The 288358-nt window shown below is 44.1% G+C and overlaps 2 protein-coding genes across 2 annotated transcripts; both read right to left on the bottom strand.

The window, feature by feature from the left end:
- Positions 1–64837: 64837 nt before the first annotated feature.
- On the bottom strand, positions 64838–199191 carry RNPEP (arginyl aminopeptidase). The gene is made up of 11 exons (XM_063453165.1): positions 198785–199191; positions 143509–143649; positions 141747–141892; positions 141539–141655; positions 140567–140802; positions 119625–119738; positions 119424–119536; positions 116350–116458; positions 100625–100849; positions 97116–97258; positions 64838–65593 (listed from the first exon to the last, which is right to left on the bottom strand). The coding sequence occupies exons 1-11, from the start codon at positions 199136–199138 to the stop codon at positions 65444–65446; spliced, it is 1848 nt and encodes a 615-aa protein (XP_063309235.1). The 5' UTR covers positions 199139–199191; the 3' UTR covers positions 64838–65443.
- Positions 199192–274076: 74885 nt separating this feature from the next.
- MPC2 (mitochondrial pyruvate carrier 2) lies at positions 274077–287715 on the bottom strand. The gene is made up of 5 exons (XM_063453158.1): positions 287506–287715; positions 283675–283715; positions 282001–282085; positions 279726–279837; positions 274077–274391 (listed from the first exon to the last, which is right to left on the bottom strand). Exons 1-5 carry the CDS (start codon positions 287606–287608, stop codon positions 274337–274339), a joined length of 396 nt encoding a protein of 131 aa, XP_063309228.1. The 5' UTR covers positions 287609–287715; the 3' UTR covers positions 274077–274336.
- Between the last annotated feature and the right edge of the window lie 643 nt (positions 287716–288358).

Raw genomic sequence — 288358 nt, 5'->3', positions numbered from 1 at the left:
CTGCCTTCCAGAGAATTTGAAGTAGATCATACGTTGCTTGTTGGCATATCTCTTTAGTAATTGCCGCTATCAACAAATCATCCACATACTGAAGTAAAACACATTCTCCTGGGATGGACTTGAAATCTTGCAGGACCTGGCTTAGTGCAGATTCAAATAGGGTGGGTGAATTCTTGAATCCTTGAGGTAGTCTAGTCCAAGTCATCTGACGCTTTGAACCCGTAATAGCATCTTCCCATTGGAAGGCAAAGATACACTGACTCTCAGCAGCAATTTGAAGACAAAAGAAAGCATCCTTAAGGTCTAAGACTGTAAAGTAAGTTGCCCCACCTGGTATCAAGGCAAGCAGATTATAAGGGTTGGGTACAACTGGGTGTATATTAACTACCGCATTATTAACTGCTCTTAAATCTTGTACAGGACGATACTCATCTGATCCTGGCTTCTGAACAGGTAACAATGGAGTATTTCAGGGGGAAGTACAGGATTTTAGGATACCATACCTTACGAACTTATCCAAGTAGGTCTGTATGTTTCTCTTTGCCTTTTGAGGTATGTGGTACTGTTGTAGACTCACGGGCTAGGCCCTAAGCTTCAACTCAATATGTATAGGTGGAATATTACGGGCAAGCCCTGGTGGATTATTTTCTGCCCACACTCCTGGAATGTCAAATAGGGATTCATCACTCTTAGGGTTTACACTTGTCAATATCGTGTAGAAGCGCCATTCTTCTTCCCTTGGCACCGATATCGCCATTATGCCCGATGATCCATTAAACTTCAGGGATGTCGATCCATTGGGTAAAAAAAGGTTATCTGGGCTTGAAGCTTTGATAATAAATCTCGTCCTAGAAGTTGGATTGGACACTCAGGCATATATAGGAATTGGTGCTTCACCAAATGGCCTCCCAGAATGCAAGTGCGACTCTTAAGAACCGGTCTAGCAGCGCTCTTCCCAGTTGCTCCTATTACTGTTATGGTTTTTCCTGAAGGAGGAGCAACTAATTTGGTCACCACGGAATGTTCAGCCTCAGTATCAATCATAAAAGGACTTCTCTTTCCCCCTATTGCTACATCGACCATGGGCTCCGCTCGGCCAAAGGGGATGGAGCCCGGTCGGTATCAATAGTCCTCCATAACAGTGTCAGCCAGACCCACAAAATCTTCTCTTTCTCTAGGTCTCTGCGTGGGTGGATAATATCTGTCCCCTTAAACACTTCCTCTATTATTCCCACTATTTCCTCCAAAACGTCCTCTTCCTCTATAGTTACCACCATAGCCTCCCCGCACTCTTCTCTCTTCTTGTCGGTCATTTTCATAATGCTCTCTCTGTGGCATTCATTCCTCCAATGTCCTTCCTCTCTACAGTATGCACACGGATTCCTGCTTAGTGGTCCCCTACTCAACCTATTTTCAACTCCTCTATTCACCTCCCTTCCCTGTCTCTCTACACTTGTAATAGCTACCGCTAGCATATCTGCCTTCTTCCTCATTTTACATTCTTCTTCCCTCTTTGTCTCTGTTTCTCTATTCATGTATACTTTATTCGCAATCTCCATCAACTGTGATATAGACATCCCTACAAATCCCTCTAACTTCTGTAATTTCCTTTGGGCCTGGCTGACCAAGACTGAGTTAACCATTTGGGAATTCTCAGGAGCCTCTGGATTAAAAGGTAATCTTTCATAAAAGGCACTAGGTGACTCGTCAGCTTTCTGCAACACCTCAGCCGTCTTTGACATATTGATTGCATTTTTACCTCCTGCCTTCATGCCAGCAATAATGGATTCCCTATAAGCTCTTAAATGGGGCATATCAGCGCCATTAATATTCCAGTTTGGATCCACATTCGGGTAATGGGCTGCAGCCCATGCAACCGGATTGGCCTGGTTCTGAACACGGGCCGCTTCCTCAAGCGCTTTAATAGCCGCTTGATTAATCTGAGTCCTTTACTCATTGTTAAATAAAGTCAATAGTAATTGCTGCCAATCAGCCCAAGTAGGATTGTGGGTTTGTATGATTGAGGTAACCAAATCTGTCATGGCTTGAGGCTTATTGGTATATGAAGAGTTATGTGTCTTCCAATTAAATAAATCAGTTGTAATGAAGGGAACATAGACAAATACAGGGTCTGCATGTTGCAATTGACCATTATCGTCAACGTGTGTTGGGCCCGGTGTAAGTAGGAGAGGCATTTGGTAATGTCGGGGTTGAAGGGTACCAGTCATCTGTCGAGTTAATACAGGGCTTCGGTGAGGTTGTTTAGTATTAAATTCCGGTCTAGGGGTAGTGAGACAAGGAGATGGGGACAACTGATTTTTACTAAATGAATGGTCAGTTAACAGAATATTCCAGGCCGGACTGGGAGGAGCCTGACCAGGAACCAGAAATGACGTCAGATCCGGATATGCAGGACTAATGGAGGCAGGCACCGGAAGAGGAGGGCTTAAGGCAAGTGGGCTGGGCTCTGAGCTGGATGAATGAGTGGGAGGAAACATTAGGGTAGGGGGAGTGGCAACACTGGCAACACCTCCTTACGCCTTGGAGGAGGAGTAAGGGGGTGGTAGAGGAAGCTCAGACTCAGTGGGCGTATCTAAAATGGGTGGCGTTGCGGCCCTGATGGGCAGGCGAGTCCTGGCCACCATGAGGCGACATTGCTCCTCGTGGCATACTTTAATACATTTGGACAATCCTTCCACAACCTGTTTCCAACAATCAATGTATGGAACCTGATTGTAAAATTCAGGCCTACTAGATACAGCCTCGTGTACACGCTGCACTAGATTTGGATCAAGACTACCACGTGGAGGCCATGCAGTCACCAAAATAGGCCATTCTCTGCTACACAATGTAGTCAGACGCTTTGGGGATAATTTTACCCCAAAATCACAAACATTATATCCCTTTGCGAAATTGTTTAGCATACATGACAAGGGATCAACTATCTTTGAATAAGACGTACCCATACTTAGCAACGGAGCGTCAAATTCAAAATAAACACAACAAACACACTCCCAACAGTCACACCCGTTTCCCTGGCAACAGCACCACGTGGCACAGTTACTAGGCCCAAACATACACACATGCACAGGATACTCACACGCTCAACAATATCACGACGTCGCACACACGAAATTAAATAAAAAAAAAACACCAAAGACTATACACTTATCAATGTAACTATTATTCAAACCATACAATTATCCACACTATTAATCCACATAAACTAACCGATCACATAACATTTCAACAATTTTGTCTCTACAGTCAGTGGTTATGGTACGGTTAGTTATAATTATACAGTTAGATAATTATGGTGTTAGAGTTACATTATCAATTAGTAATAGTTAAGTGTTACACATTAACTTTACACAGTAATTTTAGTGTCGTTAATGTAATATCAGTGGTTATGGTATTTTGAAGTAGTTATGGTATTATGAAGTAGTTATGGTATTATAAAGTGGTTATGGTATTATGAAGTAGTTATGGTATTATAAAGTGGTTATGGTATTATGAAGCAGTTATGGCATTATAAAGTGGTTATGGTATTATGAAGTGGTTATGATATTATGAAGTAGTTATGGTATTTTAAAGTGGTTATGGTATTATGAAGTAGGTATGGTATAAAGTGGTTATGGTATTACAAAGTAATTATGGTATTATAAAGTGGTTATGGTATTATAAAGTGGTTATGGTATTATGAACTAGTTATGGTATTATCAAGTGGCTATGGTATTATAAAGTGGTTATGGTATTTTAAAGTAGTTATGGTACTATAAAGTGGTTATGGTATTATAAAGTGGTTATGGTACTATGAAGTAATTATGGTATTATAAATGGTATTATAAAGTGGTTATGGTATTATTAAGTAGTTATGGTATAGTTTTTTAAATCACAGGTCAATTAGTAACAGTTATGGTGTTACACGTATAACATAAACCAACAGTTTTTAGTAGTTATATACAATACACAATGTCAGTAATTATAATACATGTTAGTGGTTATGGTACCGTGCACTATTATACAGTTATACACACAATTTACACTCCCACTAGACGGTAGAGCTCAAGCTTTCAAGCAGGACATATAATTTAACCAATTCACCAATTCACCAACTACAGTATATCTAACAATATTTACAATAATCCCAACTATTCTAATTGGCCAGCACCTTGAGAACTATCGAACTATTTACACCAAGGTTCTGTTAGTCTACGCTGCCCAAGCACCACATATAGCGAACTAATGAGCGGAATGTATAACAGGACTCATTTAGTCTATATACGCTATCAATAGTCTAGTGGTTAAATATACACGCCTACCACTTAGCTAAGATAGGGTGAGAGCTAGCAGACGATATGTATGTATAAGCAACATGAGTCTGCTTAGTCTCCCGACCCCCCGACCTAGCAACCAAAATTTACACCTAGATACGCTAGTCAAGACAGGACACCGGTGTCCGACATGAACTATTTACACCAGAATTCAGTCTGACCCAAAACCACCTGTATTAGACGGGCTGACTACAGAGCGTCTAATGTCAACATAAGCAGTGCGCCTTTGCGTCTTCCATCACGAAGGACAGGGCAGATTCCATACAACCAAACCAATTCCAAATACAAACCCCTTGTGGGCATACCGCTCTAACGGTATCAGTCTTACCTTTTAGTTCCTGGACCTGGGCTCACACTCATCGATGGGGCACCCCGGTACTCACTGCACAGAAGCCGATGATCTCCTGGACAAAAGGCCAGTGGCGCCGAGACGAAAGGGGGTCCACGCAGTAGAAGTCCAGGGGTGCAGTGTAGAGGATTTGGTAAAAGATTACGTCTCAAATCTCTGCGCCAGCTTCCATGCGATGAGGTTCCCGAACCGAATCCACCAAAAATGTTACCGGGGAAATAACAGGAACAAACCGCAGAAGCCAACATAAAGATATGGACACAAGTCTTTAGGAAGTAAGAGGCCTTTATTAACATACCGGTCGGGTCTCAGATGAACTCCTGTTCCGAAAATATCTGAGAGGCAGAAAGCATGGTGTATAGGACTTTTATTAACAGCATTTCCCCTCCCATACAGTATAACCCCTCCTATATTCCTCAGACCAATCAGCACACAGGATATTAAGGATCACCTTATATGGGCAGACCACATGGCTTGTTGAAGACAAAGGAATTTTATAACATGACAGGAGGCTTCGTATTTGCTTAAGTCTCTCTTTACTAGAACTCCACAGCAGCACAGAAAACAACCAATCAGAAAAAAGTTAGGTACTATAAAACTCCCCTCCCCATGCATCATTTCCTCTTTCTTTGCTGCTCCGCATCAGTACAGGTCAGAGTACCACTGCCTCCTGCTTATAGTTGGTGGCTTTGGGTTTTATTTAGATTTATTGGGATTAATATTTGCTATCTTAGTGTATTTACGTTTTTGTTATACTGTTCCTAATTAATATTTTACATCATTTATCTCCTTCTTCTGTACATTTATGCTATATATTTTTTGTGTTTAGTTATATTTATTTCTGATATATGTTTACTTCTTCCTGCTTGTAGGTTGTATAGTATATAGATATTTTGATTTTGTTTGAAATCCTTTTCCTTCAGATTGTTGATCCCCCTGTCTCTTTGGGGAGACCTTTCCTTTTCTGTGGGGGGTTTGAAGGGTTTTCTTGGGGATTCCTTCCTATCTCCTTCCTCCACCCCCACCCCTCGCTACCCCAATCTCTTTCTCCCGCCTTTCCTATCCGCGGGCTGTATGTACTGTGTCGGGGTTTCAGGAGACTAGCCTCTGTCTGTCTCCTGATTTCCCCGAAACCCTTTGTATCTACCGGCGACCGCTCCGCTCTCCCAGGTGGCCGCCCCGCGCGCCACGTGGCCGCCGCACGAAGCTCCCTCTCGGAGCCGCGGGCAGCCGACCGGGTGGAGGAGAGTGCGCCTACCTGCGGCCCCTCCTCCGTCCCACGGTGGTCGGTTCTCGGTTTTGTCGCCCTGCTAGCCGGCGGAGTACTATCAGGTTTGCCTTCACCTTCCCTTATGTGAATATTGTTTTTTTATTTCAGTGTGTATATAGCGGACTATAGTTAAAGGCACAGTAGCATACAGGTTGCAAATTCTATTCCCATGCAACTTCTGCCACGTGTCAATTTGAGCGCAGATCAGCTTACATAATCTCCCCCTATCTGGCAGAGTCTGCAAACCACACGGGGCATTTTTAGTTATTATGGGAAACGTTTACTGTACTGCCATTCCACATTAGGACTTGTGTTTCTATCTTTATGTTCCTATAGTCCACATATTTTATATGCATTGTGTGATCTTACATATATAGCTTATCTTTTTCCTTTTAGATAGCAGACTTCATATAGACTGCTGTGAGTTTTATTGACTTTATATTCCTATTGCTGTGAATCTTGCTGACAAGGGTGTATCACAGATTACTGTGGGTTCTATACCGACAGTGTATTTCACAGACTGCTGCTGGTTTCTTCTGACAGTGTATATCACAGCTTAAGTTTACACTTCTACTGTGTGTTATACTGACAGTGTATATCACAGATTTAGTTTTAGTTTTCCTGACAGTGTACATCACAGACTACTGTGGGATTTACTGACGTGAGTTTTGCTGAGAGTTTTGCGGGCAGTGCATATTGCTGACTACTGTGCGTTCTCTGTCAGGGTACATCACAGTTTCTATGTGTTACAGATTTATATGAACTCAGTTATACAGGCTCTGTACAGGGTGTATGCTGTGTCAGTTAACTCCAGGCTTCATATCCCTCTCAGTATATATTTTTTCTGGTCCTGCTTTGAGGCCTCAGATGGGACTACCCTGAGATGCATTATCTGTCCATGGCGTGTATATATAAGCTAACAGACCTGGCTCCGACTCTAACTGATATGAGAGACCAGTCTGCGCTGATACTGTGCAATCTTATCAGGTCATTGGGGGTATTCATTGAGGGCTATGGTCTAGCCCTACTCCGGGAAGAGTCCATGGTTACAATACCCTTCAAGCGGTAGGATGATGGTATCTATAGAATACTGAGAAATTTCAAACAGATCTGTGTGAACATATGCATACCTATTCGCAGTTCAAGGACAGTATCGCTAGTGTATCTTACATTCATGGACGTGATAGTCTCTGGAGCAACTTCCCCTTATACCCAATACAGAGGGAATACCACTATTTACCTGCTGGGCAGTTATGGACTGCCGGTCCCGGTTTCAAGTTACTCACGCAGCATTACGCTGTCAAAAAGGTTGATTGGCTAAGGGTCCTATGTCACAAGATGCCCTGTGGATCTACATTTTAGGGACCTCTACCCAAACTCAGAGGTCCTCGTTTCTCATTCGATACCTACTGTAAAGCGCTATGGAATTGGAAGGCACTATATATAAATACAGGTTATTAATAACATTATGGCAATACACAACCCATTGATTGGCCTGCTATGTCTGTGCCCATAAGATTGGCCTGCTATGTCTGTGCCCATAAGATTGGCCTGCTATGTCTGTGCCCATAAGATTGGCCTGCTATGTCTGTGCCCATAAGATTGGCCTGCTATGTCTGTGCCCATAAGAACGGCCTACTATGTCTGTGCCCGTTAAAACGGCCTGCTATTTCTGTGCCCCATTGATTGGCCTGCTATGTCTGTGCCCATTGAATGGCCTGCTATGTCTGTGCCCATTGAATAGCCTGCTATGTCTGTGCCCATTGAATAGCCTGCTATGTCTGTGCCCATTGAATAGCCTGCTATGTCAGTGCCTGCTTGAATGGCCTGCTATGTCTGTGACTATTTGCTTGGCTATCCTTTCTGTGTCCATTCGTTTGGCCTGCTGGGCCTGTGCCCTACTGGCGGGCCTACATTATTGGTACCGAGCCTCTTTTGGCCGCAGGCCTGGGGTAATATCACGGAGGAAAACCCAGTGCCCACCACTGAGGGCACTGGGCTAAGGGTCCTATGTCACAAGATGCCCTGTGGATCTACATTTTAGGGACCTCTACCCAAACTCAGAGGTCCTCGTTTCTCATTCGATACCTACTGTAAAGCGCTATGGAATTGGAAGGCACTATATATAAATACAGGTTATTAATAACATTATGGCAATACACAACCCATTGATTGGCCTGCTATGTCTGTGCCCATAAGATTGGCCTGCTATGTCTGTGCCCATAAGATTGGCCTGCTATGTCTGTGCCCATAAGATTGGCCTGCTATGTCTGTGCCCATAAGATTGGCCTGCTATGTCTGTGCCCATAAGAACGGCCTACTATGTCTGTGCCCGTTAAAACGGCCTGCTATTTCTGTGCCCCATTGATTGGCCTGCTATGTCTGTGCCCATTGAATGGCCTGCTATGTCTGTGCCCATTGAATAGCCTGCTATGTCTGTGCCCATTGAATAGCCTGCTATGTCTGTGCCCATTGAATAGCCTGCTATGTCTGTGCCCATTGAATAGCCTGCTATGTCAGTGCCTGCTTGAATGGCCTGCTATGTCTGTGACTATTTGCTTGGCTATCCTTTCTGTGTCCATTCGTTTGGCCTGCTGGGCCTGTGCCCTACTGGCGGGCCTACATTATTGGTACCGAGCCTCTTTTGGCCGCAGGCCTGGGGTAATATCACGGAGGAAAACCCAGTGCCCACCACTGACAGGGAGATAGGCAGGTGTCCGGACAAACACCATTGCCATAGTGTTCAAGAAGACAACAGTATACGGCCATCTGAATACGGTGGGAAGGGTGACGGCCCTAAACCTCCTGCCTGAAGGGCAAAGTTTTCTTATGAAGACCCCGGACTCATCCACGGTTACTCCAAACCGGCGTCGGCACATCTCCAAGGAGAACTTCGCACAAGCAAGGACCGGCACTCAGACTCCTACAGGAGAAAGTGGTGTTTTTCCTGGTCTTTACCAGCTACTCCGTATCTGCCTCCCGGAATCCATATAGGTTCAGTAGCTTTTTCCTGCGTTAGGTTAGCTCCTGGCCCTGTCCAGCGGGACTTACTTTTCCTACCTTCCGGCCTGCTGTTTACCTTCTACCCGAGATAGAATTGGCGTATTTTTTTTTATTTTTTTCCTTATCTATGTTGCTTTTTTGTTTTTTTCTTGACTTCCTTTCCTTTTCGCTCGGGTCGTCGTGAGGTCGACTTGACCTCCTCCGACCTCCCAGGCACTTGTGGATCGCAGGAGAACGTCTCCAGCTTTCCTCAGACTACCAACGGTCTACCTGGACCCCGCGCGCACGCACGGGATCCGGATAGTCGGTTGATAGTTTTTTCCATCGTTGTTTCCGAAGATTACCCTCAGCCTTATGCTGACATTATTAATTGGTGCGCCCTAATGTTTGGTCACCCTGAATCTCTAGGGACTCTAATTTGCACCACGGGAGGGTGCGGCCCTCCATCACCTCGATCCAAGTATATTTACTTTCAGGAACAGAGGGCGATCCCTCTCATACAGAACCGGATACTGATTTGTTATTAGAGGGCGCAACCCTCTCTCGTTCTCTACCAGATACTGGGCTGGATTCAGAGGACAGGTTGGGAGGACCCACTTGCATAGAGAGAACCGGTCACGGATGTAGACTCTGCTGTTGGTTACTAACGGGTGCGGCCTGCTCAGGCTAGCAGCCGGACGCTCTCACGGTATGCAATCACGGTAGTAGAGAGCGCGGCTCTCTCATACACTCGACGCTCTACTGTACCGCCCATTTGTTCATCACACAGGCTTGTACCTGTGCAAAACATCGATGACTACATAGAGGGACGTCCCTCCTGCATTCAATTAGAGCTGACATCCACGCTACTGACTTTGTTCTAGAGGTCTGCCTGGTCATGCAAGAATTACATGTTTAGACTAGATCCCTGGATCCGGACCGCTGTAAAACGTGCAAGAAATACTCAGAGGTATAATGGGGGGAGTCTCCCACTTATTTGCACACACTCCTGGAGATGGTACGGCTAACGGATGGCCCTCCGGTACGTATGGAGTGTGCAGGTTTTTTGGCATATTCTGTACCACGTAATACAGAGATTGCCTTCTGTTTTGGATATCCAGACCATTACGAACAAACTGCGCAGACAGTTTCTCCCATGTCAAGATGTCAGGAGATGTGGAGACCTTCATGGAGCAAACGGGCACTGCCTTGCTCGGGTAACAAGATTATGGAAGGCCTATTTCCCGGCCTGAAGGTAAAATAGTACGTATGGATCGCAGGGTAAGACTGTTGTCTTGAGTTCCCCGGTCTTTATGATCTTGGGATAAGACGGCTGGACTGCCCCGTCTCCTCGAAGGAGGACCCTCCGTCTATGCTCTATTTATCCCTCATGAGAGCCATTTTGTTGGATTCGCGCTAACCTGCTTTTCAACTAACGTCAAGGAGACCTACGAGACTTCATGGAGGTTCCTGGTGTGCCCCGACTCCTTCACAGACATCTTTCACTCTTGGACGAGGGCATTTCTGGATGGAAATCTGCGTTCCAGTTTGCTTTTCCCATTCCTTTGAAGATTTCTGGGATTCACTATCCCCGGAGTAGTCGACCACCGTTTCCTCCACACAAGTTCAGTTCGGAACCCTGAATGGACGTCCTTTGGAGTCTTTTCTCTACTACGTCCGAGGTTTTCACAGTCCATTTGGAATATTGGTATCACTTAGAGTAGGGCTGGTTTGGCCACACTCTTGCCTGCATTTTGATTTTATCCTCGGATGAGACATCCCACCACGTAGGACAGGAAGGAACGGAAGATCTTCCTCGGTTTTTCTGTTGCGATTTTGGTGGGGGACTTAGGCGCATTCCTCGAGATTGGAGATCTACCTGCAAGGCCGCATCGCCGAAGGACCCTGGCACGATCGGAGGAGCCGCCTTACGGATCGTGTGTCCGAGCTTGACCTTCAATATTATGCAACTACAGGAATATGGCTAATAAGTCAGCTTGCCAGCTCATGGACCAACTGCTAGGAAACAGGTCGCAACACCGCGTACAATGGATTTACCAGCGGATGGTGCTTTTTTCTGTATTGGAGATGCTTCGTCGACTGGCATCCTCTTTGATACGTCTGCTGTCGTTTATCGTTCTTGGAATGTCCGATTAGGATTACCCTGAAATTTCCTGGAATAGATACCAGCGACACAAACAGCGTTGGATTGGTGAACTGAGCGTTGAAACAGCAAATACAAAGCCTCCTGTCATGTTATAAAATTGTAGATTATGCTAGCTTTAGTGTACCTATAATCTTAATTTTATTAATGACAGGAGGCGAGTATTTCCCACCCATTCTTGTCCCTCCCTTGTTTAATGTTTTAGTTTAGATTATCAGGTACGTATGCAACTCTGTTTGTTGTCTCTGCTACCTGTCGCTTATTCCTTGTGTCTGTGTTTTTTTCATAAGTAGGGTTGGGATATCTACATTTTAAGGTTAATTTTGGTTGCTACATTGGGTACCTACATGCTTATTCAGAGTACATTTCATTGGATAATCAACCTGTTCGATTCTGTTTTTCTCTCGTTTCAGTTTACAGTCCATCAACACTATCTAGTGGGACGGTTACTCTCGGATGATGGACATCGTTATTTTCATCGTATCGAGGACTTCGTTTCTTCCCCATGATGTTTCTCTGCCTTTTATTCTGTTTTGTCGCAGCTTGAAAGAGGAAATGATGCATGGGGAGGGGAGTTTTATAGTACCTAACTTTTTTCTGATTGGTTGTTTTCTGTGCTGCTGTGGAGTTCTAGTAAAGAGAGACTTAAGCAAATACAAAGCCTCCTGTCATTAATAAAATTAAGATTATAGGTAAACTAAAGCTGGCATAATCTACAATTTTCTATCCACTTCCACACATGCTCAGTATACTGATGACTCATCCAACTGTTTGTAACCAGGTACTAATTAGCATATGCCATGTGGAGATTTCGGCCTACTAAATTTTGACCATGCTGGAATCCCATCGCATTACCTGTAGCCAGGGAGGTGGGACACTGTAGTGTGTGGTTGTGTAGTGGATGCAGTTTGTGTGTTTATGTGGTGAATTATGTGTGTGGTTGGGTAGTGGATAATGTGTATTTGTGTAGTGGATGAAGTGTATGGTTGTGTAATGGATGATGTGTATTTGTGTAGCGGATGATGTGTGTGGTTGTGTAGTGGATGATGTGTGTTTGTGTAGTGAATGCTGTGTGTGATTGTGTAGTGGATGATGTGTGTGGTTGTGTAGTGGATGATGTGTGTGGTTGTGTAGTGGATGAAGTTTGTCTGTTTATGTGGTGGATGATGTGTGTGGTTGTGTAGTTCTGAGCCAAAAGTGCAGGCTCCTTATATAGGCACATAACTCCTCCCATATTAAGCTCCACCCGCACATTCTCTTGACCAATCAATACGAACAAGAACTAACTTCCTGCTTGACCGCATGGCCTGTCCAGCACAATGGAGGAGGGGAATACTACATCCTGTATTCTTGCACATGCTCCGTACACTACTGATCGTATCTTGCCACGTGCAACCAACCGACCGATACGTCAGCATATGCACGTACACATGCCACGTGGTAATCTCGGCCTACTAAATTTATTTTTACAGAGATTCCACCACATTCCCCCCTTTGATGCCTCTTGATATTTCACAATTACTTGAGGCATCACTTAACCTTGGTTTGCATACACCTCAGGTTACCATGAACCAGACCAGACTTTTCTATGATGTGAATCCCTCAACACTCCTCTTCCTGCATTGGTTCTCCCTGATTTAGAGCCTCATATTTATATATGGCCATTATTTGTGCTGCAGCCTTCCTTTCTGCTATATTTTCTATCAGGCTTTGCACAGACCTAACTACTAAGGGAATAAGACAAGGCAGGAGCAGACACAACATTAAAATCAGTATGACTCCGCCTACCAATGCCTTAAGCCCTCCAAACTGCTCATACCAGTTACCAAACCAACTACTTGGATTGTATCCTTTCCATACCTGAGTAGGCACATGCGCTAGTTTAACCATGTGGCTAATAAGCTCAGCTATTGCTTGCCCTTCGTCATCTATTTGAAGACAGCAATTGCTCAGGTTAAACTTCCCACATACACCTCCCTCTACTGCCAATAGGTAATCCAAGGCTAATCTATTTTGGTACACTGCTGTCCTCATCCTGGTATTATGCTTCGCTAGAAGATTGAGCGCTTGTGAGGTCTCATTAGTAATAATCTCAACCACCGCCTGTAACCTTATAATGCGGTTGCGCATATAAATTGGGGTTCTATATCCGAAGGTACCATCTTCTGCCCACGTGGCTGGCCCATAATAATCTATAATACGCTGGGGAGGCCATTCATCAACTTCCCAGGCGCCTATCTCTATGGGCCCCATTTTCTTCCTATGATTCACATCATACACTTTAACACCCAAAGTCTCACCTGTTTCAATAGGTAACAAGAAGAAGGATGGTTTAAGCATACCCAACACACATGCCCCTTCCCAGTCCTGTGGCAACTCCGAATAGGCTTTCTTACCACAGATCCAGTACAAATTTGCTGGGGCTTTCCAACTAGATGTGATAGATAAATCCATACGTCCTTTAAATTGGCATATCTTGCAAACGGGTTAGATGGTTCTGAGACATTTGAAGCCGACCACCAAGTTGTATTCTTTGTATCATCATCATAAGCTTTTTGCCCTAGACAAGTTAACTCTCCTACAGAAGTATTAAACATCATTCCTTTCCTTGCTATGCAAACATAACCTATGATGGAGGTCTTTAATCTCCACTCAGATTTACCTCTAACACTCATATGATAATCGGCTTGTGAGGATATTAATTGTTCAACTGCCTCAGAACCGGACATTACCTCCTTTGCTTCCCAAGGCCATTGGTCTCCCATGTTAGTACCTCCACACACATAGCAGTTGGTAACATTAAGACTACCGGCAATACTTTCGGCTAAATCTATGAACAGGTTTTTAGCGTTATGGGGGATCTTATTATCTATACTCATCTCTTCATAAAACAAATGGAATACCTGATGAGTCTGGGAGGTTACAGTATCGGTCTCTATCCCTATAAACAATACTGTCCCAGGGTCTAAACCCGTCCCGTATATTTGAAACCCAAATAAATTACCATATCTATCTAAGAATTGGTCAGGATTATTTATAAGAATATGGACTGGATTGCATTCCATAGACTTACAGTATGGATTGGTAGGCAACTTAGTCACAATCATGTCCTTGTCTGCTGTCTGTCCCCAAGTTACCCACCCCACACAAGACCAATATGGGCAGAAATTATATTCTCTATTTGGGCATCTAGGACTCATATACTTATTTTTACTACTGGGACATAAATATTTATCATTAGACCCATACGTTCTCTCCCATCTAAGATCCCTACATACATTCCATGGCTTTCTACCACTTGATATTGCTTTACATGCATCAAATAGCAGAACACCTGAAGAATGTACGGATTCTAGCACCATTTTATTTATTAGGGTCCCCTGAGGATCTCCATTCCTGAGAGTCAACCAAATTGTACGGGGTTGATACTCTGGATTGAAGCACTTAGGTTCTCCTATCCCAAAATGGCACACACTATACTCTATATTTAAGTATCTACACCTAGACACATCTCCTTTACATTCATATTGCGAATGCCAAATTAGGGTCTGGGAAATATGGTTACCTGTTCTTGTAGTCTTAATGCATACCTCACAGCTAGGAGTGTCGGTACCTCTACCTTCCTGAATATAAAAATACATATAAATAAACATTATAACAAATACATCTTTCGTCGGCTGCATCCTCAGTCTTCGTCCGTGCGATGGCACCTCAGCTTCCAGGATGTAAGGGCTGCAGGGAATGGAGTTCTGCTCGTCTTCACAGGGGTCCCTTCGAGACTTTCCTGGCTTTTAAATTACACGTTGGTGAGCGGACAGGCTTTATTATGGCCGTCTAAACACTCACTTACCAATCTCTAAAACAATAAAATTTGTAATCCACAAGGTTCCTCGTCACTCCGACTGCGTCGTGCGCTTTAACCGGATCTTGCAGGGATTCTCTGGATCTGATGTAACTTGCCAAGAATCTACCACTGCTAGTTTAACCCTGGAGTGATGAATCCACGGAGTCACTTCAGCCACTTTTATCGCTGTAGGGGTAGACAAAAGAACAACATAAGGACCTCTCCACTTGGGCCCTAACGGTACATTATTCCACTCTTTAATCCACACTTGGTCTCCTGGGTGGTAACTATGAACAGGGGGATAAATATTCACAGGTAATCTATCTTGTACCCATTTCTGTACCTCCTCCATAGTCTTACCCAACTCTACAACCTGCTGCCGGGTAATTCCTTCTCCCAACTGACTCAAATCCCCCCTCAAGTTACCAAGTACGGGAGGTGGACGCCCATACATGATTTCAAAAGGAGAGAGACCCATCCTTCTGGTAGGTGTACTGCGAATTCGCAACAGAGCTATGGGCAAAAGAACGTTCCACTTAAGTTGGGTTTCCTGACACATTTTTGCCAACTGGTTCTTAATAGTTCTATTCATTCTCTCTACTTTACCAGAACTCTGAGGTCTATATGCCGTATGAAGTCTCCACTTTATACCAAGCATATGAGTCAGTTGTTGTAGGCACTGAGGAACAAAAGCTGGACCATTGTCCGATCCTATAGAGCAGGGTAGTCCATATCGGGGTATTATTTCTCGTAGCAGGAATCTCACAACTTCTCCTGCTTTCTCTGTACGAGTAGGACATGCTTCTACCCAGCCTGAATAGGTGCACACAACTACTAGTAGGTAGCGATGTCCACCAGATTTAGGCATTACTGTATAGTCAATTTGTAGATCGGACATAGGGAGTCCCCCCATATACTGAACTCGTGGTGGCTTTACTGGTCCTTGCCTTGCATTATTTTTAGCACACGTTACACATCTTCGTACAATGGCTTGAGTCAAGTTGGACAATCTTGGTATATAGAAATGTTTTCTGAGAGATTCTTCTGTACTATCTCTTCCAGAATGCGTCCCGTTATGATAGTTTTGGACGATTTCTACCGCTAGTGATGCTGGAATAACTATTCTCCCATCTTCTAACTGATACCATTTGTTCTCCAGGTACTTTCCAGGTTCAGTCTTTAACCACTCCTCTTCTTGAGCTGTATAAACTGGAGTCCATTGAGACAGTGGAGTCGGAATCAGAGCAGCTATATGTCCCACATATTCCTGTCTTCCTGATTCAGCGGCACGTTTAGCTGCATTATCTGCCATCCGATTTCCTTTGGTTACATCACCATCTCCTCTCAGATGCGCTCGACAATGTATAATACAGACTTCTTTCGGTTCCCATACTGCTTCCAATAGTTGTAGTATTTCAGCTGCGTACTTGATTTCTTTGCCCTCTGAATTCAATAGTCCTCTTTCTTTATACAAAGCTCCGTGGGCATGAGTGGTTAAAAACGCATACTTGGAGTCCGTGTAGATGTTCACTCTTAAACCTTCAGCCAATTGTAACGCTCGTGTCAGTGCTATCAATTCTGCCTTTTGTGCTGATGTTCCTTTTGACAGTGGCCGAGCTTCTATCACCTTATCTATCGTCGTTACTGCGTATCCTGCATAGCAAATCCCTTCTTTCACATAACTACTGCCGTCTGTATAATATTGGACATCGGGGTTCTGGATGGGATAATCACGAAGATCTGGTCTACTTGAAAATACTTCATCCATCACTTCCAAACAATCGTGTTGACTTTCAGTAGGTTGCGGCAGAAGGGTAGCTGAATTTAAGGTATTTACAGTCTCTAAATGCACTCTTGGGTTTTCACAAAACATTGCTTGATACTTGGTCATACGGCTGTTACTAAACCAATGATTTCCTTTGTAATCCAACAACGTCTGTACTGCATGTGGAACTCTTACATAAAGTTCTTGACCCAGAGTGAGTTTATCGGCTTCAGCTACCAGCAGGGCGGCTGCAGCTACGGCTCTTAGACAAGGTGGCGCTGCGGGATAGTATCTGTCTTCTCTTACACTTCCTCTGTTACCATTACTCCCTCCGGGACCTCCTCTACCTCTCGCTCTGCCTCTAAAATTTCCATATCCTGCCCTGGGTTGGTCTCTCTCGTATTGCTCTCTTTTTGGACACTCGCTTCTCCAATGCCCTTCTTCTCTACAATACGCGCACTGATTCCTACTCAGGGGTTCCCTATTCCACCTACTATCGCCTCTATCTGGGCCCCGTCTATCTACGCCTGCGATCGCTACCGCTAGCATATCCGCCTTTTTACGCATCTATACACCTTATTTGCTACCTCCATTAGTTGGGTTCCTGCAAACCCTTCTAACTTCTGTAGCTTGCGCTTAATATCTCCGTAAGCTTGGCTGACAAAGGCAGAGTTTACCATTCGGGAATTCTCAGTGTCTTCCGGATTAAAGGGGGTATACAGACGGTATGCCTCCAATAATCGGTCATAAAAGACACTGGGCGCTTCATCACTTTTCTGAATCACCTCAACCGTCTTCGACATATTTATGTCTTTCTTCCCTCCGGCTTTCATGCCAGCAATTATAGCGTCTCTATAGGCTTTTAGATGAACCATATCTGCGCCATTAACATCCCAGTCGGGGTCAGCATTAGGATAATGAGTTGCGGCCCATGCTGCTGGATTTGCTTGGTTTAAAGTACGGGCTTCTTCCTCCAGCGCTTTAATAGCCACTTGGTTTATCCTAGTCCTCTCCTCGTTGTTAAATAATGTCATTAATAATTGCTGGCAATCAGCCCAAGTTGGATTATGCGTCTGGACAGGTCGGTCATGGCTTGTGGCTTTTCAGTATACGAGGAATTGTGGGTCTTCCAATTCAAGAGATCGGTAGTCGTGAATGGGACATATACGAAGACTGGGTCAGCATACACCATTTGACCTACATCATTAAGGTAAGCTGACCCAGGATTTAAACGAAGAGGCATCTGGTAATGTTTAGGTCTTTGGGTACCGGTCAGTTGTCGGGTTAGTATAGGGCTTCGTGGAGGTGCGTCGGTTAGGGGTTCTGGTCGGGGGGTAATAAGACGTGCGGATGTAGAAGCTTTATCATAGGGAAGGCCGGTGAATAAAATATTCCGAGCCGGGATAGAGGAAGCCTGACCGGAAGCTTGAAATGGCGCCAAATCAGGATGGGTGGGCTTAACGGGGGCTGATATCGGAAGGGGAGGTTTAGTATGGCGTGGGGTGGATTCTGAGCTGGAGGAGGAAGTAGATGGGGATAATGGGGGAAGGGGTGTAGAACTTCCTGTACTTGTATCACTTCCCCATGCAGAGAAATTAGGGGGCGGCATAGGGATCTCGGACTCAGGGGGCGTGTCCAAAATGGGCTTAACCGTTGTCATAGTGGACAAACAAGTCCTGGCCACCATGAGGCGACATTGCTCCTTGTGGCATATTCGGATCCATCTTGGCGAGTCGTTTACGGCCTGCCTCCAACAATCAATGTATGGAAACTGTCCGTAAAGTTCAGGCCTACCTGATACAGCCACGTGTATACGCTGTACCAGATTTGGATCCAAACTGCCACGTGGCGGCCATGCGCAACCAAAGTAGGCCATTCCCTAGTGCACAAAGTGATCAAACGTGCAGGAGACATTTTAACCCCAAAATCACATACTGTAAATCCCTTTTTAAAATTCTTTACCATACATCCTAAGGGATCCAAAATCGTTGACTCCGATGCGCCCATACTTATCAATGGAGCGACGTTGACAACGAATGCTATACACACACACTTTATTCAACAGTCACACCCGTTCCTTCGGCAACAGCATCACGTGGTACAGTTACCAAGTGAAACGTACACAATAACACAAACACTCAGGGAATTCCCGTACACACACAGCTGTTACACCAGTCACTAAGTAATCGATATTATGCCCTTTGGCGAAACTATACAGTCACCCACGCTATAATTCTCTATATATGAATTACCCGTCTATAACACACCCCAGTAACATCGTCTTTACAAACAGCAGTTACAGTACGGTTAGCATAGGTCAAAGTACAATTTAAGGTCACAATACAATTATTAGTGGTTATGGTGTTAGACATGCAATAGACGACAATTATTAGTACTTATATACAGTATCAGTAAATATACAGGGTTATGGTACCGTGCACTATAATACAGCAACACACTATTAACACTCTCGCTAGACGGCAGAGCTCACGCTATCTAACGAGATATACACGTTACATCTATATCACATATACAATCCCAACTAATCTATTGGCCAGTACCTTGATGGACTACCTAAAACTATCTACATCCGTTTTGGTTAGCCACACTGCCCAAGCACCACATATAGCGAACTAGAGGGCGGAATTTACAACAGAACCCTTTTAGTCTTTCTACTCTATCAATAGTCTAGTGGGTTCCAAATTTACACGCCTTCCCACTTAGCCAAGATAGGTTGAGAGCTAGCGGACCGAATTTACACAGACGCCGCTTAGTCTCCCGGTCCCTCCGACCTAGCGAACAAATTGTACACCCTAGAACGCTAGTCTAGACAAGACACCGGTGTCCGGCTAGGGCTATTTACACAGAACCCCGCCTGACTCCAAACCAAATCAAACGGTCTTACTAAAGAGCGTTCGATTGAGCGGTGCGCCTTCGCTCCTTCCCTCCGACAGAGGGGGCAGATTCCATACACAGATTAACCCCTTATGGGCCTACCGCACAATCGGTATACCCCTAGTGGGTCCACCGTCTAAAACAGCGGTCGTCTTACCTCCTCGTTCCTGAACCTGAGTTCACACTCATCGACGGGGACACCCCAGCACTTACTACGTAGAGGCCGATGATCTCCTGGACAACAGACCAGTGGCGCAGAGACGAAGGGAGGTCCACGCAGAAGTTCAGGGGTGCAGCCGTAGAGAACGTGGGCAATGATAGACCGTCTCACGCCTCTGCTTCTCAGCTACCGTTGAACGATGAGCTTCCCGACCAATGCACCAAATGATACCGAAGAAACTGACGGAAGCCAAGCACAGAGAGACGGACACAGGTTTCTTCAGGAAGGAAGAGATTCTTTATTCGATTCACCGATCGGGACTCAGAGGGACTAATGTCACCAAAATACAACAAGTTCTGAGCCCCGGACAATAGTGCAGGCTCCTTATATAGGCACATAATGTTATGGACAGAAGAATTAAACCAAAATGGCTATTTATTAATGTCTATTTATTCTGTGTTCACTGTGTAAAAAAACTGGTTTCTAGAGTAAAAGCTTCCCTTCCCCCCTCTGTGCACTCAGTAACTGTTTCCTCTGCAAATTCCTCTTTAGCCGGGGCAGCAGCTGTCTCCTAAGCTGCTACCTCCACCCCCCCTTACCATCTGAGCAAGCCTCGTGTAACAGCTTCTTTTATTAACTTCTCCCCCACTTCCTTTGTGCAACTAAAAGCTCTATAGAAACATGCCACATGTAGTAAAATGGAGCTGGGATACAAAGAAATGTCATGTGATGATGCTGGGGTCACGCCCAGTAGGGTGGGTTTAGACAAAGACCCCTTAGACTGTTAACCAATGGATAAATGATACTGTATGCTAATTGTGATTCTGTACATGACGTTTTTCTGCTTTAAAAGGGAATTGGACCCCCTGCAATAAAGGCCACTCTGGAGTTCTTTCAAACTGCAATGTGTCCAGTGTGATTTATTTCCAGAAGACATGTGCATGCATTAATCAATTTGGAAGGTGTAGATAGACAAATAATCAAAGTTTTCTTTGATCCAAAACAATTTGGTGTTTTTCCGAACAGGGACTAATGGGTTGTGATTCTATGGAAGCTGCAGTGAAGAAAGGAGGGGAATATCCAGAGACTGGAAAAGAAACAAAGAGTTTGATCACCTCTGTATATGGTAAATTAATAAATTACCTATATTTTCCTGTCTTTGGACTTCACTCCGTGTCTGCGGTCGGCTTCCTGTGGATAACATCAGACAGGTATATATATATATATATATATATATATATATATATATACCCATATGTCCCCTTATAGAACTATATAAACCCTGTCACTTGTCTATTCTACAGCCTAAATCCTGAGTGTGAGTTTTATGTGCGAAAGTGTCTGTTTGAGAATCTGTTTTACTTCTTTTGATTATTTGAGGTCGGGTTCATAAGACAACCCTGGCGTTTGTGGCCGGATTATATTCATTTTAAATCCTGGCGTTGTTTTTATTTTGAGTTCAGGGGGTTCATAAGACAACCCTGGCGTTTGTGGCCGGATTATATTAATATTTTAATATTAAATCCTGGCGTTTCTTCTATTGTTTTTATTTTAAGTTTGGTTTGGGGAAATACAAAACTGGCGTAATTGGTTTTAGTTTGTTGAAATAATAAAAACAACAAACAATGAGTTAAGTTGTTGTATGTGTGCTTGAGTGTGAGTTTCTATGTGTGTATGAACTGAGTTTATTTTAAGGAGTTTATTTTCAGCTGGCATTTATTTTAAAGAATTTGTGTGCTTTGGCATATATATTGTGCTTTTGCATGTATACTGGGTTTTTTTGGGGGGGTATGTGTTACTTGTTATATATTCTGTGTCCTGTAGTTCTCCTATTCTATCTTTTGTCTTCAGGAGAGCTGTGCTTAGGCACTCATGTGGTGGAATCTCGGTAAAAATAAATTTAGTAGGCCGAGATTACCACGTGGCATGTGTACGTGCATATGCTGACGTATCGATCAGTTGGTTGCACGAGGCAAGATACGATCAGTATTGTACGGAGCATGTGCAAGAATACAGGATGTAGTATTCCCCTCCTCCATTGTGCTGGACAGGCCATGCGGTCAAGCGAATGTGCGGGTGGAGCTTAATATGGGAGGAGTTATGTGCCTATATAAGGAGCCTGCACTATTGTCCGGGGCTCAGAACTTGCTGTATTTTGGTGACATTAGTCCCTCTGAGTCCCGATCGGTGAACCGAATAAAGAATCTCTTCCTTCCTGAAGAAACCTGTGTCCATCTCTCTGTGCTTGGCTTCCGTCAGTTTCTCCGGTATCATTTGGTGCATTGGCCGGGAAGCTCATCGTTCAACGGTAGCTGAGAGGCAGAGGCGTGAGACGGTCTATCTTTGCCCACGTTCTCTACGGCTGCACCCCTGAACTTCTGCGTGGACCTCCCTTCGTCTCGGCGCCACTGGTCTGTTGTCCAGGAGATCATCGGCCTCTACGTAGTAAGTGCTGGGGTGTCCCCGTCGATGAGTGTGAACTCAGGTTCAGGAACGAGGAGGTAAGACGACCGCTGTTTTAGACTGCGGACCCACTAGGGGTATACCGATTGTGCGGTAGGCCCAAAAGGGGTTTAAATCTGTGTATGGAATCTGCCCCCTCTGTCGGAGGGAAGGAGCGAAGGCGCACCGCTCAATCGAACGCTCTTTAGTAAGACCGTTTGATTTGGTTTGGAGTCAGGCGGGGTCCTGTGTAAATAGCCCTAGCCGGACACCGGTGTCTTGTCTAGACTAGCGTTCTAGGGTGTATATTTTGTTCGCTAGGTCGGAGGGACCGGGAGACTAAGCGGCGCCTGTGTAAATTCAGTTCGCTAGATCTCAACCTATCTTGGCTAAGTGGGAAGGCGTGTAAATTTGGAACCCACTAGACTATTGATAGAGTAGAAAGACTAAAAGGGTTCTGTTGTAAATTCCGCCCTCTAGTTCGCTATATGTGGTGCTTGGGCAGTGTGGCTAACCAAAACGGATGTAGATAGTTTTAGGTAGTCCATTCAAGGTACTGGCCAATAGTTTAGTTGGGATTGTATATGTGTTAAAGATTGTTAGTAAAGTGTATATCTTGTTAGATAGCGCGAGCTCAGCCGTCTAGCGAGAGTGTTAATAGTGTGTTGCTGTATCATAGTGCACGGTACCATAACCCTGTATATTTACTGACACTGTATATAAGTACTATTCATTGTCGTCTATTGCATGTTTAACACCATAACCACTAATAATTGTATTGTGACCTTAAATTGTGCTTTGACCTATGCTAACCGTACTGTAACCGCTGTTTGTAAAAGACGATGTTACTGGGGTGTGTTATAGACGGGTAATTCATATATAGAGAATTATAGCGTGGGTGACTGTATAGTTTCGCCAAAGGGCATAATATTGATTATTTAGTGACTGGTGTAACAGCAGTGTGTGTACGGGAATTCCTTGAGTGTTTATTGTGTTATTGTGTACGTTTCACTTGGTAACCGTACCATGTGGTGCTGTTGCCGGAAGAAACGTGTGTGACTGTTGAATAGAGCGTGTGCATAGTATTCGTTGTCAACGACGCTCCATTGATAAGTATGGGCGCGTCGGAGTCAACGATCTTGGATCCCTTAGGTTGTATGGTAAAGAATTTCAAAAAGGGATTTAAAACATGTGATTTTGGGGTTAAAATGTCCCCTGTACGTTTGGTCACTTTGTGCACTAGGGAGTGGCCTACTTTGGTTGCGGCATGGCCACCACGTGGCAGTTTGGATCCAACTCTGGTACAGCGTATACACGTGGCTGTATCAGGTAGGCCTGAACTTTATGGACAGTTTCCATATATTGATTGTTGGAGACAGGCCGTAAGCAACTCGCCAAGATGTATTCGGATATGCCACGAGGAGCAATGTCGCCTCATGGTGGCCAGGACTTGTTTGTCCACTAGGACTATGGTTGGGCCCATTTTGGACAAGCCCCCTGAGTCCGAGATCCGTTTGCCGCCCCCTTACTTCCCTTTAGGAGGAAATGGTACGAGTGCAGAAAGTTCTACACCCCTTCCCCCATTGCCCTCATCCACTTCCGCTTCCTCCTCCAGTGCAGAATCCACCCCCCCTCGTATTAAACCTCCCCTTCCGGAACCAGAACCAACCCCCGTTAGATCTGAATATCCTGATTTGGCGCCACTTCAAACTTCCGGTCAAGCTTCTTCTAGCTCGGCTCGGAGTGTTCTATTCACCAACTTTTCCCAAAATCAAGCTCCCACATCCTCATGCTTTATTACCCCCCGACTGGAACCTCTAACTGACGCCCCTCCACGTAGCCCTATACTAACCCGACAACTGACCGGTACCCAACAACTCAAACATTACCAGATGCCTCTTCGTCTGAATCCTGGGTCAGCCTATCTCGATGCCGCAGGTCAAATGGCATATGCTGACCCAGTCTTCGTATATATGTCCCGTTCACGACTACCGATCTCTTGAATTGGAAGACCCACAACTCCTCGTACACTGAGAAACCACAAGCTATGACCGATCTGTTCACCTCGATAGTTCAGACACATAATCCGACATGGGCTGATTGCCAGCAGTTATTAACCCCTTAAGGACACATGACATGTGTGGCATGTCATGATTCCCTTTTATTCCAGAAGTTTGGTCCTTAAGGGGTTAATGACATTGTTCAATAATGAGGAAAGGACTAGGATTAACCAAGCGGCCATTAAAGCGCGAGAGGATGAAGCCCGTGCTTTAAATCAAGCCAATCCAGCAGCATGGGCCGCAACACATTATCCTAACACTGATCCCGATTGGAATGTTAATAGTGCAGATATGGTTCAGCTAAAAGCCTATAGAGACGCTATAATTGCTGGCATGAAAGCCGGAAGGAAGAAAGCTATTAATATGTCGAAGACAGTTGAGGTGATTCAGAAAAGTGATGAAGCGCCCAGTGTCTTTTATGACCGATTATTGGAGGCATACCGCTTGTATACCCCCTTTAATCCGGAAGACGCTGATAATTCCCGAATGGTAAACTCCGCCTTTGTCAGCCAAGCTTACGGAGACATTAAGCGCAAGCTGCAGAAGTTAGAAGGGTTTGCAGGAATGTCTCCACTCAACTAATGGAGGTAGCGAATAAAGTGTATATGAACAGGGAAACAGAGACAAAGAAAGAGGAAGAGCGCAAGATGCGTAGAAAGGCAGATATGCTAGCGGTAGCAATCGCAGGCGTAGATAGACGGGGAACAGATAGAGGCGATAGTAGATGGAATAGGGAGCCTTTGAGTAGGAATCAGTGCGCGTATTGCAAGGAAGAAGGGCATTGGAGAAACGAGTGTCCGCAAAGAGAGCAGTACGAGAGAGACCTACCCAGGGCAGGTTACGGAAACTTTAGAGGCAGAGCGAGAGGTAGAGGAGGCCCCGGAGGAAGTGATGGTAATAGAGGAAATAATGGTAACAGAGGAAGTGTAAGGGAAGATAGGTACTATCCAGCAGCGCAAAGGTCCCGCGATAGAGAAGGTAGGGACTTTGTAGGATTGGCTGACACGGTCATGGAGGACTATTGATACCGACCGGGCTCCATCCCCCTTGGTCGAGCGGAGCCTATGGTCGATGTATCAATAGAGGGAAAAAGGAGTGCGTTCATGATCGACACTGGTGCTGAACATTCGGTGGTGACTAACCTAGTTGCTCCTCCATCTGGAAGAACTATTACTGTAATAGGAGCAACTGGAAGAAGTGCTGAAAAACCGGTTCTTAAAAGTCGACTCTGTACATTGGGAGGCCACGTAGTAAAACATCAATTCCTTTACATGCCTGAATGTCCAGTCCAATTGCTGGGACGTGATATGCTATCCAAATTACAAGCGCAGATTACGTTCCTACCAAATGGAACAACATCCTTAAAGTTTAATGGACCTTCAGGTATTATGACATTATCCGTACCAAAGGAAGAAGAGTGGCGACTTTATACAGCATTGACTAGCCAAAACCCTAGGAGTGATGAATCCTTATTCAACATACCAGGAGTTTGGGCAGAGAACAACCCACCAGGACTGGCCCGCAATATTCCACCTATTAAAATCGAACTGAAATTTGGGGTTTATCCAGTGAGCCTAAGACAATATCACATCCCGCAGAAGGCTAAGAAGAACATCCAATCTTATCTGGATAAGTTCATACGGTATGGTATCCTAAAATTCTGTACTTCCCCCTGGAACACCCCATTGCTGCCTGTTCAAAAGCCCGGTACAGATGAGTATCGACCTGTGCAGGACTTGAGAGCAGTCAATGATGCGGTTGTTAGTATACATCCAGTTGTGCCCAATCCGTATAACCTGCTTGCTTTAATTCCGGGTGGGGCTACTTACTTTACAGTCTTAGACCTCAAAGATGCCTTCTTTTGCCTCCGAATTGCCGCAGAAAGCCAATGTATCTTCGCTTTCCAATGGGAAAACGCTGTGACGGGCTCAAAACGCCAAATGACCTGGACAAGACTGCCCCAAGGGTTTAAAAATTCACCTACCCTATTTGGGTCAGCTCTAAGTCAAGATCTACTGGATTTCGAGTCCATCCCAGGAGAGTGTGTATTGTTACAATATGTAGATGACTTGTTGATAGCAGCAGTTACAAAGGAAATATGTCAGCAAGCAACGCACGATCTACTACACATTCTCTGGAAGGCAGGATACAAGGTGTCTAGAAAGAAGGCTCAGTTGTGTTTGCCAACTGTCAAATATCTGGGATTCCATATCTCTGAAGGTCAAAGAATTATGGGGCCAGAGAGAAAAGAAGCTGTATGTCAAATACCGATACCCAAGAATAGAAGACAAGTGCGAGAATTCTTGGGGGCAGCAGGCTTCTGTAGGATATGGATTCCCAGCTACGTGATACTGGCAAAACCTCTGTATGCAGCTATCAAAGGTACAGAGCACGACCCCTTCTTATGGACTCAAGAACAGCAAACGGCATTTGAAGATGTGAAGAAGGCTTTGATGAGTGCCCCAGCATTAGGTCTGCCTGATCACACACGACCATTCTACCTGTATGTACACGAGCAAAGAAGAATGGCTGTGGGAGTATTGACACAGTACTTGGGATCATGGCAAAGACCTGTTGCCTACATGTCTAAGCAACTGGATGCAGTGGCCAGCGGACTTCCACCTTGTCTAAGAGCCGTAGCTGTAGCCGCCCTGCTAGTAGCTGAAGCCGATAAACTCACTCTGGGTCAAGAACTTTATGTACAAGTCCCACATGCAGTACAGACGTTGTTGGATTACAAAGGAAATCATTGGTTTAGTAACAGCCGTATGACCAAGTATCAAGCAATGTTGTGTGAAAACCCAAGAGTGCATTTAGAGACTGTAAATACCTTAAATCCAGCTACCCTTTTGCCACAACCTACTGAAAGTCAACATGATTGTTTGGAAGTGATGGATGAAGTATTTTCAAGTAGACCAGATCTTCGTGATTTTCCCATCCAGAACCCCGATGTTCAATATTACACCGACGGCAGTAGTTATGTGAAAGAAGGGATCCGCTATGCAGGATATGCAGTAATAACGATAGACAAGGTGATAGAAGCTCGACCACTGGCAAAAGGAACATCAGCACAAAAGGCAGAATTGATAGCACTGACACGAGCGTTACAATTGGCTGAAGGTTTAAGAGTGAACATCTACACGGACTCCAAGTATGCGTTTTTAACCACTCATGCCCACGGAGCTTTGTATAAAGAAAGAGGACTATTGAATTCAGAAGGCAAAGAAATCAAGTACGCAGCTGAAATCCTACAACTACTGGAAGCAGTGTGGGAGCCGAAAGAAGTCGGTATTTTACATTGTCGAGCGCATCTGAGAGGAGATAGTGATGTAACCAAAGGAAATCGGATGGCAGATAGTGCAGCTAAGCGTGCCGCTGAATCGGGAAGACAGGAATATGTGGAGCATATAGCTGCTCTTATACCAACTCCACTGTCTCAATGGACTCCAGTTTATACAGCTCAAAAAGAGGAGTGGTTAAAGACTGAACCTGGAAAGTATTTGGAGAACAGATGGTATCAGTTAGAAGATGGAAGAATAGTCATTCAAGCATCACTAGCGGTAGAAATTGTCCAAAACTATCATAACGGGACACATTCTGGGAGAGACAGTACAGAAGAATCTCTCAGAAAATATTTCTATATACCAAGATTGTCCAATTTGACTCAGGCCATTGTACGAAGATGTGTAACGTGTGCTAAAAATAATGCAAGGCAAGGACCAGTAAAGCCACCAGGAGTCCAGTTTATGGGGGGACTCCCCATGTCCGATTTACAAATTGACTATACAGTAATGCCTAAATCTGGTGGACATCGCTACCTACTGGTAGTTGTGTGTACCTATTCAGGCTGGGTAGAAGCATGTCCTACTCGTACAGAGAAAGCAGGAGAAGTTGTGAGATTCCTGCTACGAGAAATAATACCCCGATATGGACTACCCTGCTCTATAGGATCGGACAATGGTCCAGCTTTTGTTCATCAGTGCCTACAACAACTGACTCATATGCTTGGTATAAAGTGGAGGCTTCATACGGCATATAGACCCCAGAGTTCTGGTAAGGTAGAGAGAATGAATAGAACTATTAAGAATCAGTTGGCTAAAATGTGTCAGGAAACCCAACTTAAGTGGAACGTTCTCTTGCCCATAGCTCTATTGCGAATCCGCAGTACACCTACCAGAAGGATGGGCCTCTCTCCTTTTGAGATCATGTATGGGCGACCACCTCCCGTACTTGGTAACTTAAGGGGGGATTTGAGTCAGTTGGGAGAAGGAATTACCCGGCAGCAGGTTGTAGAGTTGGGTAAGACTATGGAGGAGGTACAGAAATGGGTACAAGATAGATTACCTGTGAATATTTATCCCCCAGTTCATAGTTACCACCCAGGAGACCAAGTGTGGATTAAAGAGTGGAATAATGTACCGTTAGGGCCCAAGTGGAGAGGTCCTTATGTTGTTCTTTTGTCTACCCCTACAGCGATAAAAGTAGCCGAAGTGACTCCGTGGATACATCACTCCAGGGTTAAACCAGCAGCAGTCGATTCTTGGCAAGCTACAGCAGATCCAGAGAATCCCTGCAAGATCCGGTTAAAGCGCACGATTCAGTCGGAGTGACGAGGAACCTTGTGGATTACAAATTTTATTGTTTCAGAGATTGGTAAGTGAGTGAGAAGGCCATAATAAAGCCTGTCCGCTCACCGACGTGTAGTGTATAAGTCAGGAAAAGTCTCGAAGAGACCCCTGTGAAGACGAGCAGAACTCCATTCCCTGCAGCCCTTACATCCTGGAAGCTGAGGTGCCTTCGCACGGACGAAGACTGAGGATGACGACGAAAGATGTGTTTCTAATAATGTTTTTATATGTGTATTTTTATATTCAGGAAGGTAGAGGTACCGACACTCCTAGCTGTGAGGTGTGCATTAAGACTACAAGAACAGGTAACCATATTTCCCAGACCCTAATTTGGCATTCGCAATACGAGTGTAAAGGAGATGTATCAAGATGTAGATACTTAAATATAGAATATAGTGTGTGCCATTTAGGAGTAGGAGAACCTAAGTGCTTCAGTCCAGAGTATCAACCCCGTACAATTTGGTTGACTCTCAGGAATGGAGATCCTCAGGGGACCCTAATTAACAAAACAGTATTAGAATCCGTATATCCTTCAGGTGTTCTGCTATTTGATGCGTGTAAAGCGATATCAAGTGGTAGAAAGCCGTGGAATGTATGTGGGGATCTTAGATGGGAGAGAACGTATGGGTCTAACGATAAATATATTTGTCCCAGTAGTAAAAATAAGTATGTGAGTCCTAGATGCCCAAATAGAGATTATAACTTTTGCCCATATTGGTCTTGTGTGGGGTGGGCAACTTGGGGACAGACAGCCGTCAAGGACATGATTGTGACTAAGTTGCCTACCAATCCATACTGTAAGTCTATGGAATGCAATCCCATCCATATACTTATAAATAACCCTGACAAGTTCTTAGATAAATATGGTAATTTATTTGGGTTCCAAATATATGGGACGGGTTTAGACCCTGGGACAGTATTGTTTATAGGGATAGAGACTGATACGGTATCCTCCCAAACTCATCAAGTATACCATTCCTTTTATGAAGAGATGAGCATAGATAATAAGATCCCCCATAATGCTAAAAACCTGTTCATTGATTTAGCCGAAAGTATTGCCTGTAGTCTTAATGTAACCAACTGCTATGTGTGTGGAGGTACTAACATGGGAGACCAATGGCCTTGGGAAGCAAAGGAGGTAATGTCTGGTTCTGAGGCAGTTGACCAATTAATATCTTCACAAGCCGATTATCATATGAGTGTTAGAGGTAAATCTGAGTGGAGATTAAAGACCTCCATCATAGGTTATGTTTGCATAGCGAGGAAAGGAATGATGTATAATACTTCTGTAGGAGAAATAACTTGTCTAGGGCAAAAAGCTTATGATGATGATACAAAGAATACAACTTGGTGGTCGGCTTCAAATGTCTCAGAACCATCTAACCCGTTTGCAAGATACGCCAATTTAAAGGATGTGTGGTTTGATCTATCCATCCCATCTAACTGGAGAGCCCCAGCAAATTTGTACTGGATCTGTGGTAAGAAAGCCTATTCGGAGTTGCCACAGGACTGGGAAGGGGCATGTGTGTTGGGTATGCTCAAACCATCCTTCTTCTTGTTACCTATTGAAACAGGTGAGACTTTAGGTGTTAAAGTGTATGATGTGAATCATAGGAAGAAAAGGGGACCCATAGAGATAGGCACCTGGGAAGATAATGAATGGCCTCCCCAGCGTATTATAGATTACTATGGGCCAGCCACATGGGCAGAGGATGGTACCTTTGGTTATAGAACCCCAATTTATATGCTCAACCGTATTATAAGATTACAGGCAGTGGTTGAGATTATTACTAATGAGACCTCACAAGCGCTCAATCTTCTAGCGAAGCATAATACCAGGATGAGGACAGCAGTATACCAAAATAGATTAGCCTTGGATTACCTATTGGCAGTAGAGGGAGGTGTATGTGGGAAGTTTAACCTGAGCAATTGCTGTCTTCAAATAGATGATGAAGGGCAAGCAATAGCTGAGCTTACTAGCCATATGGTTAAACTAGCGCATGTGCCTACTCAGGTATGGAAAGGGTACAATCCAAGTAGTTGGTTTGGTAGCTGGTATGAGTAGTTTGGAGGGCTTAAGGCATTGGTAGGTGGAGTCCTATTGATTTTAATGTTGTGTCTACTCCTGCCATGTCTTATACCCTTAGTAGTTAGGTCTGTGCAAAGCCTGATAGAAAATATAGCAGAGAGGAAGGCTGCTGCACAGATAATGGCAATTTATAAATATAAGGCTCTAGATCAGGGAGAACCAATGCAGGAAGATGAGTGTTGAAGATTCACATCATAGATAAGTCTGGTTCATGGTAACTTGCGGTGTATGCAAACCAAGGTTAAGTGATGCCTCAAGTAATTGTGAAATATCAAGAGCCATCAAAGGGGGGAATGTGGTGGAATCTCGGTAAAAATAAATTTAGTAGGCCGAGATTACCACGTGGCATGTGTACGTGCATATGCTGACGTATCGATCAGTTGGTTGCACGAGGCAAGATACGATCAGTAGTGTACGGAGCATGTTTAAGAATACAGGATGTAGTATTCCCCTCCTCCATTGTGCTGGACAGGCCATGCGGTCAAGCAGGAAGTTAATTCTTATTTGTATTGATTGGTCAAGAGAATGTGCGGGTGGAGCTTAATATGGGAGGAGTTATGTGCCTATATAAGGAGCCTGCACTATTGTCCGGGGCTCAGAACTTGCTGTATTTTGGTGACATTAGTCCCTCTGAGTCCCGATCGGTGAACCGAATAAAGAATCTCTTCCTTCCTGAAGAAACCTGTGTCCATCTCTCTGTGCTTGGCTTCCGTCAGTTTCTCCGGTATCACTCACATAGTTAAAAACTTTGGGCTTGCAAATTGTCCCCGCTCCTTCCTCTGACCCCTCCTTCCTCCTTTGTTTGTGATATGATTGCAAGTGTGTGTGTAGCTTGATGTATCCTTGATTTATGTTTGTGTCCTTACTTATTTATGTAATGTAACTCCTTGGGTTTTTGTTTGCAATGAATGTAGAGTTATTTCCTGTTCTTTTGTATTCTTTATGTTTCTGTACAGCACTCACATGGTTAGTTAACTTCTCTAACTGAAATTGCTGACAGACATTGCTTTTGTCCTCTCTCACTCTCTCTCTCTCTCTGCCCCCACCCTTGTGTTTTCGTTAATAATGGGGGTTGAATGGGTGATATGCTTGTGAGCCTCAGTGAGGAATGTGTGTGCTGGACAAATATTCTAGTTAAGAACTTTATGTAATCACAGGGACTGATTCTAATTTCCCTGAAGCTCAGTTAAGTAATGAATTGTAATTGCTAGAGAAAAAAAAAGTTCACACTAACTTGTGAAGAGGCAGAGAGAGGAGTGCAGATTCGACCCCCTCCTTTTTTTTCCCTTTAGGACTATAACTACTTAACTATTACAGTTATTTGTGTTTGGTGCAATAACCAACATTATTTAAGATCTTGCAGATATTTGATTCCAGAGTTAAAAACCAGCACAAGAATAGTGATCTATGTGTGTTTGTTTGTTTGACTACGTTGTTAGTCTGTACTGTTTTTTTTGTTTGTTTTTTTTTCCATTGTTTTTATGTATGTTATTTTGGTGTATGCAATTATACAGTAAACTCCATTCCTTTTTACGGAAGGAAAACCTTGTTACTTCTGGGGTTGAATTAAAATCTTTGATTTAATTCATGAGAATGAGATTTTAATATCATGACCAAAATGGATTACTGTATATTGTATACTGGACATACACGTGTTTTGGATATACAGAAGACAAAGGAATAGTATATGAGAATGGATGAGGCAGATTTACTACTATCCACAGCCACGCCTACTCCTAACGTAACATTACTTCCACTCTTACTATGCCCTTTTACTGTAGAATTGCCCGAATCCTAATGACCCATTCCACTTCATGGAGTGACTTGTTTAAGCCTAAGATAAATTGGCTGATTAGGCTACCTGTATTACCAATGTCCTCCACGATGAGTTAGCATCTGTGGAAAGTATCACTTCAGGTTGTCCCAAATTTTCCTCTGACTTAGATTTCAGTACATAATAAGGCCCGTACCCATCGGCTATATGTGGCCTTGTATAGCAAGCCACATGGAATCTATTTGTAGCATGCAAGGCCTGCCTGACTCCTCATTCCTGTCTAATATTGTTCTCTCCTGCATACATGTAGATGGCTCTCCTTGGAGTAGCCTGTTAACTAAGTCTTGCTTTGTAGTTACCTCTACCTGTCCAATCAATCTGCTAGGTGCAGATGTCCTTCCCCCATTTGCAGGCCTCTAACACCTTTCTGCCTGGTGGCCAAATTCATATGTCTGAACCAATCTCTGCTGCTGACAAAACAGCCCTCTGCTTATTATTTCTTCTGCTCCACATAGTGAAACCTGACAAGAAGGCAAGGGTCCTAGCTAGTTTCCCCAATACCCTTACCTGAATTATACAGGCCCTGAAGATTTTGCACACCTCAATGTTTTCCCCACTCCAAGTTCCTGTGAAGTTGCTCCCAGGGGCCAGCCTGTCCCTTAAGCCATACTACCCCCTCTCTATCCTCCGCCCCGAAGCCTGTCCAAGCTCTTGCTATTCCCTAACAGGTTAAGGCTCTGGTGTCAAATGGTGCCTTGGTTCCCTGAGACTCTCCCTGCAATATCCCACTTCTCCCTGTAATAGACTAATCCTGTGCTGGACACTGTCACCCTGCAGAGATGACACTCTATTACCTGGCCACTCTTCTACCACTTCCCGGGGGGGGGGAAATGAGGTGACACTGACTATTATTTTCAGCCTTTTCCTCATTACATCTTGTGGTTCAGAAGACCTGTTCCTGTTGGTGGAGATGCAACTCACCATAACAGATATGTTCCAGATTTGCTGTCACTACAGTGGACCAAGTATCTCACCTCAACAATGTCTGCACAAGAAGCTGAGCTATAGGCTCTCACCACAGCATGCAAGACCTCTGAAGGAAGACACGCAAATATCTACTCTGCAACAAGGTATGCACTAGGTGTGGCACATGACTCCGGAATGAATCTGGAACTAAGAAGATTTCTTACAGAAACTGGCACACCAGTTAAGTACAGCACGGCTAAAAAGAGCTGATGGATGCCCTACACCTTCCTGAAGAAGTGGCCGTACTGAAGATAAAGGCTCACGGAAGATTGAACTCAGAGGAAGCATGTGGCAACTATTTGGCTGACCAAGCTGTCCAATAAGTTGTAAGTGCACTAAGGGAAGTGGACAGAAGAGTGTCTGCTGAATAAACTCCCATATTCACCATGTAAGATCCTACCCATAGACCTCAAGCTCCTGAAGGAAAAACAAGCAGCTACTGACCCTGAAGAAACACAAGCTGGAAACAGAAAAGGGCAACCCTTGCAGACCGGCTGTACCCCAACAATTTAAAGTTTTGCTTACCCAAGAACATATACTCAGCAGTGGTCCAGTGGGCCTACGGAGCATCATATCTGTCCAGAACCTTCATGAACTCTTTTGATCGGCAAATACTCTGAAATACTAGGAATTGCCTCTCTGACCAACGGTTACTGTAGATCTTGTGCCATTTGTACCAACAGTTACTGTAGATCTTGTGCCATTTGTGCCAAGGGCAACTCAGGAAGAATGGAGGAAAGCCCCAAGCATCTAGCCAAACCTCACTATCTCTTCCAGAAGAATCAAGTTGACTACACCCAGAATGCCAAAGAGTGGCTGGTTCAAATATGCACTAGTTATAGTAGACATGTTTTCAGGATGGCCAGAGGCCTACCCAGCCACCAAAGTGATAACCAAGACCACATGCTGAGTAGTGCACCTTGAAAGTTACCGGGATCACCCCGTGGATTCATCATTCCAGAATAAAGCCTGCCTCTGCTTCATGGGAAGTAGCATTTGTTGATCTTGGCAACCCTGTTTGAAACTCCATTCTTAGATAGCAAAAATACTTGCTGAAGAAAATATCAACAAGTGGGTGTTTTGATGGCCATAATAATGCCTGACCACCTGTCATCGATGGAAAGCCGAATACCCTAAAAGGGGACCTCGTGAAACTAAAGAGAAACAGACGTACTCCTTACTCTGCAGCCCTCACGCCTGAGGTGCCTACGCACAGTTGAAGCTTCTTCAGAATGATCTGCTTATCTTGAGTTTGTGGTGATATTAATATTGAATTTTTAAATGATCTGAGTCTGCTAGTATTAGGGTAGCATGAGACAAGATTTATAAGATTAAGAATAAGTAAATGTGCCCTAGCCAATATTATGTCCATACACATAATACATGACAATCACCAAGGTACTCTTGACACACCACATTTATGCTCCAGGACAAAAAGGAACACTCCTATAAAGGGCGGTGTTACCCACACATATATATTAATGCCATAGGGGTGTCAAGGGGGGTACCAAATGATTTTAAGGTAATAAACTAAGTTTGGATCTATTCTCCCAAGCATTACAGCTAATAAAATCTGAATTGGAAGGGAGGAGGTTCATACAATAAACAGGAGACCTTTTACTTATGGGACATGTAGGACTCACCTGAATGGGTAAGTGCCACGTACATGACTGTTAATCCCCTCAAGCCATACATTAGGACTTTAAAAGACATGGTAGTCATCCCATATTTGAGGATACTATGACTGTAGAGACAGATTTCTCTGACACTAACTTGTGACTTTAATGGATGAAATACAATGCTACTACACATAACAAGTCTACTGCTATGTCTGCGGAGGAGCGAGGCCTCACCCAGGTACTGTATCCCTGAACCTTCCTCCGGATATGAAGTATGCTTTTTAAGTCTCTACACTATATGTAAACCTAAGCGGTCAGCATGCGAGTCATGGAAAATGAATACCCAATCATTACTAAAAATATTAACCCAGACGAAGGCATCCAGGGAACTATACTGGTTATGGGATATATGGTGGGATAGGGCGGTTACAAGCTACCTCTCAGATGACCTTCCAGAATAGAATGGCCTTATAGATGATTTTGGCAGGAAAAAGGAGAGTATGTAAAAATACTCCCAGACACCGTGACATGCTGTACCTATATCCCAGATAATACAGGCCCTAATGGTAAGGTAACGTTGCCAATAGAAAAATTAAAAAAAGTTTATCCAATGAACTGAAAAGGAATTCTGGGGCCACAGATCCATGGGAAAGATGGTTTGGATGGATGTCTGGATGGCAAGGGGCTCTAGCCCAAATAGGTGTTTCCATTTTAATAACGATAATCATCCTCGCTCTTCTTGTTTGTTGTGTGTTACCTTGTATTAAGAAATGTCTACAAAAGACAGTTGATCAGACAATCGACCAGACCACCCCGACCTTCCTTCACCAAGAGATTGATGACATAGACCGTAATACACCACATACACCCTTACAGTCCCACCGCACTAAATCAATAGCTACTTCCTCTTAAGGACATTCAGGGATAGCGTCTGTCTCTACGGGCAGAAGTCTGTCACGGGAGAAGTAGTGGATAAGCTGCTATGAGTCACCCGCGCAGTGAAGCGTTCGAGGCCTGTTCAGACAGATGTGCAAGATAGCCTTTTGTTATTTTTCTATTGGGACAGTATTAGAGTTAGAGATAGTAGTTATTAATAAAATAGCCATTTTAAGGGGGGACTGTTATGGACAGAAGAATTAAACCAAAATGGCTATTTATTAATGTCTATTTATTCTGTGTTCACTGTGTAAAAAAACTGGTTTCTAGAGTAAAAGCTTCCCTTCCCCCCTCTGTGCACTCAGTAACTGTTTCCTCTGCAAATTCCTCTTTAGCCGGGGCAGCAGCTGTCTCCTAAGCTGCTACCTCCACCCCCCCTTCCCATCTGAGCAAGCCTCGTGTAACAGCTTATTTTATTAACTTCTCCCCCACTTCCTTTGTGCAACTAAAAGCTCTATAGAAACATGCCACATGTAGTAAAATGGAGCTGGGATACAAAGAAATGTCATGTGATGATGCTGGGGTCACGCCCAGTAGGGTGGGTTTAGACAAAGACCCCTTAGACTGTTAACCAATGGATAAATGATACTGTATGCTAATTGTGATTCTGTACATGACGTTTTTCTGCTTTAAAAGGGAATTGCACCCCCTGCAATAAAGGCCACTCTGGAGTTCTTTCAAACTGCAATGTGTCCAGTGTGATTTATTTCCAGAAGACATGTGCATGCATTAATCAATTTGGAAGGTGTAGATAGACAAATAATCAAAGTTTTCTTTGATCCAAAACAATAACTCCTCCCATATTAAGCTCCACCCGCACATTCTCTTGACCAATCAATACGAACAAGAACTAACTTCCTGCTTGACCGCATGGCCTGTCCAGCACAATGGAGGAGGGGAATACTACATCCTGTATTCTTGCACATGCTCCGTACACTACTGATCGTATCTTGCCACGTGCAACCAACCGACCGATACGTCAGCATATGCACGTACACATGCCACGTGGTAATCTCGGCCTACTAAATTTATTTTTACCGAGATTCCACCACACTGCCTCTTACCTGTAGCCAGGGAGGGGGACAGTGGATTACCTGGTGGTTCGGTGGTTCAGCTTGTTGGGCCAGCATAGAGGGGCCCAGCAGACTCCATCTTCCCGCTCCAGCAGCCAGTGCTCTAACGAGCCCAGCATGCATTGGGTGCCGTGGAGCGTTGTGACGACAACCCGCAGCAACGCTTTACTGCTGTGGCTCGCGAGAGTGCCAGAGGCACGGAGGGGGAATGTCAGTGTGTCCTGGGCCCTGCTTGGAAGGCAGCAGGGCCTGCAGAGGTATATATATAGCGGTACTCGCTATATAGATGCACTTTGAAGGGCCGGGGGCCCAGGCACGCATTGGATTACCGGTGCAGTCCAGGCCCCCTGGCGGCGGGGCCCCCTCACGACCATGTCCGAAGTGCCCGACCAGTCAGTCCGCCCCTGTTTATGGAACATGGTGTAATGTGAGATATGGATATACGGAACGCACTATAATGTAGGATAGGGATGTAGTTTGTAGGTTATATAGTGTGTGTGGGGCATTGTGTCCCACGGGATATGGAAGTAGGGAAAACACTAATGTAGGATAGGGATGTAATGTGTATGATTGTAGGCTATGTAGAGTGGCACATAGTGTGGGGTGGGATTGGGATGTAGTGTGGGTATGGCACATAGTGTGGGACAGGTATGTGGTGTGGGTAGATTACAGTGTGGGGTAGGATATGGATCCCATCCCACAAGATGTGGGTTGGGCACATCTTGTGAGATGGGATAGTGATGCAGGGTACACACTGTTTAGGAAGGACAGAAAAAACAGGAAAGGTGGTGGGGTATGTTTGTATATCAACCATGTTGAAGTCAAATCTTAAGCAAGTGGAATGTGATGAGGAAGATGTGGAAGCTTTATGGGTAAATATCTGCTTGGGGCAAAAGAAGGGAAATAAACTATTGGTTGGGATATGTTATAAACCACCTAATGTTAATATTGATGAGGAACAACAGCTGTTTGAGCAAATTGAGAAAGGTGCAAATCTGGGTAACACTTTAATTATTGGAGATTTGAATTACCAGAACATAAATTGGGACAGAGGGACTAGTAGTTCAGCCAAGGGAATTAAGTTTTTGAACGTGTTAAATGACACCTTCATGTCACAACTTGTACAAGCACCAACTAGAAAGGACGCTTGACTGGACCTGGTTCTAACAAACAATGTTGATCTTTTGACCAACATTCAAGTAGGTGAGCACTTGGGAAATAGCGATCACAATATAGTGTCCTTTGAAATAAACCCCCAAAAAACAAAAGCATATGGGGTATACTAAAATATATTATTTTAAAAAGGTCAAATTCTATAAGTTAAGGGAAGCTTTATAATTAGTGATGTACCGAACTGTCCGCCGGCGAACAGTTCCCGGCGAACTTAGCGTGTTCGCCGCGGCGGGCGGACACATGCGCAGTTCGATCCGCCCCCTATTCGTCATCATTGGGCAAACTTTGACCCTGTGCCTCTCGGTCAGCAGACACATTCCAGCCAATCAGCAGCACTCCCTCCCTTCCACACCCTCCAACCTCCCTCCCAGCATCCATTTTCGATTCATTCTGAAGCTGCATGCTTAGTGAGAGGAGGGAAAGTTTAGCTGCTGCTGATTAGATAGGGAAATTGATAGCTAGGCTAGGGTATTCAGTGTCCACTACAATCCTGAAGGACTCATCTGATCTCTGCTGTAAGGACAGCACCCCAAAAAGCCCTTTTTAGGGCTAGAACATCAGGCTGCTTTTTTTTTTTTTCTGTGTAATGTAATTGCAGGTGCCTGCCTGCCAGCTTCTGTGTGAGGTTCACATTGGATACTGTGCCCACTTGCCCAGTGCCACCACTCATATCTGTTTTTACAATAGCTTAAGCTTTAGATTAAAAAAAAATATTTTTTTTCACTGTAATAGAAGAGCAGTTGCCTGCCTGCCAGCTTCTGTGTCAGGCTGGATGCCTTGCCCATTTGCACAGTCAGAGCCACCACTCATATCTTTTTTTACAATAGCCTAAGCTTTAGATTAAAAAAAAAAATATTGTTTTTTCACTGTAATAGAAGAGCAGTTGCCTGCCTGCCAGCTTCTGTTGAGGTTCACAGTGGATACTGTGCCCTCTTGCCCAGTGCCACCACTCATATCTTTTTTTACAATAGCTTAAGCTTTAGATTAAAAAAAAAATATATTTTTTCACTGTAATAGAAGAGCAGTTAGTTGTCTGCAAGCGTCTTGGTGTCAGGCCTCCTTCAGCGTGTGCTCTGTAGACCTGTGCCAGCGTACTTTGACAGTTGCCAATCATATCTGGTGTCTCTATAGCGTGCTTTTACAAATAAAAAAGGTTTCCAGTGTAAGCTAATAGCAGCCAGTCAGTGTCCTTCAAGCGGCTCTGTCAGGCCTACAGTGTGTGCTCTGCAGAACTGTTACATTGCAGATTGCCAATCATATCTGATGTCTCTATAGCGTGCTTTTAAAACCAAAATTTGTTTTTCACTGTTAGATTGAATAGCAGTTACTTGTCTTCAAGTGGTTGTGTCAGGCCTACAGTGTGCTCTGCAGAACTGTTACAGTTCACATTGCCAATCATATCTGGTCTCACAGTAGCTTGCACGCATAGTACCACTAATCCCCCAAAAAATGACAGGCAGAGGCAGGCCACCCCGCAGGGGCCGTCGTGGTCGTGGTGCTGTGATTCCCTTTTGCCCTAGAATAATGCCCAGTTTTCAGAAGCCACGTACCCTGAACTTGAAAAGTTCTGAGGACATAGTTGACTGGCTAACACAGGACACCCAATCTTGTACAGCCTCCGCTCGGAACCTTGACGCACCATCCTCCTCCAGCTTAGCTTCAGGCACCTCTCAAGATACCACTCACCCGCCTGCCGCCACTACCAAAACTAGCACCACAGCCGCTTTACTTGGTATGTCAGAGGAGTTATTCACACACCCGTTTGAAGAAATGAGTGATGCGCAACCATTATTGCTAGAGGATGTAGATAACAGGGCTATGTCTCAGGCAGGCAGCATTAAACACATGGAGGTACGGTGTGATGATGATGATGATGTTGTACCCGCTGCTGCTTTCTTTTCTGAGTTGTCAGATACAAGCGAAGCGGTTGATGATGACGATGCGTCCATGGATGTCACATGGGTGCCCGCTCGGCAAGAAGAAGAACAGGGCAAAAGTTCAGATGGGGAGACAGAGAGGAGGAGGAGACGAGTTGGAAGCAGGGAGGGGTCGTCGCAAGGAGCTAGTGGCACAGTCAGACAGCATGCATCGGCACCTGGGGTCAGCCCGAAAGCACGCCAATCAACGCATGCTATGTCCACCACCAGAATGCCGCCAGAGCTCAGCAGTGTGGCATTTTTTTTGTGTGTCTGCCTCTGACAACAGCGATGCCATTTGCAACCTGTGCCAAAGGAAACTGAGTCGTGGGAGGTCCAACACCCACCTAGGTACAACTGCTTTGCGTAGGCACATGATCTCACATCACAAACGCCTATGGGATCAACACATGAGTACAAGCAGCACGCCTACTCTAAGCCGCCATCCTCCTCCTGTTCCAGCATCTTCAGCCACGTCAACCACTGCTGTCCTCCTTGCCCCCTCTCAACCATCCGCCACTCCGTCTCCCACCTTGAGCAGTTCCCGCTCATCTGCCCACAGTCATGTGTCTGTCAAGGACATGTTTGAGCGTAAAAAGCCAATGTCACCAAGTCACCCCCTTGCCCAGCGTCTGACAGCTGGCTTGTCCGAACTATTAGCCCGCCAGCTTTTACCATACAATCTGGTTGAGTCTGAGGCGTTCAAAAAATTTGTAGCTATTGGGACACCGCAGTGGAAGGTACCCGGCCGGAATTTCTTTTCACAAAAGGCAATCCCCAACCTGTACTCGATTGTGCAAAAGGAAGTCATGGCATGTCTGGCACACAGTGTTGGGGCAAGGGTCCATCTGACCACTGATACCTGGTCTGCAAAGCATGGTCAGGGCAGGTATATCACCTACACTGCGCATTGGGTAAACCTGCTGACGGCTGACAAGCAAGGAATGCGTGGCATTGCAGAGGAGTTGGTGACACCGCCACGACTTGCAGGCAGTCCTGCTGCCACCTCCTCAACTCCTCCTACTCCATCCTCTTCCATAACCTCCTCGGCTGAGTCCTCTTGTGCTGCTGCGTCTTGCTCCACATCAACGGCACCCCCCCAGCTCCCCAGGTACTATTCCACATCCCGGATACGGCAGTGTCACACCGTCTTGGGTTTGACTTGCTTGAAAGCAGAGAGTCACACCGGACAAGCACTCCTGTCCGCCCTGAACGCACAGGTGGAAAAGTGGCTGACTCCGCAGCAACTGGATATCGGCAAAGTGGTGTGTGACAACGGAAAAAAATTTGATAGCGGCATTGAAGTTGGGCAAGTTGACACATGTGCCGTGCATGGCACATGTGTGTAATCTGATCGTACAACGCTTTGTGCATAAGTACACAGGCTTACAGGACGTCCTGAAGCAGGCCAGGAAGGTGTGTGGCCATTTCAGGCGTTCCTACACGGCCATGGCTCACTTTGCCGATATCCAGCGGCGAAACAACATGCCAGTGAGGCGCTTGATTTGCGACAGCCCTACACGTTGGAATTCAACACTCCTAATGTTCGACCGCCTGCTCCAACAAGAAAAAGCTGTTAATGAATATTTGTATGACCGGGGTGCTAGGACAGCCTCTGGGGAGCTGGGAATTTTTTTGCCACGTTACTGGACGCTCATGCGTCCTTTTGAGGAGTTGACAAACCTAGTCAGTCGCACCGAAGGCACCATCAGCGACATCATACCATTTGTTTTCTTCCTGGAGCGTGCCCTGCGAAGAGTGCTGGATCAGGCCGTAGATGAGCGTGAAGAGGAAGAGTTGTGGTCACCATCACCACCAGAAACAGCCTTATCAGCATCGCTTGCTGGACCTGCGGCAACGCTGGAAGAGGATTGTGAGGAAGAGGAGTCAGAGGAGGAATGTGGCTTTGAGGAAGAGGAGGAGGAGCAAGACCAAACACAACAGGCATCCCAGGGTGCTCGTTGTCACCTATCTGGTACCCGTGGTGTTGTACGTGGCTGGGGGGAAGAACATACCTTCAATGACATCAGTGAGGAGGAGGAACGGGAAATGAGTAGCTCGGCATCCAACCTTGTGCAAATGGGGTCTTTCATGCTGTCCTGCCTGTTGAGGGACCCTCGAATAAAAACGCTGAAGGAGAACGACCTGTACTGGGTGTCCACGCTACTAGACCCCCGGTATAAGCAGAAAGCGGCGGAAATGTTACCGCATTACAAGTCGGAAAGGATGCAGCATTTGCAAAATAATTTAAAAAGTATGCTTTACACAGCGTATAAGGGTGATGTCACAGCACAACGGGAATCTAACAGGGGGAGAGGTGGAAGTCATCCTCCTCCTCCCACGACCACGCCGGCAAGGACAGGACGCTTTAAAGACGTGTTGTTGATGGAGGACATGCAGACCTTTTTAAGTCCTACGCATCGCCACAGCCCTTCGGGATCACCCTCAGAGAGCGAATCGACCGACAGGTAGCAGACTACCTCGCCTTAACTGCAGATATCGACACTCTGAGGAGCGATGAACCCCTTGACTACTGGGTGTGCAGGCTTGACCTGTGGCCTGAGCTATCCCAATTTGCGATAGAACTTCTGGCCTGCCCCGCTTCAAGTGTCCTGTCAGAAAGGACCTTCAGTGCAGCAGGAGGTATTGTCACTGAGAAGAGAAGTCGCCTAGGTCAAAAAAGTCTAGATTACCTCACCTTTATTAAGATGAATGAGGGATGGATCCCGAAGGGACTGACACTGGGCGATACATTCGATTAAAAAAGGCCTGATGAGATGAGCTGCCTTGGGCTAAAAATGGTCCACACGCTGCTGTATTTTAGCTCTGAATGAGAAGACGCTTAGCTTAGTCAGGTTGCTACTTTGTTACTTAGAAGCGAGACTTAGGCTGGGATAGAACTTTTGATTTCCACTTTTATTTCGCAAAGTTTTCCAGCCTAGTTAGGCATCCACTTTTCTACCAATACCTAGACTTAGGCTGAGCTCGTATTTTGTTTTGTTTTTACAATACAAGGGGTTGGGAATAAGTGGGCATCTGAGTCCTGGCTGGATGGGAGACATTCCCTGCATCTGAGAGACAGGGGCAGCTCCTGTGTCTCTGGGGAAAGCTCACAAACTAGCAACTTCATACTATTGTAACTTTGTATCTTTCCCTAATAGCACTACTCTGGGACCTTAGCGTTCTATCAATAAGCACTAACAGATCGTCCCAGCTACTTTGTCTACATTATTTTTGTATAAGCAATCCACTACCTTTGTAATTTGGGGCTGACTACTACTCAGTTAAATCGACCTACTTGGGTATCTTTACATACAGGGGGAAGTTTTCCAATTCTATTATGACTTCATTGTTTTTCCCCCACACTGTATGCCTTTGATTTATCTCACCAGTGCAGTCAGCATCCCCACGGTTTACCATATACTCCAGGGAATAACACCCTGGGGTCTGGGGTATCCCCCCCAGAATATACAGTTGGGCTACATTTTATGCAGACACTCTGACACTATAGGGTTGATCTGTGTTCTGGTGCTATATACATTTAGGTAGATACTCTTTTACCGTATGCTAGTATGAGCAAATAGCCTCTAGGGGTTGTGGTACAGTACTCTCTACAGTGATCTGTCCAGTACCCCCCCATCGTCAGTACAGCCATATGGACCAACCCCCACTCCTATACCCCATGATTTTTTTTTAGTCTCTGTACGTTTTTCTATTAAAGATTTATTATTTTCCTTACTCTGTACATCTATTACTCTGCACACCAAGGGAGTGAATACCCTATTGTGGGCACACCCTCAGTCGAGTGTGTTCTGGTAGATGGATTTTGCTTTCCTCTCCGAACACCTCGATTCTTGGGATTTATTCTATTTTCTAATACTTTGTAGCGGTACTTACCCTCTCCAGGGGCCGGCCGGGGTCCTCCCTTCTCGCCGCGCGCGGTCCTGCTCCTGCACGAGCCGCGCGCGGCTCAGCCAACGATGGGATCAGTCAGGCGGGCAGTGACCGCGAGAAGCGGTCACATGTCCCGCCCGACACTAAGAGCGCGCCGCGCGTCTCGGGCGCGCTCTTAAAGGGACAGTGGGAGACTAAATTAGAATCAGTCTCCCATTGGCCCCTGTCAGGCCACATTCCCCATTCACTCACGTTTTGGGGGCGTGGATATGACAGGAGCCAATCAAAGTGAACCTTAGGGTTTTTATACTCACCTGTTTCCCCTTGCTCCTTGCCCTATCGTGGTTTCTGTCCAGTTCCCTTTAGTGCTTGTATCGCTCAGTTGGTTTTTTGGTGCTTGACCTTGGCTTTGTTCCTGACTCCGCTCTCTCCTTATCCTTGCTTGCTTATCCGCTGTTTTGTCCTCTGTGTACCAGTCCTCGGCTTGTTCTACATTACGCTGTCTCTCAGTTCCCTTGACCTCGGCTTGTTCTGACTCTGTCTTTCTCTCGTCCTAGTCCGGCCATTCTAAGGTCCGGTAAGACGAACACTGTTTCTTGTCTCTTGACTGTGAACTATTCCTGCGTGTTGGGGTATATTACCGTGACATACTTATTGCGTTGGGTTAAGCCCTTTAGTTGTTGCCCATTTAGTCCTTGCCTTGGCTCCAGAGCTGGACCTTTCTAGCTCTATAGCCATCTTCCTTTTCCTAATATAGCTCTGAATGACGTTTGACTTGCGTGACTTATCCGCCACCAACTAGGGTTCAAGCCGCCATGTTACAGGGCACTTTCTGCCTGTGAAACAAACATCAATTTTTCTGGCCGCTGCTACAGCAGCGGCTGCAACAATACCAAATTTTTCAGGCATGTGTACATACCTAATTTTTAGGCCCACTGGTGCAGCACTGTGGCTTCAAAAACCAAACCAAAAAAAAATCCTCCAAGATGGCACCAATATACCAGCGGTCTAAGCATCTTCCCACCTTGGCCTAAAAAGGGGAGGTGATTCCACAATTAAAAATCGCTGCCATATACACGTCCACTGATAGGAGACGCGGAAGGTATTAAACTGATCAGAACAATACTAAACTCACCACTCCTATCTGGTGGCACATTAGCTTGCCCGCGGAGTGCCCCAAATTTCAAGTAAGAGGACCGGCCAAGCATCTTCTTCCATCTCCCTGTTACATAAATCAATGCCATATCCATAGAAATTGCAGAGAATATCCAGGATAGTTTTACAGGGCCAAATCATGTCGCCTGTTGAATGAGGTGGCCATGCTCGGGTCCCAGGTGTGCGGTTCCTAAAATGGCTGCCATATACATGTCCACTGATAGGAGACGCGGACGGTATTAAACTGATATGAACATTTACTAAACTCACCACTCCGAGTGCTGTTATTTAATTTTTTTGTGGTGAGGCTTTACAGGACAGAGTGCTTCTCCACGGGACATGTTAACTCACGGGCAGCTGGCTCATCAAGGAACCAGAGCAGCTTGAACAAGGTGACCTTGCTCGGGTCCCAGGTGTGCGGTTCCTAAAATGGCTGCCATATACATGTCCACTGATAGGAGACGCGGAAGGTATTAAACTGATATGAACAATACTCCACTCCTATCAGTAGGTCCGTCCCATTGTGATTTATGCCCCCCACGCATCACGCAGGGATGGGGGCCGGGGGGGAGGAAAGTAGGCCCCCCATTGTGATTTATGGCCCCCACCCACCGCGCAGGGGTGGGGGCCGAGGGGGGGAGGACAGTAGGTCCCTCATTGTGATTTATGGCCCCCACCCACCGAGCAGGGGTTGGGGAGGACAGTAGCTCCCCACAGTGTGTATCATGGGCTTTGAGGACAGGTGTCAATCCATACCTGCCAAGTGACCCTATGTAGGGGGAACAGTCCCTATTCTGCTCTGTGTCAGTGTGTATCATGGTCTCTGTGGATGGGGAACAGTCTCTATTCTGCTCTGTGTCAGTGTGTATCAGGGGCTTTGAGGACAGGTGTCAATCCATATCTGCCAAGTGACCCTATGTAGGGGGAACAGTCCCTATTCTGCTCTGTGTCAGTGTGTATCAGGGGTTTTGAGGACAGGTGTCAATCCATATCTGCCAAGTGACCCTATGTAGGAGGAACAGTCCCTATTCTGCTCTGTGTCAGTGTGTATCATGGTCTCTGTGGATGGGGAACAGTCTCTATTCTGCTCTGTGTCAGTGTGTATCATGGTCTCTGTGGACAGGGAACAGTCTCTATTCTGCTCTGTGTCAGTGTGTATCAGGGGCTTTGAGGACAGGTGTCAATCCATATCTGCCAAGTGACCCTATGTAGGGGGAACAGTCCCTATTCTGCTCTGTGTCAGTGTGTATCAGGGGTTTTGAGGACAGGCGTCAATCCATATCTGCCAAGTGACCCTATGTAGGAGGAACAGTCCCTATTCTGCTCTGTGTCAGTGTGTATCAGGGGTTTTGAGGACAGGTGTCAATCCATATCTGCCAAGTGACCCTATGTAGGGGGAACAGTCTCTATTCTGCTCTGTGTCAGTGTGTATCATGGTCTCTGTGGACGGGGAACAGTCTCTATTCTGCTCTGTGTCAGTATGTATCATGGTCTCTGTGGACAGGGAACAGTCTCTATTCTGCTCTGTGTCAGTGTGTATCAGGGGCTTTGAGGACAGGTGTCAATCCATATCTGCCAAGTGACCCTATGTAGGGGGAACAGTCCCTATTCTGCTCTGTGTCAGTGTGTATCAGGGGTTTTGAGGACAGGTGTCAATCCATATCTGCCAAGTGACCCTATGTAGGAGGAACAGTCCCTATTCTGCTCTGTGTCAGTGTGTATCAGGGGCTTTGAGGACAGGTGTCAATCCATATCTGCCAAGTGACCCTATGTAGGGGGAACAGTCCCTATTCTGCTCTGTGTGAGTAGGAGGAACGGGAAATGAGTAGCTCGGCATCCAACCTTGTGCACATGGGGTCTTTCATGCTGTCGTGCCTGTTGAGGGACCCTCGTATAAAAAGGCTGAAGGAGAACAACCTGTGCTGGGTGTCCACGCTACTAGACCCCCGGTCTCTATTCTGCTCTGTGTCAGTGTGCATAAGGGGTTTTGAGGACAGGTGTCAATCCATATCTGCCAAGTGACCCTATGTAGGAGGAACAGTCCCTATTCTGCTCTGTGTCAGTGTGTATCAGGGGTTTTGAGGACAGGTGTCAATCCATATCTGCCAAGTGACCCTATGTAGGGGGAACAGTCCCTATTCTGCTCTGTGTCAGTGTGTATCAGGGGTTTTGAGGACAGGTGTCAATCCATATCTGCCAAGTGACCCTATGTAGGGGGAACAGTCCCTATTCTGCTCTGTGTCCGTGTGTATCAGGGATCATTAGGATAGGTGTCAATCCATATCTGCCAAGTGACCCTATGTAGGGGGAACAGTCCCTATTCTGCTCTGTGTCAGTGTGTATCAGGGGTTTTGAGGACAGGTGTCAATCCATATCTGCCAAGTGACCCTATGTAGGGGGAACAGTCTCTATTCTGCTCTGTGTCAGTGTGTATCAGGGATCATTAGGATAGGTGTCAATCCATATCTGCCAAGTGACCCTATGTAGGGGGAACAGTCCCTATTCTGCTCTGTGTCAGTGTGTATCAGGGATTTGACTATCATTATTCAGATTCAATAATTACAATTCCAGGAAAAATTTAACAAACATTTACAAGAACATGTTATGCACATCATAGAAACAACGTGAACCTCTTTAAAGCCACAAACTTAAGACAAAAAATACGTACACACAATGTGTAAGGGTTTGAAAGAATATTCTGAATCCTTACATGTTTACTTTATCGTTTGTTTGATTTTTGTGAACCATATATAAACTACAAGCAGTGTGAAAACTATAAAAACTCAAGTGGCCATGCTGATCAAATTAAATAGTATGCTTTACACAGCGTATAAGGGTGATGTCGCAGCACAACGGGAATCTAACAGGGGAAGAGGTGAAAGTCATCCTCCCCCTCCCACCACCCCGCCATATCTGCCAAGTGACCCTATGTAGGGGTAACAGTCTCTATTCTGCTCTGTGTCAGTGTGCATCATGGTCTCTGAGGACGGGGAACAGTCTCTATTCTGCTCTGTGTCAGTGTGTATCAGGGGCTTTGAGGACAGGTGTCAATGTTAGGTGATTTCTGCCCTTTATGGATTAAAAGCAGACTCTGCATCAACTGTGTAATTTTCCATGGGAGTTTTGCCATGGATCCCCCTCCGGCATGCCACAGTCCAGGTGTTAGTCCCCTTGAAACAACTTTTCCATCACTTTTGTGGCCAGAAAGAGTCCCTGTTGGTTTTAAAGTCAATGTCAATGGCGGTTCGCGAACATTTGTGGAAGTTCGCGTTCGCCGTTCGCGAACCGAAAATTTCGGGTTCGCGACAACACTATTTATAATATATTGACTGGCATAAACTATTTATTGGAACATCTTTCTCAGTATGTACCAGTATGTACCATTGGGTAATACATATAAAATAAATTGAAACCAATGTGGCTTAGTAGAGAAGTAAAACAAGAGGTTAAAAATAAGATAAGGGCATTTAAAGCATTTAAATCAGACAAATCAGAGACACCTCTATAAAAAATATAAGGAAGCCAATAATGTGTGCAAAACGGCGATTAGATGCGCTAAACTTCAAAATTAAAAAAAGCTAACCAAAGAGAGCAAAACCAAACCCAAAGCATTTTTTTTAAGTACATACAGTTGCAAGAAAAAGTATGTGAACCCTTTGGAATGATATGGATTTCTGCACAAATTGGTAATAAAATGTGATCTGATCATCATCTAAGTCACAACAATAGACAATCACAGTCTGCTTAAACTAATAACACACAGAATGAAATGTTGCCATGTTTTTATTGAACACACCATGTAAACATTCACAGTGCTGGTGGAAAAAGTATGTGAACCCCTAGACTAATGACATCTCCAAGAGCTAATTGGAGTGAGATGATAGCCAACTGGAGCCCAATCAATGAGATGAGATTGGAGGTGTTGGTTACAGCTGCCCTGCCCTATAAAAAACACACATCAGTTCTGGGTTTGCTTTTCACAAGAAGCATTGCCTGATGTGAATGATGCCTCGCACAAAAGAGCTCTCAGAAGACCTACGATTAAGAATTGTTGACTTGCAGAAAGCTGGAAAGGGTTATAAAAGTATCTCCAAAAGATGTTTTGCTGTTCACCAATATCTCAAAAGTATCTCCTTGCTGTTCACCAGTCCACGGTAAGACAAATTGTCTATAAATGGAGAAAGTTCAGCACTGCTGCTACTCTCCCTAGGAGTGGCCGTCCTGTAAAGATGACGGTAAGAGCACAGCGCAGACTGCTCAATGAGGTGAAGAAGAATCCTAGAGTGTCAGCTAAAGACTTACAAAAGTCACTGGTAAATGCCAACATCCCTGTTAGCGAATCTACAATACGTAAAACACTAAACAAGAATGGATTTCATGGGAGCATACCACAGAGGAAGCCACTGCTGTACAAACAAAACATTGCTGCACGTTTACAGTTTGCACAAAAGCACCTGGATGTTCCACAGCAGTACTGGCAAAATATTCTGTGGACAGATGAAACCAAAGTTGAGTTGTTTGGAAGAAACACACAACACTATGTGTGGCGAAAAATAGGCACAGCACACCAACATCAAAACCTCATCCCAACTGAGAAGTATGGTGGTGGGGGCATCATGGTTTGGGGCTGCTTTGATGCGTCAGGGCCTGGACGGATTGCTATCATCGAAGGAAAAATTAATTTCCAAGTTTATCAAGACATTTTGCAGGAGAACTTAAGGCCATCTGTCTACCAGCTGAAGCTCAACAGAAGATGGGTGTTGCAACAGGAAAATGACCCAAAGCATAGAAGTAAATCAACAACAGAATGGCTTAAACATAAGAAAATACGCCTTCTGAAGTGGCCCAGTCAGAGTCCTGAACTTAACCCGATTGAGATGCTGTGACATGACCTCAAGAAAGCGATTCACACCAGACATCCCAAGAATATTGCTGAACTGAAACAGTTCTGTAAAGAGGAATGGTCAAGAATTACTCCTGACCGTTGTGCACGTCTGATCTGCAACTACAGGAAACGTTTGGTTGAAGTTATTGCTGCCAAAGGAGGTTCAACCAGTTATTAAATCCAAGGGTTCACCTACTTTTTCCACCTGCACTGTGAATGTTTACATGATGTGTTCAATAAAAACATGGCAACATTTCATTTTTTTGTGTGTTATTAGTATAAGCAGACTGTGATTGTCTATTGTTATGACTATCAGTCAGTGTGGTTTAATAACAAAAGAACAGTGACTGAGTCACACCACACAAAAACAAAAGTTTTAGACTTAAAAAAACCCCAGACTTTTCTAAAATTAGAATATGTGTAATGGAGTTTTATCAGATTAGAGAAATTTAAATGGAGTCCAAGATAAATGGGATTATTTAAAAGTTGCACTACTGAAGACAACAGAAAATTGCATTAGGCTTGTCAGTAAAAACAAAAAATTCAAGAAACCACTGTGGTACTCCACAGATGTGGCCAAAATAGTAAAAAAAAATAAAAATCATTATTTAGTAATTATAAAAAATAGCCAGAGTGAGGAAGACAGAATGCTCTATAATATTAGGCAGAAAGAGACTAAGCAAGTTATAAGAGCTTCCAAATCACACACAGAAGAGAAAATAGCACAGTCAGTGGAAAAAAAGGGACAAAACATTTTTTAGATACATAAATGAGAAAAGGAAAGTAAACCAAGGATTAGTTAGATTAAAAACAAAACAAGGAAGGTATGTAACATAGAAACATAGAATGTGACGGCAGATAAGAACCATTCGGCCCATCTAGTCTACCCAATTTTCTAAATACTTTCATTAGTCTCTGGCCTTATCTTATAGTTAGGATAGCCTTATGCCTATCCAACGCATGCTTAAACTCCTTTACTGTGTTAACCTCTACCACTTCAGCTGGAAGGCTATTCCATGCATCCACTACCCTCTCAGTAAAGTAATACTTCCGGATATTATTTTTAAACCTTTGTCCCTCTAATTTAAGACTATGTCCTCTTGTTGTGGTAGTTTTTCTTCTTTTAAATATAGTCTCCTCCTTTACTGTGTTGATTCCCTTTATGTATTTAAATGTTTCTATCATATCCCCCCGTCTCGTCTTTCCTCCAAGCTATACATGTTAAGATCCTTTAACCTTTCCTGGTAAGTTTTATCCTGCAATCCATGAACCAGTTTAGTAGCCCTTCTCTGAACTCTCTCTAAAGTATCAATATCCTTCTGAAGATACGGTCTCCAGTACTGCGGACAATACTCCAAGTGAGGTCTCACCAGTGTTCTGTACAATGGCATGAGTACTTCCCTCTTTCTGCTGCTAATACCTCTCCCTATACAACCAAGCACAAGCATTCTGCTAGCATTTCCTGCTGCTCTATTAGATTGTCTGCCTACCTTTAAGTCATCAGACATAATCACCCCCAAATTCCTTTCCTCAGATGTTGAGATTAGGACTCTATCAAATATTCTCTACTCTGCCCTTTGTGTTTTTACGTCCAAGATGCATTATCTTGCACTTATCCACATTAAATGTCAGTTGCCACAACTCTGACCATTTTTCTAGTTTACTTAAATCATTAGCCATTTGGCTTATCCCTTCTGGAACATCAACCCTGTTACATATCGTAGTATCATCAGCAAAAAGACATACCTTACCATCAAGACCTTCTGCAATATCACTAATAAAAATATTAAAGAGAATGGGTCCAAGTACAGATCCCTGAGGTACCCCACTGGTGACAAGCCCAAGCTTCGAATATACTCCATTGACTACAACACTCTGTTGCCTGTCACTCAGCCACTGCCTCACCCATTCAACAATATTGGAATCCAAATTTAAAGATTGCAGTTTATTGATAAGCCTTCTATGTGCAACAGTGTCAAAAGCCTTACTGAAATCTAGGTAAGCAATGTCTACTGCACCACCCTGATATATAATTTTAGTTACCCAATCAAAAAAATCAATAAGATTAGTTTGGCATGATCTTCCTGAAGTAAACCCATGTTGTCTCTGATCTTGAAATCCATGTGTTTTTAGATATTCAACAATCCTATCCTTTAACAAGGTTTCCATCCCTTTCCCCACTACTGAAGTAAGGCTTACTGGCCTATAGTTGTCCGACTCCTCCCTATTACCTTTCTTGTGAATGGGCACAACATTCGCCAACTTCCAATCTTCTGGGACTTCTACTTCTATCTTACATACATAGTTACATAGTTAGATAGCTGAAAAGAGACTTGCGTCCATCAAGTTCAGCCTTCCTCACACCTGTTTTTTGCTGTTGATCCAAAAGAAAAAAAAAAAAAAAAAAACAGTTTGAAGCACAATTTTGCAACAAGCTAGGACAAAAAATTCATTCTTGACCCCAGAATGGCAGTCAGATTTATCCTTGAATCAAGCAGTTATTACCCTACATTGAAAGATTATATCCTTGAATATTCTGTCTTTGCAAGTATGCATCTAGTAGCTGTTTGAACATCTGTATGGACTCTGATAAAACCACTTCTTCAGGCAGAGAATTCCACATCCTGATTGTTCTTACAGTAAAAAAACCTTTCCTTTGCCTTAGACGAAATCTTCTTTCTTCCAGTCTAAACGCATGGCCTCGTGTCCTATGTAAAGTCCGGTTTGTGAATAGATTTCCACACAATGGTTTGTATTGGCCCCGAATATATTTGTATAATGTTATCATATCCCCTCTCAGGCGACGTTTTTCTAAACTAAATAGGTTTAAATTTGTTAACCTTTCTTCATAGCTGATATGTTCCATTCCTTTTATTAATTTTGTAGCCCGCCTCTGCACTTTTTCTAGTGCCATGATATCCTTCTTTAGAACAGGTGCCCAAAATTGCACAGCATATTCAATATGTGGTCTTACCAGTGATTTATAGAGAGGCAAAATGATATTCTCGTCCCGAGAATGAATGCCCTTTTTCATGCATGACAATACCTTACTGGCCTTGGCCACTGCTGATTGACATTGCACATTGTTGCATAGTTTGTTGTCTATAATAATTCCCAAGTCCTTTTCGTGTGTTGTTATCCCTAATTCGCTTCCATTAAGGGTATACGTTGCTTGTGTATTCTTTACGCCGAAGTGCATAACTTTGCATTTTTCAACATTAAATTTCATCTGCCATTTGAGTGCCCAGTCCTCCAGTCTATCTAAATCCTTCTGCAGCAAAGTAATATCTTGCTCACATTGTATTATTTTACAAAGTTTTGTGTCATCTGCAAACACTGAAACATGACTTTCAATGCTGTCTTCAAGATCATTTATAAAAATGTTAAATAGAAGGGGTCCCAGAACAGACCCCTGAGGGACACCACTTGCCACCTCTGTCCAGCTTGAAAATTTACCATTAACGACAACTCTTTGTATTCTGTTTTTAAGCCAATGTTCTACCCAAGAACAAGCATTTTCATCGAGACCGATTTCCTTGAGTTTGATCACTAATCTTTTGTGTGGAACTGTATCAAATGCCTTGGCAAAATCCAAATAGATCACATCCACTGCAACACCCTGATCTATACTTCTACTTACTTCTTCGTAGAACGCAATCAAGTTAGTTTGACATGACCTGTGCTTCATAAAACCGTGCTGATTTTTGCTGATAACCATATTCTTCTCAAGGAATTCTTGAATATTATCCCTTAATAACCTTTCAAATATTTTACCAGCCACAGAAGTTAAGCTCACAGGTCTATAATTTCCAGGAAAGGATTTTGAACCCTTTTTGAATATAGGAACCACATCTGCCTTCCTCCAATCCTCCGGAACACTTCCTGAAAGAAAAGAATCTTGAAAGATTAAAAACAGAGGTTCACTTATTTCTACACTTAGTTCCTTAAGTACACGTGGATGGATACCGTCAGGCCCTGGAGCTTTGTTTATATTAACTTTCTTTAGTTGCTGCAGCACATTGTCTTGAGTTAACCAATTACAATTATTCTGCAAGTTTTTAGTAGCAATCATTTGCGCATCTATTGCCATGGGTTCTTCTTTAATATATACGGAGGAGAAATAGTTATTTAGAATTCCTGCCTTTTCTTGGTCTTCATTAACTAACACCCCCATCTTCTACTCCTGTTATCAATGATTGGTTAAATAAATATGTTAATGGTTTTGCGAGTACACCACTAAGCTCTTTTAATAGCTTTGGGTGTATTCCATCAGGTCCCATTGACTTATTTGTCTTTACTTTTGACAGTTGAAATAGAACCTCTACCTCTGTAAACTCACATGTAACAAATACCGTATATTCTTGAGTATAAGCCGAGGCCCCTAATTTTACCCCAAAAAACTGGGAAAACGTATTGACTCGAGTACAAGACTAGGGTGGGAAATGCAGCAGCTACTGGTAAATTTCTAAATAAAATTAGATCCTAAAAAAATTAGATTAATTGAATATTTATTTACAGTGTGTGTATGAATGCAGCGTGTGTGCGTGAGTAGAGCGTGTGTGCGTGAGTGCAGCGTGTGTGCGTGAGTAGAGCGTGTGTGCAGCGTGTGTGCATGAGTGCAGCGTGTGTATATGAATGCAGCGTGTGTATTAGTGCAGCGTGTGTGTATGAATGCAGCGTGTGTGTGTATAAATGCAGTGTGTGTGTGTGTGTTGCAGAGCCTTGGTGGGGAGTGGGCAATTTTTTTTTATTATTTTAATATTTTTTTATGATTAATTTTTATTATTTTATTTAATTATTTTTAATTATTTTATTTGTAATATTTATTATTATTTTTTTTCGTCCCCCCTCCTTCCCTGGTGGTCTAGTGGCATTGGTAGTTCAGTGGGGGGAGGAGGGGGCTGTCAGAGAGTTTACTTACCTCTCCTGCAGCTCCTGTCAGCTCTCTCCTCCTCTGCGCCGGTCCGTTCAGCACCTCTATCAGCTCACACTCAGCTTACACTGGGAGCTGACCGAGGTGCTGAAAGGACGGCGCGGAGGAGGAAGCTGACAGGAGCTGCAGGAGAGGTAAGTAAACTCTCTGACAGCCCCCACAGCCCCTGTCTGTATTAGGCCAATGCAAATTGCCATAATACAGACTATTGACTCGAGTATAAGCCGAGTTGGGGTTTTTCAGCACAAAAAATGTGCTGAAAAACTCGGCTTATACTCGAGTATATACGGTACATCATTTATCCTTTTTCTTAACTGAGGTCCCACTCCTTCATTTTCATCTGTAAATACCAAACAAAAATATTCATTGAGGCAGTCAGCTAGACCTTTATCCTCTTCTACATACCTTCCTTCTTTTTTTTTTTTTTTAATTCTTTATTTTTACCTCACTCTACTCGTGAGTATGCAACAAATGATCTGTTCATCACATTGGTATACATTAACACAGGCATATTGTTTAGACATTATGTATGGGTAAATACGGAGTGGTGTGAGGTTTTTTTGTATAATTAAGCATGCGGGCCTAACAGGTAGTGTCCAACAAGATGTACACCGTACTCTAGGTGCAAGGTAGCTCTCTCCCACAATATAACCATGGGGCATACGTTTCGTACTGTCAAGAGTGGGGAGGGTGGGGGGCATCTTGAGTGTTGTGCACCCTCTTAGTAGATTCATCAGAATAGCGTCCTGGTCGGGGTGTATCAATTCCCCGTCGAGTTAACAGAGTTTGTTAGAGAGGATATGGAGGGTAATTTCGGATGAGTAGGATCTCAGCAATGGATAACTATTCAACCAATAAACATGAACATAGTATTAGAGAATTATGAAGCATTTAGTATGCAGTTCGTCGGCATATTCCTGTGGTCACGTATAGTCCTTCAGGCTTGTTAGTGGAGATATCTCCTGCAGCCGGACTATGTGTCACAGGTCCGTCAGGTCACCGGTGGTCCAGGTGGGTGTTCAGAGAGTGACCTTGGTGTGAAAGACGGGATCCTGGACGGATCCAAGTTGCGGAGATGGGAGGTCGATGCGTCCTGTTCAGGTAGCAGCTTCAGGCTGCGCATATCGGCCTCCAGTTCTTGTGGGTTCTTGGCCCTGTAGGTGCCTCCCTGGTGGGTGAGTATGAGATGTCTAGAGTTTCCCCAGTGGTAGGTCACATCCTGGTCTCTTAGGGTGTGGAGAAGGGGTTTCATAGATCTGCGCCAAAGTAGAGCTGGCATCAGGGCAGAGCGCAGCGGCGCTCTGCCCTGATGCCAGCTCTTCTGCTGGGATAGCCTCAGGACATCAGGCTCTGGACTAGGGACAAAGGTAGGGCAGAGGCCGACTGCACTCGGCCCAGCTGCCAGCTCTTCTGCTGGGGTGCTGGGAACATAGCCTGGCCCCTCCTCCTGTTGTCCCTGTGAGGGTAGTTGGAGATCTGGACATGCTGTCCAGCATCCCTGTAGGTCAGGCACAGAGACCACGGTCCCATCTGCGCCGTCTGGAAGATTGGTGTCTCCCCTTGTTAGGGTAAGCTGCCGCTGGGGAGAGAGGGTGCTGCGCTCCTCTCCCTGAAACACAGGCTGCCGCTGGGGAGAAAGGACGACACCTTCAGTTCCCTGGGGTACACACTGCCGCTGGGGGGGGGGGGGAAGGACGACACCTTCGGCCCCCTGAGGTTCACACTGCCGCTGGGGAGGAAGGACGACACCTTCAGCTCCCTGGGGTACACACTGCCGCTGGGGGGGGGGAGGACGACACCTTCGGCCCCCTGGGGTTCACACTGCCGCTGGGGAGGAAGGACGACACCTTCAGCTCCCTGGGGTACACACTGCAGCTGGGGGGGAAGGACGACACCTTCGGCCCCCTGGGGTTCACACTGCCGCTGGAGAGGAAGGACGACACCTTCGGCTCCCTGGGGTACACACTGCCGCTGGGGAGGAAGGACGACACCTTCAGCTCCCTGGGGTACACACTGCCGCTGTGGGGGGAAGGACGACACCTTCGGCCCCCTGGGGTTCACACTGCCGCTGGGAAGGAAGGACGACACCTTCGGCTCCCTGAGGTTCACACTGCCGCTGGGGAGGAAGGACGGCACCTTCGGCCCCCTGGGACTCCCACTGCCCTGCCGGTACCTCCAAAGTATACTGGGACTGACTGGAACTGAGTAGGTATTGGTACTCCTGCTCCAGTTCCCATTCCTGGATGGTCAATTCAAACAGGTCTGGCACTAGGTCTTCATCCATAGGGAGATCTAGTATGGGGGCTCTGGATTCATATATGTCCCATAGTCGTGACTCTGCAGTGTCCCCGAACCTTGGTCCGGCACAGGCGTCCCATAATAGACCAGGGCCACTGTAATTCTCGCCCTCTGGTCTGTCGCACTTAGCCATCCCGGGAACACGCTGAACTGCATACCAATGTAGCGCCTGGTATGCGTCGTCGAGCCCCAGTTCCCTCCATGCCAGAGAATTAAGCTGCATTACCAACTCCCACCTGGGCTGTTCTCCCATCATAGGCATCCATAGGGCCACTCTGACCTGTAGTCGCTGCTCCTCGCTGGGGAGATGCCCACCTCGCCCGCGCTGGACACCCTCCAGGGCTTCGTCCCACATCTCTTTCCTGGCACTCTCTCTGCAGTCCAACTTGGTTGCCTCTGATACTGACCCACCCAATGGGGCCAAGAGGCTCTGTAACCTCCAGTTGAACTCATCCTCCACTTCGAGTGCTGTCCAGGGACTTGCTGGCTCCATGCTGCCGTAGGTAGGGACGCTGCGCAATGGCTAGCGTTGCCCTCAATTTGTAACTCCAAACGTTATCAGTGTCTCTGAGCTGCTTCTCCTCGCACTAGGACGCCATCCCACCGCTGCCACCGCTGTAACGGAGCTCCGTGTACTCCGACCGAGTACCCTCCGTTGATGGATGCTCCTAGCGCTTACAGAGGACTCCAAGCACTGCAGACGATACCACAACCACCGCAGGCTCCACAACCGCCGTAGCTTAACTGGAGCCTCGCCGTCTTCCTTCCACCCTGGATCGGATTCAGTCCTCCAGGACCGTGTGGAGAAGACCTCTCCTCCAGGAGAGCGTATCCGGAACAGGCTCTTAAAAGAGCTAAGTGATTAAGCTCAGGGGAATATGCAGAGCATAGCAATCCCAAGTGTGATATGGCAGTTCCCTCCAATAACGAGACGAGGCTACGTATTGAGGGTCAGAAGAGGTCTGAGGTCTGGAACACCCAGCCTGCTTTTTATTACAGTTGTGCAGATACAGGACACACCCAGGGAGAGGCATAAAACAACCAATCAAGTAACAGTACAACCCACACATCCCCTCCCCTCAGATAAGCAATTAACATAATTATTACATACAGTAAAAATACAGTTTCCACACATACTCTGTAACTTTAAAACCATACATCACATTCACATATCCACAATCAATCCATTCAGGGGAACAACATATTAAAAAATGGCATGAATCAGACCAGGGGTTCAAAAGTTAGTAAAGTATCTTTTAAAACCCCTGTCAGCATGGCTTTCCAGTTTAGACCGGTTTTACAGAGTCTTCTCTCCTGGAGACACAATGGAGAAGTAATCCAATTACCTCCCAGTACAGAGACAGACTCCATTGAGCACATGGGGAAACAAAGACAGTAAAACACTTTAGAATACATAAAAAAGTCCCCTTTTACACATAACACACAGACATTTCACATATCCCCAGATAGCTGGGATCTGAGCGCACAAAACTACCGAATAGCGCGCAGATCCTATTCACACAGTTCAATTGCCATGGAGCTAAAGTCTTTCCCATAGTCTTTCATTATATGAATAGGCTCCATGGCATAGCTATCTGGGGTATCACCGCTCACACAGGGCAAGTACCGAATGGCCCCACTGTATTTAAAGGGCCAGAATGAGTGACATGCACTCTGTTAGGGCCGAATACTGTTTTTAAAGGGCCAAATCTTCCAGGGCCATAGTCGCAGGGGAGGAGGCAGGCAAGCAGGCCTCTCCAGGACAAAGTGGCGAAGGGCACTTGGTCACACAAGCCATGATAAACGAGGCTGTAGCCGCCTCCATGGAGAAAGCGCTCTCCAAAATGATGGCCTCTAACACTGACAAGAGGAAACCATCAAAAACCCACCAATCCCGCCACGACTCAGATTCTGAAGCCTCAGAATCACATAAGGGCCGAAAAACGCCACTAGAAAGGGGAAAAGGGACACCAGAACCCGACCAAGGGCAAGACCCCTGCCAAACGTCATAAGCCCTCTACAGTCACCACCCCGAACCTGCAACACGAATGCTCCTCAGAAGATTAAGAGACTCACACAAAGTCCATGGCCATTTTGGATGAGTGGCAAGCGGACGAGTCAGATTCACACGAGGACGCATGGGGCTCAGACTACGGATCTCAATCCGGCTTCCTGCAAAATAAGTTTCTGGGAGATTCCCAAAGGCCTGATACTGCGTAACCTCCGCAGGAAGAAGAAGACACCATCTTTGTCCCGTTGGGCCACAGAATTTTTGATCCGAGAAACAGAAGACACCCACGCTCAGGGGACTGGACCACCTAGTGAAGTTCATGCATCTCTGGCTCCGTAAATCCCTGGACAAGACTGTTCACAATTGGCTGTGGTCAGAATGCCCCCGACCCTTACTACCCGATCATGTCATGGAGACACCCAAATTTGATCAGGTGATGACCACTTTCATGTCTCGAAGGTGGCTGCGACCCCCGCAAAGGTGTGGAGAAAGGTTTCAGAGGGGTACAAGACAAACTACTGGATTCCGTGAGACCACTATCCAGGATAATGTACATGGCTGACAATACCCCTTGCTAGAGCCGATCAGCCGATCAGTACGGGAGTGGGCACAAAGATGTTTTTGCTTTGTGGGTATTACCAATGTCGCCCTCTCCTCCGAGCGGCGTAAAGCAGCACTACCCCACATAGACGGAAAGTTGGTGGAATTGGTCACAGGGCAAACTATTCAGGGACCCCTCCCTCAAGGATTTGAATCGACATGTAAATGTATTCACGTCCTTAAATAAGGCTCAAACCTCAATGAGGAGAGTCTTTCGACACAACCCCACCAGAGGTGCTTTTGGATGGGCTTGCTGCCAAAAGGGCCGTGCTGCCAGCTGTTTCTGGCCTTCAGGCCCCTACACTACAAGGCCCCAATCCGGACGCGGTTGGTATCCCAGAGGTGGGATACCAACAACCCTTCTCCTACTCCCGAGGAGCAGACAGAGGTCGGGGACCACGTACCCGAGGCAGAGCACGATTCTCCGCAGGTAAGCAATCATCTAACACAACATTTCCTTCCACATTGTACAGCAGGTCGCATCTCTGTTTTTTCAGAAATGGACAACCATCTCCACGGACGCATGGATCCTACAGACGGTACAGGGCTACGTGATCGACTTTGTGGACCATCCACGACAAAGGGACCTACCACAGCCTATCAGCTGCTCAACAGAGGACACCAAACTCATCGACAACAAGTTACAGGAACTGTACTCGAAAGGTGCAATCGAACCCGCCTCTGGCACCAGGGTGTTTCTTCAGCAACATATTCTTGGTAAAGAAGAAAACAGGAGACTTCCTGTAATGTGCTATATTTGACCCTGTAATGTCCCAAAACACCATAAAACCTGTACATAGGGGGTACTGTTTTACACGTGGGACTTTGCTGAATACAAATATGTGTATTTTATTGCAGTAAAAGCAAACAGTATTATGACATTGACAGTTAAAATGTCATGTAGAACTAAAAAAATAACAATTCTTATTTTCTCCCATTTTTTTCATATTAAATTATGTTTCATAGCTAAATATTTGATATTAAATGAAAGCCCTGTTTCCCCTGAATAAAATGATATATAATAAGGGGCGGCGTGCATTTAATATGAAAGAGGTGAATTACAGTTGGACAAACATATAGCGCAAATGCCAGGTTTTGTTTACATTTCGTTTCGTTCACAATGTGTACATTTGGTTCCGTCCTTAAGGGGGTTAATGTGAGCCACTTTGTGCATAAATACTCTGAGGGGGCACCCCCTCCCCACTGAAAAGCTAGTCCAAGGTAACACCACCGGGCTTAGTAGCTGTCTCAAGGGGTGCCGCCCATGGTGCAGCAACAATATGTCCCTTAGCGCGTCGAGTCCCCGTTTGTCCCCACCCCCCCAGTCCACCAACCTGATTTCTGCGGCACTGTGGGCACTCAGTGGCATGAACTGTCTGCTGGGCCCTCCCCTGACCAAGAGTCTGTGGGCTGCTTCCTGCACCTCCCCAGCACCTCTTGAGCCTTCATGGAGCCTATGCTCCCCATGTCTGTCCTGTTGCTGGCTGCGCATTTGGGACCGATGCAGGCCGCCCATGGCCACCGGAAACACCATGCCTCAGTCCCACAGGGCTTGCAGTATCAGGGACATGTTTCTCCAGGGACCCCTAAGACCCAGAGATCGGAGCACCACTCCAGCTAATGAGTAGACAGTCAGGGGGATCCATTCAAAGCTCAGCAGAAGCAAAGGCCACACGAACAGTCTAGGGAAGTCCCACATGGGTAAGCACTCCTCCCTGCTTCCTCAGTTTAGAACGTTCATGTGCATAGTTACTCATGTCCTCAGCTTCCTCAATCACCCTAACTAGTGTCAGTGTCAACCCCAGGCTCCCATCATCACCAGATCACGCCATTCCAGGTACGGCAGACCCGCCGCAAGTGGCAGTCGGAGGCTACAGCGGCAAAACAGCAAAAATAGTGCAGATAGGAGATACAAAATAAATATAAATGTTGTGCTTTGTATCTACTATCTGCACTATTTTTGTTTTTCTGCTTTAATTACAAGCCGGAAAAAACCTTGCTTGATATCGAACAAATTCTACTGACACGCCGATTTTTCCCATGATGTGCTTGGATATATCCAAGTTCTTGTGAGTGCAATTTAATTTCTGCAGGTCTTTTTGGGACCAGACTATATTACCCTATGTCTATCTTATTTCCCTCCTAGATATCAGGACATATTCACCTTATTGTCATTTAAGGTGGTATTACCCTTGAGATCTTCTCTTTCATCCACACCCTACTTATTTGTATGTTTATTTAGTTTTAGTCAGTCTTTTAACTAAAAAGCCATTTTAGTTTTAGTTGTATTTTAGTCATCTGAATGGTTTTAGTTTTAGTCAACTAAAATAGTTAGTCGACATAATTAACACGGCTTGTGCATCAGATTATTTAAGCAACATTTCGACCTATACAAAGGTTTTTATCAAGCTAACACCAAGGTGAATATTATATATGGTATAAAATTAAAAAAATAAACTACAAAAGCCATTTCGAATTAACAATGAAATATTAATCAAACACTTAGTCAATTGTGTGGTGTATATTAAGATACCAAATCAAAATAAGAACAAAAAAGGTTACAGGTGTGAAGTCTAAGGTGACCAATCCAATGTATTGCCCATAGTAGGTTTCAGCCTTGGACTGCTGTATAAGATAATTAAAAAAATATAATAATAAAATAAATATTAAATTAAGTGATTAGAATTTCACTTATTAGATTTTGTAATAGGTCATATGCCCCTGAACAATTTGCGTCAACAAAAAAGCGTCATCAAACGCCATTAATATATTACAAGGTCTAAACACAATAAAAAGCCACGAGTTGCAGCATACACGGATGCCCCAAAATACACACACACTGCAAACAGTATGCGGCTATGCACCCAGGGGTCAAGTTCTAGGGAAAAAAGTGTGGGAACTCCCTCCCACCAAAAAAAAAACCCACTCGTATGCATATATAAACGCGTGCACACACATACACTCACATGCACTCAGACACTCACAGACGCACACACATACTCAGACACTCACACAGTGGTGTATTTTAATTTTGTGCTGCCCTAGGCATGACTATACCTGAGAACCCCCTAATCTAAATTTACCACCCCTTCCTGTCAAGGGCGCACCGCTTCCTGATTAAGAACCCACCCCTTCCTCTTTAGACTCCACCTTTTCCTGCTCCTTTTAAAGAAATACTATAGTGCCAGGAAAACAAAGCTGTTTTCCTGGCACTATAATTCCCTGTAGTGCACTATAATTCCCTGTAAGCACATACACGCAAACATGTGCATACAGTAACAGAAGCACATACACTTATACGCACACACACGTGCATACACTAACAGACGTAAATACACTCATACACACACACTGACACAAACACACACATACACCAACAGACATGAACTAACATACACACACATACATAGACTAACAGACATACACACACATACATAGACTAACAGACATACACACACACTCATAGACTAACAGACATACACACACACTAACAGACATACACACATACATAGACTTACAGATATCCACACATACACTAACAGACTAACAGACATACACACATACACTAACAGACATACGGCGCGCGGCGAGAGGGAGCAGAGAGGACACAGCTCCCTCGCCGCGTGTGACAGGGAGAGAGCAGCCCGGGGGGGCAGGCAATCAGGTGGCCCCCCCATGACAGGGAGAGAGCAGCCCGGGGGGGCAGGCAATCAGGTGCCCCCCCATGACAGGGAGAGAGCAGCCTGCCGGGGAAACAGAGGGCATTTGGGGGCTGCATTTTTTGAGTGCCTGCCGTTCCCACGCGTTCCTGCAGGACTCAAGCCCTGTATGCACCTATGTCGATTAACGCAGAGTGGCCAAAATACATAGTTGCAAACCCTCCTCCCCCCCCCCCCCTCCCCCCCCCAAAAAATAAAAAATACACAGCAGGACGTTTGAGCACAGGACTTATTTTTGTGTATTTGCTTTTCCCACATAAATCTCAAACTTACAGTGATGTTACTACTGCAAAAGATTCTGGGTTGGCATATGAAAACAAGCGCAATTTTTTTTTCAATCTAATTTTTGCCTCATTACTCCATTTTAAACATAGATTCCTTTTTTGAAACAACTCAGGAACAGATGCAAAGCCAGTGAACCACTCATGGACAGCGGTTTCATTGTTAATGCAACTCATCAGCATGAGGTTAGTTACTAACTTACATTTTACAATGTGGCAAAAATGTGATTCTGTATTGAACTAATTTGCATATACCCACCCAGAATCCTTTGCAGTAGTAACATCACTGCAAGTTTGAGATTTCTGTGGGAAAAAAACAAGTCTTATGGCTTGACTGTTGTGCAGATCTGTGTTTAACTATGTATTGACTATCCACTGACTTCAGGTGGAAGGGGTTTTCAATCACAATTTCCACCACCATAAATTTCTTGGTATTAGATATACATAAAAGCGAACCATACTATGGCACACCTACATGATTATTTACAGAACTGAGAATTCAAGGTGATTTGCTACATTGCAATCAATTCTTTGCTCATGTGAAAATAATAGGCAAATTGAACACGTTAAATTTGTTTTTTATTTTTTTCAGCCAGTTTTACATTCAGTCTGCAGAATGTGTGTAAATGTCGTAAAGGAGAATCTCTACTCAGGGGTGATAGTTGTTTCCATCCATGAAACTTTAACAGGAAAATAGTTGTATACAGAAAGGGAAACTAAGATCATTTATTTAAAATGGTTACTCCAAGCACCATGACTACTTCAGTGATTTGAAGCGGTCATGGTAGTTGGGAGTCTATGTTCTGCATTTCCGTTTGACATACAGATATGATAGCAAATTACTTTCAAACGAGTAAACATGGTGAGGCAATAGTGTCAGGAAGGATTACTCTAACCATTAAACAGTGTTTTATTAAATCACACTTTTGTTGGACTAACTCCTTTGAAATATGAGTGATATTTACCCTGCTCAGAAGTTTTAAAATACCTTGCTATACACTATAAAACTTTAAAAATAGAAAATGGAGATGTGAAAACAAGAGAATGTACAATAGAATGTTGGCTCCCCGGACATGCCTGAACTGGAAAACTTGGGTGTATCAGACATTATGTATCCTTTCTTATGTGTTATCCTTTCTTCTTATTTTCATGGCAAAAAAACAACATTCTATACACCCAAAATCTTCTTCACGTACTCCTTCACATTGGAATGAAGCTGTTTAGACGTTTGCTTGAAGACTACCTTGGATAGGGCCTGAGCATGCTCTGAGCCATTATGCATTGCACGATATAATGGTAATGTATACTTCTGCTTGCCCTAGTATAGGAAAAAGTAAGAATATTTGGAAGAAAATATATTTTAATATAAGTAAATTTCAAAGGCAGGCTGAAAAAAAAAAAAATATTATATATATATATATATAAAAACAGATCAACCTCTTGCACACAATATTGAATACCTGGTGCCAAGTCACAGCAATATAGAAATATCTAAAAAAATACATCTGCATCTGACACCAATCATCTGTGAATAATTACTGTAATTACTTAATTTAAATTTTTTATAGAAAATGACATACACATCTAAATGTTTGTAGTAGTTGGACATGTATAGTACACATTGCAATGCAACTTGATAGTTCCCACTCGTATTTGAGAGTTGCCATAAGAAAGGAAGCAGGACTGGGGAAACAACAATCTAGTGGTAAACCATTCAAAAACTGTTTAACACTTAAAAAGATACAACGGACAACAAAACTTTAGTTCAACCCCTTAAGGATGGCGGGCGTTCTATGCTCTCCTTTTTGGGGTGGTCCTAAACGCCGGCGGGCAGCATAGAACGTCCCCGCCTTCCTTACTACTTACCAGGCCCCTGCCGATCCCACACCGGTGGTCGCTATCCTGGGGTCTGCCTGGGACCTCACGCAGACCGCCCCCATGTGATTGCGGGGTCCTTGCTATCACATGGCAGGAATAGCCGGCTTATGCAGTGCCTGCAGGAGGCCAGCAAACAAAAACAGACAGAATTTACCTCTTATTCTACCAATCGTATTTTTCAAAATCCATCAGGTTCTAACCTGTAATTCTACTAATGTCATATACCTCCTCTGGTGCCCATGTGGTCTGCAATACATTGGAATGACTACAAGAGCGTTTAAAACCAGGGTTGCGGAGCATGTGGGTAATATCCAGAGGGGGTATATGAAACATAGTGTGTCGGCACACTTCACTTAGAAACATGGTGGTGATCCTTCCTTGTTGTCGTATACGGTCATCTTTAAGAAATTCAAGAATTGGAGGGGTGATAATAATGTCAAGGAGTTAGCCAAGAAAGAGGGCAAGTGGATTTTCGATGTGAATACCCCATCCCCGAAGGGATTGAATTTAGATTTTGAGTTTAGTCATTTTTTATAGAATTTTTTTTTTTTATAGAATCTATTTTATTCCAACTATCAGTTTTAGAAGGTTACACTTGCTTTCTGTCTAATTGTTCTTTATATGTGGGGCTTTTTGTGGTTACACATTGCATTGTTTAATGTATGTGGTTAAATGGCTTTTTTAATAATATGTTGTTCTATACATCTTTAAGTTTCTCTCTAGATATAAAGAGATTGATGATAGTTGATTAATATTTGCACTGTGTATGCCATATATGGATTATATTTTTAATCTTTATCTTTCTCATTTTGTTATTATACTATGCAAATATGAAGGGTATGGTTACTATGGGGACTCAATCATAACAGTTAAGAGCAACCTACATCCTGAACGCCGCGTTTCACCGTGCGTTCCAGCCGGCCGAAAAAAAACGGAAGTGACGTCACTCGCAAAACCGGAAGTGACGCGACGCCGGTACGAAATTGAATCCAGGTGAATGGGACAGATAGGACTTATATAAGAAGACTCAACAGGACATGGAGACAAGCACTGGAGGAAGGCTGCTAGCAAACGCGTCTGCTTCGATCTTTTGCATTTGTTATTTGTTATTTTATGTGTATTTTCACACTCTGAGCTACTATACAGATAGGGGTAAGTGGAATTCCAATTTTGCTATATATCACATTATTGTCTGTTTTGGGTTCCACCCCCATAGTACCCAGTAGTGTATACACTTTTACATATTTTTAGACAATAAATATATTTTGCATTTAATTTTGGAGTCTCATCTATCTGGATCACCTGGATCGTTAGCCAGAAATTGGCACCCCTGAGCCTGTTTTACAGAGCCTGGTACGGCTCTGGAGAATGTGAGTGAGAGTCATATCTATTACTCATCAGTCATTATACAGTTTGCACCATGTTGTTTTTTATTTTTGTCTTATTTTAGTTTATACCCCAATCAAGTTCTACGCTGTTTGCATTACAGTCAAGTTTTATATTGGTAATATTACTCATTTCTGCTGTGATCACACTTGGGAGGTGTATATACTGGTATATGTTTCTTTAAATTGTATTACATAAATCTGGTGCACAAGGGAAGCACTAGGGTACCGGTTACACCATTTATTGTATATTTTCACCATATACCGAACTGTCACAATTTCAGTGAAGCGCCTACGCACTATTTTTCTTTCTGGTATTTTTACATAATTGTCATTTTATTAATTACAATCTGAGGGACCTGCCCAATAACCCAGGCAGAAAATACCTGCCCTATATTTAACCCTTTCCAGGACACCATCAAACCTGTACATGGGGGGTACTGTTCTACTCGGGAGACGTCGCTGAACGCAAATATTAGTGTTTAAAAACATTAAACATATCACAACGCTGATATCGTCAGTAAAAATGCAGTTTTTTGCATTTTTCACACACAAACAGTTTTCAATGACGATATAATTGTTGGGATACCTTTAACTATTTTTAAACACTAATATTTGTGTTCAGCAAAGTCTCCCGAGTACAACAGTACCCCCCCCCCCCCCCCCACCCCCCATGTACAGGTTTTATGGTGTTTTCAATAGTTACTGAGTTAAATGTAAGGCTTGAATTTCCTTTTTCTCCACATTGAAATTTGCCAGATTGGTTAAGTTGCCTTTGAGACTTTATGGTAGCACAGGAATGAGAATTACCCCCATGATGGCATACCATTTGCAAAAGTAGACAACCAAAGGTATTGCAAATGTGGTATGCTCAGTCTTTTTTAATAGCCACTTAATCACAAACACTGGCCAAAATTAGCTTTCAATTTCGTGTTTTGCATCTTTCACACACAACAAATACGCATGCTAACTTTGGCCAGTATTTGTGACTAAGTGGCTACTAAAAAAAACTGGACATACCCCATTTGTAATACCTTGGGTTGGCTATTTTTGCAAATGGTATGCCATCATGGGGGTAATTCTCATTCCTGGGCTACCATACACTCTCAAAGTCAACATGTGTATAAATTTGAAAAATTGAATGAGCTATATTTTATCCTGTAACTTTCCAAAACACCATAAAAGCTGTACATTGGGGGTATTGTTTTACTTGTGAAACATTGCTGAATACAAATATGTGTACTTTATTGCAGTAACAGTATTGTGACATTCACAGTTAACATGCCATGCAGAACTAAAAAAAAAAAAAAAAAAAAAATTATTATTTTTTTTTAAATATTTTATTCATGCTAAATTATGTTTACTATACAAACATTTTATGTCGCATGAAAATCCTGTTTCTCCTGAACAAAATGATATATGAAAAATGTGGGTGCACATAATATGAAAGATGTGAATTACGCCTGAACAGACATATGCGCAAATTCAAGGTTTTGTTTAACCCCTTAAGGACCAAACTTCTGGAATAAAAGGGAATCATGACATGTCACACATGTCATGTGTCCTTAAGGGGTTAAGTTGTGTTTTGATCACAACTTGTAAAACTGCCTCAGTCCATCAAGGGTTAAAGCAAGATTGTGAAACAAAGTCTAGCATTGGCCAAATAAACAAGATTTAAGTTTATGTGGACCGGAAAAAATAAATAAAAACAAATCATAGAAATGTAAGTTTATTTTGAAAAGTAATAAGAACAGGGGGGAAGAGTCAGCGCTAAATAACAGGATAATAACACTTTTAATTACAATAATAAAAGTGGCAAAATCAAAAAGATCAAAAAACATTGGCACATTTTAAAACATGACGACAAATTACTCCCGAAAAGCCAAATATAGTTTTTAGCTAGCGTTGACCGGCGAAACTACATTACCCAAGGAGCTTTGCTCTAAACAATGCCGGCCACGTGACGCCATGTTTATATTAATATCTCATCATATAAGCTTTGTTTTAAAAATATAATTTTATAACATGACAGGAGGCTTCGTATTTGCTTAAGTCTCTCTTTACTAGAACTCCACAGCAGCACAGAAAAAACAACCAATCAGAAAAAAGTTAGGTACTATAAAACTCCCCTCCCCATCATCATTTCCTCTTTCTTTGCTGCTCTGCAGACAGTACAGGTCAGAGTACCACTGCCTCCTGCTTTTAGTGGGTGGCTTTGTGATTTATTGTGATTTATTAGGATTGTTATTCACTGTTTATAGTTACTTTATTTATTTATTTTATATATTATATACCTTTTTTGTTGTTGTCATATTATGTATATATATATTATTTGCTCTTATTTAGTTTTTAGACTATATATTTATTTTATATTTTATTTTTTGTTATATGCAGTTATCAGGTTTTTACCTAGTTATCATGTTGTGTTTTCTTTCTATTTATTATGCTTTATAACTTATTGTATTGGCTTAGTTGACCCCTGTTTCTTCGGGGCTGATTTCCTTCGGTGGGGGTTTTTCTGGGGGTTTCTGGGGATGCTCCCAGTGTTGCTCCCCCGTTTTGTCCCCCCCCCCCTCTCTCCTGCGCCCTTCGCGGCCAGCGGGCGCTTTAGCTCAGGGTGTCGGGAGACTAGCCGTTTGGCTGTCTCCTCTGACTCCCCGAGCTCCGGTGCGAGCCTGTCACCGCGCGGGGTTGCTCGCGGTCGGACGCGAGTACCCGGCGGCGGACCTGCTCGCGCACATGGCCGCCTCACCGCGGCCGGCTACTTCGGAAGCCTCGTGCGCCCGGCAAGCACTTGCTCGCGGCCCCTCCTCCACCCTCTGTAGGTGGACCGCATGGTCTTTTTTCCACGATGGATTCTGACTCTCAGCATGCAGAGCCAGTTTCGCCGCTTAGATAAGGGGTAAACACATTTTATATATTTTATGACATCTGGTTACCATGGTTCTAGGTTGTTATGTGTTTCTATATGATAGGTTTTAGAAGTAATTTTTTTTTTTGCACTATTCATCTATTGTTCTGCTCCTATCCTTTTGCCTCACTTGATAGATTCTTAAGATTACTGTGAATCTTACTGATAGTGTGTATCATGCTGACAGTATATCTCACAGATTGGTGTCTGTTTTACTGACAGTGTGTATCAAATAGTATTTATTGTAGTTCTATGTTCTAATTAACCCCTTAAGGACCAAACTTTCAGATTACTGCGGGTTTTTGCTGACGGTATATCCACAGATTGCTGTGCGCTTTCTGACAGTGTGGATCACAGATTTAGTTGTACTGACAGTGTACTTCGAGCTTTAGTTTTCCTGACGGCGTGTATCACAGACTGCTGCGAGTTTTACTACTGACGTGAGTTTTGCTGACAGTGTATTCGCTGACTACCGTGCTTTCTGTCAGGGTGTATCTCAGATTTCTGCGAGTAACAGGTGTATACGAACGCAGTTATACAGGCTTGGCACAGGGTGTGTACAGTGCCTGTTAGCTCTTGGATTCATGTCCTTCTCAGTGTATATTTTTTCTGGCCCAGCTATGAGGTCTCAGAGGGGACTACTCTGGTATGAATTTTCTGCCCATGGCGTAGATATAGATGCAGCCCTGGCTCTGACTCAATCTGCTATGGGAGACGAGTCTACGCTGATATCATACTTTTTATCAGGTTCCTGGGGAGAGTCATTGAGTTGGCTATTGTTTAACCCTACTCCTTGAGGTGTCCGTGATTACAATACCCTTCACGTGGTATGAGGATGGCAATCTATATATGCTAAAGTAATTCATATAAATCCGTGTGTGCATGTGCATACCTATCCACAGTTCATGGACAGTAGCGCTCAGTGTACCTTACATTCATGGACATGAGGGTCACAGGAATACTTCCGCTTATACCCAATTCAGCTGGAAGACCAGTATTTGACTGCTGGGCATATAGGGACTGCCAGTCCCGGTTCAAGGTACTCACACAGCTTTACGCTGTTTCAAAGGGTTGATTGTCTAAGGGTCTTAGGTCACGAGATGCCCTGAGGATCTACAATTTTTAGGGACTTCTTCCCGAACTCAGAGGCCCCCGTTACTCATTCAATACCCACTGTAAAGCGCTACGGAATCAGAAAGCGCTATAAAAATTCATGTTTATCATGTTATTATGGTAATACACAACCCATTGATTGGCCTGCTTTGTCTGTGCCCCATTGATTGGCCTGCTTTGTCTGTGCCCATAAGAACGGCCTGCTATGTCTGTGCCCATAAGATTGGCCTGCTATGTCTGTGCCCATAAGATTGGCCTGCTATGTCTGTGCCCATAAGATTGGCCTGCTATGTCTGTGCCCATAAGATTGGACTGCTATGTCTGTGCCCATATGAACGGCCCGCAATGCCTGTGCCCACGAGAACGGCCTGCTATGCCTGTGCCCACGAGAACGGCCTGCTACGCCTGTGCCTATGAGAACGGCCTGCTATGCCTGTGCCTATGAGAACGGCCTGCTATGCCTGTGCCTATGAGATCGGCCTGCTATGCCTGTGCCTAGGAGAACGGCCTGCTATGCCTGTGCCTATGAGAACGGCCTGATATGCCTGTGCCCATGAAAACGGCTTGCTATGTCTGTGCCCCATTGAATAGCCTGCTATGTCGGTACCTACTTGAATAGCCGGCTATGTCTGTGACTATTTGCTTGGCTAACCTTTCTGTGTCCATTCGTTTGGCCTGCTGGGCCTAGGCCCTACTGACGGGCCTACACTATTGGTACCGAACCCCTTTTTGGCCGCAGGCCTGGGGTAATATCACTGAGGAAAACCCAGTGCACAGCAGTGACCTGGAGATAGGCGGGGTCCAGGCAAACACCACTGCCATAGTGTTCAAGATGACACCAGTATATGGCCATCTGAATAAGGTGGGAAGGGTGAATGCCCTAAACCTCATGCCTGAAGGGCAAAGTTTCTTATGAAGACCCGGACACATCCACGGTTTACTCCAAACCGGCGACGGCACAGCTCCAAGAAGAACTTCGCACTGGCAGGGACTGGTACTCACTCCTATAGGAGTAAGCGGCTACTCTGTATCTGCCTCCCGGAGTCTTTATAGGTTCGGTAGTTTTTTTCCTGCCTTAGGTTAGCTCCTGGCCCTGTCCAGTGGGATTTATTTTTCTTACCTTTCGGCCTGCTGCTTACATTCTATTCGAGATTAAATGGGTGTATTTTCTCTTATCTGCGTTATTGTTGACAGCCTTAGGCTGACATTTATAATTGGTGCGCCCTACAGTTTGGTCACCATGAATCTCTAGGGACTCTAGTTTGCACCACGGGAGGGTGCGGCCCTCCATCATCTCGATCCGAGTATATTTATTTTCAGGAACAGAGGGCGAACCCTCTCATACGGAACCGGATACTGTTTTGTTATTAGAGGGCCCAGCCCCTCACTCGTCCTCAACCAGATACTGGGCTGGATACAGAGGACAAGTTGGGTGGACCCATTCTCATAGGGAGAACCGGCCTCGGATGTAGACTCTGCTGTTGGTTACTAACGGGTGCGGCCCGCTCAGGCTGGCAGCCGGACGCTCACGGTATGCGATCACAGTAGTAGAGAGCGCGGCTCTCTCATACACTCGACGCACTACAGTACGGCCATTTGTTCATCGCACAGGCTTGTACCTGTGCAAGACATTGACGACTACATAGGAGGGCGTCCCTCCTGCATTCAATTAGAGCTGACATCCACGCTACTGACTTCGTTCTAGAGGACTGCCTGGTCGTGCGAGAATTACATGTTTAGATTAGATCCCTCTATTCTATCTCCTGTGATGGATCTACTGGATCCGGGCCGCGGTAAAACACGCGAGAAATACTCATAGGTATAACGGGGGGAGTCTCCCACTTATTTACACACACTCCTGGAGATGGTACGCTAACGGATGGTCCTCCGGTATTTTGAGAGTGCAGGTTTTTGGCATATTCTGCACCATATAATACAGAATTTGCTTTCTGTTTTGGATATCCAGACCATTACGAGCAAACTGCGCGGACAGTTTCTTCCATGTCTAGGATGTCAGGAGATACGGAGACCTCCATGGAGAAAACAGGCACTGCCTTGTTCGGGCGACAAGATTAAGGAAGGCCTATTACCCGGTCTGAAGGTTAAACCATACGAATGGGTCACATGGTAAATCAGGAATCCCCGGTTGCCTTGTCTTCCCCGGTCTTTCAGATCTTGGGATAAGATGGCGTGACTGCCCCGTCTCCTCGGAGTGCATACCTGGTGAACATGGTCCGGAGATGGAGGACCCTTCGTCTATACTCTATTCATCCCTCACGGGAGCCGTCTTTTTTAACCTCTTTTTCAACTACCGTCGAGGAGATCTACGAGACTTTACGGAGGTACCTGGTGTGCTCCGACTCCTACAGACATCTTTCACTCTTTGACGAGGGCATTGCTGGATGGAAATCTGCGTTCCGGTTGGCATTTCCCTTTCCTTTGAAAGTTTCCAGCCTTCACTATTTCCAGAATAGTCGACCACCGTCCTTCCACACAAGTTCAGTTCGGAACCCGGAATGGACGTCCTTTGGAGTCTTTCTCTACTGCGTCCAAGGTTTACACAGTCCATTTGGAATCTTGGAATCGCTTAGAATACGGCTAGTTTGGCCACACTCTTGCCTGCATTATGAATTTATTCTCGGATGTGACATCTCACCGGGTAGGACTGGAGGGAACGTAAGATCCTCCTCGGTTTCTAGTGCGATTTTGGTAGTGGACTTGGGCACATTCCTTGAGATTAGAGATCTACCTGCAAGGCCACATCGCCGAATGTCCCTGGCACGATCGGAGGAACCGCCTTACGGATCATGAGTTGAGACATGGGGACAGTTTCTTCTCGCGTCCCCAAGTCCGAACTTGACCTTCGATGTTACAACTACAGGAATGTGGCTGATAGGTCAGTTTGCCAGCTCATGGACCGGCTGCTAGGAAACAGGTCGCAACCACATACAATGGATTTACCAGAGGATGGTACTTTTTTCCGTAATTGAGATGCTTCGTCGGCTGGCATTTTCTTTGATCCGTCTACTGTCAGTTATCGTACTTGGAATGTCCAATTAGGATTACTCTGATATTTCCTGGAATAGATACCAGCGACACAAACAGCGTTGGATTGGTGAATTGAGCGTTAAAACAGCAAATACGAAGCCTCCTGTCATGTTATAAAATTGTAGATTATGCTAGCTTTAGTGTACCTATAATCTTAATTTTATTAATGACAGGAGGCGAGTATTTCCCACCCATTCTTGTCCCTCCCTTGTTTAATGTTGTAGTTTAGATTATCAGGTACGTATGCAACTCTGTTTGTTGTCTCTGATACCTGTCGCTTGTTCCTTATGTCTGTGTTTCTTTTCATAAGTAGGGTTGGGATGTCTTCATATTAAGGTTAATTTTGGTTGCTACATTGGGTACCAACATGTTTATTCTGAGTACATTTCATTGGATAATCAACCTGTTCGTTTCTGTTTTTTCTCTCGTTTCAGTTTACAGTCCATCAACACTATCTAGTTTTGACGGTTACTCTCGGATGGTGGACATCGTTATATTCATCGTATCTAGGACTTTGTTTCTTCCCCATGATGTTCTCTGCCTTTTATTCTGTTTTTGTCGCAGCTTGAAAGAGGAAATGATGCATGAGGAGGGGAGTTTTATAGTACCTAACTTTTTTCTGATTGGTTGTTTTTCTGTGCTGCTGTGGAGTTGTAGTAAAGAGAGACTTAAGCAAATACTCGCCTCCTGTCATTAATAAAATTAAGATTATAGGTACACTAAAGCTAGCATAATCTACAATTATATCACTAAGTCCATATTTAATTACTCTATTAAGCTTTATAGGTATTTGTTTTGAATCTTTTTTTTTAAATCTGTTTTCCATTGGCTGATCCAAGTTTTGGCGCCAATTTTAAATTTACATATCCTTATATAAACTCTTCATGCCAGGTATGATGTCATATATACTATTTTGAAAAAGCCTAAAAGGTGAAACACGTTAATGGTTTTAAATGGTATATTTTAACAATAAAAGTTTTTGGGTTACCTTTTTTTGGATCAATTCTCATTTTATAGGATTTTATATGCCCTTTTTATTTTTATTATCCCTGGCATTTTTATTGTATCCTAAACTCAAGTAATCCTAGGTGGGGATCATTCCACCAACGCTGTGTCAATAGAGCAGTACCTCCTGCTCTATACTTGTGAGTATATTTTACAGGGAGTGCAGAATTATTAGGCAAATGAGTATTTTGACCACATCATCCTCTTTATGCATGTTGTCTTACTCCAAGCTGTATAGGCTCGAAAGCCTACTACCAATTAAGCATATTCAGGGGCGGACTGAGAACCCTCAGGGCCCCCGGGCAAAATAAATCAAGGGCCCCCTTACAGGCCCCACCCATACTCCGCAGCAAGCGCCACCCATGTCCCGCCTCCATGCACCGCCTCCAGCCACACCCTACACAATCTTTAGACACAAGGAACAAAAGTGCAATAATCCCTTTGAGGCCCCAGTAGAGACTACAATTGAGGGCTAATGGGCCATGGAGGGGGGTCTTTCTAGCAGAGGCTCTCTCAGTGTACTTTAGAGAGTGTGTTAGAAAGAATCCCCTCCAGGCCCTATTAGAGACTACAATGGAGTCTAATAGGCTTGGAAGGGGGTCTTTCTAACAGAGGCCATCTCAGTGTCCCTGCTGGAAACAGTCACCTCCAGGCCCCAGTAGAGACTACAATTGAGGGCTAATGGGCCATGGAGGGGGGGAGCATTCTAGCAGAGGCTATCTCAGTGTCCTTTAGAGAGTGTGTTAGAAAGAATTTCCTCCAGGTCCCATTAGAGACTACAATGGAGTCTAATGGGGCCTGGAGGGGGGTCTCTCCAACACTCTGGTTCCTATTCACAATATAGCAACACAACATAGCTCGCTGATACCTAGGCCAAGTTGGCTCCTCTTACCTTAATTACTGTTGCTGGGTGGCAGTCTGTGGGCTTGCTGGAAGGCTGTGGGCTTACTGGCTGCAGCTGGCAGGCTGTGGGCTTGCTGGCAGGCTGTGGGCTTGCTGGCTACTGCCGGCAGGCTGTGGGCTTGCTGGCTGCGGCTGGCAGGCTGTTGGCTTGCTGGCTGCGGCTTGCTGGCTGGCAGGCTGTGGCTTGCTGGCTGTGGTTGGCAGGCTGTGGGCTTGCTGGCTGTAAGCCTAACTGGTGGCCTGTGGGCTGGCTGGCTACTGGCCAGCCTGTGGGCTGGCTGGCTGGCTACTGGGGCACTTGTAGATTATTTAAAGAAATAATCCATGCACAATAACCACTACTGCTCTGTGTAGTCGTTATGATGCCAGGAGGGCCGGGCCCCCCTTTCAGAGTAAGTAGTCAAATCGTTTAAGAACAGTTTGACAACTTACCTGGGGTCTGCTGGGATATGAGGCTGTAGTAGGGTATAGGAGCAGTGGTGCAATGTGTAAGGGGTGCAGTGTGTAAGGGGTGCAGTGTGTAAATGTGTAGGGTGTGTGGTGCAATGTGTGTATGAGGGGGCTGTGTATGTGTGTGGCAATGTTGGTATGGGGGGCTGTGTGTGTATGGGTGGGCGTGTGTGAGGCAATGTGTGTAAATGTGTATGTTGTGTGTGGGTGTATGGGGGCAGTGTGTGAATGTGTATGGTGTGTGGGGGCAGTGTGTTTATGGGGCTAGAGTTCACTCTCACCACTGCGACCACCAGGAATCCCTGGTGGTCACAGTGTTGAGAGTGAACTCTAGCCCGTAGCTCCAGGGCTAGAGTTTACTCTCGCAAGAGCCGTAACGTTGCCGTGGTAACCGCGGCAACGATCTGTGCTCGCGCAAGAAGGACCCAGAGGAGCTGAAGGCTGAGCTCCCGGGTTCTCTCTTCCTCCCTCCCCTGCCCGCACGGTGCCTGGGGAGGTGGCAATTGCCCTCCTCTTACTCCCCCCTCCCCCTCTTCATACCCCCCTTCTTACTCCCCCCTCCCTTTCTCTTCTTACCCCCCTCCCTTTCTCTTCTTACCCCCCTCCTTTCTCTTCTTACCCCCCCTCCCTCCTTCTTCTTACCCCCCCTCCCTTTCTCTTCTTACCCCCCCTTTCTCTTCTTACCCCCCCCTTTCTCTTCTTACCCCCCCTCCCTTTCTCTTCTTACCCCCTCCCTCCTCCTTACCCCCCCTCCCTTTCTCTTCTTACCCCCTCCCTCCTCCTTACCCCCCCTCCCTTTCTCTTCTTACCCCCTCCCTCCTCCTTACCCCCCCTCCCTTTCTCTTCTTACCCCCTCCCTCCTTCTTCTTACCCCCATCCCTCTTTGTTCTTAGCCCCCCCATCCCTCTTTGTTCTTAGCCCCCCTTTGTTCTTACCACCCCCTCCCTCCCATCCTCTTTGTTCTTACCACCCCCCCTCCCTCCCTCTTTGTTCTTACCACCCCCCCTCCCTCCCTCTTTGTTCTTACCACCCCCCCTCCCTCCCTCTTTGTTCTTACCACCCCCCCTCCCTCCCTCTTTGTTCTTACCACCCCCTCCCTCTTTGTTCTTACCCCCCTCCCTCTTTGTTCTTACCCCCTCCCTCTTTGTTCTTACCCCCCTCCCTCTTTGATCTTACCACCCCCCCCTCACTCTTTGATCTTACCACCCCCCCTCACTCTTTGATCTTACCACCCCCCCCTCACTCTTTGATCTTACCACCCCCCCCTCACTCTTTGATCTTACCACCCCCCCCCCCTCACTCTTTGATCTTACCACCCCCCCCCTCACTCTTTGATCTTACCACCCCCCCCCCCCTCACTCTTTGATCTTACCACCCCCCCTTATTCCGGTCCAGTCGCGGCTCGCTCTGTCTCCATGACAGAGATTAACATACTTGAGTATCTCATCCAATCTAATGCTTTCCCACAGGAAAGCATTGAGAGTCTATTGCACATGTGCAGAAAAACATTGCGCTGAGCCATAGTTTCATAGCTGAAAAGAGACTTGCGACCATCAAGTTCAGCCTTCCTCACATGTTTTTGCTGATGATCCAAAAGAAGGGAAAAACCCAGTCTGAAGTGCTTCCAACTTTGCAACAAACTAGGAAAAAAATCCTTCTTGACCCCAACATATGTATTGACTCTGCTAAAACCACCTCTTCAGGCAGATAATTCCATATCCTTGTGGCTCTTACTGTAAAAGAACCTTTTCTTTGCCTTAGATGAAATCTCCTTTCTTCCAGCCTAAATGCGTGACCTTGTGTCCTATGTATAAGCCCTGTTTATGAATAGATTTCCAGATAATGGTTTGTAATGGCCCCGAATAGATGTGCATAATGTTATTATATCCCCTCTGAGGCGCTGTTTTTCCAAACTAAAGAGAATTACATTTTTTAACCTTTCTTTGTAACTAAAATGCTCCATTCCTTTTATCAATTTTGTAGCTAAAAGTCCAAAATTGCACAGCATATTCAAGGTGTGGTCTTACCAGATTTATAAAGAGGCAAAATTATATTTTCATCCCAAGAATTTATGCCCCTATTTATACATGACAAAACCTTACTGGCCTTAGCAACGGAAGATTGACATTGCATATTGTTGCCTAATTTGTTGTCTATTACAATTCCCAAATCCTTCTCGTGTGTGGTTATCCCTAATTCACTACCATTTAGGGTGTAAGATGCTTGTGCATTCTTGACCCTGAAGTGCATAACTTCGCATTTCTCTACATTAAATTTCATCTTCCATTTTAGTGCCCAGTCCCCAATCTATCTAAATCCCTCTGCAGCAAAGCTATATCCTGCTTACATTTTATTACTTTACAAAGTTTTGTGTCATTTGCAAACACTGAAACATGGCTTCCAATGCCTATTTCAAGATCATTTATAAATATGTTAAATAGAAGCGGTCCCAAAACAGAACACTGAGGGACACCACTTACCACTTTTGTCCAGCCTGAAAATTTTCCATTAATGGCAACTCGTTTTACTCTATCCTTAAAGGGACACACCAGGCACCCAGATCACTTTTGCCTATTGGAGTGGTCTGGGTGCCAACTCCCACTACCCGGGTTTCTAGCACAGATTTTCTGTGCTATGGCGTCGCTGGACGTCCTCACGCTATGTGAGGACCTCCAACGTCGCCAAAATCCCCATAGGGAAGCATTGAAAGCATTTTTTAATGCTTTCCTATGAAGAAGGTCTAATGCGCGTGTGCGGCATTGCTGCGCATGCGCATTAGGTGTCACCCCACCGGCGGCCGCGCATGCACAATCGGTCTACCACCGGATGACGGTGGCAGGGGAGGAGCGTGGGAGGAGCGTGGGCGGACCCTGGACCAGCGCCGAGGGACATTGGCGCTGGAATTCGGTAAGTCACTGAAGGGGTTTTAACCCTCTTCAACAACTTGGGATGGGGGGTGGGAGGGAGAGGGGACCTGCAGTGCCAGGAAAACTGTTTGTTTTCCTGGCACTCGAGTGTCCCTTTAAGCCTATGTTCTACCCAACAACATGAATATTCATCTAGACAAATTTATTTTAGTTTGAAGACTAACCTATTGTGAGGAACCGTATCAAATGCCTTGTCAAAATCCACCCTGATCTATACTTCTGCTTACTTCTTCTTGGAATGCAATTAGGTTAATTTGACATGACCTATGTTTCATAAAACCATGCTGATTATTGCTAATAAAGTTCTTCCCAATGAATTCCTGAATATTATCCCTTAATAGCCGTTCAAATATTTTCCCAGTCACAGAAGTTTAGCTCAGGCAAGGATTTTGAACCCTTTTTAAATATAGGAACGACATCTGCCTCTAATCCTCCGGTACAATACCTGAAACAAAAGAATCTTGAAAGATTAAATACAGAGGTTCACTTATTTCCACACTTAGCTCCTTAAGTACTCGTGGGTGAATACAGTCAGGCCCCGGAGCTTTATTTACATTCATTTTCTTTAAAGGACCACTATAGGCACCCAGACCGCTTCAGCTTAATGAAGTGGTCTGGGTGCCAGGTCCATCTAGGATTAACCCTTTCTTCTACAAATGGGTTAATCCTGCCTCTAGTGGCTGTCTTATTAACAGCCGCTAGAGGCGCTTCCGCACTTCTCACTGTGATTTTCCCAGTGAGAAGACGCCAGCGTCCATAGGGAAGCATTGAGAATGCTTTCCTATGGACTGGCTGAATGCGTGCGCGGCTCCTGGCGCTATGGAGGAGGAGAGTTCCCCACCCGGCGCTGGAAAAATAGGTAAATTTAACCCCTTCTACCACCTAGAACCCGGTGGGAGGGGGGCCCTGAGGGTGGGGGGGGACCTAGAGACCCTATCGTGCCAGAAAAACGAGTATGTTTTCCTGGCACTATAGTGGTCCTTTAACTGCTGTAGCACCTTGTCTCAAGTCATCCAATCACACGTTATCTGCAAGTTTTTTTGCAGCAATCATTTGCATATCTCTTGCCATAGGATCATTAATATATTCTGAGGAAAAATAGATATTTAAAATGTCTGCCTTTTCCTGGTCTTCATTAACGAACAGACCCATCTCGGTTTCCAGTGTACCTACACTTTTTTTTTTTTTTTTTATTTATGTACTTGAAAAAAATGTTGGAGGTTGATTTGGCATTCTTTGGCTATCAATTTCTCATTTTCTAGTTTAGCCACTTTATTTGCTTTATTATTGGTTTACTTATATCGTATATAGGATGCCTTGGATATGTCCGATTTAAATGCTTTAAATACCCTTTTCTTATTTCAATTTTTTTTTTAATTAAATTTTTTTGGTTTATTTGTGTTCCACATGTTTCAACTTACGGCGCCTGCTCGCCAAGGTAGAGAATGAAGAAAAGAGGGGTACCGCAGGAACATTTAATATATAACAAAGGGATTACATATAGTTCACATTCCTGTTTCATTGCTGGCTGGTGTATCAGATAACCCCCTGGGTGTCCAGTGGGCCTACCTTGCCTGTTCTGCTAGATCTCTAATTGTTCCGTATGTGCGTGTGTTCCGTGTCCGCGTCTTTGTCCCACCCTGGTATTTCCCCGCACTCTCTCGTGTGATCTGTCCGCTGAGCCTGCCCTTCCCTCTTGTTGTTTTATATGTTATGTTCTCCCAGATATACCTTCCATCTCTATCCCGCTTGACCTGCATGTTTCAGTGGTCTTGTTGGCCATCAGCTCATAGATTTGTTCTATGGAGCATCCCTTAACCTGTTCCAAGTGCTGACCCGTTATCAGTATGCCGTCTATGCGGGAGTAGGTGTTGTGTGCGATTGAGTAAAAGGTGTATCTCCTCTCTCCCACATGTAGAGCTCGCCGTATATCAAAGTCAGGGACGTATTTGCCGCGAGGCAAACAAGGCATTTGCCTTGGGCGTATTCCAGCTCCCGGCATCACTCTGCGGCGTGCAAGGGAGCTGAGCAGAGACAGCTCACTAATCAGTGCTCCCTCGCCAGGGCCGCCCTCCTGCCCACATGGATTATTATTTAGCCGCCCAATTGCCTGCCTCCCTCTCCCTCCCTCCAAGAAGAGCCACTGAACCCCAGGTAAAAAAAAAAATCCACCCAGCTCTTCCAAACGTAGGGAGGCTTTATAGAAAAAGTTATCTTTATTAATTAATGTTGGGGAGAGGGGGGTCTGTCAGTGTGTGTGAGTGATTGTGTGTGTCTTGCTGTCAGTGTGTGTATGTCAGTGTGTCAGTAATTGTGTGTGTATTGCTGTCAGTGTGTATGTCAGTGTGTGTGATTGTGTGTGTATGTCCGTCAGTGAGTGTGCATCTATCAGTGTGTCAAATCAGCGAGTGTGTATGTCATTGTTTGTCAGTGTATATGAGAGTGTGTGTCTGTCAATGAGTGTATGCGTCTGTCAGTGAGTGTGCATCTGTCAGTCAAAGTGCGGCCTTGACAGGAAGGGGTGGGGCAAATTTAAATTAGGAGGGGGGTGGTGCCCGGGCACCGTCCTGCCTAGGGCAGCCCAAATCCTAAATACACCACTGATCATAGTAGTGGTGTACATGGAGTAGCTTCTGTATTGCCCTGCCCTGTCTCTTTAGTGGTCGGATTCCAGAGGCCGTGTGTGGTATTGTGGTGTCTACCGTGGGGTCCAGTACGTGGTTGAAGTCCCCACAAATTACTCCTATACCTCTCTGTATGGTAGACAGTTTCGCGAGTATCTTATGAAGAAAGTTTCTTTGTTCCTTATTTGCGGCATAGATGCCCGTGATCATGTACAGAACGTCGTTAAAGGTCCCCACCACTAAGACATACCTTCCCTCAGTATCTACCTCTAGCTGTATTAGGTTAAACGCTACATCTTTACTGAGAAGTATAGACGTACCTTTAGATTTGTTGGAGTATGTGGCGTGGTATTGGTGTGGGTACTCGTGCTGGAACAGTGGCGAGTGTGCCTTGGTCTTAAAGTGTGTTTCCTGTAGGCACACCATCTCTGGTTTGATCTGTTTTAAGTCTTTGCGAAGCAGGCTCCGCTTTGAGGGGTGATTCAGGCCTTTAGTATTGTGGGGTTATTAACCCCCCATGAATACCCCCCCATATTCATGGGGGGTTCTACTCCTGGGCCTTAGGTGATAGTGTTGGTGGCTTGTCTAGCTGTGGGAGTGTCACCCTACCCAGCATTCTCAAACCGGGTGGCAGCTCCCTGCTCGGGGCGGTCTGTGGGTGTGGTCCCCTGGGTTGGAGCATTGCGCCTTGTGTGTCAGTGAAATGAAGTGACATGTGCATGGTTTGCATTCAATATGAAACATGAAAATCAAAAATATTAATTAAAACAATAAAAACTAAACAGTGTGCTATGATTACGGCCTTGCACCTTGCTAAGGCGCTTTGGGGAAGGAAGCGTCGTGCTTCCATGCCTGTGCGTTACGGTTTACTTGATTGCATTTTCTATGCTTTCACCCTGTGCATGGTGTCAGAACAATTAAGTGATCGTTTGTTTGGGGTACCTGTGAGGGTGGCACTGGGTCCCTTAATATTTCCTGGCTCAGGTCTGGGCTACAGTGAGATAAGATGAAAAGCTTGGGGGAGCTGAGCCTGACCATCATGGCGGGGAGTCGTGATTTCTACGAGCTCCCACACAATCTTGCCAGAACAAGCTTATTCAAGCGAGACAAGTAGCAGTTCCGAACACCCACTTGCCACCCACAACAGAGGGCACACAGGGCAAGTGACTCGATTTGGGGCAGCTGGTAGCACAAACGACATTGCGGCCTGGTACGCATCAGGAGGGGAAGGCGACTGAGAACGAGCAAGCACGGACCGGCGGGGGTGATCCCGGTCCACCCATGTGAGGCTACCCAGAGCATTCCGAGATGTGGGATGTTGCTAACAAACGGAGACCTACCTAAGATGGCGAACACGGCATGTGTCGATGGCCCCAACGACGCTTCACAAGACATCCTCACACGGTTGAATAACCACTTCGCTGTTTCTGGAGGAAGTTGGAAGGTAGGCTATATCAACCTGCCCCACCACGGCCTCCCACTCTTTCAAGGCGGACACCAACCATCTACCCCAATCAAGCGAACCGGCACCTGCACAGCCACACAGCACCCACAACCACCCGAGGGGGGCGCCAGAAGCGGAGGAGACTACAGCAGCGGGCAGTGAAACATAAGCCATACAAGCTACTGCCTAACATCCAAGAGGTCACTAAAGATTTGCCAGCATGAGACAAGATGAGAGAGGGAGACCAACTGTTCACAAGAGCCCACCCGCCTACATATCTGACACAAGGCATGCGTTACAGCATAATCTTGGAGGTCTGTGTCTGGTCGATGTAGGGCATAGGCTGACTGACGCAATGGGCGAACGGTGACACCAATTATTTTATTTTTTTAATTTGGCATAGATTGGTGGTAAAATGGTTGCATGAAATTAGTCAAAATACCCCAAGTTTAATGCCTTAGTTTGTCTTCTTTTAAAAAATATATACATGTGAAGGGTTATTCAGGGATTCCTGAGAGATATAAGTGTTACAATGTAACTTGCGTTAATTTTGAGAGAAAAAAAAAAAAAAGGTTTGGAAATAGCAAAGTGCTACTTGTACTTATAGCCCTATAACTTTCCCCAAAAAAAGCTAAGAACATGTTAACATTGGGCATTTCTAAACACAGGACAAAATTTAGAAACTACTTAGCACAGGTGTTTTTAGGCGGCTGCAGATGTGTAATAGATTTTGGGGGTCAAAGTTTAAAAAAAAAGTGATTTTTTTTTTTAAATTTTTTACATCAGATTTTCTTTTTCTTTTTTTTATAGTACATTATATATGATGAAAATAATGGTATCTTTAGAAAGAGCATTTAATGGCTAGAAAAACGGTATATAATATGTGTGGGTACGGTTAATGAGTAAGAGGACAATTACAGCTAAACACAAACGCCACAGAAATGTAAAAAGAGCCCTGGTCCTTAACGGTAAGAATATTGAAAAACGGTCTGGTCACTAAGAGGTTAAAAAAAAAACTACCGCTAGAGACAGCTCTTCTGGTGATATACCAGGTGGAAATGGTGGAGTGAAGAAATAAATAAAATAACAACCCACGTGTGTGAAATGTATAAACACAATAAAATTTAGAACAAACAGCCGAATCTCCATCAAACAGATAGAAACCGGGTCCCAATAGACCTATTTACATAATAAGCCTTCAAAGTTTTTTAAAATAAATCCTGCCTGATATAAGACTAGATGTACAAAAATCTATTATTGGGCATAATACTAGAAAGACCCCTGTAAGAACCGGCTACAACAATATTTGATTGTTCTCGATATGAGGATAAGTAAGAGGGACTAAAAATGTGTTCAGTCAGTGTGACCCAGCACGTTCCATTCGCCCTTTCTCTCAGTAACAGGGAGATTATTAAAAGGGGTGACCCTTCAACCTCCCTTAATTATTTCCAAGGAGTGACCCCATCAGCAACCATTCTAGTGAATCAAAAAATGCTCAAATTATAAGTGAACTAAATGTGAAGCAAATGAGCTCAACGCGCGTTATTGCAAGTGGGGTATGTCCAGTCTTTTTTAGTAGCCACTTAGTCACAAACACTGGCCAAAGTTAGCGTTCAAATTCGTTTTTTTGCATTTTTCACACAAAAGCAAATATGAATGCTAACTTTGGCCAGTGTTGGACTCAGTGGCTACCAAACAAGACTGGACATAACCCAGGGTATTCAAAATGGGGTATCTACTTTTGCAAATGGTATGCCATCATGGGGGTAATTCTCATTCCTGGGCTATGATACGGTCTTCAAGGTAACATTCTAATCTGGCTGAAAAATGGAACCTGCTATATTTGACCCTGTAACTCTATAGTGTATTTATTGTGCAAAATTTTTTACAACAAAGTGTAAAACATCTCAATCGACGTTTCGAAACGTCGATTGAGATGTTTTACACTTTGTTGTAAATTTTTTTGCACAATAAATACACTATAGAGAAGTCCTTTTGAGTGCTTCTATTTATCGCTTGTTGCATATTTGGGACGTTGGATGCACCAAAGGCAAGATCTATTGGAACCTTTCAGGGGTGAGTGCCTAAATTATAATTTTTTGTAATATGTAATATATATATATATATATATATATATATATATATATATATATATATATATAATTCACTAAAAACAAAATGAAAGTCCTGTTTCTCCTGAACAAAATGATATATAATAAGTGTGGGTGCATTTAACCCAACTTAAGGACTGAGCCAAATGTACACGTTGTGACAAAACAAAACGTTAACAAAATCTGGAATTTGACTATATGTTTGTTCAAACGTAATTCACCTCTTTCATATTAAGTGCACCCACACTTATTATAGATCATTTTATTCAGGGGAAACATGGATTTTATTTAACATAAAATATTTAGGGGTATGTCCAGTCATTTTTAGTAGCCACTTGGTCACACAATAAGGGTTGGCGTGACACTTCCGGCTATGACCATATCAGTCCCAAGTTCCTGTGGATGTATACGTTCTATCACTTTTGAATATCTCAAGGATGAGATGACAAGCGCTATAAGAAAATTGTGAGTTTGAAGAAATATTCTCTTTTACAACACTATTTGTTTTATACAGTTTACACTATGTATATTTTATTTATCTGTATATAGGTGTTACAAATTATCTACAGTGTGATTACTTGAAAATATTCTATGTATAAGGTAAAATCCACATTCTTTCTGTGTGCGCAAATCACCTTGTTTTCTGACTTTATCACATTTTAAGTGTAAACGGTGACATTACACTTGGGTAATTTTAGCTGCACCAGATTTAATTTAGATTAGCGCCACTGTGTCCTTTTTTCTGTTTTATCTTTTTTATATATATATATATATAATTTATATCCTGATGAAAGTTCCAGTGGGAACTGAAACGTTGATCTTTTAATGGATTATCAATAAACTGTAAGTTTTAAACCTTTCTAAGTCCGAGAGTGCTGATCACTATCTTCAAATTATATATATACAATACGTGAAAAAAAACTGGAGCTTTATTAATCCATAGAAAGTATACAAAAAAATCAACCGACGTTTCGACCCTGCCGGGTCTTTTTCAAGATCGGCGTAAGTACATAGGACGGCGGGGACGTGCTATACCACCCCCTGGCATTTAGAGCCAGGTCCCGAAGGACGGCATAGCACACCCACCGTCCTTAAGGGGTTAAAAACCTCCAGTTATGTAAATATGCATAGGGCTTTGGCATAGTGCGCAAGTAACAATTTCCTTTGTTTTTTATTGTATGTATTGAGGTTAATGTATACTATGGTCATTACTGCCACCCAAGAGTAATAGGAGTCTGAGCGCAGGACTTATTTTAGTGTATTTGTATTTGCTTTTGTATCACACAGCCAAGTTACAATGCTGCCACCAACCCCAATGTATCCCCTATTAAGTGGTAATAAGTATGTAGGGGTTTAGAAAAATAACCCTGTCTCAGAGATTTCTTACCTGAAGCTAAAGGAAGCATGGTGAATTGTTAGTGTAGGACTCCCCTAAGAGGTTTGTCTTGACGTGGCAGGAGAGCTTACATCTAATGGCCAGTGGAGTGGTACTAACAACCTCCAGTTATGTACACATGCATAGGTATTCGGGATAGTGCAAAAGTATCTTTTCTTTACCCAGTATGCCTTGCAGGTTTCACTAGTCCTTTAACTGAAACAGTGTACCAAACAATACCTTAAAGGGACACTATAGGCAACATATAAAAGCAAGAAAGCCAGGTCCCCTAGCCTTCTTTCTTGCTTTTATATGAACTTACCATAAAAAAAAAAAAAAAAAAAAATCAGAGTAAGTTTTAATAGGAAAACTTACCTCCGTTCCAGCGCCAAGCTCCCCGCTAGGCTACGCCCCCTTTTTAGACAAAATGCCGAAATCCCGATGTGGTGCGCATGCGCAGTTTCGCGCTACACCAAATCGCATTCTTTATAGAGCGGCATTGAATGTCGCCCTATGAAGAAACTTCATGTGCGTGGAATGCGCGTTCGCGAGCTGTCTGACTGACAGCTCAGCTCGCTTTCTATACCCGCCCCCCTCCTCAGCCAAACTGTGTTTGCATAGAAACACTATATATAGAGATCTCTCTATATATAGTGTTTCTATGCAAACACACAAGTAGTAAAAAATTAGACATACACACATATAAAAAATGGGAGAAAATAAGATTTAAAAAAAAAAAAAAAATCTTAGTTCTACGTGACATTTTAACTGTTTGCTTTTACTGCAATAAAATACACGTATTTGTATTCAGTGATATCTCACATGTAAAACAGTACCCCAATGTACAGCTTTTATGGTGTTTGGGGAAGTTACACGGTCAAATATAGTGTGTTACATTTTTCATTTTTTTCACATTGAAACTAGCCAGATTGGTTACGTTGCCTTTGAGACCATATTGTAGCCCAGGAATAAGAATTACCCCCATGATGGCATCCCATTTGCAAAAGTAGACAACCCAAGGTATTGCAAATGGGGTAAGTCCAGTCTTTTTTAGTAGCCACTTGGTCACAAACACTAGCCAAAGTTAGTATTAATATTTGAAAATGCAAAAAACTGATTTGAACCCCAATTTTGGCCAGTGTTTGTGACAAAGTGGCTACTAAAAAAGACTGAACACACCCCATTTGCAATACCGTGGGTTATCTACTATTGCAAATGGTATGCCATTATGGGGGTAATTTTCATTCCTGGGCTACCGCACGGTCTCAAAGGCAACATAACCAGCCTGGCGAATTTTCATGTGAAAAAACTGAAACGCAAGCCTTATATTTGACTCTAACTTTTGAAAACACCATAAAACCTGTACATGAGGGGTACCGTTATACTCGGGAGACTTCGCTGAACACAACAATTAGTGTTTCAAAACAGTAAAACTTATCACAACAATTATATCGTCAGTGTAAGTGCCACTTGTGAATGAAAAATGCAAAAAATGGGGGGGTGTATTAATTAAGGGGAGAGTGAGGGAGGGGCGATGACGTGACGACGCACGCCGGTCACGTCCCGTGGAAGGTGAGGGGAAAAGCCGCGAAAAAGATAAGGAAGCCGCGAGGTACCTGAGGCCGAGGGTCTATGGCGGCAGTTGGCGGTAGTTGGCGACGGATGAGTGGACACGCGGCTGACAGTGTCCAGATAGCACAGGAGAGTCTCCGGTGGCATAGAGATCCAGGACAGTGAAGACTGAAGTTAGTGTCAATGCAGTAAAGGGGAACGAACGTGCAGATACACGTGGTGGACGGACAGACGAGCAATTCGGAACATCCAGTACGGCAGCAAGCCTAAAAAATGGCATAAATAACAGGCAGAAGACAGTCTAACTGCAAGTATATAAAAAGCATATAAACAAGCTGAATAATGTCTGCATAATCAACAGAAAACTATTTTATCCCTTTCACGGGCATATTGAACGTAGACTTGATAAATACTGGATATATACAGATATACAGACTTACTGAAAACTCCACCAATAGGAGTGTGCAAAGGTTGTGCAAAGGTTCCAAACTAATTTCAGTTGATATATACTGATATATAGACCTAAGGAAAAGTCCATTAATAGGAGCGTGGAAAAGGCTCCAAATTAATCCCGGTTGTGAGACTCGTTCCCACTGGAGATATGTGTCTAACCTATTATTATTATTGAAAACTCCGTTAACAGGAGCGTGCAAAGGTTCCAAACGAATTTTGGCTGAGAGAGTTCTCTCTTCTGGATAAGCGTGCTTAACTTAATCGTTATCCATAAAATAGCTAAGACGGAAAAAAAAAAAAAATGGAATAATACAGAATATATGGAATAGTATGGAATACCGTTAAGTCCCATGTACACGTTCAAAATAGATATTCAAGAGGGAAAATTACTATTTTGTAAATGGCCTGGAGCTGTCTGGAGAGCTGTGGGTTAATTGGATAAAATGATATTTTTTTTTTCTTTCTAAATGCTCTAAAAGCTCTAAAGTTCACTTGTTGAATGTTAAGATGTTAAGAACGAATGTTAAGATAACTGGAGCTTAAGAATAAAACGCCAGAGAACAATTGAAAGCCGTGGAACGCCGTGAGACCCTAGTCCCTGAACTCAAGATACCGGACACAATCAAGCGAAAGAAAGACGGAACAATCAAATAAAAAACTTTTTTTTTTTTTTTGATATATACTTTTTGATACATACTATCCTGCTCTTATTAACTCCATACAAGAAAGTGCAATAATGGCAAACAAAAAAAGTGAACTTAAGCTGGGAAACAAAAGAGAAAAAAAACTCGACCAAAGAAATGAAAAAAGACTCTCAAACTATTTCTCACCCCAAGATAAGGAGAAGGCAGAAAGAAGAAATAGTATAAATGGAGCAGCCCAACCCATAACGCAATCTATAATACAAACAAACCCCGAGCATGAAATGTCGGACTCTCTAAGTAAAGACGCTGGCCTGATTGGAAAAGATCTCTTGAATGAATGCTTACAAGCGCAACTAGAAAATATAAAGAAAGAGATACACCTAATGATGGGGGATTTTAAAACAGAGATAGCCAAAATAATGGGCAGAATAAATCTAATGGAAGACAAAATGGATCATATAAAACTACAACAAGGTTTAAATGAAGAAAGAATTATACAGATGGAAAAAAAAATGGCGTTAATGGAAGCCAAGATTTCGGATAACGAAGATAGAGCAAGGAGAAACAACATCAGAATAAGAGGAATCCAAGAAGAAGTGACTTCAGGAGGACTTGACGAATTCCTAAAAGAGTTTTGTAAATTTTTGGGGGTCCAGCAGAACAATAGCCAATTTTGTACGGAAAGAATACATAGAATCCCAAACCCAAGCAATATTCCAGCCCAGCATCCAAGAGACATCATTGCAGCTTTAAACTCATATAGACTTAAACAAGAAATTATGAGGGCAATGAGATCCAAGTCCCTACAGGACTCTAAATATGAATCCATCAAAATATTTAACGACCTATCTAGAAGTACCAGAATGGCTAGAAAAAATTTCACATCTTGCACTGTTAAATTGAGAGAAATGGGAATTAAGTATATTTGGTTGTTCCCAGTTGGATTAAGATTCACGTATGGAGAAAAAGTGGAAATGTTTAGAGAAGTTCAGAGTTTGCAAAAATGGATTCAGGAAACCTTTAAATAATAGATGTATGGGTCTACATTAGACTTCCCCCTCCCCCTCCCCATGAATAGGGGTCGGGAAGAGGTAACTCTAAGTAGCCCTATAAAAGTTTTTTTTTTTTGTGTGTCTTTCCCCCTCTATCGTTTTCCCTTGAAGAGAGAGTATGGTTGGTAACATTGATAAGCAGTCTATACAAAGACGCGTTTTGAAACAAAGAATAAGAAAATTAGGAAAGTAGGGTAGCTAATATAATTTTCTCTATAGAAATTAACACGAGGTGAATTGAACTGAGATAAACACAATTAGAGAAACAGAAAATCATATGGTTAAATAATTCACACAAATATTAAAGAATATATAGAAAGAAAGGAAATAGAGAGGAAGAGGATGAGTAAGACAAAGGGGGTTAGAAGTGAAGGAATATAAGATACTTTTGAATATCACACAAATAAATGATAGTAGTTCCAGGTAAAAAGAAGTAAAATTCAAGGGAGGGGAGCACTTGAGCACTGAAAAATAGATATTATTAGTATAAATAGTAAGGGAGAAGGATAGGGAAATTAAATAAATAATAAAGAGAGTTTATTACACTTTAAGTAAATAATATTGGACATGAGCACTAAAGATAAATAATACAGGGGAAAAGACAGAGGAGAGAGAAGGAATTTTGGTAAAGAATGTAAAGCAATTTTTTTTTTTTTTTTTTTCATATTATTATCTCCGCTTGAACTCAGGGTAACTCGCAGATTTCTTACATGTTTGATAGAATTGTTAGTATATCCCATCACCTAACCATATAGGGTGGTTAATCTGTAAATTTCTTCCCTCCTGATATACAGGGGGAAGGAACGCAGGGATATTTATGGCTCCTATGGGAAAGGAACAATTTATTTTAATGTTAAATGTAGGGGTGCAATGTCTTGTATGTTATGTTATTTTTTGGTTGTCCAGACTGAGGGGAAAGGGGTCAGATAGAATTAAGGTATGCTTAGAATAGCATCTCTCAATGTAAGGGGGTTAAATACACCGCAGAAAAGAGTTATCCTCACCGATTTTATTAGGAAAGAGTCAATACATATATGTGGAATACAAGAGTCACACTGGCTAAAAAATGACAAAGATAGGTTTAGCTCAAAAGAGTTCCCACATATTTTTAGATCCTCTATGCCCAAGAACAAGAAAAGAGGAGTAGCAATTATAATTTCTGCGAAGATAGATTTTAAGTTAATTCACCAAGTTTCAGATGACGAAGGAAGGACTCTCATAATAATTGGAGAGATAAACAATCAGAGATACACAATTGTAAATCTATATGCCCCCAATAAAGCTCCCATAAGGTTTTTAAATAAACTGGTGAATAAAGTCGAAAAAATTAAACAAGGGAAAATAATATATATGGGAGACTTCAACTGTATACTAGACCCTGATATGGACAGAAATAAATTAAAAACAAATGAGAACAAGAGACAGTTAGAACAATCCTCCCAAAAATTTAACGAGGTAATTAAAAAGGCAGGTCTTATGGATATTTGGCGCATATGGCATCCTATGGAAAGGGATTATACTTGTTTTTCCTTCCCGCATCAGGTATATTCAAGAATAGATTACATATTGACAGAAATAAATATTGTTAGAAGGGTCAAGAAAATTCTGATCACTAATATCCCATGGTCAGATCATAATGCTCTAATTTTGGAAATCAAAGAAGAATTTGCCAAAACTAGATCTAACTGGAGATTGAATGAATATTTGTTAAAAAAAACACAAAATGTGGACACAATACAAAAGGCTATAGAAGACTATTTCAGAGAAAATAATAATTCTGAGATCTCCTTATCTACGCTCTGGTGTGCGTTTAAATGTACAATCAGGGGAAGCTTTATAAAAATGGGCACAGAGGAAAAAAAAAGAAACTTACAAAACTTGGCACAACTTTATATAGATCATGATAGATTGGAAAAACAGAATAAAAAAAAAATATCGTTTGAAATAAGTAAAGAATTAAAAAAAATAAAAGAGAGTATTAATAATATATTGATAAACAAATCCAACCTTGCGTTAGAACGTTTAAGAAGAAACTGGTATTATAAAGGGAATAAAGCGGATAAACTACTAACAAATAGATTAAAAAAGGAAAAAATTATTTCTAAAATAAAAATAAACGGAGAAGAAGTAGTCCTGTCGCCAGAGAAGATCGGTAACGCATTTCAAAAATATTACGCAGAACTATATAATCTACCCGGGGGAAACAGTACTGATGATATTTCCAAATTCTTTACAGAACTCAAACTCCCGTGTATAACAGAGGCTCAACTGGAAGTATTAAATGAACCTGTCTTACAAAATGAAGTAGAATCTGCAATTAAAAAATTAAAATCAAAAAAAGCACCATGACCTGATGGGTTTAGTAACTGCTTTTATAGAACCTTTAGGGGTAATATAATAGAACCTCTTACCAAACTATTTAATGACTTTATGTCATACGGAAATATCCCCAGCGAATTGTTAAAAGCCCACATAGTTCCAATTCCAAAGCCTGGGAAAAATTTGGAATTAGTAATAAATTATAGACCTATTTCATTACTTAACAGCGATATTAAAATCTACTCTTCTGTTCTAGCAGACAGGTTATCTAACGTAATAACTAGTATTATTCATCAAGACCAGGTGGGGTTTATATCCAGTAGAGCCCCAACTTCTAATATTAGGAGATTGATAGATGTGGCAGATTTGGCAACCAGACACAAGATCCCCCTCCTTGCCCTGTCATTAGATGCCGAAAAGGCCTTTGACAGGGTAAGGTGGGAGTTTCTGGAGAAAGCCCTATCTGGCTTCGGAATTCAAGGTAATATCACCAGGGCTATCATGGCTTTATATACAACTCCAACGGCTAGGGTAGTGGGAAGCGGATTTTCTTCCGAATGGTTCCAGTTAACAAATGGAACAAGACAGGGTTGTCCCCTGTCCCCACTATTATACCTGATTAGTCTTGAACCATTAGCACACAAAATCAGAGCGGATGACTCTATAAAAGGAATAGAACTAGAGAAGGAATCATTAAAGCTTACAATGTATGCAGACGATGTGGTACTTACTCTGAGAAACCCCGTGAAATCCATGGAAAAGGTCATGGATTCCATAGAGGAATATTCATTCTATTCAGGATATAAATTAAACTTAAGCAAGTCTACAGCACTTTCATTCAATCTCACGTTGAATATTAAACAAAAGTTATTTGACAAATTCGGATTTAATTGTGAAAAAAAAACCATGGAAGTTTTGGGCATAGAAATTACTAATGAACCGAATAATATGATGGAACAAAATTTTTTAAGGCTAATGAAAGATACAGCAAAAACCCTGAATAATTGGAAGGGAATTGAAGTATCATGGTGGGGGAGAATAAATATTATAAAATTCTATATATACCCAAAGTGGGTGTATCTCTTTGGCATGCTACCCCTTTACTGTTCAGAAAGCTGGCTATCTTTAGCACAATCAATTATTAATAAATTTATTTGGGGTCAAAAACGTCCTAGATTAAGTAGAAACCATTCAAAAGTAAAGATAAAATCGGGTGGACTGGGAATCCCACAATTAAATCATACTTGGAGAGTTTGTAACATAGCACAAGCAATAATAACCCAATCCGATTTAGCAAAAGAACAAATTTGGTTTAAAATGGAACAGAGTCTACTTAACGATGAAATAAAGGAGGATATATATTCTCTTTTCTGGAAGACAGACCATAGAAAAAACCTTAGACAGGGTAATTATGATAAGGGCTTGATCCTAAACAATTTAATCCCCATATGGTATAAATTAAGAAAAGATCTAGACTTACAAGACAAACTGCTTACTAGCATTGATTTTAGACAGCTGCAAAAAAATATAATGGATCTAAACATCCAGAGCTGGATCAATGCAGGGGTTAACAAAATCAACAATATAATAGATAATGGTAAGATAAAAGATTTTAATACTTTAACAGACGAATATAAGCTACAAGCTAAAGAGATATTTACCTATATGAGAATAAAGGGGTATCTTAAAGAGCACTTAATAAAAAATTATTCAGCGAAACATTTAATACTGGAACAATTATTAAAAGACCATACTATTATTAAAAAGTTAGTCTCAAAGTGTTTTAATTTAATCGAAACTGACCCGGAAGAAATTATTGGCCTAGTGATATCAAAATGGGAGAAGGAAATAGACAATAACATAAGTTACGATGACTGGATGAAAGCACTGAATTTGACCATAAAAAATGTACACTGTCTGAACTTAGTGGAACTCCAATACAAAATCATGAATAGATGGTATTTAACGCCAGATAAACTTGCTAAAATGTACCCGAATGCATCGGATAAATGCTGGCGCTGCGGGGAACATAAGGCAGGAATGTTACATATATGGTGGGAATGTGGTGAGATAAAAAGATTTTGGGATATGGTAACTATGAATATTGAATCATGGACAGGAATTAAGGTCGACAGGAAACCACAGTTATTTCTGTTACAACTATATATGTCTCAGAATTTGGATCAATATGTTGTCCCGATAATCCATACACTGTTAGCAGCTAAAATATCAATTGCTAGGAAATGGAAAGCCAGAGAAATCCCAATATGGGAGGAAGTAAAATCACAATTAATCTATCAGTTGAAAATGGAGATAGGGATAGTTAAAGAACCAAGTACTTTAAAAAACTGGCTAGGTATCATACAGGAAAATTAGTCTATAGATAAACCCTGCTTACATTTGATATAAAGATAGCTAGATGCTTTAATAGGAATGTAAAATTACTAAATTAAAATCTAATCTGACTCAAGAGAGCCCTCAGTCTGGACTTTTTGTTTATCTTTGTTAATGTATAGTCAATGTTTTGTATGTTAGATATGTATACACTTGAATTTTTTTATCATGTAATTGCAATATGAGAAAATGGTAATGCATATTATGCTGTATATGTTTTATATAATAAGAAAAAGAATAAAATATTAAATAAGTAAAAAAAAAAAAAAGAAAAATGCAAAAAATGTCACTGTAACTGACGATATCGTAGTTGTAATACATTTTACTGTTTCGAAACACTAATATTTGTGTTCAGCGAAGTCTTCAGAGTAAAACAGTACCCCCCATGTACAGGTTTTATGGTGTCTTGGAAAGTTACAGAGTTAAATATAGTGCTAGCAAATTAAATTCCCTGAACCTTCAGCCTGGGTTGTCAGGCAGGTCCTGCAAATTGTATTAGCTGTTGCACTTGGCACTATATGTGTAGATATTTTACAACTGTTTAGATTAGCATTACAGTTGCACTTCATTCATTCTGTCTTGATATATTCACGCTGACAACTGCTACTCTTTTCTACACTAGTTGTCAGACAGTGTAGCTGAACACATATGGTGAGGACGTTTCTATTGCTACACGTTGCCTTGGTGATCGCTTTTTTTGCGCTACCATGGCAACGACGGTAGCGTTACGTGGTGACGTCATGCAAATAGGCGGGGTTTATTTAATTTTACACTGTTTTAACATTTATTTTTATTTATTTCAGACAGTAGGGGTCATTACAGGCACTCCTCTGCTGGCTATGCCGTCCATGTGATCGCGAGGTGATCGCGAGGTCCTCGCAAGGACCTCGCGATCACATGGCCCAGGAGGCCCGAAGAGGACGGAGGGGGATTTCCTGGGCTCCCAGGTGAGTCTCCATACCGCGATCGGGTAAGTACATAAGATCGCAGGGCGTTCTATGCCGCCCTGCGGTTTTTAGAGCCAACTAAATAAGGACGGCATAGAACGCCCTGCGGTCTTAAGGGGTAAATATCTTACTGCATTTAAGGCAAGAAAGAAAAGACACAGACTGTAGTGGTTTGAGCAATGCAGTGACAGAGCACTCCACTATAACCACTACAGCAAGTTGAATTGGTTATGCAGCTTGGAGAGGTCTGCTTAAGTGTGCAACCTGATTCCGTTACCAACATACCTGGCTGTAAAGAAACTCCCTGACTTTACAGAACTGAGTTTGGTAGTTATTCTTCAAAATAATCTGACACCAGCGCAGTCGTAGCTCAGCATTGGTGGCTTCTGAGATGTTTGGATATTGCCTTCCCAACTCTAACACATTACCTGGACAAACAGGGGAAAGTGTTAGAAAAACAACCAGTTGAAATACAAATTCAAATCTAGACTCAAACCATTTATTTCTCAATGTGTTATTTCAAAGAAAAAGAAGCGTTTTTCACAAAACATTGGTTTTGGTTTGAACTTTTACTGTGTGATTAGAATAAGTGTGACAAATGAAAGTGATAAATACCTATAATTCTATATATAAAGCAGGAGCAGGAAGAGCCTAGAATTATAAAATCCAGTTTATTCATCTCGTACAACTATTAAAATACCAATATGTAATGGAAAAGTGTAACCATGCTTAAATCTAGTAGTACAAACCTTAAGCATGACAGCCAGTATCTACGTGTTTTGTTTCCCCAACTTTATCAGGACACAAAATATCTATAATCCTGCCAGATACTAGGATTGTGGTTATGCTCCCTTAATAAAGGCGAATAGAGCTGAAACGTTGGGGGCTATATTTTTTTTTTACCTATTCACCCTCCTCTCATGTGCTTTAACAGGTTCTATTACTTTCGGTATGTACTTTTTGGTTAATACTCCCATACAGGTATAAAAAAAAAAAAAAATAGAAAATTCTGCATTTGTGGTATTACCACTCAATCTGCATATTATAGATTTATTATTCCTGATCTTTATCTTTTGTCTTAGTCAGTGCTTGCATATTTATTGTATATGTTTGACTATATTTATACTTTAAAGGGACACTGCAGTCACCTGAACAACTTCAGCTTAATGAGGTTGTTCAGGTGAGAACTATAACTCCCTGCAGCCTCTCATGTAAACACTGTATTTTCTGAGAAAATACAGTGTTTACATTGAAAGCTAGGAACACCTCAAGTTGCAGTCACTCAGACTGCCACCAGAGGGACTTCTGAGTTGATGGATGCGTAATTCGCATCCATCCACTCAGATCTGCTGTCAGCAGAGCACAGGGCACTGTGCACGAGCATCCTGTCTCCCCTGAGGCTGTCAGCAGCGCTTGGGAGTCTTTTCGAGCTGACAGGCTGAAGGAAGGAGGATGCAGAGATCTCCTGACTTCAAACTGTAAGTACACTTATTTTAAAAATTTAGAGTGAGACAGTGAGTGAGAGTGAGACAGTGAGTGAGAGTGAGACAGTGAGTGAGAGTGAGACAGTGAGTGAGAGTGAGACAGTGAGTGAGAGTGAGACAGTGAGTGTGAGACAGTGAGTGAGAGTGAGACAGTGAGTGAGAGTGAGACAGTGAGTGAGAGTGAGACAGTGAGTGAGAGTGAGTGAGAGTGAGACAGTGAGTGTGAGACAGTGAGTGTGAGACAGTGAGTGTGAGACAGTGAGTGTGAGACAGTGAGTGTGAGACAGTGAGTGTGAGACAGTGAGTGTGAGACAGTGAGTGTGAGACAGTGAGTGTGAGACAGTGAGTGTGAGACAGTGAGTGTGGGCGAGACTGAGTGATTGTGAGTGTGGGCGAGACTGAGTGATTGAGCGAGACTGAGTGATTGTGAGCGAGACAGTGATTGTGAGAGTGGGCGAGACAGTGATTGTGAGAGTGGGCGACTGAGTGAGTGTGTGTGTGGGCGGGTGGCGGGGGGGCGGGTGACTGAGTGTGGGGGCAGGTGACAGTGTGGGCTAGTGACAGTGTGTGTTGGTGACTGAGTGTGGGCGACCAAGTCACTGAGTGTGGGCGATCGGCGACCAAGTCACTGAGTGCGGGCGACTGAGGGCGGGCATCAGTGAGTGCGTGCGACTGAGTGTGGGCGGGCTGGTGAGTGATTGTGACAGAGTGTGGATGGGTGACAGAGTGAGGGCGGGTGACTTAGTGACTGTGGGTTGGTGACTGAGTGATTGTGAGTATAGGCGGGGTGAGTGTGGGTAGGTGGCTGAATGTGAGTGTCGGCGGGTGGCTGAGTGTGGGCGGGCAGGCGGCTGAGTGTGGGCGGGCGGCTGAGTGTGGGCGCCGGGTGCGTGGCTGAGTGTGGCTGTGCGGGTGAGTGAGATTAAGGGATGGATCCATCCATGCCTCCTATCCATCCATCCCTCCCTATCCATCCATCCCTCCCTATCCATCCCTATCCATATCCACCCCTCTCCATCTGATGGATGGATGGAGAGGGAGGAATAGATAGGGAGGGATGGATGGATCCCTTTCCCTATCCATCCAGTCATCCGATGGATGGATAGGGAGGGAGGGATGGATGGAGAAGGAGTGATGGATGGATCCCTATCTATCCCTCTCCAGATGAGGATCTCACGGTGAATATGCTCCCTATCCATCCATCCATCCATCCATCCCCATCCTTCTCTATATCCAGCCATCTCCATCCCTCCCTATCCAGCCATCTCCATCCCTCCCTATCCATCTCCATCCCTCCCTATCCATCTCCATCCCTCCCTATCCATCCGATGGAGTGATGACAGTGATTGTGAGTGTGGGCGGGTGGCTGAGTGTGGGTGGGCTAGTGATTGTGAGTGTGGGCTAGTGACAGTGTGGGTGGGCGGGTGAGTGAGTGTGTGCTGGTGAGTGTGATTATGAGTGTGGGCTAGTGACTGAGTGTGTGCTGGTGAGTGAGTGATTTTGAGTGAGGGCGGGTGAGTGAGTGATTGTGAGGGTGGGTGGGTGACAGTGTGGGCTGGTGACTCAGTGATTGTGAGTGTGGGTTGGTGACTGAGTGTGGGCGCTAGTGAATGAATGATTGTGAGTGTGGGCGGGTGAATGAGATTGAGTGAGAGTGAGGGATGGATCAATCTATCCCTCTCTATCCATCCAATGGATGGATGAATGGATGGATGGAGAGGGAGGGATGGATCCCTCCCTATACATCCCTCTCCATCTAGTCATCCGATGGATGGATGGGAAGGGAGTGATGGATGGATGGAGAGGGAGTGATGGATGGATCCCTATCCATCCCTCGATCTATCCGATGGAGGGATGGATATAGATTGCATGGATAGGGATACCTCCCTATCCATCTGATGGATGGATCCCTCCCTATCCATCCCTCTCCATCCAGTCATCCAATGGATAGGGAAGGAGGGATGGATGGATCCCTATCCATCTCTCTCCATTGATCCATCCGACCTGTCTTTCTTGCTTTTATATGTTGACTATAGTGATCCTTTAATTTGACAGTGTTAATACCCGTTAGGTGTGTTCCTGTACAATAAAGTGCATTGTATTTTAGCTGGTTGTGCTCCTCTTTTCAGTATAATATTATTGTACTAGGATTGTGGTTACCATGCATTCTAGTGTTATCACTGAGCAGATATTTACACTGAAAGCATAGAGTAAAAAAAAAAAAAAAAAAAAACAACAAGGAACGCTATTAATTTGCTTCCACTGCATTAATACATTGATCCTTAGTATTACTTTATATTTGTCTCCCACCTGCAGGCAAAGGTGATTTCTCCAGAATTTTATCCAAGAAGTATATACATTGATAAGTTTTCCATACTGTAATGTCCTCTTTTCTAATAGCATCCATGTCCAAGGGGGTGGAGGACCATAGTACTGCAAGTTCTTCTGCTGGCCTCATAAGGACATCACCAGGGGATAAGTCGGGCAGAAAAGGTGGCCAACCAGGGGTATTTAACCAACAATCAAACTCCAGACCTATAGATGAAGCAAATATTTTAACCAAAAAAAGCTTAATCTACATAGCATCATATTTACATAACTTACTAATGTAATATTAATGTAAATGCTCATAACTTGAGCGGACAATCAGAGGGATGTTTCACATGGAAAACAAGGGAAATTAATTGAAATGTCTACTCCCAACAGAAACATCCACTTTACTTCCTTCACCTCTATTCATCCCATGCACTTTCCTCAAACATATCAACTTTTTCCTCCATCAACTCCTAAAGCCACAAACATTTAGATCTTACTCCCATTTTCTCCTTTCTATCCTTTTGTTTCTGGGAGCTGGTGAGGTCTCAAAAAAAAAAAACAAAAAAAAAAAAAAGCAACTCTGATACTCAACTCCCTTCTTCACCCACCTGTGACCACCTCCCAAACTAAACTTCCAGCTGATCGCTTTGCGTGCTATTTTATTCTTTGCAATTCTTTACTTTTGCAATACTACAAGCTGAGCAAAACATGACAATAAGAGTACACGCTTTAATAAAAAGTAATATAAATATAATAACAATAACAATAGGTAATTACATGCTAAACAAGCATGTTTAAAAAACAAACTTCGTAAAAGAGAATATAAACTAGACATGCATAAAACAGGCTATAAACTGCCATAAAGAAGTCTGCAAAAAAAAGAAAAAAGAAAAAAAGAAAGGCTCATATAGTTGCCTAACATTAAGGGTAATGGCTCCTGAGATGCAGAGCATAAAAAGACCAAGTGATATAACACAAGAGGACTCGAGACCTTGAAAAGAAGAAGCAATTGGTAAACTATAGATAGGGCTATCAAACATTGCAGTGGGACCATAATTGTAGGAAGTACAGAACAGTGTTTAAACCAGATCAGTCCTGATATGTCAGTCAATACCCAAACTAGGTGTACCCTGTTTGCAGGTCCAGAATGGAAGTCTATGATATTCCCCAGCAGTACTCTGTCACACAGTACTAAATTGATATGGCACATGCTGCCATTCCTTTGCCCATTGTAGGTAAAGATAACCAGAAGCGGACCCCAGCAAATCTCCTGTACCATAAACCCCTTGGTCTGCATGTTTGGAGGCTAAGGTGCATGGATAGTTGCTTAGGAGGTCGCCACTTTGCATATGGAGGACATCTTTTATTTCTGCCCAATCTCCTATAGGGTCTAGACGTGCCACCTCCAGAGTTGAGGTGATTTTCTGCAGTCAATGTCTCCCTGCTCCGGTTTCTACATCACGCCTCTCCTGTAAGCGAGCTTGCGTGTTATATTACTACCAAGATTAAATCTGTTAAGGAATGAATACATTTACAACAATCTAGGCCTTCTCCCCAGCTGCTTAACAGGAGGTGACCGTTTCTCCTTTTCTCTCGCCCCACTACTTATCTGCTTGTTCTTTTCCCACCTTATGAGATCTTTCTCCCCTTGTCTTGTGTCGTCCTCGCATATCTTCAACTGCTCTCTTGTTCTGCTCCCTTTAAATGCTCTACTGTCTTACCTATCCTCAAAAATACATCTCTTCACCAGTCTTCCCCATCTAAGAAGTGTCCCATAGCTTTCCTCCCTTTCTACTTCCAGCTTCTGGAAAGACTTGTCTTTACACATCTGGCATGCTTTCTTAACTGAAACACTCTCCCTGATCCTCTTTAATCGTATTTCCGCCTCCTCCGCTCTACAGAGACTGCTACGATCAACACAATAGGTATAACAGATGGTCTGAAACACATGATTGGGCAGTTAACTTAAGTGGTTACACATTATTTAGGAAGGATAGCAAAATCAGGAAAGGTGATAAAGTATGTTTGTATGTCAATCATGAGTTAAAGTCAAATCTTAATCAAGTGAAATGTAACAAAGAAAATGTAAAAGCTTTATTGGTAGATATTTGCTTGGTGGAAAAGAAGGGAAAGTGAATTTTATGGCATGACAGGAGACTTCATATTTGCTTATCTTTCTTTACTGAAACCTCCAGCAGCAAATAAACAGTTAACAATAGATAGATAAAAAAAAATCAATCAGAGAGCATGACAGTAGTATGTATTGTAATCAGGCTTCTCCCAACTCTTCTTTCTTTGCTGCTCGCCTCCCAGGTGAGTCTATTCTAATTATAGTCTCCAACATTTAGACTTTTATTTATATATGATATATTTGTGATATTATATTTTCTTTACTGCAGATTTCTGCCAAACGAACACTATACAATTCTGTGGCTGTCCACCACATATTAAATTGATTTATTATTCAATTCACACAGGTGACCCCTGTATTTTTAATTTGTTTGAGCCTTACAATTGGGTGACCCCCTGTTTATATAGATCTAGACTCCCTAACCAATAACATTTTGTGGGTGTACCCCACTGCATCAATTTGACTTTTCAATCAACTTTATTACACCAATATTTGTGGGTGATCCCCACCTATGCTCTATAAGTGATGTGGTTGGCCCCACTTTCCTTAATATTTCTAAGTGGTTAACCCCACTTTATTTACGTTGGGTGACCCCCACTTATTATTCATCGTGTGGTAACCCCCCCCCCCCATATCTGGGAGAACCCCAATATTTCTACATACATATTACTGGGTGAACCCCATTTGCTACTGGTGAACCCAGTCATTTTATATATCTGATCTCATTTTCAAATATATACTTTGTTTTATAGCTTGTACATAGTTATTTTAATACATTTATTATAGAATGTCTGAGCAATCAGACCCTACAATCTCCGCTGAGCTTCGTGCTTGGCTCTACTCCGCTATAGCGGACTCTATTCCTAAGGCTATAGCAGCCTACCGTGAGCAACCTTTAAGCGTCTCACAAACTCCTGCTCATGCAGATTCTGATTCAGACAATTCTCATATGTCAGATCATGAGGAAGCCCCGCGTAAGCGCCCTTGGAAAGGGGACAGTGCGTCAGCAGGCAAAGGTAAAGCACCAGCTAAATCTGTCAAGTTACCTTTAACACCACCTGTGTTAAACAATGTAGACCCTCTAGAGGGTTCTACTTCGCACCAGAATCTCCAGGTTCTGGACGAATATTATACCGACTATACAGATGAGGATCTCACGGTGAATATGCCCAGAGATTCCTCTTCCTCTGAAAACATTTTTTATTTTTACACAGCCTACTCAGTCAAGAAATGACTGACAATATAAAGACTCCTGACCAGTCTACCGACACACTTCTGGATGCATCTGGCAACCCCTTTTTTGACCCACGTATTATTCAGCAGCCACCAGAGCAATTTCTGCAAGATGTAGCTCCGCAAGCCATTAGAAAAAGAGATTAGAACAAAATTACAAGCTAAATGTCCCCGGTCCACCATATCGGGTAAAGTGGCCTTAACTCCTGAATTCGATCCTCTCTTGGTCACATTCCTAACTAAATTGGGGAAAGAATGCGCAGAGGTAAAGAACAAGGTTTCAAATCGGCACAAGGTAAACTCTTTGATGTTGCCGGACCATTGATCCAAATTGTTATTTTGGCTGAAGAAGCTCTCACGAGCGGTGAATTAGACCCGCACATGTGCTATGCATCCTAGGTAACACCAATGTGGCTATCTCTACAGAGAGACGTAAAGGTGCGTTGTTCAAAATAGACACCAAATTGGTCAACCTTAGCAATAAAGAATTGGGTCCAGACGCAAATGGTCTGCTCTTTGGGGATAGTTTCATGGGAGACCTGAACAAGCACATCTCAGTGTTCACCTCCCTGAATAGAGCACAATCATCCCTACGCAGGGTATTTCGCTCATATAATCGTTTTTCTGGGAGAGCTGGTCGCTTTCGAGGATGTGCCACTAGCAGAGCTGCCTTCACAGGCTACAGGCCTCGACCAAACGACAACTGGAACATGAGCTTTACCTGCCCTCATCACAGACAGCTGTTTCCAAATAGAGGGTCCTAACAAGGACATGGATCTGTTTCACTGCGCGGTCGCACATTATTCAAATGTACCTATTGTAGGCCGCTTAACCAATTTTTAGCAACTGTGGACAATGCTCTCTCTGGACCCATGGATATTATAAACAGTAAGGGGTTTCAAAATAGATTTCACAACCTATCCAATCCAACGACCCCATTGTGGGGTCCACAACAAACTAAACTGCTTTGCATCAGCGATATGTTTCTGGTCCGCAAGAAGACGTGAGTTTTCTGTCCAGTCATCTGAGGGACCTGAACCAAGACATCATGTTTCGGCACTTCAATATGGAAGGCATCCATCTTCTATGAGACCTCCTCTGCGTGGGAGACTGGTTCTCCCACTTCAATCTCAAGGACACATGCCTCACTGTCGGTCACTCAAAAACATCGTCCTTTTCTCCAATTCCATTGGCTATGTAACAAACCACCTCTTTTACAGGTAGGATTTTGTCACTGATCTTGCAGTAACCACAGCCTTTTAGAGTATATTCAAAGTCCAGGACACATTCAGCTCGGTTTTCCGGTTTTTATTTTGGCAAGAAAAACAGGTGCTTTAAATAATAATAAACAAACAAAAATTCCTTGCTCTTACTAGACAGAAATCACTATCTGTAATTGGGTGGCTTTCCCACTTACCAATTTTCCAAAAAAAACAACAAATAGCTTTGCAATAAACACAATTGTTGTTCTCTCTCCTAGCTGGCTTTTTCTCCCTCACTCTGCAGCAGGCTGATCTCTTCTTTTAAAGGCCTGTCTGTTAATTGATCAGCTACAGGTGAGTGCCAATTAGTTAATTCTGAAGCTAAATCAAAATTCTGGTCTGTTACAGCAACTAGTGCTGTTGGAGCATTGGCCCACCCTGCTCTCCAAATGCTCCGCCCCAGGGACCCATAACGTGTTTTGCAGAGCATCAGCAATGTATATTGCAAACTTTAACATCTCTACCTGGGGCATTTAACTGAAAATTCTGTGGTTGCTGTTTAGCAAATCAGGCCTGATGTATCTTCCATCAACCACTATACCACTTTTCCGCTCACAGCTACAAGACATTTGGCAGTACACCTGCCTCCCCTTTGGCCTTTGTTCCGCCTCTTAGGGTATCACCAAGTTGATGAAACTAGTTATGGCTCTAGATTGGCAGACTCTGCGTCACCAAGCGGACATGACCTCTTCACTGCTCCAAAATCTAGGATTTATCATACATTTTCAAAACTCCGCTCTAGAACCCTCACAAACAGTGCAATTTCTTGGATTTCTGATAGACTCCATACAATCTATCCTTCACCTACCTTCATCCAAGATGAAAGCCATAAAAAAGGACATTCGGAAACTATTGTCCTCTCAACACATTAATTTACGAGATCTCACACACATGATCGGTCTCCTCTCGGCTTCTATACAAGCCATCTATCCGGGACCACTGCATTATCAAGCAATGCAACACTTGAAGACTTTTACCTACATCGGTCCACCTTACACGACCAACTAGTTTAATTAACAAAGTACGGCTGGAACTTCATTGGTGGCTCCACAACATGAACACCTGAAACAGAAAAGCCATATTCGGCTCCCAACCAGATTATGTTCTTGAGTTAGATGCCAGTCTTCTGGGATGGGGAGCAACATGCTCCAAAATTTCAACTGGAGACCCTGCGGAACAAGCACACCATATCAACTGTTTGGAGCTTATCGCAGGCTCCTTTGCAATCCGCAGCTTCCCAAAAGACATGTACAATATCTCCTTAGTACTACGAATGGACAACTTATCCGCGGTCCGTTATGTGAACCACCTCGGGGAATCCCATTCCAAACTACTCTGCCTAACGAGGAATCTGTCCATTCTCCAGACATTGGAGGGATGCAAGTGACTGACAGATCTTCCACAGCATTCATCTATTACGTGGACCACTCAACATGGATCTCTTCGGGTCTCATCTGAATCAGACGGTCGCCTACTTAAGTTGGCTACCAGATTCACTGGTAGGTAGATGCATTTCTCCAAATCTGGCCGATGACGGGGGTGTATGCTTTCCCCCCTTCTCCGGATTTCACGTACTCCCTACCTTCTATGAGTTCAGGGTGTTGAGATAGTTCTAATAACACCATTATGGCACGCACAGTCATGGTTCCCAACCCTCCTGGAGATGTCAATAGATCTCCTTCTGCTGTTACCTCGTTATCAGAATCTACTCCGGAATCCGGCAGATGAATTCCATCCACTCACTCGTCAGGGTCATCTACGGCTCATAGCCTGTACCATTTCAGGGGATCCTGGCATGTCGCAGGACTTTAAAACATGGCTCAAATCACTTTTATGGGACTCGACAAGCCTACATCTCCACTTGGCAGATTTGGGTGTGCTGGTGTGTGGGAAGGAACACTGATCCAGTTTCAGCATCTCTCACACACATTTTGAATGTCCTTTCATACCTGTATGATCAAGGCAAATCCTATCGCTCTATCAATGTCTTCAGATCCGCCTGTGACTAACTACACCTCGCCACTGGTTTTTGGAGGGGCCTGCTTGCCCGTCTCCTACCCTGGGATTATGGGCCCTGTGATAACCCATGTTCAAAAGTACTGTTTCTGCCCCTTGGAATTTTAACTGGAACAGATTCAAACATGTGGCGGCGGCCATCTTAAATTGGCCAGCAGTATTTTGCCATCAAGTGTATGGAACTGTTTTGGGCATGGGACCATGTGCACGGTGGGGCAAAAATAAGACTTCCAGGAAATTCCTGAACTCCTCAACCGATCTGGGTGATTTTGGGATATGTTGTTCACCCAAATCGGGGCTATCATGCACTAGAGGCAAAGGAACTAGAGGCAAAGGAAATAGCGAGTATATGATTTCAGTAGTATCCAATTAATAAGGGGCTTTCAAAAAGAAAATAGGAGCTAGGGATACTGCAAACTCCTAAGTATAGTTATACACAAAGCTTCCTATATTTACGTGTATATCGTCTTAGAGTAGCGTGCAGATATAGGAGTATACGCTTGGAATCTGACCCCTTGGTGTTCACTGCTGACAGTGGAGCATAGTTAGGGACAAGTGTCCAGGGCTATCGCAACTAGATAGCAGGAGGGGAGGAAAAGAGGGCTACCTAATCCAAATACAGTATTATCAGTGTCTAAGGCAAACTGAAGCCATATAACAGGAAAGGCTAACCATTTGAAAAAAATAGTTTAAGCCCATATTGTAGCATTCCCTCGCATAAACAGTATACAGTGCCCCTAATAAGACACTAGCGTCCCAGATGTATAGAGCCCACCATTTCTGTATAATAGTAAAGATAACAGCAGAGTAAAAGTACAAAGGTGATCAGAGCCAAATTAAATTCTAAGTCTCTCGTCTCTGAATAGAAATCTTAGTTTGAGATGAAATATAAAAAAAGAAAAAACAAAACAATGGGGAGTCCCCCCTATAGTTTGTGCCTAATAGGCAAGCAATGTATCCGATCGTACGAACATAAACATAGATAATATAGCTAATAACAAAAATGAGCTAGCTAGAAGGGTATTATAAAGGATCGAAGTAGTAGACTTCCCATCTAAATTCAAATTCATCCTAGGTGCCCAACTGGATAGCTATTGCGAAATACACTGCCAAAATTGTTCCAAAGTGGTTTGAGGTAAATAGAAATATCAAGGCTGCATAAGATGTCTGCCCTAACTAAAAAGTAGCGTCTACATTTGACGCGCGTTTCAGCGCTCTCATGCGCCTTTTTCAAGAGTATCTCTTGCAGGGTAACTGCCGGGCTTTTCAAAGGTGATAAAAAGTACACCCCCTGTGGATACGTCATACGATCGTGACGTCACGGGGACAGTGGCTGTAAGGACAAATTTGCGAGCGTGAAATCAATTAACCGCTTGCGACTAATAGATAGAAGTATGGTAATAGAAATATTTACCTCTTTTTAATGCTAAAATTAACCCTTGAAGGTCACACAATCTCAAAAAATAGCAGGATACCCTACAAATATATTATAAGGTCCATATTAAATGACAAAGAAATACAATGTGATACAGAATTATGATATGATGTCCATATTAGGTTTCAGAAGGCAAAAAAGATAAAGAGATGTGGACACAAAGTATAATATCATGTATCCAAATGTCATGTGTCTAAATGTACACTGTATCTAGGTTCAGTTTTGTTCCCCACAGCCTAAAAGCACATTAGTTGTTGCAAAAGGCTGTTATTTAGTATGGGGTCAAAAAAGCTCTATTAAGGTTTGAGAGCTATAAAATTATTTGAACGTGATACCAAACCTGAATCTTTAAAATGTATTTATTTATATACCTTCTATTATCTTCCCCTTGCTTCTTAAGATATATAAACGTAAATTACCTTTTTCAATGGGGTTCAACCTCAGATTTAGAATGGTAGAATTATTCAGCAGAGGAGAGGAAAGCCTGCATCGTATATTTAAATACTAGAATTATAATATAAAACCACATGGGCCTTTTGAGTTACAACTTGATTTTTACCAGTAGGATGTTGTGGGACAAGAGATGCTTGCCACATAAAGAGTTTTATAGATATGGACAGATCCTATAACAACATGTTTTTTTTGGTTATTATAGAAAAGGGGAGAAGGAGAAGCCTTCATTGAGTCCCTTTGGACTTAAAGTTTTTAATCTATATATCCAGAAGGACTCTCTTTGCCTTAAAAATTTGTCATAGTCACCTCTCCTGGCACTTTTTTTTCACAAGTTCAAGACTACAAAAACACAAACCTTTGGAGTCTCCATCGTGGTATTCCCTAAGGTTACACAGGGTTACACCTGTAGCCATGCCCCTTTAATTACCCAAGACCCTCTGCCCTGGCCGGGAGATAATTGTAATTAAGTAATTCAATTATCTCCCTGGACAAAGACCAAACGCCATTTTAAGTGACCATAACAAAATGCATAAAAATATATAACTTTACAATAAATGGACATAATACAGGCATTCAATGTGTCCCCAGATAGCTGGGATCTGAGCGCACAAAAGTACCGAATAGCGCTCAGATCTTATGCACATAGTACAATCGCCGCGGAGTCAAAGTGTTCACAACGTCTGTTCTCCATACGAATAGACTCCACGGGATGGCTATCTGGGGCATGGCTTATTCGCGGACAAAATACAGAATACAGGGACCTTCGGGAGTTTTCTACCAAAGGAGAAGGGCGGTCGGCGGCTTCAGCGGTGTTAGTGCCAAAAAGTGTCAGGTTTGGAGTTCCATGAGTTTATCGCCAAACACTGCTGAGCGTTCATGAATTTAAAATGGCCGCGACCTCGTGTTCGGGATATGAATGGCGGCTACCCAGCTACAGGCATCAATAAAGAGGTGTCTGGGGTTAACCTCAACGTTCTAATGGGGCCAAGAGGTTAACCAGCAGCACACTTCTCTACTGGGTGGCCGGCCGTTCGGGAGTTTTGTTCGGAAGTTTCCGGGAAGCATATAGAGTTCCACACGAATGGGGAAAAATTCTTCGATTGAGCTACAGTTACGCCTAACTCTGAAATATTGGCCTATGGGGATATCCCGTCTCCGAGGTTGAGGATGAAAACTGTCCCATCTGAGAAGATTTTTTGACGCTGATTGTTTCTTGTATAGTGTTGTTTGTATGGTATTTTTATCCGTAATGGAGATCATTATATTAACCCCTTAAGTCCGGCGGACGTATATTTACGTCCTTTTAAAAGCGGCTCTAAACGCCGCAGGACGTAAATATACGCCCGCCGTTTTTTTTTAACTTACCCGGTCGCCGGTGGTCCCACGTCGGCGATCGCGGTTGGGGGGACTCCCAGGGAGCCCCCCCGCGGCAGATCTGCCTCCTCCGGTCCCTCCCGGTCATGTGAGAGTGAGGTCCTTGCGAGGACCTCACAATCACATGGCCGGTATAGCTGGCTCAGGCATTGCCAGCAGGGGGACCAACTGTAATGACAGTTGGTCCCCCTGCTGGCTGAAAATAAAATAAAGTTAAAAGTGTAAAAAAAAAAATATATATATATATACTTAGATCATATATATATATATTATATATATATGATCTAAGTATATATATATATATATATATATACATATACACACATATACACACATACACATACACCGTCTAGGTGTATTTTAATATTAATATATATATATAATTATATATATATATATTAATATCAAATTACACGTAGACTGATACTGATTAAATATATATATAATTATTGTTATATATATATATATATATTTATAAATAATATAAAAAAATTAATATGTAAATACGTAAAAAAATTTAATAAAAAAAATAAATAAAAATAAAATATTAAAAATATATAGATGTGTTTTATTTCGTTCTAACTGTATTGTGATATTAATATATATATATTTATATCAAAATACACGTAGAACGAAATAATATATATATCTATATACATAAATATATACGTATATATCACTATATATATACCTATATATAAATAAAAATATTTAAAAAAAAAAATATATATATATATATACACGTATATATACACATGTATATATATACATATATTAATTCTACACATATATTTATGTAATAATTTTACATAATTAGGTATCCTAATTAATTACAATTAGCGGGACCTGCCTGACAACCCATGCCGAAAGTATAAGGAATTTAATTTGCTAGCACTATATTTAACCCTATAACTTTCCAAGACACCATAAAACCTGTACATGAGGGGTACTGTTTTACTCGGGAGACTTCGCTGAACACAAATATTAGTGTTTCAAAACAGTAAAATGTATTACAACAATGATATCGCCAGTAAAAGTGAAGTTTTTTGCATTTTTCACGCACAAACAGCACTTACACGGACGATATTACTGCTGCAATACTTTTTACTGTTTTGAAACACAAATATTTGTGTTCAGCGAAGTCTCCCGAGTACAACAGTACCCCTCATGTACAGGTTTTATGGTGTTTTCAAAAATTACAGCGTCAAATATAAGGCTTGTGTTTCATTTTTTTCACATTAAAATTCGCCAGATTGCTTACGTTGCCTTTATGACCCTATGGTAGCCCAAGAATGAAGATTACCCCTATGATGACATACTATTTGCAATAGTAGACAACCCAAGGTATTGCAAATGGGGTATGTCCAGTCTTTTTTAGTAGCCACTTAGTCACAAACACTGGCCAAAATTGGCGTTTTTTGCATTTTTCACACACAAACAAATACTAACGCTAACTTTGGCCAGTGTTTGTGACCAAATGGCTACTAAAAAAGACTGGACATACCCCATTTGCAATACCTTGGGTCGTCTACTATTGCAAATGGTATGCCATTATGGGTGTAAATTTATTTCCTGGGCTACTATACAGTCTCAAAGGCAACGTAACCAATCTGACAAATTTAAATTTCAAATGTACACGCTATATTTGACCCTGTAACTTCCCAAAACACCATAAAACCTGTACATAGGGGGTACTGTTTTACACGTGAGACTTTGCTGAATACAAATATGTGTATTTTATTGCAGTTAAAGCAAACAGTATTATGACATTGACAGTTAAAATGTCATGTAGAACAAAAAAAATCAAAAAAAATCTTATTTTCTCCCATGTTTTTCATATTAAATTATGTTTCATAGCTAAATATTTGATATTAAATGAAAGCCCTGTTTCCCCTGAATAAAATGATATATAATAAGGGGGGGTGCATTTAATATGAAAGAGGTGAATTACGGTTTGACAGACATATAGCGCAAATGCCAGGTTTTGTTTACATTTTGTTTCATTCACAACTTGTACATTTGGCTGCGGTGTTAAGGGGTTAAGAAAGTTGAGACTGGGTCCCTGAATTCGCTCGTAAATCTTAAATTTTCATCATTGACATTGAGGATCTTTACAAAATCAAGGAATTCCTCCTTATTCCCCTGCCAAATCATCAAGACGTCATCAATATAGCGACGCCATAGAAAAATGAGGGGAAGATACTTTGAAATAGGTTCGGATTTAGCCATGTTTTCCTCCCACCACCCCAGGTGAAGGTTGGCATACGATGGGGCACAAGCTGTCCCCATCGAAGTGCCCCTCATCTGGTGGTACAACTTATTCTTGAAAATAAAGAAATTATGTGTCAATATAAATTCAAGAAGTATCAGGCAGAAATGGGGCGTCCAGGAGTGGTTTTCAGGTTTTTATGCACTTTTGGCAAGCAGTAAAAGGTTGCTATCTTAGGGTGACGGTTAAGAATATATCGTCACCCGATAGCAACCCCTCACTGCGACCCGAGTCCAAGATCTCCTTATATTGTATGAGGAAATCATTTGTAGGGTCAGACTTCAGTATCTTATATGTTGTTCTATCTTCCAAGACTTACCATTTCGGTATAGTTTTCAAATTCATAACCACTATGTTTCCCCCTTTGTCTGCCGGTTTAATAATTAAGTCATTATTATCTTTAAGGGACTTCAGAGCTCTTTGCTCTTTTTTTTTTTTTTTTAGACAAATCCATGTTGGGAAAGAACTCCAGGGATCTAATATTAATCTTATTGACTTCAGTTTTCATGGTCTCCAGAAAGAGGTTGTTGTTCCTATAATTCCCAAAATATGGGATAAATCGGCTTTTTTGTTTAAGGTCAGTGTAGTTAGAAGGGTTAACCTCATTATTCTCCTCCCAAAGTTCCATCAGGGTCATGAGACAATCATATTCAGTGGTTGACATTCCATGTGCTTTTGCTTTCTTCTCCTTATTAATCAGGTGAAACTTATGGAGTGCCAATTTCCGTGCAAAGAGGTGAAGATCTTTCACCCATAGAAATGTATTAAATGTGGGTACCGGTACAAATGACAGACCCTTTTCTAATAAAGAGAGATTATCATCGTTAAGGGTGATGTGTGAGAGGTTAATGACTCTTAAATTTGTTTGAGTGTTGTCTTTCAGAGTTAGAACCTTCTTTTCCCCCTTCGCGCCCCTCCTGTATCCCACTCTGTTTTGCATAGTGTACCTGTTTCTGCGAGTTTAGCCAACGTTGCCTGTTTAACTCCATTTGGTTTAATTAGAGTACCAATACATTAGTCGTACCTATTTAAATCTATTTGATTTCTATTGATTTCTTCGTATTTAAGTACATTAGCTATGTTATACTAACACAGGTGTTAGCTATATCAGGATATTATATCTAACCTACAAACTAGGACATTGTATTGTTTTTTCTTGTACCAATAAACCATACTTTCCCAAAGTCTTCTTTCCAATGTGAAAACTTTACTACATGGATCCCTCTTCGTTTCATAGTTTACCTGGTTGACCAATTGACTGCATTTATCTGTTTCCTGTTATTGTTTACATGGTTGACTCTACTGCGATTCAGAAGCATCAAGAAAGAGTAGTTGGGAGGAGCCTGATTACAATACATACTACTGTCATGCTCTCTGAATTGTTGATGTTTATTTATCTATTGTTAACGGTGTCTTTGCTGCTGGAGGTTTCAGTAAAGAAAGATAAGTAAATATGAAGCCTCCTGTCTTTAATAAAATGTAGATTATTCGGTCACAAGTCTTGGCGATTGACTCTGTCCCTGCTTCTCACTAGGTCTGGTATGCTTATTTTTTTCTTTTTATGTATTGATGTTTATGGGTTAGATTATATTGGTGTCTCATTTTACCATTTAACATACTGACATTTTTTTGCTACTTGTTGTGTATGCAATTGTTGTCTATATATACATATCCAGAATTGTTCTGGTTGTTACTTTATAATATGATATGACCCTATATCTTGGAGTTTTATGTCATGAGATATTCCAATATTGTGTGTGCCCATTAAATAAATATTTTTTTTTGTATATGAACAGTTATGGTTGTGCTCCTTACTTATTTTGTATCTATATATATTTGGGCTTTTCGGGGACAGAGCCCTATTTAAGTGAGCACCCTATATCCTATTTTCATAGAGCTCCATTTAGGGGCTAATTTATTTCTAATATTGGGTGTGCCTACCTTGTTTTAACTTTTAGCATTGCTTTATGAAACATAAGTCATGTCAAACTAACCTAACTGCATTCTACGAAGAAGTAAGTAGAAGTATAGATCAGTATATTGCAGTGGATGTGATTTACTTGGATTTTGCCAAGGTATTTGAACAATTCCACATTATAGGTTAGTGTTCAAACTCAAAGAAAATTGGTCTGCTTAAAGGGACACTATAGTCACCTGAACAACTTTAGCTTAATGAAGCAGTTTTGGTGTATAGAACATGCCCCTGCAGCCTCACTGCTTAATCCTCTGCCATTTAGGAGTTAAAATTACATCTGTTTGAAAGTGAAACCAGTTTTTTTTTTCATGCAGGCTCTGTCAATCATAGCCAGGGGAGGTGTGGCTAGGGCTGCATAAACAGAAACAAAGTGATTTAACTCCTAAATGACAATGAATTGAGCAGTGAAATTGCAGGGGAATGATCTATACACTAAAACTGCTTTATTTAGCTAAAGTAATTTAGGTGACTATAGTGTTCCTTTAAAAACAGATTGCAGAGTTGTCATTATTGGTACATGTCTAAATAAAATTAGATCCTAAAAAAAATTATATTAATTGAATATTTATTTACAGTGTGTGTATGAGTGCAGCGTGTGTGTGTATGAGCGCAGCGTGTGTGTGTATGAGCGCAGCGTGTGTGTGTATGAGCGCAGCGTGTGTGTGTATGAGCGCAGCGTGTGTGTGTATGAGCGCAGCGTGTGTGTGTATGAGCGCAGCGTGTGTGTGTATGAGCGCAGCGTGTGTGTATGAGCGCAGTGTGTGTGTGTATGAGCGCAGTGTGTGTGTGTATGAGCGCAGTGTGTGTGTGAGCGCAGTGTGTGTGAGCGCAGTGTGTGTGTGTGTGTGTGTATGAGCGCAGTGTGTGTGTGTATGAGCGCAGTGTGTGTGTGTATGAGTGCAGTGTGTGTGTGTGTGTTGCAGAGCCTTGGTGGGGGGTGGGCAATTTTATTATTATTTTTTAATTATTTCCATTTTTTTTTTTTATTATTATTTTTTTTTTTTTTTCGGCCCCCCTCCCTGCTTGATACATGACAGGGAGGGGGGCTCTCACTCCCTGGTGGTCCAGTGGATGGGCTGTGTAGGAGGGGGGCTGGCAGAGCTGTTACTTACCTCTCCTGCAGCTCCTGCCAGCTCCCTCCGCGCCGGTCCGTGCAGCTCCCAGTGTAAGTCTCGCGGCCGCACTATGACCCCGCGGCTCTCGCGAGACTTACATTGGGAGCTGACAGAGGTGCAGAACGGACCGGCGCGGAGGCGAAGGGAACTGACAGGAGCTGCAGGAGAGGTAAGTAACAGCTCTGCCAGCCCCCCTCCTACACAGCCCCATTGTCTGTATTATGGCAATGTAAATTGCCATAAAACAAACAATTGACTCGAGTATAAGCCGAGTTGGGGTTTTTCAGCACAAAAAATGTGCTGAAAAACTCTGCTTATACTCGAGTATATACGGTATGTAAAATTGAAAGATGTTAGTTTATTTTTCTGCTGTGACACTTGCAAATGATGCATTTTAGCCATATATGTTCGGTCATATATGTTCGGTCATATATAATAAAATCCTTTTGAACCTACCTGCAATTGTATCCACTCCTTTTGATTTTAGGTCAGGAAAGAAGTCTAAATAAAACTCCAGAGCTTCATTAGCTGTAATGCTTTGGAACTTGAAATTGTCAATATAAGCCTGGGAAAAGGAAAAACAAAATTTATATTAAAGAGACTCTCAGAGAAGAAGTGGCTAGCACTTAAGGCATGTGATTTAACTAACTTATAAGTGGCAGAACAAAATTACATAATTAAGCCAACAAGCTACCCACTGATGGGAAAAATAAAGAAAATGGGACCAGTCAATGCAAAAAACTTCGTTGCCAACACAGCCACACAAAGCAATACAGGACCAAAACCTACAGCATTAAAAGATCATAATCCTGCACATCCAGCAACGTCGTATACATGATTCAATGCATACAGGATGTACACTTACTACTTTACATTGTAGCAGAGTGTCATTTCTTCAGTGTTCTCATATGAAAATATATAATAATAATATTTACAAAAATGTGAGGGGTGTACTCACTTTTGTTAGACACTGTATCTGTGTTTGTATGTGTTCATGTGTGTATGTGTATGTATAAAGCGTGTGTATACATGTGAATAGGTGTATATGTATCCTCAAACGAGATAGGCATAGGAGAGTATGAGCCTTGCGTTTAAAAAACCCACATAACCAACCAGCCAACCACAATCCCCCTCTTTCCTACAGGAAACGACTGGTGCCCAGTTAAAATACTAGACTATTTTCTCTCTCCACTACTACTACTACTCCACGATCAGCCTCTAACAACATCCAAGTTAGTTTTTACGTCAGAACTCTGCTATTAAGATTAGGCTACAATCCCTCTTCCTTTTCCGGACACTCCTTCAGAATATACGCAGCCTCGTCAGCATCCAGCTCTAACACACCAGTTCACATCATCAAAACACTGGGCTGACGGAAGTCATCCATATACAATACCTATATTCCACGACCAGAGCAAGAGCTAAGGAAATCATTTAAATGTTTAGCCTTAAAAGAGGCAATAAAGTGTGGGTTTTTTTCATCCTTCCTTTGCCCTCTTTTATTACAGGTCTAATCGTTCGTTGGTTTCAACACAGCTCAACCAACTCTACACCACCTACCACATTTCATAATCTATTAAATTCCGACCACAAGTAGGAAGGCCAACAGGCCTGAATTTGTAGGAGGAGTTATTCGCCTATTTAAACGCAAGGCTCCTACTCACCTATGCCGATCTCGCTGGTTGGCCCCACCCACCACACCCCTTTACACAATATTATAATAACTTTAGAAGCCCTCTTTTATTACAAAAATAATATATATATATATATATATATATATATATATATATATGGGCTATGTATGTGTAGGCACATTTGTATATATGTAGGTACATGTATTGGTACTTCTGTGTGGATGTATGCATATGTGTGCATGTTTACATATTTTTGCATTTGGTCGTATTTATATGTATGTTGTGTATGTGTGATATAAGCCTTCATGCATTCTTAATATAAGTAATTTTGTTTTTACTCTCCCCTTCACCGTTTGCTTGTTTTTCTCTCTCTCCCCCCTCACTCTGATCTTCACACAAGATATTTACGACCTTCTGTGAGAATGGAGTCTATATCTGCACACATTTCGCTGTAACCCCTGTATCACAACTCAACTTTGAATTCTATGTGTCGTCTTGCTGAGAAATGCTTTAGACTTGAGAAAGGGAGGTTCTGCCAAAAACTTGTCATTAAAAAATGATGTTAGTCCAATAAAAAAGGTATTACAAGATACAAATTGTATCTGTTTTTTACATCTATATAGATACACATGTCTCTCTCTCTCTCTCATATATATAACAATTCTATTCATTTTACATAATTAGGTCATTTTGTTAATTACAATTTGCGGGATCTGCCTGACAACCCAGGCCAAAAGTCCAGGGAGTTTAATTTGCTTGCACTATATTTATAACTATATTTAACCCTGTAACTTTCCAAGACACCATAAAACCTGTACATGGGGGGTACTGTTTTACTCGGAAGACTTCGCTGAATATACATACATACACATACACACACTTTAACATCAGTTGTTTTAAGTGTTAAACTCTATCAGACTGATCAGCATTGCTTCAGACCTGAGGAAGAGAGGACAACTCTCGAAAGCTTGTCTTTGAAAGATTATGTTAGTCCAATAAAAACGTTATCATTGTATACTGCAATACTCCATGTATTTTGGCATCTTTTTTACTGGACTAATACGGCTAATCCAATGTACTTTTCCAAAAAGAAACCGGTTATTTTCCAAAATTTTACTTGCAGTCCTAAAACCTCTATGTACTTATTTAAATAACAGCAGGCAAAAACCAAATGACGAGAACCTCATCATCTACCTGTGTCATTGTAGATTTGGTCTTTGAGCTAAAAATCACAAGTTACTTAGGGTAGAACTCAAGAGTTTCCCCTAATGCGGTCATGGTGTTATTGATTGCGGTTTAGTTAATACAGTCTTTAGTTGAATATTAATAGGACTAGGTTCATTGTCCTTAATGAAAGGTTGAAACTGGAAACACATTGATGTTTTCGAGAGTGCAGGCAACTCTTTCTGGCTTATCATGCTAGTGAGATAGTTCAGTTGGCTAATGCATCAGCAGTAGAATATGTTCAACCCTTGGGTTGCAAGTTCAAATCCCGGCAGGGTTGACTCAGCCCTTCATCCTTCCGAGGTACATAAAATGAGTACCATTAAATTGGGTAATAGTAACATCCCCTGGATGTTGGGCAAAAAGTTACATCCCCAGGACGTTCTTGGAAACCAGAGCAATCTAAATGTACCTTTCCTGGTTAAATACTGTGTTATTACTATTATGATGTTTATACATTTGGGCTGAATGTTAATGCCAATAAAGCCACACAAGAAAGACATGATATCGAAAACAGATATGTCTACGTATCAATATGTAGGTCTACACATGAACTTATATTTTCTATGCCAACACCTAAACACACACACACACACACACACCTCTGAAACACAGATATTACAACCCAATTTGGTTATTAATAATGTCAGATAGAAAGAAGAGAAATCTTACCCTCAGAAAAGAATCAAACTTGCTCTGATCTCCTGTGAGGTGGGCTAGGTAAGAGACAAAACAGAATCCTTTCTCATATGGTGTTTCATTGTAAGTGTCATCTGGATCCACTCCTGCTCAATAAACATTACAGTTCATAATCAGTATGAGGCCAGGTGTGATGATACACTAAATCTGTCTCAAACTCACGACATTTCCTACCAGGCTCTATTTTGACGCGCAGTTTGTTCAGTGGATGGTCTTCTCCTGAGGTATCCATATGCTGACGCAGTAAAGCTCTTCCTGTAGCAGCTTCTAGACAACTGTATGCAGAGCCTGCGTAATGTGTACACAATGCTATTAATACATTAAATCTACCACATATTCAATATCTAAAAGGTGTCAGAAGAATTTAAGAAAAGAAGCAACACTAGAAATTCCTTACAAATCATCATTATTCCCATTGCCTTTTCCCCCAACAGTATTTCTTGTCTAAGGGAATCGGATTTTTTTTTTATAATTTAAATGTTTTTATTGTATTATACAGTTTTTGCAATCTGAGAGTACAATCCAAATTTCAGAATTCATTCATGACATATTACACTTATTATCTCGTAATTTTATAAATGATAATCTCATTCTGAGAGAAATAAACAGTGAAATAACAAAATAAATTACCGTATATACTAGAGTATAAGCCGACCCAAATATAAGCCGAGGCACCTAATTTTACCACAAAAAACTGGGAAAACGTATTGACTCGAGTATAAGCCTAGGGTGGGAAATGCAGCAGCTACTGGTAAATTTCTAAATACAATTAGATCCCAATAACATTACATTAATTTAATATTTATTTACAGTGTGTGTATATAATAAATGCAGTGTGTGTGTGTGTGTGTAGTGTGTATATAATGAATGCAGAGTGTGTGTGTTTGTGTAGTGTTTGTATATAATGAATGCAGTGTGTTTGTGTGTAGTGTGTGTATATAATGAATGAAGAATGTGTGTGTATATAATGCAGAGTGTGTGTTTGTGCGAATGCAGTGTGTGTATATAATGCAGAGTGTATATTTGTGCGAATGCAGAGTGTGTGTTTGTGTGAATGCAGTGTGTGTGTAAACTGGATGGGGGGAGGGCATTTTTATTATTTTAATAGTTTTCAAATATTAACAAAGTTAGTGTTAATATTTGTTTGCAAAAAACTAATTTGAACGCCAATTTTGGCCAGTGTTTGTGACTAAGTGGCTACTAAAAAAGACTGGACATACCCCATTTGCAATACCTTGGGTTGTCTACTATTGCAAATGGTATGCCATCATGGGGGTAATTTTCATTCCTGTGCTACCGTACGGTCTCAAAGGCAACATAACCAACCTGGCGAATTTCAATGTGAAAAAACTGAAACGCAAGCCTTATATTTGACTCTGTAACTTTTGAAAACACCATAAAACCTGTACATGAGGGGTACGGTTATACTCTGGAGACTTTGCTGAACACAAATATTAGGGTTTCAAAACTGTTAAACGTATCACAACAACGATATCGTCGTCGTAATACATTTTACGGTTTTGAAACACTAATATTTGTGTTCAGCGAAGTCTTCCGAGTAAAACAGTACCCCCCATGTACAGGTTGTATGGTGTCTTGGAAAGTTACAGGGTTAAATATAGTTATAAATATAGTGCAAGCAAATTAAATTCCCTGGACTTTTGGCCTGGGTTGTCAGGCAAATTGTAATTAATAAAATGACCTAATTATGTAAAATGATTACATAAATATATACATAGAATTGTTTTTTTTATATATATATATATATATATATATATATATATATAAATAAAATATTTATATATAGGTGTATATATAGTGATATATATATATATATATATAAAAAAAAATATACAAACCAGTGCACTCGCTTATTAACTAAACAGAGATTTCAAATCCTAAATAGTACTATTTAAAAACACCTCACCTAGGTAGAAAGTAATGGGGGTTTGGTTACATTATATGATCATACATTGCATAAGCCTGCCAACTGCATCAAAGTACCCCATTCTTGGCAGGTCCTACTCTAGCAGCCTAATGCTTGCTCTTATGAGATTAATCCACTTACTTGGGAAATGCTTCCTTACTGGGACTCTCTGCAAGTCAAGGCTAAATAGGGTCCTGGAATGAGACACCTGTGACAGGGAGGGGAATATATATATATTTGTGCTCGGAATTTAAATACGTAATGGATAGTAACTGTGAGCAAAGTTGGTTGTGGTGTGCCGAAACCAACGTACGAGTGGGCCTGTAAATAAAAGAGGGCCCACCAAGGAGAATGTAATTATAACAGGGTGTAGGTGGGTGGGAACAATCAGCTGAAAGGCAGAGGTGAGTAGGGGCTGGGAGTTTAAGTAGGGGACTTACTCCTCCCACAAATTCAGGCCTCCACAAGTTCAGGCCTTTTAACTTGTGCTCGGAATTTAAATACGTAATGGATAGTAACTGTGAGCAAAGTTGGTTGTGGTGTGACGAAACCAACGTACGAGTGGGCCTGTAAATAAAAGAGGGCAAAAAGATAAATTCGAGAAATACACACTTTATTGCATTTTTTACAAAACCAAGTTGCTGAAAGCTTGGCAAAGTTCTTTCTCCGGCTGTGGAATATATGCAGTATATATGGAGGATTTCCACCGCCCCAGTCTCTTGATGATATGGACCGGTGTGTTAGTGCTAGAGGCTGCTCCTATACGGAAGGAGTGCCTAGAGAATGCAATCGGGTTGTGTCCGAGCTTAGATAACAGAATTCTGATATGAACCATCAATTTTGCTGTGGTTAACGGGTGCCCTTGTAGTGTTAAGAGCGGAGAGTCCAGTAGGTGACCGTGCAGAGTTGACCGTAGGTGGTCTAGTACTTTTACCGGACACCAGGCATTATCAGTAGGGAAGAGAGGAATTATAGTAGGGCGTAGTGACCGGTTGGTTTTAGTTGTAGGGATCGAAAGTTGGTAGTGATCCTCTATTTTAGTGAGGTGTGATATTTTAAGTCTTAGCTTCGTATCTCCTTGACAAATTACGGTGAACTCTCTAGGTCTGAGAAAACCGTAGAAAGCGAGATATAAAGCAGATTTGATCACCGTATTTGTGCCGATGTCGAATGGGGCTGTGTCAAGGAGATTGCTAAGTGACCTGAAGATAGGCCCATCTATAGGTAATCTAATGGTAGAGAGTGGAGGTGAAACCTTTAATATTCCTTTCAAAACCTTTTTGACGGGGTATGAAGACAGGAAAGGTGTGTTGTTAGGAAAAAAAGGTGAGGCTGTGGTGCTGGACCCCCGTGAGATATAGTTTAATGGTGTTGTGAGATAGTTTAAGGTGTAGGTGGAAAAAAGAGGCAAAAGCCACCATGGTTTGAATAGAGAAGTCACCTTGTAAACCGAACTCTGCTGTGAATTTATTAAATATATTAAGAGCCCTATTGTAAGTGATAGCCGTGTTTGGTGATAATGCTTGGTGAGTGAGTGCTCTAGCGTGGTTCAAGAGTGTGCTTAATCCAGGATTAGATCGTGGAACCGTGGTGTCCTGGATGGTTGTAGGTGAGCCGTTGGGAGTGCCTGAGAAAATGCCTGAAATTGAGAACGAGAAAGAGCGTCAGCGGCCGTGTTGTGAATACCCGGGATGTGAAAACAAACTAAGTGAAACTGGCCGGATGCTGCCAACCAGGTCAGCTTGCGAATCAGCCGCATGATGGTCAGGGAAGATGATCGCCCTTTGTTCAGGATTTCGCAAGCTGCCGAGTTATCAGAGTAGCATTTGACTGCCTTGCCAGACCAGAGATGACCCCAGGTGTGTGCGGCCGCCACAATGGGATACATTTCAAATAGTGCTGAGGTCTCTCTGAATCCTGGCAAGGCATCCGTATCAGTGGGCCAATGGCCCCTGAACCAGTGGTTCCCAAAAATGGCTGCAAAACCGGTATTGGCTGCTGCGTCTGTGTGGATGATGGGTGAAGAGGTGGAGAGAGGGGGAATAAACATGGAGATTCCATTCCAGTCCTTCAAAAAACTTCCCCCACATAGCTAAGTCAGCCTTGGCGTGGGGGTCCAAAGAAACTGTGCCAGAGTCCGGAACTCCGTGCAGCAGGCAAAGGAGTCTGGATATGAAAGACCTTCCCTGCGGAATGATGCGCATCGCAAAGTTCAGGGATCCGAGAAGGGACTGAAGTTATTTTCTAGTGCAAACATCATTCCGCAGGAACAAGTCAACTCCCCTCTCAAACGTGACAGTTTGTCGTGGGGGAGGCTAGCTCTGAGGTTAACCGAGTCCAGTTCTATCCCCAGAAAGGTCAATTTAGTTGTGGTGCCTATAGTTTTGGCTGTGGACAAAGGGACTCCAAGTGTGGAAAATAGTGCAGTAGTGCTTCTGATTGCTGTGGGTGAAGGTGACCCTGGCTCTATTAGTAAAAAGTCGTCGAGGTAGTGGATAACGGAGTGACACCTGGTGACGTTAATAAGCAGCCAGCATAGTGACTCTGCGAAAATGTCGAACAGTTTGGGGCTGCTTCGAGAACCAAAAGTGAGTCGTGTAGAAAAGTAATATTTCCCTCGCCATTTAACACCGTGTAAGTGCCAGAGTGAGGGGTGCATGGGTAGTAATTTAAACGCGTTTGTGATGTCCGTTTTGCTAAGCCAGGGTCGATTACCAGATGATATGATGGACTGTATGGCGTCGTCATGGTTACGTACTGAAGTGAGAAATCGTCTGCTGGAATGAGTGCGTTTATGCTTGGAACAAAAGAGGAGTGCGGTGCCGATAAATCAATAATTAGACGTTTTTTTTTTGTTTGTTTGTTTTTTAGAATATTTGTGAATAGCAATACCAATGGGGTTAGTGCGCCAGGAGGAGAATGGTGAAGAGGTGAAGGGGCCGATCATGAAACCGTTGGTGATTTCAGAGGCAATGAGAATGTCTAAACGTGCTGACTGGAGATTAGGGCATTCTAGTGTACCTGGGGGAAAGGCTACAATACCCGTGAGAAACCATTTAGTGAACCCTGTGGTGAGATAATCCACCAGATGATTAAGCCTGGGATCCCTTGTCTTGAGCACCACAGAGATATCACCGTAATTGAATGCCTTGTTCTCAAGTACATCCTGTGAGGCTATGAGCAAGGACACCAGACACACATCCTTCCCGTCTAGGATATCTTTCCTGATAGAGTCAGGGACGGAGTGTGCTGGTGACTCAAATGGTGTAATGGCTGTGCCCGGTGCTGGAGGAGGGAGTATAGGAGGGCATGTTGGTATAGTAGGTACAGCCGTGAAAGCGACTGGGACTACCGTGGTAGTACCTGGGGAGGAGATGGCGCTTTCCACCTTAGATAGCCTGCTATTGAGGGTCTGTAGATTGGCCAAGATCTCTGCCAGGGTATCCTGGGTGGCCGTGCTGTTGCTTGGTGGTTGTCCTTGAGAGCTAGTCCCTGGCCTGGGCTCGGAGGCTTGGTGAGTAAGTAGCCTATAAAGTTCAGCCTTCCTAGCTGTGGCCGGAAAGGGGATTCCCCTGAGCCTAAGCTCGGCCGTAATTTTGGGAATAGTCCATGCTCTCAAGGACGTGGGGGTTGAAAGAGTGAGTGATTCGCCTGGAGACCCGAGTCTGGTAGGCGTGAATGGAGTTTCTTCTGTCAATTCTTTGGTTGGAATAGGTTCTTGGGACATTCTAAAAGGAATGATTATGTGAAAGATATATTAGAAGGGGCGTAAGGTAAGTAGGCGGGGTATATGGGGTAGTGTATATGGAAGAACTGGACTGTAATGCTAGATGCCAAAGCAAAAAACGTAACTGTTGAATGTTTGGATAGGTGAGGCCCTGCTAATGCCAAGTGGCGGTGAGAGGCTCTACCTATGATTTGGCTTATGACGTAGTTGCCACAGACGTGGTGGCGGGATGTTGGCCTCTCGGTGACAGTAGAGAGAAATCAAAACGTGTGGCCGTGACAGGTGAGGCCCTGACTAGCGCCCTGTAGTAGGGCATGCGAGGCTTGTAACTATGATTTGGGCGTGGGGCCGTACCTCCGTGTTGAGGTGGGGGGGGGATGGAAGGCCTCGCTGGGACGGGTTTTCTGATAAGGTTGCGCTAAGGCATTAGCCTAGACCCTGTAGCCAGTTCGATTGTATATTTAAGGATAAGGTGAGAGGACTGGAATGTTGTGTAGATACTAACCTTGACTTCTTGCGAATGGTATCTGGAACCTTCTGGTGGTAATAAGTGTGGTAAGTCTCGTCTTATGCTGTCCTTGAGGAAGAGTCCTGAGGCTTTAAGACAGATGTTGACGTATTTATGCGTATCGTGGTGGCGTATGATTTGAATTGGGAGTAGGTTGTTTGTTAGGGGCGCAACGTGAGATCCTGCATTGAGGGATCTGGAAGGTTTAAGTGTGTGACTGGGCTGAAATAGATATTTGTGAGAAGGCTGGATGAGGCCTTGGGGTGACGATTGGACGTATTTGGGTATAGACATAAGTACCTGAAGGTATGGCTGAGTACCGGGTCAGGTTTTGGTGTTTTCCGGAGCCTGATGGCTGTATGACCGTATGTCTGAGTAGAAATAATAGTAAAGAATTAACGTACCGTGGGCGTAAGCCTGTGGAAAAGTAGTAATGAACTTGAGACCGTGATAGGTTTTATATGAGGTGTAGTAACAAACGAGTTGTGAACTATACCTTGGTTTGACATAAAGAAATTACGTTATGCGAAACGGTTTAACTGTGTAGAACCGGGGGAAGCCTAGAATAATACTGGAGCTAAGGGTTAACCGAAGAAAAATTCCATAGTTAACGACAGGTGTGGAGGTAAGTAATAAAACCCAATATGTAAACATTTTAGGCCTATAGCTTTATAATGCAAAGTGATAAAATACAATACCTGTTCCTGTAATAAAAGACCTTGAAATAAACAACTTTAGCACAGAAAAAGTGAGAAACCGATGCAGTCTGTAAAGCCAAAAATATGTGACAGCGTGATTATATGGAAAATGAATAGTACAGACGTTTATGTGCCGGATATTGTGTTTATAAACAGTATTTATTAGTATATGTGACAAAATTAAGTGTTTAATAGGTAAATGTGTGTTGTGGCAAGGTCAGAGAGGCTTTCTATGTTAGTAATAGATTGGAGTGCTCTCTATTCCCAGCATGATGGGGTTAATTGGTGGGAGTCACCCCTTGAATGTTATATACCAGGTGAATGTAATTAACCAGCACTAGGGTTTTAAAAGGTTAGCCTCTGAAGACATCAGAGAGTCTAACAGCTGGGAGAGAGGAGGCAGTTAAGCCTGAGACAAAGGTACTGTGTGAAACCTGCTTAAAGTGCTGTATTGCATTTTGTTTAAAACTGGGAACTAGATTAGCTGGCCAGTTGGATAGTTAGTAATACTGTTTAGTAAGTCTCCAAGTTGGAGTAGGATTTATTTTCTTTTTGTTTTATTTTGTGGGAGAGCACAACCTTGTATATATTGTGGAAAGTGACAATAAACTGCAGTACTATTTTATCCTGACTGTTGCATTTGAAGTTTGTGACGAGCCTGGCCATCCTGCCACAGTGTATAGAAACCGTACGTTTATGATAGACGTGGATATTTTAAAAAGTAGTAAAACAAATTAACTGGTTAACATAGAAAGAAAATCACAAGGCAGATTTTTAAACAAGCTAATTATATCCCCAAACTGACAAAAAAAAAGGTATCAGTAGCAATATGACCGAACAGGGAATATACGTAAAGAAAAGTAGAATTCGTGAAATAGAACTTAGTGCATACTGTAGCCTATTTGAATAAGAACTAGCCGAATATGGATTTAGAGCAAGGTGTTTGTGTTTTAATCGTACGAAATAGATTGGTCCTGGGTGACCAAACGGAAATAAGAGAATGCCCGTAATAATATTACTGTGTATATAAATAATAATAGATTAGGTAGTTTCCGTACGAATATGTAAAAGCAGTGATAAAGTGCCGAGAGTTCGTCTGTTTTGGCGTGAACACTGAAATCGGTTAAAAAAGCGTGTATTTGTACAAATATGATAGAGGGAGCCTACCCCTAGGTTTTTAGGCCCGAACGGCGGGAAATAGCGGGGCGCTATTTCCTACGCCTAACTTACGTGAACGTGCCGGTCTCGTGACCGGAAACCGGGTACCTTGACCGGGAACCGAGTGGAAGGCCTCAAACGGACGGAGGACTGGTCAGGACGTCTGACTGCTGGAAACAGGAAAAAATTCTGGAGGGAAGCTGGACAGGAAGTGCTGGTTGCTATGGGGACAAAACAATCAGCTGAAAGGCAGAGGTGAGTAGGGGCTGGGAGTTTAAGTAGGGGACTTACTCCTCCCACAAATTCAGGCCTCCACAAGTTCAGGCCTTTTAACATATATATATATATATATAATGAAAATTATACATATATTTTAATAATATCATTGTACGTGTATTTTGATAATATATATCAATATTAAAATACACTTGGTGTATGTGTATGTATGCATGTATATGAGTGTGTGTATGTGTATATATATATATATATATATACACACACACACTTATATCATATATATAATAAACATATATATGATCTAAGTATATATTTTTATTTTAAAACTGTTAACTTTATTTTTTAAAATTTTACAGGCAGCAGGGGAAGTACCTGTCATTACAGGCACTCCCCCTGCTGGCATTGACATGGGCGGCTATGCCGTCCATGTGATCGGGAGGTCCTCGCAAGGACCTCGTGATCACATGGCCCAGGGGGGCCGAAGAGGATGGAGAGGGAATACCAGGTAAGTCCCCATACCGCGATCGCCGCCATGGGATCGCCGGCGACTGGGTAAGTAAAAGAGTGACTTCATAGCTTGCCCTTCGGTACATCCCCGCTTAGGTCTCAAAATAGTTTTTGCTCACTTGTGCCATTACAGAGAGAACATATCTGAAGCATATCACCCGTACGGGCAGTCTAGATCTGAAATGCCATCAAGTTCCCTCTGTATGACAGATACAGCAACACAAGACAATCTTTTGGGCCTCGTCAGTGAGGTGTAGCTGATATCCCTCTAGGCACATTTGGATATATTTACTTTGAAGTAGAGAACTCACCAAATGTATTCAATTCCATATTTACCTGAGCCAAGGAGCACATAGGGTCCGTTACAGTTAATAAAACACCATCAGCAAATGCTGATATTTTTAGCTCTCCTCCTGAGAATCAAAATGCCTTAATTTGAGGATTTATTTTCCTTATTGACTGTAGTTAATGTTCGATGGCCAGAGCGAAGAAGAGAGGGGATAAAGGATACCCCTGCCTCGTACCATTCTTAAAAAGGAAAGAATTAGAATATTGTCCATTCACCTTAATATTAGCTGTAGGATCCATATACAATGTCTGTGTAACGGATCACCTGGCACCCCGACTTGGTACGTCCGTTGATAGATGCTCCCTAGTGCTTCCCGAGGGCTCAAAGCACTCCACTCAACACCATAAGCACTGTAGACCCCACAAACCGCCGACTCACCTCCCTCGCGCGGCTTGTAGTGATGTCGGGAGACGGGTTATGACGTCACTCCGGCCCCCGGCTCACTAAACAGTGCGCAAGAGGAAGGTATGTAGGGAGATGACAGCAGCCCCACTGGACCTCAGGGAAAGCCTATCCACTCCAGCTCTCCAGAAGAAAGGAGGCTAGGTGGATTTAAATAAGTAACTAGTTGTGAGTAAGTGTGTCTCTATGTCAGTAAATGTTTGAGTGTTTGTGTGTGTCTGTGAGTGTTTTTACTCACCTTTTTTCCCCCACGTCGCACTGATGACACTGCGGCTGGCCCCACTTCCATGGCTGAGATTATCAATCTTGACGATCTCAGCCAATCCAATGCTTCCCCTTAGGAAATCATTGGAAGACTATTGCACATGCACAGCAAAATGCCACTGCACCAATATAACTTCTCATAAAGGTGCATTGAATCAATGCATCTCTATAGGGAACACTAACGTAGGTGCTGCACATTGTGAAGCACTGACCCAGGAAGCACCTGTAGAGGCCATCTGATTGACTGTCGCTAGAGGTGTTACCAGGCAGCAATGTAAACACTGCCTTTTGTCTGAAAAGTCAATGCTTACATTGTAAAGAGTTGAGGGACAGGATATAGACTTCAGAACAACTGCATTAAGCTGTAGTGGTTCTGGTGACTATAGTGTCCCTTTAAGAATTGTATTTTTGGCGTTAATTTCTCTGGCTCCTTACTTTTCTAGCTGGCTCCTAGATTAAAATTTGTCAAGCCCTGTCTTAAGTTCCTGATATTCCCGAGGAGCAGTCCCTTCCCCAGTTACTTCTAATAATGCAGGAATGGCTGTCATGCCCGGTAATACTCTTACATCAATTAAAGTCCTCGAGAGTATCATCCCCTCGCATATGGTCTCAGCTAATCTTAAAAAGGACATTCTGGAAGGCAAAGACGTCAATCTGGTCTCACTTCTCATTGCCTCCCAGGATGTTCTTGAGAACAGGACATTTGCGAATGGGGACATTTCCGTAGTTGTAAGGGCAAGAGACCCCAGGTTGAATAAAAAGCTAGCTATTCCTGAATTTGTATTGGGTTTTGGGATTTATATGGATGTATATATCGGTGTATCCTGAGAAGAGAGAGGAATTTGACGTGTATATGCACAAGCTGGTGGATCTGGGGCACAAATACGCTAGTACTGCCTTTTATGATTACCACCGTTCTTTTTCTGCAAAAGTGGCTGCAGCTCTGACTCAGTTCAATAACAGCATAAATTGGAGTAAGCTGACACTTTGCAGGCTTCAGACCCCCGGCTTGTGCAAAATGTGCATCTACTGCACATAGTACAAACTTCTGCCCTAATACGGCAGAAATTGAGCAGGGCCATTCTGTCCCAAACTTAGCAAGACCTACCAGAATCCTGAAGGATAAGCTGGGTAGGGACATGATCTTTTTTGGCAAATCACAAATTTGCAACAATTTTAATGCAGGCACTTGTGGTTTTAGTTCATGTTAGTTATTACACGTTTGTTCTCATAGTTTCCAGGCTCATGTAAAGTCCAAATAAAGTTTTTCTTAAACCTTAACCCACTTGCATCAACGTCATGTTATTGGCTGCACTGTTGCAACACCATCCCTCACAGCATTTGGTTAAATTTATCATCGAAGGACTGTCTGAGGGGTTCCACACAGGTTTACACTTGCCAACCGGGACACTAGAATGCAACAATTTGCAAACCACTTTAACCCCTTAACACCGCAGCCAAATGTACAAGTTGTGAACGAAACAAAATGTAAACAAAACCTGGCATTTGCGCTATATGTCTGTCAAACCGTAATTCACCTCTTTCATATTAAATGCACTCACCCTTATTATATATCATTTTATTCAGGGGAAACAGGGCTTTCATTTAATATCAAATATTTAGCTATGAAACATAATTTAATATGAAAAACATGGGAGAAAATAAGATTTTTTTTTGATTTTTTTAGTTCTACGTGACATTTTAACTGTCAATGTCATAATACTGTTTGCTTTTACTGCAATAAAATACACATATTTGTATTCAGCAAAGTCTCACGTGTAAAACAGTACCCCCTATGTACAGGTTTTATGGTGTTTTGGGAAGTTACAGGGTCAAATATAGCGTGTTACATTTGAAATTCGTCAGATTGGTTACGTTGCCTTTGAGACTGTATAGTAGCCCAGGAAATAAATTTACACCCATGATGGCATACCATTTGCAATAGTAGACGACCCAAGGTATTGCAAATGGGGTATGTCCAGTCTTTTTTAGTAGCCATTTGGTCACAAACACTGGCCAAAGTTAGCGTTAGTATTTGTTTGTGTGTGAAAAATGCAAAAAACGCCAATTTTGGCCAGTGTTTGTGACTAAGTGGCTACTAAAAAAGACTGGACATACCCCATTTGCAATACCTTGGGTTGTCTACTATTGCAAATAGTATGCCATCATAGGGGTAATTTTCATTCTTGGGCTACCATAGGGTCATAAAGGCAACGTAAGCAATCTGGCGAATTTTAATGTGAAAAAAATGAAACACAAGCCTTATATTTGACGCTGTAATTTTTGAAAACACCATAAAACCTGTACATGAGGGGTACTGTTGTACTCGGGAGACTTCGCTGAACACAAATATTTGTGTTTCAAAACAGTAAAAAGTATTGCAGCAGTAATATCGTCCGTGTAAGTGCTGTTTGTGAGTGAAAAATACAAAAAACGTCACTTTTACTGGCGATATCATCGTTGTAATACATTTTACTGTTTTGAAACACTAATATTTGTGTTCAGCGAAGTCTCCCGAGTAAAACAGTACCCCCCATGTACAGGTTTTATGGTGTCTTGGAAAGTTATAGGGTTAAATATAGTGATAGCAAATTAAATTCCTTATACTTTCGACATGGGTTGTCAGGCAGGTCCCGCTAATTGTAATTAATTAGGATACCTAATTATGTAAAATTATTACATAAATATATGTATATTTATACATATGTGTATATATACGTATATATATATATATATATATATATATATATATATATAATTTTTTATTTATATATAGGTATATATATAGTGATATATACGTATATATTTATGTATATAGATATATATATTATTTCGTTCTACGTGTATTTTGATATAAATATATATATATTAATATCACAATACAGTTAGAACGAAATAAAACACATCTATATATTTTTTAATATTTTATTTTTAATTATTTTTTTAATTACATTTTTTTACGTATTTACATATTTTTTTATATATATATATATATATATATATATATAACAATAATTATATATATATATATTTAATCAGTATCAGTCTACGTGTAATTTGATATTAATATATATATAATTATATATATATTAATATTAAAATACACCTAGAAGGTGTATGTGTATGTGTATATATATATATATATATATATATATATATATATATATATATATATATATATAATTTTTTTTTTTTTTTTTTTTTTACACTTATTTAACATTATTTAATTTGATTTCAGCCAGCAGGGGGACCAACTGTCATTACAGTTGGTCCCCCTGCTGGCAATGCCTGAGCCAGCTATACCGGCCATGTGATTGTGAGGTCCTCGCAAGGACCTCACTCTCACATGACCGGGAGGGACCGGAGGAGGAAGATCTGCCGCGGGGGGGCTCCCTGGGAGTCCCCCCAACCGCGATCGCCGGCATGGGACCACCGGCGACCGGGTAAGTTAAAAAAAAACGGCGGGCGTATATTTACGTCCTGCGGCGTTTAGAGCCGCTTTTAAAAGGACGTAAATATACGCCCATCGGACTTAAAGGGTTAAATGACCCAGAGTTAGTGTGTACACTCATAAGGACTGAAGTAGATTAAGGGTTTTTGTTGGGGCCTTTTTGTTCCCCACCTTTCACATCTTGGAGAACCAACCCCATAGGGGTTGTCACGGGGAAAACTTCACTTAAACCCAGACTTATCAGCACCACATTCCTCCACTATTCCCATCCTTAATTCCCTTACACCCTCTGACGAATTTTCCTTACAATATGCCTATCGACAATGCCATTTGGGCCATTTTGATGGCTGGTACAGGTGCATGGCTCAGTAAAACGGACATTGTCAATGCTTTTAAATTACTTCCCATTCACCCTTCACTATGCAATCTGCACGGCATTAAGTGGCAAGGGCTTTATTTTTTCTCATGACTCACTTTTGGCTCCAAAAGCAGCCCCAAAATTTTTGACAAGTTTGCTGAAACTTTGTGTTGGTTATTGCTTAAAGTGTGCTGATGTCCATCCATTATTCACTATCTGGACGATTTTCTCACATTTGGAAACAATGCACCCCCCCTAGCAGCCTTACACACATGTTGGCTCTTTTTGAGCCCCTGGCTATCCCACTCTCCCCTCACAAGACCTTAGGTCCTGATACCATCATGCAATTTTTGGGGATCCAACTGGACTCAATCCGCATGCAAGCTAGCCTTCCCCAGGACAAGATTTAACGCACCCTATCAAGCATTGAACACTACTTGCAACTAGGTTCTTGCAACCGCAAGGAACTTCAATCGCTGCTGGGGTCGCTCAATTTTGCCATGAGAATCCTGCAGGTTTGATCCTTAATTTCCTGTTTACTCTCTTTATTCCCACGGCTCACCACAGACGCATCACGTATCACGTTAGACACTAACGCAACCTCTGATTTAGTAATGTGGTGTTTTTCCCTTACATCTTGGAATGGGCGAGCCATGTTTATTCCCCTCTCTGACATTTCACCCACCCTTTGGACAGATGCTGCGGTTTTGCAGCCATCTGGGGAGATCAATGGCTTTGGGGTTCATGGTCTACAGACGTTAAGTCCCTGCCCAGCTTCTCCTCTACTTCGACCTTGTTTGAATTATATCCGATCGTCGCAGCTGCCATTGCCTGGGGACCAAAATGGTCCGGTCACTCGGTCAGATGTTATTCAGATAACCTAGCCACATTGTGAATAAAGGCCGATCTTCATCTTTGGTCATCATGAGACTGTTGAGGAAACTCATATGGGTAGCTTCCACTTGCCAATTTTTTATCACATGTATTCATGTTTCGGGTTTCACAAACATCTCAGCTGACCACTTGTCTCGGTTCCGTTTCAGGCTTTCTTCCAGACACTGCCCACCGCTTCCAGGCTGGCTACCTCTGTCCCGCCATTCCAAGACATGCAGATGGATTAAATGTCTTCTTGAACCATGCACGCCACATTTCTCACGGTCAGCACTAGGAAATCATACGATAGGGCTTTTCACATTTTCACTAAGTTTATAGCGGAGTTTAGAGTTCTTGACATGTTTGCTTTGAAATCTATTTTGGGGTTTTCTTCCTTTTGCCACCTTAACTTAAAATTGTCTGAACACAATTAAACTGTACCTTATAGGCATCCAACACCACATGGTGCTACGACACCCCAACAATACAGGATTCCTTTTATCATATCAGATAAAGACCTTACTGAAAGTAATTACAAAAATGAATACACACATACCATCTCAAAAGGCTACCCATCCACAATGACATATTTCATTCACTATTCGACTTATTAGATTCAGCTCCTTTTGAACACATGATCAATATGGTAATCAAAACTGCCATATACCTAGCATTCTATGGGTTATTACGTCCCAATGAATTTACCGCTAGAAATATAACTACCACTGAATACCTGAAAACAACTGATATCCACAAAACCTTTAGATCATTATGTTCTATTCCTGCATCAGTCTAAAACTAGCCCTTTAGGACAGTGTTTCCCAACCCAGTCCTCAAGGCACACCTACCAGTCCAGGACTTAGGGGTGACCCAGTTGTGTCTAAGGTGTTTTTGCTTTTTTTTCTAAAAACACCTTAGACAAAACTGGGTAATCCTTAAATCCTGGACTGGTAGGTGTGCCTTGAGGACTGGGTTGGGAAACACTGCTTTAGGACATGCGATCAAAACACCCCTGTTCCCTACTCAAAACAAATAGTGCCCTGTAAAAGTCCTGGATACTTATTTCACCACTTTCCAGAAACAACCACACCAACCATTATTAGAACTTCACGGCTCCATCCTTACGACATCTAAATTCATGCTTTATGATCGCTTACTGTTAACTAGGCTTGGCCTAAATAGAAACCTTTTCTCAGGACATTCCTTCCGCATAGGAGCAGCATCTTCAGCTTCCTCCAACCACATTCCAGCTCATATCATCAAGGCTATGGGATGCTGGAAATCCTCCACCTATACTCTTTACATTTCAAACCCAGTTAAAGAGTTATGGCAAGCTTTTCGTTACTTGTCCAAATAAACAATGTTTGTTATATGAATTAATTTTGTATGGTATGCTTCTTTTTGCCCTCTTTTATTACAGGCCTACTGCTTTGTCGGTTCCGGCACACCACAACCGACTGGTGTCATTTGAATATGTTTATTGGTTATAATATGCTATGTTACCTTATCATCACGGCTATATTGCCCCGACTACAAACTTAAGGCCTTGGCCTGTAGTTGCAGGAGGTGCTTGAACCCCCTTTAAAAGGGCTGCCAATCCTCTCCCACCTTACTGATGATGGTCTGGCGAGTCACCCCTCCCACCACTCCCTCTATGGTGGGCCCTATTTTATTACTGGCCTTCTGGACTTTGTCCGTTCCGGCACACCACAACCGACTGGTGTCATTTGCAAATGTTTATTGGTTATAATATGCTAGGTTACCTTATCATCACGGCTATATTGCCCTGAATATATATATATATATATAATTTTTACTGTTAATATAATTTTTACTGTTTTTTCAGGCACTTTGGGGACTGCCTGACAACCCAGGCAGTCCCCCTGCAGGCAGCACTTAGCCACCTATTGCGGTCATGTGATCATCTGTGATCATCGTGACCATGGTGTGCTGGAGAGGTGGAGTTGTTGCAGGGGGAATGTTTTGGTTGTCAGGCAGCCCCACACTCCTCGACCGGGATCGTCGGTCAAGATAGTTGCAGCAGACGTCATAGTATGCCCGCTGTCTTTAAGTGGTTAATCTAGGTTTTGTTTTATTTATTTATTTATTTATAATATATATATTTTGGACTTTTTTGGCAGCACCACTGAGAATACAGGTTTCTGCTGTTCCGCTATTTCCCCTTTTTTTGTATCATATCTGTATGTCTGTCTTGATTCTCAAGAGGTAAGTTAATTTAAATAGAATGTGATGGCAGATAATAGCCAATTGACCCATCGAGAATCCCTTATTTTCTAAATACGTTCATTAGTCTCTTATATTTAGGATAGCCTTATGCCTATTCTATGCATTCTGATATTCCCACTCACTGTGTTGACCACTACCACTTCAGCTGGAAGGCTACTCCATGCATCCACTACCCTCTCCGTAAAGTAATACTTCATGATATTTTTAAACCTATGCCCTCTTGTTGTGGTAGTTTTTCTTCTTTTAAATATACTCTCCTCCTTTACGGTGTTGATTCCCTCTATACATTTAAATGTTTCTATCATATACTCCTTGTCTTGTCTTTCCTCCAAACTATATATATTATGATCATAGAGTTGGTGTTCCTGTGTAATGTCATGTATGTAAATCTGGAGCAGATATTGAACTTTCCTTTATTAGATCTCATTTCAGAATGTTCCCAGATATTGTCCAAATTGAGGTCATCATCGTTACTTGCTTTAATGCAGTTGGTTTTGTATAAATCCAACCCCCCCTCCAGTGATTAAAGGAACACTATAGTCACCTAAATTACTTTAGCTAAATAAAGCAGTTTTAGTGTATAGATCATTCCCCTGCAATTTCACTGCTCAATTCACTGTCATTTAGGAGTTAAATCACTTTGTTTCTGTTTATGCAGCCCTAGCCACACCTCACCTGGCTATGATTGACAGAGCCTGCATGAAAAAAAACAAAAAACTGGTTTCACTTTCAAGCAGATGTAATTTACCTTAAATAATTGTATCTCAATCTCTAAATTGAACTTTAATCACATACAGGAGGCTCTTGCAGGGTCTAGCAAGCTATTAACATAGCAGGGGATAAGAAAATCTTAATTAAACAGAACTTGCAATAAAGAAAGCATAAATAGGGCTCTCTTTACAGGAAGTGTTTATGGCAGGCTGTGCAAGTCACATGCAGGGAGGTGTGACTAGGGTTCATAAACAAAGGGATTTAACTCCTAAATGGCAGAGGATTGAGCAGTGAGGCTGCAGGGGCATGTTCTATACACCAAAACTAATTCATTAAGCTAAAGTTGTTCAGGTGACTATAGTGTCCCTTTAAGGGTCCCTAATTATTTTTTTACTTTACAGTTTATTGCACCCTCCTCAATATTTTTAGGGTGAAGGAAGCAGGTAGGGTTTTTTTATTGGGAGGTGTTGAATATGTGCTTGGGGACCCCTAGTCACCTGGGTTTGTTTTTACATTTAGCCCCCACCCATTGCCAATGGGTTGGGCCTGGTGGGGATAACAGGACCCCACCCCTGCCGCTTATTGGTATGGGCCTGGGGGTCAGATTGTGGGGCGTGGAGGAACACTATGCTCCCCTCATTAATTATTTTAAAGGGTGCCCCCGCTTTATTGGATTAGTAGGTGGGAGTTTATATATATATATATATTTTTTTTTTATTATTTATCTTTAAATATACTGTGGCTGTTAACTGTTTAGTAGACATGCCGCTGCACAGAGTGAAATTTCGCTGTCAGTCACTTTGCCCCGCCCTTGTTAATTATTTTAAATGATGCCCCCCCACTATTGGATTAGCTGGTGGGGGTGTCTGTTTTTCATTTTGAAATTTTATTTATTCTTTTAAATATACTTTGGCTGCTCACTGTTTCGTAGACATGCCGCTGCACGGATTGGAATTTCATTAAGTTTAATGAAATTCCGAACCAAACAAAATGCACGAATGGACAAATTCGTCGGTGCCCTGTCTAAATGAAAGGGTGTTCGAACGGCAAATGATGCAACTAGAAATCAGAGGTGAGTATTGTGGGAAACATTTATTTGGTCAAAGAAGGTCAAGCATGTAGTCCCTACTTTGTCTCATGTTTTAAAGAAAGCTAGATGACATAAGAAGAGGAACAGCTTCTGAGAGAGGAGAAGAAAACAATAGGAGAATGATAAATTTGTCATGACAGTGCCACTTAAAAGACAACTGTTGTGCAGTAATCAATTGCAAACAAATGAAAGCTGTTGAAAACATAAGCTGAAATCAAATTCGTTATAGAATGGATGTTTCTCATATTCACCTAAATACGAGTTTGTTTCTTGAACAGAGTTTTAGAACAAACTATGTAATTTGAAAGTTGTTCAGCACGGTACCTAGAGACAGAGACTTGTAATGGCCAGGCAAATGCTCCTTTCTTCTTCTCCAATAAAAGTGAAGGGTTTGGTGGGGGACTAACTTCAGATTCTGGGTACAGACTGTGGCGAAAATAACCTCGCCACTGGGTTTTGGAGGGGGCCTGTTGCCAGCCTTGTGCCCCAGGATTATGGCCCATATGCTAAAACTTTGTTTCTCCCTGTAAAAAGGCTTTTTCATGCTTTTTTTTACTATGTGGTTCGGTAAATGGGATTTACCGAACAGCCGACCACCCTGCATGTGGAGTCTGCAGCCAATTTACCTCCCAGAAGCTGTGGTTAACCAAAGCTTAACTTGACGAACGGCTGGGTGTCCGGCGTTCGTATGAACGAACACATGGCAGTGGCAATTTTGTTTAGCCAAACACGCTCAGCTGTGTTTTGTCATCGAACGCCTGGAACTATTTTCGGCTACTATTTCCAGGAACACCGCTGAGACTTCCACGTTCTAATTCTGGTGAATTAACTACCGAACGAGATGCTTTAAACGAAAGAAAGAACGGATCCATTTGTGCAATGTGTACATATTTTGAAGGAGAAGATAGACCAGCCTAGATCTGTGCAACTGTTTTGGGCATGAAAGCCATGCTTGCGGTCGGTCAAATATGACCCCTGCTCTGATCTGGGTGATTTTTGGATATGTTGTTCACCCAGATTTATGGGGATATGTGGTGTTTTGGGGTGTTTTCTGTGTTTTGTGTAAAATGTGTTTTTTCTGCTTGGGGATAATTGAGTTAATAAAGTATCTTACTCAATTATCTCCCAAGCAGAGGGGAGGGTTTGTGTGCATTATCTGGGAGTGTCTAAATGTACAAGACTGTCCTGACTGATTTTTGTAACGTTGTATCCTGTGTTCCACAAAGTCCACGTGGGTGGTAACCTTGTGGAAAAAACTGTATTTAAGAGACAATAAACCCTCAGACTGCCGAGTTCCTGTTTTACCCTCAACATAGAGCCTCGTCTCGTGTGGGGGAAAAGGCTGCATCTACACTGGGGATTGCTATGCGCTGTATACTCCCCGGGCTATAATCACTAAGCTCTTTTAAGAGCTTGTTCCTGCTTCCCTCTCTGAAGGAGAGTTCACCCACTTGAGCCTGGAGCCTTGTCGTAGGTCTAGGGTGGGTAGGAGACGGCGAGACCCCAATCAAGCTGACGATTACAGCTCTCTCGCAGAAGCATTAAGTCATCCTAACCCCTCCCTCTGCATTCCATTACCCGGCTGCCCCCTCCGCTCTGCATAGGCTGGTCGCCCCTCAAAAAAATGAGCCAGCCGCCCCACTCCCTCTGTCAGCCGCCTCCCACCCTCTCACAGATCTCTGTGATCCGGTCTCCCTCCCTTACTTGTAAATGAGCCGTCCGCCTCCATGAGTCAGCAGCCTTCCTCAGGACTGCGTTATCCTACTTCCCGCCTCTGCTTTCAGGCAGCTTATCACCTCGGGGGCTGAACAGGCTCACAAATCCCAGGTGCCAGGACAAATTTCCGGGTCGCCATGGCGTCCTGGGATTTGTCGAGCCCTGACTTAAGACATAACTGAACATATAGATGCAACTTAATTACTATTCTGAGACAAAGTGGCCGAGTACTGGCAGACTAGCTATATGCCAAGCAGCGAAGAATTATGTTTTTGAAACGTGACAGATGAGTCCCTACTAATTGCCAAGCTACCTATGCGTTGGCCCGAGGGGAGATTGAGGCCACCGAAACGTTGTGGCGGGATGTCGGCTTCTTGGTGATAACTAAAGCATAAGACAGAATGGGAGTGCCATGTGAGGCCCTCTCCATGCGCCCATGCGTGGCGGCTAACTATGATTTGGCCCGCGGGACGTATACCTCATAAGGATAAGGATGGGTGTTGGCCTCGTGGGACCACTAGCTTATGGATTAAGACCAGAAACAGAAACCAAGTTGGACAACCTAAATCTCAGCTTGCCTCGAGCTTAGTTCCGTAAGAGTACAGCACAGATGTCCATGGGGTTACAGCGGCACCCTCAATAGACAGATAGACAGAGCTTTTTTACCTACAGGGAAAAGACAAAGCATGACACAAAGGTAGTCTGCCATTTGTAAAGCTTTGTTAAATGTAGGAAAAAAATACTGAAACAAAGTAACCCTTACTTTGACTTAGTTTATCTTTTGACAGTGTTGTAATTTCACTGAATTGGGTGGGTAGGGGCATACATTGCCTGCCACATCTACAGACCAGTAAGTAACAGAATTTTCAAATAAAATGTTTTTACACGCTTACCATATAGTTCAGTGGTGATCCTCCTTTGGGCATACATTGTGAAGCCTTCATTTAGCCAGAAGTCTCCCCAGCTGGCATTGGTTACCAGGTTACCAAACCAGCTGTGAGAGATCTCATGAATGATGACATCTGCTAGAGAACGGTCACCAGCCAGCAGACAGGGGGTCACAAATGTAATGCAGGGGTTTTCCATGCCACCGAATGGAAAAGATGGGGGCATGAACAGGACATCATACCTTGAGAATGAGAGAAAAATCAACATAGTAAAGTGGTGTAAATATGGAGAAGTATATGAGTTGAATGACCTATTGCAACTATGAGTGTGTTCTAAATACTATGAAAATGATGTGATCCTATAACACTGGTGTGTACACAACCAACTCAATAACCGGAAAAACGAAAATATTTTGCTGACAGTCTATCCAAAAATGTTGTAGCTGTAACTAATTTGGCTAAACTAGCCAAATTAACGCTTTCACAATTTTCTATAAATTAAGTAGCACAAATGCACATATCTAAGAGTGACATGAGAAATGGGAGTTTGAGCTACTTGACAGAAATTTCTATACATCATAATATATATTGATAAATGTTTCATGTTTCCAAAATCTCTCCCACAAAGATAGTGACATTAACTGTACCATTGTTCCCCATACTGAAAAGGGAATAATCCACAGTAACCTTTATATAGTCCCATGTCCCAGTCTGCCCAAAATTAATAAGCAGTAGAAACTGCCTCCATTTTGATGATGACAGCTGAAATAAGTGCTATTAGAAACTGTAACTACCACAAATATCATGCGGGAATTACACTAAAACATTACACTACCTTAACACACTAAAACAAACCTAAAAATATAACGTAATATAAAAGAAATGTATGTTTTGGGGAAAATAAAGCCACATCTGGACAGAAACCAGCAGACCAAACAGTTATGTATCCTCTTGTGTTGACAACACACAACAACTCACCTATCCCAAACATATGGTCCAAAAAGTTTCTCTCCTACACTGAGAAACTCTTCTATTACACCATTGAATTCTTTTTTTGCAGCTTCAATCACACATGGCTCTGCCCAAACTCGGCTCCTAAGGGGGAGGTGGGAGAGGGGTAAATTCCATTAGTTCAAGTGAAATAAAAACAGCCAATTTTAACCCACAAGAGTTATACTGTCATTACCTAGGTCCCACGTCTGCTGATACTATGTCTCCAACAACAAGAGCCACCAGATAGGAAGGAATGGGCTTTGTCATGTTAAAGATAAACGTGTCACCTTGATGGTCCCAGTTGTTGGCACTCATGATGGCAGTAAAACCTTCAGGCACCTGGGAAACAAATTGCACAAAACTAAAATCTTACACCTTGCAAAAAAAAATAATAGGTTTTAAAATCCATGCACTCTATTCAATAAAACAGAGAAAAGAAATACAAAAAATGTAAACAAAATAAAAAAATAAACAGTTTTGTCCTAATTTGCCCCTCTACTTTATAACCCACCCCACACTACTATATTTGGCATTTGAAAAAAAACAAAAAACCTTCTTTTGTTTCCTTGAAATGCCTTTTGAAGTCATTCATCCAAGTTTAACAGCTGCAATTAAAGGGACACACTACTGCTCAAATAAACATTTTAAAAATCACTGGTTAGTAGATATATTCTCATGGAAACATTGATTCATGTAATTATTAAAAACAGTCTGCAAAACCTCCACATCTCTTGCAAGACCTCCACTTCGAATTAGCCAAGACTGTCCAGTCAGACTGAACAATGAAGTTCAATGAGACATATTTGCAAAGCAGGTGCTCTGAACAACCTGCCTGCCTAATGTGTTTAGCTCCACTGATCTAAACAATCAAGGTGTCTTCTTGAAACCAAGGGAGTGTTTAGAAAAGTACCAATTTCTATTGAAATCTGCACTTTATGTAAAATGAAAAAAAAAGTTGTCACTCTTTACACATATGAGGAACTGTCCCTTGAACCACTTATCAACAGCAGGCCTGTCTTCATGGGCATGCAGTGCAGGGCTTTAACACCCCTTGACGGCATTGACCATTATGCAGTAAAGGTACCAGCAGGGGTTACATTTTTGCTGGTACCAAGAAAACACAAGCATCTGTCAATGAGCTAAGTGATCCCTCTCAACCGCTGTCAATTTGAAAGTGTCATTGTCTATCCCCCCCATGCCAGGTAAGAATGCCCAGGGTCTGAAGAGATACTGGTCAGGTTTACCTGTTTGCCCCGGCCTACTGCTCCTAGATCCGTGCTCTGCTTTGAAGCTGCTCAGCACCTTTCTCTGTGTGTAAGAGCTGCAGCATGAGAGGGAGCTCTCCTTCTCATGCTGCAATCGCAAATTACCGAGGGCTACAAGAGGCACCAAGACAACGTTGGCTTACAGTATTAGACACAAAAGTGAGAATTCAAAGTACATTTCTCATTTAAGACCAAACTGAAAAGATTGCTGACTTGGGATTTTTCCAATTCAGCTATTTTCATCTTAAAAGGGACACTATAGTCACCAAAACAACTACAGCATAATGTATTTGTTATGGTGAGTATAGTCAGTCCCTGTAGACTTTTTTTCAGTAAACACGGTCTTTTTCAAAGAACAGGCAGTGTTTACATTGCTCCCTAGGGACAACTCAAGTGGCCTCTCCTACTAGAGGTTCTTCCTGGGACAATGCTGTGTTTAGCATCTTCTCTGCATGGAGACACTGAACTTTCCCCATACAGATACATCGATTCATTGCAGCTCTATGAGGAGATACTGATTTGCACACAAGGCAAAAAAATTAAATGTCAATGTTTGGACTGCTGTAGCGACATTTTTTTCAAACCAAAACGGCTACATTAAGCTGTATTGGTTCTGGTGCTTAGTATCACTTTAAGCAATATCACACACAAATCTAACTATACAATTTTGTTCTCACTACATTGTTTCACCTTAATATTCGCAGAATAGGTGCATTTAACAGAAGGTGTATCAAAGCTTGGGAAAAAGCAGCGGTTCAAAACAGCCTGGCCCTGTGTGTACATATACGGTTTCTTTTTCCCTGCTGTCTGCGGTGGTTCCAACCAGCACACCTGTTGGTAAAAAAGTTGAAAGGAGTGAAATCGGTGGATACTCATGCAGTGATTTCTCTTACAACTTACAAATGGTTAAATATTAGTAAACTATACATTCAGGCTAAAGTCCTCCTTTTAAGTTTGTTTCACACAGCTCTGAAAAGCAAAGTCTTAAAAGGAACACAAACGTGTTCCAGACCCTATAATGTTTAAACCGCTATTTAGGTGTCTTGGCTTCCCCCTTAACAGCTAATAAAAAGTACCTTATTTCCAGTGCTGCGCAGGATTGCCGTTCTGCCCCCGATTCGCCTCCATGACATGGGGGAGAGTGGCATGGATGGGAGGAGGGCATGAGTGGGAGAGAGACATGCATGGGAGGGGGGAGAGAGACATGCATGGAGGGAGAGAGAGACATGCATGGGAGGGGGACATGAGGGGGAGAGAGACATGGATGGGAGGGGGACATGGATGGGAGGAGGACATGAAGGGGAGAGAGACATGCATGGGAGGGGGACATGAAGGGGAGAGAGACATGCATGGGAGGGGGACATGAAGGGGAGAGAGACATGCATGGGAGGGGGACATGAAGGGGAGAGAGACATGCATGGGAGGGGGACATGAAGGGGAGAGAGACATGCATGGGAGGGGGACATGAAGGGGAGAGAGACATGCATGGGAGGGGGACATGAAGGGGAGAGAGACATGCATGGGAGGGGGACATGCAGGGAAGAGAGACATGGCTGGGAGGGGGACATGAAGGGGAGAGAGACATGCATGGGAGGGGGACATGCAGGGAAGAGAGACATGGCTGGGAGGGGGACATGAGGGGAAGAGAGACATGGCTGGGAGGGGGGCATGAGGGGAAGAGAGACATGGCTGGGAGGGGGACATGAGGGGAAGAGAGACATGGCTGGGAGGACATGAGGGGAAGAGAGACATGGCTGGGAGGACATGAGGGGAAGAGAGACATGGCTGGGAGGACATGAGGGGAAGAGAGACATGGCTGGGAGGACATGAGGGGAAGATACATGGCTGGGAGGGGGGCATGAGGGGAAGATACATGGCTGGGAGGGGGGCATGAGGGCGAGAGAGACATGGATGGGAGGGGGACATGAGGGAAAAAGGGACATGAATGAGTGGGGGATAAGTGGGAGAGAGAGACATGATTGAGTGGGGGATAAGTGGGAGAGAGAGACAGGATTGAGTGGGGGATATGGAGAGAGAGAGAGACATGGATGAGAGAGACAGAGTGGGGCATGGTAGAGAGATATGGATGGGAGAGATTAATTAAATGGGGAGGACATGGATGGAAGGGAGGAGAGACATGGAAGGGGAACAGAGTCATGAAAGTGAGGTGAACATAGAGATGGAAAGGGGAGGGAGATATGGATGGGAGGGGAACAGAGAGATGGAATGGGGGAGAGACATAGAAGGAATGGGAACAGAGACATGAATGGAAGAGAGATAGAAGCGAGTGAAGCTGTGAGTGCAGCAACACACCTTACTCTGCCTGGAGACTGCAGGGGGACTAGAGAGCGAGCGGAGCAGACAGTGTAGCTACACCTAAGATGTGACACCTTACCTACCTGGCTGAGACTGCAGTTTGCAGAGTGACTAAGGGAGCGAGTAGACACTCTAGACCAGGTGTAGTTAACCTTTTAATACCTACCCACTTTTGTATCTTTGTTGATGGTCCAGTGAGGTACGTGTGTGCGTGAGGGGGGAGGGGCGCAGTGAGGTTCGTGCAGGGGGGCCAGTGAGGTGCGTGCACGAGGAGAGGGGGGGCAGTGAGGTGCGTGCGCGAGGTGGCAGGGGTCAGTGAGGTGCATGCGTGCGTGCGGGGGGGGCCAGTGAGGAGCGTGCGGGGAATAGTGAGGTGCGTGTGTGCACGGGGGGGGGGGGGGGGGTAGTGAGGTGCGTGTGTGCATGGGGGGGGCAGTGAGGAGCGTATGTGCACACGGGAGGGGGGAGTGAGGTGCGTGTGTGCACGAGGGGGGGGAGCAGTGAGATCTGTGCGCAAGCCAGTGAGGTGCGTGTGCGCGAGGGGGGGGCAGTGAGGGGGGCTCAATGAGGTACGTGCGCGAGGGGGGGCCCAGTGAGGTGCATGTGTGCGTGCAGGCATTAATTTTCGGGATGAGAATACCATTTTGCCCTTTATAAATCACTGGTAAGATCACATATTGAATAGGCTGTGCAATTTTGGGCACCTGTTCTAAAGAAGGATATTATGGTACTAGAAAAGGTGCAGAGGCGGGCTACAAAATTAATAAAAGGAAATGGAACACATCAGCTATGAAGAAAGGTTATTTAACAAATTTAAACCTCTTTAGTTTAGAAAAACGTCGCTTGAGAGGGGATGATAACATTATACAAATATATAACCATTGTGTGGAAATCTATTCACAAACCAGACTTTACATAGGACACGAGGTCATGCGTTTAGACTAGAAGAAAGAAGATTTTGTCTAAGGCATGTGGAATGCTCTGCCTGAAGAGTCCATACAGATGTTCAAACAGCAAGTAGATGCATACTTGCAAAAACTGAATATTCAAGGATATAATTTTTCAATTTAGGGCAATAGCTTCTTGATCCAAGGATAAATCTGACTGCTATTCTGGAGTCAATAAGGATTTTTTTTCCTAGTTTGTTGCTTAAAACTGGGTTGTTTTTTTTGCCTTCTTTTGGATCAACAGCAAAAAACAAATGTGAGGAAGGCTGAACTTGATGGACGCAAGTCTCTTTTCAGCTATGTAACTGTGCTATGTCAGAGTACCCAAGAGACCAAAGCCGGACTCAGAGAATTTTTAATTTTATTATATATATATATATATATATATATAATATATTTTATTTTATTTTTTCCTCTTTGTTAGATTTCTATTAATTTACGGTCTTTGATTGGTTGGCGTTCTCCTCACTTACTAACATGTTCATTATCAGTTCATTTTTCTATGACATAAGTAAGACAGGTCCCTCGTGACCGTTGTAGCGGTTAACGGGCTGAACATGTAACAAGAGGAGCGAGTGGGAGACGCTGGTGAGTGTGCGAATGCATGGGCAGAGATGAGTGTCACAACAAGGGGCATAATTCATTATTGCACTATGGTATATTGTCCTTTAAAGGACCACTCTAGGCACCCAGACCACTTCAGCTTAATGAGGTGGTCTGGGTGCCAGGTCCTTCTAGGGTTAACCCATTTTTTCATAAACATAGCAGTTTCAGAGAAACTGCTATGTTTATGAATGGGTTAAGCCTTCCCCCTATGTCCTCTAGTGGCTGTCTCATTGACAGCCGCTAGAGGCGCTTGCGTGCTTCTCACTGTGATTTTCACAGTGAGAGCACGCCAGCGTCCATAGGAAAGCATTATGAATGCTTTCCTATGTGACCGGCTGAATGCGCGCGCAGCTCTTGCCGCGCGTGCGCATTCAGCCGACTGGGAGGAGAAGAGGAGGATCGGAGGAGGAGAGCAGGAGGAGATCTCTCCGCCCAGCGCTGGAAAAAGGTAAGTTTTAACCCTTTTCCCCTTTCCAGAGCCGGGCGGGAGGGGGTCCCTGAGGGTGGGGGCACCCTCAGGGCACTCTAGTGCCAGGAAAACGAGTATGCTTTCCTGGCACTAGAGTGGTCCTTTAATGGAATTTGTGTAGTGCATTATTGATCTGCCTGCCTGGTAGAAATAGTATTGTCAAAAGGTCAGAAAGTTTTTTCTTTTTTTGCCTTAATTCTCTTTGAAACTGGGACCCCCCACCAAGGTCAGATGACAGAAGGGGTAATGGAAATTGCATAGAAATGTAAAAGGGGTTTACCATATGGACAGGGCCTGTGTATTAATCAAAGGCTCTAATGTGTGAAGTCTTCAGCCCTATGACCTCTACCTTTTAATTGAGGAGTGGATTTCGTTGATATGTTAATGGCCATTAGCCTTGTTCCAGTATCATATCCAAAGGAAAAAATTTTTTTGTTATATTTGGAATATGACATGCGCCATCTTCTAAACAAGTCGAAACATGAGTGGCATAACTTGACCATTGGGGAAGGAATTGTGATGTCCGCCATATTGGGTCACAAATACGGAGTGTGACATCTCTATAGAATGGTAAAATAATAAATTTGTAGATGCATTTATGCATTATGGTCTTTCAGCCAAATTTACTAATACTAAGTAAAGATTACTTAGGATTAGTCAATTCTGCCCCTACTCGCTATATCACGAGTAGGGGCATGTCTACTAAGCAGAAAGCAGCTTGAGGCTGCTCACTTGTATTAAAAAAAAAAAAAAAGCCCCCTAGTGTCCCCCCTCCCGCGCGTGTGGAAAAATATCAATTTTAATGCATGGCAGGAGGCGAATATTTGCTTAAGTCTCTCTTTACTAGAATTTCACAGCAACACATTAACATATAGAAAAAAAAAAATCACAAAAAAGTAAGGAAACCATAAAAGGCCCCTCCCAACCAACTACTTCCTCTTTCTTTGCTGCCCCACATCAAGCACAGGTCTCCTGTTAACATTGGGTGGCTGTGGATATTTATTGCATTTTACTGGTTTTTTTTTTGCCTGTATTGATTATTGTCTATTTCTGTATTTTGTGCGATTGTTTTGTTGTCTGGGGATGTTTTTGCATGCTTTCCCCTGCTTAAGGGCTTTCTCTGTGGGCTGTTCTGCAGGCTCTGGGGACTGGGGTAGCTATGTCTGCCTACTGCCTCTCTCTCTACTCTTTTGTCCTGCCTTCTCCGCCCACCGTACCCTTTCTTTACCCCCCCTCGCTCGTGTTGCTTGCGGTCGTCCTCTGACCGCCTCCGGTTGCCGACGGCGGAGTACGACTCCGACTATCCCACGTGTTGGCCCCCGCCCGCTGGCTCCATCCACCGAGCAGGAGCAGTCTCCTGCTTCTCTCACCCTGCCCACACTTCCGCTCGCAGTGACTGATTTACCGCGGCTTGGGGCGGCGTGGGAGGTAGTGAGAGGGCACGCTGGCCACGTGGGAACGGCTGCTCCCGGCCTCCGGGCACTCACCCTCCCGCGACCTCGTGATCGTGCTGGGGGTGTCGGCTCAGTGCCGGTCTATCTGAAGATAGTGTGTTACGTTCTTAACTTAAAAGTATATGCATGTTATTTGGTGTAGTTTTTTTCTAGACTGAAATAAAGATCATATAGGGTGATCTGTTTATACCTAGATCACTCTACTATGTCTTAATTACATATGTTTGCTTAATGCAATTTCTGTGGACCCTTATTCACTAATTTCTGCATGTCTGTACACCTACCCTCATCATGTTGCCTGCACGCTCTGATTGACCACATTATTTGGCCTGCTCTGTCTGTGTCCCTTTGATTGGCCTGCTTTGTCTGTGCCCCGGGTGTGGCCTGCAACATTCTCTGTGTATGCCTGGCGGCTCCATACTCTGGGCTCCATACTCTGGGCTCCTTTGGCATTTGGACCCTGCATGTGCTAGCTAACTTGCCTCTGCCAATATTAAGGGTGCTGCCCTGATTACCTGCTGGTGGAACCTGTCCATGTCTCCTTGACCATGGAACTATCTACCCAGGAGCAGAATCTGCAGGCCATGATAAGTGTGGCAGTAGCCGCCTCTGTGGAAAAGGCCCTGGCTAGGGCCCTCCCTCTAACTCAACCACAAGTAGATTTCCTTTCCCCTCCGACTCAGGTACATCCTCCGCGGGTTACCGTTTCCTCAAGGGAGCAACAAGCCCTGCTAGATGCAGAAATTTGGGCCCTCTTTGACAAGGGAGCGGTGCAGTGGGCGCAAGGTGTTTTCAGCTCGATTTTTCTGGTAAGAAGAAAGTTCCGAGAATTACGCCTGGTGATCAATCTACAGAACCTGAATGCCTTTGTTGTCAACCACCATTTCAAGATGGAGGGCATCCACCTCCTGAGGGACCACCTCCAACCGGGAGATTGGTTCACGAGGTTGAGCCTGAAGGATGCCTACCTCTCGGTCCCTGTGAACGCCGAATGTCGCAGGTTCCTCCGCTTCCTCTGGAAAGGCAGACCTTGCCAATCCACTGGTCTTTCCTTCGGCCTCAGCTCAGCTCTGTGGTGCTTCACCAAGCTCTTGAAACTGGTGAAAACAGAACTGCGCTGGTGGCTCCTTCACATGTCTGCCTGGAACAGCAAGGCGATCTTTGGTCCGACTCCGGATTTCGTGCTAGAATCGGATGCAAGTCTTTGGGGCTGGGGAGCCACCTGCACTATGGATCAACAGATATTGGGTTTTTTAGAGCAGATACCGATAATCTGTGGGCTTTCAGGCCGATAACTTGCCGATATTCTGTACATTTACAATTTTTTTAAAAATAAACAATTTCGAAAAGTAAATGCACCAAATATACATGCCACATGTAGTGGATGCAGTGTGTTTAGACTGGGGAGCTGTGTGTGTATAGTGAATGCAGTGTGTGTGTAGTGTCCGTATAGTGAATGCAGTGTGTGTGTAGTGTGCGTAAAGTGAATGCAGTGTGTGTGTAGTGTGCGTAAAGTGAATGCAGTGTGTGTGTAGTGTGCGTAAAGTGAATGCAGTGTGTGTGTAGTGTGCGTAAAGTGAATGCAGTGTGTGTGTAGTGTGCATATAGTGAATGCAGTGTGTTTGTGTAGTGTGCGTAAAGTGAATGCAGTGTGTGTGTAGTGTGCGTAAAGTGAATGCAGTGTGTTTGTGTAGTATGTGTATATAGTGAATGCAGTGTGTTTGTGCAGTGTGTGTATATAGTGAATGCAGTGTGTTTGTGCAGTGTGTGTATATAATGCAGTGTGTGTGTAGTGTATATAGTGAATGCAGAGTGTGTGTGTGTGTGTTAGTGTAGTATGTGTATATAGTGAATGCAGAGTGTGTGTTTCTGTAGTGTGTATACAGTGAATGCAGTGTGTTTGTGTGTATATAGTGAGTGCAGAGTGTGTGTGTGTTTGTGTAGTGTGTGTATATAATGCAGAGTGTGTGTAGTGTGTGTGTGTATATAGTGAATGCAGAGTGTGTGTGTGTGTGTGTGTATATAGTAAATGCAGAGTGTGTATTTAGTGAATGCAGAGTGTGTGTTTGTGTAGTGTGTGTATATAGTGAATGCATAGTGTGTGTGTGTGTGTGTGTGTGTATAGTATGTGTATATAATGCAGTGTGTGTGTTTGTGAAGTGTGTGTATACAATGCAGAGTGTGTGTGTTTGTGTGTATATAGTAAATGCAGAGTGTGTGTGTGTTTGTGTAGTGTGTGTATATCGTGAATGCAGTGTGTATATAGTGCATGCAGTGTGTGTAGTGTATATAATGAATGCAGTGTGTGTTTCTGTAGTGTGTGTATATAGTGAATGCAGTGTGTGTTTGTGTGTATATAGTGAATGCAGTGTGTGTGTGTGTGTTCAGTACATAATGCAGAGTGTGTGTGTGTTCAGTACATAATGCAGAGTGTGTGTTTGTGTAGTTTGTGTACATAATGCAGTGTGTGTTTGTGTAGTGTGTATATAATGCAGAGTGTGTGTTTGTGTAGTGTTTATATAATGCAGAGTGTGTGTTTGTGTGTATATAGTGAATGCAGTGTGTGTGTGTTCAGTATATAATGCAGAGTGTGTGTTTGTGTATATAATGCAGAGTGTGTGTTTGTGTGTATAAATGTGAATGCAGAGTGTGTGTGTTTAGTATATAATGCAGAGTGTGTGTTTGTGTATATAATGCAGAGTGTGTGTTTGTGTGTATAAATGTGAATGCAGAGTGTGTGTGTTTGTGTGTATATAGTGATTGCAGAGAGTGTGTATATCGTGAATGCAGTGTGTATATAGTACATGCAGAGTGTGTGTGTGTTTGTATAGTGTGTATATAGTGAATGCAGTGTGTGTGTGTGTGCGCGTGTGTAGAGTGAATGCAGAGTGAGTGTGTGTATAATGAATGCAGAATGTGTGTGTATAATGAAAGCAGAATGTGTGTGTATAATGAAAGCAGAATGTGTGTGTATAATGAAAGCAGAATGTGTGTGTATAATGAAAGCAGAATGTGTGTGTATAATGAAAGCAGAATGTGTGTGTATAATGAAAACAGAATGTGTGTGTATAATGAAAGCAGAATGTGTGTGTATAATGAAAGCAGAATGTGTGTGTATAATGAAAGCAGAATGTGTGTGTATAATGAAAGCAGAATGTGTGTGTATAATGAAAGCAGAATGTGTGTGTATAATGAAAGCAGAATGTGTGTGTATAATGAAAGCAGAATGTGTGTGTATAATGAAAGCAGAATGTGTGTGTGTGTGTGTGTGTGTGTGTAGTGTGTGTATAATGAAAGCAGAATGTGTGTGTAGTGTGTAGTGTGTGTGTATAATGAATGCAGAATGTGTGTGTAGTGTGTATAATGAATGCAGAGTGTGTGTGTGTAGTGTGTGTGTAATGAATGCAGAATGTGTGTGTGTAATGAATGCAGAATGTGTGTGTGTGTGTGTGTGTGTGTGTGTGTGTGTGTGTAAGTGTAATGAATGCAGAATGTGTGTGTGTGTATAATGAATGCAGAGTGTGTGTGTGTGTGTGTGTGTGTAATGAATGCAGAATGTGTGTGTAATGAATGCAGAGTGTGTGTGTGTGTGTGTGTGTGTAATGAATGCAGAATGTGTGTGTGTAATGAATGCAGAATGTGTGTGTGTGTGTGTATAATGAATGCAGAATGTGTGTGTGCGTGTGTGTGTATAATGAATGCAGAATGTGTGTGTGCGTGTGTGTATAATGAATGCAGAATGTGTATGTGTGTGTGTAGGGATGTAATTTGTGTAAAATGGGCGGGAGGGGAGGCATTTTTATTTTATTTTTACTAATGTTTTATTTATTTATTTTTATTCCCCCCCCCTTCCTACTTGTTACTTGGCCAGGGATGGGGGGGGGGGGGGGAAATAGCATTCCCTGGTGGTCCAGTGGCATGTATTATGTACCTTAATCTCTCTGTGTAAATCTTGCGGCCTTCGTGCCTTGCAGAGGGTTGCCATGGTAACTCGCAAGATTTACACAGGGAGCAGCTGGGAACGTAAGTAACAGCTTGCTGCTGGCCCCCCAGGTTTGTAATTGGCCCGGCGGTCCTGGTATGTATTATCGTCAATATTGGTATCTATATCGGCCGATAATATCGGTAAAACCAATAATCGGTCGATAACTAAAATGCACGACGTAGAGGGAGTCGGAGTTCCACATCAACTGCCTGGAACGGATTGCGGGGTCGTTTGCAATTTCAGAGTCTGGCAAACCACCTTTCGGATTGCTGCGTCATCCTCCGGATGGACAATGTCTCGGCGGTGCAGTACATCAATCGCTTGGGAGACGCCCGTTCTCGGAGGTGACAAAAGAGATTTACAGCTTCTGCTTCCAGCGCAACATCACCCTTCAGGCGGAGTATCTGCCGGGGGAGTCAAATCTGACGGCAGATTGGTTCTCCAGACATTGGAGGGACGCCACCGATTGGAAACTCCTTCGGCCCATCTTCCTCAAGCTCGTGGAACAGAGGGGTCAGTTCACAATGGATTTTTTCGCCTGCCAGGCAAACTATAAGGTTTTGATCTACTTCAGCTGGCTCCCGGATCCGGCGTGCTCAGCGGTGGACGCTTTTCTTCAGGCGTGGCCTTTGCGGGGAGCTTATGTGTTTCCTCCATTTGCTATGATTCCCAGGGTATTGCTGCAAGTTTGACGTCTTTGCTGTTACTGACTCCGCTATGTCGGGGTCAAGCCTGGCTTCCGGAGCTCCTGGATATGCCCCATTGGGATCCACTGCTCCTGCCATCACCTCTGATGCACCTCAGGGACTCCCGGGGCAATCTTTACCCCCTCGTGAGGGACGGCCACCTACATTTGGTGGCCTGGACTCTTTCAGGGGAGCCTGGAATGTCGAGGCTTTATTGCAGTCGGCTAAGGACCTCCTCTGGGATTCCTGGGCCCCTGGGACTGGTAGAGGCTAGTTATCAGCATAGGGCTCCTGGTGTCTATATGCTGAACTTTCTGTCTTATCTATTTGACCTGGGATGATCGTATCGTTCAGTTAATGTGGCGAGATCGTCAATTTCATCTGCAGACTTTTTCGTGGTATGAGTCTGTCGCGGCCGCCTCTGCCTAAGTATTTCTTCCCTCTGGGACATGCGCGTAGTTTTGTCTTTCCTCTGGGATTGGCCTGATAATCAAGACCTCTCCCTTCGTCAACTTTCGGCTAAATTTGCCATGCCTTGTTTCTTTCAGACGTGTTTTTGATGTCTGGGCCTTCAATGTCAACGCTTTTTCTTTCTCTCCGGAAGGGGTCACCTTCAGGGTGCCTAGGCGTACGAAGTCGGATTTGACGGCTATTTTTTATCCATAGTTCCGCGACGTGCCTAAGCTCTGTGTAGTGAGGATTTCTCTTCGCTCTTCTCATTCCGGCCAATTGTTGATTTCTTATGTCAGACCTCACTGAGATCCTACTATGGCGCGATGGATTAATTGGTTATTGGCATTGGTGGGGGTGAATTGGACCTTCGGAGCACATTCGGTTAGAGGCGCGGCGGCTTCAGTTGCATTCATGGCGGGCGCTTCCCTTAAAGACATCATGCGTTGAGCATGATGAAGATACCTTTCGCCAATTTTATTTTAGACCATCGGATCATGCTTCTTTTGCTTTGTTGTCGGAGTGTTAAAACAGTAAATATGAAGCCTCCTGTCATGCTATAAAATTGTAGATTACACTAGCTTTAGTGTAACTATAATCTTAATTTTATCACATGACAGGAGGCTTCGTATTTTGCATAATCTTTTACGAACTCCATAGCAACAAAGAAAAGAGTGACATAACTGAGAACCAATCACAAAGCAGTATAGAGTATAAGAGGTGTAACATGACATAATTTCCTCTTTCTTTGCTGCTCCATCACAAAATAAGTACAGATTTTGGTTGATCCTCTCTGTCCTTTCACTTCTACTGTATTTCATACCATATTGTAAACTACTATTACTATTGCATTATTGTACTATTATCTGCTATATTCCTGTTGTTACCTTTTTGGGGGACTATCCCCTCTATTCTGGGGTTTCCCCCTGGCTCTGGGAATTTTTCTTATGCCCCTATCCCTTTGCAAGAGGTCTTACCGGCTTTTTTGCCGTCTTCACCTCTAATTCCCAGTGCCAGTTCGCTCTCGTGGTATTTCCTGCCCTTTCCCTGCATTCGCAAATTTTATTCGCTTTGCGAACGGCACTTTGACCGTTCATTCGTATACATTTGTTTCTTTTGCCGAATGCCTAGCGTTCGGCAAATTTCCTGCGAACACCTTGTGTTAGGCGCTCGCTTCGTGTGCCGAACGCCCGCACCATCTATTGGCGCGCGCGTTCGGCTAATTCATGCGCACAAACGCCCGGCGTTCGTGTAATTCCCTTTTGCCGCCTAGCATCTAGGGGAGGTACTAAAACCTCCCATTTTAACGGTCTTCAGTCTGGTGGCCATTTTAAACGGATACTACTGTCCTGTTGCAGACTCCTGTGAATTACTACAGCCAGATACCCTGGAATACTCTCCTGAGCCATTTTTCCTTATCACAGCTCACAGTATCAGGTTAGTGCTTTGCACTTGGGGTCGGATTACGCCAGTTGGTGTATCCTTATTCTGGCAGGGGTGAGCCCCCATTCATGTGCTGCTGAACGGACCTGTCCATGCAGGATTCCGAATTCCTGGGTGAGCCCCAGTGACAGCCCTCATCATCTCATTTGACCTACCAGTCACTTAATCCTCTCAGGTTAACCATACCTAATTTTATACCACCCCCGGTCCCCAGGCCTCTACAAGTTTTGTGCCACAAGTGCCTTCACGCAGATTCACCGGGTGAGCCCCGAGTATGAGTTATCATATAAGAATCACAAAACCACTCAGATCTCAAGGCCATGATTGCGGCAGCTGTAGCTGCGTCCATGGAAAAGGCCTTTTCTAAGTCGTTCCAATTGGAACAAGAGGCATCTAAGCCCATCCCCAAACGGGCTCATTATGGGGTGGATTCTGAGGACTCATTCCTCCAGGGAGCGCTCCCACCCCCCTAAGCACCATTGGAAAGGCGAAGCCATGGGACCACGCAAGTCCAAAGGAAAGGCCCCTGCTAAACGCAGAAGAGACACGAGCAGGTCATCCCAAAAACCCGCTCAGGCTTCCTCTGGAGAAGATGACGCAGGGCCGTCACACACCCTAGCCGTGGTGGACGAATGGCAGGCAGCTGCCTCCGACTGGGACACCGCTGCCAATTCTGACCCTTATCTGGTAAGGGAACAAACCCTGGGTGAGCCCCAGGACTCCGTGGCCACATCTTTGGATACTCCACAAGAGGATTCAGAGATATTTCTGGACAACTCTGGCCCCCGAATGTTTGATCAAAGGAACATTCGTCATTCCACATTCGGAAGAATGGACACCACCCGAACACTTGACCAGATTCATGCATTTCTGGCTCCGGAAGTCTCTAGACAAGGAAGTGAGAAAACGTATGAGATCTGAATGTCCTCGCCCGAGCCTACCAGACAAGGTAGCACACACTCCCGAATTCGACACGCTTATGACCACATTTATGTCCCGCGGAGGTCGGCACCCACGCAAGAGAGTGGAACGTGGCTTCAAGGGAGCCCAAGATAAATTGTTGGATGCCATCGGGCCATTGGCGAGGATTATGGACATGGCAGATGATGCCTATGAAAGGGCTGATGACTTCCCCCCAGATATGGTGCGTGAGTGGGCACGAGATACCCGAGAGTGGTCACAGAGGTGCTTCTGCTTCCTCGGGAACACTAATGTGGCCCTCTCTTCGGAGTGGCGCCGAGCAGCACTGTTCCGAATTGACAACAAGCTTGTCAAACTGGGGGATAAGGAATTGGGCCCCTTGGCACAGGGCAAACTGTTTGGAGAGGCCTTCCTTACTGAGCTCAATAGGAGGGTCAATATATTCACATCCCTCAATAAGGCGCAAACGTCAATGCGGAAAGTATTCCGCGGCTCCAACATCCGAGGTGTTTTTGGGAGGGCTGGTCGGCAGAGGGGCCGTGCCACCAGCCGCTTCAGGCCATCCGGCTCCCGCACAACCAGGACACAGCCATTCTACACGGATTCATCTGTCCGCCATCGATTCCACCAGTTTAAGGGGATCGAACCGTGGCGGCCGAGGAGGCTCCAGAGCGAGATTTTCCAACGGTAAGTCACCAATTCTATCCTCTCTCTAACCCCTTGCCATATCGCAGGTAGTGTTTCTCTTTTTTTCCAGAACTGGGCAGACCTATCCTCTGACTCATGGATACTGCGGACGGTACGGATCTATCAAATAGAATTCGAGACGACGACGCTCCAACAGACCCCATCTCGCCCGATCCAACTATCACGGGCAGACGCTGGTTTGATAGACTCGGAACTCCAGGACTTACACTCCAAAGGTGCCATCCAACCGGCTCAGGACTCCACCGGTTCTACAGCAATATTTTCCTGGTCAGGAAGAAGACCGGAGAATTCCGACCCATCATCAACCTCAGGGAACTCAATTCCTACGTTGTATTTCGCCACTTCAAGATGGAAGGTATCCACCTTCTCCGGGACCTACTTCGAGACAACGACTGGTGCACGCATCTAGACCTCAAGGACGCATACCTTACCATCCCCGTGCACGAAAGGAGCCGATCATATCTCCGTTTCTACTGGCAGGGGACGCCTTGGCAATTCACCCGTCTCCCGTTTGGCCTCAGTTCAGCCCCATGGTGTTTCACCAAAATTATGAATTATGAATGGCGAAACTGAGGGCCCAAGACATAAGATGCATCGTCTACCTCGACGACATCTTGATATTCGACGAGGATGCACGGACTCTAAAGAGTCACACAGCCTACGCTGTACACCTACTCAAATCACTGGGCTTCGTTATCAACGGCCCAAAGTCTTCTCTGATCCCCACTCAGTTGATCGAATTCCTAGGGTTCGAGATAGAGTCAACATCGTGTACTCTACGCCTTCTGGCCGCAAAGATTGCCACCATCCGCAGAGAAATTCGGAAGGTACTTCGACTGACTTCCATACCTTAACGACTACCGGCACGGATCGTGGGCCTTCTCTCCTCCTCCATCCAAGCCATCTTTCCCGGACCCCTACATTACAGAGCCATGCAACGCCTCAAGGCGAGGTTCCTTCGCAGAAACCCAACTTACGATCAACCAGTCCCTATGTCGGACGAGGTTCGGGAAGAATTGCAATGGTGGCTGAACTGCATGCAGGCTTGGAACGGCCGAGCCATATTCGTAAACCAATCAGACTTCATACTGGAGTCAGACGCCAGACGCTCAGGCTGGGGAGCAACGGACGGCACCTCCTCCACGGGAGGAGTGTGGACTCCCCAAGAACTTTCTATGCACATCAACTGTCGCAGCCTAGCAAAGGAATGATCCAACTGCTGCATCCTGCTCCGGATGGACAATGTCTCGGCGTTAAGATACATCAACCGACTCGGAGGCACCCGCTCCCAGGCACTGGTAGAACTCACAAAAGAACTCTTTGATTATTGCCTACCCCGCAACATCAGATTGTTGGCGGAACATCTACCAGGGGAATCCAACAGGACAGCAGACTGGTACTCACGCCACTGGCGGGACGCCAGCAACTGGCAACTAGACCCTCAGGTTTTTAAGATACTGGATGCCCAAAGGGGTCCCTTCTCCCTGGATTTATTCGCCTCCCGCAACAACCGTCAAACGAAAGACTTCTTCAGCTGGCTCCCAGACCCGGAAAGTCCAACGACGGACGCTTTCCTACAACAATGGCCACAACACGGAGCTTACGCATTCCCGCCATTCTCAATGATAACGAGGGTTCTTCACCGAATCCGCACACAGAGGGCGACAATGACCCTCCTCACGCCACTGTGGCAAAGCCAACCATGGTTCCCGGAGCTTCTGGAACTGTCGAACAGGGATCCCCTCCTCCTACCAGATACTCCGACCATTCTCAGGAACCCGATGGGACTACTCCATCCACTGGTCAGGCAAGACCGGCTTCCTCTGGTGGCCTGGACTCTTTCAGGGGTTCCTGGCGAACCGAGGATTATTGCAGGAAACTAGGGATCTCCTATGGGATTCATGGGCACCAAGTACAAGGAGGTGCTATCTATCAGCATGGCACTGCTGGACAGCTTGGTGTCTGGGACGGGATCTCAATCCCTTTACGGCACCTATTCCCTCCATCATGAATTTCCTCACCTCCCTATTCACAGCTGGAAAATCGTACCGGTCCATCAACATGGTACGTTCGGCCATCTCGGCGGCCCATACGCCGACTCAAGGGACACCAGTGGGCCAGAACCCGCTCATCTGTAGACTCCTCCGCAGCATGCGCCTTCGGCGCCCCCCGGAACCCAAATACTCGAGACTTTGGGACGTTGGCATAGTTATACAGTTTTTAAGGGACTGGCCTTCTAATGAGAATTTATCACTTCACCAGCTTACGGCGAAATTCACTTTCCTTCTCTGCCTAGTCTCCTTTCGTCGGGTCTCCGATGTACGCGCTTTTGACGCCGATGCATTTACCTTTTGTCCAGCGGGAGTAACCTTCCAGGTCTCTCGACGCACAAAGTCCGATTCTTCCTCCGTCTTTTACCCCTTTTTCCCTTCAGACCCCAACTCTGTGTGGTCTCTACTCTCCGTCAATACGTGGAAGCTACCGCGACGTTGCGGCCTACTTCCAAACGTCAACTTCTCATCTCCTACGTCCGCCCCTACGCTCCAGTCTCGGTCACTAGGTTGGCCAGATGGGTTAGATGGCTCTTGGCCCTTGCCGGGATGGACCAGGTTTTTGGGGCACACTCAGTTCGAGGGGCCGCGGCCTCTACCGCCTACGCGGCAGGGGCCTCCCTTCCAGATATTTTGCGAGCGGCGGACTGTACTAGGGAATCCACCTTTAGGACGTTCTTTTTCCGTCCTCCATCTAATCCAGCTTTTGCTCTACTTTCTCAACGTTGAAATTGCAAAATACAAAGCCTCCTGTCATGTGATAAAATTGAAGATTATGCTAGCTTTAGTGTACAAATAATCTTAATTTTAATAATGACAGGAGGCGAGTATTTTCCCTCCCTGCTCTCTCTCGCTCTTCCCTCCCTCTGTTTTCATGCCTATGCTATCTCTTTATTTCTGTTATTATAGTTTGATTGCCTATGTTGGGTTTGTCGTACATTTAATTAAGATATGCCATGTGGGTGGGATGTTAGTTATCATCGATAGATGGGAGGAATGTATTCGCTCTAGTTTAATAATGCTGGTTTTATTTAATCATAAGGGATAGACAGTTAATTGTTTTTTACACAACCAATATTGGAATCTAATACCCTTTATATTCTCGTTTCAGTTTAAACAGATGAGACAAGACACTACAGACTCCATTCAAGATGTCATCATCGTCTTGTCATGGAAGATCGTCACTTTACATCAACCAGTCTTCCCTTGGAGTCTGTTTATGTTCAATCATTCATGTTTTGAGTTATCTTTATTTTTATTCTGCATTGTGATCTTGTAATGTCGCATGCTTTAAGAGGAAATGATGTCATATGTTACACCTCTTATACTCTATACTGCATTGTGATTGGTTCTCAGTTATGTCACTCTTTTCTTTGCTGCTATGGAGTTAGTAAAGAAAGATTATGCAAAATACTCGCCTCCTGTCATTATTAAAATTAAGATTATCTGTACACTAAAGCTAGCATAATCTTCAATTTTATTAATGAAAGGAGGCGAATATTTCCATCCCAGTTTCTCACTTCCCGTATTATTTTGTTTGTTTTTTAATTGACCTATTTTAGTGTTAGTCTGTTCTTCAGGACTGTGGTAGATAGGTCAGGTTTAGGGATCGACCGATATTGATTTTTTAGAGCCGATACCGATATTCTGTGAACTTTCAGGCCGATAGCCGATATAATTTGCCGATATTCTGTACATTTACGATTTTGGAAAATAAAAACTATTTCTAAAGGTAAATGCACAAAATATACATGCCATTTGTAGTGGATGCAGTGTGTTTAGACAGGAGAGCTGTGTGTGTGTGTGTGTAGTGGATGCAGTGTGTGTTTTGTGGATGCAGTGTGTGTTTCTGTAGTGTGTATGTTGTGGATGCAGTGTGTGTTTGTGTAGTGTGTATGGGGATGCAGTGTGTGTTTGTCTAGTGTGTGTAGTGGATGCAGTGTGTATTAATGTAGTGTGTATATAATGAAAGCAGAGTGTTTGTGTAGTGTGTGGGTAGTGTGCGTAAAGTGAATGCAGTGTGTGTGTGTAAAGTGAAGGCTGTATATACCAAACGCAAAGTGTGTGTGTGTGTGTGTGTGTGTGTATTTGTGTAGTGTGTGTATAGTGAATGTAGTGTGTTTATATAATGCAGAGTGTGTGTGTTTGTATAGTGTGTATATAATGCAGTGATTGTATAGTGTGTGTATATAATGCAGTGTTTGTATAGTGTGCATTATATAAACACACTGCATTATATACACACACTATACAAACACACTTCATTATATACACACACTATACAAACACACTTCATTATATACACACACTATACAAACACACTTCATTATATACACACACTATACAAACACACTTCATTATATACACACACTATACAAACACACTTCATTATATACACACACTATACAGACACTACACAAACACTTCATTATATACACACAGTACACAAACACACTGCATTATATACACACACTATACAAACACACTGCATTATATACACAGTGTGTTTGTGTAGTGTATGTGTATATAATGGAGTGTGTGTGAGGGGGCATTTTTTATATTAAATTATTATTTTTTTATATTTAATTATTATTATTTTTTGTTGTCCCCCCTCCCTGCTTGTTACCTGGCCAGGGCGGGGGGATATAAGCAGTCCCTCGTGGTCCAGTGGCATTGGCTGAGCTGTGGGGGGCGGGCAGCAAGCACTTACTCACCTCCCAGCAGCTCCTCCAGCTCCCCAGTGTAAGTCTCGCGGCCCGCGTGCCGTGCGGAGCGTTGCCATGGCCGCGGGTCTCGCGAGATTTACACTGGGGAGCTGGAGGAGCTGCTGGAAGGTAAGTGCTTGCTGCCCGCCCCCCCAGGACCGCCGGGCTTGTAATGAGCCTGGTGGTCCTAGGAGGTATTATCGCCAATATCGGTATCTGAATTGGCCGATACCGATATTGCCGAAAATACAGAATATCGGACGATTATATCGGTAAAACCGATAATCGGTCGATCCCTAGTCAGGTTATTGTCTATTTAGGGGAAGTCAGAGTGTGTTTTTCTGGGATGTTGTACTGTCAGTAATTGATTATGGGTATTCAGTAATCTGAGTTTTCGACTCTGTTTATCTCGTTTCAGTTTAATGGTTCGACTACAGGTCCAGGTTCCAGATCTTCTACAGGATAACGTTCAAGGCTTCATCTACTGATCCACGTTCGTTTCAAGTTTCGGATTACAGTCATCGGCTGATCTCGTTTGGTTCTTCTGCTATCTATTGAATTGTATATTGTTCATCTACTTTATTTTATTGTACACCCGCTGGTCATGGGTGGAGGCCAGGGGAGGGGGGAGGTGAGACCTACCAATAGCCCCCACTCGCGAGCCATGGGCTTCACTGTTTAGTAGACATGCCCCTACTCGCAGCATAGCGAGTAGGGGCATTCGGGAGTTTGTAATCTCCCTTATGCCATTTCATTCATGTAAAATTTCTATTCCTTTATTCGTCTTTCGGACGAATGAATGGATGAAACTCCCTTTCACAGGCCCAAGTGTTTAACTAGGCATGCACGGGAAGTTCACAGTCCCACAAGGACTTCATCTGCCCACACAAATATGGCTGCGCCCAGGACCTAGATCCGTGCACGAAATAAAGATGCAGGTATGCCCTAACACCCTCTCAGAGTAAGTAGTCAAACCGTTTAAGAACAGTATGACAACTTACCGTATATACTCGAGTATAAGCCGACCCGAATATAAGCCGAGGCCCCTAATTTTATCCCAAAAAACTGGGAAAACTTATTGACTCGAGTATAAGACTAGGGTGGGAAATGCAGCAGCTACTGGTAAATTTCTAAATAAAATTAGATCCTAAAAAAAATATATTAATTGAATATTTATTTACAGTGTGTGTATAATGAATGCAGTGTGTGCGTATGTGTGTGTGTATGAGTGCAGCGTGTGTGTATGAGTGCAGTGTGTGCATGAATGCAGTGTGTGTGTGCATGAATGCAGTGTGTGAATGCAGTGTGTGCAGGGCCGGTGCAAGGATATTTGCCGCCGTAGGCAAAAAAAATTTTGCCGCCCCCTCCCCCCCCATATGTCCTGACTTCCCCTCCTCCTCCCTCAGTGGTCCTTACCTCCCCACCCCCTTGTTCCTTCACTCCCCCCCCCAGTGGTCCTGACTCACCCCTCCCCTAGTGGTCCTTACCCTCCCCTCCCCTAGTGGTCCTTACTTCCCCCTCCCCTCCCATAGTGGTCCTTATCCCACCCCCTCCCTCTCATAGTGGTCCTTATCCCCCTTCTCCCTCCCATAGTGTTCCTTATCCCCCCCCATCCCTCCCATAGTGGTCCATATACCCCCCCCCTCCCTCCCATAATGGTCCTTATACCCCCCCTCCCTCCCATAGTGGTCCTTATCCCACCCCCTCCCATAGTGGTCCTTATACCCCCCCTCCCTCCCATAGTGGTCCTTATACCCCCCCTCCCTCCCATAGTGGTCCTTATACCCCCCCTCCCTCCCATAGTGGTCCTTATACCCCCCTCCCTCCAATAGTGGTCCTTATCCCCCCTCCCTCCCTCCCATAGTGGTCCTTATCCCCCCCTCCCTCCCATAGTGGTCCTTATACCCCCCTCCCTCCCATAGTGGTCCTTATCCCCCCCCCTCCCTCCCATAGTGGTCCTTATCCCCCCCCTCCCTCCCATAGTGGTCCTTACCCCCCCCCCCCTCCCATAGTGGTCCTTATACCCCCCTCCCTCCCATAGCGGTCCTTATACCCCCCTCCCTCCCATAGTGGTCCTTAACCCACCCCCTCCCTCCCATAGTGGTCCTTATACCCCCCCCCCCCTCCCATAGTGGTCCTTATACCCCCCCCCCCTCCCATAGTGGTCCTTATACCCCTTTTTTTTTATTATTAATTTTTTTATTATTATTTTATTTCTTCTTTTTTTTTTCGTCCCCCCTCCCTGCTTGATATATGGCAGGGAGGGGGGCTCTCCTTCCCTGGTGGTCCAGTGGCAGTTCAGTGGGGGGGAGAGGGGGGCTGGCAGAGCTGTACTTACCTTTCCTGCAGCTCCTGTCAGCTCTCTCCTCCTCCGCGCCGTCCGTTCTGCTCTTCTGTCAGCTCCCAGTGTAAATCTCGCGAGAGCCGCGGCTCTCGCGAGATTTACACTGGGAGCTGACCGAGGTGCTGAACGGACGGCGTGGAAGAGGAGAGAGCTGACAGGAGCTGCAGGAAAGGTAAGTACAGCTCTGCCAGCCCCCCTCTCCCCCCAGTCTGTATTATGGCAATGCAAATTGCCATAATACAGACTCTGACTCGAGTATAAGCCGAGTTGGGGTTTTTCAGCCCAAAAAATGGGCTGAAAAACTCGGCTTATACTCGAGTATATACGGTACTTGGATTCTGCCAGGATTGGGGCTGTAGTAGAGGATAGTAGCAGCAGTGTGTGATAATATATATAGATATTTTTTTTTTATTAAAATCATATACTTTATATAAATTTCTCAATTCCTGATGGTTCCAGTGGTGAGTGAACTGTCCTGAGGCTAGAGCTCACTCTTGCAGTAACACTCCGAAAGGAGAACCCGGAGGAGCTGCAGGATAGCTTCCGGGTTCTCTCTCCCTCCCAGGCCAGTTGGCAGCAAGGTGCCTGCGGACCGATGAGGGATATCTCTGATATAGCAGGCCCTAACCAAGTGCCGCACTGAAGGAACAATAGAGAATGCCCACGTGTTTACCTGGGCATGCGCAGGAATTTCACAGCACTATCTAGTGTGGGCAGATGTGTCCCACAAGGACTTCATCTGCCTACACAAAGATGGCGGCGGCGCCCAGGACCTAGGTCCAGGCACGAAATAAAGATGCAAAAATAGGTAAAATGGCGGGCTTAGTGGCATTTTGGGGGGACAATTAGATGTAGTGGAGTCGGGAGAGGGGTAAAAAAAAAAAAAGACTGCATGTAAAATATCATTACACACAGTATAATGCCAAATATTGGAAATGCTTCTTAATAAAAGTAAACACTTCAAGCACCTAAGAAGAAAGTGTAGCTAGTACTTGAGTCAAGCCCTACAGTGAGCAGGCACCATGGCACTCCTAGCTCCATAAGTACTACAGCAAGCACTAGTGGTTATGGTGCTCAGAATGTTCCATTTATTTTTAAAGCAGATATGCTGCTCTAACTTAAGCCCCCCCCCCCCTCCCCCCTCCCCCCTCACTCCCTCCCTAACTCCTAAATGACAGTGAATTGAGCAGTGAAATTGCAGGGGAATGATCTACACACTAAAATGGGCCCATTAATCGGGATCAAGATTGGTTCAAAGAGGACAAATGTGGGACAGAAGGAGACAGGCTTAGAGCTCTCTCTAAATTGATTACCGGAGAAAGAGATTTAGACAGTCATTTACTCGCTGAAATGAAGGTACACTTACAGGATGATCCTTGGGTTTTTGCGTCTACATTTGAACAAGTGTACAGACTAACCCTGATTTACTGCAATACCGGATAAAAAAAAATCACTTATTTAGATCCCGAAGTGCAAATGATAGCAGAGGAAAAAGACACTCTGGAATAAGTTCTAACTATTATAGGAAAAGCTAGGCAAAAATTGAATTAGGAAAGGTGTCACAGGACATCACAAGATGGCCATTATATCTACCAATGAAGGGAAGCAAACCCTCCAAGAGATTCCCTTCAGAGGTACTTGTTATTATTGCAACAAAAAATGTCAGACAAAATGAGTGTAGAAAGGCAAAGATAGACCAAAGGGTGAGTAAGGGATTGTATGTGTATCCCTTTGGGCCTTTCAAAGAAAGAATAGATCGTAAGGTACATGATAAGATTGACCGAAATAAACCCCCCAAATAAAACAGGTCAGGGACGCCATTCTTACCCCCTGTCTATGTCAGGATCGGGACAGGGATCCAACACGCAGAGTACAAAGAGTGGAAAGGTACGTATACCGGGCCTTAGAATGGCCGGACTAACGTACCGAGAGTAAAGAATAGTCAGAGACAAGCCGAGGTCGGGGGAACGAGAAGACAGATAAGCGAGAGACAAGCCGGGTCAAGGGATAACAGAGAAGCAGGGTAGTACAACGAGCCGAGTCAAAACCAATAGAGCAAACTAGAATACCAGAGCACTGAGTGACTAGACAAGCTAGAACCACGACAGGGCAATGAGCTGAAGTAAGGAGTAAGCTTAAATACCCTGGCTCTGGATGGAAATCACGCCTCTGACAAGTACCGATTGGATATCGGACACTTGAGTGACAGATAGCTCGTGATAGCGTCATGACGTCACGTATTGAGCGTCCTGCTAGAAAAGGACGTGGATTCCTCGCGGCCGGTGTTTAAGTGACTGGATGAACCGCGAGGAACGGAGGAAACAGCTCGCCTGGACGGATAAACCACCAAGTCTCTACCTCCCTTAGAGGTAGAGGCCTCAGGTACCCTGACAGTACCCCCCCTCTCAGATACGCCCACCGGGCGGAATGAACCGGGGCGAGATGGGAAGCGGAGGTGAAATGCTCTGCGAAGGCGAGAAGCATGGACGTCCTCCTGAGGTACCCAACTCCTCTCCTCAGGACCATATCCCCTCCAGTTGACCAGATATTGCAATTTTCCCCTTGAAATTCTGGAGTCAATGATGGAGCTGACCTCGTACTCCTCCCGACCCTCCACCTGAACAGGACGAGGCGAGGGGACCTTAGAGGAGAATTTGTTGCAAATGAGGGGTTTCAACAAGGAGACATGAAAAGAGTTAGGAATGCGTAAGGCAGGTGGCAGAGCAAGGCGATACGCAACCGGATTGATACGAGTGAGAACCCTGTAAGGACCTATGTAGCGAGGAGCAAATTTCATAGATGGAACTTTTAGGCGAATATTCTTAGTACTCAACCATACCCTATCCCCAGGAACAAAAACAGGAGCCGCTCTTCTATGTTTGTCAGCGTGTTTCTTGAACAGCGAGGAACTATGTAATAGAATTTGCCGAGTCTGATCCCATAATTTCTTCAGGTTGGCGACATGATCATCAACCGACGGTATCCCCTGAGAAGAGGAAACCGAAGGAAAAATCGAAGGATGAAAGCCATAGTTCATGAAGAAAGGGCTAGAGCGAGTTGAATCGCAAACAAGGTTATTGTGTGCGAACTCCGCCCAAGGAATCAGACCGACCCAATCGTCCTGGTGTTCGGAAACAAAGCAACGCAGATACTGTTCGATCTTTTGATTAGTACGTTCAGCAGCTCCGTTAGACTGAGGGTGATAGGCAGAGGAGAAGTTCAATTTGATGCCCATTTGAGAACAAAAGGATCTCCAGAAACGTGAGACAAATTGAGAACCTCTATCAGAAACAATCTCTGAAGGAATCCCATGTAGGCGAAAAACCTCTCTCGCAAAAATCTCCGCCAATTCAGGAGAAGTCGGAAGTTTAGGTAATGGCACGAAATGGGCCATCTTAGTAAATCTATCCACCACCGTGAGAATAACAGTCTGTCTCTTGGAAGCAGGCAAATCAACGATAAAGTCTATGGACAAACAGGACCAAGGTTTCTCAGGAATGTCCAAGGGGTGTAACAGGCCACATGGAGATGCATGAGGTAGTTTAGTCTTGGCACAAGTCTCACAAGCTGCGACGAACTCCTCAATATCTTTTCGAAGTGAAGGCCACCAGAAATCCTTGGATATCAGAGAGTATGTCTTGCGAATACCAGGATGACCAGCTATTTTACTTTCATGAAAACATTGTAAGAGCTCCAGTTGAAGTTCAGGAGGAACAAAGTTTCTTCCCTCAGGAGTGTTTCCGGGAGCTAGATGTTGTGACTTCAAGATCTGGTCAAGTAGCGGAGAATGAATTTTGAGACTGGTATTAGCAATAATATTGCATTTGGGTACAATGGAGGACAAAAGTGGTTCAACTGAAGCAGAGGGTTCATATTGGCGAGATAGCGCATCGGCTTTAGAATTCTTTGACCCAGGTCTGTAAGTCAGAACGTAATTGAAATGGGTAAGAAACAACGACCAACGAGCCTGCCTGGAGGACAGACGCTTGGCCTCTCCGATATAGGACAAGTTTTTGTGGTCTGTCAGAATGGTAACAGGATGTAATGTACCTTCCAATAAATGTCTCCATTCTTTCAAAGCCTTGATGACCGCTAGTAATTCTCTGTCACCAATGTCATACCTGCTTTCAGTACCGGTCAATTTTTTAGAGAAAAATCCACATGGATGTAATGGTTTATCAACACCCAACCTTTGAGATAGAACAGCACCTAAACCAGTCTCTGATGCGTCTACCTCAAGCAAAAAAGGCAGAGAAGTGTCAGGGTGAACTAAAATTGGAGCGGAAGCGAAAAGCTCCTTGAGAGTTTTGAACGCAAGAAGAGCTTCAGTAGTCCAATTCTTAGTATCAGCCCCCTGTTTGGTCATGTTAGTGATAGGTGCAATAATGGAAGAATAGCCCTTAATAAAGCGCCTATAATAATTGGAAAAACCAATAAATCTCTGTATGGCTTTAAGACCTGTGGGTAAAGGCCACTCTAGAATGGATTGGAGCTTATCCGGATCCATCTTAAATCCCTCCCCAGAGATCACATAGCCGAGAAAGGTTACCTGGGTTTGATCAAAGCTACATTTCTCCAACTTGCAGTACAAGCCATGCTGGAGAAGCTTGTGCAAAACCCTCCTGACTTGCTTGTGATGAATCTCAATCTCACTAGAATGAATGAGTATATCATCTAGGTATACAATTACGCAATCTTGCTGAAATTCCCTAAGAACCTCATTTATCAGATCCTGGAACACAGCTGGCGCATTGCATAACCCAAAAGGCATAACAGTATATTCATAGTGACCATATCGAGTATTGAATGCCGTCATCCACTCATGTCCCTGCTGGATTCTCACCAAGTTATATGCCCCTCTGAGGTCTAACTTGGTGAAAATTGTAGAGCCCTTCAAACGATCGAAGAGTTCGGTGATCAAGGGAATCGGGTAGGCATTTTTAATGGTTATCTTATTCAAGCCTCGATAATCAATACAAGGTCTCAAAGAACCATCTTTCTTTTTAACAAAAAAAAATCCAGCCCCGGCAGGGGAGGAGGACCTCCTGATGAATCCCTTGTCTAAATTCTCGTGAATATATTCCTCTAGGACTGAGTTCTCCTTTATAGATAATGGGTATACATGACCTCTGGGAGGCATGGTACCAGGGAGTAGGTTAATTTTGCAATCAAAGGACCTGTGTGGGGGTAAGGTATCGGCTTTCTTTTTGTCAAATACTGCCTTTAAATCTAGATACTGAGGCGGAATTTGTGTCTCTGTAGGATTGTCAGAGGTATTCGATGTATTAGTTAATCCAAGAGGTAAGACCTTCCGCAAGCATTTTTCTTGACAATTCTCTCCCCACGAAACTATCTCCCCTGATTCCCAATTAATAATAGGGTTGTGTCTCCTCAGCCAGGAGTACCCCAGGACTATGGGAATAGACGGAGAAGAAATGAGCATTAAGGATATATCCTCTTTATGCAGGATGCCAACAGTCAAGTTAATCGGTATGGTCTCATGGAAAATAACAGGCTCAAGTAACGGTCTACCATCGATGGCCTCGACAGCCAGAGGTGTCTCTTTTAACTGGGATGGAATAGCATGCTTGGCAGCAAAACCCTGATCTATAAAGCTCTCAGCAGCTCCAGAATCGATTAGTGCCATAGTCTTAACTACTCCCTTCTCCCACTTTAAAGAAACGGGTAACACAAGCCTGAGCTCCTTGTAGTTGTGAATAGAGGACAAAGTAGAAACACCCAAGGCCTGTCCTCTAGAGGAACTTAGGTGCGAGCGTTTCCCGAACGATTGGGACAATTTAGGCGTAAATGACCCCTGACTCCACAATACATACATAAACCCTCCCTTCTCCTGTACTGTCTCTCCCTCTCAGTGAGATGAGTACTGCCTATCTGCATAGGTTCAGGAATACGTAAGTCTTCGAACTCAGAGATTTGAAAGGTAGGCGCTAGTTTAAAGGAGGGTCTACGGGTCCTATCTCGAGTGTTCTGCCTCTCTCTTAAGCGTTCATCAATACGAGATATAAAAGAAATTAAATCCTCCAAATTTTCAGGGAGTTCTCTAGTAGCGACCTCGTCAAGAATTACATCTGATAACCCATTCAGAAACACATCTATATAAGCCTGTTCGTTCCACTTAACTTCTGCCGCCAAGGATCTGAACTCTAGTGCATAATCCACAAGTGTTCGATTGTCCTGTTTAAGGCGCAACATTAATCTAGCTGCATTGACCTTTCTGCCAGGAGGGTCAAAAGTTCTTCTAAACGCAGCTACAAAGGCATTATAATTATAGACTAGTGGATTATCATTCTCCCATAAAGGATTGGCCCATCTCAAAGCTTTTTCAATGAGTAGAGTAATAATAAATCCAACCTTTGCTCTATCTGTAGGATAAGAGCGGGGTTGTAATTCGAAATGGATGCTAATCTGGTTTAGAAAGCCACGACACTTCTCCGGTGACCCGCCATAACGTACTGGTGGGGTAATACGGGAAGAAGCACCTACCGTGGCTACCTCTAGACCTGAGACTGCAGGAGAGATAGAAGGAGTACGTGTCTCCTCAGGTGGATTACTAGCACGAGACAAAAGTGCCTGTAGTGCCAAAGCCATCTGATCCATCCTATGTTCCATGGCGTCAAACCTGGGATCCGAAGAACCAAGCTGACTGTTTGTACCTGCAGGATCCATTGGCCCTGTCGTAATGTCAGGATCGGGACAGGGATCCAACACGCAGAGTACAAAGAGTGGAAAGGTACGTATACCGGGCCTTAGAATGGCCGGACTAACGTACCGAGAGTAAAGAATAGTCAGAGACAAGCCGAGGTCGGGGGAACGAGAAGACAGATAAGCGAGAGACAAGCCGGGTCAAGGGATAACAGAGAAGCAGGGTAGTACAACGAGCCGAGTCAAAACCAATAGAGCAAACTAGAATACCAGAGCACTGAGTGACTAGACAAGCTAGAACCACGACAGGGCAATGAGCTGAAGTAAGGAGTAAGCTTAAATACCCTGGCTCTGGATGGAAATCACGCCTCTGACAAGTACCGATTGGATATCGGACACTTGAGTGACAGATAGCTCGTGATAGCGTCATGACGTCACGTATTGAGCGTCCTGCTAGAAAAGGACGTGGATTCCTCGCGGCCGGTGTTTAAGTGACTGGATGAACCGCGAGGAACGGAGGAAACAGCTCGCCTGGACGGATAAACCACCAAGTCTCTACCTCCCTTAGAGGTAGAGGCCTCAGGTACCCTGACAGTCTAAGACCAATCTATATGGTCCTGCGCAAGAGGCCCTGAGAATGACTGTACAGGGAACAGTAACTAGCAATTCTAAAATGAATGAAGAGGGTGAGGTTCCTCTGATTTAATTTTTGGATTAACTACCACTGGATGGCATGGTTCCTATTTGTAACACATTTATGGACCGTGCAGGACGCCCTTACGTGAATGAAATTATGGCACGACAACAGACTAAGATTTGTACTAACACGGGAGCTTCAGTGACACTCACTGACCTATCACTAAGTCCCCCTTTTGGGGCAAAACAACAACATATGAATTTATTAACGGAATTTTTTGACTTAATTGCATAATCCCGGAATCAAGCTAAACACTTCAAAGGTTGCTCACACAAAAGGTAACATTTTTGGGAGTAGCCATCACAGCTGCCCAATTAAAGAAAGAGTGATAGCAATCTTACAAGTCCCTAGACCTTTTAACAAGGAATCCTTGAAAAAGTTTTGGGGAATTTGACACACGCCCTATATGTATCCATAGTGACAGTGCTTATGCCACCAGATCAAACTATCTGTCCCTATGGAATCTTGGGAAACTAGTTGGATGGGGATCAAAGCACCCCTCCAGTCAGCAGTTGTAAAGGTAAACACTCACTCATTTGTAAGCAAAGGAGGCTGTAAAAGACCCTGAGATACAACAAGCATGGGAGGAGCACTTCATATGCAAATAACTCATTACTGATAGCCAAGATTGTTGATCAAGGTTCAGAAGAAGAACTGAATAGGAATCCTAATCTCTCTCTTTTATTACAGAACCATCAAACACTTCAAAGTGGTTATTCTATAAAAGAAGGGTTATGTTATGTTAAAGTATATCCATGCCCTAAGCAACAAAGGCCTATGCATCAGAGAGTGCCAGTTGCAGACAGCCCCTGGAAGTCAATACAGAATTATTTCATAGGTGCACTTACACTGTGCAAGGGGGGTCTCATATATGGCCCCAACAAATTGTAAAATGTTATCTACTCCTCAAAATCTGTTTGAGAAAGGGGGGTAGGCTTAATAAAGATTACACATTTTATCAAAATTATCCCTGAGATGCAAATTGGGAAGAGCCCTATGTAATCCTAGAAACATTGGGCAAAACTTTTGTAAAAATGCAGGGGTCTATACAAGTCAGTCCATGTAGACCAATGTAAATTATACAAAGGGGCTTGTTCCCCGGGTACAGAGTTATCTGCTAAGAACTGATACGCCTTCTTGATCTCTTACAGATTTTTCCAAAAGTATGCTAAAACTCACCTGGAAATTGATGGAACAGCTTGTCACAGGCCAAAGCAACAACAGCTGTATCTATGCAAATACAGCTCTATTTACCAAAGACTTAACGGAGGACAGCAGTGACAATCTACAAGTTCCATATGTAGATGTGACATTTAATTTTGGGTGGGTGGTCAAGATTGTTTGGTTAAAGCAACATTATTCTTTCAAGGGATTTGGGAAAAGACAATAAGGGAAATTAAGAACATTGGGGATGTATATGGACTGGTTGAGGAAAATGGGAATGTATATGGATGGACTGGTTGAGGAAAATGGGAATGAATATGGACTGGATGGGGGAAATGGGTTGTAGATCTGGAGAGAGGAAATATTACTATCAAATTAAATGTTACTAACCCTATTTATAATGTTAACAGCAATCTTAGAGAGTATCATATAACACAAATTATAGTGGATACATTTATCGTAAAAGGGATAAATTGGAAGGTCTTGTTGAATGTAGAGGAAGAGATAGAGCCTACAATCCTGACTCCTCCTTTCACCTATATTCATACAACTCCTTCACTAATGGATAATGGGAGCAGACCTGAGTGTCAGGAGATTAGAATGGTCTCTAGTGGTAATTTCCAAATATGTTCACTAAGACCTACCCCTATAGTCAGGAATGTTACTTTCTAATTGATTGGCTAGTTTCATCACACTTTCAGAACTGTTCTAGGGTCACATCCACTATTAATAAGGTTTTAGTCAGATGGGTGACAAGAAGTAGAACTAGGAGGGTTGTCTTGGGTACGGTTCTGGGAGATGTGGGCACTGGGTTGGGCTTTGTAAATATAATTTAATTGAAATATATAGTAGAACTGCAACACTCCAGTCTGAGGGTGTTAAATTCCAAAGGGATACAAACTCAGAGAACTATCAATACTTTAATGGAGGATTGGACACAGAAGGATCAATATAACCCTGGGTCCCCCATTAATAGAGCGTGGTATAACGGAGGATACCCTTTGGCAAGAATAGGTTGTTCATTAAAACTAGAAGAACATTTACAAACCTGTGCTGAATATATTCATAATGAGTTCTTTCACCAACAACAAGAACTTTAACTAACTGAACATTTATTTACTGACATGGCTAGTACTACCTGGTGGGAGAAATAAAAAAAAATAAAAAACAACAACTCATTTCTCAACCAATCATCATGGGGTACTGCCGTGGAAAATGTATTTATTCACCTATTTCTTATTGTATTGTGTGTTTTCTGTAGTATGCATTGTTAATCAGGTTGGTATGTGTTGTTACTTGAAGTCATTGATTGCCAGAGTATATCAAATCCAATATGATATGCAAATGAAAAGAGCTCTATTGAGACAATGGGTTGTGCATTCACATAAATAGATACACTGTGTGGCAGAACCAGCCTCGCCACTGGGCATTGGAGAAGACTGATTGCCAGCCTCCTGCCATGTGACTATGGCCCCTGGGATGTATTGCCTGCTCTCCTGTAATGCTGAGGTTTGCTACCAGCTAGGTGGATTTGGCTATGGAGCTTGTCTAGTGCCCTCAGTTGGTAGCAACAGCAATATGCACTACCTGAATAGCAAGACTGGTTCATTTGCATATTTGGGTAGATTTGCATATTGCTAATTCTGCAGGCACGCAAGATATTTTCTGTTAGTTATTGTCTCCCCCACCTCTTTAAAAATATGCCATTGTGTTATAATAAGTCACTGTATGTTGCCTGCTATGATTTGATTGTTTGTAATTTTATTGAGTTTTCACAGCAAAAAACGGTTAGTCCCAAGGAAAATAAAGTTTTAGACAGTTCTACTTCACCCTCAATCTAGAGTCCTGTCTCTTATTGGGGGAATTGCTATATCACTACAAGGGATTGCTATGCTCTGCATGCTCCCTTGTAGAATCACTTCTAAGCTCTTGTAAGAGCTTGTTCCTGCTTCACTCTCTTGGAGGAGAGGTTCACCTACTGGAGCCTTGTCGTAGGTCCAGGGTGGGTAGGAGAGGGTGAGACCCAACCAAGCTGCGGTGGTTGTGGTGTCTGGCGGAGCACTTTGAGCCCTCTGTAAGCGCTAGGAGCATCCTTCAACGGAGGTACCTAGTCTGGGTGCCAGGTGATCCGTTACATTGGTGGCAGCGGTGGGATGGCGTCCTAGTGCGAGGAGAAGCAGCTCGGAGACACCGGTAATGTGTCGAGCTACAACTAGAGGGATAGAGCTAGCTACCGTGCAGCATCCCTATCTACAGCAACATGGAGCAGGAGTTCCACTGGAGATTGCAGGAGCTCCTGTCCCGGCAGGAGGGGCCTATATCCGAAGAGGCCATGATGGACTACCATGAACCCGCCAGAAAGGAACTTTGGGACGAAGCCCAGGAGGATGTGCAGCATCAGCGAGGTGAGAGGCTCCCCAGTGAAGAGCAGCGGATACAGAGGCAAGTGGCTCTGTGAATGTCTTTCCTGGGAGAGCAGCCCCTTGACGAGTGGGTAACAGAGCTCAAGAGACTGGTATGGAAGGAGATTTGGCTGGAGGACGCCTACCAGGCCCTCTGGTGGTACACAGTGCAGCATACCACTGAGATGGAGGAGCTCGACCGGCCTGAGGGGGACGAATACGATGGTCCTGGTCTACTACTGGATGCCATGGAGGAGGAGCCTGATTTCGGCAGCACAGAGGATTTCCGATTTTGGGACATTCTTGACTACAGGATGGGCATGTACGATTGGCCTGTCGACTGCGCGGTGAAACCAGACATGATGCACCTGGCAACCATGGAGTGGGAACTGGAGCAGGCCTACCAACGCCTGCTCTGCGCCATTCAGCCCCAGTCTACACTGCAAGCAGAACCAGGTCTAGAGCCCTTCAGCTGGAAGGATATTGTAGAAGTTTACTGGGAGGAACCCCAACCGGCAGGTAGAGATGGGACCGAGGTCTCTCTACCAGCCCTACAGGGATGCTGGGCAGTCGTCCCAGATCCCCAACCCCAGAGTGAATGTCAGGGAGTCGAAGGTGTCGTCCTTCCTCCCCAGCGGCAGTGTGAGTCCCAGGGAGTCGAAGGTGTCGTCCTTCCTCCTCAGCGGCAGTGTGAGTCCCAGGGAGTCGAAGGTGTTGTCCTTCCTCCCCAGCAGCAGTGTGAGTCCCAGGGAGTCGAAGATGTCGTCCTTCCTCCCCAGCGGCAGTGTGAGTCCCAGGGAGTCGAAGATGTCGTCCTTCCTCCCCAGCGGCAGTGTGAGTTACAGGGAGCCGAAGGTACCGTCCTTCCTCCCCAGCAGCAGTGTGAGTTACAGGGAGCCGAATGTGTCGTCCTTCCTCCCCAGCGGCAGTGTGAGTTCCAGGGGGCCGATGGTGTCGTCCTCCCCCCCCCCAGCAGCAGTGTGTCCTACAGGGAGCAGAGACAGTTGGTCTCTCTCCCCAGCAGCAGGACAATGTTACAGGAGTGGAGACAGTCGGTCTCCCTCTCCAGCAGCAGCCTGTGTTTCAGGGAGAGGAGCACAGCACTTTTTCTCCCTAGTGGCAGAGTGTATCACAGGAAGGGGAGACAGTCGGTCCCCCTCTCCAACATCGGAGAGAGTATCAGGGAGAGGAGCCGGTTACCACCTCTCCCCAGCGGCAGCTTATTTCCCAAAGGGGAGACCTTATTCTCCCAGATGGGAGCGCAGTCTCTGTACCCGGTCTACAGGGGTGCGGGGTAGACTGTCCAGATCCCCAGCAGCAGGACTGTTTATCAAAAGGGGAGACAGTCGGTCTCCCCCTCCAGCAGCAGCACCGGGTCCAGGGAGAGGAGCCTACTACCCCCTCTTCACAGCTGGGCTCCAACCAGACTACTCCAGCTGAAGCACTGGCATCAGGGCAGAGTACCGCTGGTGTCTGCCCACTCAGCAACGTACAGATCCGGAGTACCCGTACCCCACAAAGCCGTGATGGAGCCCCTGGACAAAGACTGGCTGCACGTTTCCCCAGGTGCAGTAACTTTTCATTGTGGGTGGGCTGCATTACTGACTATGTTTTGTGGGTGGGTTGCTGGACTAACCAAGGCACTGACCGACAGAAGGCCAGATACCTTGTTAGTCTTTTTGGGAAAGGGGAGAAATGTGGCAGAACTAGCCTCGCCACTGGGCATTGGAGAAGACTGATTGCCAGCCTCCTGCCATGTGACTATGGCCCCTGGGATGTATTGCCTGCTCTCCTGTAATGCTGAGGTTTGCCACCAGCTAGGTGGATTTGGCTATGGAGCTTGTCTAGTGCCCTCTGTTGGTAGCAACAGCAATATGCACTACCTGAATAGCAAGACTGGTTCATTTGCATATTCGGGTAGATTTGCATATTGCTAATTCTGCAGGCACGCAAGATATTTTCTGTTAATTATTGTCTCCCCCACCTCTTTAAAAATATGCCATTGTGTCACTGTATGTTGCCTGCTATGATTTGATTGTTTGTAATTTTATTGAGTTTTCACAGCAAAAAACTGTTAGTCCCAAGGAAAATAAAGTTTTAGACAGTTCTACTTCACCCTCAATCTAGAGTCCTGTCTCTTATTGGGGGAATTACTATATCACTACAAGGGATTGCTATGCTCTGCATGCTCCCTTGGATAATCACTTCTAAGCTCTTGTAAGAGCTTGTTCCTGCTTCACTCTCTTGGAGGAGAGGTTCACCCACTGGAGCCTTGTCGTAGGTCCAGGGTGGGTAGGAGAGGGTGAGACCCCAACCAAGCTGCGGTGGTTCGTGGGGTCTACGGTGGTTGTGGTGTCTGGCAGAGCACTTTGAGCCCTCTGTAAGCGCTAGGAGCATCCTTCAACGGAGGTACCTAGTCGGGGTGCCAGGTGATCCGTTACACACTGCATGATGCATTCTCTCTCTCTCTCTCTCTCTCTCTCTCTCTCTCTCTCTGATGGGTTTTATAGAATCTAAGTGTCTCATCCACTTCATTGCCAGTAGGAGGGATGTAATAAGTGGGGGGATGTGATTAACAGCCAAACTGTATGCCAATGAAGTGTTATTGTGTTCTAATACAGGGATTCAAGCCCCCATTCTACCCTTAGGCAATAATGGAGTCCTCTGTGAAGCACATGGCCTTTCATCAGGCAAAACCAGTTGGGTTGTCGATAAACTCCTCCTCCATTCCCTTCCAATGCAATCCCACTTCCCCCAGGAGGCACTCTGGTTCTGTTACATCCTAAGGGATTGACTAAGGGAGGTGTGTCCAGCAGAAGGAGAGGCTAACCTGTTTAAAGCCCTGAGAATAGCACATTTTCCCTCTCTCTCCCCACTATACACACACTCTCTCTCTTACGCTAAGCTGCTGATCAATGGAGTGGTAACTGTATCACGTGTCTATGCCTGTTTTACTATGTTAATTTAGCCTACTTTCCGTTCCGTCAATGATTAGTTTTAGTAGCAACATATACTAGCCTATTTCAAATGTATATGTATTGTTTGTTTAATTAGCCTCTGTTAATAAATATTATTGAATTGCCGAAAGCAAGGAGTGTGGACTCTGACTTTACACTCGGTTTTGAAGTTATTATTTTTAGTTATTAATGTTATTATTAATTCCAAGTTTATTCCAACTTGCGAGTTAAAAGTTTATTACAGGGAGGCGCAGCCAAGCGCCCAAAGCGAACGGTCGCATGGCCACAGAGCTCCGGGGCAAACGACTGAAAAACCAACTAAAAACGAAATTTACAACACCTAAATCCACACAAAACCAAGCCCGGAGACCACCCCGAGATCCAGGAGAGTCAAATAAGGCGGAAAACTAAAAAGGCAAAGCCCGACAGACCCCGCCAGGGAATGGACATAGGGGAACTATGGCGGCAGACACACGAGGCAGGAGGCGTCAAAATGGAGTCCCTACACGGTGGATGCTTGGACTTCACGGAGGGGTCGGCGGACGAAGAAGGGGGAGACTCCATGCTGACCCCCTCACAACCAAGGGGACCACCACACACTAAGGCCCCCACCCCAGTAACCATGGAGGCAATCAGAGACCTCATGGCAGCTCACCATAAGAAGATCTCAGCTGATGTGGCCCTAATCAGGGAGGACATCAAAGGCATTACAGACAGGCTGAGCAGGGTGGAGACCTCCTCTGCCAGCAACTCCGACCAGATCACAGATCTGCAGAAAGCGATCAAAGCTCTGCAACACAAAACCATACAGCAAGAAACCTTAATGGTCGCCCAAGAAGACAGGTACCGCTGCAACAATCTCAAGAGAGGAGTCGCGGATTCCATACAAGATGCTGAACTACCGCATCTCATCAGGCGTCTATTCGCGGAGCTCCCAACGCCCAAGGCGGCGAAAGCAATTGTCTTGGAGGATCTATTTCGCATACCCCGGTCCGCAAAAGCCCCACAATCTGCCACAGTGGACTTAATACTAAAATTCCAAACAGCCAGAGAAAAGAAGATGGTCCTAGAGGCCACAATGGGACAGTCCTCCTACCCCTTTAAGGGGATGACCCTACCTTTTTACACGGACCTGTCCGTGGGAACGCTGGCATGGCGGAGATCTCTGAGCACATATACAGCCCTACTACGCCTACACCAAATCCAGTATTGCTGGGGCCCGAACCGCACCCTCACCATAAGCAAAGGAGAAACCAAGTACGTAGTCCACAACCCCCAAGAGGCCGTAGAGACGATACAGCGACTGAACATTCCTACTGACCCACAAGGTCAGGCACCACACCTCGCTGGCCGCGCACAATGGCTGGGAAGCCACACCGTGGATGCCCCGGAGTTTGTGCCCAGGGTGCCGCCGACTGACCCATTCGCCACTGCCACCACATGAACGGGGCTGCGGACTTACCAGCCATCTACCGCCAACGTAGCCGCTGATAGAACTCACCGCGAGGAGCGGAGCCGGGGTTTTACTGGGTTGGGACTGGGATATTGACTGCTCAGGGGGGTTGTGTAAATGTTTAGCCCACACTGTTCTGCCGTAGATATGTATATGTATCGTTTTCCCTTCCAACCAACGTCTCGGAAACGCTGGTCTTGCCCGAACCCCAGACTAACATAACACGCAGCACATTTAGTTCACCTGCGACCCCATCGCACAGGCCCTGCATGCGCTTTCTAGCGCCTACACAACAACAGCCAGGCTTCTTCACCCACACCGAGGGCCAGACAGGGACACACATCACTTAGGGGAAACCCGGAGACCGCAGACACACTCTCAGCAGACCACACACACTTAGAACACACGCCGAACTTAAGGCTGCAGATTTCACACGCTAAAACAAGTTCCAGAAGTTATAGCCAGAGCGCGCGTTTTATTTATTAGTTATCGTTCACATGTTTCCCTCTGAATTGAATTACCGTATATACTCGAGTATAAGCCGACCCGAATATAAGCCGAGGCCCCTAATTTTACCCCAAAAAACTGGGAAAACTTATTGACTCGAGTATAAGACTAGGGTGGGAAATGCAGCAGCTACTGGTAAGTTTCTAAATAAAATTAGATCCTAAAAAAAAATATATTAATTGAATATTTATTTACAGTGTGTGTATAATGAATGCAGTGTGTGTATGAATGCAGTGTGTGTGTATATGAGTGCAGTGTGTGTGTATATGAGTGCAGTGTGTGTGTATATGAGTGCAGTGTGTGTGTATATGAGTGCAGTGTGTGTGTATATGAGTGCAGTGTGTGTGTATATGAGTGCAGTGTGTGTATGTATGAGTGCAGTGTGTGTATGTATGAGTGCAGTGTGTGTATGTATGAGTGCAGTGTGTGTATGTATGAGTGCAGTGTGTGTATGTATGAGTGCAGTGTGTGTATGTATGAGTGCAGTGTGTGTATGTATGAGTGCAGTGTGTGTATGTATGAGTGCAGTGTGTGTATGTATGAGTGCAGTGTGTGTATGTATGAGTGCAGTGTGTGTGTATGTATGAGTGCAGTGTGTGTGTATGTATGAGTGCAGTGTGTGTGTATGTATGAATGCAGTGTGTGTGTATGTATGAATGCAGTGTGTGTATGAATGCAGTGTGTGTATGAATGCAGTGTGTGTATGAATGCAGTGTGTGTATGAATGCAGTGTGTGTATGAATGCAGTGTGTGTATGTATGAATGCAGTGTGTGTATGTATGAATGCAGTGTGTGTATGTATGAATGCAGTGTGTGTATATGAATGCAGTGTGTGTATATGAATGCAGTGTGTGTATATGAATGCAGTGTGTGTATATGAATGCAGTGTGTGTATGTATGAGTGCAGTGTGTGTATGTATGTATGAATGCAGTGTGTGTATGAGTGGCAGAGCCTTGGTGGGGGGTGGGCAATTGTATTATTATTTTTTTTAATTATTGTAATTTTTTTTTATTATTTTTTATTTAATGTAATTATTATTTTATTTATTTTATTATTATTATTATATATTTTTTTTGTCCCCCCTCCCTGCTTGATATATGGCAGGGAGGGGGGCTCTCCTTCCCTGGTGGTCCAGTGGCATTGGCAGTTCGGGGGGGGGGGGCTGTGGGGGCTGCAGAGAGCATTTACTTACCTGTCCTGCAGCTCCTGTCAGCTCTCTCCTCCTCCGCGCCGTCCATTCAGCTCTTCTATCAGCTCCCACTGTAAGTCTCGCGAGAATTTACACTGGGAGCTGACCGAGGTGCTGAATGGACGGCGAGGAGGAGGAGAGAGCTGACAGGAGCTGCAGGACAGGTAAGTAAATGCTCTCTGCAGCCCCAGTCTGTATTATGGCAATATAAATTGCCATAATACAGACTATTGACTCGAGTATAAGCCGAGTTGGGGTTTTTCAGCACAAAAAATGTGTTGAAAAACTCGGCTTATACTCGAGTATATACGGTAACTCACAGACAGCTACTTCCGCATGCCTAAGCACAAGCCCAGATCTAAAGACACGTTGAATATCGAGCCTATACCCTTATGACCCTGTGTGACTCGAGACAGACGGGGAACAATCTGTATATGCCATCTAACCATGCTCTTATAAATCTTGGTTTCTCGAAAGCCAGCTACAGATGGCAAGCTTACGCTCACACTTAAAAGATTCTGCCAGTACGCATGCTAAGCTTATGGTCTGAACATACTTTCCGGGCTTCATGTAACCCAACGCCCACTAAGATAGCACGCTTAAGCTCGAACATACAGATTAGAATTTACTGTTATTATTTTTACTTGTCATTGAATGTACTCCCATAATTTTCACGTTACAGCCATTGTACTAGCAGTCTGAAAGTCACCCTACTGATTAGGTTAACTCGAATGCTTGCTAATTAAGCTTGAATACGCTTGTACTACATGTTTAAAATTACGCTACTGTAATGTATGTTACTGCCCTGCATAACAATATTTCAAAATATGCCTCACCTAGGATCCACATTTGTAACCTTATGTGTTTCTCACGCACTTATTCATGCTGTTGTGGCATTGTTTGATGCTTTGTTATTCTTTGCACACTCAAAATAAAGAATTAAAAAAAAAAAAAGTTTATTACAGATTTTATTGGTGCCACACTTGGCCTTTTATGCAAGTCCCCAAGCAAGTGGTACGCCCACAAGGACCTTGTTGGGGACAGGGACACAAACCAATAACAACACATTTACAATGAAAGGCACTCCCGCACATGGCACACAATCCCTCCCCTCTGCTTGGGAGACAATTGGATCAGTAACTGTACTAATTCTAATCCAATTATCTCCAAGCACAGAAAAAAACAAAACATACATTTCTAAAAAGTCCCAAAAGTACCCCAAAACACATGATATCCCCACAATGTATTTACCCACTTTGATACAAGCAGCTGTTCCTGGATGTCCTGAGGAGTAATGATCACCCTATCCAAGCCAGGAGTGTACCAGAATGGGAAGTGGCGCTCCAAAACAACCAGATGCCGTTCCTGGGAGAACAGCCCTTGAATGAATGGGTAATGGAACGGGAGGCACTGTTCACGAGGTACCGCGCCTTGCAGTTTCATGCGGTCGGCATCTACCCGTTGCTGGTCGAGCACAAAGGCTTCCAAGGGGACTGCAACGGCCCTGGTCTGCTATGGGAGGAGTACGCGCTTCTGGTACATTCGAGATGAGCGGGACTATGCTCGCCTATTTAGCCGACTAACACCACCTGTCTCTTATGTATACCACCGGGAGCGCTGAGTTCCATCCCTCCTCCCCAGCAACTGGGCCTGTTATCAGGAGACCTGGGTACTATACCACCTACTTCCCAACAAGCCCCAAAGATGGAAGATATCGACTGGTCCTGGGAAGACACCCAGTTGGCAGGTAGAGATGGCCCTACAGGGATGTTGGGCAGTCTGCCCAGATCTCCAACCCCAGAGGGAGGTGTTACAGTGAGACAAGCGGTAGAGTGTGTGTTTGGGAGAGGAGACAGTCCCAAACACAGCAGCAGACAGAGTTACAGGGAGAGGAGAGTATCGTCCTCCATCCCCAGCAGCAGAGTGTGTTACAGGGAGGGGAGACAACCGGTCTCACTCCCCAGCGGCAGTGTGTGTTACAGGGAGGGGAGACAACCGGTCTCACTCCCCAGCGGCAGTGTGTGTTACAGGGAGGGGAGACAACCTGTCTCACTCCCCAGCGGCAGTGTGTGTTACAGGGAGGGGAGACAACCGGTCTCACTCCCCAGCGGCAGTGTGTGTTACAGGGAGGGGAGACAACCGGTCTCACTCCCCAGCGGCAGTGTGTGTTACAGGGAGTGGAGACAACCGGTTTCACTCCTCAGAGGCAGTGTGTATTCCAGGGAGAGAAGCGTGTCACCCCTCCTCCCAGGCAGCAGTATGAGGTCTAGGAAACAGACAACCGGTCTTGTTCCCCAGTGGCAGTGTATCTTACAGAGAGTGGAGACAATCTGTCTCACTCCCCAGCAGAGTGTGTTACAGGGAGGGGAGGCGGTCGGTCTCACTCCCCAGTAGCAGTGTGCAACCCTTTCCCTTGCAGGAATGCCCAGCAAGGGATTTTAACCTGGGTACTTTGCAGTCCTGGGGCTACTATTTTGCCTCTGAGCCACCATTCAGCTCAAGAAATAGCCAGAAGTCTATCTTGCCTTGTACCCAGCACTGGGGGCTAGACGTTATTCTGTGGCTGCTCCATCATTCTCAAGCACACCTCTCCCAGAGGGCAGTGTCAGTTCATTGACCCTGGTTCCGTATTGCTGTTTGTGTTCCAGTGTGCTCCTGTTGATTCCTGACCTTGGCTTGTTACTCTGTATTTCCTGATTCTGGCATCCTCTGACCTCGGCTTTCTTCTCGTTAATCCTGATTTCTAACACCCTCTGACCTCTGGCTTACCCACGAAGATTATCCTGCTTTATCCATACCTGTACTGCAACTTGGAGCATTATCCAGCACCGCCCCCATGCACAGACTCACAGGCCAGGTGAGTTCTAACCTGACCACCTTGGTGTAACGGAACTCCCCGTACTCTGACCAAGTACCTTCCGTTGATGGACGCTTCCTAGCTTGCGCCGAGGACCACAAGCACCGCACCGGACACCACAACCAGCACAGACTCCGCAACCATCATAGCTTAACTGGAGTCTCGCAGTCTTCTGTCCACCCTGGACCAGCTTCTGCCCTCCAGGACCGTGTGGGGAAGACCTCTCCTCCAGGAGAGCGTATCAGGAACAAGCTCTTAAAAGAGCCAAGTGATTCAAGCTCAGGAGAGTATGCAGAGCATTGCACTCCCCAGTGTGAGTATAGCTGTCCCCTCCAATCACGAGACAAGACTATGTGTTGAGGGTCAAGAAGAACTGACTGTACTGGCACATACAGCCTCCTTTATTCACATCCTACAAACATAGTACTGCCCACAGGGTTTTGAAGCACAACCAATCAACACAGCTAACACAACCATTCATTACATCAGAAATCCTCCCCTCTGCCTGTGTTACAATTATCTCAACACAATAGACTAACTTAATTATCACAGGAAGGAAAATACAGTATTATAAAACATATCACAGTAACCCCAAAACATGCAATAACCCCAGGGGATCTGGGTGAACCACATATCCAAAATTCACCCAGATCCGTTCAGAGGTTTGGAAGATACGGTTTAATGCAGATTCCGCAGAACATATACAGGCTATATGAAAAATAATTACTGTTACATGTGTCCCCTGTTCGGTAGTTTAACCCCTTAAGGACCAAACTTCTGGAATAAAAGGGAATCATGACATGTCACACATGTCATGTGTCCTTAAGGGGTTAAAAACTACTGAACGATGTCTTTGTGCACCAAATACTGGCGAGATGGCACCGTGTAGACAAGTCAAAAATGGCTGCCATCCATTGTTCTCACCATGTGCTTCATCCATTGTTCTAACCATGTGCCTCTGATACATGAAAAGGTGGCCACCCAGTAACTCCACGGTTTGTCTGGTAGTCTTTCCAGTCGAACCAACAGATGAAACACATAGGGAACAGTGCAACAAACGAAGGGAATAATAAAAAAATATGGACAATAGTCATATTTGTGCACAATCTCCAGTTTTGTCACAGGGCACAAATAGTGTTTTCAAATGCCATATATCCCAGGGCCATAGTCAGAACACGTGGTGAGGTCTGTTCAGCCACACTTGGCTTGTGTTTAATTGTAAGGGTGAGCACATATCCGCATTACAGACTCCCAACTAACGTAAGCCCTGACAAACCCAAGGAGAGGAGAGTGTCGTCCTCCATCTCCAGCAGCCAAGGGTGTTACAGGGAGTGGAGAAAACCTGTCTCACTTCCCAGCGGCAGTATGTATTCCAGGGAGGGTATGATGTCGCCCTTCCTCCCCAGCGGCAGAGTGTATTATTGGGAGGGGAGACAGTCGGTCTCTCTCCCTAGCGGCAGTGTGTTTTACAGGGAGTGGAAATGGTCGGTCCCACTCACAAGCAGCTGGGGCTGTCATCCAGAGACAAGCCGTATAGCATTGATACCGGAGAAACTGACGGAAGCCAAGCACAGAGAGATGGACACAGGTTTCTTCAGGAAGGAAGAGATTCTTTATTCGGTTCACCGATCGGGACTCAGAGGGACTAATGTCACCAAAATACAACAAGTTCTGAGCCCCGGACAATAGTGCAGGCTCCTTATATAGGCACATAACTCCTCCCATATTAAGCTCCACCCGCACATTCTCTTGACCAATCAATACAAATAAGAATTAACTTCCTGCTTGACCGCATGGCCTGTCCAGCACAATGGAGGAGGGGAATACTACATCCGGTATTCTTGCACATGCTCCGTACACTACTGATCGTATCTTGCCACGTGCAACCAACCGACCGATACGTCAGCATATGCACGTACACATGCCACGTGGTACTCGGCCTACTAAATTTATTTTTACCGAGATTCCACCACATTCCCCCCTTTGATGCCTCTTGATATTTCACAATTACTTGAGGCATCACTTAACCTTGGTTTACATACACCTCAGGCTACCATGAACCAGACCAGACTTTTCCTATGATGTGAATCCCTCAACACTCCTCTTCCTGCATTGGTTCTCCCTGATCTAGAGCCTCATATTTATATATGGCCATTATCTGTGCTGCAGCCTTCCTTTCTGCTATATTTTCTATCAGGCTTTGCACAGACCTAACTACTAAGGGGATAAGACATGGCAGGAGTAGACACAACATTAAAATCAGTATGACTCCGCCTACCAATGCCTTAAGCCCTCCAAACTGCTCATACCAGTTACCAAACCCACTGCTTGGATTATACCCTTTCCATACCTGAGTAGGCACATGCGCTAGTTTAACCATATGGCTAGTAAGCTCAGCTATTGCTTGCCCTTCATCATCTATTTGAAGACCGCAATTGCTCAGGTTAAACTTTCCACATACACCTCCCTCTACTGCCAATAGGTAATCCAAGGCTAATCTATTTTGGTACACTGCTGTCCTCATCTTGGTATTATGCTTCGCTAGAAAATTGAGCGCTTGTGAGGTCTCGTTAGTAATTATCTCAACCACCGCCTGTAACCTTATAATGCGATTGAGCATATAAATTGGGGTTCTATATCCGAAAGTACCATCCTCTGCCCACGTGGCTGGCCCATAATAATCTATAATACGCTGGGGAGGCCATTCATCATCTTCCCAGGCGCCTATCTCTATGGGTCCCCTTTTCTTCCTATGATTCACATCATACACTTTAACACCCAAAGTCTCACCTGTTTCAATAGGTAACAAGAAGAAGGATGGTTTGAGCATACCCAACACACATGCCCCTTCCCAGTCCTGTGGCAACTCCGAATAGGCTTTCTTACCACAGATCCAGTACAAATTTGCTGGGGCTCTCCAACTAGATGTGATGGATAAATCCATACGTCCTTTAAATTGGCATATCTTGCAAACGGGTTAGATGGTTCTGAGACATTTGAAGCCGACCACCAAGTTGTATTCTTTGTATCATCATCATAAGCTTTTTGCCCTAGACAAGTTAATTCTCCTACAGAAGTATTAAACATCATTCCTTTCCTTGCTATGCAAACATAACCTATGATGGAGGTCTTTAATCTCCACTCAGATTTACCTCTAACACTCATATGATAATCGGCTTGTGAGGATATTAATTGTTCAACTGCCTCAGAACCGGACATTACCTCCGTTGCTTCCCAAGGCCATTGGTCTCCCATGTTAGTACCTCCACACACATAGCAGTTGGTTACATTAAGACTACCGGCAATACTCTCAGCTAAGTCTATGAACAGGTTTTTAGCGTCATGGGGGATCTTATCTATACTCACTGATGTAGAATTATTAAAAACCTTTATTGATCCTGTATTGAATTTTTGTACTAACTCCATTTTGACTTCATTACATGACAGATTTCCTAACAACATTTAGAATACTGAATAGAGAATGTATTTTCTAGAAGTACATGACTAACACCGGAATTATCAAGTTCCTGTAACATGAAACAAAGTATACTATAGCTAGGCCATGAGAAACCGCTTGTATGAAATGTTCTTTCATAAAAAAGACCCTGAACCTGACCACGAGTCTGACATCACTAACTACCCAAAATGACGCCCAAGCCCCCCTTCCCACCGAGTAAGCCTCGTGCTGGGTAAGATGGCGCTTGAGCCATCTGTCCACACCCGTGTCCAGAATGACGCCACCTCCCGGTGGGAGGACACCTAGCTAACCACTTAGTTCTTGATAATATTGATAGGTGGACATTGACATAACCACTTAACACCTAATCCAATTAATGATTTTTATTTGTTGTTATCTTGATATTCAATGATGATGTAATTTTGCTCTCATAAGGGTCTGCAAGCCCGCTTTTAATCAGATGCCATTAAATTTTCTCGAAGTGCTTTTAACCTGAACTCCGTGTGTCAGTGTGAACTTACTTCTGCGTATACGCAATTTAATCATCTCAGATTTGGACAGGAACAGATAGACATTTAAACATTTGTTTATTTCAAATTAATCTACATCAATTCTCTTCATAAAACTTGCAAAGACAGAATATTCAAGGATATAATCTTTCAATGTAGGGTAATAACTGCTTGATTCAAGGATAAATCTGACTGCCATTCTGGGGTCAATAAGGCATTTTTTGTCCTAGCTTGTTGCAAAATTGTGCTTCAAACTGGGGTTTTTTTTTTTTTTTTTTTTCTTCTTCTCTTTTGGATCAACAGCAAAAAACAGGTGTGAGGAAGGCTGAACTTGATGGACGCAAGTCTCTTTTCAGCTATCTAACTATGTAAAACGAATGGAATACCTGATGAGTTTGGGAGGTTACAGTATTGGTCTCTAGCCCTATAAACAATACTGTCCCAGGGTCTAAACCCTTCCCGTATATTTGAAACCCAAATAAGTTACCATATCTATCTAAGAATTGGTCAGGATTATTTATAAGAATATGGACTGGATTGCATTCCATAGACTTACAGTATGGATTGGTAGGGAACTTAGTTACAATCATATCCTTATCTGCTGTCTGTCCCCAAGTTGCCCACCCCACACAAGACCAATATGGGCAAAAGTTATATTCTCTATTTGGGCATCTAGGACTCACATACTTATTTTTACTGCTGGGACAAATATATTTATCATTAGACCCATACGTTCTCTCCCATCTAAGATCCCCACATACATTCCACGGCTTTCTACCACTTGATATTGCCTTGCATGCATCAAATAGCAGAACACCCGAAGAGTGTACGGATTCTAACACCGTTTTATTAATTAGGGTCCCCTGAGGATCTCCATTCCTGAGAGTCAACCAAATTGTACGGGGTTGATACTCTGGATTGAAGCACTTAGGTTCTCCTATCCCTAAATGGCAAACACTATAGTCTATATTTAAATATCTACACCTAGATACATCTCCGTTACATTCATATTGCGAATGCCAAATTAGGGTCTGGGAAATATGGTTACCTGTTCTTGTAGTCTTAATGCATACCTCACAGCTAGGAGTGTCGTTACCTCTACCTTCCTGAATATAAAAATACATATAAATAAACATTATCATAAGCACATCTTTCGTCGGCCGCATCCTCAGTCTTCGTCCGTGCGATGGCACCTCAGCTTCCAGGATGTAAGGGCTGCAGGGAATGGAGTTCTGCTCGTCTTCACAGGGGTCCCTTCGAGACTTTCCTGGCTTTTAAATCACACGTTGGTGAGCGGACAGGCTTTATTATGGCCGTCTAAACACTCACTTTACCAATCTCTGAAACAATAAAATTTGTAATCCACAAGGTTCCTCGTCACTCCGACTGAGTCGTGCGTTTTAACCGGATCTTGCAGGGATTCTCTGGATCTGATGTAGCTTGCCAAGAATCGACCGCTGCTGGTTTAACCCTGGAGTGATGTATCCACGGAGTCACTTCGGCCACTTTTATCGCTGTAGGGGTAGACAAAAGAACAACATAAGGACCTCTCCACTTGGGCCCTAACGGTACATTATTCCACTCTTTAATCCACACTTGGTCTCCTGGGTGGTAACTATGAACTGGGGGATAAATATTCACAGGTAATCTATCTTGTACCCATTTCTGTACCTCCTCCATAGTCTTACCCAACTCTACAACCTGCTGCCGGGTAATTCCTTCTCCCAACTGACTTAAATCCCCCCTTAAGTTACCAAGTACGGGAGGTGGACGCCCATACATGATTTCAAAAGGAGAGAGACCCATCCTTCTGGTAGGTGTACTGCGGATTCGCAACAGAGCTATGGGCAAAAGAACGTTCCACTTAAGTTGGGTTTCCTGACACATTTTTGCCAACTGGTTCTTAATAGTTCTATTCATTCTCTCTACTTTACCAGAACTCTGAGGTCTATATGCCGTATGAAGTCTCCACTTTATACCAAGCATATGAGTCAGTTGTTGTAGGCACTGATGAACAAAAGCTGGACCATTGTCCGATCCTATAGAGCAGGGTAGTCCATATCGGGGTATTACTTCTCGTAGCAGGAATCTCACAACTTCTCCTGCTTTCTCTGTACGAGTAGGACATGCTTCTACCCAGCCTGAATAGGTGCACACAACTACTAGTAGGTAGCGATGTCCACCAGATTTAGGCATTACTGTATAGTCAATTTGTAAATCGGACATAGGGAGTCCCCCCATAAACTGGACTCCTGGTGGCTTTACTGGTCCTTGCCTTGCATTATTTTTAGCACACGTTACACATCTTCGTACAATGGCTTGAGTTAAGTTGGACAATCTTGGTATGTAGAAATGTTTTCTGAGAGATTCTTCTGTACTATCTCTCCCAGAATGTGTCCCGTTGTGATAGTTTTGGACAATTTCTACCGCTAGTGATGCTGGTATAACTATTCTCCCATCTTCTAACTGATACCATTTGTTCTCCAGGTACTTTCCAGGTTCAGTCTTTAACCACTCTTCTTCTTGAGCTGTATAAACTGGAGTCCATTGAGACAGTGGAGTTGGTATAAGAGCAGCTATATGTTCCACATATTCCTGTCTTCCTGATTCAGCGGCACGCTTAGCTGCATTATCTGCCATCCGGTTTCCTTTAGTTACATCACCATCTCCTCTCAGATGCGCTCGACAATGTATAATACCGACTTCTTTCGGTTCCCATACTGCTTCCAATAGTTGTAGTATTTCAGCTGCGTACTTGATTTCTTTGCCCTCTGAATTCAATAGTCCTCTTTCTTTATACAAAGCTCCGTGGGCATGAGTGGTTAAAAACGCATACTTGGAGTCCGTATAGATGTTCACTCTTAAACCTTCAGCCAATTGTAACGCTCGTGTCAGTGCTATTAATTCTGCCTTTTGTGCCGATGTTCCTTTTGACAGTGGCCGAGCTTCTATCACCTTGTCTATCGTTGTTACTGCATATCCTGCATAGCGAATCCCTTCTTTCACATAACTACTGCCGTCTGTATAATATTGGACATCGGGGTTCTGGATGGGAAAATCACGAAGATCTGGTCTACTTAAAAATACTTCATCCATCACTTCCAAACAATCATGTTGACTTTCAGTAGGTTGCGGCAAAAGGGTAGCTGGATTTAAGGTGTTTACAGTCTCTAAATGCACCCTTGGGTTTTCACACAACATTGCTTGATACTTGGTCATACGGCTGTTACTAAACCAATGATTTCCTTTGTAATCCAACAACGTCTGTACTGCATGTGGGACTCGTACATAAAGTTCTTGACCCAGAGTGAGTTTATCGGCTTCAGCTACCAGCAGGGCGGCTGCAACTACGGCTCTTAGACAAGGTGGAAGTCCGCTGGCCACTGCATCCAGTTGCTTAGACATATAGGCAACAGGTCTTTGCCATGATCCCAAGTACTGTGTCAATACTCCCACAGCCATTCTATTTTGCTTGTGTACATACAGGTAGAATGGTCGTGTGTGATCAGGTAGACCTAACGCTGGGGCACTCATCAAAGCCTTCTTCACATCTTCAAATGCCGTTTGCTGTTCTTGAGTCCATAGGAAGGGGTCGTGTTCTGTACCCTTGATAGCTGCATACAGAGGTTTTGCCAATATCGCGTAACTGGGAATCCATATCCTACAGAAGCCTGCTGCCCCCAAGAATTCTCACACTTGTCTTCTATTCTTGGGAGTTGGTATTTGGCACACAGCTTCTTTTCTCTCTGGCCCCATTATTCTTTGACCTTCAGAGATATGGAATCCCAGATATTTGACAGTTGGCAGACACAACTGAGCCTTCTTTCTAGACACCTTGTATCCTGCCTTCCAGAGAATGTGTAGTAGATCGTGTGTTGCTCGCTGACATATTTCTCTTGTGACTGCGGCTATCAACAAGTCATCTACATATTGTAATAATACACACTCTCCTGGGATGGACTCAAAATCCAGTAGATCTTGACTTAGAGCTGAACCGAATAGGGTAGGTGAATTTTTAAACCCTTGGGGCAGTCTTGTCCAAGTCATCTGGCGTTTCGAGCCCGTTACAGCATTTTCCCATTGGAAAGCGAAGATACATTGGCTTTCTGCGGCAATTCGAAGGCAAAAGAAGGCATCTTTGAGGTCTAAGACTGTAAAATAGGTAGCCCCGCCCGGAATTAAAGCAAGCAGGTTATATGGATTGGGCACAACTGGATGTATACTAACAACCGCATCATTGACTGCTCTCAAGTCCTGCACAGGGCGATACTCATCTGTACCGGGCTTTTGAACAGGCAGCAATGGGGTGTTCCAGGGGGAAGTACAGAATTTTAGGATACCATACCGTATGAACTTATCCAGATAAGATTGAATATTCTTCTTAGCCTTCTGCGGGATGTGATATTGCCGTAGGCTCACTGGATAAACCCCAAGTTTTAGTTCGGTTCGAATAGGTGGAATATTGCGGGCCAGTCCTGGTGGGTTGTTCTCTGCCCAAACTCCTGGTATGTTGAATAAGGATTCATCACTCCTAGGGTTTTGGCTAGTCAACGCTGTATAAAGTCGCCACTCTTCTTCCTTTGGTACGGATAATGTCATAATACCTGAAGGTCCATTAAACTTTAAGGATGTTGTTCCATTTGGTAGGAACGTAATCTGCGCTTGTAACTTAGATAGCATATCACGTCCCAGCAATTGGACTGGACATTCAAGCATGTAAAGGAATTGATGTTTTACTACGTGGCCTCCCAATGTACAGAGTCGACTTTTAAGAACCGGTTTTGCAGCACTCCTTCCAGTTGCTCCTATTACGGTAATAGTTCTTCCAGATGGAGGAGCAACTAGGTCAGTCACCACCGAATGTTCAGCACCAGTGTCAATCATGAATGCACTCCTTTTACCCCCTATTGATACATCGACCATAGGCTCCGCTCGACCAAGGGGGATGGAGCCCGGTCGGTATCAATAGCCCACCATGACCGTGTCAGCCAATCCTACAAAGTCCCTATCTTCTCTATCGCAGGACCTTTGCGCTGCGGGATAGTATCTGTCTTCTCTTACACTTCCTCTATTACCATTACTCCCTCCGGGACCTCCTCTACCTCTCGCTCTAAAATTTCCATATCCTGCCCTGGGTTGGTCTCTCTCGTACTGCTCTCTTTTCGGACACTCGCTTCTCCAATGCCCTTCTTCTCTGCAATACGCGCACTGATTCCTACTCAGGGGTTCCCTATTCCACCTACTATCACCTCTATCTGGGCCCCGTCTATCTACGCCTGCGATCGCTACCGCTAGCATATCCGCCTTTTTACGCATCTTGCGCTCTTCCTCTTTCTTACTTTCTGATTCCCTATTCATATACACCTTATTCACAACTTCCATTAGTTGGGTAATGGACATTCCTGCGAACCCTTCTAACTTCTGTAGCTTGCGCTTAATATCTCCGTAGGCTTGGCTGACAAAGGCAGAGTTTACCATTCGGGAATTCTCAGTGTCTTCCGGATTAAAGGGGGTATACAGGCGGTATGCCTCCAATAATCGGTCATAAAAGACACTGGGCGCTTCATCACTTTTCTGGATCACCTCAACTGTCTTCGACATATTTATGGCTTTCTTTCCTCCAGCTTTCATGCCAGCAATTATAGCGTCTCTATAGGCTTTTAGATGAACCATATCATTGCCATTAACATCCCAGTCGGGATCAGTATTAGGATAATGTGTTGCGGCCCATGCTGCTGGATTTGCTTGGTTTAAAGTACGGGCTTCTTCCTCCAGCGCTTTAATAGCCGCTTGGTTAATCCTAGTCCTCTCCTCGTTGTTAAATAATGTCATTAATAATTGCTGGCAATCAGCCCAAGTTGGATTATGCGTCTGAACTATCGAGGTGAACAGGTCGGTCATGGCTTGTGGTTTCTCAGTATACGAGGAATTGTGGGTCTTCCAATTCAAGAGATCGGTAGTCGTGAATGGGACATATACGAAGACTGGGTCAGCATACACCATTTGACCTACATCATTAAGGTAAGCTGACCCGGGATTTAAACGAAGAGGCATCTGGTAATGTTTAGGTCTTAGGGTACCGGTCAGTTGTCAGGTTAGTACAGGGCTTCGTTGAGGGGCGTCGGTTAGGGGTTCCCGTCGAGGGGTAGTAAGACGTGGGGATGTAGAGGCTTTATTGTGGGGAAGGCCGGTGAATAGAATATTCCGAGCCGGGCTAGAGGAAGCCTGACCGGAAGCTTGAAGTGGCGCCAAATCAGGATGGGTGGGTTTAACGGGGGTTGGTTCCGGAAGGGGAGGTTTAGTATGGCGTGGGGTGGATTCTGAGCTGGAGGAGGAAGTAGATGGGGACAACGGGGGAGGGGGTGTGGAACTTCCTGTACTTGTATCACTTCCCCTTGCAAAGAAGTAAGGGGGCGGCATAGGGATCTCGGACTCAGGGGGCGTGTCCAAAATGGGCGTAACCGTGGCCCTAGTGGACAAACGAGTCCTGGCCACCATGAGGCGACATTGCTCCTCGTGGCATATTCGGACCCATCTTGGCGAGTCGTTTACGGCCTGCCTCCAACAATCAATGTATGGAAACTGTCCGTAAAGTTCAGGCCTACCTGATACAGCCACGTGTACACGCTGTACCAGATTTGGATCTAAACTGCCACGTGGCGGCCATGCCGCAACCAAAGTAGGCCATTCCCTAGTGCACAAAGTGACCAAACGTGCAGGAGACATTTTAACCCAAAAATCACATTTTGTAAATCCCTTTTTAAAATTCTTTACCATACAACCTAAGGGATCCAAAATCGTCGACTCCGATGCGCCCATACTTATCAATGGAGCGTCGTTGACAACGAATGCTATACACACACACTTTATTCAACAGTCACACCCGTTCCTTCGGCAACAGCACCACGTGGTACAGTTACCAAGTGAAACGTACACAATAACACAATGAACACTCAGGGAATTCCCGTACACACACACAGCTGTTACACCAGTCACTAAGTAATCGATATTATGCCCTTTGGCAAAACTATACAGTCACCCACGCTATAATTCTCTATATATGAATTACCCGTCTATAACACACCCCAGTAACATCGTCTTTACAAACAGCAGTTACAGTACGGTTAGCATAGGTCAAAGTACAATTTAAGATCACAGTACAATTATTAGTGGTTATGGTGTTAAACATGCAATAGACGACAATTATTAGTACTTATATACAATGTCAGTAAATATACAGGGTTATGGTACCGTGCACTATAATACAGCAACACACTATTAACACTCTCGCTAGACGGCAGAGCTCACGCTATCTAGCAAAATATACACGCTACTAAACAATCTTTATCACATATACAATTCCCAACTAATCTATTGGCCAGTACCTTGATGGACTACCTAAAACTATCTACATCCGTTTTGGTTAGCCACACTGCCCAAGCACCACATATAGCGAACTAGAGGGCGGAATTTAGAACCCTCTTAGTCTAATTACTCTATCAAAAGTCTGGTGGGTTCCAAATTTACACGCCTTCCCACTTAGCCAAGATAGGTTGAGAGCTAGCGGACCGAATTTACACAGACGCCGCTTAGTCTCCCGGTCCCTCCGACCTAGCGAACAAATTGTACACCCTAGAACGCTAGTCTAGACAAGACACCGGTGTCCGGCTAGGGCTATTTACACAGAACCCCGCCTGACTCCAAACCAAATCAAACGGTCTTACTAAAGAGCGTTCGATTGAGCGGTGCGCCTTCGCTCCTTCCCTCCGACAGAGGGGGCAGATTCCATACACAGATTAACCCCTTATGGGCCTACCGCACAATCGGTATACCCCTAGTGGGTCCGCCGTCTAAAACAGCGGTCGTCTTACCTCCTCGTTCCTGAACCTGAGTTCACACTCATCGACTGGGACACCCCAGCACTTACTACGTAGAGGCCGATGATCTCCTGGACAACAGACTAGTGGCGCCGAGACGAAGGGAGGTCCACGCAGAAGTTCAGGGGTGCAGCCGTAGAGAACGTGGGCAAAGATAGACTGTCTCACGCCCCTGCTTCTCAGCTACCGTTGAACGTTGAGCTTCCCGGCCAATGCACCAAATGATACCGGAGAAACTGACGGAAGCCAAGCACAGAGAGATGGACACAGGTTTCTTCAGGAAGGAAGAGATTCTTTATTCGGTTCACCGATCGGGACTCAGAGGGACTAATGTCACCAAAATACAAGTTCTGAGCCCCGGACAATAGTGCAGGCTCCTTATATAGGCACATAACTCCTCCCATATTAAGCTCCACCCACACATTCTCTTGACCAATCAATACAAATAAGAATTAACTTCCTGCTTGACCGCATGGCCTGTCCAGCACAATGGAGGAGGGGAATACTACATCCGGTATTCTTGCACATGCTCCGTACACTACTGATCGTATCTTGCCACGTGCAACCAACCGACCGATACGTCAGCATATGCACGTACACATGCCACGTGGTAATCTCGGCCTACTAAATTTATTTTTACCGAGATTCCACCACAGCATGGATTGTGCAGATGAGACTCCAGTCTAATTACTAATTACAGGGAAGCTGGGCAGCCTACCCAGATCCCCATCTGCCCATTCCCAACCATGGTCCTTGGCGGAGGTACCAAGCTGGGGTACAGGGAGCTCGGTCTCAGAAATCAAATTTGTCAAGCCCTGTGTTTGGAAAATATATCTAGATATGTCATGGCCGAAGAATTGACAGGGAGAGCAGAATATTTCATGCATAACAACCACGCTACAGAAACTCCTCTGTTAGTACTGCCTAGGATGTATACGACATTATGGAATAAATTGAAAATCAATTAAGAGATTGCAAGGAGTTCAGGCACGCTGAAGGTTGGTGTTCGAGAAGAGTATACACCCTCTGTAAGGACAATGTGAAGCAGGAGCAGTGGGTCAGGTAAGTCATGAGGTTCCATATAAAAATAGAAATTAGGACACCATAACTACTGCACATATATGTAGTAGTTATGGTGCCAGGAGTGTACTGGCCCATTTGAAATTTAAAGGGGCACTCTAAGCAACATAACCACTATAGATTGTCATTCTGACAATTAACCAATAAAGGCTCTAAAAAATAGTCTATTATTTATACAGGTAAAGCAGAGTAGGATTTTCTGCTTTAGTGACACCAATAACTGTAGGACTATGGGTACCCAGAGACGCAGATTAGGTTAAACTCTCTGACAACTGGTTTAACCCCCTTAATAGGGTACTCCTGAAGCATAATCACTACATCAGCCTGTAGTAGTTATGGTGTTTAAAGTACTGAAAAAAAAAAAAACAGCTTTTAAAAAAATGTAAAACCAAACATTCTTTAAAACCTACTAATTTAGGTTAGAAATGTATACATTTACAAGTCATTTTAATAATATAAATATGTACTTTAACATAACTTGTTCTTTACACACTCTCCCGTTTTTCTTTGCTTTTTTGCTAATCTGTGTGCACACTATTCTACTATTATGCAATAACCCAGCGCAGTGTTCACTGAATACCAGAGCATGGGCACTATATATGCGCAAGCTGAGTATGAGGTCACCAAACAAGACCACAGTAGGTATCGCCTCCAGAGGTACAAATGGTGGCATTAGGGACAAACAAAAATTGCCTTTTCTCAGAAAAAGCAGTGTTGACAATTGTCCTGCAGAAGCAGGCTCTTCAACAGAACCACTACATTAAGCTGTAGTGGTTCTAGTGCTTAGTGCCTCTTTAAATCCTTGACAGGTTAGTAGCCTATATGCACTACACTCTAAATTGTACCAAATAGTCCAGTTGTGACTATATCTTAAGTGTGTTTTTTTTCTCTACTACTTTTGACTAAACTGTCATTTGATTTTGAAGAAGTATTGCCATAATCACTACAGTGCATTGTAGATGTTATGGTGTCTGGAATGTTCTAGCACAAATCATGCCAATTTAAATAATCAAACTGTTTGACTTCTTACTAGGGGCCAACCAGTTACTGATTCCAGCCTGAGAGCCGTTTGCTACATCAGTGGTGCATGGCTTAAAGCAGGGGAGCTGATGGAGCGACTAGATGCATTTTCTGGCCCTTACTGGCAGAAATGACCAGAAGACCCCATGCAAGAAGTTTAACCATTGGGAGCCAAATCACTCCAGTCACCATAACCATTACAACTGGCAGAAGTTATGGCACTTGGAATGTTCCTTTGTTATAATTTTCCATGTGTGAAAGCTGTAGGTAAAATCATTATCTACTACATTTTTAGTTTCATAGTTTAAAAAAAAAAAAAAGGCACTTTCAAAAATATGCTTTGCTGACAAAAACTAGGTAAGTTATAGGGAAGCAAAAAGAACCAACTCAGCATTACCGAGAACAAAAAGTCAAAGTACAGATGTGGAAGACTCTGGAGAAAGAGCTAAGATAATTATGAAGGTGTTAAGATACAGCATCAATACAATATGCATTTGAACATATATGTCTATAGTGTAATTACTATCAAAGCTTTACGGAAAAATACAGAATTCATTACATATAATTAACTTATAAGAGAAATTGTTTTTTTACTGAGTTGATAGCTATTAGGTTGTACTAAAATTGAACTGACGGTGTTCTGTCAGATTACTAATGGCAGCTCAACTTTAAAACTGTAACAGTTTGGACTCTACTAGACAAAAGTGAAAAGGTAGTCAGAATTCCACACAAAATCCAATACGGATAAAGCATCTGCTGACATTCCAAACAGAGCTCAATATGTGTAACTACGAATCGCTCGATGTCCCATGAGTCCAAAGATTGCAAAGCATTACAGGAATTGTAGTTCTTGGGCAGTTGTTCATGTACGTCTAACATTTACGCTGCCAACTTTCCAGCCAGAGGTTCCAAAACATTATATGAAGGTTCTACTTTCATTTTGACTGACAACAGTGAGAGGACATATCAACCACCAAACAAGAGTTACGGTCAAACAAGTAAACATTGTAACCCCCACCTGGCTACCATCCTAACGGTAGACACTCACCCCAGGGCTTTCATTGGTTTCATAGTCGATATTTATCTCAAGCTGGGCTCCAGGTGACATAGTTTCGGGTAGACGAAGCACAATGATACTCCCATACCGAGTGAATGGCTTCTCCTCCCAGGTTAGATTTTGCTTGGGGACTCCCTCTCTTCGGGCTTGCAACACCCGCATGCAAGGGTGGGCGTCCAACCTCAGCTCTCCGGTCTCCCTCAGCACCCGTAGCTTCAGCTTTTCCGATCCTCGTAGCTTGCGATCTGTCATATCTACCTGCAGATCAAGATGCATGTGCTCCAGCCGGAAATCTCTGTAGCTGGAAGCTGTAGCAACATCTTCGACGAGCTCCCCTTTCCCCATGGTGTTCCTAGTGCAATGTGACGCTGCCTTCAACACCCTGGCTAGCTGACAACACGGGCGGGTTCACGTGACACAGCTGTGGTCACGTGACTGAAAACGTTGCATACAGTATTGTGGACTGTAGATTGTATACAAACCCTGAGCTGACAGAATCTAATCAGATACAGATATCGTTACATTGCAGGTGCAAGGACTTAACCAAGGATTTTATTTTGCACTAGCCATATCAAATATACATTGAATTTGTAATCCCTATTGCCATATATCATCTATCCCGAGCCAGTACTTGTCATAGTTTTACTCTTTGCATAGATGAGTACGTTGGTTATGGTTATGGTGCTTGAAATGTTCCAAGCAATGTATTGGGGGATATTGAAATGGAATGGTTTTTCGCTTCCTCTAAGTGACTCCCTCTGACCAGACAGGAAGTAATAAGGTACAAAATTGGTACATTGCAGGTGCAAGTATTTAAAGGACCACTCTAGGCACCCAGACCACTGGCACTGGCTGCTATGTTTATAAATGGGTTAAGCCTTCCCCCAAAGCCTCTAGCGGCTGTCTCACTGACATCCGCTAGAGGCGCTTGTGTGATTCTCACTGTGAAAATCACAGTGAGAGCACGCAAGCGTCCATCGGAAAGCATTGTAAATGCCCGACGGGGCGGAACGGAGGAGGATCGGAGGCTTTTCCCCTTTCCAGAGCCGGGCGGGAGGGGGACCCTGAGGGTGGGGGCACCCTCAGGGCACTATAGTGCCAGGAAAACGAGTATGTTTTCCTGGCACTATAGTGGTCCTTTAATTTGCAACAGCCATTACAAACATAATTTGATGTAGTTTAGCTTCTTAAATCGGCACTACTGACCTATAAAGCACTTAAGACAGTACACGTCAATGGACCATGTACACATGTGCTGCGGGGGGGTTAGCAGCGGGAGGCTTAATGCCAGCGCTGCTAGCAGGTCGAGAGGGCATCGGCATGGTCTGTGTGATGCACGAGCGGACAGATAGTGCAGAGGTCTGCGGGGACAGTGCTCCGATTGAAGCGCTTGTCCGCGAGGGCACTGTAAGGCGGGAAACCACAATATATAAGGCACCCTGAGGTAGCAGCTGGCGCCAAAACAGCTGAAGTAAATTAGTATTCAAAATATATGTAAAGGTTGGATTGGAGCCGTTCCCTGCTCTCCCCCTTTTTCCTGTCAGCAGTTTTGTTTAGTTTTAGTCTGTTATCAAGTAGTGCAGCTATGGAACATTTACTTGAAGAAATGAAAAGGAGGGTTCCAGGAGTGGTGGTGCTGAATGGCTCATGCAATGCCTTTTGACTGCCCCTTCCTCTTAAGTTGATTCACGCCCGCAGGAATTAGCATTAATGGACATTTTGGAACCTGAGGAGGAGGAGGCTGCAAAAGGGAAAGACTCTGAGGAGGAGCAAGGAATGTCCATATGCCTAAGTGATAGCAGTGTGCTTCAAGGAAGAAAGAAGAGAGTTACTAAATCAAGAGTGATTTATTCCTTGTGACGAGACCAATCTCGCCACATTGCATTGGAGGAGCCTGGTTGCCCGCCTGCTGCCTTTGGATTATGGACCGGCAGTTAAAGGGTTAATTTTACTGTGCAGAAAGATTTATTTCTTCCTTTCTGCACAGCTGTTCGGTAGATTCTATCTACCGGACAAAACAGCCTTCTATCAGCCTCCCCAGAGCCGTGGGAAGCCGGCCGGCGCCGTCAATTGGCCACCCAGAAGCTGGTGTGTGCCCTCCATTTACCTCCCTGAAGCCGCGGCTTAACGAGCGTGTGCCGGCAATTGACCACCCAGTAGCTGTGGTTAACCGCAGCTTAATTGATTGTTACTGGGTGGTCACGGTTACACCTATCCGCCACACGATATCAGTGTTCTGGAGCTCCCCGGGCAGCCAGCGCTTTTCTGCCCGGCTTTCATGCACTAAAAGCGGACACTTTTACGTGCAGGCACCGCTGAGCCTCCAGCCCCCTGGTTCCTATTCGGGACAATTTAGCAAACACCTGGAAATTCGGTAGTTCATTTTATGTGAATGTTTTAACCCAGATAGCCATGCCATCGAGCCTGTTCGTGGAATTAAAGACTTTGGCTCCATGGCGATTAAACTGTATTCGTGTGGTCTGAGTGCCATTCACCTAATAATGTGCACTCAGACCTGAGCTATCTGGGAATATGTGACATGTCTATGTTTTATGTGTAAAAGGTGACTTTATGTATTTTAAAGTGTTTGCTGTTTTTGTGTCCCCACGTGTGTAATGGAGTTTTGCCTTTGTCCTGGGAGATAATTGAATTACTTCTCAATTATCTCCAGGGCAGAGGGGAGGAAGCCAGGATGCATTGTGGGGATGTTTTACTGCTGTATGTCTGTAATTGGTACTTGTCTGTCCGTTGTAACAGTCTTCCATCTGGTTCCCTGGGGGAGTGTCCACCAGGTGGGAGACCTGCATAAATACAGGGGCAGGTAGCCCTCAATAAACAGACCACTGCTTGACCCTCAACACGGAGCCTTGTCTCGTTCTTGGGGGGATTGACTGTATGCTGATAGAGACTGATTGCCAGGAGTGTAAGCCGCTTGGGAGCTTTTCCTGTTCGTCTGCTAGCAGCTATTCGTGAGGTTCCAGTTCGGGAGTTTGGAGTGCTACCTTATTCCCTTGTATGCAGTTCGGGAGTTTGGTGCATTCACTTATATCCAATTCGTGAGTTTTGGTGATTCTACAGTAGCTGTGCTTGTCTGTGAAAAGGGGATTATCACCTAAACGATTTTAACCCCTTGTCTGCTGAAACGGTCCGTTACATTCCTCTCCAACTATTAGAGGAAGCAAGAAGACGGGGAAGAGAAAGAATTAGTCCAGTCAGCCTGCTGGTATTGGGTAAGTGCCGGTTATTGATGACGGGGAGCAAGCCGGTACCTTGTTTGCCTGGCCTTCGGAAGGAGCGGATAAGTCGGCTAGTGAGTCCTTTCCTGGAGTTTTTCAGCATGCTAAGCTAGGAGAGGTGCTGGGGGTGTTACTTAAGGCGGGTAGTCCGGCTTTAGCCTGGGTTCAGTAGGAGTTTGAGAAAGTGCCACAGTCACCTATGCTTAGTAACAGCGCAATTAGTCATCCTGTCAGGAATAGTACACCTGTTAATGATGCTTGCTTAAAAAAAGGCTTTGGCTTGCAAAGCTTCTCCGCTTGGTTTTCATTTAGCAAATTCAGTCAAAAAATAGACATGGAATGAAGAATATTTAGATATTCTTTCTTTGTTACCAACGTCTAAGGATTTCTTGTGAAAACAAGAAAGAGCGGATGACAGGAAAATGCCCGGTTTTAAGCTTTTTGTATTTTTGCTAGTGTTTATTGTGAATGTCATCCTGATAAGGCTAGTGGACTTTTTCAACATCTAGAGTCAATATTGGAGGCTTATAAAAATTACTGTGGATTGTCTTGGTACAATTATGACAAAATATTTTTGTCAAAAACTATCTGTTCATAAGAATTTGCGTTGGGGTATGAAGGACGTGGGCTCTTGGGTATGTATTATGCTGCCAAGCAGATTCCCACAGAGTCAATTGAGATCGCAGGGTCAAGCTATTGTGGCTCAGCTGCGTCCTAAGGGAATTTGTTGGTCATTTAACGAGACGCAATGTAAATGGACGAATTCATGCAGATTTAAACATGAATGTATGAATTGTGCTGGGAGTCATCCTTCGTTTCGGTGCATCACAAGACAGGGTTTCATCAGGTAGCAGATTCCAAAAAACATGGACTCCAGTGAGAATACAAAATCTTCTCGCTTATTTAAAATGTTATCCAAATCAGCAGATAGCACAGCTAATTAAAGAGGTTTTTTATTTGGTTTTAAAATACCTGTTTGTAGTTAATCGGTTCAGTTTGTTGAGAATCTCAGTTCAGTTAAGTTAAATTTAGAGGTAGTTAGTGAAAAGCTCATGAATTGCAGGCTCCTTTTCTGTTCCACCTTTTGCGCATTTAAGGGTGTCTCTGTTGGGTTTAGTGCCCAAAAAAGAGAAGGGTGCCTTTAGACTAATTCAACATTTATACTACCCCAAAGGTGATTCTTTGAATGACGAGGAGGACAATTCCATTATTTCAGTGTCATACTCTTCGTTCGAGGATGCATTGAAATGGGTGAGGCATTGTGGGAGGAATGCTCTCATGACGAAAGTTGATATTGAGTCAGCTTTTAGATTACTTTCAATTCATCCTGATTGTTTTGTGTCATTGGGTTTCCAACTTGAAGGTAAATTTTACTTTGATAAATGTATGCTCATGGGTTGTTCTGCCTCTTGTTTTTATTTTGAAATTTTTTTGTTTTTTTGTTAATTCCTTATTTATTCCAAGGCAAGACACCAGAAACATAACATAAAAAATAACATATTTGTGTACATCCAGATAATGGCAGATTCGCAATAATAATAAACAAAATATCAACCCACTGCAATAAAGTCAGCAGGGCATTGCTAGACAATTGTGAAAGTCTTGATACCAGTAACGTCCCGCAAGGGTTTTTAAATGAAAAATAAAACAGGGTAAATCCGACCGACCAAGTAAGAGCTGCTTCAGATACAGTGTTTAGTTCTTATGTCCTTTGTAAAGCACATGTAGGATTGTGGTATCGATAGCTTTGACCCTACAGTTTTCATGTTTATAGTGCATTTCTACATTACAAGCAATATATTTCTCTCGTATATCAAACCACGTCACAGTAGATGGTAAATTCCATCAAAAGTATGGGTCGAATTGCTAATGGTAGTCGGAGAAGAAAAAAGGGTAAATTAAGAGATAGATAAAGAAGTAACTGACAAAAAAGGAGAATTCAGAAAAAAGAGAAAAAAGAAAGAGGGAAATAGAGGAATTTAGTACGGGAGGGGGGGAAGAGGAACAGTCAGGGGAGAAAAACTCTGGCCCAGGCGGCTGAGGGCAAGGTGTGTCTTCAAGTTTGTAATAGTATCTCACATTCCGTGTAAATCCCCCAGAGGGAGCCTTAAAGTCATAAGGGATAATGTGGTGATTTCAGCAGCTGTCGCTAGTCATTTGCATGGAGAGCAGTGTTGTGGGGGAATGAGCCCTACCGCCCTACTCCTAATCACCCACGTCGCTATCTATCCAAGTGCCCCAAATCTTTTGGAACTACTTTATAGTGCCCCTGACCTGAGCTGTTAATTTGTCCATGAGTACTGTGTCTGATTTTTTTTTGTTTGACTGCTGTGTGTGAGGGGGTCTCCTTCTGTAGCCAAACCTGAGCCAAGGCACTCCTTGTTGCTAAATTCACTTTATGTATAAGATTCTGTTCCGTTTTTGACCAGTAATCCATATACCTGGCCAGGAGGAACACCCAGGGGTCTAATTTATTATCTTTATCGAAAACATCCCGTAACAACGCCAAAATCCATTTCCAATATTTTTGTACCTCTGGGCAGTCCCACCACATATGTATATAAGTCCCCTTCTGCCCGCACCCTCTCCAACATAAGTCTGTCTGAGTTTTATTCATTCTGAAAAGTTTCACCGGGGTGGTATACCATCTAAACATAGTCTTGTAAGCTTGTTCCTGCAGAGAGACACATATAGAGGACGTTGCAGCAGCTTCCCACATTTCTTGCCACTCGATACCCTCCATTTAGATCCGCCTCCCATTGGTCTATATATGTAAGCTCTCCCCATTCTAAGGTATTCATGGTTAGGTGAGCATATAGGCTAGTGATCAAGCCTCTTGGGAAATTCTCTCCGATGCACATCCTTTCGAATAATGTGAGTTGCGTTAGTGCAGGTTTTTTAAGCACAGGATTTTGGGCATTATCCCGAAGTTGAAGGTAGCGAAAAAAGTCATAAGGATGCAGTGGGGCCCTGGTTTTCAATTCCTCAAATGTTATAAAAGATCCGCCTTCATAGAGATGGCAGAAACGCTGTAAGCCTGCGTTTTCAATACCCCTTGTAACGGATCGCCTGGCACCCCGACTGGGTACCTCCGTTAAAGGATGCTCCTAGCGTTTCCTGAGGACTCCAAGCACTCTGGCAGACACCACAATCACCGAATTTGAGAAGCATATAAATCCTCTCAAGCCTCTGAATGCTGTAGACAGTTGAATAGGAACTATACGAATAGGTTTGCACTCCTAGCAGTCAAACTGGAACAGCATGCAATAAATCCTCCCCCAATAATGAGATGACACTTCACTTTGAGGGTTAAACAGGAACTCCCTGTACTGGCCCATACAGCCTCTTTTATTCCCAATCCCCAAACACATTACAGCCCACAGGGTTTTGCAGAACAACCAATAAACACATTACAACTCATACAATGCAAGTACAGCAGCAAATCAGACACAATGGGACAATAGAAACACACCCAGCATATTCCTCCCCTCTGCTTAGGAGATAATTGAGTCAATTACTGAATCTACTCAATTATCTCCAAGCTGAAAAGTTACACTTTTTATACATTTTAATAACTCCCTGATCTTACATCACATACGGATAAAACTTATCATGAATCCGTCCAGGGGTTAAAAAGTTAGGTGAGGTCCCTTTATTATCCCTTGCCAGCATGGCTTTACCTGGTCTGGCAGTGTCCCTGGGACAACGCCCTGCTGGAGAACAATGGAGCTGGGGGAGGGGAAGAGCCTCACCTTCCCAGGGATTCAAAGGGGAAGAAAAAGTGTCCAAAAAGTTTCCATGTGTCTGTACATTGTTTTTTTAAAAGTTCCAGCAGCAGCAATTTAAAATACAACATGCCCAAATATAGTTCTTTAAACGTACCAATTTTCCAGGGGCCATAGTCAGCAGGTAGGAGGCAGGCAGCCAGGCCCCTCCAATGCCCAGTGGCGAGGCGGGTTCCACCACATTTCTCCGCTTTCCCATTAAGACTATCCAGACTCCAGACCTCCAGTCGGTCTGGGGCTCTGATAGTCGGCCGGCCTTTCTCCAAGGGTGTAGTTGTCCATATGGCCCCCTGCCACTTGTGCCCAGTTGTAGATCCATGGCTTGGGGAAAAAGTAACCAGGGTGCCCTCTCCCCTGGTTGAACAAAGCTGTTGTTGGGGAAAAGGGGTAACAGGCTCCTCTCTCTGCGACACCCTCTCTTGTTGCAGGGGAAAACAGACTGCCTCTCCTGCCAATACATTGTCCTGTTGATGTGGACCCGGACAGACTGTCCATATCTCCAGTGGTGCAGGTGCCGAGACTACGGTCCCATCTGCACTGTTGTGGGGCTTACTGTCTCCCCTTGGTGTGCTAAGCTGCCGCTGGGGAGAGGGGGTAACAAACTCCTCTCCCTTACACACTTTCAGCCGCTGGGGAGAGGGGGTAACAGGCTCCTCTCCCTGAACCGTAGACTGCCGCTGGGGAGAGGGGGTAACAGGCTCCTCTCCCTGCGACACCCTCTCTTGTTGTAGGGGAAAAACGACTGTCTCCCCTTCCAATACTTTGTCTTGCTGTTGGAAGACCAGGACAGACTGTCCCTATCGCCAGTGGTGTAGGTGCAGAGACTACTGTCCCATCTGCACTGTTGTGGGGCTTACTGTCTCCCCTTAGTGTGCTAGGCTGCCGCTGGGGAGCAAGGATGGCACCTTCAGCCCCCAGTAACTTACAATGCCGCTGGGGATCTGGGCCGACTGCCCAGCATCCCTGTAGGGCCGGTAGAGAGATCTCGGTCCCATCTCCGCCTGCCATCTGTGGGTCTCTCCAGGACCAGTCTATGAGGTCCCCCACTTCTGCAGCTGGTAGTGAAGCAGGGGGTACCTCGGCCACGTTTTCCCAGCTGTAGGCTAGCAGGTCTGGGTCTGCCACCCAGTTTTCCCGGTCTGAGTCCCTGCTCTGCGGCTGGCAGGAATTGAATAGTTCTACATAGTCCATCTCCAGCTCTCGTTCCATGGCAGCGAAACGGCGAAGGTCTTCTCCCAGTCCAATAGATCTCGTGCCCTGTAACATCTCACCTCGGTAATGCAAGATAGCCCAGTACCGTGACTCTGCTGGACTGCCGAAGTCGACGTCTTCCGCTAAGGCTTTCCACAACAGGCCAGGGCTAGTGTAGTTCTCCCCCTCCGGCTGGATTCCCTCTGCCTTCCACGTCTCTGGCTGGATGGTGCACCACCACAGTGCCCGGTATGAGGCATCCAGGCTCAGTTCCCTTTCCACCAGGTACTCAAGTTGTCTTACCCACTGCCCTCCGGCTTGGTCTCCCAGAAGCGGCATCCGCCAGGCCATTTGTTCCTCCAAGTGGTATGCGACACCAGGAAGGCACTGCTGCCGTTGATACTGGACTTCCTCCAGGGCATCGTACCATAATTTTTTCCGGGCATTATCTCTCCATTCTAATTCACTCTTTTCCTCAGGTGTGTGTGTTGCCCAGGGGTCTACGAACCCCATTTTCCCAAATCTTTATGTAAACAGGGACGCTGTATGAACACTAGCGTCGCCCTTACTTTGTAAATCCCAACGAACTGTGTCTCCGAGCTGCTTTACCTCGCACTAGGACGCCATCCCACCGCTTGCCACCAATGTAACGGATCGCCTGGCACCCCGACTGGGTACCTCCGTTAAAGGATGCTCCTAGCGTTTCCTGAGGACTCCAAGCACTCTGGCAGACACCACAATCACCGAATCTGAGAAGCATATAAATCCTCTCAAGCCTCTGAATGTAATTTAAACGTGCCAATTTTCCAGGGGCCATAGTCAGCAGGTAGGAGGCAGGCAGCCAGGCCCCTCCAATGCCCAGTGGCGAGGCGGGTTCCGCCACACCCCTAAAGTCTCTTTCATCCATCCCTGGGATGAACGATGAATTCCTCAGGTAAGGGGTTAGCGGAGAAGGGGAAGAGGATTGTGACGGTTACCCCTTTAGAGTGGGGGTATTTACCATCTGGACATCCTTCTTCCCAGTCTTGGAGAACGTTGCAGAGCTCCAACTCTATATCCTGAGGAGCTGGTAGAGCGGGCTCTCTCCTCCAGGAGGGTATAGCTGGGTCTCTCAACCAGGAGAGTATAGTGGTATAGCTGAAGGGAGCTCTTATAAGAGCTAGTAGTGATTTAGCTGTTCCCTACACACGAGACAAGGCTGCGTGTGAGGGTAAGAAGGTCTGGTTTATTGAGTGCAAGGGGCATTTCTTTTATACAGATTTTCAGGCCAGGGGCACACCCCCTGGACCTGATGGTAAACTGAGACAAAAGGGACCCAAACCAATAGAAACAATAATTGGCACAGTAACACTCCCACATACAGTCAGCAATCCCTCCCCTCTGCCTGTGATATGGAATAACCTAATTATCCACAGGCAGAAAATATACAGTTTTACCCAAAACCCAGAAACACCCCAAAATACAAAAACACATCCCCATAAATGATATATCCCTGGATAGCTCGGATCTGGGCGAGCAACATATCCAAAAATCACCGAGATAAGAGCAGGGGTTCAAATGTTTTGTGGAAGTCATATTTGACTGACCGCAAGCATGGCTTTCATGCCCAAAACAGTTCCACGGAATTAGGCTGTGCGGCCGGTCTATCTTCTCATTCACATAATGTCCAAATTGCAAAAACGGATCCGTTCGTGCATTACTCCATTAGGTTTACCTTGTTCGGTAGATTAATCTCTAGAAATAGCTTTCTGTTCGTATGTATTTAGCCGAAAGCACGGTGGAAGTTTCAGCGGTGTTTGTGTAAATAGTAGCCAAAAGTAGTTCCAGGCGTTCAACGCCAAAACACAGCTGAGCGCGTTCGGCTAAACAAAATGGCCGCCGCCACGTGTTCGTTCATACGAACGCCGACCACCCAGCCTTTAGTCAATTCAGCTGCGGTTAACTGCAGCTCATGGGTGGTTAACCAGCAGCACACTCCACATGAAGGGTGGTCGGTCATCTGACATTTGGTTCGGTTGTTTGAATACTGTAACCCTGTTCGTGATAACATATTTATTTACCGAACCAACTGACAAACACCTCAGGAAACATATAAAATCCAGCCATGGCAAGGAAAAACGAAGTCTAGGAGCGTGTACTTGGGGGAAATAAAACATTAGCAAGGAGCCCCACACAATAATCACTGTAGAAAGGAACGAAACCACCATAACTACAACAAAACGAAGAGGGGTTTTGTTACAAGGATAAACTATATTTTGATGATGTGGTGTCCCATAGTTTCAAAAAGTTTGAGATAGCTTAGCATTCTACATGTAAAGTCGATCTACGTTGAATTGAGGGATGTCTAAACCCAGAAGAGAAGATTCTAAATCTACCCACCGCCTTTCCTCCGGAGGAAAGTGCCATAACACTATTTGGGTTAGCTGGGCCGCTAAATAGTAGAAGCAGAGGTTTGACAAGCCCAAACCTCCCCTCACTTTTGCTCTATAAGGAACATTGCGGGATACCCTATGATTTTTGTTCTGCCAGATGAATTTTCCAATAGCCTGTTGAAGTGCTCCTAAGTTAGACTTAGTCAATCTGACCGGGAGAGCTTGGAAGAGGAACAGTATTCTAGGGAGAATATTCATTTTCACAGAATGTATACTACCTATCCAAGATATTTACCCACTTCTCCATGTCCTCCATTAAGGTACGAAACATGGGAACATAATTTTGTTGGAACAATTGGGTGGGGTTAACCGTCAACTGAACTCTTAAGTACTTAATATGATCCCGAGCTATGTGTAACTTGTAAGTTTGGCCTATGTGAGCTATATCTGCTTCTATCACGCATATGGAGAGCGCACTTGATTTATTCAAGTTCACCTTATACCCAGCCAGTTCTCTATATGTCTAAGACGTTTGTCAGTGACGCCATTGAATTTTTCGGATCAGTACACGTCAGCAATATATCGTTGGCGAATCCTGACACCACATATTGCTGTCCTCCGACCGTAATTCCCTCGATATCCGAGTCGTTGCGTATCTTTTGCAAGAGGGGTTCCAGAGAAAGGGCAAATAACAATGGCGACAAAGGACACCCCTGTCTGGTACCATTACCTAAACGAAACGGCACCATCTTCGCTCCCGAGATCCGAACCCTTGCTTTAACATCAGAGTACATTGCGCGAATTGCGGTGATAAACGGACTTGGGATGCCAAAATGTTCTAGCAAATAATTAAGGCCACTTGAGTGACAGTATCAAGGTCGGCGTCCCCCTTGCGGCCTGCCTCCAGATAAGATCGATATTACGTCTAGTGTTCTCGAATAGTTGCCTACTGGGCAAGAAACCAACCTGATCCGGGTGTACCAAACGTGTCAGGAGTAGATTCAATCTGCTAGCGAGAATCTTCACTAAGATCTTGGAATCATGGTTTATTAACGAAATCGGTCGGAAGGTTTCCGGGGCCGAGTCGTCCTTGCCAGGTTTCGGCAAAAGTATGATGTCTGCCAATGACATGTCTCTATCCAGCATGCCCCCTTCCATGAAATCATTAAGCCATGTCTCCAGATAAGGAATGAGTTCCTCGCGAAATGTCTTATAGTAGCTGCCCTCAAAGCCATCAGGGCACGGGGCTTTGTTGCCTTTCAAAGAGGATATAGCCACATCTATCTCTTCTGCCGAGATCCGCTTTCGTAGGTTATCTGAGTCATCACCCAACAATCTAGGGAGGGACAATTGGGACAGAAAAGTACGGATGTTGTCCAATTCACTTAGCGAGTCGTTAGCGTCCTCGCATGAGTGGTTATATAACTTGGTATAGTAATCTGTTAAAAACCCCGAGAGATATTGGTGGGATCTGCTTGATACATACCAATAGAGACCTGTTATAGTTCCGGTAAGAGACAATGTCCAAAACGATAATGTGTCCTAAATATAGTGATCTCGACAGAAATGTCTATAACAGATATTCCAGCGTAACATATTATTAAAAGTTATGTATTAACGATTTAGGGCACTCATCTCTTTCTGTTTTGTTCCTTACTACCCTGGTAGTTCTTTGAGGGTTATCCCCTTACCATTGAGTGCTCGCTTAAGGCTTCCTTTCCTCCTTTTTGTTCGATCTGCTTGATACTTACCAAAAGAATCTTTAATTTTTGTGATATGAATATTCCTCTGCCTCGGGCGGAGTGATCTGGCCAAGAGCGTATCCATTTTGTTGGATTTTTGGAGCGTTTCGCGGACAGACTCCCCCAGGGTCTGGACCTCCGTTAATGTGCGGGCAGAGAATTAGACTTATGTTTTTGTTTCGCGTTCCTCAGGGACTCCAAGAGAGACGACAGTAATTGTGCGTTTGTCCGTTTTTTTTTTTCAAGGTAGCTTCACGAATCAGTATCCCCCGATTAACCGCTTATTGAGCCGCCAACACCGTGGCCAGTGACAGGCCTGACTCAGTATTCCTAGCAAAATAATCAATCAGTTCTTTTCGAGTGGTCTCGACATCCGCTGGGTCTTGGAGTAAGGAAGTGTTTAACTTCCATGACCACAGAGATGCCGTGCACAATTTATCTAAAGTCAGCATGACCTCAGCGTGGTCCGACCACGTATTAGATCCCACTGTGGAGTCCGACACCTTGGGTACCATGAGGGAGTTTACCAAGAATAGGTCAATTCTTGAATAAGTGTTGTGAGGTGCCGAATAAAAAGTATAGTTGCGGTCGTCAGGGTGGTGGGCCCTCCGAACATCTACGAGGCCTGTGCGTTGTATGAAGGTGTGTAGCAATTTATCTTGCCCACCTCTTTTATGCGACTGTGGGAGTCCACCACAAGGACCCCTATCCACAGCAGGACACGATGTAGCATTGAAATCACCTTCCACTATCACTATGCCATGTGGCAGAGTGTGCGCCATCTGAGCCATTTCGTTCCAAAAATCAACAGAAGGGTCATTCGGAGCATAGAGATTGAGAATGTGTATTGAATGTTAATAAAGAGTCCCCGATACCAGCACAAAGCGTCCCCCCGGATCCGCTTTTACGGTCCCTACCCTAATCTGGCACCTGTGATGCAGAAGCACAGCGACTCCGTACCTCTTGTTGAAGGCCCGAGACTCATATACAGTATGAAAGGTGTGATCTCTCCCGTTCCCCCATCCGAGGGAAAGCAAGTGCGGGTGAAGGGTGGGGAAGGGGAGGGATAAAGAGAAAGTAAAGTGGATAGAAGAAAAGAAACTAAACAGTATATACAACTTTCACCTGGTCTTACCTAAAGCCAGGCTCAGGCGAGGTGTATTCCCCAGCCTCTCCAGAACATCTAAGAAGCTCCAGAGTAGCAGGAACATAGACCAACATGTAAACGCACCACAAGAGTGCCAACAAGAACACAGTGTGAGATACCATACAAAATATAAGCTATCTATCCGCTATACTTTACAAAGTCTCGTATATGGGAGATCTGTCTCCTACTTTTCAGCCCTCCCCATCACCCCCAGCCATGAGTGCTCCCGCCTCCCACTAAAATCCATCCGGATGAGGCTCTGCTAACAAACCGCTCCTGCACCCCCACCCCCCCACAGAAAGAGCCTGTAAATCAAATCAAATCCCACCCCACTAATAACAACACTCCAAATACCATAAATGAACATAGATGTAAGAGGTCCTCCCCACAGAGAGAAGGGGGGGAAGCCGTAGGCGATTCTCCCACCACCCCGAGCGATAAGGCCAAAAATGAAGGGGGGGTGGAAACTCGAGCAAAGAAGTTCCGTCTCCTTTCCCCCCAACAATGGAAACCACCACGCCACCCTCCCCCAAAAGAGGACACAACACCCGTAACACCGATGGGCATAACCACTTCAACTCTGTGAGCAGGGAGGACAAGGGGCCAAGGAATCCCAGGGAAAGGGGGGGAGGAGGGGGTGGAGGGAGAGAACAGACCCACCAATGAGCAGCCTCGTGGGCTGGGACGGGGGACTGTCCTGATGCTACCCATAACACCAAAAAGCAACCCCCCCAGGAATGATCCACCTTGCCCGGAGCGCCCAATGAGCCCTTCCAATATGCAAGAGGTGGTTCGGCACTTCGAAGAGAAGCGGCTTAAATATGGTAGTCACCACTTCAATCAAAGTTCTTTCCCCCCCACTGCTCCGGGAGGCCACGTAAACGAACCTTGTTTCGCCTGAATTGGTTTCCCAGGTCATCCTGAGCAGATTCAGCCATCGCTAGTCGGACGTCAAGCGATTGATTTGTGCCGCAGCATCATTGTGGGTCAAAGCCGTGGACTCAACTATTCTCAAATCAACAGCACATGGAGAGACAAAACAATATAAAAACAGCCAGGTGCAAACCATATAAGCACTCCCTCAAGTGCTTTAAATATTCAAATGTATATAGGATATAGAATGCACACCATAACAATCTCAAAAAAATATTTAAATTTTATTATGTACAAAAAAGTACCAGAATGTAAACATATAAGAAAAAATAAATATAAACAAAGTAACAGAAGTAAAGGCAGATACAATAAAATAATAGTAATAAATTACCACAAAAATCCTTACAAGCCTCAGACCCTTGATAAAGGCAGCCAGTTGGTGCCGAAACGTTGGGGGGGTTTGGTGACTCGTGTTTCTGTCTGAGGCTTGTAAGGATTTTTACAAGACTCACCATAGACAGGTCAGAAAGGTGTTACACAAACTACTGCAAATTGGAGAAGTGCAGTTTTGATCAGTCTCAGGTAGACTTTCTTGGGTACGTGATTTCTGGGGAAGGTTTTAAAATGGATCCTGGTAAACTCCAATCTATTTTAGACTGGCCTTTGCCCAAAGGACTCAAGGCTATCCAAAGGTTTATTGGTTTTTCCAACTACTATAGGCGCTTCATTAAGGGTTACTCCTCTTTCATTGCGCCTATTACCAATATGACGAAACAAGGGGCTGATACTAAGTTCTGGTCTGAGGAAGCTCTTGGTGCTTTTAAGACTCTCAAGGAACTTTTTGCCTCAGCTCCCATTCTAGTTCATCCTGATACGACTCTGCCTTTCTTGCTCGAGGTCGATGCTTCTGAGACAGGAGTTGGGGCTGTTCTGTCTCAAAGGTTAGGGGTGGATAAACCGTTACACCCTTGTGGTTTCTTCTCTAAAAAATTTTCTGGGCCTGAGAGCAGATATGACATCGGGGAGAGGGAACTGTTAGCGGTCATTAAGGCTTTAAAGGAGTGGAGACATTTACTGGAAGGGACATTACACCCTGTTACTATCCTAACGGATCATAAGAACTTGTCTTATATTGGGGAGGCTAAGCGCTTGTCCGCCAGGCAGGCTCGCTGGGCTTTGTTCCTCACTCACTTTAATTATGTACTTACGTATAGACCTGGTTCTAAGAACTCTAAAGCCGATGCTTTGTCTCGTCAATATGAACCATCCACTATAACTGAACCACTTCTGTCCTCCATAGTTCCCAAGGGGAATATCATCGCGAACACGAATCTCAGGATTCACTCTCCATTGCTTTCTGAGATCATGAAGTTTCAGCATTTGGCACCCAAACAGACTCCTGGGGATCGACACTTCGTTCCTGCCGCTCTCCAACTGGAGGTGCTACGCTGTCTCCATAACAGCAAGGTGGCTGGGCATCCTGGTATCCGCAAGACTTATGCGCTGGTCTCTAAAGATTTTTGGTGGCCTGACTTACGCAAGGATATTAAAGAATTCATCGGGGCATGTGAAGTTTGTACCAAGACCAAGCTACCCCATTCGCTTCCATGCGGATTTCTGCACCCTTTAGAGGTTCCTGAAAAGCCTTGGTCCTGTCTGGCAATGGACTTCATTGTTGATTTGCCTATCTCTAAAAAGCAGACTGTCATCCTCACTGTGGTAGACAGATTTACTAAAATGGCTCACTTCATTCCCTTACCTAAACTCCCATCTTCGCCCGAATTAGCGGAGATATTCGCCAGGGAGATTTTCCGGTTGCATGGGATACCTTCCCAAATTGTCTCTGACAGAGGCTCCCAATTTGTTTCCCGTTTTTGGAGATCATTCTGCTCCCAACTAGGCATCAAATTGAATTTCTCCTCTGCCTATCATCCTCAGTCCAATGGAGCTGCTGAACGCACTAACCAAAAAGTTGAACAATATTTACGTTGTTTCGTTTCAGAACACCAGGACGATTGGGTCGGTTTGATTCCTTGGGCGGAGTTTGCACATAACAATCTCATTTGTGATTCTACGCATTCTAGCCCTTTTTTCTTGAATTATGGCTTTCATCCTTCCATCCTTCCTTCGGAGTCTTCTTCTCAAGGGATACCGTCGGTAGATGTTCATGTTGCCAATTTAAGAGAGTTGTGGGATCAAACTCGACAAATCCTTCTGCACAATTCTACGCTGGTTAAAAAACACGCTGACAAACGTAGAAGGGCAGCACCGGTGTTTGTTCCAGGCGATAGAGTATGGTTAAGTACTAGAAACATTCGGTTAAAAGTGCCGTCCATGAAGTTTGCTCCATCGATATATTGGACCTTACAGGGTACTGTCTCAAATTAACCCAGTTGCGTATCGTTTAGCGTTGCCTAATGCCTTACGCATTCCTAATTCATTTCATGTTTCCTTGCTAAAACCATTAATATGTAACAGGTTCTCCTCCACGATCGCCCCTCCCCGCTCAGTTCAGGTGGAGGGTCAGGAGGAGTATGAGGTCAATTCCATCGTTGATTCTCGAATCTCCCGGGGGAAACTGCAATATCTGGTCGATTGGAAGGGTTATGGTCCTGAGGAGAGAAGTTGGGTACCTCAGGAGGAGGTGCATGCTCCCCGTCTCCGCAGGGCGTTTCACTCTCGATTCCCTTCTCGCCCTGGTGTATTCCGCCCGGTGGGCGTATCTGAGAGGGGGGTACTGTCAGGGTACCTGCGGTCTCTACCTCCGAAAGAGGTAGAGACTTAGCTGTTCCTCCATCCAGACGGCCTGATGGCTCCCTTCCCCAAGGTCTATCCGGTCATGCAAGGCCGGCCGCGAGGGAGTGACTGCCTTTTACAGCATCTAGGCAGGAAGTTGTCATCAGGACACTCCTCCGGAACGACCTGTCACTCAATTGCTGCAGGACCAATCAGGACGCCTCGGAGGCGTGGTTACTGCTCTGAACAGGGTATTTAACAGAGCTTCGTTCATTAGCTCATTGCCCTGTCGTGGTTCTAGCTTGTTCTAGTCACTCAGTGCTTGTGTATTCTATTATCTCTTTTGGTTTTGACCCGGCTTGTTTACCTTACTCTGCTTATCTCTGTTACCCTTGATTCGGCTTGTCTCTCGCTTACCTGTCTTCTGTTACCCTCGACCTCGGCTTGTCTTTGACCATTCTATACTGTACTACTTACGTTAGTCCGGCCATTCTAAGGTCCGGTATACGTATCTGGCTACTGTTTGTACTCTGCGTGTTGGATCCCTGTCCCGATCCTGACACTCCATTACCGTGGCACCCTGCTCTGGCTGTTTCTTAGCTTGTTTCCTCGGGGCCCGTTTATCCATCGTGGTTCCCCTGCATTTAGGCACAATTTCCGTCAAGTATCTCGGTTTTTGTATGCAGTTGGCTCCGTGGTCCTAACGGAGCTTCACCCGGACACGTCCAGCTCGCTCCGACCGCAGACCACACCCCCATTTTATTTTGAAAGTTTTGCGTGCTTTCTGGAATGGGTTCTTAAAGATGTTTCAGGTTTACAATCAACTATTCATTACTTAGACGATTTTCTTTTCATCTGGAAAGCTGGATCCTCTGACTGCCTCCAGTTATTGAACACTCTCATGTCTATTGCTCAGCAATTTGGCATTCTATTGGCAGGGGAGAAAACAGTCTGGCCTAGTACTTGTTTGCAATTGTTAGGTATAATTATTGTCTCTGAAAGAATTTTGTTTACCTTAAGAGAAAATAGTTCAAATGAAGTGAGAAATTGTCCAATTATTTAGAGTTAATAAAAAGTACAGTCTGTGTTATGTTCTTTACATTTTGCATCAAGGGTAATGTCGATGGCCAGGGCTTTTTCCAGACATATGTCTAGAGCGTTAGCAGGTTTAAATAATCCGCATCATCATGTGCAAATATTCAGACAGATTAAAGAGGATTTACAAGTCTGGAATGCGTTTTAAAGTTATTTTAACGGTTACATGATTTGGCAAAGTGATTTTGTATCCAATTGGGATTTAGATATTTTCACTGATGCAGCTGGTTCACAAGGCTTTGGCCTTTATTTCCAAGGGAAAAGGGCGGCCGCTGGGTGGCCTCAGACTTGGGAGAAAAATGGACGGACTAAAATGATCACACTTTTGGAGATCTTTCCTATAGTAGTAGCCTTAGTAGTATTGGGTTCTGAGTTGACAAATAGGAGATTTACTTTTTATTGTGACAACTTGAGAGTTGTTTGGGTAATTAATTATCTTCAAGCTAAATCGATCCATGTTATTAATTTATTGAGAAGATTAGTTTTAATTTGTTTGGTTAACAATACCCAATAATGGGTAAAAGCAAGACATGTAAGTGGAAAATGTAATTGTATAGCAGATTCCTTGTCCCATTTCAACTTCAAGTCTTTCAGGTTCCTCGCACCTCTAGCGGAAGAATTTTGAACGAAGTTGCCAGAGCACATCTGTGATCTAACTTCGCCCAGATAAGTAGATTGCTGGGTAGAGATGTCCCGAATGGTTCGCTGGCGAATAGTTCCTGGCGAACATAGCATGTTTGCGTTCGCCACGGCGGGCGAACATATGCGATGTTCGGTCCCCCCCTACTCGTCATCATTGAGTAAACTTTGACCCTGTACCTCACAGTCAGCAGACACATTCCAGGATTCGGCATGACAGTGCCGCTTTAAATTCAAAGATGTTCTTAAGTTATCTAAATGTAGATATATATACACTCACGCACTGCTTAATATAACGTATTCACTATGATGTAAGCTTAAGCCTGTTTAAATTCAAAGATGTTCTTAAATTGTCTAAGCCTGTCTAAACACTTCCAAGTTGTTGAATCTGACTGACAAACCTCATAATAATTTAACATATAAAATGTGCACGTATTAACAAATACCCTATTGTTACAATTGTTACTTGAAAAGCATGAAGAATGCCGTTGGGGTACCACATGCTCATTTGTTATACCTCCATGCACTACAAAAATAAAGAATAATAAAAAAAAAAATGTATGCAGCTTCCGAATAAATCTAAAATGGATGCTGTCCAGGAGGTGGGAGGGTCTGGGAGGGAGGGTCTGCTGCTGATTGGCTGGAATGTGTCTGCTGACTGTGAGGTACAGGGTCAAAGTTTACTCAATGATGACGAATAGGGGGCGGACCGAACATCGCATATGTTCGCCATCCGTGGCGAACACACTATGTTCGCCAGGAACTATTCGCCAGCGAACCGTTCGGGACATCTCTATTGCCAATGCTCTTCAGGAGCCATAGATTGCCGGGTATTGTTGCCAATGCTATTCGGTGGGTGAGTCCTGTACCCTCCTGGAGTCCATAAAGCCCGGTGCTGGCCCTCCAAAGTCATGGTACTGCCCAGTCATCCTATGCCCGTTCGGGGCCTGGGTCTGAGGCTGGCGCATGGAGCAGCACTGCAGTGCTTGGTAAGGATGCCGGTTCGGTCTCGTACCTGCAGAAGGGGCTGTAGCATCCTGTGAGGGGTTTGTAGTCCGACAGGGCTCTGGGTCGGCCCCGGTGTTTTCGGCTGCTGGGCCCGGTCGGTCCGTCTCGCGGGTGCCTCAGAGGCCGTTTTATCATGGGCTTGGGAGCTTGTCTCCTCTGGTGGCAAGGGGTTCGCTTGCGGCATGTGCGGTACATCGGGGTGGGCCCTCTGCCACCCTTACGACTGGGTGAGCTGTCTGTTTGTACAGCAGGAGCTTGGGGATGAAGTGTGCTCATGGTGTGTCGCCCTCCTGTTCCCTGCTTGTATAGTTTGACCCAGAAGTCATTGAATATCTTGTCAAGGCGTTTGAGCGCATCTTCCATGTAGTTGCCGTCTAGAGGCTGAGGAGTTGGCCTAACCGACCAGGACGCGGCTGCCATTTTATTTGTCTCGGTGCCGTTCCCATCGGCTCCCCGGGGGTGGCAGGATGCGGTATAGTCGTGTGCTCTTGGTCGGTGGGGACCGGGATGACCCCCGCCGGTCCATGGGGGGGGGGAACTGGGTTCCACACTGGCATGTTCAGCTTGGTGTGCTGGTCGGGGAGCGCTCGTCTCCCTCACACCATCCCTGCTGGTAGGCCGCGGCTTCCAAGTTCGTGGGTCCAGTGAGTAACACCACATGTTTGGTATCTACATATAGTACTCCCGGTCATCTGTCGTTTGGGCTGCAATTTGAGTCCGGTTTTGGCCTTTGTCAGTGCGGATTACACAAGATTGGGTTTAGCAGTGCTGGAGCCCCAGACAAGCACGTCTGTTCAGCTCTGCAGTTAGGCCCCACTCCCCGGAAGCTGCATTCTTATTGAGAGGAGGGACAGTGTAGCTGCTGCTGATTTAATAGGGAAATCGATAGCTAGGCTAGTGTATTCAGTGTCCACTACAGTCCTGAAGGACTCATCTGATCCCTGCTGTAAGGACAGCACCCCAAAAAGCCCTTTTTAGGGCTAGAACATCAGTCTGCTTTTTTTTTTTCTGTGTAATCTAATTGCAGTTGCCTGCCTGCCAGCGTGTGTCAGGCTCACAGCGTATACTGTGCCCACTTGCCCAGTGCCACCACTCATATCTGGTGTCACAATAGCTTGCATTTAAAAAAACAAAAACTTTTTTGACTGTAATATAATAGCAGTCAGTTTCCTTCACACGTGTGCGTTTCAGGGCCTGCCTGGGCACAGTGTCACACCAGTGCAACTCATATCTGGTGTAACAGTAGTGTACATTTAAAAAAAAAAATACAATTTTGACTGTAATAGATTGAATAGCAGTTAGTTGTCTGCAAGCGTGTGTGTCAGGCCTACAGCGTCTACTCTGCCAACTTCTGCCAGTGCACAGTGCCAATCATATCTGTTGTCACAGTAGCTTGCACGCATAGTACCACTAATCGAAAAAAAAATTACAGGCAGGGGCAGGCCACCCCGCAGGGGCTGTCGTGGTCGTGGTGCTGTGATTCCCTTTGGCCCTAGAATAATGCCCAGTGTTCAGAGGCCACGTACCCTGAACTCGAAAAGTTCTGAGGACATAGTTGACTGGCTAACACAGGACACCCAATCTTCTACAGCTTCCGCTAGGAACCTTGACGCACCATCCTCCTCCAGCTTAGCTTCGGGCACCTCTCAAGTTACCACTCGCCCGCCTGCCGCCACCACCAACACTAGCACCACAGCCGCTTCACTTGATCTGTCAGAGGAGTTATTTACACATCAGTTGGAAGAAATGAGTGATGCGCAACCATTATTGCCAGAGGATGTAGATAACAGGGATATGTCTCAGTCAGGCAGCATTACACACATGGACGTACGGTGTGATGATGATGATGTTGTACCCGCTGCTGCTTCCTTTGCTGAGTTGTCAGATACAAGTGAAGCGGTTGATGATGACGATGCGTCCGTGGATGTCACGTGGGTGCCCGCTAGAAGAGAAGAAGAACAGGGGGAAAGTTCAGATGGGGAGACAGAGAGGAGGAGGAGACGAGTTGGAAGCAGGGGGAGGTCGTCGCAAGGAGCTAGTGGCACAGTCAGACATCATGCATCGGCACCCGGGGTCAGCCAGACAGCACGCCAATCAACGCATGCTGTTGCCACCACCAGAATGCCGTCATTGTAGAGCTCAGCAGAGTGGCATTTTTTTTGTGTGTCTGCCTCTGACAACAGCGATGCCATTTGAAACCTGTGCTAAAAGAAACTGAGTCGTGGGAAGTCCAACACCCACCTAGGTACAACTGCTTTGCGAAGGCACATGATCGCACATCACAAACGCCTATGGGATCAACACATGAGTACAAGCAGCACACAAACTCAAAGCCGCCATCCTCCTCCTGGTCCAGCATCTTCAGCCACGTCAACCACTGCTGTACTCCTTGCCCCCTCTCAACCATCCGCCACTCCGTCTCTCGCCTTGAGCAGTTCCAGCTCATCTGCCCACAGTCAGGTGTCTGTCAAGGACATGTTTGAGCGTAAGAAGCCAATGTCACAAAGTCACCCCCTTGCCCGGCATCTGACAGCTGGCTTGTCTGAACTCTTAGCCCGCCAGCTTTTACCATACAAGATGGTGGATCTGAGGCATTCCAAAAATTTGTGAGAGGCAACGCAGAGAGAGGAGTCTGAAGAAGAAGAGTTAGAGGAGGAAGGTGGCTTTGATGAGGTGGAAGACCAAACACAGCAGGCGTCCCAGGGGGCTTGTTGTCACCTTTCGGGGACCCTTGGTGTTGTACGTGGCTGGGTGGAGGAAGAGACCTTCAATGACATCAGTGAGGACAAGTAACGGGACATGGCTAGCTTGGTATCCAATATATACAAAACACAACGAGGGAACCGGCTGGTAGCCTAAATTGAGATAAATACAAAAACAAAATATAGTGTAATAAAGTTTGACAGAAATATCATTTGCGCAATATGAAATGCACTCACAGGATCTTGGACAGTTCAGGCATATATGGTGCCTCCCCTGATGGTATGGGGGGCTGGGGGGAATTCCCCTGGACACTTCCCTGGATCTTTCCACCAAAAAGCAGGACTCCGGGTGAAGGTATGAAAAAGCGGCTTTAATTTTCAATAAAATATATAAAAAATAAATACAATAGAGGTCCTACGCGTTTCGTCCCTTCTATAAAGTATGGGACTTCCTCAGGGACCAACAATATTAAAATTACAATTAATGCAGTACAAAAAAGCAGCCTAACCACCCTCCACCCATAAGTCCTTTAAATAGGGCTAATCCCTAAAGTCAATTTAGTCACATGTGCCTCTCTGTCCCTCCTCATTGGTCCTGTGTCGATCGGTATCATCTGTTGGCAATTGCATTCTTCTTCATTCACAGCTGATCTTCACTGTTGTATTGCAGTTAATTTCGGCATTTTCGTAATATTCCGGAAACCGGAAGTGCTATGCGTTCCAACTGGGTTCACAAACCCGGAAACCGGAAGTGGCTTTGTTTTTTTTTGTTTTTTTTTTTTTGCAATCCACCTGTATTGGGGGAAATCTAGCCACAACAAATACACTTAGAAACGCATGAAAGGTCTGTGTTATAACCCAAATGTTATTTTCACCATAAACTGTGTATCTTTATTGACCTTAAATGATCTATACAATGTTCAATAATAATTTTTTTCATTATATTTGTGCAAATAGTTAGTAAAGTGTTTTCTAATGTAAATTAATTCTTTATCTTATAATTTTACAATATTTGCCATTTTTAATATCCTATTTTGTGTAATATTGTTTACATATAATGCTTCTAATTTATAATGTGTCATCTTGTTTTCTCCTTCTTCTAATCAGAGAATATATTTTTCTTTTATATGAATATATTTTGTGTTATTAATAAACCAAATTATTCTTATGACAAAAGGTGCTTTATATTAATCCCAACCTTATTCCTTATATTATAGTGACTATAACTAATAATAATGTGTCTTATAAAAAACATACTAGATCCACATCCACGTTTAAACCACCAGGTTCCAGAGTTTGTAGCTTATGGATCCAGTAGGTCTCCCTCTGGGATAGCTTGGTGATTCTGTCCCCCCCTCTCCAATCAACACATACCCTTTCAATGCCCATACATTTGAAACCCGTAAAAGAAAATTGGGGACAATGATTACAGTGTACTGGGATGGAGTGTGTGGCCAAGTTCTTTTTTATATTATTTATGTGCTCCAAGAGACGCACTTTTAGGGGCCTCTTGGTTCTGCCCACATATTGCCTGCCGCACGGACATTGCAGTACATACACTACATAGTCCGTGCGGCAACCAATTTCTGTTTTAATCTGGAATACTTCCCCAGTGACAAAACTAGAAAAAACTTCTGTCTTTTTTAGATTGACAATCCGACAGGCTTTACAGACTCCACACCCTCTGGAGAAACCATTTGCTATTGGTTTCTGACTATCTCTATGATTTTTTATAGCATAGCTGGGTGCCAAAGAGTTCTTAAAGTTCTGATTTTTCTTAAAAATAAGTTTAGGCTGTTCTGGTAGGAAAGTGTTGAGTACAGGATCTTGTTGGAGAATCGACCAGTGTTTCTGCAAACTCTTCCTAATCCAAACATGGTCTGTGCAGTACTGTGTTCTAAAGGCCGCTGTATTGTCTTGATAGGATTTGGCACGTGGTCTGTCCATTAAATAATTGCCTCTATCGGTTTTCAAAGCTAACCGAATTTCTTTGTCGATGGTATTCTTCTTGTAACCTCTCTCTACCAATTTGTTCTTAATATGGTTAGATTGTGTTATAAAATCTTGAACTTGCGAACAGTTCCTTCTCACCCTAGCGAATTGTCCCTTGGCTATTCCTCTAAGCCAGGGGCGATGATGGCAACTTCGCCTATGAACATATCCATTGCCATCACTCGGTTTGAAGAAACACTTAGTTTTAATCTGGTTATTCTCACTTATCAATGACAAATCCAAAAAACGTATTTCTTTTTGATTCCACGCAGAAGTAAATTTTAGATTATATTAGCTTGGTATCCAGCCTTGTGCAAATGGGGAGTTTGCGGTTGTGCAAATTGACTGTTTGCGGTTGTTTGCGGTGCGTTAAACGGGGAGTTTGGTCTGTCACTGTGAAGCGGGCGTAACCCTTACACTACCTGATCGATATAACATCATACCTGATGTTTTAAAGCACGTTATTCCAAACAATTTAGGAATGTTAGGTGATTTATGCCCTTTATGGATTAAAACCAGACTCTGCATTAACTACCGGTATGTAATTTTCCATGGGAGTTTTGCCATGGATCCCCCTCCGGCATGCCACAGTCCAGGTGTTAGTCCCCTTGAAACAACTTTTCCATCACTATTGTGGCCAGAAAGAGTCCCTGTGGGTTTTAAAATTCGCCTGCCTATTGAAATCTATGGCGGTTCGCCCGGTTTGCCCGTTCGCGAACATTTGCGGAAGTTCGCGTTCGCCATTCGCGAACGAAAAAATTTATGTTCGCGACATCTCTATTGCTGGGTCTGTCGTTGTCTTCAATTACTTGGAAAGCATATTTATGCGTTTGGGATGAATGGAATCGGTTTATGGTTAAAGGGACACTATAGTCACCTGAACAACTTCAGCTTAGTGAAGTTGTTCAGGTGAGAACTATAGCTCCTTGCAGCCTTTCTCATGTAAACACTGTATTTTCTGAGAAAATACCGTGTTGACAATGAAAGCTAGGAACACCTCAAGTTGCAGTCACTCAGACTGCCACCAGAGGGACTTCCGAGTTGATGGAGGCATAATATGCATCAGATCTGCTGTCAGCAGAGCACAGGGCAGCATCCTGTCTCCCCTGAGGCTGTAAGCAGCAGCGTGTGGGAGTCTGGAAGATTAGATCTTCAACAACACAGCGGGGGCTGGCTAGTGCTGACAGCCTGAAGATAGAAGATTGGAATGTGGATTCCAAAGGCTGGAGACAGGAGTCTGGCTGGAGAGAGGAGGCTGGAGACAGAAGGCAGAATAGAGGAGGTGAACTTCAAAAAGTGGATACAGGGGGGCAGAGTCAAGCAACCAAGCTGAATGGCAGCATACAAACGGAGCTCCGAGCATACACGCGGTAAGAAGTGCCTGAAAAACCCCAACATCGTGACAAACTACATCGGGCCAACCCGCAAACATGAGCAGCAAGATCATGGGCAGAAAAACCAAAAAGCTAAAGCCGGAAAAACAGCGACAGGGCTTGGACATAGGCGATCTGCTGAGGCAGGCACACGGCGCAGTGAGGCCAAAGATGGCCGACTACACTGAGACATACTCAGACTTCTCAGACGACATGTCCCCAAACGAGGAAGGAGAGACTCACCCTGTAACTTTAAATCCTGCACCGCGGCCCGGTGACTGAGATGACTCTCCGGTGACTACCGCAGTATTAAAGACACTCTTGGCAGATCTCCAGAAAAGTATCTTGATGGACGTTGCACTAATCCGTACCGACCTACAATGCCTGACAGGCAGAATGGCGGTGCTAGAAACTGCATCCAGCGGCCAAGCACAACAATTAGCAACGTTGCAAAAAGCAGTCCAGGGGCTCCAACGGCATAGCGAGCAGACCGAACACCGCTTCACCGCCATCGAAGACTGGAGGCGGAAAAACAACCTCAAAATTCGTGGCATCTCTGAGGAGATCCCTACCGCGGAGCCATAGCTGACTAGCGCTGAGGGCACCATTAAGAGGGATACAACCCCACCACGGAGCACATGGCAGCCGAGACCCGTAATTCAAACGCGACTGATCACACGAGACAGAAGGGTCTAGAGCCCATTACATTACCAGTACCCAACAATTCCCGAAGTCTGACACCCTGACGAGATCCCATCAACACACATAGCCAGCTCAGCATGTCATCTCACCTTAATGACTGTAACTACTACTTTGAAATGTGCTGTCTCTATATATACCATGTTTTGCTTCATATCGAAAGTTTATTACCATACCCAGTCGCACCGCATAGCTAGCTAATCAACTTAAAACACTATGTAGAACCGGCAGGTTACAAGCTGAGCTCCTTGCACAGCATATTGTTTACATTTAGTAATATAATTAAGAGGCAAACATCTGAACAACCAGCCTGCAATACACAGCATAATGTTACCTCTGCTGGCTGAATAGTCATTTCATATACTTATTTTGCCTCTAACATTTATATGTCATTAAAATGTTTTTTCTGTTATTATTCTTGTGCCTACATAGAAGCATCCGTGAACAACTTCAGCTAGATCTTAAAAAATCTAGTACTTACTTAAAAGCAAGGCGCAGCAGTTTTATAAGTTTCATCAGCTTTATATGATTCCAAACGCAGTAAAGTACCAGTTGAATGTTTGCTTTACAAAATACAAAATTTGCCTGACTTGCAAATCTGTAATGCATACTTGCAAATCTGTAATGCATACTTGCAAATCTGTAATGCATACTGATGTTCCATTCATACCTTGATACCGCTGTTGTGGCGTAACAAGGCTGTTCTGTCAATCTTTGAGCACGATAAAAAGAAAGAATTAAGCAGCCGAGCGAGCTGGACGTGTCCGGATAGAGCTCCGCTGCAGCCACGGTGCCAACAGCCTACATAAGCCGAAATTCGACTAAATTTGACGGAAATTTTGAGTGCCAGAGCGGGGGAACCGAGATGGATAAAAGGGTCCCGAGGAAGCAGACAAAAAACCCGTCGGAGACGGTTACATCGGTCCCTGAAATGTTCGCGGCCACCCGCGCTGCACGACTGAGCACCCAAGATGAGGGGGGGCTATTGTCCTTTCCCCGGCCCCCACCCCTGAGCTGCGGGTGGGGGCCCTAAGTTACAATCAGGGGGGAGGGATTACTGTCCTCCCCCCACCCCTGCACGGCGGGTGGGGGCCCTAAGTTACAATAAGAGGGGGGGACCTACTGTCCTCCCCCCGGTCCCCACCCCTGAGCTGCGGGTGGGGGCCCTATAAAAGAATAAGGGGGGGGACCTACTGTCCTCTCCCCCGGCCCCCACCCCTGCGCGGCTGGTGGGGGCCCTAAGTTATAATAAGGGGGGGACCTACTGTCCTCCCCCCGGCCCCCACCCCTGCGCGGTGGGTGGGGGTCCTAAAAAACAATAAGGGGGGGACCTACTGTCCCCCCCGGCCCCCACCCCTAAATGGCGGGTGGGGTCCCTAAATGAAAATCCCCCCCCCATCAAAGGTGACTAGGGGTCCCCAAGCCTCTAGTCACCCACCCCCCCACCCAAATAAAAAAGCCCCTACCTACCCCCCTCACCCTAAAAAATAGTGAGGGGGGAATAAAATTACTACCCTGTAAAGTAAAATTCAACTTACCATTCAACGTCTTCTTTTTTCTAAAATCTTCATTTTTCAGCCCCAAAAAAGGCCAAATAAAAAGCCATCATACCCGTCGAACTTAAAAATAAAATAAAAAACCCGAGCACAAAAAAAAATTCCCGCCGAAAAAAATTAATCCATCTTCACCCATGGAGGGCTCCGCGCAGACTGAGCTCTGCAGGGCGGGGGAAGGCCACAGGGACCTCACCTACCCACACAAAGATGGCGGCGCCCTGAATAAAGATCGGGGCAGAAAATACAGATGAATAAATAGGTAATCTGGGGGGTTTAGGGGCATTTGGGGGTGACTAAGGGGTCAATTGGATGTAGTGGAGGCGGGAGGGGGGTTAAAAAACAAACGGGATTCGGCATGACAGTGCCGCTTTAAATTCAAAGATGTTCTTAAGTTATCTAAATGTAGATATATATACACTCATGCACTGCTTAATATAACGTATTCACTATGATGTAAGCTTAAGCCTGTTTAAATTCAAAGATGTTCTTAAATTGTCTAAGCCTGTCTAAACACTTCCAAGTTGTTGAATCTGACTGACAAACCTCATAATAATTTAACATATAAAATGTGCACGTATTAACAAATACCCTATTGTTACAATTGTTACTTGAAAAGCATGAAGAATGCCGTTGTGGTACCACATGCTCATTTGTTATACCTCCATGCACTACAAAAATAAAGAATAATAAAAAAAAATGTATGCAGCTTCCGAATAAATCTAAAATGGATGCTGTCCAGGAGGTGGGAGGGTCTGGGAGGGAGGGTCTGCTGCTGATTGGCTGGAATGTGTCTGCTGACTGTGAGGTACAGGGTCAAAGTTTACTCAATGATGACGAATAGGGGGCGGACCGAACATCGCATATGTTCGCCATCCGTGGCGAACACACTATGTTCGCCAGGAACTATTCGCCAGCGAACCGTTCGGGACATCTCTATTGCCAATGCTCTTCAGGAGCCATAGATTGCCGGGTATTGTTGCCAATGCTATTCGGTGGGTGAGTCCTGTACCCTCCTGGTGGGCTAGAGTCCATAAAGCCCGGTGCTGGCCCTCCAAAGTCATGGTACTGCCCAGTCATCCTATGCCCGTTCGGGGCCTGGGTCTGAGGCTGGCGCATGGAGCAGCACTGCAGTGCTTGGTAAGGATGCCGGTCCGGTCTCGTACCTGCAGAAGGGGCTGTAGCATCCTGTGAGGGGTTTGTAGTCCGACAGGGCTCTGGGTCGGCCCCGGTGTTTTCGGCTGCTGGGCCCGGTCGGTCCGTCTCGCGGGTGCCTCAGAGGCCGTTTTATCATGGGCTTGGGAGCTTGTCTCCTCTGGTGGCAAGGGGTTCGCTTGCGGCATGTGCGGTACATCGGGGTGGGCCCTCTGCCACCCTTACGACTGGGTGAGCTGTCTGTTTGTACAGCAGGAGCTTGGGGATGAAGTGTGCTCATGGTGTGTCGCCCTCCTGTTCCCTGCTTGTATAGTTTGACCCAGAAGTCATTGAATATCTTGTCAAGGCGTTTGAGCGCATCTTCCACGTAGTTGCCGTCTAGAGGCTGAGGAGTTGGCCTAACCGACCAGGACGCGGCTGCCATTTTATTTGTCTCAGTGCCGTTCCCATCGGCTCCCCGGGGGTGGCAGGATGCGGTATAGTCGTGTGCTCTTGGTTGGTGGGGACCGGGATGACCCCCGCCGGTCCATGGGGGGGGGGAACGGGGTTCCACACTGGCATGTTCAGCTTGGTGTGCTGGTCGGGGAGCGCTCGTCTCCCTCACACCATCCCTGCTGGTAGGCCGCGGCTTCCAAGTTCGTGGGTCCGGTGAGTAACACCACATGTTTGGTATCTACATATAGTACTCCCGGTCATCTGTCGTTTGGGCTGCAATTTGAGTCCGGTTTTGGCCTTTGTCAGTGCGGATTACACAAGATTGGGTTTAGCAGTGCTGGAGCCCCAGACAAGCACGTCTGTTCAGCTCTGCAGTTAGGCCCCACTCCCTGGAAGCTGCATTCTTATTGAGAGGAGGGACAGTGTAGCTGCTGCTGATTTAATAGGGAAATCGATAGCTAGGCTAGTGTATTCAGTGTCCACTACAGTCCTGAAGGACTCATCTGATCCCTGCTGTAAGGACAGCACCCCAAAAAGCCATTTTTAGGGCTAGAACATCAGTCTGCTTTTTTTTTTTCTGTGTAATCTAATTGCAGTTGCCTGCCTGCCAGCGTGTGTGTCAGGCTCACAGCGTATACTGTGCCCACTTGCCCAGTGCCACCACTCATATCTGGTGTCACAATAGCTTGCATTTAAAAAAACAAAAACTTTTTTGACTGTAATATAATAGCAGTCAGTTTCCTTCACACGTGTGCGTTTCAGGGCCTGCCGCCACCACCAACACTAGCACCACAGCCGCTTCACTTGATCTGTCAGAGGAGTTATTTACACATCAGTTGGAAGAAATGAGTGATGCGCAACCATTATTGCCAGAGGATGTAGATAACAGGGATATGTCTCAGTCAGGCAGCATTACACACATGGACGTACGGTGTGATGATGATGATGTTGTACCCGCTGCTGCTTCCTTTGCTGAGTTGTCAGATACAAGTGAAGCGGTTGATGATGACGATGCGTCCGTGGATGTCACGTGGGTGCCCGCTAGAAGAGAAGAAGAACAGGGGGAAAGTTCAGATGGGGAGACAGAGAGGAGGAGGAGATGAGTTGGAAGCAGGGGGAGGTCGTCGCAAGGAGCTAGTGGCACAGTCAGACATCATGCATCGGCACCCGGGGTCAGCCAGACAGCACGCCAATCAACGCATGCTGTTGCCACCACCAGAATGCCGTCATTGTAGAGCTCAGCAGTGTGGCATTTTTTTTGTGTGTCTGCCTCTGACAACAGCGATGCCATTTGAAACCTGTGCTAAAAGAAACTGAGTCGTGGGAAGTCCAACACCCACCTAGGTACAACTGCTTTGCGAAGGCACATGATCGCACATCACAAACGCCTATGGGATCAACACATGAGTACAAGCAGCACACAAACTCAAAGCCGCCATCCTCCTCCTGGTCCAGCATCTTCAGCCACGTCAACCACTGCTGTACTCCTTGCCCCCTCTCAACCATCCGCCACTCCGTCTCTCGCCTTGAGCAGTTCCTGCTCATCTGCCCACAGTCAGGTGTCTGTCAAGGACATGTTTGAGCGTAAGAAGCCAATGTCACAAAGTCACCCCCTTGCCCGGCATCTGACAGCTGGCTTGTCTGAACTCTTAGCCCGCCAGCTTTTACCATACAAGATGGTGGATCTGAGGCATTCCAAAAATTTGTGAGAGGCAACGCAGAGAGAGGAGTCTGAAGAAGAAGAGTTAGAGGAGGAAGGTGGCTTTGATGAGGTGGAAGACCAAACACAGCAGGCGTCCCAGGGGGCTTGTTGTCACCTTTCGGGGACCCTTGGTGTTGTACGTGGCTGGGTGGAGGAAGAGACCTTCAATGACATCAGTGAGGACAAGTAACGGGACATGGCTAGCTTGGTATCCAGCCTTGTGCAAATGGGGAGTTTGCGGTTGTGCAAATTGACTGTTTGCGGTTGTTTGCGGTGCGTTACACGGGGAGTTTGGTCTGTCACTGTGAAGCGGGCGTAACCCTTACACTACTTGATCGATATAACATCATACCTGATGTTTTAAAGCACGTTATTCCAAACAATTTAGGAATGTTAGGTGATTTATGCCCTTTATGGATTAAAACCAGACTCTGCATTAACTACCGGTATGTAATTTTCCATGGGAGTTTTGCCATGGATCCCCCTCCGGCATGCCACAGTCCAGGTGTTAGTCCCCTTGAAACAACTTTTCCATCACTATTGTGGCCAGAAAGAGTCCCTGTGGGTTTTAAAATTCGCCTGCCTATTGAAATCTATGGCGGTTCGCCCGGTTTGCCCGTTCGCGAACATTTGCGGAAGTTCGCGTTCGCCATTCGCGAACGGAAAATTTTATGTTCGCGACATCTCTATTGCTGGGTCTGTCGTTGTCTTCAATTACTTGGAAAGCATATTTATGCGTTTGGGATGAATGGAATCGGTTTATGGTTAAAGGGACACTATAGTCACCTGAACAACTTCAGCTTAGTGAAGTTGTTCAGGTGAGAACTATAGCTCCTTGCAGCCTTTCTCATGTAAACACTGTATTTTCTGAGAAAATACCGTGTTGACAATGAAAGCTAGGAACACCTCAAGTTGCAGTCACTCAGACTGCCACCAGAGGGACTTCCGAGTTGATGGAGGCATAATATGCATCAGATCTGCTGTCAGCAGAGCACAGGGCAGCATCCTGTCTCCCCTGAGGCTGTAAGCAGCAGCGTGTGGGAGTCTGGAAGATTAGATCTTCAACAACACAGCGGGGGCTGGCTAGTGCTGACAGCCTGAAGATAGAAGATTGGAATGTGGATTCCAAAGGCTGGAGACAGGAGTCTGGCTGGAGAGAGGAGGCTGGAGACAGAAGGCAGAATAGAGGAGGTGAACCTCAAAAAGTGGATACAGGGGGGCAGAGTCAAGCAACCAAGCTGAATGGCAGCATACAAACGGAGCTCCGAGCATACACGCGGTAAGAAGTGCCTGAAAAACCCCAACATCGTGACAAACTACATCGGGGCAACCCGCAAACATGAGCAGCAAGATCATGGGCAGAAAAACCAAAAAGCTAAAGCCGGAAAAACAGCGACAGGGCTTGGACATAGGCGATCTGCTGAGGCAGGCACACGGCGCAGTGAGGCCAAAGATGGCCAACTACACTGAGACATACTCAGACTTCTCAGACGACATGTCCCCAAACGAGGAAGGAGAGACTCACCCTGTAACTTTAAATCCTGCACCGCGGCCCGGTGACTGAGATGACTCTCCGGTGACTACCGCAGTATTAAAGACACTCTTGGCAGATCTCCAGAAAAGTATCTTGATGGACGTTGCACTAATCCGTACCGACCTACAATGCCTGACAGGCAGAATGGCGGTGCTAGAGACTGCATCCAGCGGCCAAGCACAACAATTAGCAACGTTGCAAAAAGCAGTCCAGGGGCTCCAACGGCATAGCGAGCAGACCGAACACCGCTTCACCGCCATCGAAGACTGGAGGCGGAAAAACAACCTCAAAATTCGTGGCATCTCTGAGGAGATCCCTACCGCGGAGCCATAGCTGACTAGCGCTGAGGGCACCATTAAGAGGGATACAACCCCACCACGGAGCACATGGCAGCCGAGACCCGTAATTCAAACGCGACTGATCACACGAGACAGAAGGGTCTAGAGCCCATTACATTACCAGTACCCAACAATTCCCGAAGTCTGACACCCTGACGAGATCCCATCAACACACATAGCCAGCTCAGCATGTCATCTCACCTTAATGACTGTAACTACTATTTTGAAATGTGCTGTCTCTATATATACCATGTTTTGCTTCATATCGAAAGTTTATTACCATACCCAGTCGCACCGCATAGCTAGCTAATCAACTTAAAACACTATGTAGAACCGGCAGGTTACAAGCTGAGCTCCTTGCACAGCATATTGTTTACATTTAGTAATATAATTAAGAGGCAAACATCTGAACAACCAGCCTGCAATACACAGCATAATGTTACCTCTGCTGGCTGAATAGTCATTTCATATACTTATTTTGCCTCTAACATTTATATGTCATTAAAATGTTTTTTCTGTTATTATTCTTGTGCCTACATAGTAGCATCCGTGAACAACTTCAGCTAGATCTTAAAAAATCTAGTACTTACTTAAAAGCAAGGCGCAGCAGTTTTATAAGTTTCATCAGCTTTATATGAAATTTTGAGTGCCAGAGCGGGGGAACCGAGATGGATAAAAGGGTCCCGAGGAAGCAGACAAAAAAAACGTCGGAGACGGTTACATCGGTCCCTGAAATGTTCGCGGCCACCCGCGCTGCACGACTGAGCACCCAAGATGGCGGACGGGAAGGCCTGGGGACGCCGCGCTCTCCCTCGAGCCCGGGATGCAGTGCCACTACAGGGGCTTCTGACACAGACACAGGTCAGATATTAGCCAAACTGTCAGAGGTGCGCACTTACCTGGCCACCGAAATCGCTCGGAAAACTGTTGAGGTGAAGGCCGAGATCCAGGCCCTGGGCGCGAGGACGGCGGAGTTCGAAAGCCGGATGGAAATCACTGTCTTGGCCCATAACGACTCTGCTGCCCGGATCAACACGCTGACTACCCAACTGCTAACGGCCGAGCCAGCGATCGAAGACCTAGGTAACAGGTCTCGGCGGAACAATATTCGTCTCCGTGGCCTCCCGGAACAGGAGGGAGAAGGATCCCTCATAGAAGTTGTTTTGGACATTTTTAAGCCGCTTCTTCCTGGGGTGCCAGAACACCTGTGGCACATTGAACGGGCTCACAGGGCGCTTTGGGCCAGAAGGGCGGATGATAGAAGGCCGAGGGACGTCATAATAAAGTTCCTGTCTTTCCAGACGAAGGAGGCCTTGATGAAACGGGGCAGGGACGGCCCCATTACGTATAGTGGGACTGACCTGGCCCTGTACCAGGATTTAACCCCGGCTACCCTGCGGAAGCGACGAGACTGGCGCCCTATCACCGAACTCTTGCAGCAGGAATCAGTCAAGTATGCCTGGGGTCACCCTTTTAGGTTGCTGGCCTTCAAAGATGGCCGAACCAAAATTTTATTTGCAGATGGCGACCCGGCGGGCTTCCTGAAAGAGCTGGGGATCCGACCTCCGGAGTGCTTCGCGGTATTCTCCCTCAAGAATGGTATGCGGCTGGCGAGTGAGGACGGTCTTTTCTACGCGGCTGTTGGTCGGCTACCGGCGGCTCCAGGTGGTGAGCTTTTCTGGGTGGGTCCCTGTTGTTTGGGTCGGCGGTGTTGTATAATCCTTCTCTCACCACCAATACTTCCAATTGGTATCCTTTTGAGAGAAATCCACTCTGCGTTGTGTATTAATAGTGAATGTAATATCCCCTGTGTCACCTCTTCCAAGAACTAACATATATCTTTATCCCCTTGTCCAGATAAATATATGACTAGCACTACTAAAGTATTCTACCCGATATTACAAATAAACAGCCAACACCATAGTTCTTACCAGAGAGAAATCTTTACTTAGAATCTGCCCAAATAAATATTACAGAAGAAGAATGTTACAGAGTTATAGTATTACAGAGTTACAATACATTCATAACACTCATACATTCCATCTATCTAATAATATCTACTGTATTGTGTATGTGCTGTAAGATGTTATGTGCAGCATGTGTGTCTTACCAAACCTAATCTAATGTGATGTCAGTATCTTCTATTTTTAAAGGAATTGGTTCCCATGTTGTAAATAGCAACCTCAATTGATATGTAAATGTGATTTACTTTCCCAAGGCCCAAAGTGTTGTCTATCCTGTTATTTTATTTAAGTGTTAACTTTCCCAGCCATCCCTTTTCCTCTAACCTAAGGTGTGATTTCCTAGATAGAGACTATAGGTGCCTTTCAGGTGCTGTATCTTTCCAACTATCTAAACAGAAACTCCCTTTGAAGATAATTCCTGACCTCCCATACACACAGACTTAATCAAGCACATATTAAACAGATATATATATATAATATTTTCCCCAACAGGCGGGTTGCGGGGGTCATATATCCTTCCCTTCATTTTGCTCTTGGGTCTGGCCCGGGTCTCCGATGTCTGTAATGGGGCCCCCCAAGATTGGCTTTTTTCACGGCCTCGGGCGGGCAAACTATACTTGGGGCGGGCTAGGGTTTTTATTATGTTTAGGTTGCTGGTTCTCGCCCTCATCTCCATGCGGGCCCTTTGGTTTTAGCCCCGGTTCCTGTCTGCATATGTGCCCCAGGGAAGGGAGGGACCTGTGGCATGTCGTTAGGGGGTCCTGCCTAAACAGCTCTGCGGGACTGCTATGGTAGTAGGCGATTTTGCGTTCTTCGTTTTTCATTTTTTTTCTCTTTCTACGATTCAAAATGTTAATATACATGTATTTTGCATTCCAGGCCTGGGGGCCTTGGGACAGAACTGGGGGGTGGGTTAGGGGTTTTTGGGTGCGGTTGGGGCGTTTGCTGTGTAATATGCTTTGACTGTTCACGGTTGCATTGTCTTTCGGGACATTAGCCCTAGGCTTGTATTTGCCCTCCCCTCCCCTCCCCCCCCCCTCTGGGTACGCTCTGTACTGTCCCTTAATTCAGGCCCTGGACCCTTTTGAGCACGTATAGCTTTTGGGCTAATTATGGGGGGCGGTCTCTCCCTCTGGGGCGGCGGGGGGTTATGGTGTTCCCTTTTTTCCCCGTCTGACATGCATCCCCTGCTCAGTCCCTTCCTTCTTCTTCTTCTTCTTATTATTATAATCTGCAATATTTAAGTTTTCATGTCGCTTTCTGTTATCTCGCGCTCCGAAGGGCGGGCGGGAGTTCCCATTCCCGAGGCCGCTTCTCGGGGCGTGTAGAATGTGTAGCTTTGAGCTGGGGGGCCCCGTCTGGCGGGGGGGGGGGCGCCCCTCTCCCGCGGGGTTCCCCCCAGCCCTTGAGGGTCTTTGGCTGATCCGGATGTCTCCCTGGTATATGTCTTCCCCCCTCCACCCGCTTGTCGGTCTTGGAGGGGGGACTGCCCTTTTGGGTGAGGGGGGCGGAAGTGGGCGTCGGGAATCAAGCAGCTATAGGCTGACAGGGTGGGACGGCTGACCCCTCATTACCGGAACCTAAGGTCTGGACCGTTATCGACGGCGTAGTAATGCACGTTGTTTTTCTAAAATAATTTTAGATTGGCCACCTAGGCATGCTCATTTTTCGTTGGTCTATGTTTTTGCTACTCTGGAGCCTTTTATGGACTCTGGAGGAGCTTCAACATATTCCCCTATTATCCCTAGCTATGGGTAAGACCAGGAGTTTGTTCTCACTGTTACTTAATCTTCTTTTTCTTATTTTTTCTATCTCTCCTTCTCTCTTTCCCTCCCCCCTTTCTCACATTCCCCTCCCCCTCCCCCCCCCCTTCCTGAGACTCCCCGTGGGAGGGGACGCTGATATACTTTATTGTACCTCAATGCGCTGCTCCGGCCAGTGGGACCCGGGTGGATATTTGTCAGTACTATTTTATTTATTACTCCTTGCGTCTCGGACTCAGACGAATAAGGTCAGGAGGTTGGGCCACCCCTTTAATAAACTCCAATGTCTTTGAAATTATTAACCTTAAATGTTAAGGGCCTCAACGCTCCGAGTAAACGCCGCCTTATGTTTAGGGATCTTAAACGCAAGAACCCGGATATAGCATTCCTGCAGGAGACACATACGACCTCAGCGAAATTTGCGCTTAGGGATCATACCTTTCGGTCCGCACACGAAGCAAGGGCTCTAAACAAGCGGAATGGGGTAGCGGTGCTTATACACCACAGATGCCCGTTACGGGTGGGTACTGTTACGGCCAACCCGGGTGGGCTATTTATATTAGTTTCGGGCTGTCTGTACTCTCATACCATTCACCTCCTAAATATTTATGCCCCCAACAACCCCTCTGTAGATTTCTGGGACAATATGACCTGGATGGTGAACGGTTTACCTCCTGGCATGGTGGTAGTGGGGGGAGACCTTAACGCCATGCCATGCCCGGCAGTGGACAGAGGACATTGCAGATAACTCCCGCGGTCACACGGGAGGGGCAGACAAGATAAGTTGCTTCGTTCCTTTTTACACCGTACTGGTCTCATAGATATCTGGAGAGCACACCACCCTGATAGACGGGATTACACCTTCTACTCAGCGCCCCACGACACCTACTCTAGAATAGACTTGTTCTTAGTTAACTCTTGTTCCGCACCCAGAGTCTCGGGCACTGCGATTGGCTCCATTACATGGTCAGACCACGCGGAGGTCACGCTGACCCTGGATAGGTTGTGTGTGGCCTCTCCGTGGTCTTGGAAATTAAACACCTCTTTACTGCATGATCCGGCTGTGGTCAAGACTGTTCGTCGGGAATTGCTGGAATATTTTGCACGAAACACGGAGGCTGGAATTCGACCAGCCACGGTGTGGGCCGCACATAAAGCGGTAATCAGGGGTATATTGATTCGCGAGGCCTCCCTGAAGAAAAAGCGTAAAACACAACTTTTATCATCTTTGCTAGAGGCTCTGGGGAAGGCGGAAGAAAAGCACAAAACGGCGCCATCATCTGGCAACCTGTCAGACGTACGTAACCTTCGAGCCTCGATTCGCGACGCACGAGAATACTAGGCGGATCGTTGACCTTATCTGGAGGCAAACAACTAGAAAAATCCCAACGTTGTTATTGTCCCTCGACTCGGAGAAGGCCTTCGATAGGGTTAAATGGCCCTATCTCTTTGAGGTCCTTCGACATTTCGGCATGCCGGACACTTTCATTACCATGATTAGAGCAATGTATACGGACGTTAAGGCACGGGTTCGGATATCGGGGGCGACACTGACGCCCTTCAACCTAGGGAACGGTACTAGGCAGGGATGTCCTTTGTCCCCCTTGCTGTTCGTCCTCTCCTTGGAGCCCCTTTTGCAGGAGATGCGTAGTAACCCGGAGGTTCATGGGGTTTCGATCAGGGGTCAGCGGTACGTAGTGTCGGGCTTTGCCGACGACATATTGCTGACCCTGACAGATCCGATTGGCTCTATGAGGGCGCTGGCGGGAATCTTGGATACCTACGGCGGGCTAGCCGGATACAAGGTGAACATGCCTAAATCGAGCGCACTCCCTCTCTGCATGACTGAAACGGATATAATCTCTATCGGTGATACCTACCGGATTAGTATAGCGAGGGACCAGATCAAGTACCTGGGGGTAAGGTTGACGGCGGATCCAGCGCGTCTATATGCACAAAATTTTACACCTTTGATACGTGCCCTGATCACCGATATGGAGAAATGGCTAGACAAACCAATTTCTTGGATTGGTAGAATCCATTCGGTGAAAATTAACGGTGAATTTTGTTTCTGTTCCAGGCACTCCCGGTCAGGCTGACTAAATCTGACCTAGGCGGGCTCCAGCAGGCGATAGGAAAATTTATTTGGCAAAATAAGAGGCCAAGAGTCTCCCGAAACATTCTCTATAGGGCTAAGACAAGGGGGGGCCTGGGACTCCCGAATCTACACTTTTACTATTTGGCGGCACAGCTGTCACAAGTAGCTCTGTGGCATTCCCCTCCGAAGGAAAGGCGGTGGGTAGACTTGGAGTCGTCTCTCATGGGACCCGACTTACCTCAATTTTTTATGTGGGTCCCTAGGGAACATCGGCCCTCGACCCGCATCGAATGTCCGGCTATTGCGAATTCCCTGAGAATTTGGGATGCTACCTCGACTTAATACGGTTTGTCACCCGGACTTTCACCCCTAGCCCCTTTTTTGAGAAACACAGCTTTCACCCCGGGACTGGAGGCTAAGGATTTTGGGGGCATTGAAAGTACAGGGATACAGCGTCTTTGCCATCTGTACGAAGGTGGCTCCCTTATATCGTTTGAGGAATTGAAAAACAGGGCTACGCTGCGCCCTGCCGATTTTTTTCGCTACCTCCAGATTCGGGACTTCGCCCAAACCCCTTCGATTAAGATCAGTGCCCTGAAGCCGCTCACATTCTTTGAAACTATATGCCTTAAGGAACGGATCCCTAGGGGTCTTATCTCCTTACTATACACTCACTTAAGTTTGAGTACGAAAGAATGGGGGGACCTCACTTATATATCTCAATGGCAAGCTGATTTAGGAGAAGAACTGGAAGGTATTGATTGGCAGGAGATTTGGGAAGCTGCGGCCACTTCATCTATATGTGTCTCCATGCAGGAACAAGCATACAAAACTATCTTCCGGTGGTACACCACCCCGGTGAAGTTATACAAGATGCATAAATCGCCCACAGACTTATGCTGGAGAGGGTGTGGTCTGCAAGGGACATACCTACATATGTGGTGGGATTTTGGAAACTAGTGACAGGGCTTCTGAAAGATATTTTTGATAAAGAAGTTAAACTAGACCCCTGGGTGTTCCTTCTGGCCAGATCTATGGATAACTGGTCCAGGACGGAACAATCGTTATTACATAAGGTGAACCTAGCAGCCAGGAGAGCACTTGCCCAAGTTTGGCTTCATAGTGAGGCTCCCTCACTTGACGCTGTCATACAGAAGATCAAAGATGCTTTCCTCATGGATAAGCTAACGGCGCGGGTCAGAGGCACCCTCAAAAAGTTTGACAGGGTTTGGGCCCCGTGGGTAGATAGCGGAATAGGCGATTAAGAGACCGGATGGCTGGGACATCTCCCCCGAGCCCCCGCCTCGGATGCCGAACCCTTAGCCCCGTTTTACGCCCTCAAGATGACGTCCTGCGAAGGATCTCTCAAGCCTCAAGCCCCTTAGGGTGGTTCCAACCTCTGACCCATGCTTTGGGCTTCTAGATCTTTGTCGCCTCCCATAGCTGTATAGCGCTTAGCCCACAGAAAATATCCATAGTTATCGCCGGCTAGCAGTATATCGCACTCTCCCCTCCCTTTACCTTCCCCTCCCCTTACCCCCCCCCATGGACGCTCCTCCTCCTTCTTTAATCTATCTCTTTCTTTTCTTTCTACGATCAGTTCCATTTACGCCACATATCATCTTTTACTGAGTTCCCTCTATAGTCAAACTTTCACGACTTACGCATTGGGAACCGACGCAGCACTTTCGATGCGGTTGGTTTGTTAGACCATACTGATGTTGCAGGGTTGGCTAGTCCACCCTCGCAGGGGGCCTCGTATGTTTGGCTGGGGATAGACGGTCTATTTGATATGAGCACATGCCCTACATCTTAATGACCACGAGTGCTACGCTAGTTCGAACGGTGTATGGGGAATGATCGTTTTTTATATTACTTAAAATTAAAAAACCAAGGCGCAACACCATGATTATCTATTTCCTATTGGACTATGGCTAAAAGACAACCATTCATGGGGACACCATCAAGACTGTCTGCTCAGTGATTTATTTACATTCTTCATGTACCAGTTACTGTTTTTGGTGTTCTTATATGCGATGTTATATGCCATCAGACCCTGTTATCTACTGTTGTTTTCTAAATTCATGTGGTGTCTTGCCTTGTTATAAATAAAGAATTTAAAAAAAAAAGAAAGAATTAAAAAAAAAAGTGAGTACAGATTTTCTTCATTAGATTTATTTGAATCTTTATTAATTTATATATTTTTTAATATATCGTTATTTATTCCTCAGATGGCTGTTAGAGATCCTTCCTGGGTCATGGCTGCCTAAAATGCATCCAAGCATTCAGTATCTCCTCCCTCTGCATGCAGACACTGAACTTTCCTCATAGAGATTCATTGATTCAATTCATCTCTATGAGGAGATGCTGATTAGCCAGGGCTGTGTTTAAATCATGCTGACTCTGCCCCTGATCTGCCTCTTTGTCAGTCTCAGCCAATCATATGGGGAAGCACTGTGATTGGATCAGGCTACCACATGTCAGCAGACTGCTTGTTTTTCTGAGTCTAACAGCATGCAGACTTACAGCTTCAGGCTTAAATACAGTAAGATTTTTAGTTCATAATGCTTTTTTTTATTGGAATAGATTCCTTTTCCATTTCATTGTTGTAGAAAAAACAAACAAAACAGCAACATAGGATATTTCAAACATACATATACATACAACTACATACATTTATGATACAATATAAGTAATTTACATTGTATACTTTACTCAGATGGCATCGACATAACAAACATTTAACAATACTTGGATGAAACAAGAAAAGAGAGGAATGGGCAAGTCAGCTAGGGCGATCTTTAATCTTAGATATCATATTATCAGAGTGATGAATATGCTTTCTATTGTTATTAAAATATGCAACTCCTCTTTCCGTTTCGAACTAGGCTACCAATTGAAATAACATATAGGTACAATACCCTATATACTTTGCACAGCTGGTATCGACATAATTAACATTAAACAATACTTGGATAAGACAAGGAAAGAGAGAGATGATCAAATCAACTGAAACGATCTTTGATTTTAGATATCAAGTTATCAAAGTGATGAATATACTTTCTATCATTATTAGAATAAGCAACTCCTCTTTACATTTCAAGCTGATATAATAATTGAGTTATAAACTGTCTACAGTCAGGTGTAAGAGTTTGTTTCCAGGTTCTTGCAATTAATATCTTCGCCGCTATAAAAGAATGGATAGTTAATATTAACTGATCTTTTGGGAGTCTATCCCACTTAAGGTGGAGTAAGCCTGTATGTGGGAGCTTTTTGATCTTAATATTAAAAAACTCTAGGAAGCAATATATTGAATCCCATAAGTTAGAGATTATTGGGCAACTCCACCATATGTGTAGCATATCTCCTTCATACTTGTGACATCTCCAACATAGAGAGGAATTAGATATAGATATTTTAGCTAATCTCGTTGGTACTAAATACCACCTATGGTAGACTTTAAAAAAGGTTTCAATTAAGTATATGTTTTCTCAATATTTTCATGGGTGTGCACCAGTCATTATCAGTCAATACTATGTTAAAATATTTTTCCCATTGTTTTTTAGCCGTGGGATAAATGTCTGAATAAACTTGTCTGATCAAATCAGTAGCCATAGAGCATATCAATTTTGTTGTTTCTTTCTCAAAAATCCTATATATCAAGTTATTTAAGCCACTATCTCTTCTTAGTAGAGATTCATTTATAAATCCTCTAGCTCTTAAATAAGGAAAGATCTCTGTATCAGGAAGGTTTAGGTTAGATTTAAGATCTCTAAACGGCAACAGCTTTTTATTTTGAAGGAGATCTTTAATATAAATTTCTCTTTCAGATCTCCATTTAGAGAGATTCATATCAGGGATAATCCTTTCGATAACCCTTATATTTGCTCCTTCAATTATCTTTGTTGATATCTTAAGTAATTTTTTAATTCGTTGCCATTCTCCGATCAGATACGATCATAGAGTTAGCCTGCATTAAGTGTGTATTATAATTAGTTTTATCATCCCAAATCATAAGCGATAGATCTTTCTCTTTTATCCTTATTGATTCTATCTGATACCAGGGTTGTTTCTTTGAGTCAGAAATATGAAATTTATGTATATGGGAAATTATGTTAGCACTATATATATCTTTAATTAGTGGAAAGGCCATTCCTCCTTGATTAGTTTTCTTTGTTAAAACTTGAGATTTTATTCTTGGTGTTTTTCCTTTCCAAATAAAATTAGAAAATGAATGTTGGAGCATGTCCAACCATGGTTTTGGAACTTTCAGTGGGATCATATTAAACAAATAAGTCCATTTAGGAATAACGTATGCTTTTATTGTGTTGACTCTTCCCCACCATGAAATTGCCAAAGGACGCCATTCCCTTAAGATCTTATTGGTATATTTAAGTAATTTTAGAAAATTAATCTCTAATATATTTTGAGGATTCGCCGTAACCATAATTCCCAAATATTGGAACTCTTTTTTAGTCCAATGAAAATTATATTTCTCTTGAAGAGAAGCTAAAATACAAAAGTTTATGTTAATTGTTAAAGCTATAGTTTTATGAAAATGTATCTTATAATTTGATATGTCCTCATAGTTCTTAATCTCTTTCATTAAATTAGAGAGAGATATCTCCGGGTCTGTTATTGAGATCAATACATCGTCTGCGTATAGGCATATCTTTGCTTCTACTCCTTCAATTATCACGCCTCTTATTCCCTGATTTTCTCTAATGGATATAGCTAACGGTTCGATTGAAAGAACGTATAACAGGGGTGATAATGGGCATCCCTGTCTCGTTCCGTTGTTAATATCAAACCATTCAGAGCATATATCATATCCTATTATTCTCGCAGATGGACCTTTATATAGAGCCTTAATCGCAAGTGCAATCCAGCCCTTGAAACCAAATGCATTCAGAACTCTATTCATATATCCCCATCCGACCCTGTCGAAAGCCTTTTCTGCATCAATCGACAGGGTCAGAAGGGGAGTCTCAGTTAAATGAGCATATTCAAATAAATCTATAATTCTACGAGAGTTATCGCTCGCATGGCGACCTCTAACAAACCCTATTTGGTCTATATGTATCAATTCAGGGAGTATTAAGTTGATTATATTAGCTAATATTGCAGCATATAATCTAATATCTATATTTATTAGAGAGATAGGCCTGTAGTTTGTTATTTCTGTTGAGGCTTTATTAGGTTTCAAAATAGGTTTTATATTGGCTCTCAATAATTCTTGAGTTATTTTGACAGAAGAGGCAACCTCATTAAACATTGCAGTCATATTAGGTATTATAGTTTTTTTGAATAATTTAAAGAATAAATTTGAAAATCCATCAGGGCCCGGAGCTTTTGATAGTTGTAGATTATTTATAGCTTCTTCTACTTCTATCTGTGTTATTTTTTTATTTAATTTTTCTTTTTGAATTAAGGTAATTTTAGGAATTTTTATTTTATTTTGATATTTTTCTATTGCTTGCTCTGTAGGTGTATGTTGCAAGTTATATAATTTTTCATAATATTTCCTAAATGAATCGCCTATATCTTCTGGGGACAGCAAAACTTTTCCATCATCAATAATTTTATAAATCTTATTTTCCATTTTATTTTTTTTAAGTCGATTTGTCAGTAATTTATCTATTTTATTACTTCGATAGTAAAATTTAATTTTAAGTCGTTTCAAATTAAATTCTATTCTTTCAAGAATCTTTTGATTTATCATGTTTTTATATTTTTTTAATCCGAATTATTGTATCTTGTGAAAAGTTTTTATTATTTTGAGCTTGAAGTTTATATAGTTGTAGATAAAGTTCAGATATTGACGCCCCCCTCATTTTTTTTTCATAACTCGCGAGCTTTATGAAATAACCTCTAGTGACTGCTTTATATGTACACCATACATTTTGATTAGATGTTGTTTCAGGAAGATTTTCCTTAAAAATCAATTCAGAGAGATGTTTTATGTATTCTATATTTAGTTTTTTTGCTAATAGAGAATCATTAAGTTTCCATGGTGAAAAATCTTTTTCCCTATTTTCTTTAATTTCCAATATAAGAAGATCATGGTCTGACCATGTATTAATCTAAATTTTAATAGTTTTTAATCGTTTTAAGAGATCTAAATCTCCCCAGCACATATCTATCCTTGCAGAGGTTTTATGAGCCGTTGAAGTGTGGGTATAATTACGTTCAGTAGGATGGAAAATTCTCCATAGATCGAAGATATCATTTTTTTTTTTGCCAAATTGCATAGGGAAGCTGCTTGATTAGCAAGGTTTCCATCTATGTGTTGACCGGGTTTTATTTGTTTATCTAGTTTAGGGTCAGCCACACAGTTAAAATCACCTGCTATCAGCAGTATTCCTTTACGGATTGTTTCCACTCTTCTCATTATTTTCGATAGATATTGAGTAAAGTATATTGAATCTCATTGATCTTTCATATCCATATAATAAATCTCCCTTCTATATCACTTTCAGAATAATCACATGAATAATTGATCAGATTGGAAAACAATATTGCAACCCCCTTTTTTTTTAATTTGATCTGAAGCTTCAGCAATAATATTGAACTTTTTATAGTTTCAATAATGATTATCTTGTCTTTTCCAATGGGTTTCTTGGATAAAAGAGATTTGAGCTTTTTCTTTTAGTAAGGTATTATATAAATAAGCTCTTTTTTTTGGGGAGTTGAGTCCCTGAACATTAATTGATATCAGTTTTAACATTTTTAGTAGTTAATTTCCAACCGAAACTATCACTCATCCCCTGTAAACTTGCAATTTCTATTAACCGTGATGACGTAGACCGGAAGGTGTGCGTGCCGTAAGGGGGAGGGAGCCGCTGGAGATGATCGGCGCGAGGAAGCAGCTACAGGATACCACGCTAAACAAAACAACGCTTAAGACTAAAACACACCAGTGGATAGCTTGGCTCAAGTCATTTCCAAGTAATTTCTACCTACCTCTTATCTTCTCTTGCCTGTTGACGATACCTGTGCGGGTGATTTGGGGAGACCGGCTTGCCCGGAGAGGATTTCTTTTTTTGCCGTCGATGGCGGAGTGAGTGAGGGAGCTTCCAGTACACCTGGTCTGACCCGGCGCCGTGCTGTTTATTCCCCAAGGTTATTGAAGGACAAATCAAAGGGGCAAGTGTATTTCATAAAGGTATTTAAAAAAAGTAATATGTAAAAGAGGGGAGAGAGAGAAAGGAAGAAAGGGAGAGAAAGGAAGGAAAGAAGAGAAAAAAATATATATATAAACACAATATAAATATTACAAAATCTAAAGGAAGAGCAGAACGAAGGATAGAGGGGGAAAGGGGAGAAGAAAAGAGAAAGAAGAAGGAAAAAGAAAAAAAGGAAAAAAGAAAGTAAAAAGGGAAAGAACATACATGAGAGGGAGCACAAAATGAAATGAGAGCGGATTGATAAGAAACGGAAATAAAGATACTCTATATTCCCAATACCCAATAATTAATTATACGGCTTCTCCCCATATAATTTTGACAGCTCTCAAAAGAACTGTTCTGACAATAAAGAGAGAGTAAGAGCTGAAATGAATTAACTTGTTATATTGCTAAATTAGCTAAATTGCTAAAAAGAACCGGAGAAATAAGATAGAAGCAAGAAACTGAGAGAGAAGTTGACACAAAGATAAGCTCAGAAGCGTAATTCTGCTTCAAACAAGTAAAGAAGCCCGGAAAATAAGTTTGAACTTAAAGAACAAGCCCTCTTTTTCTCTCTTTAAAATGGCTTCTAAACGATCGCAGGAACCTAAAGTAACATCAAAAATGGAAAAGAAATCTTCAAAACAAGAAAAGAGACTCTCCACATTTTTCTCTCCTCAAAAACTCACACAATAATGAAGATCCCTCTCCAGATTCCTTTATTGAGACGACCCTGCCGTCCATAAAACCACCGACTATCTCCATAGAAATAATAAAATCACTGTTGGATAATACCTTGAAAGAGATAAAAAAAGAGATCCAGGAAAATTCTATTGATCTCAAAACGATATCTCCAAGGTATTAACTAGAATACAAACAATAGAAGAAAAACAAGATCATACAGAATTTCAGATTCAATCCTTTAAAGATTCCTATACAGAAATGGAGCGCAAACTGGATCAATTGGAAATTAAAATAACAGATTTAGAAGATCGGGCCCGAAGAACAAATTTAAAATTCAGAAATATCCCAGAAAGTATAACAAATGATAAATTGAAGGACTTTCTGAAAGAACTGTTTATCTCCCTCAAGTTATCACTTGATCCCCATGAATTAATAATGGATCGATGCCATAGAATCTTCAAGCCCACAAATATCAAAAATGATTTTCCAAGAGATGTAATAGTGGCGTTTCATTCATATGATACTAAAAATCAAATTTTGTCAGCCCTAAAAAATAACAGATCGACAGAAGGAAAATTCAAAGAGATATTCGCTATTCCAAATATCTCTTATTATAAAAGAGCTAAAAGACGAAATTTCTCACCAATATTTCAAACGTTAATAAAACATAATCTGAGGTTCAGATAGCGACATCCAGCTTCCCTTCAAATATATTACCGCAATGAATGGGTCTCATATGAGAAAGCTAATGAATGGCTGACACAACTAATAGAAAACGGAAAGTGAAAGACTGGATGGAGAAGGAAAAAGGGAAATAAAAAAAATGAAAGAAGGACTGAAAAATTAAAACATCAGACACTCACTATGAATTGCTCACTACTCCATAACGATTACTAAATGTTAAAACACTCTAATAGTACATTTTAAATATGTAGAAGGGGATTGTAGGAAAAAGGGAAGAGAAAGAAAAGCTGGAAATATGAAGTTGTTAACTGTCCAGAGCATGCACATATCACAGTCTATTTATAGGACCATAAGATTAGACTTAGTGTAATTTATTACTACACATTAGTTATTTTAATTACAATCGGTTTGAAAATATTTTTTGGGAATTTCTATATTAGGTACATATCATAATTGATTATGATAGTACAAGATTTGATTTAACGCAATATAACACGAGAAATTATGCACTGTAAGTTAATGTAATATAACACGAGAAATTATGCACTGCAAGCTAATGTAATATAGCACGAGAAATTATGCACTGTAAGCTATTGTAATATAGCATGAGAAATTATGCAATGTAAGCTAATGTAATATAGCACGAGAAATTGTAGATTATGCTAGCTTTAGTGTACCTATAATCTTAATTTTACCACATGACAGGAGGCTTCATATTTGCATATCTTTCTTTACTGAAAACTCCAGCAGCATAGAAACAGTAACAACCAATCAGAGAAAAGATATGCTGCCCATAAAAGGGCCTGTCTATGACATCATTCCCTCTTTCTTTGCTGCTCCAGCCATTAACAGGTCAGAGTATTTTGCCTTGTGCAAAGATATTTGCTGTATACCTGTTTTTTAGTTGTGTACTATATATTTTATATAACATGTGTTTATCCTTGCCCTGACTGCCTGTACCTGCTTCCCCCACTCTGCTCTGTGACCGTTTTTTCTCACTTTATTTTTCCGGCGATCCGCGGGCGGCGCGGCTGCCTGTGCCACGCTCGCCGCGCGGACCTGCCTCTATCTAGCGCAGGGCTATTGTGGGGTGACGGGTGGAGGGTAGCCAGGGCTTATTCGAGTTTTCCGCCGCGTTTTTTCCTTGCAGATCGCGGCCGCGAGCGGGAACCCCTTCCCCACGCGGCCGGCGGCCATCTTGGATCTCGCGGTTATCGCGAGATCCGCGGCGGCCTCTCTCTGCGGTTCGGTACTCACCGACCGCCGTATCGACACCGGGGACCACCATCAGTGTGTCTCCCCGGTCTCCTTTCACTCCCAGCTCCTGCACCACATGCAGGGATAGTTCCTTTTTTGTGCTTTATGTGTCATGCACTCTGTCTCACTGAGGGTGCAAGATTTTCTCCACAACATTGGTTTACTATGTGTACATCTGCCTCACTGTAAGGCAAGGGTTTGCATGCAATAATCTGAAGGCTCATAAGGCTACCGTTCCCTCAATGTGACTACTATTAAAGGGACATACATACATATACACATATATATGTTATCACCCCTCAGGGGAATTTACTGACACTACCAACCCTCCAGGGTATATCATTGGGTACCCCTCACAGGGTCCTGTTAAATTACTGCACCCAAGGGTGAAACTTATGTGGGTGTCCTCTGGGTATTTTTTCATGGCACACCACCTGGGGTGACCCCCCAGTCACGCATGCAGGGCGCTACGGCCCCCCCCCTTTTTTTGGTTAATGTGGGTGTCCTCTGGTTACCACGGCACGCCACCCGGGGTGAACCCCGAGAATATGCACTAGGGCGTACCTAAGTCTGACTTAGCCCTTTGGATAAAAAAGACGTGCATAAAAGCCTTCTATACACGACTATATTGTCTACGTTTGCATACAAAAAACCTCCACGGTTCTCCCCACTGAACCTTGTTCTCGCCCCACAGGTTTGACGCTACTTTTTGGTCATGGAAGACACGCAAAGCTCAGATTTTCAAGCCATGATCAATGCCGCCGTGGCGGCTTCCGTGGAAAAGGCCCTCTTGCGAGCCCTCCCCCACAGCCATGGTGATACTAGCCCTTCGGGACGCATGGAAGCGTCGGGCTCTGAGACGTCCAAGACCAGGCGACTCAAGAAACCTTTGAGCCCCCCCTCCGCCAAGGCGAAGAGCAAGGTGCCCGCCAAACGGGTCAAGGGCGCGGACCAACTACCCGCACCCCGCGCACCCCTGTCCTCGGACGAGGACGACGCCTACGACCCACGTGACCTAAATGTGGTGGATGAATGGCAACGGGAGGGTTCACCCTCGGACAACGAGGACTGGCAGGACCTGCCACCCACTTCTTCGACTTATGTCAAAGAGACCTTTTTGGACGGAGAGGCCGATGACAGCCACACCGCCGGTCCGTCCGGGGATGGCGTCCTTATGGACGAGCAGGGCTTGCCGCTGTTTGACCCACGCACCATCCGACACCCTCGCTCCTCAGAGTGGACACTGCCAGAACATCTGGCAAAATTTATTCATTACTGGCTGCGCAAGCCATTGGAGAAGGAGGTGCGGACGCGCCTCCGGGCCGAATGCCCCAGACCCCTGATCCCCGACAAGGTGGCACTAACACCAGAATTCGATGATACGATGGTAGCCTTTATGTCACGCTCGGGCAGAGACCCGCGCAAAGGGGTTGAAAAGGGCATCAAGGCAGCACAGGACAAAGTGCTGGACCTACTGGGTCCCATAGCCAAGATGTTGTATCATGCTGACATGGCCCTCAATCAAGGATCGCTACTGGACCCCCATATCATGCGCGAATGGGCCCAACGCGCAATCTGTCTGCTGGGCAACGCCAACGCAGCGCTTTGTGTCGAGAGACGCAGATCGGCTCTGATCAGAATCGACAGCAAGCTCCTGGAACTGGGAGCCAAGGAGTTCGGGCCTAAGGCCAAAGGTCTTTTATTTGGCGATGCCTTCATTTCTGAACTGAAACGACATGTGAACTTATTCACAACTTTGAACAAGGCCCAGACCTCACTCAGACAAGTGTTCCACGCTCCTCCAGCTAGAGGTGTTTTTGGAAGGGCTGGCCGACAGCGGAACCGTGCCGGCAGCCGATTTTGGACCTCAGGTTCCAGGGCGTTCCCACAGACGCCAACCTTCTTCCCGTCCGCCTCACAAAAATCCTCTACATTTCGAGGCGCAGGAAGGTCCAGAGGTTTCAGGAGCCGCGGACGCGGCCGCTTCAATAATGGTGAGTCCCTCCATACGTACATTTGCCCCAAAGTTTATTGCAGGCAACCTGTCTTCTTTTTTCCAGAACTGGACACGGATCACCAGAGACGCCTGGGTCCTCCAGACGGTACGCGGTTTCGTAATAGACTTCACCGCACAGCCTGTCCAAACCGCTCTCCCCCCCCCGATACACATGTCGGCAGAACAAAACCGACTGGTGGACGAGGAGATCCACTCGCTCTTCGAAAAGGGCGCGGTTCAGTACGCGCCAGACGGGGGAGGCTTTATAAGCAATATCTTCTTGGTGAAGAAGAAAACAGGCGAGTATCGGCCGGTTATCAACCTCCGACAACTAAACGCCTTTGTGGCCTACAGACACTTCAAGATGGAAGGCATCCATCTTCTACAAGACCTGCTCGTCAAGAACGACTGGTTTACGCGCCTGGACCTCAAAGACGCGTATCTCACGGTTCCCGTGGACAAAGACTACCGCCAGTTTCTCCGCTTCAGATGGAGAGGACGGGTATGCCAATTTACCTGTCTGCCATTCGGCCTCAGCTCGGCTCCGTGGTGTTTCACGAAGCTATTGAGACCGGTGATGGCTCACATCCGTACAAGGGGCATACGCTGTCTCGTATACTTGGACGATTTGCTGATTTTCTGCGAATCAGCGTCCAGGCTACGATCGCAGACGAACTTTGTAGTTCACTTACTAGAGTCCCTGGGCTTCGTGGTGAACATGCAAAAATCGTCTCTCGCTCCATCCCAGTCAGTGCAGTTCCTGGGGTTCGACATCGATTCGAGAGAATGCGTCTTACGCCTTCCCTCGAAAAAGATTGCCTCAATAAGGAAGGAAATCAGGCGAGTCTTGAAGATGGACTCAATGCCGCTCAGGATGCTCGCCCGGATTGTAGGACTCCTGTCCTCATCCATTCAAGCGATATTCCCGGGCCCACTACACTACAGGGCCATGCAACGGCTGAAAGCGGGATACTTACGCACCGGACATTCCTACGACCACTGGATCCCACTCACTCGGGAGGTGAGATCAGAACTGAGATGGTGGTTGCTACACATACAAGCCTGGAACGGCAAGGCGATCTTCGGCCCCTCCCCGGACTTCGTTGTGGAATCGGACGCCAGTCTATGGGGATGGGGCGCCAACTGCTCAGAGGCCTCCACAGGGGGCCCTTGGCAAGGGGAGGAGACCGGTCTGCATATCAACTGCCTGGAGTTGATCGCGGGCTCCTTCGCCTTACGCAGCCTGGCCAAGGACAAATCGAACTGCTGTATCCTGCTCCGCATGGACAACATTTCGGCGGTGCAATACATCAACCGCCTGGGCGGAGCGAGGTCCAAAGATCTGACCGAAGCTACGAAGGACATCTACAGCTTCTGCATGCAGAGGAACATCACGTTACAGGCGGAATACCTCCCAGGGGTCGCCAACCTGACGGCGGACTGGTTCTCCCGGCACTGGAGAGACACCAGCGACTGGACGCTCAACAGAGAGATATTTCAGTCACTGCGACAACGGACGGGTCCGCTATCAATAGATCTGTTCGCATCGAGGACCAACCACCAACTGCAGAGATACTACAGCTGGCTTCCGGATCCGATGAGCGAAGCGGCGGACGCTTTCCTGCAGGACTGGCCCTCACACGGAGCCTACGCTTTCCCTCCATTCTCGATGATCCCACGAGTGCTACGGTACTTACGCACCCACAGGACTTCGGCTCTACTCATAACACCCCTCTGGCAGAGTCAGCCGTGGTTCCCGGACCTCCTGGAGATGTCCCACGACACTCCCGTGCGACTCCCGACCTTCCCACTCCTGCTGTCGGGACCTCGAGGGGAACCTCATCCCCTCGTCCTGGAAGACCAGTTGGAACTGGTGGCTTGGACGATTTCAGGGGATCCTGGTCAGTCCACGGCCTATCGCAGTCTACTAAGGACCTCCTTTGGGATTCGTGGGCCCCGGGCACCAGGAGATGTTACATTTCCGCTTGGTCAGCCTGGAGTGATTGGTGCGTGGAGAGGGATTCCGATCCCTTTACTGCCCCTATCCCGCTGATACTTAACTATCTTGCCCATCTCTTCTCGACTGGTAGATCATTCAGATCCCTTAACGTGATCAGATCGGCCATTTCAGCGGCTCACATCCCAGTACAAGGCAGACCGGTGGGTCAAGACCCGCTGGTGTGTCGCCTACTGCGAGGCGCTAGAATGACGAGACCCCCAGCGCCCAAATATTCCAACCTTTGGCAGGTAAGTAAAGTACTGGACTTTCTGAGAGGTTGGCCGGACAACCCGTTTCTATCTCTGAAACAACTCTCAGCAAAATTGGCCCTTTTGTTGTGTCTGGTCTCCTTTCGACGGGTGTCTGACATTAGGGCCTTTGACGTGGACGGTTTCTCTCTCACTCCAGAGGGAGTCACCTTTTCCATTGCGAGACGGACTAAATCGGATACGCCCTCCGTATCCTATCCATACTTTGAATTGGACCCCAAACTGTGTGTTGTCAAGACACTCAAGAGATACGTAGAATGCACAGCCTCTCTACGGCAGGTTCCGACGGGTCAACTGTTGATTTCCTACGTGAAGCCTCACGGACCAGTGTCTACGACCACCCTGGCCAGATGGGTTCGCTGGTTATTACAACTGGTGGGAATCGATTCTAGCTTTGGGGCACACTCAGTTAGGGGGGCGGCGGCATCCCAAGCGTTCTTGGCAGGCGCCTCCCTAACCGACATCATGCGTTGCGCAGACTGGTCTAGGGAAAGTACTTTTCGGACATTCTATTTTCGCCAGGTTTCACATGCTTCCTTCACACTGGTTAGGCCTAAGCTTTAAAAATGCAAATATGAAGCCTCCTGTCATGTGGTAAAATTGAAGATTATATTAGCTTTAGTGTACTAATAATCTTAATTTTAGTAATGACAGGAGGCGAATATTTCCCGCCCTAGGGTTTTTTCTTTCCCCCCCAGATATTTTGTTTTTCTTCAGGTATTAAGTCCTAGTGCTCAGGTAAGCATGCAGGTTACTACTGTATATGTTAGCATATGTTTTTTCGCATTGTTCTGGTTATGTATGGATTATTCATATCATCACTTTTTCATTTGACGTTGTGGTCTTTTGATAACCTAGTTTAAGTATAATACTTTGATGCCCTAGGTTTAAATTTCTACTCTTAATATATATTATTGTTCAGTTATACAATGGTTATGATATGCGGACACGTTTTCCACGCCAGAAACCTTTCACCTTTTTCTTTTTCTTTCAGCGTGAATATTCATTTCATGGGACGAAGAATCGTTTTCCACTGGGTCATATCATGGATTTACCTAAGTTCTTTATCGTTTTATATTGTTGAATCGTTAATCTGTATTGATATTTTATGTATTGACTGTTACCTTTTTTCGCCTCAAAGAAAGAGGAAATGATGTCATAGACAGGCCCTTTTATGGGCAGCATATCTTTTCTCTGATTGGTTGTTACTGTTTCTATGCTGCTGGAGTTTTCAGTAAAGAAAGATATGCAAATATTCGCCTCCTGTCATTACTAAAATTAAGATTATTAGTACACTAAAGCTAATATAATCTTCAATTTTATTAATGACAGGAGGCGAGTATTTGCTTAAGTCTCTCTTTACTAGAACTCCACAGCAGCACAGAAAAACAACCAATCAGAAAAAAGTTAGGTACTATAAAACTCCCCTCCTCATGCATCATTTCCTCTTTCAAGCTGCGACAAAAACAGAACAAAAAGCAGAAAACATAATGGGGAGAAACAAAGTCCTAAATACGATGAATACAACGATGTCCAACATCCGAGAAGAACTGCCAAACCAGATAGTGTTGATGGACTGTAAACTGAAACGAGAGAAAAAACAGAACCAAACAAGTTGATTATCCAATGAAAAGTACTCTGAATAAACATGTGTGCACCCAATGTAACAACCAAAATTACCTTAAAACGAAAATATCCCAACCCTACTTATGAAAATAAACATAGATATAAGAACAGGCGACAGGTAGCAGAGACAACAAACAGAGTTGCATACGTACCTGATTAATCCAATTTTTTAACATAAAACAAGGGTGGGAAAAGAATGGGTGGGAAATACTCGCCTCCTGTCATTAATAAAATTAAGATTATAGGTACACTAAAGCTAGCATAAGCTACAATTTTATAACATGACAGGAGGCTTCGTATTTGCTGTTTCAACGCTCAGACAACAAAACCAACGCTGTTTGTTTCGCTGGTACCTATGCTCGGAGCTACCCGAGCAATCCTAAATGGACTTTCCAACTGCGATAGATGACAATACATCGATCGATGGAGACGCCAGCTGAAGAAGTATCCCAAAAACTGAAAAAACAACGTCCGTTGACAGATCCATTGTACGTGGGGATGCAACCTGTTGCCTACCAGCTGGTCCATGAGCTGACAAGCCGCCCTATTAGCCATTTCCCTGCAGTGAAAATTTTTTGAAAGTCATATGCGGACTTAGGGCCGCGATAAGACACTGCCACCATGTCTCAACTCTTGATGTGTAAGGTTGCTCCACCGATCGTGCCAGGGTCACCCGGCAACGTGGCCTTGCAGGTAGATCTTCAATCTCAAGGAATGCGCCTAAGTCCACCACCAAATCGCAATAGAACCAAGTAGGATCTTTCGTTCCCTCCTGGCCTACCCGGTGAGATGTCTCATCCGAGAATACATTTCTAATGCACGCCAGAGTGTGGTCAAACTAGCCGTATCCTAAGTGATTCCAATATTCCAAGTGGACTGTGTAATCCTCGGATGCGGTAGGGGAAAGACTCCAAAAGGACGTCCATTCAGGGTTCCGAATTGAACTCGTGAGGAGGAATGGTGGTCGACTATTCTGGGAATAGTGAATCCCAGAAATAGTCAAAGGGATGGGAAATGCAAACCGCCGTGCAGATATCCATCCATATATGTCCTCGTCTAAGCGTGAAAGATGTCTGTGTAGGATTCGGGGTACACCAGGTATCCCCATAAGGTCTCGTAGGTCTCCTCGACTGTAGTTAAGAAGTAGGTCGGCGCAAATCCAAAAAACAAAACGGCTCCCGTGAGGGATAAATAAAGTATAGACGGAGGATCCACCATCTCCGAACCCTGTTCACCAGGTATGCGCTCTGAGGAGACGGGGCAGTCCTGCCCTCTTATCCCAAGATCGTAATGACCGGGGAGGTCAAGACAACTGGGGTTTCCGGTCTTATCCTGTGACCCCTACGTACGTGCCTTCAGACCAGATAATAGGCCTTCCTTAATCTTGTCACCCGAGCAAAGCAGTGCCCGTGTGCTCCATGAAGGTCTCCGTATCTCCTGACATCTTGACATGGGAGAAACTGCCTGTGCAGTTTGTACGTTATGGTCTGGATATCCAAAACAGAAATCAATCTCTGTATTATATGGTGCAGAATATGCCAAAAAACCTGCACTCATAATACCGGAGGACCATCCGGTAGCCGTACCATCTCCAGGAGTGTGTGTAAATAACTCCCCCCGTTATACCTCCGAGTATTTCTCGCGTGTTTTATAGCGGTCCGGCTCCAGTAGATCCATCACAGGAGATAAAATAGAGGGATCTAGTCTAAACATGTAATTCCTGCATGACAAGGCTGTCCTCTAGAACGAAGTTAATAGCGTGGATGTCAGCTCTAATTGAATGCAGGAGGGACGGCCCTCTATGTAGACATCAATGTCTCGCACAGGCACAAGCCTGTGAGATGAACAAATGGCCGGTACTGTAGAGCGTCGAGTGTATGAGAGAGCCGCGCTCTCTACTACTGTGATCGCATATCGTGAGAGCGTCCGGCTGTTAGCCTGAGTGGGCCGCACTTGTTAGTAACCAACAGCAGAGTCTACATCCGTGATCGATTCTCTCTATGAGAATGGGTCCACCCAACCTGTCCTCTGAATCCAGCCCAGTATCTGGTTGAGGACGAGTGAGGGGCTGCGCCCTCTAATAACAAATCAGTATCCGGTTCTGTATGAGAGGGTTCGCCCTCTGTTCCTGAAAATAAATATACTCGGACCTAGGTGATGGAGGGCCGCACCCTCCTGTGGTGCAAACTAGAGTCCCCAGAGATTCAGGGTGACCAAACTGTAGGGCGCACCAATTATAAATGTCAGCATAAGGCTGAGGGCAATCTGTGAAACAACGATGGAAAAACTATCAACCGACTATCCGGATCCCGTGCGCACGTCTCCGAGGAAAGCTGGAGACGTTCTCCGCAATCCACGAGTGCCCGGGAGGTCGGAGGAGGCCAAGTCAGGCCTCACGACGACCCGAGCGAAAAGGAAAAAGAAAGTCATGAAAAAACAAAAGGCAACAATAAACGTAGATAAGAGAAAATAAACCCATTCTATTTCGGATAGAAGGCAAGCAGCAGGCCGGAAGGTAAGAAAAGTAAGTCCCACTGGACAGGGCCAGGAGCTAACCTAACGCAGGAAAAAGCTACCGAACCTATAAGGATTCCGGGAAGCAGATACGGAGTAGCTGGTAAAGACAAGGAAAAAACACCGCTTTCTACTGGAGGAGTCCGAGTACCGGTCCTCGTCTGTGCGAAGTTTTCCTTGGCGATGTGCCGTCGCCGGTCTGGAGTAAAACCGTGGATGTGTCCGGGGTCTTCATAAGAAACTTCGCCCTTCAGGCCTGAGGTTTAGGGCCTTCACCCTTCCCACCATATTCAGATGGCCGTATACTGGTGCCCTCTTGAACACTATGGCAATGGTGTTTTGTCTGGACACCTGCCTATCTCCATGTCACTGGTGCGCACTGGGTTTTCCACAGTGATACTACCCGTCAGCCCGTCAGAAGGCATAGGCCCAGCAGGCCAAACGAATGGACACAGAAAGGTTAGCCAAGCAAATCGTCACAGACGTAGCCGGCCATTGAAGTAGGTACCGACCTAGCAGGCTATTCAATGGGGCACAGGCATAGCAGGCCGTTCTTATGGGCACGGGCATAGCAGGCCATACTTATGGGCACAGACATAGCAGGCCAATCTTATGGGCACAGACACAGCAGGCCAATCTTATGGGCACAGACACAGCAGGCCAATCTTATGGGCACAGACACAGCAGGCCAATCTTATGGGCACAGACACAGCAGGCCAATCTTATGGGCACAGACACAGCAGGCCAGTCTTATGGGCACAGACACAGCAGGCCAATCTTATGGGCACAGACATAGCAGGCCAATCTTATGGGCACAGACATAGCAGGCCAATCTTATGGGCACAGACATAGCAGGCCAATCTTATGGGCACAGACATAGCAGGCCAATCTTATGGGCACAGACATAGCGGGCCATTCTTATGGGCACAGACATAGCAGGCCATTCTTATGGGCACAGACATGGCAGGCCATTCTTATGGGCACAGACATAGCAGGCCGTTCTTATGGGCACAGACATAGCAGGCCGTTCTTATGGGCACAGACATAGCAGGCCGTTCTTATAGGCACAGACATAGCAGGCCGTTCTTATGGGCACAGACAAAGCAGGCCAATCAATGGGGCACAGACAAAGCGGGCCAATCCATGGGTTGTGTATTACCATAATATCATTATTAACACGTATTTATATAGCGCCTTCCAATTCCGTAGCGCTTACGGTGGGTATTGAATGAGTAACGGGGACCTCTGAGTTCGGGTAGAGGTCCCTAAAAATTGTAGATCCACAGGGCATCTTGTGACATAGGACTCTTAGACAATCAACCCTTTTAGACAGCGTAATGTCGTGTGAATAGCCTGGACCGGGACTGGCAGTCCCTAAATGCCCAGCAGGAAAATAGTGGTATTCCAGCTGTATCGGGTATAAGCGGAAATTGTTCCAGTTACCATCATGTCCATGAGTGTAAGATCCACTGAACAATACTCACCTTAAACTGTGAGTTGGTATGCACTTGCTCACAGATCCGTTTGAAATTTCTTAGCATCTTTATGGATTACCATCACCATACCACCTGAAGGGTACCCATGGACTCTTCCAGGAGTAGGATTAAACAATAGCCAACTCAATGACTCTCCCCAAGAACCCGATAAAATTGTATATTAGCAGCGTAGACTGATCTCCCATACCAGTTAGAGTCAGAGCCGGGTCTGGTAACATATATATGCCATGGACAGAGAAACCATACGAGAGTAGTCTCATCTGAGGCCTCAAAGGTGGGCCAGAAAAATAAATACTGAGAAGCACATGAATCCTAGAATTAGCTGGCGCTGAATACGCCCTGTACAGAGCCTGTATAACAGTTCCAATATACCTGTAACACACAGTAAGCTGTGATATATCCTGATAGCAGAACTCGCAGTAATGACTGTCTGGGTAAAATCTGACGCAGGGTCAAGGAAAATATATAACTGCCTGATATGGGCACCTGAAAATTGCCCCAATAGAATGAAGTAGTGATTAGTGTAAAAAATGGTGACATAAGTAACTGGGTGCTTTAAACACAAAGGAAGAGCAAGTACATAAAAAACGAAAACACACTATAAGAAAAAAGAAAGTCTAAGCTGTAAACCTAGACAGCCAAGTATGAGGATATATACATAGATGTGTACTAAAAGGCAAGGTTAAGAGTCTACTAAGTTTTATTTATTGCAGGTATAAACAACAAAACCGAATGCCCTTGAGGCAGGATAGAACACAAAGTCAGGCAGTAGCCCGACTTCCATTATGGTAACAAACCAGAAGGCAGATCTCCATAGAAGCATGCACAGCCGGGGGGGGGGGGGGGGTCGCGATCTAAGCGCCCCCTCCTCCACCGGTCGGACACACGCGGTGCGGAGGCGGCCGCGACATGGGGCCAAGTGAGGAAGAAGATCCGGCCGTCGGGTACTCGCGCTCGATCACGAGTGCCCCAGGGACCGGCCTGAAAGGCACGGGACTGTCGGAGGAGACTCCGCGGTCTCGGAGCCCAGGGGGTCAGAGGTGGTAAGCCCACATCTGAGGGAAGGCAAAGCCCGGGAGGTCGGAGGGGGTGAGACAGTCAGCCCCCAGCCGACCCCGGGGGGAAACTACAGCCCGCCAAGCGGGGCAGAGGCAACAGGGAATACGAAAATATAGTATCTGGGGGGTAGCAGAGGGGGAGAAACACGGGTACAGTAAGGGTGAAAAAGCCTACCAAGACCCCCGAATCCATGCACAAACATATAAGGAATATATATAGAATATATATATAATAGAAGCCATAGATAGCTGACAAAACGAATACAAAGATGGCTATCAGATAAGAATGCAGGCAGATGATAATAGGGCATCTGCCATGAAAGGACATGAACACCTTACAGAGAGGCATGCTATGTAGGAATAAAGCTACAGAAAAAATTATAAGCTCCCAGATAGATAAATTCAAAATACAGCAATAAACAAATAAATCCCAAGGCCACCCACTAATATTAGCAGGAGGCAGTGGTACTCTGACCTGTACTGATGCGGAGCAGCAAAGAAAGAGGGAATGATGCATGAGGAGGGGAGTTTTATAGTACCTAACTTTTTTCTGATTGGTTGTTTTTCTGTGCTGCTGTGGAGTTCTAGTAAAGAGAGACTTAAGCAAATACGAAGCCTCCTGTCATGTTATAAAATGATGCACTGTAAGCTAAAGTAATATAGCACGAGAAACTGTGCACTGTAAGTTAAAAATCAAAAATGTTTTGAAGTAGAGAAAAGGCACAATGATAAATTAAGAAAACAATTCAACTATCCAATTTTTTAGAGGGAGGAGAGAGGGGAGAGGGGAGAGAGAAAGGAGAAATCCCCCTTTTTTTTCTCTCCTTCTTTCTTCCCCCTCTCTTCTCTCAACTTGTTATACCGTCTCCTCTCGTCTCCAGCAAGGGCTCCCTCCCTGTGGGTATCCATATGATACTTTGATGTTGGAATCTTGTTGTATTCCAATACGTAGGTGCTGCACAATAGGCAGTATCTATATATGTATGATGCTTTTTAGCATCTTGAATTATTTGTTGTCTGTTTTTAAATGTTTTTTTTTTTTTTTTAATTCTTTATTTTTCTTGTGCATGGAGAGACAGGTTACATTTTCTTGCGATATGACGGCACATTTTTATATTAAAGATATGAGTTTAACCCCTTAAGGACACATCACATGTGTGACATGTCATGATTCCCTTTTATTCCAGAAGTTTGGTCCTTAAGGGGTTAAGCTATTGATTCTGGTAATACAAGCATACATGAGGTTAATAATAAGCATTTGCGCCAGTATACTTCAATGTCGCTTTGGATCCTTAGAAAAAATAAAATAAAAGAGAGCTGTTTAATGTAAATTTATGTATATGGGAAATTATGTTAGCACTATATATATCTTTAATTAGTGGAAAGGCCATTCCTCCTTGATTAGTTTTCTTTGTTAAAACTTGAGATTTTATTCTTGGTGTTTTTCCTTTCCAAATAAAATTAGAAAATGAATGTTGGAGCATGTCCAACCATGGTTTTGGAACTTTCAGTGGGATCATATTAAACAAATAAGTCCATTTAGGAATAACATATGCTTTTATTGTGTTGACTCTTCCCCACCATGAAATTTCTGAAAAGAAAAGCTGGAAATATGAAGTTGTTAACTGTCCAGAGCATGCACATATCACAGTATATTTATAGGACCATAAGATTAGACTTTTTGAAGCCACAGTGCAGCACCAGAGGCCCGAAAAATTAGGCATGTACACATGCCTGAAAAATTAGGTATTGTTGCAGCCCAGCGGCCATAAAAATTGATGTTTGTTTCCCAGGCAGAAAGTGCCCTAAAACATTGCGGCTTGAACCCTAGTTGGTGGCGGATAAGTCACGCAAGTCAACCGGCATTCAGAGCTAAAATACAGCAGCGTGTGGACCATTTTTAGCCCAAGGAATGTATCGCCCACTGTCAGTCCCTTCAGGATCCATCCCTCATTTATCTTAATAAAGGTGAGGTAATCTAGACTTTTTTGACCTACGCGACTTCTCTTCTCAGTGACAATACATCCTGCTGCACTGAAGGTCCTTTCTGACAGGATACTTGAAGCGGGGCAGGCCAGAAGTTCTATCGCAAATTGGGATAGCTCAGGCCACAGGTCAAGCCTGCACACCCAGTAGTGAAGGGGTTCATCGCTCCTCAGAGTGTCGATATCTGCAGTTAAGGCGAGGTAGTCTGCTACCTGTCGGTCGAGTCGTTCTCTGAGGGTGGATCCCGAAGGGCTGTGGCGATGCGAAGGACTTAAAAAGCTCTGCATGTCCTCCATCAACAACACGTCTTTAAAGCGTCCTGTCCTTGCTGGCGTGGTCGTGGGAGGAGGAGGATTACTTTCACCTCTTCCCCTGTTAGATTCCCGTTGTGCTATGACATCACCCTTATACGCTGTGTAAAGCATACTTTTTAATTTATTTTGCAAATGCTGCATCCTTTCCGACTTGTTGTAATTCGGTAATATTTCCGCCACTTTCTGCTTATACTGGGGGTCTAGTAGTGTGGACCCAGTACATGTCGTTCTCCTGCAGCCTTTTTATACGAGGGTCCCTCAACAGGCACGACAGCATGAAAGACCCCATTTGCACAAGGTTCTTCCTCCAGCCACGTACAACACCACGGGTACCAGATAGGTGACAACGAGCACCCTGGGATGCCTGTTGTGGTTGGTCTTCCTCCTCCTCCTCAAAGCCACATTCCTCCTCTGACTCCTCTTCCTCACAATCCTCTTCCAGTGTTGCTGCAGGTCCAGCAAGCGATGCTGATAAGGCTGTTTCTGGTGGTGATGGTGACCACAACTCTTCCTCTTCACGCTCATCTACGGCCTGATCCAGCACTCTTCGCAGGGCACGCTCCAGGAAGAAAACAAATGGTATGATGTCACTGATGGGGCCTTCGGTGCGACTGACTAGGTTTGTCACCTCCTCAAAAGGATGCATGAGCCTACAGGCATTGCGCATGAGCATCCAGTAACGTGGCAAAAAAATTCCCAGCTCCCCAGAGGCTGTCCTAGCACCTCGGTCATACAAATATTCATTAACGGCTTTTTTTTGTTGGAGGAGGCGGTCGAACATTAGGAGTGTTGAATTCCAACGTGTCGGGCTGTCGCAAATCAAGCGCCTCACTGGCATGTTGTTTCGCCACTGGATATTGGCAAAGTGCGCCATGGCCGTGTAGGAATGCCTGAAATGGCCACACACCTTCCTGGCCTGCTTCAGGACGTCCTGTAAGCCTGTGTACCTATGCACAAAGCGTTGTATGATCAGATTACACATATGTGCCATGCACGGCACATGTGTCAACTTGCCCAACTTCAATGCCGCCAAAAAAAATTTCCGTAGTCACAAACCACTTTGACGATATCCAGTTGCTGCGGAGTCAGCCACTTTTCCACCTGTGCGTTCAGGGCGGACAGGAGTGCTTGTCCGGTGTGACTCTCTGCTTTCAAGCAAGTCAAACCCAAGACGGCGTGACACTGCTGTATCCGGGATGTGGAATAGTACCTGGGGAGCTGGGGGGGTGCCGTTGATGTGGAGCAAGACGCAGCAGCAGAAGAGGACTCAGCCGAGGAGGTTATGGAAGAGGATGGAGTAGGAGGAGTAAAGGAGTTGGCAGCAGGCCTGCCTGCAAGTCGTGGCGGTGCCACCAACTCCTCTGCAGAGCCACGCATTCCATGCTTGGCAGCCGTCAGCAGGTTTACCCAATGCGCAGTGTAGGTGATATACCTGCCCTGACCATGCTTTGCAGACCAGGTATCAGTGGTCAGATGGACCCTTGCCCCAACACTGTGTGCCAGACATGCCATTACTTCCTTTTGCACAATCGAGTACAGGTTGCGGATTGCCTTTTGTGAAAATAAATTTCGTCCGGGTACCTTCCACTGTGGTGTCCCAATAGCTACAAATTTTGTGAACGCCTCAGACTCCACCAGCTTGTATGGTAAAAGCTGGCAAGCTAATAGTTCGGACAAGCCAGCTGTCAGACGCTGGGCAAGGGGGTGACTTTCTGACATTGGCTTCTTACGCGCAAACATGTCCTTGACAGACACCTGACTGTGGGCAGATGAGCGGGAACTGCTCAAGGCGGGAGACGGAGTGGTGGAGTACAGCAGTGGTTGACGTGGCTGAAGATGCTGGACCAGGAGGAGGATGGCGGCTTTGAGTTTCCGTGCTGCTTGTACTCATGTATTGATCCCATAGGCGTTTGTGATGTGCGATGTTGTGCCTACGCAAAGCAGTTGTACCTAGGTGGGTGTTGGACTTCCCACGACTCAGTTTCTTTTGGCACAGGTTGCAAATGGCATCGCTGTTGTCAGAGGCAGACACACAAAAAAAATGCCACACTGCTGAGCTCTGCAATGACGGCATTCTGGTGGTGGACACAGCATGCATTGATTGGCGTGCTGTCGGGCTGACCCCGGGTGCCGATGCATGCTGTCTGACTGTGCCACTAGCTCCTTGCGACGACCTCCCCCTGCTTCCAACTCGTCTCCTCCTCCTCCTCTCTGTCTCCCCATCTGAACTTTCGTCCTGTTCTTCTTCTTGCCGAGCGGGCACCCACGTGACATCCATGGACGCATCGTCATCATCAACCGCTTCACTTGTAACTGACAACTCAGCAAAGGAAGCAGCAGCGGGTACAACATCATCATCATCACACCGTACGTCCATGTGTGTAATGCTGCCTGCCTGAGACATATCCCTGTTATCTACATCCTCTGGCAATAATGGTTGCGCATCACTCATTTCTTCAAACGGATGTGTGAATAACTCCTCTGACATACCAAGAAGCGGCTGTGGTGCTAGTTTTGGTGGTGGCGGCAGGCGGGTGAGTGGCATCTTGAGAGGTGCCCGAAGCTAAGCTGGAGGAGGATGGTGCGTCAAGGTTCCGAGCGGAAGCTGTAGAAGATTGGGTGTCCTGTGTTAGCCAGTCAACTATGTGCTCAGAACTTTTCAAGTTCAGGGTACGTGGCCTCTGAAAACTGGGCATTATTCTAGGGCCAAAGGGAATCACAGCACCACGACCACGATGGCCCCTGCGGGGTGGCCTGCCTCTGCCTGTCATTTTTTTTTGGATTAGTGGTACTATGCGTGCAAGCTACTGTGAGACCAGATATGAGTGGCACTGGGCAAGTGGGCACAGTATCCACTGTGAGCCTGACACAGAAGCTGGCAGACAACTAACTGCTATTCAATCTATAACAGTGAAAAATGTTTTTTGTTTTTAAAGGCACGCTATTGTCACACCAGATATGAGTGGCAAAATGGACTGGCAGAGGTTGGCAGAGTACACGCTGAAGGCCTGACACCCGCTTTAAGGACACTGACTGCTATTAGCTTACAGTGAAAAAAGTTTTTTGTTTTTAAAGGCACGCTATAGTCACACCAGATATGAGTGGCAAAGTGCACTTGCAGAGGTTGGCAGAGTACACGCTGTTGGCCTGACACACCCGCTTGAAGACAAGTAACTGCTATTCAATCTATAACAGTGAAAAAAGTTTTTTGTTTTTAAAGGCACGCTATAGTCACACCAGATATGAGTGGCAAAGTGCACTTGCTGAGGTTGGCAGAGTACACGCTGAAGGCCTGACACCCGCTTGAAGACAACTAACTGCTATTCAATCTATAACAGTGAAAAAAGTTTTTTCTTTTTAAATGTCAAGCTTAAGCTATTGTGACACCAGATATGAGTGGTGGCACTGGACAAGTGGGCACAGTATCCACTGTGAGCCTGACACAGAAGCTGGCAGACAACTAACTGCTATTCAATCTATAACAGTGAAAAAAGTTTTTTGTTTTTAAAGGCACGCTATTGTCACACCAGATATGAGTGGCACTGTGCCCTGTCAGAGGTTGGCAGAGTACACGCTGAAGGTATGACACCCGCATTAAGGACACTGACTGCTATTAGCTTACAGTGAAAAACGTTTTTTCTTTTTAAAGGCACGCTATAGTCACACCAGATATGAGTGGCAAAGTGCACTTGCAGAGGTTGGCAGAGTACACGCTGAAGGCCTGACACCCGCTTGTAGACAACTAATTGCTATTCAATCTATAACAGTGAAATATAGTTTTTTCTTTTTAAATGTCAAGCTTAAGCTATTGTGACACCAGATATGAGTGGGGGCACTGGGCAAGTGGGCACAGTATCCACTGTGAGCCTGACACAGAAGCTGGCAGACAACTAACTGCTATTCAATCTATAACAGTGAAAAAAGTTTTTTGTTTTTAAAGGCACGCTATTGTCACACCAGATATGAGTGGCAAAGTGGACTGGCAGAGGTTGGCAGAGTACACGCTGAAGGCCTGACACCCAGACGCTTGCAGACAACTAACTGCTATTAGCTTACAGTGAAAAACGTTTTTTGTTTTTAAAGGCACGCTATAGTCACACCAGATATGAGTGGCAAAGTGCACTTGCTGAGGTTGGCAGAGTACACGCTGAAGGCCTGACACCCGCTTGAAGACAACTAACTGCTATTCAATCTATAACAGTGAAAAAAGTTTTTTCTTTTTAAATGTCAAGCTTAAGCTATTGTGACACCAGATATGAGTGGTGGCACTGGGCAAGTGGGCACAGTATCCACTGTGAGCCTGACACAGAAGCTGGCAGACAACTAACTGCTATTCAATCTATTACAGTGAAAAAAAAATATTTTTAAATGTCAAGCTTAAGCTATTGTGACACCAGATATGAGTGGTGGCACTGGGCAAGTGGGCACAGTATCCACTGTGAGCCTGACACAGAAGCTGGCAGGCAGGCAACTGCAATTACATTACACAGGAAAAAAAGCAGACTGATGTTCTAGCCCTAAAAAGGGCTTTTTGGGGTGCTGTTCTTACAGCAGAGATCAGATGAGTCCTTCAGGACTGTAGTGGACACTGAATACCCTAGCCTAGATATCAATTTCCCTATCTAATGAGCAGCAGCTACACTTTCCCTCCTCTATCTAAGAATGCAGCTTCAGAATGAATCTAAAATGGATGCTGTACAGGAGGTGGGAGGGTCTGGAAGGGAGGGTCTGCTGCTAATTTGCTGGAATGTGTCTGCTGACCGTGAGGCACAGGGTCAAAGTTTGCTCAATGATGACGAATAGGGGGCGGATCGAAACGCGCATGTGTTCGCCCGCCGTGGCGAACGCGAACACGCTATGTTCGCCAGGAACTATTCGCCGGCGAACAGTTCGGTACATCACTACTGAGTACGACAGGCCGGTGGGTGATGATTAAGATGGCCCTGGTTTACTATGGGATGCCTTGGAGGAGGACACTGACTTCAGCAGCACGGAGGGGTCTAGATTTTGGATAGAGGATGGGCATGCATGTTTGGGCTGACAATGAAGAGGTGAAACCAGATATGGTAACAATGGAGTGGGAACTGGAGCAGGACTACCAATGCCTGCTCCGCTCAATTCAGCCCCAGTCTACCCTGCAGGCAGAGCCGGAGAGCTGGGTGGCAGATACAGACCTACAACCCTTCAGCTGGGAGGACATAATAGACTGGTGCTGGGACTACCCACAGATGGCAGGTGGGGATGGGACCGAGGTCTCTCTACGGCCCTACAGGGATGCTGGGCAGACGGCCCAGATCCCCAGCTACAGCAAGAGTTACAGGAAGTAGCGACAGTCGGTTCTACTCCCCAGCGGAAGCTTCCCTTGCAGGGACAGGAGAGCATCGCCCTCCCTCCCCAGGGGCAGGGTGCGTTTCAGGGAGAGGAAACAACTGGTCTCCCGCCCCAGCGACAGTGTATACTACAGGGAGTAGAGACAACCGGCCTCTCTCCCCAGCGTTAGTCAGAGTTACAGGGAGAGGAGAGCATCGTCCTCCCTCTCCAGCGGCAGGGTGAGTGTCAGGAAGAGGAGACAACCGGTCTCACACCCCAGCGGTAGGGTACCTTGCAGAGAGAGGAGACAACCGGTCTCTCTCTCCAACAGCAGCCTAAGATACCGGGAGAGGAGACAACTGGTCCATCTCCCCAACCACAGGGGGACAGCATCCCTGACCCCAATGGTGCAGATGGGACCATGGTCTTTGCACCAGACCTAAAGGAATGCTGGACGGCGGCCAGTCCAGATCCCCAACTACGACCACAGGGATGCCAGGAGGAAGAAGTAGGCGATCCCTCTGTCACGGCAAGGGTTCATATTTTATTATTACACTATGAAATATTATCCTTTAATGTAATTTGTGTAGCAAATGGCACGAATTACAGAGATGGTAGTGCTGAGGTCAAAAGGGGGTTACATCCTTTGAAGCTGGGACCCCCACAGAGGTCGGATGACAGAAGGGGAAGTGTGGATGGCATAGCAAGGTTGAAAGGATTTTACTAATATGGATGTGAAGTAATCAAGGCTCTGCAAGGTGTGAGGTTCTACACTTGGGAAACGTCCGAATGTCTCTTCATCCATTTGGCCTGTACCATTAAGTGCTGAGTAAATGTCCTTGATATGTAAATTCCATTAGCTTTGTTCCAGTATCATATCCAAAGGAAGGACAAAAACATTCATATTTACCCCACAGAATAATAATAAAGCCTCATTTTTATTATATTTGGAATGGGACAAGCCCAATCTTTTAATTAAGCCTAAACATGAGTTGCACAACTTAAACCGTGTGGCAGGAATTGTGATGTCTGTCCTATTGGATCGCAGGTGGGGCGTGCAACATGTCTATGGAATGGGAAAACAATAACAAATTCATAGAGGGAATTATTATTTCTGTGGCAAGTACAGTAGAGGAGATAAAACCAAAAGTTTATATTTGGCTTGTTGTTTCTGGAACAAAGGAGGTGGTCACTTAGAATCACTTGGCTCCACCCCTGGGTGAGGTGTGATAAGCCACATATATCTCCTGTGATTCTGAAGGGTTGTGTGTACTTGCTTGGGGCCAAGATCTAATTTTGAGTGAGTCACCATCATCCTTCCTTGCCAGAGACCCCCTGGACAGAAGTTGTACTTTGAAAACCTAAGTGAGTATTATTTTATCCTTTTTGTTTTTAAATGCTGTTGGTGTAAATAATTTGTTTATTATATATTGTTATATGCACTGTGACTATTTTTGCTCATAATAAACATTCATTTATTAAGTTCTACCTTTGTCTGGCTAAGAATCATGTTACCTGAAGAGACTAGTTAGTATTTTTGTAATTACATAGATATTGTGCTAAGTAATATTTGGTGGGTTTTATTGTTGATTTACCTGGGGGACCAAGGCACTCCATTTATAAATTGTCTTGGTGGTGGCAGCGTTAAGATAGTAATAGTTATATTATTATGTTTAAGTGTGGGTGGTGTTAAAAGGGGGATTTTGTCATTATTTCCGGTCTAGTGCAGACAAATAGTGTACTTTAACCCTTTCACCACCACAACTACGTCACGCACACTCTTGGAGTAGGGTGCGTTCGTGACACCCTCCTCTCCACAGCAGATCCCCAACCAGGTCCTGCGGGTAGTATTCGCTGACCTAATCCCAGCAGAAGAGGCCTCTGTCCCACCATTTTCCTTTGTCCCGGGCCTGAATACCCGCATGCCACCTCAGCAGAAGCGCTGGCAACAGGGCAGAGTGCAGTTGGCCTCTGCCCTCCCCTTGTCCTTGATCCTGGAACTGGCATCCCTCACAATTACACAGTGTGACGAGACAAATCTCGCCACTGTGCATTGAAGGAGCCTGGTTGCCTGCCTGCTGCCTTTTGACTATGCACCAGCATTTAAATACTTTATTTTCCTATGCAGAAAGGTCTATTCATGTATTTCTGCCAGGGTGTTAGGTAGATTCTATCTACCGAACAAACAGCCATCTATTGGCCTCCCAGGAGCCGCGGTTAGCTGGCAGGCGCTGTTAATTAGCCGCCCAGAAGCCGGCGAGCAATGCCAATTGACCACCCAGTAGCTGCGGATAACCGCTGTAGCGGACTGGACCCTGCACCAGAGTCTGCCCAAGTTTCTTGGAGGGGACTGCTTGCTCGCCTCCTGCCCTGTGATTATGGTCCCTGGGAGATATGGCCCTTCAAGTACAATATTTGGGCATAATGGATTATGTATGACCTTACTGGCCCTTTAAGAACCATCTGGGGACATACTGTGGAGTTACTGGGTGACCACCATTTCATGTATCAGAGGCACATGGTGAGAACAATGGATGAAGCACATGGTGAGAACAATGGATGGCGGCCATTTTAACTCACAGACAATGTTGTGACTTTTCTACATGGTGCCATCTGGCCGGTATTTGGCACACAAAGACATTGTGCAGTAGTTTTAAACTATACAACAGGGGACACATTATACAGTAATTATTTTTTATATAATCTGTATATGTTCTGCGGAATCTGCATTAAACTGTATCTTCCAAGCTACTGAATGGATCTGGGTGAATTTTGGATATGTGGTTCACCCAGATCCCCTGGTTCTGAGGATATACTTTATATGGGGTTATTGCATGTTTTGGGGTCCCTGTGATATTTTTTAGAAAACTGTATTCCTCTGCCTGTGATAATGAGATTACCCATTGTGTTCAGTAATCCTATTACAGGCAGAGGGGAGGATTTTGTGTGGGAGTGTCTGTGTGTATTGTACCGATTGATTGGTTGTTTTGTCCAACCCTGTGGGCTGTACTATGTTTGTGGATTGGGAATAAAAGAGACTGTATGTGCTAGTACAGTCAGTTCCTGTTTAACCCTCAAAATGAAGTGTCGTCTCATTATTGGGGGAGGATTTATTGTATGCTGTTCCAGTTTGACTGCTAGGAGTGCAAACCTATTCGTATGGTTCCTATTCAACTGTCTACAGCATTCAGAGGCTTGAGAGGATTCATATGCTTCTCTGATACGGTGATTGTGGTGTCTGCCAGAGTGCTTGGAGTCCTCAGGAAGCGCTAGGAGCATCCTTCAACGGAGGTACCCAGTCAGGGTGCCAGGCGATCCGTTACAACCGCAGCTTAATTGAATATACCGGGTGGCCGCGACTACGCATACTGAACACTGGATGGCAGCAGTCTGCAGTTCACACGCGGCCGGTTCATTCACAATTTACTGAATGAACTCATTTAACCCAGATAGCTATGCCATGGAGCCTATTCGTATAATAAGAGACTTTGGCTCCATGGCAATTGAACTGTATGTGTGTGGTCTGAGCACCATTCAGTAATAAGGTGCGCTCAGATCTAAGCTATCTGGGGATATGTTGCATGTCTGTATTTTATGTAATAAATGTAACCTTGTGTATTTTATTGTATTTTACTGTCTTTTTACTGCCATGTGCTTAATGGAGTGTAACGGAACGCCTGGCACCCCGACTGGGTACCTCCGTTAAAGGATGCTCCTAGCGTTTCCTGAGGACTCCAAGCACTCTGGCAGACACCACAATCACCGTATCAGAGAAGCATATAAATCCTCTCAAGCATATGAATGCTGTATACAGCCGAATAGGACAAACCATGCAAATAGGTTCCCACTCCTAGCAGTCAAACTGGAACAGCATACAATAAATCCTCCCCCAATAATGAGACGACACTTCACTTTGAGTGTTAAGCAGGAACTCAGGACTGGCACATCCAGCCTGGCTTTACACCCAGGGGGAGGCATAAAATAACCAATAGCAATTCGGTTGCAACCCACAGATTCCCTCCCCTTAGCCTGAGAGGTAATCCACTTATTATACAGTTTAAAACATAACTTTTACACAATATCTATAACTTCTACAATATTCGTGTCACAAACATAAAACATACATTTTCTTAATCAACAGACTTCAATTAGTAACACTCTCAAAAATCGTTCAAATCCCTCCAGTGGATCAAAAGTTAGCTTTATGACCGACCGCAAGCACAATTTCCTGCCCAAAACAGTTCCATAGATTTGGGCTGTGCGGTCGGTCAATTTCATTTCGAACGGGACTTAGTCTCTGGAGCTGAAAAACGAAGTGTAGGAGAAGGTAAGGGTCAGCGGTGTTCGGTAAAAGGTGTAGCCGATTTCAGTTCCACAGAATCTTTAGCATACACCGCTGACCGCGTTCGACTGAACAAAGATGGCCGCCGCCACGTGTTCGTTTGCATGAACTGCGGCCACCCAGCGGTTGGCAATTAACCTGCAGTAACCTCACAGCCTGGGAGGTAAATTGCCTGAACACTTTAACTTCTGGGTGGTCCGCCTGTGTGGTACTTGGTTCAGTAAGCCCTATTTACTGAACCAAGAGGGAGAAAGCCAGGAACAAGTTATTTTACAGGTCTGGGGACATAGTCTTAAAGGGGCATTGTTCACCAAAGTTACAAGATGTCCCCAGATGGTTCTTAAAGGGCCATACACACCGAATAAAAGTCCATACGTTTTCAGGGGCCATAGTCTTAAAGGGTATTGTTACCCAAAGTCTCAATATGTCCCCAGACAGTTCTTAAAGGGCCAGCAGCAGTACAATAAAATACCATTCACTGTGCTTAAAGGGCCAGCAGTCGCACAATAAAATACAATATGCCCCAAATAACCCAGGGGCCATAGTCAGCAGGTAGGAGGCGGGCAAACAGGCTTCTCCAGGACCCAGTGGCGAGGTTGGTTTCGCCACATGGAGTTTTGCCTCTGTCCTTGGACATAATTGGATTACTTCCCAATTACCTCCAGGATAGAGAGGAGGAATTGTGATGTCATTGTGGGAGTGTTTGACTGTGTGATTGGCTACTGCATCCTTTTGGTCACAGTCTTCCATCTGGTCCCCTAGGGGAGTGTCCACCAGGTGGGAGACCTGCATTAATACTGGGCAGGTAGTCCTGAATAAAGGAGTTCACTGCTTGACCCTCAACACGGAGCTTTGTCTCGTTCTTGGGGGGATTTACTGTATGCTGTTAGAGACTAATTGCCAGGAGTGTAAGCTGCTTGGGTGCTTTTCCTGTTCCGCTGCTAGCAGCTATTCGTGAGGTTCCAGTTCGGAAGTTTGGAGTGCTTCTTTGTATCCTGTTCGTGAGTTTGGGGTTCTGCGGTAGCTGTGCCTGTGTCTCTGGAAGGGGAAGATCTTCTAAACGGCGGTTTAACCCCATTTATGCCTGGGGGTGCCGTTACACCCAGCTGTAACGCTGGCTGTGGGGCTGAGCACCGCAACTACCAGCTGGAGAGCAACTGAGAATCCAGAAGTACTAGCATTTACTTGTGGGTGGGCTACTTGACTAACTCAGGTACCGACCGACAGGAGGTCAGGTACCTGGTTAGTCTCCCCTTAGGTAGGGAGATATGTGGCAAAAATGACCTCGCCACTGGTTTTTGGAGGGGCCTGTTTGCCAGCCTCCTGCCCAAAGACTGTGGGCCCTGAAAAAAGACATGTTAAAAAGTGACTTCCATGGGAAAATGTGCCTCTTCTCCTCCCCCTTTTTCCTGGCCTATTGTTTCCCCAGCAGGGCGATGTCCCAGGGACATTATTTCCCAAAGACAACCTCTGGATATGACGCTTAGCACGTGCACTCAACTTCTTTGGTCGACCATGGTGAGGCCTGTTCTGAGTGGAACCTGTCCTGTGAAACCGCTGAATGGTCTTGCCCACCATGCTGCAGCTCAGTTTCAGGGTCTTGGCAATCTTCTTATAGCCTAGGGCTAGGCCATCTTTATATAGAACAATTCTTTTTTTCAGATCCTCAGAGAGTACTTTGCCATGAGGTGCCATGTTCAACTTCCAGTGACAGTATGAGAGAGTGATAACACCAAATTTAACACACCTGCTCCCCATTCACACCTAAGACTAACGGGTATTGGTCTTGTTAGTCACATGACACCGGGGAGGAAAAATTGGTAATTGAACGCAATTTGGACATTTCCACTTAGGGGTGTACTCACTTTTGTTGCCAACGGTTTAGACATTAATGGCTGTGTTTTGAGTTATTTTTAGGGGACAGCAAATTTACATGGTTATACAGCCTGTATACATACTACACATACATAGCACAGTGTCCTTTCTTCAGTGTTGTCACATAAAGAGATATCATAAAATATTGGGTATTGCCACATCCACCACGACGCCAGGGTTGTTGGCCAGCACTTGCTTGTCTGTATGGATCTTTAAGTCCCACAGGATCTCAGCCCCGTCATTCTCAACTACCCTTTGTGGCATCTCCAATCCATATTCTGTACAAATGTTTCAGTACACAATCCCAGCAACTTGGTTGTGTCTCTCTGTGTATGCTCTTCCTGCTAACAGCTTGCATCCGGCTATTAGGTGCTGGACTGTATCAGAGGCTTCTTTGCACAGTCTGCACTGGTGTGGTAGACTCCAGCTTCTATTATTCTGGTGCCAAGTGCCTGTTCCTATGCTGCTAGGATTAGTGCCTCAGCACTGAGGCACTAATAAATATATATATATATATATATATATATATATATATATATATATATATATACATAAATAAATCAAACACACACACTTATTTCAATTTATACTTGGTGCAAATCTGTTTTTTATTGTTTTAGGGTATCCAATTAACAGAATCTGCTGCCATTTGAATGAGCGCCGTGTCTCTCTTTGTTTCAAACAGGAATATGCTCTTATGGCTACAAGGGGCATTCCTTGTCCTTTAAAAGGATCTTACCATGTGGCAGCAGTTATTTCAACATCTCACTACGAAACGTCAAGTAAGGCCTAAACCGAGTGATGGTCCCCTAAAAATGTAAAGGTGTATACTCTTACTTATATGTATATTGTTACCCAATTCTCAGAAGTGCCTATGCTTCTTTTGTCTCACAGTTTCAGAGCAATTTAAGTGGGGTCAGAAACCTAAACAGGTGCACAGGCACTATAGTATCAGGAATACATTTGTATTCTTTACACTATCATGTTTCCTGTTTCCTGACATATGTTCCAGGAATTGTTTAATATGGGATGAATGATCCTCCAAGCCCAAAATAGTCTTGTTGCACCTCTCCCTTCACTTTCTTTCTCTTTGACCTAGCTTTGTAAGCGTGATACTAATAGCTAGACCACATTTTAATCATACTTTCTGTGCACTTTAATGGACTGTCATATAGTGGTTCTATAAATATGGTTCTATAAATGCAGTGACATGATAATGCTACCAATCCTGTTTCCCCCCCTGCATTCTGATGTGAAGCCACTTTACTTTTTACATTTAATTTGTGGTCCTAATTTTGCTTAATGCTTTGTTATATTCACATGGAACCACTACCAAAAATAAAGAATTTTAAACAAAAGTATATATTTTTTATTAAAATACCAAAAAATATTATTGCAGGGAAAATGTACGGTGCGATTTCTGGTATGTCAAAGACATGTTCGCCTATATAATTACTCATGGGAAGGAGCAAAACACAAAATAATTGTACAAGTTGTTGGTTAACTTTTATTGATTTAATTACAAATGTTTCAATAAAATAATTGCAGAAATTATTTTACCATCTTAAGCACAGAAATATTTAGATCACTTTATTAGTGTAGGAACCAAACTATTGCATTATACATTGATAAAAAGTCAAATGATCTAGCTACGACTTCTTATATAATACTTTAACACCTTAAAAACCATTTACATGTTATGCTGTTTATTCGGACCTTAAAAAAGGACCTATTCCTTCTCATTTAGCATTCAGCTCTGTACCATGTCACATTTGGACATTGAAGAATGAAAGACTACTGATCAGTAAGGGTTAAATATTAATAAATAAAATTGGCTAAGGTTCAGAGGTCTGTTGCACAATTCCATTTGCCTTTAGCTCTTGATTGTACCTGGGGGGAGGGATAGGAAAAAAAAAAAAGAAAAAAAAACAACAACATTTAGACATAATTTAAAAGTTACAAAAGGGCAATACATTTTAAACTTATATTTCCCTTGCCTTGATTTGTTCTGCTAGTGTAATTTGTCATGTATTCTGTATATGCGTCTCTTTAAGTATTCATTAAAATTAAAAAGGTGGCAAGTTTTTTTTGTTTTTTTTAAATGTTTATTATTGTTATACAGAAAGTATATACAAATCAACCTCTTCTCTGCAACATTGGGAACTGGAGATTTTACCATCGCTAAATAATAGAGACGCTCCACAAACCTGAAGCACTCCAGTTTTGCTAAAGTGCTTTAGGAGTGATTATGCTGCCCCTTTGTACATAGTCCTAAAAGTGCCTATTTCAAGACAAAACTGCACTTTTATGAATGGACGCAAGAACATCCACCTAGCCGTCAAGCGGACAGCCAGGAGGGCTTCTGGCCTTACTTCTCCTAAATGATTGTTGAAGTGCAAGTGAAAGTTTCCACAGTGATGCAGAAGTCTAATGCTTCCCTAAGGTAAAGATTCAATTTAGCGATTGCTGCATTTTATTGGCACAATTTGCACCAACTGCTGTGCATGTGCCATTTTCAGGCGAAGAGGAGTATAAATTGTTGCCAGTGATAGTCTCTCAGCGGATTCACAGCTAGAGAAAAAGATAAAAGTAATAATTTGGGCACTCCTCAATGTTAAAACCGAATATTCGTTTATATTGTTGGAGTGTTTCCTTTTGTGAAGATGCAAGATAAGTATGCCTTACCGAGTCTAGTAGTTGGGGTAAGATAACTTTTTTGTATTTTTTCTATTAATATGGCATGTCTAGCATGTAATATTAATTAAAATGAGTTCCACAGCGCCATAATTTCGCATGGCACTAAGGAATGTCCAAGACCATGTTTGTGTATCTTTTCTTTACTTTAGAAGCATGCAAAAACACACAAAGCACCATGTGGAATAATGGCATGATGAAAGAATAGTGCCGAAGAGGTAAGTTATGTTTTTTTGTTTTGTTTTTTACCTCCTCAGCAATACTTAACCAGGTATACACTTCAACAGCATTTACTGGTTGTCATTTTAAAAAAAAAGTTAAATTTGGTCATGCAACAGGACAATGATCCCAAAGCACAACAGCAAATCTACAACAGAATGGCGGAAAAATAAAATAATCAAGTTATTTCAATGGCCCAAAGTCCAGACCTCAGCCTGATTGAAATGCTGTGGCGGGACCTTAAGAGAGCTATGCATTAACAAATGCCCGCAAATCTTAATGAACTTGTAAATAAGGGTGGGCCAAAATTCATCCGCAAAGATGTGAGAGACTAATAAAGTCATAAAGAAAACGATTACTTCAAGTTATTGCCGCTAAAGGTGGTTCTACATAAGTAGTACTTATTTTTCCTATATGGCTTCTCCATTTTGGCTTTATTTCTGTTAAATAAATTATGCCATGGTATAATATTTCATGTGTTGTTGCTCGTCTGATTTTAAGACCTGCTGAGGAACAGATGATTGATATTATGCCCTGATATGTAAAAACACAGAATTTAAAGAGGGTATACTTTATTTATATACATACACGTGTTACACACATATGGTCAGGGTATTTATATCGGCAGACATTTTGTGCTATGATAGAAATTAAAAGTGTATATTCTGAGTCACTCTGAACAGACCAGACTCCATTTTGTTATTTTCAAGTTAACAAAGAGACACGAAATTTCTATACTTTCTGTAAAACTAACCACTTTGCCAGAGCTAAAGGAATGCTTTGTATAAACAAAACCAAGTGATGCAATGAGTCTAACAGAGAAGGGAGACAGAATACTCTTCTTAATGTTAGCTTCACACAAGAAAGCCAGACACCAGTGACCAGATAAGACTTAGTAATTAATTTTACTTTCGATATTGTATAACGTCCCATTGTAATTTAGAAGTTGAAATTAAGTTTAAACTGTCATATTAGAAATTATAGCCGAATTTGCCAGACACATAGTCTAAAGAAAATTCGAAGAAACTCTTGAACTGACAGAAAACTTGAGTTATAGACAACTATAAAGATAAGGTAAATGACTGACGTCAAAATAGCCACCAGGAAAAGTCAACTCTTTCCTGGATAGGTATGTTTAGTGGGACGAGACTGCCCTCTATAGACCAAATACTTAAATTGTTATCTGGAAGGTAACCACACCCCCAGTGTTTCTATTGGTCTATCACCTAGTGAATTTTCCTTTAAAAGTTAAGACAAAGGGAAGAGAGAGGTATGCAGAGGACGCAAAGGAGTGAGCAGTCGGGGGCAAGGCAGTCGGAAGCAGGCTAAGAAAGAAAAGCAGAGAAAGAGACCCATGAAACATTCCTTGACACTTAGCTACCTACTAATCTGATGAAAATATCTACTCAACTGGTAATTATACTGGTTTCATTTAATTAATTTAAATGAATTCAATTTTTTTCTAATAGCATGATATATGACTGGATAAATCACGATTAGATTTCGATCTTTAGAAATCTTAGTTACTAAAGAATATATAATTATGACATCCCAATCTGCAGATGGGAAAAGATTAATTATGTATTTAATGTGACATATCACATGTTAGCATATCGTGATATTTATACAGGTGTATTGATTTGCTCTAACATAAGATAAAATATCTGTTTAGGCAAGTTAAAATTCTGCTTATAGAACATAGTAGATTACTCTTATTGGATGGTTCCAGGAAATGACTAATGAACTGGTTTAATTGTTATTTTATTTAAAATTACATGAGAATAGGTCTTAATTACTTAGGAGGTCTAGCCAGCATTGAAAGGGTTATTCTCACTTTCAGCTAAAGTTTTTATGGCTATTCGCTGGAAACTTTCTCTCTGTGAAGCCCATCATAAATCATTGTCTTGACAATTGCTATGTTAGCCAGTGGAATGTATTGCCGTTGTATTGCATACTATATGATACTAAATATTCATTGATTATTGTCACGCATGTTACATATTATTAACCCCTTAAGGACGCAAGACGGTTCAGGACCGTCATCGGCATTTTTGCGTTGCCGACCGACGACGGTCCTGAACCATCCTAAATTTAAAATGTACTTACCCGATCGCCGTCGTTCCCCCGGCGGCGATCGGCGGTGCTCCCGTTGTGGGGAGACTGCCTGCAGCCCAGACAGTCTCCCCATGGCGGATTAGGACCCCTGTGGCCATGTGATCGCCCAACAGGGCGACCACATGGTCACAATAGGTGTCCTAGTCTCTGCCTGCAGGGGGACTGTCTGTGCTGACAGGCAGTCTCCCTGCAACTGTAAAATCATAAAAAAAAATGAAAGTTATAGTTAATAAAAAAAAAATATTATTATATATGTGTATATATATGATATATAGACATATATTATACCTATATAATATATGTCTATATATCATATATATATAATGTCATGCTAAGTGTATTTTTATATTAATATGTACATATATTAATATAAAAATACACTTATAATTAATTTACACACGTATATATATAATATATATAATAACTATATATATATATATTGTATATATATATTATTATACAATACGAATAATAAATAATTTAAATTAAATTAAAAAAATTAAAAATAATAATAAAAATTAAAAAAAAATTATATATCTATACGAAATGTTATTCTAACTGTATTTTGATATTAATATATATATATTTATATCAAAATACACTTAGAATGAAATTGTATATATATCTATGTATATATAAATAAATAAAAAGAATACGAACTATTCATATGTCCATATACAAAATGACATAAATAATTATATAAATATACAAATATGCACATATATTTAAATTCTACGTGCGTATTTATGTAATATTTTTACATAATTAAATTATTTTATTGATTGCAATTTAAGGGACCTGCCTGCCAACCCAGGCCGAAAGTCTAGAGAATTTAATTTGCTAGCACTGTATTTTACCCTGTAACGTTCTACGACACCCTAAAACCTGTACATGGGGGGTACTGTTTTACTCGGGAGACTTTGCTGAACACAAATATTAGTGATTCAAAACAGTAAAACATATCACAGCGATGATATTGTCAGTGAAAGTGACTTTTTTTGCATTTTTCACACATAAACAGCACGTTTACTGATGATATAATTGTTGTGATACATTTTCCAGTTTTGAAACACTAATATTTGTGTTCAGCAAAGTCTCCTGAGTATAACAGTACCCCCTATGTACAGGTTTTATAGCGTTTTTGAAAGTTACAGGGTCAAATATATGGGTCAAATATTTTTGCATTGAAAATGGCCAGGTTGGTTACATTGCCTTTGAGAGCGTATGGTAGCCCAGGAATGAGAATTACCCCCATGATGGCATACCATTTGCGAAAGAAGACAACCCAAGGTATTGCAAATGGGGTATGTCCAGTCTTTTTTAGTAACCACTTGGTCACAAACACTGGCCAAAATTAGCGTTCAATTTAGTTTTTTACTTTTTTCACACACAAACAAATATGAACGCTAACTTTGGCCAGTGTTTGCGACTAAGTGGCTACTAAAAAAGTCTGGACATACCCCATATTGAATACCCTGGGTTGTCTACTTTAAAAAAAATATGTACATGTGGGGTGTTATTCAGCGATTTATGACAGATAATAGTGTTACAATGTCACTATTGATACATTTTAAAAATGTATGTTTTGAAACCGCAATATCCTACTTGTACTTATAGCCCTATAACATGCAAAAAAATAGCAAAAAGCATGTAAACACTGGGTATTTTTAAACTCAGGACAAAATTTTGAATCTATTTAGCAGTTTTTTTCATTCGCTTTTGTAGATGAATAAAAGATTTTTCACATAAAAGTCAAAAAACATGTATTTTTTTCAATTTTTCATCATATTTTTTCATTTTTTAAAAATTAAATTACATGAGATTATATAAATAATGGTATGTAAAGAAAGCCCCTTTTGTCCTGAAAAAAAACAATATATAATTTGTATAGGAACAGTAAATGAGAGAGCGGAAAATTACAGCTAAACACAAACACCACAAAAGTGTAAAAAGATGCCTGGTCGCAAATGTACAACATCGCAAAAAAAGTCCAGTCCTTAAGGGGTTAATATTTAAATTGTCACAATAAATTGTATCTATTTTTATAACAAATTGTGATTTTATTTATATGGAATACACTTACACGATAACGATCTTTGGGATCTGAGAATTGAAATAGTGGGCAATTCTCAACTGTTTACTATTACTATCCCATAAATATCCCCACAATATACACAAACTATGAGTCATACATACCTCCATATTCTAAGTAGCTGTGAGCCCCCTGCACAACCAACAAAAAAGTTCACTGCGAATAGAGACCAGTTTTTAGGGATGATCACAAGTGAGTAACGTGACCATATAAGCCCTGAAAGAAGTAAAATAGAGTCAAAAGGGGGAAGAAGTTATGTTGAGTTACTAAGAAGTGTATACATGACAAATGTTACTTAAGAAATGTATCCAATTGCAAATAATTGGCCATGAATGGAAATTTACTCAGAACATATTGAGTTGGCTACTCCAATTATAACTAGTGATGTCCCGGACGGTTCGCCGGCGAATAGTTCCCGGCGAACATAGCATGTTCGCGTTCGCCGCTGCGGGCGAACACATGCGATGTTCGGTCCGCCCCCTTGAAATCCATCCAATCACAGTGCTTTGTGTCATTTTACACAGCGTGGGAAAGTTCTTTGGAATTTTCCCACGCTGTGTAAAATGACAAAGAGCACTCTGATTGGCTTAAACCAGCCAATCAGAGTGTTCTTAGCCTAATTGCAGGGCGTGGCAAGGCTTTGCAAGCCTTCCCCCGCCCTGTAGAGCTCAGTCTGCGCGGAGCCCTCCATGTGGGAAGATGGATTATTGTTTTTTGCGCTCGTTTATTTTATTTTTTTTAATTGCGTCGGTTATTATGGTTTTTTATTTGACCTTTTTTGGGGCTGAAAAAAGAAGATTTTAGAAGAAAGAAAACATTGAATGGTAAGTTTATTTTTATTTATTTTTACAGGTATTTAGTTAAAGGTCCCCCCCATTATTTTTAGGGTGAGGGGGGTAGGTAGGGAAATAATTTTTTTTTTGGGGGGGGGGGGGGGAGGGGGTGACTAGGGTCCCCCCCCATTTGTATTTAGGGCCCCCACCCACCGCTCAGGGGTGGGGGCCGGGGGGGGACAGTAGGTCCCCCTCTTGTTTTTTTTAGGGCCCCCACCCGCATCCCAGGGGTGGGGACTTGGGGGGAGGACAGTAGCCCCCCCCCCTCATTATCATTATGGCCCCCATCCACCGCCCAGGGGTGGGGGCCGGAGAAGACAGTAGGTCCCCCCCTCATTATCTTTATGGCCCCCACCCGCCGCCCAGGGGTGGGGGAGGACAGTAGGTCCCCCCCTCATCTTTATGGCCCCTACCCGCCACTCAGGGGTGGGGGCCGGACAGTAGGTACCCCCCCATTATCATCATGGCCCCCACCCGCCGCACAGGGGTGGGGGCCTGAGGGAGTGGACAGTAGGTCCCCCCCTCATTATCTTTATGGCCCCCACCCGCCACACAGGGGTGGGGGAGGACAGTAGCCCCCCCCTCATTATCTTTATGGCCCCCACCCGCCGCCCAGGGATGGGGGCCAGGGGGGGGGGGGGGGAAGGAGAGTAGGTCTCCCCCCCCTTCAATCACTATTGTGGCCAGAAAGAGTCCCTGTGGGTTTATAATTCACCTGCCTATTGAAGTCTACGGCGGTTCGCGAACATTTGCGGAAATTCACGTTCGCGGTTCGCAAACCGAAAATTTTATGTTCGCGACATCACTAATTATAACCCATGCTGACTGAAGACAGGGTTAAAATAAAGACTCACAAAAGGTTAGATGGTGTGATTTATTCATAAATTATGCCGTAAGACCAACTTTTACATGTAAATAACTCATCTTCAGCAGGGGAAACTTAACACAACCAGCTGTTATTCAGGTAAGATTGATGTAAAGTGGTTTCAGGATTTTGGCAGCAGACATTGAGCATTACAGCTTTTTTTCTGAAATGGCAATGTTTACATTAAAAAGCCAGCAGGGATATACCATACACACCAAAACAAGTAGATTAAGCTGTTGTTCAGGTGACTATAGTGTCCCTTTAACTTAAGTTTTTTTTTCTCCTGCTCTGTAAATTAAACTGTTATGACACACAGGAGGCTCCTGTAGGGTTTAAAAGGCTATTGACATAGCAGGAGATAATAAATGTCAAATTAAATATCTTGCTGCCAGGTACCACAAGACACGTTCATAGGCCTTGACACATCAGAAAGGTTTTGGCGGCACAATGGAGGCCTAAATGATATTAGGCAAGTGGTTTTAATGTTGTGGATGATCAGTGTATATACATTTTTTTTTTTACATCACAAATCATAACAATAATAATCAGTATTTACAATATAGTCTTTTGCATGTATGGAACACTACCATATTGTACATTATTATGAAGGATTATATTATTACATTTATTTTTCTAACTGTACATGGACTGTTATTTCAAAATGCAAAACACAGAACTTACCAGTGGCCATTAGTACTGCAGACTGAGCTGTACTCAGTTTTTCTGCTGGTCTTGTCATGTCAGCTAACCCTGCAATCACCAACCCCTGAAATTACCAATTAATTATGTTATTAGAAAACAAAGTTAAAAAAAATGAAAAAATGTTTTGTCTAATACTGGAGATTGAGCATCAAAATGACCATGAACGTAATAGATTAAAGGGTTACTCCAATCCTTAAACAATTTTAATCTTAGATTACAATGACTAAAATGGCAATAATAGTGGGTCTCCAACCCCGCAAACCCTATTAAAAAGGTTTTAAAAACTTACCTGATATCCAGCGCCAGGCGAACCTACTAGCACGCTCCTTAACCCCCCCCCATTGTTTTGAATCTGCTCATACTGGATGTGACAAAAGCAACTTCGTCACTGGTTTTTGGAGAGGCCTGTTTGCCAGCCTCCTACCCTGGGATTATGGGCCCTGTGATAACCCATGTTCAAAAGTACTGTTTCTGTCCCTTAGAAACATAGAATGTGACGGCAGATAAGAACCATTCAGCCCATCTAGTCTGCCCAATTTTCTAAAAACTTTCATTAGTTCCTGGCCTTATCTTATAGTTAGGATAGCCTTATGCCTATCCCAAGCATGCTTAAACTCCTTTACTGTGTTAACCTCTACCACTTCAGCTGGAAGGCTATTCCATGCATCCACTACCCTCTCAGTCCCTTGGACTTTTAAATGCAACAGATTCAAACATGTGGCGGCGGCCATCTTAAATTGTCCAGCAGTGTTTTGTCGTCGAGTGTATGGAACTGTTTTGGGCATGGGACCATGTGCATGGTGGGGCAAAAATAAGACTTCCAGGAAATTCCTGAACCCCTGAACCAATCTGGGCAATTTTTGGATATGTTGTTCACCCAGATTGGGGATATCAGAGGTTGTGTTGTGTTTTGGGGTACTTCTTGAACTATTTAAAATGTGTGTTTTTTTTCTGCCTGTGGATAATTAAGTTAATGCATTGTATGCCTTAATTATATCACAGGCAGAGGGGAGGGATTGTTTACTGTATGTAGGAGTGTCGTTCATTGTTACATTGTTTTGATTGGCTTGTATACTTTGTGTCCTGTGCCCAACAAGGTCCACCTGGGTGTCAACCTTGTTGGGAAACTTGTATAAAAGGCCAGTGTGCCCCATTAAAGCTGAGTTCCTGTTTTACCCTCAACATAGAGTCTCGTCTCATGTGTGGGGAAAAAGGCTGCATCTACCCTGGGGATTGCTATATCACTATACTCCCCAGAGATATAATCACTAAGAGCTTATTCCTGCTACTCTCTCTCTTGGAGGAGAGGTTCACCCACTGGAACCTGGAGCCTTGTCGTAGGGCCAGGGTGGGTAGAGGACGGCAAGTTCCCAGCCAAGCTGTAACGCTAGATGTGGGGACTGCGGTGCTGATGGAGTCTGGTGGAGTGCTTGGAGTCCTCCACTAGGAGCATCTGTTGGCGGAGGTACCCAACCGGGGTACAGGAAGCTCCGTTACACTGGACATTGGCATAAATATATTTTTACTATTTGTTGTTTACTACCTGCCAAGCATGGTGTGCCCTGTGAAATTCAAAAGCAGTGAGATGTACACATTTGAAAATATACAAATGATGAAAAAAATATATAACATATCAAAAACAAATCAGCTTACCCATTTCATTATAGGTGCCCAGAAAAATACTGTTTTGGGTCCTGGAAGAAAAATAAACATAAGGTCAACAAAATTCACTTTTTTTTTTTTTTTAATTTATGACTGGCATTTATAAAGCACCAATATATTATGTATCGCTGTACAATTGGGAAAATGGGAAACAGTGTTAATAGACCAATACAAAAAGGTAGAGCACCCTGCCCACGAGCTTACAATCTAAAGGTTAAAATTAGGAGATGAGACAAGCGGTAGCAGAGGAATGAAGGTGATGGCAGAGAGAATTAAAGTACCACTATAGGCACTAAGACCACTTCAGCTCAATGAAGTGATCTGGGTGCCAGGTCCCTCTAGTTTTAACCCTGCAGCTGAAAACATAGCAGTTTCAGAGAAACTGCTATGTTTACACTGAGGGTTAACCCAGCCTCTAGTGGCTGTCTTTCGGACAGCCACTAGAGGCCGCTTTCCGCGATTCTCACTGTGAAAATCACAGTGAGAAGACACTGACGTCCATAGGAAAGAATTGAGTAATGTTTTCCTATGGGCGGTTTGAATGCGTATGCGGCTCTTGCCACTTAAGTAAGAAAGGTAAGTGGCTGAAGGGGTTTTAACCCCCTTCAGCCCAGCGGAAGGGGGGAGACCTAAGGACTACATAGTGCCAGGAAAACGAGTTTGTTTTCCTGGCACTATAGTGGTCCTTTAAACATATAATTGCAGTAATTGATAACATGTTATGGGAAGGTGATTCACTGTGATTCCAAACAGTAGAGCATGCTATATAGTTAGCAGGAACCAGGGTTGGTGGGCTGAGCAGAGTAGAATTAAAGAGGCTTGTTGCAGAGATGGTTTGGGAATTGGGCCTTAAAGTTGTAGCGTTCAATTGAAGAGGCTATGCAATAATATTAATCATCTGCAAAAAGTAAAATTTGATGTAAATGTAAATTATGAAAGAAAATATAAAAACCGAAAAAGGTCCCATCAATTAACTCAGAAAATTTGCAAGGATATTCACTAAAGACCATCACCCAGACAAAATTCAGTGAAAATGACAGAATTTAGACCACAATGGTAATTCTCATATTTACTGAAGCCAAATCAGCTCAGAATTCGGTTGGCACGATGCATTCGGTGTACGGATTAAAATCAGTGCATCACAAAGTGTAGGATTCTTACGTTTCACAAAGCACAGATTTTTACAAAATAGGAATTGAATGTATCTGGCAGCATGCACATGCACAATGTAAGTTATTGTTCACCAGTTTTAATGCAAGCAAACGATTTTTAAGTACTATTTGCCGTCTGGGAATCCAAAGGGTTAATTGGCAGTTGGCAAGTTTAAAAAAATTAACAAATTAAATGCCTATTGGTGCCATTAAGAGTAGAAATGCCTACATGGCATAGGGAGATGGAAGATTTTACCTCTCCTTTACAGTAGTATGTCTTATTTGGCCCCGCATAGAGTTTTTTTTATTATTATTTTTTCCCCTTTAATGTGGCAGCTAGTAGCTAGCAAGCGCTGGTGAGCAGTCACATAATAAACCCTTGACCCACCAAGGGTTATCTAACTATTTGCCTTCTGGCTGCAAGCACTGTCAGTGTGAAAATAGCTCTCCTTTAATTTTTTTTTAAATTTTTGTATCTAGGCCCAGATTTTAAGCATTCAGTCCAGCTTTCAGTCGCTCAGTGGTGTTTAAACCTGGACCAAATTCAGGCCAGTTCGGGACCAGAATTAGTTTTGACCAGAAGCATTTGATTGAACAGTTTCAACGTCTCAGAGAACACGATCTGAGATACCCATATAATACAAAGAGCTGGGCACAACACAAAGATACCCATGAAATACATGGAGCCGAGTAGACTACAGAGAACCATACAACAGACACAGCTGAGTAAAATGCAGAGAAACAAAAACACAGAGCTGGGCACAAAAAGGAGATGCCAATAACCAATAACTATCCTACACAACCATGGGAACTAGTCTATATGACACAGAGCTACTGTACATTGAGATCCACTCAGTACAATGTCTCTGTATAATGTTCCAGCTCTAACTAACTCTCTAGCCCTCTGTGAGTCTATCTTTCCATTATCTGATCTCATCTTAAGTATTGCTCTTGCTATGACAACTTTAGCCATCTACTGTAATAGTGTTTCATAGCAGCAGTAGCAACATGACAGCTTCTCCCAATTCACTTATTAGATCATAATGTACACAGGAGAGGTTATTGATAGACTCCTTATTACCTCTGCAAATGACAATATGATTAATCTGTAGGAGTAATGTGGAGCTAAGAAGTAGCTGACAGTTAATAAAAGTAACAACCATTACAGAATCAGCAAAGTACTCAGAGTCCCAGCCCCAGCCTTCAGTGTGGGACTTCATGGCGTTTCAGTTAGCCACAGAATGACCATCTTGGGTCTCAGTACTGAACATTTTAAAGAAGATGGTGGGTACTGGGCAGCTAAGCTTACATTATGGGTCCACAGTGCTATCAGAAATGAAGGCCAGTTTCCCTCATTTACCTTGTCTTGAAATCCCTTTTTAAACACATCCCAACGTTAGAGCATGCTATGCCGTCCTACAAAAGGAGGGCTTTAACTCCATTAAGATGGCGTAGCACGCCCCAATGATCAGTTCCTCCCTTACCTTATACTTACCTTAGCTGTCCATCACAATCAGGGGACTTGTCTGACAACCCAGGCCCCCTGAAGCCAATCCAACCATCTAAGTCCTGCGATCATATGACTGGGCTGCTAAAGAAGTGATCTAGGTTTCCGGATCTGTAGGTTTAACCCAACAATGTAAAACAATGCAGTATTTTTTTATTTTTTCAATAAAACTGCAATGTTTACAAACCTCCAGGATAACTCCAGGTATCATAACCACTAGTGAGCTGTAGTGATACCACGCTTGTAGTAAATCATATTATGCAATTAATCCACATGTATAAACAATTCACAGACGACTGCATAGCAGCATACTAAGCATATATTACAAAAATAAGTGTATGGGAAGAAGTAAAGCGATACATAACTCACATTTCAAAATATGCTATCATAAAACACTTACACAACCCCCTTAACCCCCAAGATATCCTCATAACCTCAAACCTAACATCTTAACTTAAAAATATCAAATAATGTAAAAAAATATATACTTGACAGTAAAGGCATGTATTAGGAAAAAATAAACACAGGGCCATGGTAACATTTATAAAGCAATACACCTTTGGTCAGTTCGATTATTATGCTGTTTACAAAACCACTCTATGGCATGATTTTCCAATAAAACACAGTTCACTCTTTTGTATCTAGCAAAATAAGATTTCAATAAATCTGCATGCTGCATTAGTGCCATTTAGAATGAGTAAGTAGCCTAAATTTATGTTTCAGATTATTCTTTGGGAAAAGCTAGCAATATGTTGTTATATGGCTAAGAGGGTTTATTTTAAAATAGTATACGTACATAATATCAACTTAACATAAAATGACCTTCAACCAAGCCTTCTCTCCAAAGGAAAAAAAAAAAGAAAAGAAAAGAAAAGGAATAGGGCATAATAGTGCATTTGCCATCACTAACTAATCTGAGCGAAGAAAATGGTTTATGAAGGCGGTATATTTACAAGGAAAAATAGGGGGAATAGTTGTCTGGGGGAAAAGAACTAATGAGGAAGACCAATTGGATAACTTCCCATATTTAGGATATAGCACCTGTTTAGTTCTAAAAAAGTTCCATCGTGTGTGCAAAAGGTAACACCGAAATCTTGAATTAAAGGGCAAACATACAGTAGACACAGACACTCAAGTGAAACAATCTCACATCATGTTTTATACCTGCCGGGTGATTGTAGAACGGTCTCAGCTTGGGCGGTAACATCAGCTCTACCCGGTTCAAAGCCCGGTGATAGGAAGCCCTAAATCCAACAGCCGCCGCCATCGTTTCAACTGCTGTCAACCGAAGACTTGGAGGACACCACAGTGAAAAAGCACAGGTTCAACGGAAGTTAATTTTGTCAAAGCAAGGTCTTAGAGAGGGCGTAGGAGAAACATGTCTCCTCATTGGTTCACTGCTATGTGTAAATATGATGGCAAGACATTCCCTTTCCTGTGTCACCGGGTAATGCAAGTCAGCTGACTGTTACAGATATGCAGCGCGTTCTGTTTGTGGCTGCATAACGTTCTTTAATGTATTGGCTGGAAAATCATCTAATTTGTGCACTGGCGCTTTTTTTTTTTTAGAATGCTAGGTTAATGGAACCAATATTTTTCTTCGTTGATCCATTTAAACATACATTATGGTGTGTTTGCATCGTTTTGTATAAATAATAGGAAGGTCACACGTTCTCGTCCACTGCAGGCGGTATTTGTCAAGGTCGTACAATGCTCAAACAGAAACCAGTATCCAGTTGTTCAGGAATGCTGTTGTGATTTTAAACTGTGCAAAGACACTACTGTAAAATATAGCTATTGATGACTAAACTCTGCTACTCCTGCAGTTTTTTTTATTTCAGTTGCCCTCTACAATTTAGCCTAATCTCACTGATGCAAAAAAGAAAAGACTCTTGCTTCAGCTCTGTATTTAACAATAAGAGTGTTGATTTAACACCCTATAATTTTATGTTACAGGAACATCCTGCATACTTCATGTGGTCAGCACAGCATTTATTTGTGTGTCTAATTCTGCATA

Source organism: Pelobates fuscus, chromosome 1 (genome assembly GCF_036172605.1).
Source record: "Pelobates fuscus isolate aPelFus1 chromosome 1, aPelFus1.pri, whole genome shotgun sequence".
NCBI lineage: Eukaryota > Metazoa > Chordata > Amphibia > Anura > Pelobatidae > Pelobates > Pelobates fuscus.
The sequence above is the reverse complement of the archived record's forward strand: the minus strand, read 5'-3'. Positions and strand labels throughout refer to the sequence as shown.

What these genes read in the sequence shown, in the direction of transcription:
- RNPEP (XM_063453165.1), bottom strand. Translation starts at nt 199,138, where the DNA reads ATGGGGAAAGGGGAGCTCGTCGAAGATGTTGCTACAGCTTCCAGCTAC. An exon ending in GGACCATATGTTTGGGATAG is followed by an intron (nt 140,803 to 141,538) that starts GTGAGTTGTTGT and finishes CTCATTCTCAAG; the next exon opens with GTATGATGTCCTGTTCATGC. An exon ending in GCGCGTCAAAATAGAGCCTG is followed by an intron (nt 119,537 to 119,624) that starts GTAGGAAATGTC and finishes TTTATTGAGCAG; the next exon opens with GAGTGGATCCAGATGACACT.
- MPC2 (XM_063453158.1), bottom strand. Translation starts at nt 287,608, where the DNA reads ATGGCGGCGGCTGTTGGATTTAGGGCTTCCTATCACCGGGCTTTGAAC. An exon ending in GTTCTACAATCACCCGGCAG is followed by an intron (nt 283,716 to 287,505) that starts GTATAAAACATG and finishes TTTTTCTTCCAG; the next exon opens with GACCCAAAACAGTATTTTTC. An exon ending in CAGCTACTTAGAATATGGAG is followed by an intron (nt 274,392 to 279,725) that starts GTATGTATGACT and finishes CCCTCCCCCCAG; the next exon opens with GTACAATCAAGAGCTAAAGG.